The 286,850-nt window shown below is 41.4% G+C and overlaps 3 protein-coding genes across 15 annotated transcripts; 1 reads left to right on the top strand and 2 right to left on the bottom strand.

Moving 5' to 3' along the window:
- Nucleotides 1–33,912: 33,912 nt before the first annotated feature.
- On the bottom strand, nt 33,913–62,638 carry TNFRSF11A (TNF receptor superfamily member 11a). The gene is made up of 10 exons (XM_082305617.1): nt 62,385–62,638; nt 49,531–49,612; nt 48,937–49,062; nt 48,261–48,404; nt 47,066–47,159; nt 46,601–46,695; nt 45,618–45,725; nt 43,658–43,710; nt 41,138–41,981; nt 33,913–36,872 (listed from the first exon to the last, which is right to left on the bottom strand). The coding sequence occupies exons 1-10, from the start codon at nt 62,442–62,444 to the stop codon at nt 36,493–36,495; spliced, it is 1,986 nt and encodes a 661-aa protein (XP_082161743.1). The 5' UTR covers nt 62,445–62,638; the 3' UTR covers nt 33,913–36,492.
- An 8,046-nt stretch (nt 62,639–70,684) lies between these two features.
- Nucleotides 70,685–156,008, bottom strand: RELCH (RAB11 binding and LisH domain, coiled-coil and HEAT repeat containing). 7 transcript variants are annotated; one of them, XM_082328485.1, is made up of 29 exons: nt 155,139–156,008; nt 137,986–138,075; nt 129,678–129,749; nt 129,514–129,590; nt 129,290–129,403; nt 127,199–127,402; nt 127,016–127,107; nt 125,722–126,030; nt 121,254–121,329; nt 120,755–120,850; nt 111,707–111,819; nt 107,268–107,358; nt 102,425–102,496; nt 101,470–101,610; nt 100,618–100,782; nt 99,602–99,749; nt 96,947–97,103; nt 96,256–96,379; nt 95,140–95,188; nt 94,643–94,722; nt 93,634–93,740; nt 92,894–92,993; nt 88,674–88,756; nt 87,673–87,736; nt 85,938–86,076; nt 84,852–84,968; nt 83,732–83,820; nt 78,947–79,017; nt 70,685–72,413 (listed from the first exon to the last, which is right to left on the bottom strand). In XM_082328485.1, exons 1-29 carry the CDS (start codon nt 155,650–155,652, stop codon nt 72,293–72,295), a joined length of 3,675 nt encoding a protein of 1,224 aa, XP_082184611.1. In that variant the 5' UTR covers nt 155,653–156,008; the 3' UTR covers nt 70,685–72,292. The 7 variants fall into 7 exon arrangements, with proteins under 7 accessions (XP_082184611.1, XP_082184612.1, XP_082184613.1 ...); XM_082328486.1 differs by lacking the exon at nt 88,674–88,756 and adding an exon at nt 87,920–88,002; XM_082328487.1 differs by having other exon boundaries at nt 129,514–129,569.
- Nucleotides 156,009–156,087: 79 nt separating this feature from the next.
- PIGN (phosphatidylinositol glycan anchor biosynthesis class N) lies at nt 156,088–267,464 on the top strand. Of its 7 annotated transcripts, XM_082320805.1 has the most exons (30): nt 156,603–156,708; nt 172,770–172,824; nt 173,883–174,142; nt 178,223–178,344; nt 179,467–179,565; nt 184,310–184,416; nt 190,752–190,876; nt 192,126–192,256; nt 196,129–196,245; nt 201,671–201,711; nt 203,639–203,698; nt 204,774–204,866; nt 206,748–206,803; nt 221,723–221,801; nt 224,031–224,213; nt 227,556–227,692; nt 229,733–229,832; nt 229,965–230,057; nt 231,490–231,581; nt 235,026–235,137; nt 240,932–241,040; nt 244,841–244,943; nt 247,396–247,498; nt 249,690–249,776; nt 252,466–252,521; nt 253,007–253,082; nt 254,405–254,478; nt 257,378–257,420; nt 259,135–259,187; nt 267,127–267,464. In XM_082320805.1, exons 1-30 carry the CDS (start codon nt 156,644–156,646, stop codon nt 267,248–267,250), a joined length of 2,955 nt encoding a protein of 984 aa, XP_082176931.1. In that variant the 5' UTR covers nt 156,603–156,643; the 3' UTR covers nt 267,251–267,464. The 7 variants fall into 7 exon arrangements, with proteins under 7 accessions (XP_082176933.1, XP_082176932.1, XP_082176931.1 ...); XM_082320807.1 differs by lacking the exons at nt 156,603–156,708; nt 172,770–172,824 and adding an exon at nt 156,088–156,154; XM_082320806.1 differs by lacking the exon at nt 179,467–179,565 and having other exon boundaries at nt 156,602–156,708.
- Nucleotides 267,465–286,850: the final 19,386 nt, after the last annotated feature.

Genomic DNA, 286,850 nt, shown 5'->3' with positions numbered 1-286,850 from the left:
AAGACTATTTCTAAGGTCAAAGCTGTTGGTTATTCATTTGCAAAGGTCACCTATCCCAGGCCTATTTGGCAAGCTTGCCAGTAAAGGTACTGTTACGAAACACGGTTGCACATTTCAGCTCACCGTTCAAGGGAAGCTGAACCGAGGCCGCAGCCTTTCTTTTCCATAACCGTCAAAGGTGAATTATTACTATTTTCAACTGGATGCGGCTCAGAAACATAGGAAAGATGGAAACATGACCAAGCTGCTAAGATAGCGGGGCCTATTTCAACTTCTGGGCGAATGGAGCGGGTTCCTTACCTGCATGGCGTTCCAGCCCATGGTACGCATGGCCGTCTGCATCGGTTTGCTTTTTTCCGTGTAAAATAATAAATAGAAGTTATCAAGAGAATTCAAGGAGAGTTAAGGATACAGTAGCAGTGGGATACTCTCATCCTTTGGGTCTTCTGGCCAGCAGTTTCCCTATGCTGCTGGACATTCTCAGTGGGATTTTACCATCACAGAGCACAGCCTGCACTGCTTGGGATCACGCTGAGTTCAAGCCGGTATAAATTGTGCAGTGCCAGGATACATTGTACCCAGAACTGACATTTGCACAGAAAGCTACTACCTGATCTAGATGACAATTCAGTTTCGGGGAGGAAAGCAATGGGATTTTCAACACCATTCAGCTTCGGGCTTTCCAATATTCCAGCAAGGAGAGTGGTGAAACGCCCGTGACTCCGGGGAGTTACAGGTGAACCATCGCTGCGTGCTTTCACAACGAGCAGCACATGAACCTGTGCACGTGGGCGATCTGCACGCACAGCTCAGCTAACGCCAGGGCTTTGCTGCCGTGGGAAGTCCTACTTAAATAAGACCATTAGGCAGAAGATCATTTAAGCACATGCCCAAACCAGTCGCTGTTCTAGTTAGCAGCGAAGTACATCCCTAAGTGTAAGGCAGTGAAATTTAAACACCTACACAGAGAAGAAAAGACTTAGGCCACCTTAAACATCTGATGAAAGTTAATTGAAATCTGTTCTGAAATGAGGGCTCGCAGGAGGAATGTGGGTGTGGCTCAGGCACGCAAGAGCCTAAGCACCAGGCCTGCCTGATATTAGTCATGTACGTGATAATTATGTATGCAACAAGCACCTGGGAAGCAAACCCTCCTGAGAGGTTTATTGGCTAGATTGCTCCATAATCCCTACACTTGGGCCAGGAGGAGAAGAGCAACCTGCCTACCCAAACATAAAGAATCGTGGTGCGCGCTGGACGTTCTTCAGAGCAAAACTTGCCAGCATGAACTCAAAGGTACCGGGGGAAGAAGCGCTACATCCTGACCTTTAAAATGTGCAGTCACAGTCACAAAGACCTAGGGGATGCCAGCGTGAGCTGCGGAAGAGTCATGAGTCACTTGGGAGATCTGTGCTGCAGAAGGAACACGTTATCCCTTCGCTCTGCTGGTAGTGCCAGTCTCTTTCTGTCTTAAATGATCCATCTGCTGCTGCCCAAATTAGACACGCAGCTCTCGCCGTCACTGTGCAAAGCAGTCGCCGTCAGTGCTCAGAGCGTGGCGTTCTCCATAGCTCGAGCCTTGCTTAGCATCTTACCTACAGCCAGGGAAACCCCCTCCTGCCAGGCGTGGCTTACGTCCCACGGAAGCCCTCAGAAGAGGAACTGTTGTTGCGACTGCCAGAGACGATTTGTCAACGCCGCAACCCTGTAGGTCTTCGCCAGCAAGTCCAGCTGAAGGACAAATGGAGAGATCTTCCTCGGGTGGGAGCTGCTGTCATGAGCCTACGGATGAGATGGGGGTCTGGTGGCAAAATGAACCCCTCAGCTGCGCAGCTCACAGTGTTACCGGAGGTGTAAGGCGGTCAGCAGCTACTGCTCATTTGACCGCTCATTTGTCTTCTGCTCCACACACTTCGTTTGGCTCAGGGCACACAACGTCGCTGTTCAAAAGAAAGCTGAAGCTTCAGCTCACCTTGGTACGCCGCTGCTGTTTGTTTGAATCCGCTGCATGCATTAACCTGAAATAATGCACGTGTTACACACTGCCATTCGGTTACTTTGAAGTAGGTTGTGAAAATATGTAAATCCAAAGAAGCAACCTTCACTTTCCTCATGCTCTCTCCCACAACATATGTATTTATATTGAAGTGCCCACAGTTCAAATTATCCGTCCTTGAAACTGTTACTCTTTGTTCTTTGGGGATGTCCAGTATTCAGCTCAGGTGTGAATCCCTGCCTGTAAAGCAGGAGTTCTCCATTTGGCAACTTCGCAGGAATAAAACAAGGAACTGGAAATCTCTTGATGGGTAGGTGTTTCATGCTGGAGGTGTTTCTGGCTTTCCACTTCTGAAGAATGAGTAGGTTGCCTTGAAATAATGACATTTGTGGAAGCTCTTTAAGTCTGATGTGTATTTATTAGGACTTTATGGCATATAAGCGGGATGGCTTACAATCTGGGCTATACGAGGAAAAGCCTCACAAAATTTATTCTGGAAAAAAGAAGTAATTCAATGAATCAGTCGAGTGGATACCTCCTACAGAAAAAAAGAAACCTACATAAGCTCTTCTTCCTACTGAAATTAATAGCCCCACTTCAGTGTTTTTTAAGGGACCAAGGCATCAAATTTGGTGTTTAGTGTCAAAATCTCAAATCCTGAGCAAACCTGAAGTAGGGGACCGTTGTACTGAAAATATCTAAAGCATCCTTGGGCACTGAATACCAGCATGGATCCTTGGAGCTACTAGTGCAGCCCATGGGAAGAAGTGAGCATCACCAGCACTGCCCTCAGCTCAGCCGGTCTCCAGCCTCACCCCCTGGGGCATCGCAGACTCCCAGGGAAAGGCCCTCCTCTGGTTGGGGGGTTTGGTTATTTTGGTGGTAGTGCCCAGTCCCAGGAGCAGCTGCGTTTCTTTTTCATAAGGAAGAAGAGTGATTTCTGTGTGGAAGATACAGGGCATCTTCCGTACGTACACGGACACCTCATTCATTCTCACTCCAGTTCAGCAAGTGCACTCCAGCATATGCTTAACTTGAACTTGCGTATAAAAGTGGCGATGCTTGTGCTTTGTTTAGCAGAGAGAGATGTTTCATGTGGTTGAAGCCCAAAGCCTTATTCAGTTTTTTTTTCCTCAGTTACGGGCTGTCTTTAATAATTGAAGACAAGTGAAGGGTCACAAAATTACCCCATCTCACCCTGCCTCCATTTCTTCCCTACCTCAAGGGATGTTTTCAACAGGATACAATTATCATCCACAATCATCGACTAACTCTTGAAATAATAGTTTAGTCATGCCTAGCTGTCCTGAGCATGTATTGAAAGAGCAATCAGTATTTGAAAGAGGAATACCCTTTCTTTCCCAGGAATCTGGAAAGCATTACAGGCTCTGAAAAACTAAAAAGCCTGGCTGGAAAATTGTTGGTAAAAGGCTGGATTTTAATTAATAAATTTAAAAACTTTTCTGTCAAAAAACCTCTTAGCATCTTCCTCTCAATTAAGCAACTCAAGGTTTACTGACTTTTTCTGCATCTATCTCATTTTTTTCTCCTCTTTATGCCATTTTATTCACAACTGCTCTTCTTCCTTAAACACTTGCCATCGGATATCAATGAGGTTCAGATGCCTTTTGATGGCCTTCGAAAGTAATTCCTTTAATAAATCTGTTCTTAGCCCAAATGATGCTTTCTTGCTGTGACCTGTGCCAAATCTCTTAGTCCCTCCAGCTTCAGCCACCCCTTCTGCTCTTGCAATGTTGGCCAAACAAGGTTGCTCAGTGTCTTTCCTGCAGAGGTCCCAATGTTGCCTGCTGCAAGGGAAGACGTTATCTGTAGAAGTCAGGCTGCCTGAAGGACAACATGGATGGGGCCTGGAGTGCTTCCAAGCAGGGCGGAGAAGATGCTTCCAGAGCTGGCCAGCTCAAGATCAGTGTGCACTACTGTGTTTGCCTCAGGTCCCCATTCAAGAACTTTCTTTTCTTCTGCCCTACACATGAATCATACCTTTTGGTGATAAACTCATCTGGCCATGACCGAGCCTTCCTCTGCATTTGTGCAGCAGCTAAGGCATTGATCGAAGCATCTAGAAAGTAATAAGATATATAATAAAAGAGTTAATTAAGAAAGCCTCTCTTAGTCAGGCACACATGTTGCTTTCTATATCTTTAATATGCCTGGTGTACTTTGAGACACCAAAAGAATAGCAAACCATAATACTCTGAGTTTCCCTGAAGATGATGAAAAAGCCCTGATGATAGAGGACATAAATTGGAAAACGTTGTGAGCACGCAGTCCACAATGCGGCATTCTTATCTATCTTGACAACCAGCTTTATCGCCTCCCAGAGAAAAAGTGGCAAAATCAGTTAAATCAAATGAATTACTGTTGCAGCCTTTTGCCTAAAAAGGCACCCCAGCTCCTTGGGAAAGGATGTTCTGTACCTGCATTTTAAATCATTTCAAGAGTTTAACTTTTTACCAATTTAAGTACTAATCAGTGTCGGAAGCCAGTTGGAAGATAATTTTGCCCAATTCTTCCTTTTTCTTCCTCACCCATTTTAAAGGCTCTCCGGGGATTGCCCTTCTTCAGTCCTGAACACGCTGTTTAAATACTTCAAAAAAAAATCTTTGAAATGTGAACATCTAGCTTGGATATGTAGCTTAAATCCAGCATCTAATGAATTCCAAGAGGTTCCCAGCTCCCTCAATTCCTCTGAATATCACACTTTGACTAATTTAAAAATTCTATTGTCCTAGGAGCTCATGTTTTTTAAGCACTTAGAGAGCATAGTAATGAACACGAGAGAAAAGCCAAAGGAATGTGACAGAGACATGAATTTCAAACTGCAAGTGCCAAAAAAAGTGAACACTTCTTTTCCTTTTAAATAAGCTCGCAACCATAAAAGAAAAAAAGAAAATAATTGTTGAAACTGATTTGAGACATGCAGCTTAACACGAGGTTCCCTCTCGCTAGATCTCTGGAAATGCTTGGACTTCTTCTGCCATCTGCAAAGTGCTTTTCAAACATTGTTTACTTAATCTTAACCCTCTCCTGGGGGACCGGTGAGAAATTACTGTGTTCTTTTTCAAGGTGTAGAAATTGAAATGAACATGGTTAAGCTTCATCATTTAGGAATTTATTCCCAGCGGATGTAATCTCTTCAGCAATTCCACCTTCAGGAGTGAATGGCTGGAGGGAGCAATCGGAGAGGACAAGAACTGGGAAATTAGAAAATTTCCAGAAGAAGGGATCTTGAATGGTGAACAGAGATCAAGGAAGAAAAATATGTGAACTGGAACCATGCTCAGGAGTGGGAACAGTGATTTAGATGCTCTGTAAAATGCCTGGGAGGTAAAGTGAAATCCATAGGCCTGGTGGGGCAGGGGGAGGTGAAGACGGTGCCTCAGAGGAGCATGGATGCTCTGAAGGAAGCGAAGGGCGAGTCACACGCCGGTGTGGGCCTGTGGCACTCACCCTCTCCTGTCTCTGTCTTCCGTTCTCCTGTCTGTGAAATGGACCTAATGCTTAGGCAGATTTCCCCAGGGAGGGGATGAAAGCGCCGTGAAAACACTGAACAAAGGAGAGCGTTTCATGACAGAAGTGAGGAATAGAGCTGCACCTCGTTGCCTCTGGTTAGCCAGGCACTGACCGACCACCATCTGCCGTTGCTGCTGCAAAGACTTATATACCTAGTGCACATGTTTTAGCACTGTCAGTTCTCTTGTTTTGTCTTATGCCAAAATATTTGTTCGCAATAAAAAAACCTGCAGGTCAAAAAACCCCGACGGCGTATCTGAAGAGTACACGCTCACCCTGCCGTGCATCGTCATCAGAATAGTAGCGGTTTACTTGTTGGCTGTAAGACCCGGTAAGCAAGGTCTAATAGCTTGCTTCCCACTGGCTCGTCTCTCCTGTGGCCACCTCAAAGCTTCAGCCCAATAAGCCTGGCAGAATTGGTCCACAGTGTGCAATTAATTGCAGATTAAAAATACAACTTCAGGAACGCTGCCAATGAGATAATGTGAGACAGCGCTCTTAGGCGCTCAAGTAGACTGATTTATCCCTAAGCAGTATCTGCCCTTTTAAAGATGATGGGAGCAATCAGAACTTTTGGCTTAAAAAAAGAAAAAGAAAGAGAAAAAAGCAAAGCTTTTGAAAATTATACACCATTGCATTCAGTGCGAATTAGAGAATGATGTCAGACCTGAAAGTATTGCTTTTCATAAACAAAATTATTTGGAACAAATGCTCTATCAAATTGTATTGTAAGGGGGGCAGCGGAAGCAGGGCATTATGTTAGGAGTTCTGTATTCCTAACCTGCATTGCCTGGCCCTGCCAATGGTCAACATGAAGATCCCTTTTACTGCACTGTAGCCATATAAAAAGGAACTTAAAATGGAAGTAAGAAGATTGGAACCAATGAGAACATCCAACAAAATGAATTTGCATTGAAAAATGTTGTTTTGTCAAAGCTGAAATGATCTGTAGGGATGCATTGGCTGTGATGAAATTCTTGATGGTCTCAGAAAACTAGCATTACCTTCTTACTGCCAACCAGGACACAAACAGAAATAACACATTGGGATTTTTCAATCGTACAATAGATGCTTCAACACAATTTTGTTCTGTTGCATAAAAATCGTTTCCAAACCTAATGCAGCTTGATAACACATTTTCAAATGGTGGGAGGGAATTCTTGTCCTGAGGCTAGCTACAAATGATACTTGTGTCCTTTTTAAAGCCCATTTACATGACTACTAGGGTATAAAATTGCTGTTGTATAAATGAGACTAACTCAGAGCACGGGGAATATCATCTCAAACGAAGCCTGCATATACACCTACAGCGTAAGTATTGGATACTGTTTGCTTTTATAGATGTGGCTTTCTATGCCAAGAAGCCTATAAGGAAGACCAGTATAGGTGTCATCAAGGAACAGCTAATAAAATAAGAACCATTGAAAGAAATAGACCCTGCCCCATCCTTTGGATCATTATTTTATGTATCAGAACTCCTACCCTTCTGGAAAGTCCATAAAAGTAGCAAATTCTGGATACTGTTTATTCTATAGGTATAATGGGCATGTCTATTTTTGGTGGAAAATGCTGCCTGTTAGCCTTATGCTGTCCTTAGCGCAAGTGAGGGGAAAAGTCTTTCAAACTTTCCAACCTCAGACCTCACTGGAGGGAAAAGCAAGCAGCTGACAGGAAAGCAGGCTGCATCAGTTACAGGAGGCAATTACGGAGAACAGAGTTGAAAAAAGTAAAATGCGAAACGGCCAGGTCTCAGACGCACTGAGGGAGACGAGATGGAAAGGCTGTGAATGCAAGCGAGGTTAAGAAGAAAGCACAGGACAAGAAAAGCTGCCAACTAATTTCTAGCGCTCAGGAGAGAGGCCTGAGCGCTGCTCCCATGTCTGACCCGTCCACGTGCCTCAGCTGTGTCAGGGCGCAGGGCGAGTGTCAGCTGCTGGTGCTTTCCTCAGCCCACTGCAAATTGGTTCAGGCAGCCGAGTGAGCAAAAAGTTACTGGATTTTTTTTTTTTTTTTTCAACTTGGTAATATCAGTTTTGTATGCATTAATTTTCTGGTTTGCTCTTTGAACCGTCTCACCATCAGATGAACTTTGCATTGGGGCAAAGCGAGTGCCTGGCTGGAACCGTGCTTGTTCCAGCTCTGACTTAGACCAGCTTAAACCATTATGGAAATATACCCAAGATGTTTTCTAAGCCCAGCGTGAAATCTGCAGGCTTGGGTCAGTGTTAGTTGCTTTAGAGCTATTGCTAGCTGTACGCTGGGAATCTCTTCAAGTTCAAAACTTGTTTTTTGCAGAGACCACCAAGCAGACATCACAGACATAATAGTAATTAGATATCACATTTGAGCTTACTTTTAAACTAGCAATTGATTTGGCAGAGGCCTCATCCCCTATTACACATGCTTTGAACTATTCAGTCTCTATTTTCAATGTTCTTTGCTTAATCCAAGCAAATCCTGAGTCTTTCCTGAATCCCAGCCCACCCGTAATACTGAAAGATCAGAGAACTTTAAGTATTTTTATTTGTGCTCCCTTTCAGAGGCATTAACGAAAGAGCATGGCTATATACCGCATTTCTATGTGCTAGCGCACAGGTAAGTTATCCTGCTCTACTTAAAGAGCTGCAAGAGGCAGAGTTACTTGATTTGGATAAGTTATGAACGCACTGCCATTCCAAGAGGCATCCATTCCCTTTGGACTAGCACGGTAAAACTTATTGCGTCCTTGTCTGAATAATCTTTTTCATCTGCCAGCAGGCAGGGAAGAGGCTGCTCTGACACAGTGGCCCTCCAGTGGGACTCGTGGGCAACCAGCTGAAAGCAGGAATGCTCACTGAGGTGGGAAGGCTGGTAGGAGAAGTGGTCAGGCCAAAGTGACATGGGTACACATCAGAGAAAAACGTAAACTAACTGAAAAATTGGGCAGAGGTAATGGATATATCCCTTGGAGATGAAGGGTGAAAAATACACAGGACAGAGCGGTGGGATATAAAAACGAGCAGGGGAAGGGAAGTAATTTTATAGCTTCTCGTGCTACCACAAAGCTGTTGAGTCCCAGTCACTGGTTTTCACTCACAGTTTTAGCATGCAATGTGAGCACAAAGTGCTTGTCACCATTCACCTTTGCTGCTTTTTACACTGGTTATTAACTGGTGCAAACGTAAGCGATTACGAAAAATGCACCACTAATCCGTTAACAGCACCCAGAAAAAAGCATTTTATGTCCCTACAAAACCTTCTGTCATAAGATCTTACAACAAATTGCGAAGAGCAATATGGCAAAGCTCAGAACATCTAAGCCAGGCAGGCTTTTTTCATCTCATGTTGCAGATGACAGCAAGCTGAGGTGCTGAGAGATGTTAAGTACCTGGTTTAAGCTGCAGAGGCTTGAGCGCAACTCACATCAGTAACTCCCAACTTGGACTTAGCTCAGCAAAACGAGAACCCTCCTTCCCTGAAGTAATAGTCTGAAACAGGAACCGAGAAGAGAAAGCTGCTTTGACCAAATTTGAAGCTCGGTTTTAAATTGGAATGAGCAGGTAACGGGAATACAAAGAACCGGATAATGCGCGTGTGCAGGAAAGCAGTGAAGGAAGGCAGCTAGGGAGAAGTGGTGGGATTAAACTGATGAGATGCTTTTCTACTAGTCGCAACAATAAACTTTCCAGCAAAAGCATAAAGGAAACATAAATGGTGTGACCGGAGCGTATGCGGAAACAAGAGCAACAGATCTGCGGCAGTGCAGACTAACAGAGAATCGACTAGCTCCAGAGACTTGTTGCCTCCCGGTACATCTCACACCGCTTGGGACCTGAGGGGGTTCCACCACACAGCTCCAGGCTGCAGAGTCGGCCGGCGCGCAGCTACCTCGCGGGTCTCCGCATGGCGCTTCATCGCACGGCCGGCACGCGCTCTCGGAAACCGGCCCAGGCGTTGATCTGGCCGGAGAAGTACTTCAGTAGGTCGTGCTGATGAGACAATCCAGACTTGCCAACCATCTATTAAGAGAAATGAGTGGGTTTTTTCCTGTCTTTGAGGAAGAATCCTTGCCTGTCACTTTTAATTAGCCAAATTATAGCTGTCATTGTGTTCCACAGCTCATTAAATACTATGAGTCTGCTTCAAATATTATGGGGAAATTAAAGAGACAGTCTTGATAAGATCCCTTCTTTCAACCAGAAAAAATATGACTTCTCTTTTATGATAACACTTCACTAAATCAAAAACAAAGCTCATTTTCCCCCTGCATTACACCTTTCTAGTAATATCTAAGGACTTCAATAGAGTGGTGCTGTTCTCAGGGAAAAAAGAAAAGAAAAAAAAGAAATAAAATCGATAGATGGACAGGCCTCTGCTACCAGGCATGCTGACATCACGCTCTTACAGCCAGGATGGCCGAGTACTATGTAGCTTTGCCTCAAGATATCTTGCACATAATGTCTTCGTATTCTTTCGTCAAAGACACACAACCATGTACTCCTGAACTGGAATTTCCCCTCCCTTGCTGGAGTTTATGGAGTTTTGATTATAAATGTGGTACACACAACTGTTGTAATTTTGTCTCTGCATAATGATTTATCTATATCTGCTGGAGGCAGCTGTCGTACAGGTTCTAGTTCAAATACAGTGTATTATAGAAACAGAGTCTACTTTTCCACACTGATCATATTTTTTCTTGATTTGCTGTTGCTCAAAGAAAATATAGATCCAAACCTATCAATATTATAAACCATTCATACTAAAGCCCACATTTATATACAAAAAGTACAGGAATAACCAGTGAATAAAAGACTTCCGTGTTTGAATTCTATATTAAAATCTTCCTCTAGCCATAACAAGAGTTGGCAATGGATAGATTTCAACTACTCTTACTCTTCTTCTTAAGTATTTCATTACAGAAAGCCTTTGGGGTCTCAGTCGAGGGTGTGGGTCCCACTGTAGTCAGCACAAATCCAGAACAAAAGGGTGGTGAGTTTCCAGCACAGATATAAGGCCAGATGCAATGGACAGTAAACAGGGAAATACATGGAACCAATGAAACGGTATTGATCTGTGGGAGAGGTCCTGGTCTCAGCACCCTGGTGGCTTCAGCCCTTGTCTTTTCTTTTTATCAGCACCATAAAAAAGCAGGGTGCTTTAAGGTAGCTAGTGAAAGCAGTTAATAAAATAGCCTTGTGCACACCTTCAGTAAACGGCATTAAAGTAGGAAAAGCGGCATTGGAGAAAACCTGACGGTGTTCGTTGCATTAGCTTTTTAGAAAGCAGAGATGGCAGTGCCTAGTGGAGAACAGCTCATGGGGCTGGCCCTTTTTGGTGGGGACAGGGATGGTGTCACTCACAGCATGAGCACAGGAGACGGCAGAGAGAGGGAGAAGGGAATCCAGAATCAAAATCAAGGAGGAAGGCCAAGGGGGAGCAGTTAGACGGAGAGATGGAAGATGGACAACATACGGCAATAATATCGAAGGGGATGGAAATAAAATGCTGTGCTGTTTAACACAGGAAAAAGAGCACAGAGCAGAGGGGTCAGGTGGGGCAGACCCTGGAGAGAAGCTCACCTCTTCCAGTACACTGGAATCTAAAGAAAGGAGGATGCTCAAGAAGATGTGTGCAAGGACACTAATCAACGATGCTTCTACATTGCATAAGATCCGGGGAGCAATATAGCTATGTCTGCGTGGGGCACCCTTGCCCCCTGTATCTCTGAAGCTTTGCCCATGTCCCAAGTACATTTCCAGGGCTTGTTATTAAATACAAACATATTGTTTACTCTCTCTTTCCCTTCGAAACACCAAGTCACCCTGAGAAAATACAGCTAACTTTTATAAAATCATCAGCACGCTGCTCGGTAATTTTAGCCCCATCCAAGTCCTGCTGTGCAGTTAGAAGCTGGGCCGCGTGCTTCCTGGCAAAGCAGAACCTTGTGTCCCACCTTGAAAGACACTCCACATTCAAGTGTCTGCATTTAGTGGGGCAAACTAATAGGTCTGACGGGGCAGCAAATCTGGGACCTATACAACACTAGCCACTCGTTTATCACTCTTGCAAATGTGCAAGTAAGATAAGGGCTTGTCAATAAAATATGCTTCAATTTAATTTTCTCCGAGGCAGAAAAATAAAAGAAGAGACCCAGGGAAAAAAAAAAGAAAAAGATTTTTGGCGCCTGAATGTCTATCCGTTCATTTTCAAAATCTGCTTTTATTTATCCGCTGGTTTTCATTGATCTCTGGTGATAAATGTGCCAGCTGAGAGAACTTAGTTCTAACAGACAGTTTTTCTTCCCTCTGCCAAAAACGATCAGGTTTCCTCTGTGAGCCATGCTCGGGAGTCTTCAGTCATCTTGAAATATGTCTCAATTCAGGGGATTATAACCAAATTAAATACAGCTTTGCTCCAAAAGGGTTTTGTTTTTTTTTTCAGGGTCTTCAGAATGAATTTTCATTCCTTTTCTCTCTAAAGCACACAGGTTTATTGACAGCACGTGTCGGTCTCTGAAATCCAACGCGAGTTTCTTACCGCACCTTATTACGAATCCCTCCTCTCTCTCATCTTTCTCGGCCGAGCACCTCCCCACCTGCCCGCTCTCTCCTTCCCCTCCCGTTTCCAGACCCGAACCCTCCTCCACCAGCTGCTGGTGCGGCCACCTCCACGCGCCGGGCCGTACAGGTCCCCCGGCTGGGGCAGGACCACGCCGAGCGCACCCGCGAGGCCCTTACCCCTGCACTCCCCGCGGCGGTTTTCAGCCAGACTTTGCGGGCTCCCGGGCCACCGCTGGGTTTGCTGCTCCGGGGCCTCCCAGCCCACTGGCAGGAGGTGAAAATCAGCCGCTCGCGGATCTGCAAATAGAAAAAGGTGGAAAACTGCTGCTTAAAACCAACCCACTTCCTCCTCGCTGCTGCCAGTGAATCCCTTTTCCTAGGGCTGTTTCCCCCGGCTCATTTCCTCCTGAGCCTCTCTGTGTACACTTGAGTATTTTCTGACTGCAAGCACCTTGGAGTCAGCTCCAGCCCATCCTGAAGAGCTGATAATCCCTTTTATGGCATAGGAGTTAATTCAGTAGCAAATCTCAAGGAGCAACTGATTTAAACATTGTTTAATTAAGGGAAAGTGCTTCTTTTAGCTTCGATTTGATGCATCTGTATACCCCAAACATAAACTCAGTGGTTGAAATGGGCTTGATGACAGTGCATACAACAGCGTGCCACCTTTGCAGTGTGAGTACTGGCACTTTTCACGTAAAATGCTGGGAGTGGTGAGACGAGGTACTGGAGGTTTCCCATTTGCATACCAATACTTCTGAGTTTGCATACAAGGACTTCTGAATTTCCCCTGTGACATATATAAAGCATGGGTTCCTGCCGGAAAGCAAACGCACATCAAGAATGTATTTCTACATGTGCTTGCTCCACTTGGTCTCTGTTTTCTCCCCTATAATGAAGCCTCCTAACCCATTTAAATGAGGAGGGTTAAATTTTAATGGTTCAAATAGCCCAACATATAAAGCAATGGGCAAGTTAAACGCTGATTGTGCCTCACTAAATCAGGAGTTACTTGGGAGTGATTAACTAGCTATGACCTAGTCTTTACTACAAAGGAGTTGGTAGCTTGGACCACAAAGGGGATGAGGACTTGTAGAAAAGTGGTTGCGTTTGCTGTTCTATTACCATTATCGTCTGGTTGGCTAATATTATTAGTAGCATAAATCAAATGGATTTCATTTGGTAATGGTGAATAATGCATCTATAAATAACGCTCAGCACCTTGTGTAAAAATATTTAAAATAAAAAATGGTATGACATTTTACCTTTCCTGAAATTAAACTTCCTGCCCTTACAGAAATTCAATTTTAATGTACTGGTGAAAACCCAGCAAGAAAAGCAGTACAATTATTATTAACAGGCTAGTGAAAAATTCCTGTGATACCACCAAATGTTTCGCTTTTAGGTGGGCAACATGTTCAACTCACAACTTGACTGTCTGCTTCTGGTTGTTTAATGCCAGCAATCTAAATATCCTTTGATCGGAGCTAATGGGGCTTTTTGTATGCAAATTCCCATGGTTCAAGTAAGAAAGCGAAAGTGATTTATAGTACACGCAGCCAGGCGCACTTGAGCATCACGCGTCCTTGGGGCGAGTCAAAGCCCAGAGCCTCCGCACCAGCAGAGCCGTGCGCGGAAGGAGTCCCTCGCCCCTTGGCTAGCCGGGCCGACGAGCAGGGCACCCCGATCCTGGCCTCATGGTGAGCGGTGGGAGAGCTGCTGCTCCCGAGGAGGACGTGGGACCAGACGGCGGTTGTTTAGCTTGGCTGTCCTTGCCTCCCACGGCGGCCGCTCTCTCTGGCAGCATCTAGTTGTTCCCACAGAAAGCCTGGTCTTAGCCTAGGATGCTTGCATTCAGTTATTACTTTGGATGTAGCTGAAGTTTTCCTGAGGAGCTCGAGCCACGGCACGGGAAGCACATATTCAAGCAGTTTGCAGCCCGGGCCAGAGCGGAGCAGGATTTCTCTGGCGGGGGGAGAAGGCAGTTGTTTCTCCTCGGGCCCGTCTCCTGGCTGGATGGCGAGGGGCGGTGGCAGGGAAGGTGGGAGAGCTCTGCACAGAAACCCACAGGAATCTCCTCATGGAAAGCCTTCAGCCGCCCGAGACACTGCGCTCGAGCCAGTTTCCCTGGAAGTGAAAACAACTACTTAACAGTTTCATAGCCTTCTTTATGTTTATTTGTAAAGCACTTTGCGGCAGGTGAGTTAACACTAACCCTGTTCCACAGAGAGCAGAAGCACACAGAGGTGTGCAAAAGCACCTGGCAAATTAATGGCACAAATGTAAAGAGAACTTGGGCTTCTCATTCAAAGGCCACGTTCAAAAAAATAAAAAATAATAAAAAAAAAAGAAATCCATGGACGGTAAGAAAAGCACATTTGTCTGTAAAAATGTTTTCATAGGATCACTGCTTGAGCTGTGACTCCAGCTGATGTCGTTTAAGTCTGTGAGCAGACAGCGGCCTCGCAGTGAGCTCTCCTTCCCTCAGGAACCGCATCGGGAAAAGCCGTTTGGACAGAAGGGAACATGGCTTGGATGCTGACAACCTGACTTCATTTCTTATTTCAGGGTGACTTAAGCCTTCAGAGGTCTATACCAATTAGCTCATAACTTGTTAATGATGTGGTAAGTCACCACATCTCTATTTTGTCCAAGAGATATAGAAGACAAATTAATGGTCTGCTTTATTATTCCTTGAAGAAGAAAAGAGTATTTTGCTCCATTTGAAAAATGCAGAGTCTCTTAAAATAATATTTTCTAAAATTTAAATAATAGGTAGACTTACATCTTTCCTAACAAACAGCATGTACACACAACAAAAAACCTGCAAAATGATGCAGCAGCCAACCCAACGCGAAGTCTCATCAGCAATGGCTCTGAATTGTCCAGGGAAACGCATGTCAGAATCACTCCTAGAACACGAGTCTGTGGCTGCTCTGCTCTTTTTATTACTGGAGAAGAGTTTGATGGCAGTAGAGCGAACCACGTTTTTATTACTTGCTGCACAGTTCCCCCATGGCACTGCTTTATGTAGCCATCCTTGTTAATTTATGTGTGGAGATACCACATTGCTCAACTTAACTGCACCCTTGCAATACCAGAAATACACCTGTAGAACCGAAGGAATAACTTCATTAGCTCAGCCAGCAGAGGGAACTGCTAATCAGCACTAATTGCTCATGCAGGCCTAAGGTATATCCTACCAAGTTCAGTAAATACCCAGTAAGTTATGGCACTTCATGTTTTCTACTCTGTGTCAGACTGCAAATCTTCCAGCCTATTCCAGTACCGCAATCTCCCTCCCCAGCACCCCCCAGGCCTTCATCTCCTCTCACCTTGACCTTATGGCTTTCTCCTGGAAGGAAGGCGAGCTCTGAAGCCCGTTTTGCACAATGGCATTTTTGTGTCTTTCTGATCAATGGAGTACTCAGCTAAGCTCAAATCCTAGCTAAAACACGCAAAGTCTTTTTCTCCTACTTCTGCTCACATCCCAAATATATTCTGCCAAACCGCAGTTGTACAAGGCAAGGGTTAAATCAGGCAGCTGATATTTAGCCACAACTCCGCAAAGCCAGAGGCGGGTTTGACCCACGCTGACTGGACGCGTAACTGGGCTGCGAGCTCCTACCGCAGCATCGCAACCACAACGCTGCAGCCAGCGCCCCGGCAGCTACCGCTCCTCCGGAGCCCCCCTCGTAATTCCTCCCAGCTTCCCACAGAGGAAACACGCACACACAGGGTACCACATACCCTTTGCTGTTAGTGCTGCTCATGAACAGTCACTTCAGAAGCACTGTGGTTATCAACAGCTAGTCAAGGTATGGTTTGCTTCCACCCCCTTCCCTCCCTCACCCCAGGCTGAGCCAGTGCACTTCACATCTTCCAACATAAAATACTTCCCAGTGATACCAATTTGCTTCCAAGAGGGCAAACCAAGGCAATTCCTTATGCCATTTGTGATAACAGTCCAACTTGTTTTATCCAGTGCTCATCCTGGTGTTTTCATAGAGTCACAGAATACCAGGTTGGAAGGGACCTTAAGGATCATCTGGTCCAACCTTTCTTGGCAAGAGCACGATCTAGACAAGATGGCCCAGCACCATGTGCAGCTGAGTCTTAAAAGTGTCCAGTGTAGCAGAGTCAACCACTTCCCTGGGGAGGTTATTCCAGTGGTTGACTGTTCTCACTGTGAAAAATTTTCTTTGTGTGTCCAATCGGAATCTCCCTGGGAGTAACTTGTACCCGTTACCCCTTGTCCTCACCGTGTGACTCCTTGTAAAAAGGCAGTCTCCATCTTCTTTGTAGCTACCCTTTAAGGGTATTTCCTTTTATATTACTTTCATTTCCTTACAACAGGTAAAATAAAAGGCGGTTGCAATACCTCCTCCCTGCCGACAGCCGTAGCTCCCATTCTGGCAGAAGCAGCCCCCCAGCGCTGTCGCACCAGCTAGAGCGGGAAATGAAAAATCCTCCATCAGGCTCAGGCAGTCCAAAGGGGATCCATCAGCTCAAGAGCAAGGAAGGCATGTGGCAGAAACCTCATTAAGCAGCTTCCGACGATCTCAGATCTTGGAGTTCACCGGGCAACGAGAGGAGCTAAAGGCAGCTCTCTCTTACAGCAGCCACCTGCAGGCCACCAACATCCCTTTAATGGCCAACGACCAGCCGGAGCACAGGCTGTGTCAGCCATACCTCAGTTACAGAGGCCATATAGAAACCCGTATGGTGGCTCCCTGACACCTCATTTCCTGCACCCCGAAAAGGGTAAGAAAAGGCTTGGGTAGCTGGAGACCTGGCCTGCTGCATTCACATAAAGTCAGCGGGGGGGCGGGGGGGGGGCTCATCTGGAGGAATATAATGAATTAAACTGGACGAGGTCCAGGATTCAAGTTACACTAATTATGGGTTTAAAATTAATGTAACACTAAACACCTGCTTCCTTCGATCCTGAGAAAGGTGCCTTAGAAGGGTGTTATGTCTAATTTGTGCTTTTACAACCTTGAGAGGAAGGTGCTTTTACCATGTGAAATTAATTGCCCAGGAGCCCTCCCTGGGCCCTCACATGGAAATCGGAGCCTTTGAAAAAATGAGGGAGTTAAAAGACAACAGCTGTAAGATGAAACTCATGATGGAATAAAGGCAGCACCTTAGAGAATTAATTTTACTTTTCCCTGTAATACATCCATGGTTAACTTAGTAGTTTTCCATCTGTTTAACCCTTCCTTTCCCATTACAGTTTATTTTTAAAAAAACACAAAACTTTACATGGCTTAGCTATTCCTTTTCCAGCTTGGATAATTTTCCTTTTCCGTGTCTAAAACAAAACTAATTTAGGCCCAAAAAAGCTATCAAAGCTCAGAGCTGATGAACCTTACCCAGCCTGCCCCCATCTCACACTTTTCAGGGGAGTCTCTTTCTTCTGGGGTCCCCCTGTGGCATGGCAGCCACCCTCCTCCTCCTCCTCCAGGTACCCTCTGGCCAGGCACAGCTGGCATCAAGTAAGCAGCAGCCCTGCCTGTGCATGCTGCCTGGGAGCAGAAGCAAAGCTGCCCCTATAGCACTGCAGTTGGAGGAAAATTAGGGGGGCCACATGCTCCAAAAAGCCCTTTGGGGGTTTCTGGGGACACCTCTGACTGCAGTCTGGGGACACAGCTCCCACCCATCGTGTGGCAAAGCACATGTTCCTCTCCTACATCGCCTGGCAGGCAGGTGCCTCTCCACCCTGCCGCACGGCCTCGTGGAAGGGCAGGGAGGGGAGACAAAACCATTCCCGCACGCCCATCTTTAAAAGTTGTGTGACCTGCACAGAGCCGTAACACCTGGTAAATCAGTTCCCTTTGGGACCGGCTTACAGCTTGTAAACATTACTCACCCAGAGCAGTTACCCTACAACAGTTATTCTGGGACGTGTGTAGTCACTGTCGTTCTTATTTCTTGCAGCGGCTTGTGCTTCCCCCATTTCTGATGCCTCCCATGTGCCGTACCGCACCTGCGGGGAGACTCGTCCCAGTCTTCCAACTTTTCAGGCAACTGGGATCAGCTGCCATTTTGTAAAGGAAAATAACGAAATAATACAAGAAACATTTTCCTTTTCTCTTTGCTGGCTCAGTGGGATCCTTAATCGGGTGGGAACAGGGATCAGCTGCCTAGTATTTCAAGTCTGACAAACTTAGCCCTGAAAACAGGAATATTGTCGATGTCTCAGAGCCACCGGGTACTCCATGGGACAATACTTAGAAAGTGGAAACCATCTGACTGACCTGCAAGCATTTTCTTACTCCGTGAAACCAGATAACAAGATAAACCCTCCTCATTTTGTGAGCGGCTTTTTCCCAAACTGAATAAAATCCGGTCATCGCTTCCAGCTCTGCGCTAACTGTAAACACCCCTCGCTCCCCACTGCTGCGTCCTCAATATGTTGTGGCCCCAGAGGTACATCCTTGATAAAATGGTCAAGCAATCACACTGCCAGCGCTCCAGGGGAAGGGGAGTCCCAAACGGCTGGGGGGGGGAAGGTGGGAACAGGCCAGCGGGTTTGATCAGAGGAGGTGGCAAATTACAGAGCCGAGAGGGAAACAGCCCTGAGAGGCTTAACGCAGGCAAAGTAGTTAAAACACTTAATTTTTGCACTTGTTGATGCTATTTCAGTACCTCCGTCTGTAACATCTGGTTGCCTTAGATACATGAGGTAACTACGGCAACTAGATATTACAGGGAGAGGGATAAGAAATAGATCAACATTGCTGAATTTGGCAGGCTCTAAAATAGCCTTTCTGTAAAGCAGAGGCAGGTGCAGGAGGTACAGCAGCACCGTGGGGTAGCGAACGGCAAAGGTGGCGGTGGCAGGAGGACACCCTAGCATTACGCCATGTAAGCATCTGGGTGCGTTACCCCTTCACCGCTGCTTGCGGCAGGGTGACTGGCCAGTGTGCATGAGCAACACTTGGGATGCTCAAAGGGGGATGCCCAGCATTCATATCGCAGCTGTTTTCACAGTTAGCCGTCCCATCCCCACCCCCTACCGCCCACCCCCCCAAAAAAGGAAGGAGCTGGGAGCTATAAGTTGTCCTCCTCAGTTTTCTAACTAAAGGGGGGGGGGGCATACGAGGAGAAAAGATCGTGGTGAACAGAAACACTGTGAGCCCGAACACACTCACATCCTAAATATCACTGCTTTAATGGCACGAGTGACACGGCGCCTTGGTGACGTACTGTACCGTAATGCCACAAAACAGATCAGGAAATGATGTACAGTTGTCATTTACTGCTTATTTTGGTGCTTTGCAGAATAATTAGTTAATCTGTTAGAAGGCGAGCAGCTTTCAGGCTGTGTATGGTGGGTTGTCATCCCTGTAGAAAGTCATTAGAGTGCACTGAAACATCCCAGTGACCTCTCTGCTCTAGACAGTAGGGAGGAGTGGGTGTTCCCAGATTTGAAAGCGAACCATCCAAGACTGCCAGAAAGACATGTTTATGCCCAAAATGTCTGTCTGACTTTTTTTCCGGCTTGCAGAAAAAGCTGTGTTAATAAATCCGCACGAAAAGCTGGATCCGCATGCTGTCTGAATATCCTTCACCAGGATTATTCCTACACAGAAATTTTCTCTACATAGCTAGGACAAAGCCTTCACTTCTTACTTGAGTCAAAACTGCAGACATGGGGAAAGAGAAGAAAGCCAGCACCACTGCTCCATCTGTTGCATTTCATTAAAAATACCTGTAAGATTGGGGTGTTACAATAGCTAACCAGCCCCAGTTCTGCAAATGAAAGGCATCATTCATTAATCCTGGCAACATCGTCTTCCCGACCACAAAGGGCACTGCCTTATTATATTGCTTACATATGAAATCTGAGTGTCTAAACCAGAAGGTCCCCACCTTTTCACTTCAGCGTGCTCCTCGAGTGAAGTCAGCACAGAGTTTTGTTTCCCTTGGGATGTTTTCCTCATTAAACAGCCTAGTTGGTAACTAACATAAAGCCGTATTTTTCCCAGCAAATTGCCCTCTTGGAATGCTTTGCTATTTATCTTCAGAGACGTGAACTAGTTAGATGAACAGAAATGAAATTCAGTCTCAGTAAATGTAAAGTAATACACTCTGGAGGAGCAGCGAGAGCAATTCAAGCACCTTAAGGGCTCTAAATTAACTGCCTCAATTTCATAAAGTGGCCCAGGTGGCAACGCATAGCTTGGTGAAAATCCTTGCTCAATATGCAATCAAAAATGCTGACAAGATATTAGGAAGTTTAAAGAATGGGCTGCGAGTTAAAAAAAGAAAGAAAATATTTTAAGACCATTTCAAATGACCAAGCACTGGGCAGACTCAGGTATAGTATTGTGTATTCACTGGTCAAAAGGTTTCAGAAAAGGTATCACAAGGGTTTGGAGGAATTTAATAAAAAATAGCAAATAAGAAACCTTTCCAATCAGAGAGAGATTTGAAGGAGCGAGCTGTATTCTTTAGGAAGCAGAAAACCAGGAGGGGACCTGAAGGCAAGCATGGGAAATGAGAAGTGATCTGGAGAAGAGAGATCAGGAGCTTCTCCTTTTCCTTCTTTGTAACACAAATAGGGAATATTCAGCAAATTAAAAGATTGGAAGTGCACAACATAAAAAAGGAAATACTTTTACACAGACTGTGCAATATAAATCCCTGGAGATTGCTGTGAAGGCAGTCTAGGAGGTTACTGCCTGGACACCCTTTCCTATTTTGTACCTGTACTGCAGTCCCTTGAAGGACCATGGCTCCTTGGCCACCCCACATCACTGGCTGAAACCTTAGCTCGAAACCTGAACGAAAGCAGCCATGTAGCAGGACGTGTGAGGTCTGGCAGCTACGAGCTGGGGTACATGCTCCACTACACTTCGTTATGGGGTTGAAAGCCACCAACAGTGGCTTTCAAGTACGTGACGATAAAGAGCTGCAGCTGCTGGCTCAGTGAATATAGGTCAGAGCTGCAAAACCTTAATCGACAGAGGAAGTATGAATGTCAAAAACATAATCAGATTCAAGCAGCATTGCAAGTCGTGTGGGTAACCAGAGCCCTCAGAGTTCACCTAAATTAACTGATAGAGAATTTCTCTCTTCCCAGGTAGAGGCAAATGGGCCTAAGTGGCAAGACCTTCTGAAAACACGGTGGCCTTGTCAGATACTTTGGAAAGATTACAAATTTTTTCCACCCAATGGGCAACATACGGCCAGGACCTTTCCACAGTGGTGCAGCAAGCTCACCTCCGCTGTCTGCTCTTCGGGTACTATTAGCTGGGCAGTGTTCAAATGCGAGGCGGGGTAGAGGAATGGGGTCACACCGCATCGGTTTGGCACAGAGGAGCAAAGTAACTGTTTTGGGGGACACAAGCCACCAGCATACCGGTGCATCACTGTATGTTAAGCAGTGCATATGTGAAACATCACTGTGTGTTAAAACAGCGATGTCTATATGTTAAACGGTGAGCATCACTAGGTGTTAAACAGAAAACAGAGAAGCAATCTTAAGCCAGAAACATTTTTCAGAAGTCAATTAGCATTTTACCTGTGAAGAAGTTCCCTTTTAACAATGCAAACCCATCTTTCGATCTTTCTTCCCTGTAAAACTGTTGGAGGTGATTCCCTTGCCATCACCAAGTTGCCATGCTAATGTTGTAGCCACTGAGGTGGCAGCAGAGGACGGGCGATGGCGTGGTTCCCGCCACGGGCAGGAGGGGTAGAAGGGCTGTTAGCAAAGCAGGTGTTCGGTGGGGGAGCAAAAATTCCAGGTGAGGAAACATTGTGACTTTTTTTACAGACTTCAATTTTGCGAGGCCTTTACAAGAGCATTTTTCTGGACATGTGCCAAAATCCATACGTGAGCCAGTCACATAAGCAGTGCTGCTAGGTGCAGAACACCTAATGGTTTCAATGGGAACGTCGCATTTGGGCTGCTCGCAGAATCCAGGAGCCCTGCACCGCACGTAACTGCGTTAGTCTTAACTGGGGATAAGCTGCTCTAATCTGACATCCGTTTAGGGAGGGAAAAGAGAGCCTTCAAGTCTTGCTCTTTGCAGACACATGTCTTTCTCACTGTTAATCTGAAAAGTGGCATTGATTCTTTTCTCTGTAGCGGAGCCATGATTACTTCATTTATATCTATTGAGGTCTATGGCAAAAGCTTTTGTGAAAAGAACCATAATTTTCACAGCTGACTTGAAAACTAGCATGGGGACAGACAGAAGAAGACCTAAGCCTACGCAAAACTCAGCGAACAAGATAGTACCCTGCTGGGATGAGGGTTTAAGCCCTCTGTATGAGCTATCTCTCAAGGAGCAGGGTGAAGTAAGGCTATACCCCCGAGCTTAGGCTTTTTTCTTTATAGCGCCATACAAAGTGGTTTGAACAGTGTACCCAGCTTTGGTCATTCCCAGATATTCGGGACATTAAGCCCTGCTTTAGTCTACGGAGGCAAAGGAGCAGCCTGGCTTTGTGTGATGGGACCTGGTTTTTACAGAAACGGATTACTGAGACTGGTTTGAACACAAAGAAGCCAAATGATTTTTTTTTTTTTTTTTTTTTTTTTTTAACCTACGAGGCATCAGAAATGGAACTGGGAAAACCTCCTAACCATCTCTTTTTATACAAGGAAGTGTGGTGGTCTGCAGTGGTCGCTGCACAGGCTCTGAACAAAACAGCCGGTGTATCAGAGGAGGAGCGTGGCGGTCTCTCAGGCAGCGCCCATGTGGACATGCCCCATCCTCCTCTGCCGGAGCAAGGGAGCCCCTAAATGCTGCGAGGTGTGGCTGGTTCAGTCAGTTGTTCAGATGCTGTTGCTTGGTTTAAAGGTGGCTTGCTGTACAGAAAAGAAGAGGAAGAGATAATGTGCTCTGAAACCAAGTGTGGTGTAACCAGGTCGCACCTTCGTGATTGCTGCCCAGCGCGCTCCTGCCTCTTGGAGGACACGCCTGGAGACCCGCTGCTGGGCACGGCCACGCAGCTGAGAGGATGTGCTGCTACGGCTCCCTCCAGCGAAGTTTCGCCGCTTTTGGCAGACAGACTTCAGAAATGCTGGTCCTTCTCCAGGAGCACTGACCTTGCGGGACGTATCAAACAGGGGGCTGAACAACTGCTGAAGGCTGTGACAGCTTCGCCAAGTCCAGAGAAGCCCTTCTGGCCATCCCCCTGTCTCTCCACCTTCCCGGGCTGGATCTCATTGCCCTTTCTGACTTTCAGGCATGCTGCTGCACGTGACCACTGTATTTGGGTTGACTTCCTTCCCTGTTTGCTTCTTCTTGCTCCCAGTAACTAATTCTGTGTCCTCTATAGCTGCTGCTCCTCCGCCTTTCATGTCCTCATCCGTCAAGTAACTCACATTTTCCGCTGCTCCCCCTGGGCTACCTGACGGCTCTCCCTCTGTCTCACCGTTTCTCCTTCTGTCCTGCCAGACTCCTCTGGGGCCACCAAGCATTTGAGGCTCACCAGCCTCCCAAGAGACACCAAACGCCTCACCCCAGGGTGTCAAGGAGTTAGGAAGTGAGAAAAGATCCTCAGCAAGGAAATATTTCTGGTGCATTTGCCTTTCAATCAAAATGCATGTAACTTTGGTGAAAACAGAGAAAAAATAATTTCAGAATGAATGCAGTTTCTTTAGAGTTTAGTCTGTATTTAGTATTCAGTATAAACACTATGTATTTTCTACATACTATTATTACTTACCGGCACTGCATCACAACATTTACTCTTTAACCAACAGTTATGTAAAGCCTCCGCCTTGTTAAAAGCTATCGTAGGCAAAACCACGTCCTTTTTGTGTTGTTTTCAATGAAGCTTGAATCTAAACACAAACATTCTACTATTTTTTAACACTGTGTGATAGGTCCTAGTGCAACGAAAGTCTATCAGGATATTACTAGGCTGCCAATGTTTGCTTTAAGAATTTAACTTTTTATAGTAGCTGTGTTACATTTCCATGCTATTTTTTTGCCTCAATATGTAGTCTTTGTTCGCAAATTGACAATATTATATTCATGCTTTCCTTTTTAGGATATATGTATACTCTTCACATATAAGATAATTTTATCCATACATCGTATTTTACAGAAATGGCAATGGGAAAATATACACAAGTGTATTCCATCTTTAATACTGTGTCATTCACCCTCAAAAGTGCAGAGGCTATACTAGTTATAAATGGAATTGTTTTCTTTGTGTTCAGATTATTACACAGAATGCAATTCTCACTTCAGGGAAGTATATCCAGGTTAGACTCAACCGGCAAAACCCACTTCCATATCGTAATTTTCAATACAGTAAATTTCAGGGATTCTTTTTCTCTGTTAAGAAAAGTTGTTGTTTTTTTTCTTTTTCCCAGAATTTCTACTCTCAAAGAAGGCAGCTCAGAAAGGAGAAGACTTCTAGGAAAGGATTTGAAACGGAGGCAGCTCTTGCTCCCGTAGGACAAGAGTCAGATAAGAAAGCTTTAATATTAGCACAAAACAGCCTTTGACTTCAAAGGTTTAATTTCTAGCTGGCACAGGACCGATAAAACCAATCATTTCCTCTTCAGATTTTGTTTTCTACTAATTGAATGTCTGTTCTTGTAAAGCATGGTAGCGAGCGGCGCGCTGCGCTGGCTGCAGCCCAGCTCGCCCAGCTCCTCAGTTTGTCCGTTTGACAAAACACACGGTGATGCGCATCGTGTGCGTGCAGCCCGAGGTCCCACCGACTTTGACGGCTGATAAGATCTCATTTTAAGACCATCGGCATCTGCTCATAAGTTGTTATTCCTCCCGTTCTGGTTTCAGTCATGTTATTTGTCGTGGCCGTTTGTCCTCATTGGCTGGGGATTTCAAAGCGGCTTCAGGGATTTAGGTACGTTTTCTGGTTTATGTCTATATTCTTTACGTTTCCTTGAAGAATCCCCGTTACCCTATTCATAGACCTCCGTGACAGCGACCTCTTGGGCTTTTGAAATTTATACATTCCCCTTAAGCATTGGCCAAGGGGTGAAACAGATTAAAAGAAGCATTTGAAGAGCACAGGAATAACGTATCCATCCTCCGCGTGTGCAGTGGCCTGAAAGGAAGAGCACAGGCTTGGACCGCGGCAGCGGTGACCGAAGGCAGACGTTAGGAATGACGTGGCCACAGAGGCAGCGACTCGTGGGACCGCGCTGCGGCGGGAGGCCGCGGCGTTTCCGCCTGCAGATGGTTTTTAGGGGCGGGTTAGGTTACGCGCTATCTTATGCCCCGCGTTCGGGCGGGCTCCGCGCGACGTTGCGGCCCCGCAGCTGCACGCGGCTGGCGGGGAAACGGCCGCCCGGCGGCGGGGCGGGGCGGGGCGGGGCGGCCGCTGCCCAAGGCCCGAGCGGAGGCGCCGCCGTTGCAGCGCAGAGGGGGCGGTGGGGGCCAGCCGGACGGACCTCGCTCCGCTCCCCCGCCCGCCCGCCCGCCCGCCGAGGCGACACCACGGGCGCTGTGCAGAGCAACCCCCGGGCCCTGGGGAAAGGGGCCGGGACCCCCGGCGCCGCCCCCTTCTGCGGGCGGGGACGCGCGGCCGCCGCCGCCTCAGCGCAGGCGCTTCCCTGCGGCGCCACCTAGCGGCAGCGCGCGGCGCTGCCAAGGCGGGCGGGGGCGGGGGCGGGGCCGGGCGGCTCCGTGCCTGCCGTCCGGCACGTGAGGAGGGCGGTAAACCTGACCGCGGCACGGCGTAGCGTGTACGTTCTGCTGACGTCAGAAGGGATGGGGTTCTTCTGTGGGTTTACCCCACCGCCGCCTTCTTGGCGGCCGGCGCTCTCCTGCCTGCCCGGCCGGCGTGACCCTGTTTTGCAGATGGAGGCCAGGGGAACGGGAGGGGCCGGGGCCGGCGCCGAAGGCCCCCGCGGCCGGGTGCGAGGGCAGGCGGGAGCCGGCACCTCGCGGGCAGCAGCGGCTCCCGCTGTAGGTCGTTGTCACACGGCGGCTCCCCGGGTGGGCCGAGGGCTGGGGCGCAGCGAGCCGGCCGCGAGGGGCTGCCTTTTCGGCCCCCGCGCCTTGCGGGCCGGCGCCGCGCGTCGCTGCAAGGCCAGCCAGAGCAACGGGTGCCCCACAGCCCTTCGGGGCCGCTTGGCTGATCCCAACCTTGAGGCGTTATTTAAACGCTAGGTGTAATCTAACCTCCCGTGTGTACACGTGTACACGGCTGCTACAGATGTTGCATGCGTCTATGCAACACCAGAAAGTAATCTGCTTATTCCTATACAGCACTGTCAGGTTAAAAGCATTTTCTTCGACCTGGCACGCAGTCAGTGTCCACAAGCAACCACCCCTGAAACCGGCGCTGCTCAGGGTAGCTAGCGTCCCCACAGGCGCGTTTCACGCGCGCTGGCTGCAGGGAATACGCGCCACACCGGGACTTCTAAGTTTCCATTTTGATCACATTGCTCAAACATGAGAATGAGTCACCCACCGTACTGAAAACCATGACCTTTGTATTTACACCAAAAAAGGAATGATAAGCTCAGGAGAGGGAAAGAAAACTAGAGAGAAATAAAAAAAAAGAACCCAAACCCAAGCTTGTCTTTGCTCTTTGAAACATAGTCAGCTGCTGTTACTCAGATGCGAGTTAAAGAAGCTGTTGCTGTGATTGGGTTTTTTTTTTTAGTGCCTCTGCATGAACTCCAAGGGACTCCTGTCAGCGGCGCTGCAGTCCCCGCAGCAGGCATACTCTGATCCCAATAAAGCAGGGCAAAGCTTTGTGTGTCCGTCCATCCAGTTGCGTGTCTTATTTAGAAATAGACTCCCATCTTTTCTTTAGGGCAATCCTGCCCTTCAGCCATCTCCAGCAAAAAATTGTGCTGTGAGGGAGCAAAATGGTGGCACGGAAGAGTACTTGCTTACTCTCAAAGTAACTGCCCAGCAAAATGTGGAGATCCAAAAGCAAACAAGTCTTCAAGACTTTTAAAAATCGTTAATGGGACAGAATTCTTGAGTCTGTTTTTCCCCATGTTCAGTCTCCTCCTAAAGAAGAACAAAAATACTTAACTAATTTCGAGTATTTTTCATCAACAAACCACCAGCTGCAAAATTTACTACAGAGTAGATAAAAGTATATAGTGTGGTGGACCTGAATGGGACCCGACAAAGAACGCGACTTTGAAGAGAACAGACTTAACATGCATCAACATTTAACTATAGCAGGCTGGCCTGACTGACAAAACCTAAGGATTGAAGTGGATTTATTTTTATGTGCCTCTCTGTATCGTACTTGGAGCATCCTTTCAGACAAAGGGGACAAAAGCCTTGCAATGATTATTTGTGTAAGTGAAGATGATGAACTGGACAGGCTTCTAATGTACCCACAAAGTGTTGCCCATCCAGCAGACAAGTTGGATCCACAGGGTGAGGATGAAAAGAGCAGGGGTTGCAGGAAACATTTATGAGCAGCCTGCTGAGATGATCATTAGAGCCACTTGCATCCGTCCCATTCTCCGATACATTCAAAGGGTGTTCTCAGAAGGAAATTTGGCTGCGCACCAGCAGGCAGCTGCATTTTTAAGTGGACAACCCTGTTAAAGAAACATTTTCTCTGTTATCGCATGAGCTCTACCATCTGTTGTCTAGCTCATTTATCGCCAGCTAAGCTTGCAAAAAACCCGATGAGGAACTGAAATGATGCAGAAAGCAAATGTCCTTGGGGAAACAGTGTTTTGTATTTCCCACAGGGAGCAAGAACTTCTGTGCTTTAGAAGCGCCTACAACACTAAAAGAGAGAGAAATAAATGTTAGAACTGATCAAAACCAAAGAGAATAAAGAAAGGGAGCTGCTTCATAAAGGCTAACTAATGGAGATCTGTAATGGCAGGCCTGCATGCTGAAAAACACCTTCTAAATTCTCATTTAAGGTGCATCAAATAATTGAGACTTTGTTTAAATAGCCTGCCATTAAAATCTGGTGAAGATCAATAGGAACAGCCCAATAGGGCAGCGGTTTCTGCATTTGAAATGGTTGGGCCTCATGTGCTGCCTATGGCCAATTTCACTTCATTTTGTATACACTGATTTTTTTAAGAGTGAGACACCCAGAGGGCCGATTTAATCTGAAGGAAACCCTGGATCACTTGCCAGCTGCTTTTTTTCCCTGGGGGAGAGAGGTGACCCAGGTCTCACTGGGTTACACCTGGTGCTGAGCCCATGGCAAAGCCTCCGGGATGCTGCTGCCCAGCTTGCCCCTGCCGGAGGGGCAGGGGTCATCTCCGGCAGCACCAAGTTGCTGTCTTCTCCCCCCCGTCCCCACAGGGCAGCGACAAGAGGGAGCACGGCTCTTTCAGCCTCTCCTCTTTGTACCAGCTCCAGCCCTTGCCTCACCCTCCCCTTCCTACAGGTGACAAATTTGAAGGCCCATCCCCAGGCACAAGATAAAGCTTTCAGACCTATAACCAGACAAAGGCACAACAGTGGAGAACTCGCTGAAATGTTTTTTTCTGTCATTTTAGAAACCATCTGAGGAAACAGCTGTATTTTAGAACAAATGCGACAGCTTATAAGCTTTTGAGGAAAGACAGAAAAGGTGGAAGAAGAGGAGGGGTTATCCTCTATGTAAAAGAGCGATTTGAGGACATGGGCAAGAGGACAGGTCAGCTGAGTGCCTTTGGGTCAAAATCAGAGGTATCACCATCAAGGGAGAGCTCATGGTGGGTGTCTGCTGCAGACGACTTGATAGGGAAAGAGAAACAGATGAAACCTTCTTCAGACTGCTTGAAGACTCATGATGGCAGCCTTGGCTGCAGTGATAAGATTGTAGAGTTTAACATGCTAAGAGATGTGAAGAAGGTAAGTAGCAGAATAAAGCCCCAGAACTTCATAAGAGCATATTCAGTCTTGCTCAGGGAGCTGTTTGGAGGTATCCCAGAAGAGTCTGCCTTGGAAGCCAAAGGTGTTCAGGAGTATTGGGAGACCTTCACAGACAGCCTTGTCCATGCACAAGAGCGGTCCATCCACCTAAGCAGGAGAAGGAGCCAGCACTGCAAGAAACCGGCCTGGTTAAACAGTGAGCTACTGAGAGAAATGAGATGCAAAAAAGGAATGTGAGAGAGATGGAAAAGGGAACAGGCTCCCAAAGGAGAATATAGAAATAGCGCTCAGGCACGCAGAGATGCCGAGAGGAAGGCTAAAGCCCAGCTGGAGCCCAAACTGGCAAGAGATGTCAAGAACAGCAAGAAAGTACTAACATACTGTGTATGCTAGCAAGCAGAAGGACAAGGAAAGGTAGGTCCGCTGCTGAGTGGGGTTGGCAAGTTAGTTACAAATGACAGAGGGAAACCTGAAGATTTTCCTTCATGCCTTCACCTTCACGAGTAAGGTCAGACTCCCAAGTCTCTATGGAAGCAATGACGAAGCAAACAATGAACTGCTGACAGTGGGAGAGGGTTGAGTTAGCTGAAGAAGGTGTTGGCTCCTCCCTGTTGCCTTCTCCTTCATGCCTGGAAATAGCTTTCATGAGGACCATTCCATAATTTTTCAAGGAACTCAAGTGAGGCTGACTAATCTGTAATTTCCCAAATCTTCTTTTTTGCCCTTTTTGTAGGTGGGTGTAATATTTGCCCTTTTCCAGTCAGCTGGGAATTCCCCTGACCTCCGTGACCTGTCAAAGATGTTAAAGTGTGGCTTTGCAGTGACATTGCCCAACCCTCTCAGCAGCCTTGGATGCATTCTGCCAAGTCCCATTGACTTGTATATGTCCAGCTTGTACAGGTGGTCCCCAACACTCCTGACCTCCTTTGGCCTCCTTGGGAACCTTTCTAACAGTTCCCTGTGATGCTGAAATCAGGAACGATTTTGTGTATGATCATCTGCATATAATGTACAGAAATCTGAGACTGCCAATAGAAACATTATGCGACAGACCTGTCAACTTTGATGCAAGTGAAAGCTAGTGCAATGCCCAATGTACTGGGTTTGCGTAGCAAGGTTTTGGTAGCAGGGGGGCTACAGGGGTGGCTTCTGTGAGAAGCTGCTAGAAGCTTCCCCTATGTCCAACAGAGCCAATGCCAGCCAGCTCCAAGACGGACCCACCGCTGGCCAAGGCCAAGGCCAAGCCCATCAGCAACAGTGGTAGCGCCTCTGGGATAACATATTTAAGGGGGGAGGGGGGGAACTGTGCAACTGCAGCTGAAGAGAGGAGTGAGAATATGGGAGAGGAACAGCCCTGCAGACACCAAGGACAGTGAAGAAGCAGGGGGAGGAGGTGCTCCAGATGCCGGAGCAGAGATTCCCCTGCAGCCCATGGTGAAGACCACGGTGAGGCAGGCTGTCCCCCTGCAGCCCATGGAGGTTAACAGTGGAGCAGATATCCACCTGCAGCCCATGGAGGACCCCGTGCTGGAGCAGGTGGATGCCCGAAGGAGGCTGTGGCCCCGTGGGAAGCCCGCGCTGGAGCAGGCTCCTGGCAGGACCTGTGGACCCGTGGAGAGAGGAGCCCAGGCTGGAGCAGGTTTGCTGGCAGGGCTTGTGACCCCGTGGGGGACCCACGCTGGAGCAGTCTGTTCCTGAAGGACTGCACCCCGAGGAAGGGACCCACGCTGGAGCAGTTTGTGAAGACCTGCAGCCCGTGGGAAGGACCCACATATTGGAGAAGTTCATGGAGAACTGCCTCCCATGGGAGGGACCCCACGCTGGAGCAGGGGCAGAGTGTGAGGAGTCCTCCCCCTGAGGAGTAAGGAGCGGCAAAGTGTGATGAACTGACCGCAACCCCCATTCCCTGTCCCCCTGTGCCCCTGGAGGGGAGGAGGTAGGGAAATTGGGAGTAAAGTTGAGCCCAAGAAGAAGGGAGGGGTGGGGGGAAGGTGTTCTAAGATTTGGTTTTATTTCTTATTATCCTACTCTGACTTCAGATGGGCGATAAATTAAACTAAGTTCTGAGTTGAGTTTGTTTTGCCCATGATGACAATTGGTGAGTGATCTCTCCCTGTCCTTATCTTGACCCACGAGCCTTTCATTATATTTTTCTCTCCCCAGCTGAGGAGGGGAGTGATAGAGCAGCTTTGGTGGGCACCTGGTGTCCAGCCAGGGTCAACCCACCACACCCAAGGATCAATCAAGTGGTCAGGCAGGCTAAGGAATGAGCCAGAAGGGCTGTGGCAATTCTCAGCCAAAACAAAGAAACCATAAGCCAGCTAGCCAAAAAAAGAAGAAGAAAAAATGCAGTGTTAAAACACATCCGATGGGACACTCTGGCATACTCATCTACCGCAACATGGTTCCTTAATGTTATGCTGTCATTGCCTTGTTCATAAGCCAGAGAGAATTGTAATAATGATGTATTTTTCCCTATGTTTGTACTCATGTATGCTCACATTTTACAAAAAAACCCACAAGAAATGTTTGACAATGCGACAAGAGTGCTGGAGGGCCTGAAGGCAAGACCGGAGGGCTAAGAAGCCTTGCTGCAGAGACACTATCGCTTGGCGGCCACAACCAGCTTTGACGCCTTGCAGAAAGCAAAACCAGGCAACCAGACTTACTGAAGTGAGCGCAATGGGAAACACAGGTGTCTGCTAGTGTCTGTCAAGGGGGGGACCCTCGTGGGGACCCCCCAGGGTACGAACACTGGGTGACAGCAGAGGCCTTTTGAAGGTACGTGCAAAAACTGCACACTGCCCATTGAGGAGTGCAGCCTCGATTGTTGGGTAGAATAGGTTTGAAGGCATAACAAAGACTGAAAATAATATATATTCAGCTCGGGTAAATCATCCCATACATGGTGAGAGTGGGAAGGAAATAAGAAGGTATAAAAAACCCTACAAGAACAGGAAAAAAGGAAGAAGAGAAGAATTTCTGCTGCACCATCTCCTCAGGTAAGGATACCATGTGCCATCAGAAACACCACTTAAGCAACAGCAGTTCCTCCTCTGGATTTGCGGGGAGGAGTGCTGCTTTTTGATTTTCCCCTTACAACAACATGCTAACGGGAACTCAGCAATCATACATAAAGTAGTACCTTCTACCGTGGAATTGGGTTAAATAAACTGGGATGTTAAGGAGCTGTTGGTATGTGGTTTGTTTTCTGCTTCAACCTTCCCGCTCAAGAAGGTGATTGATACTGCAGCACAAAGGCAGAGTAAACTTCTGTAGCAGAGCTCTGGGAGAAATCATTTATTGTATAGCAACAATTCACTCTTCATTCTGGAAACTAGGACAGCACCAGGCAAGAGGAGGAGAGGAGAAACATATTTCATGACAATCTTTTGGCCTGAAATGGGACTCATTCCCATCAGTACCCGAGATCGTATGCCCCTTGCTTCAGCAGTGACTGCGACTGGCACAAGATGACCAGTCTGATTTTTCCGGAGATGCCACTGCAACTCAGCCAAGGTGAATGTGAACCGTGGGCATTTAGCATCTTGGGGGGCAGGGGGTGGGAATCCTCATAGACCAAATTCTGCCAGGCAGAGCTCTGTGGTGCCCGCGTCTCCGAGCGAGAGCGCTGGAAAGCAGCGCCCCGGGCAGGCTGTGGGGAGGTTGCCCTAGCACGTGCCTTTTGGGTCAGGAGTATCCCTGATGGACTGAAAAGGGCAACAGCCATTTGGAAGGAGGTTTGGAAAACTAGCTTATAGGGTTTGGAGCGAGTTCAGCATTCCTTGCAAGAAACCTAAGACAGCTTGGTCAAATACACTTCAATTTTCCAGTGACTATTATTTAAATGTCTATTAATAATATAGATTACATACTCCATAAATAACTTTTCCACATGAAGAATCTGCAGCCATTTTACCATGTCCAGTATCACGTGCTGGCAGAAGTGAATTCACCAATCGTTGTAGATGGCTTTTAAGGGTGGTGGTGAGGGGGCACTACTGCCTAATTCGATTGGAGGTATCTGATGAAACTATAGTTCTATTAAATACCTGATTAGCACAAAGACATCCTTCAGAAGGGTTCTGTTTTATAACAGACACAGGGGTGTAGTTGCTGAGATGCCATCACTATGATAAAAGGAAGGGAACCTGAATGGACAAGTAGAGATTACGACATTTTAGTGATGCTACTGCCAGGTATGCTGTAAGCCTTGCAGAGAGATTTCCAATCTCTGTGTGAGCACGTAGCAAAGTACACACATTAACAGCAGGTACTGTCTATATTGATCTTGTTTTCCGTGGGGATAAGAAGGGCTGCTCCGGTTCCCTTGAGCAAAAGACTGCTCCTCATTTTCCCATTGTTATATGCAGAACTACTGCTGCCCTTCCAGGCCTGAAGTGGCTGCGTTTCAAGAGCACCTAGTATATTCATTGTGGATAACGCATGCTGTGACTCCTCAGACTGAAAGACTTGTAAAAACGCATGCTGTGCAGGAGGAGGCTTCAGGAACGAGCTGGAATGAGTGCCCAGTTCTCGGCAGTAAAGCGTTACCACCCCAGATCTATGAGAGCTCCTGTTCGGTTCCACGCGCAGATGCGCTTGTGCGTTGTTGTGGCACATACTGGGGAAGGGAAGCGCTTTTTGTTAGAACAATTCTACATACAAAAAACGTTACAAAAGCCTAATCAGGAACGTTTTTATATTCACAGTTGATTTTTTTTTTTTTTGTCAAAATGAGCATGGGCATATAATAGTGCAGTTGATTCTCTTCGTTAATTTGTATGAAATCTTCACTCAAGTAGGTCTTTAAGATTTTTATTATCATTAATTGTGTGTATTACAATAGCAGCCAGAAGCCTCCAAATTAGTGCCCAATGCATAGGGCTCCCTTGTACAAACAGATGTTAAAAAACAGCCCCACCTCCAAACTGATGACAAATGAAATCATGAGGATAAAGAAGTCCCTTTGGGGCCCATGTCTAAGCAGCCAGGCAGAGACCCAGGGAACGTGCAGTATACTGGTGAGTAGGATATGGTTTCTTCACTTTTGGGTAGACTCTGGAGGAAGAAGAAGAATAGGATCTGTTGGCGCATCACATTTCCCATAAGGGAGCAGCCATAGTGCTGAGATCATTATGACCCATTTCTTCACGCTTGCTGATGATCCTAGTTTCAATCCTTGCTCAGTAGGATCCTGTGATTCAGTGAGTGAAAAACGTGTCCTCACTGAGGACTCGTCGTAAACTTCCCATTGTCTTCTCTGAAATCAGGATTTTGAGCCTGCTCTCTGGTGGCAGATACAAACCACGGGAAGAAAGAAGCTGCAGAGGGAGAAGGAGGAGGAGACAGACCCGCAGACAGGTAGCTTACCCAGAGCCGAACACAAGAATGCCGTCCCTCCTGGCCTGTAATTGGGGCTGGTTGAATGCTTTCCAGGAAAATAGGACTCAAAAGACGAAGTGGGAAAATATCTGCAGGACCTTGCATGAACATGATGGCGGCTCTCTTTCCTTGCCCCTATTGCACCAATGCCTAGGGGATACAGAATTAGGCCAGAAGGGGCTAGAAAGAGGTTGTTAAAGGATCCAGCAGGAAAGACAAAAGAATACCACGGAGATAAGAGAGAGCCTCAGTTACACACCTTCAAAGAAGCAGAGGTAGCTTGGCCATCACTGAATGGGACAACCTACCTGCCTGGACGAGTCTAGGCTAGGATGGTCTAGTTTGCTGAGGCCATGCAGAGGTGAAAGGGAGACTGGCTGTTCATGCACCATTTTTACCAGCCACCCAAGAGAGTGTCTTGCATGTCTGTGCTGAACTTTATATGCCAGGTATGTAAATAATGCAGAATTGTTCTCCTGAGAGGTAAAGGTGGCTAAGCCCATCCTTTTGTTTTACAGGTAAGAAGCTCATCATGAGCTTCGTCACTTTGTCAGCTTTATAGGTGCTCTTCACCCGCAGAGCAGTACTATTGCAAACAGAGCAGCTACACAGTGAACCCCTCGGCTTTAAAAACCTCCCCGGAGAAGAGCCCTCCTTACCAGAGATCTTTTTCGTCAGGGCAGATGAGATCACACTGGATAAGAGATCCCTTTGCTGTCTGAGAGGAAACACAGCACTGACCTTCCGGAAGGCTCAGACTGAAGATAGCCTCCTGCAGTGCTCGCATGCGCAGGAGAATGTCAGAAAATTACCCCTTGTAAGGAAATCATTAAAAGTGTTATCTTTTCCTCTGGGGAGTTCCTTGAGTTTCTGTTCCCTTAACCTCTCTCTCCACAGTGGCTGCTGGAAGAGGCTGCAGGATACAGGACCTGAACCAAAGCCAACTGGGTAGCTGAGACTTCTAACTACAACTACTATTCTTTAAATCCAACCCTTTGGTCCCATTGCTTATCAGCTCTCAGTGTGACAGTGGCTACACTCTGATTTCAGCTCAGATAGGCTGAGCTCTGGAAATAGCTTCACTCTACCTAAGTAAAGCTCTGCCTGCTAATGAAAATACCAGAGGGAATGGCAAAACTGTTTGGGCAGATGAAGGAACGTGTGTTTGACCCTGACCAAATTCTCCTTCTTTGGGTAATCCCTCCGTCTCCTGTCACTCAGGAAATGGCCATGGCTGGTTATTGTAGACCCTTCCTCCACCTGCTAGCAGCTCTGTGTCTTAAACCTCAGTGATGTTATTCATGCAGCAGCGTGCCAGGCACACGTCACTCTCATCTTCAGGGGTTTGAATTCCTCTGGTGAGGTGCAATAAGGCAGAGGTGAATCAGGGTCCAAAACTATAAATGCTCTTTGCTCAGGATTAATCTGATATGCTTGCAAGGCATATCAGCGCTATTTTGCCTGTTGTTGTGCACTTGGGGCAGCGTTACACCTATTCATACCCACAGGTTAATAAGGGACAGACCAGGATCTTGGCTCTGGCGCTGGTTTGAGACTGGAGCATCTGCTCCCTTGGGGAAAGATGGGAAGGGCTGATGCCACCTGCCTGGTCCCCATGGGGCGGTGAAGGTCGGCAGTGGCACTGGGCTCAGCAGCAGACATGGCTGCCACTTTCTTCCACCACCAGAGGCATCGAGGAGGCCCAAGACCCAGCAAAATGGGTGCAACTCAGTTGCAAAAAGAAAACCCCGAGGCGGAGCTCAGTGGCTTCTTTCAGTGCCGTCCTCCGCCATGTCGTCCCCTCTCCGGGAGCGCCCCGCGCGCCCGGCCAGCAACACTGCTCTCCTCCTCACAAAGTCCCCGGCCCGAAGGATCTCCTCAGCTCTCCTTTGCTGCTTGCGAGGGAGAGGTGCCAGGGAGCAGGGGGCAGGCGGGGAGCCCGCCGCCCCACGAGGGACAGGAGAGCACCCTGCCACTGCTTCTGCAATGGGGCAGCACGCCTGGCTTCACACATGCACCTGTCCCCACGGCTAACCTCCTCAGCGAGAGCACCACCACCACCGGCACGTGTGCCACAAGGGTCCTTTCCAGCTGTGAAATTTCCGAGGAGACACCAGGGGCGGCAACAGTCTCCGAATCTGTCGCGACACCCAGGATTTCAGCAGCCCTGCGGCAGCCACACACCCTCTCGTGGGCTGCCCGTCGGCGCCCTGGCCCGCAGCGAGGACACCGGCTCGCCTCAGTTCAACACTTTCTCCGAGAAGTGTCCCAGCTTCCCCTCCTCCTGCACGGGCTGCGAGGCCTGGCCGCGGCGGGACGGGCCCCGCTCCTGGGCCAGGGGTCTGGTAGTCCGCCATGGCCCCCCGCTCCCCACCAGCGGGCAGGTGCCCTGCAGCTCGGCACACTTCTCCTTGTAGTGCTGGGCGTTGCCGGCAAAAGTCTCGCAGCGGCTGAGGTTTTCCTCCTGCACGGGGCTGCCCACGTTCTCCTCGCTCGGCCCCGAGGCTGTTGCCCCCTCCTGGGAGTTTTGGCTAAGGTAGACAACAATGATGTCGCCCTTGAAATTCATTACTTGTCCACTTGAGATAAAGGTGGAGTTACTGTTTCCAGTCACATTTCCTGGGGAACGAGGGGGAAGAAAAGAAGACACACGTGATTAATATTTTCCCCTCACGAGATGGACGTTTAGCACAGCGAACTTAATCCGCTGTGGTGGCTTTACTCTTGTTCCATTATTTTTTCCCCATGACACGAGGATGCTCTTATAATCAATGCCTTCCACTGGACCTTTTCATTATTTCCATTTTTGCCTCCTCAGGGTGAAGCCTGTCATCCACAGGGAGCCTGTCTGGAAGGCTTGGAAACATTTTCTCTCTCAGTCATGCTCTGGGAAGCAAGAGAGAGCGCGACCATCTCATGCTCTCCGTGCTGCCTGAGGCACAAGCTGCATCCAAACTGCCTCTGCCCGTGGTTTGTGAGGAAATGGACATTATTTCTAATTCTGAATTTTTATTTTTAGAGTCCCAGGCATCACATTGGGGTTTTTTTCCCCTTTGGTAAACAATCAATCCTACTGTGTGGGCCAGGTAGCAGGCTTAGTGAATAAATACTGAAAGACTTAACGTCAGACCATACAGTCACAGAGTGTCCAAATGACACGGAGCTTATACGATTATCTTACATTGTCCTGATCCTCCATGTAGGTACACTCTGGTACTCACCCAGTGCCCTCATGGATTTACCTGGATATACGCTGACTCCAGTGAAGAGACAGAGTCTATATTATAGCAACCTAATGCAGTTATGGTTTCAGTCAGTCTACCTGCGGTTAGAGATTTTTCAGTATAAATTCAATCTTTCTGCCATTCAAGGACTGGGTCACTGACTCAAGTGACAGCAGGACCAGGCTCTGGGAATTAATAAACTTCCCTCAGAGCAGAAAGAAAATAACTGAGAACAAGCTTTCAACAACAAACTAACAAACTTGTTAAAGTTTGAAAATTAAACAAACCAAAGCAACCAGGTAAAAAAAAAAAAACAAAAACCAAAAAAGAAATCTTCCTAGCCTATGAACACTCTTCCTAAGAAATCTTTTTCCTGCTGTGCTTCACTTAATCATTACTTGCGGACTGATCCAACACCTTTTAGACATTTTGTGCCTTTCCTCATTTCGTTCCTGAACACCTGAGATGTTCCCATTTTCATTGCAGCTAAGCATGGCCCAGCCCAGAGAAATGCTGTTTTTCTAGCAGCCACAGGTGATGTTTGCACATCGGCAATGGACGCTGGGCTCCAGCTGTGCTGAGTTAGGACCTGTGCCTGCTCATAACCGAGTCTGGGTAGCACTTGAGCATCTCTCTAATAGTCCCCCTCAAGCACTCATATTTATTTTACCGAAACCACTGCATTGCTAGCTCTTTGCTTTCTTTTCAAGTGTTGTTGATTAACATGAGGTGTCAATGAGAGTTTTCTCTGCAGGAGTTTTTTCCCTGCTGGTTGCTTCCCCTGTGTTCAATTCGGTTCAGCTGTTTGCCATCAACACAACTGTTAGGCATAACGGGGGTATAAAAATAACTGTTTGCCTTTATACAGATTGCCCATCACTCGCAAACTGTACTGTGGAAAAATTTACCAGTGCTCAGTACGAGATCAAGAATTTAGAAATATATGTGACAGTGGGGAGGAAAAAAGCAGATTAACACATTTATAATGTTTAGTTGAATGCGGCTGGCAAATCTTCACTGCTTCTGAAGACATTGTGCTGAAACAAAAGGATATTTGAGGCCCAAAAGCACAGAAAACAGACACAAGAGCTTCCTAGACTGCACTAAGAGATGTACTTCCAACCTGAAAGTATAAGGGACACTTTCAGAGGATAAGTGAAGGCATCATTCTCTGCAACGTTTCAGCCTTTTGATCTTGTCAGACTACCTGATGATATTAATTACAATGACAGATCAATTTTTGTGGTAATTATTCACTAAGAATTGGAACAATGCAGGTGATTAATTTTCTTTGAGCCAGCTAACGGCCTCTAGGTGGTAAGAAGTGTTTGTTGCTGCCGAAGCGGGCTGGTTTGGGATCTGGAAGTGAAAGGCTCTGCAAAACCATTCCTAACCGTGAGTCACCTAAGCCTTCCTGCACTCATGCTTTATGCTGTAGCCCTACACATGACTCGAGGTGGTCACGAACCGATGCTTCATGTTCTGACTGCCTCCAGGCTTGGAGGGTTTGAAAGAGCACTTGAAGGCTTACCTCCATCTCTGGTGGTGACCCCGGTACGTGGCACCTGTCCAGAGGTTTATTCAGCCTCTAGGGTTGCTCTACTGGAGGGACAGAGTTTGCAATTTCTGTTGTCATTTTGAGTGCAAGGGAACTAAACCCAAAACTGGATAGAATTACCCACGGCCTTTTTCTTCCCATATTTTCATCCACACTCTTTTGTACCTTTCTGTTTAGCTACCATGACTGCGTGCAATGCCCGGTGGCTTCAGTTGCTCTGAGAAGCTTTACAGAAAGTTATTTCGCGTACACCTTTATTCCATCTGAGCGTTTCACGTGGCCCAGCAAAATGACCGATGCCATTGCAGCTGCACTTGCAGCCCCAGTGCAGATGGGGCACTTCAGTGTGGAAGCTATGGCTAAGCCCGGTCTTGCTCCTCGTGCCACCAGCTGTCACCAGCGGGGCACGGCCATTCTGTGGACAGAGAAAAAACCTCTGCCAGCAAGTCACATATTACCTACAGATTAACTAACCCACGCTTTCATGCTGCCCACAGCTCAGTCAGTACCTGCTGGCAGCCCTGCCTAAAAAATGGCAAATTAGGAACGCTGTATCTGTGCTCAGCTTTCACCAGATGGCACTATAGCATGTACATACCCAACGGCACAGACGCAATTAAAATCCCATATAAAGAATTGTGCTGCAGATCTAAGATGGCACTTTCTAGCACATTGCTTAAATCCAAGCTCTCCTATTTGCCCTATTGTTCCTTAATATTTTCTCTTCCTCTTCGTGTCAGATTTAGAAAGAAAAGCAGTACTTCTGCAGTGCCAAATACGACTTGACTTTCAGTTGTACCTCAGAGTCACCTTCCAACAACAACAACAACAACAACAAAAAAAAGATAATCTGTGTTCTCTTTACTACTGCTGAATTTTGTACAGACCAGGCAGTGAAACTGTGTCAAGATTTCAGGAAACTGAAACAGCAGAAAGAGTATCTGCTCTTAGAAAGATGAACACTGTGCACTTTCAGATTCCCTCATGGCGTGCATGTTGAGAAGGGAAGGGCCTTCAAAAGTGTTGCTTTTGGGCTTTGGCAGGCTCACAAGAATGTCTCTGTAAGAAACTGTAAGGCACGACATGGTTTTAAAGAAGGGCAACTGCTTACGACTGCTGTGTGTATTACAGTAATACTTAAATGTCCCAGTCAAAACTAAGGTCTCATTACGCTTGGCAGTGCATCGACATAAATAAAAATAGAGCATCTGACTTTAAGAGATTATAATCTAAAATGACTAATAACACATGACAGGCAGATTGCAGACTTTTATACTGAAAAAAAGTCTGAGGGAGGAAGGTTTTATCCAGAAAAGACTCATAACTTCCCTTCTGCTAGTTTTGCTTCAGTGATTTTTTTCCCTGCTTTCATTTGACAATTTTGATATATTTACTCAATTAGTAAATTGGTAGTCAATTAGTAAATTGGCGACAGCGTTTCAGAGTTGTTTAGGGGACAGCGCACTTGTGTATGGAGAAAAAATGTCTGTATGAAATTATTTTTAGGTGAACACTTACATCCTAGCAAATTAAAACACAGAGAAAGAGCTAAAAGCAGAAAATTGAACATAATCTCTTAGACCCAGTCGTGGCCACCAGGTTACAGCTCCAGCTGGAGTTTCACTGACCACCGTATAAATGTAACTGGACTTAAACCTAATGGCAAAAATGCGCGTGCAGACTGTTGAATGGAAAATCGTCTGTCTGAGCATTACGCTCCTTTCTTGACTCAGCCTCTAGGTCCCTATACTCTCCTCCTTCTAAGTTTTCTCCAATACACACACTTGCTACCACCAAAATACTTCAGTAACAGAATTGCCTGGCCTTTGCAGTGACAGCCAGAAGATGGGTTCTGCATTGCTGGTTAGATCAGGGCAGGACAATGGTCCCTCACAGTGCTCATCCTATTTGCAGAATTCACTACAAACCAAATGGCCATGCTCTTTCATTTTTGTCTTTCAGATTAGCGTCAGGGCAATTAACTGAAAAGGCATCATTTTTTTCTTCTCTCCTCCTCCTAAATCAGACCCTCTGAATAATACTGAGCTAGCACAGAGAATAATCCTATACGACTGTGTATGGGTCAAGCCTAATGGGCTTACCAGATGCTGGAGGGAGGTCTGAAGTGCTGCTGTTTGTCCCTGAAGTGCTTCTGTTTGTGTTCTGGTACTTCGTGTTGTTACTGTCCAAAGATGCATCTTCCATACCATGATCACTTGCTAGAGTGCTCTGACCAGCAGAGAGAAAATTCAAGCCACAGGTGCACTGTGCATAGGATCCAGTTTCTGGGGAGGTGGAGGCACTGTCAGCCGCAGCACAACAGGGTTTGCTCCACTTTCTGGCAGATTCCCTGTACGAAATGCCACACCTCACACAGATCTTCTCTGAGTCATAGTTTGTTGCAAAACGATCTGTGTCTTTGTTGCCTGTTTCCTTCAGGCAACTGTGGGCACGCTGGCAAGATTTCTGAAGAAGTTTGTCCGTGGCAACGTGTGCCCCATCTGTGTTGGCAGAAGGGTGAGAGCCTTGAGAGACTGATACGTCCTCTGTGCTCCCAATCCCTGAAAAGTACTGATTTAGGCTGTCGTTCTCCCCTGCCTCCATTGGTTCTGAAAACGACGACACGGTTTTACTGGCAGTCCAACTCAGTAAAGATAAATAATCAGTGGTATTGAGATCCTTATCCATGTATTCGTCTTCCGTGGGAACTGGCGGGAAATGGTCACCATCAGTCTCGGTTACCACAGAAACCTCTTGGAGGCTCCCTCCCACCTCGCATGGCGCCATGCTGGGGCTCCCGTCCCTGCAAGGAGCGTGACCGCTGGTGCAGCAGGAGTTTCCAGAGGCAGGAGAGCCGGGGGGGCCCAGGAGACACACGCCTTCAGCGGTCTGGGGGACAGCAGTATTCGTGGTGTTCACGGTAACAAATGCATCCCTTGGGGGCTCCTGAAAGAAAGCCAAAAGAAAAACGTGTTTAATAAACAGATCAGCAGAAGGTTATTTTCTAGACAAAGAAGGAACAGGGAGATCTCAATTCTTCCTCAGTGTGGAGCTGCTGAGGTTGAGCAGCACTGCTGTATTTGAGTGTTGAAGTGTAATTCTGTTCTGCTGTGAAACTGTAACCAGTGATGCTGGGCTCAGTGGGTGTTCAGAAAAAAATCTGGCAGCCTGGAGGGCAATAACATTTCATTTTGGGAGAGGACTATTCCTAGTTCTTAAGAAGGTACTTGAGAGTTAATAAATCTCTAAGAGTTGCTGGATTCTGCTGTTCTTTATGGACTATCAATAAGACCTACCTAAATGCTTATAAGGTTTGGAACCCCCCCCAAATCATTTATATGTCTGAAGGGCTGTTGATCTGCAAAGGCCTTACTGGGTGCAGAATCTTCATTATCAGTAATGATGGAAGAAAGAAACTGGTTTGATTCAGAGGGCCCAAGACAGGCTAGAAAAAAAGAAGTCACATGGGCAAGGTTGCTTTAACCTGAAAAATGTTAGGACAGCAAATGCAAAGGCCCATGACGTCACGTTGCCAGTACTTGTCAAAGTAAAGCTATGTTTTTGGTTGTGGCTCCACAAAAAAGGGTTGGGAAATACTTCAAGGGTTCCCTTCCCTTGTGCAAGTAGTGCTGTAATGATGGGTATTTGGGAACTGCTACCTTTCATTTCTAGCATCTGTTCACATCTTCCAGGATGGAGGGGAGAGTGTAAATGCTCCCAGCCACTAATTGCTGTTGATCCGCTCCTCCATCCTGGAGGACCTGAGCAGCTGCCAATGCAGGAGCTTGCATGAACACTTATGAGACAAAAGAGGAACTGCCTGCTCAAAAAGGTAGGTTTGTTTTTTTGTATTTTTTTGTTGTTGTTGCAATGGAATTTGAGTCTTTCAATAGCTAAGCTAGACAGAGCTCCTAGGTGGGGTGGTGGGGAGAGCGTGCACCTGGGACACCTCAGTCCACGTCCATGGTATGAAGCAAGCAGTGCACATGAACTTGAACCTGTGCACCCATCTAAGTATTTCAAGCGTACGATCTGGGACCATTCTGGAGCAAAACCTCTTGGAAGGCCTTACTTTTTTCACAGCCAAATGGACCAGAGGGATTTCTGTGAGCACTAGAAGTCAGGGGTCTCACTGCCAGTTTCTTCATCTGATGGCTCTGTGCTTACTGCCTTGCATGTCTGGCATTCCTGGCATTGCCCCAAATCCAGGCTGCTGCCCTGTGAGGACTCTGGTATGTAAAAAGGTGCAAAATCAATGAAGCTGTTCCGGCTCTTAGGATTTAGAAGGGCTCTCTCCTAGGCAGTCTCAGGTGTTCAGCAACTGGTGGGCTCATGTTTAACTTTCCCCTCATAAATATTTAACCATCACAGAGACTTTTACCACCGTTAAAACTGGCTGAAACCAGAGAGCAGGTTCAGAAGCTATTTGAGAACGGTGATTTCATATGCCTCACATTTACAGAAAACCAGACTGAAAAAGCCAAAGCTGCAAGCGTTTTTTGAGGAAGTCAAAACTTGCTTTCTAGCCAAACATTAACATGGAGTCTGCTTCAGGGGGGGTGTCAGGAATGCCATGAGGAAAACATAAATCAGAGAGAAAATGTTAGCGTCTTTGACTTTACCTTTGTTCCTTTTATTTGGCTGCACACTTCATTAGCCCAATTCTGTAGATCTGCTGTAGGGAAAACAAAAAGAGTAGCTGTAACGTATAGCAGGCACTGAAGTTAGCCACAGACCTAAACACCCACAGTCATTCACAATCCGCAATATCACATTAAATGAAAACCAGTAAGACTGTTTTTACTGACTGTTCAAGTGCCCCAGTGTCGGTCTAGCTGAGGAATCATTGTAACTGGAACAAGGATATATTTCTGTGGAACAAATGTTTCCAAGCTCCTAAAATAGACCACGGTTAAACCGTGTTCCACATCAAATGGGGTTTCTTTCCTGGTCATATGTCACACCAGGCTATGACTGGCCCGATACCGACCCCCTTGCAGCCGTACGGTCTATTTCAAGAGAAGTCACATGGATGGCCCAAAGACCATTCTCAGACAGGAGTGAGGAGCCTGGAGAGAAGAGGGTAAGCCACGGAAACCACGGGATGGCAGGCTCAAATACCGCGTATTCCACTTCATCAGGGTGTACTTAATGGGGAAATTCACTTAATCGGAGTTATCTCCCAAGGAAAAGCTTGAAGTCCAACAATGCTTTATGGTAAAGCCTGCCACTTAATAGAGTCAGCAATTCTTGTTTTCTGTTTATACTTTCAGGAGATTTTGTAGGGCTCAGGTCCCATGTACATTTGAAGCTTGTGCTGGTTTTGTATGTCTGAAGATAGATCAGCTATGTAGCCACTGCCAGTTCCCAGCAATGACTCTGTTCCTCTGATGTTAAGTCTGCCCATTTACCATCAGCCCCCAAGCAGGCAGAGCTTCTTCCTGAGCCTGCAAGTCTCAGGGGCTCCGGTTCGTAGGATTTACCACGCAAAGGCAACGAAGCACTGTCACTGTAGAGCAGCAGGGCAATAGAAATGTCAAATAAAGAGCATTCCCCCCTAACCTGCTTTGCATCGTAAGTATTTGGTTTGCAAGGAGAGTCAACATTTCCTCCAGCCCATCCCAGGAATTCCAGATTTAGCACAACCCGTGTTTAAGTGTGGCAGAGGCAGCCTATTTCTAAAACACAGGCTGAAGCATGCTTTATGAGAGAGGGTTGCTGTCTTCCCTTCCACTGCTCCCAAAACATTTCATAAATTGCTAGGGCTTAGGAAAGGAGATGATGGAAAAACTACACTAGGAAAAGCTTTCCATGTGTAGGGGGAGAAAATAAAAAATGAACAGAAAAATATGGGTATGTCCTAACTCCAAACTAAGGACGTCCAGGGTTTAACACAGAGTTGAGTAACTGTTGAAGGTATTTCCATTGTATTCATAATATATTCAGTGGCCCACCGTTATCCAGTATGCCTTTGCTAGAATTTTTCTGTTTTTCTACTTCTGCTGTTTATTCTATTTCCTTCTAGTATTTCTTCCATACCTCATCAGAACTTCAGCCTTGAGCTAAAAACATTGCCTCCATCATATTTCAAATACACATCAGGCCTTTGTCTTCAAATCCACATTTTTATCCTGTCCAGATGCAGGTTTCAGGGGAGGAGGGAAAGTGGGAGGAAGGAGACAGAAGGTGGTGCCAGCCCCCTAAGTCCTTCCCTGCTTCCCTTCGGCCAAGGGGTCTGCTGTGCCACGCGGTGCAGAGCTGCCGTGCTGCTATAAAAGCCCCCAGCACCAGCCCTCCTCCACCCACATAGCGGTTGCGTCCGCCCTGAGGGCCGTCACCCCACGGTCAGGCCTGCAGGAGGATACCAAGCGACATGCATTATGCCTAAGTGTAAGGCACTCCTGGCCTAGAGGAAAGGAATTTTGCACTCGTTTAAGCATATCCATATGGACAGATATAGGGATAGCACAGAACTTCCAAGATAACTCCTGAGTTTCTTAATCTGGTGGTTACCCATGAAATCAGAGTGCACAGAGAGCCATGCAGTTGTCACATTCATGAATATCATTAGCTATCACGTACCTGTCAGCTTTTTTCCCTTATTCTTGTAGTATATGATGAAGACGACAATGCCAATTAGTGCCACAAAAAACAAGACGACAATCAACACGTATAAGATCCTGGTTGTTCCTGCACGATGTAAAAAAGGTAGTGCCATCAACATGTAGCTTGTACTCAGCAGTATGACCATCCTTGCTCATTTTACCTGCTTTTCCACAGGAGAGGGTTTTTTTTCCTTCCTATTTAATTTTCAGTTTCTATAATAAGGACAAAAGCTCTAGCACTCATGCAGTTCTGTGACAGGCAGCCTTACTGAAGGTACCTGGTACCGAGCCATCTTTGTAAAAACCAGAGTCTTGGTGTCTCAGAGAGGCGTGATCCAGTCTTGCTCCTCTGAAAGTTCCCTTGCAAGGTGCCAGCAGCCCATGGGCTGTGCTTGCTCTGCCTCAGGGGACGGAGGACATATCTCTCATGAAGGCTATAAACTTCAGCTGGCAAAATTTGTCCTTTATTTCAGGTTATGAAGGATCCCTGCATGCCAGGCAAGCAGCTTCCCTGGTACCATATCCACACTGGAGAGGGAAATGGGCAGTGGGCAAGAAGGGAGAACTACGTTCAGCTGAGACTGTATCTATTGCTATAAAAGAAGCATGGAGAGAAGCTGCTAGCCTTTATACAGATACTGTGTGCATGGAAATCAGCAGGCTGAAAGAAGAGAGCTGTAAATGTGATGGAGGTCATGGGTATAACAGCAATGCTGCTTGCCATGCAGTTTCAGTGGGAGGTGTAAAGCTCTGCTTAGTAGTGGACACAGGCCCTAGAGCTGCCAGGCTTAAAGTAATCTTTAAAGGTTGAATTTTCCAAGAGCACTGTCCTGGTCTACAGCTGCTCCCCATAGAGTCACCCACAATGGGAATGGAGCTAAGCCAGCCAAGAACCCTCGTAAACACATCCCTCCTCCTCCCTGGTACTTTCTAACAGGTAATCTGTATGAGGACACATACCGTCTTCCGATGGCTCAGGCATCTTCCGTTCTGCGCAAACTGCATCTGACTTGTCAGTCCCAGGCACTATTTCTGCCATTCCTAGAGCTGTACAGCTGAAAAAGAAAGACGAAGAGGCCAGGTTCACAAGGAGGGAGTTGTCATGGCTCCTACACTTATGCAGAGTAGTACTTTCTGTTGTAACATACAACATTTATCCTGCATTTCTCCACCCTTAAGAAGCTCAGATACCTTCTTTATTTTCAGCTGTGTTAACTCAGCAGTTCTGTTGGTACTGCTCTCTCTTGCTCCCCACCAAGGAGAATTCAAGCTTCAGTGTGAGAACACTTTTATCGCTGCACAGCCAACAGAGACGCTCTGTGCGCTCCGCAGACAGCCTGAAACACCCCACTGAAAAATGCTTTTGCCCAAGCTTCTCCCTGCCCTGCGGCTAGCGCAGTCCTTCTGCAAGATACAGGGACTTACTTGGTCCAGGATTTACACTCGTCAGTGGATGAAGCGACCTTTGAGAAGTAGCCTCTGGGACATGGTGTACACATTGTGTCCTTGTCTTGTTGCACTGTGTGTAGTAAAGGAAGAAAAACTTCATAGCTGAGTTTCCGTGAGTTCTTTTCAGGTAAGGGGAAGGTGACTATGCTCCCCATATTCCTGCTCCACTCCCCCACCCTGCCCCACCCCGAAAACTTCCCTGAAGAGAGAAGGATTTTAGATTACATTAGAGCAACAATGACAGTCACATGTAAGTATGCTAGTCTCACCTGAGCACTTATCTACACGATCAAAATGAGAAATGACCGGGAGCCATTTGCAGTTATCGTAAAATAACACACAGCTATTATATCCTTCCCCTTCTATTAACTTCCTTGTATGTCCATGCTGTGCCACAGACAGTAACGCTAACTGGTATTGTCACTTTTATGAAGCCACAGTAAACAAAACGCTGTATCAAGATTTGCTAGACTGGAGAAAAAACAGCACCACTGTGCTCCAGGCCCATGCAGCATTTCATCCTCCGTTACTCTATTACGTGCTGCTTTTTTGGGGTTCCTTGTGCTTGGTGCAACTCTTCCCAGTGTTGATTAAAACTCTGAACTTGACCATCCCTATTTTCCACCCACAAAACACCTGCATTTTGTTTTCAATCAGACTTAGGACTAAATTAAATGTCTGTAATAAATCTTTGCATTACAAGTCATCTAAAACAAAGAATACTTGCACTACCTGAAAGGTGTTAATCGCTTTTAACTTGCTTGTAACATTATAAAATGGCAAAGCAAAGTCATTGGACAAAAACTGATTTCAAATCCGACCTCAGCAACAATCCCCAATGGACTGCTTCTCTGAATACTGGAGAAATGCATATCCTAGCGACTCACAGTCAGACACCTCCGCAAACATTAGAAATGCACTGAACACCTATCTTGCAAAAGTCACTTGATCCAAGATACTATTTAAGCTACAGAGGCAGAAGCCTTCAAAATGCGAAGAGTCCAGGAGGGTTATATGCAGTAGTAATGATAACCCAGGTATGCATCTTCTGTTGCCAGTCATCTGAGAGTCTAAAGTATCCTCTCTAACATCACAACCCACAGGATGCTGGCCCCATCCTGTAGGCCTGAGCCAGACATTTCACTTTGTATGTTCCCTTTCTGTATCTTACCAGGATGCTCGACTCCGAATCCTGGAGCACATATGGTGTTTCGCTGACAGCAGTCGCAGTCTTCATTCCAGTGGTAGCCCATCGTACAAGCACACTGCCGCTGGAACGTGCTGTTCCCTGGGCTCACTTCTCTCAAAGCTTTCCCTAAAAGAAAAAGCAGATGAGAGTAAAAATGTCTCTGATAATAAGCTTCAAGTTTATTAACCTCCCGTTATACCTATTTGCTTTGCTTGAATGCTAAATGTAAAACCATTCATGTTAGAGGAAATGTTATCTTTGAAGAAGCACGGGAGACCCTTGATCAGCACAGGGCTCCTCGCTGATGGCGCTCCTGAGCAACACTTGTCCTTGTAGCTGCTGTACAAAATAAACAGAGCTTTTGCAAGGGTGAAACTAACGTGTTAGGAGAAGTGAATGCACAGTATGCTGGGCAAAAGGACAACCTTTAAGACCCAGCTCACAGGAGTAAATGGCCCCAGTGAAGATAATCATTATCAGCAGCACGGAGACTGTGGTCGCGGTGCTCAGCACAGGCGAGCTCCCTCTCTGCCAGGCTCTTCTGCAAGCCCAGCCTCCAGTGTCAGCTATGTGAACAAAGCAACTTCCCTAGATCCACTTTCCCATCTTCATGCTTCACTAATTTGGATTAAAAGGTTCTTCAGTATGAACAGCTCACCTTGATCACATATTTTATGTAGTAAGCATTTATCTTCTTCATTCCAGACATCCATATACTCGTTTGGGCCACACGGCTGGCACATGGTATCAGAAGTACCAGTGCATCTAGCAGACATATACTTTCCTGTGAATGAGAGAAGGACAAGTAGGTCATTTGCAAGTTGCACACCAGCTGCCTAAGGAGCTTAGGGAAAATAACAGCTTGGGCTGACACTGCTGTACTGCTGTGGACAATCATTTCTTCCTGCCACCTTGCCAGGTCCTCAGCCTGGCCCTCATTTACTGTGGCACCGAAGCATCCATGAAGCTTATGGCCTGGGAGCAGTCCTGTCTATGCACACAAGAATCAAGCTGCTTTCTCTCTCCCGCAGTGGTTAAGCGCTATCTCAACAAAATAGCTGCTATGGCTTTTGCTGAGGTCAGCAGGACCACTCCTGCACTAGAAGGTACTCGTAAGCCTGAAATCATGCACCTGTGACGGTATGTGCCAACAGATTAGCAGAGTCACAAGAGCAAGCTGCCTACCGACCCACAGAGCTGTTTCTAAGGAGCTTTTCAGTTACGAAGCCGGTACAGCCCAGTGCTCACATACCTGGCTCACACTTTGTGCAGCACCGTCCAGAGTATTCATAGTGTTGCTCGCTTTCACACGGCGGAGTGATTTGTAGTGACAACTGGAGCGGAGAAGGAGGGAGAGGAGATGAGAACCAATATACCTGGAGAGCTTCAGACCTACCTAGTCACAGTGCTGGCAGAGAGGAGGAAGACTTCTGTATAGCATTTTAGATAGCTAAGCAGTAAAAATTACCCAACATTTATGACTTCAAAGGTGCTTTATAGACATGCTAAAAATGTCTGTAGACACAGGGACTTGTAGCATAGGCAAGTGATAAATAAATAACACAGTCTTGCAATTTGTCATGAACTTTTGGCCTGCTGTATAACCTTTTCTTACAGTACTCTATTATTTGAAATCTATGACTTTGAAACAATTGTAAAGAAAAAAAATTGGCATAGAGATACTTCTGTAGTCTCTTCCACAGATATGACCTCAGCCCATGACCTGGGCAAGTGACAGTTTTAATGTATAGCATTAAACAAACAAGTAAGGTGAACGATTTATACTCCTGAAAAAGAAGAAGTTCTCAGCTTCCCACTGGGATACACAATACTCCTGGCTAGCTCCAGAAAATATCGGACTTTAATTTTGCAGCTTTTTATGGCTCCCACTGTGTCCTGCAGAGATGGTCTCATGGAACTGAGGCAGCCATCCAAAGAGGTGATACAATTAAGCCAACAGCTTTTTCCCTCGCAAAAAACCAAAACCAAACCAACACAAACCACCCCCCCAAACCACCTGAAACTGTTACGTGGGAGGGCATCTGCAAAGCAGGTAGCACTGTTGCCTCTAGATCTTAGGGGCCTTTGCATCCCCTCCCTGCTCTCGGCTGCCTGTACACACAGTGGTCCTGCCCGCAGCCCAGCCCATGCGGCTCCCTCGGCCAGTCTTCGGGGCATGGCTCGTGCTGGGGATCCTGGCCAGCCAAGCACTGTGCCCAGCCCCTTGCTGGCCCTGCTGTGGCTGCCCGGGAGTCTCCCAGCAGCCGTCCTCCAGGCCAACTCAACACCTTACAACCAGTTGTTGATCATGCAATAGATAAGATGGTTCAAAATCCAGCCTGTAGCAAGGGACCCTTCATTATTGGATACAGTTGTTAAAATCTCATTGACTTGGAGAAAGCTGCAATAAAGCTTCTGCTGCTGGTTAAAGGGAGCTTTTGTCATCTAATAGCATATGACAGCCCTGTGTCTACTGACACTGGTTTCCATTCCTCTACTTAGCATTCTCCCCTTGTTTCCTCCCTTCCTCTTTACTTCTCCTCTTTCGTCCTTTTCTAGTTTCAGCAATTGCAATCTCTTTAAATAGAAAATATTTTTCCATAAGCACCTTGTCCTCTTCTAATGCTGGCAAGTGTCTTGTAACTTAAAGACGACCAAAAATGTCGAAATTTTTCTTTAAAACACCACCTTTTGGCTTGGAGTTTGAGACATGGGTTGGCGCGTAACTTGTGTTTATCAAAACTGCACTAGCTGTGTCTGCAACAGAGTAAGTACCTCAAGTCAGGTACTTTTTGCAGGTTAAAGCCATTTTTTATCATGACAGCAATCCCAGGTCAAATTAAGAGTCCAGTCTTGCAAGAAATCTTCTGTTGTCTCATTGTTTCCTTGTCTCTTTCTTTCCATTCATTAGCAGTACCTTTCTTGTGATTAGATTATACGTTTTTCAGAACAAAGATCGCGTTCTGCCTTTGCGCAGCACCTCCCAGGAGGGGCACAGGATAACGATCAGTGCTGGCAAGGCGAGAGGCGGTCTAGGAAAGGGAAAGCCGATCTAGGAAAGGGAAAGCCGGGCCAGCCTGGCAGCTGAACAGGGACACCGCTCAGTGCCCCAGGGGAAGCGCTGAAAACACTTCTGTAATCAAAGGCACCTGTCTGTAAGGCACTTCAGGCTGCAACACTAAGCTGGCCAGCACGAGGATGAGGCAACACTGCAGGACCGAGCAGCAGAGGGAAGGTCTTGAGCAACTGATTCCCTATTCCCAGCCATCCGAAAAGGCAACAAAAGTGATGAGACCAACAACAGGTCCAGTTGCTCGCTTTTTGTAACAGAATGTCCTCTTCTTCCTCGTTTGCCCCAGTTTGATAGTTCCTCTTTAGAAGAAAAGACTAAAAAATTACTGAAGTGTCAAACAAGGGCAAAGTCATCCTTTTTAAGGAAGGATATGCAAATCTGCTGAAGAGCATTCAGCTAAAGGGCCTGGAATAATTTCTGAGAATCACAACTCAGCCTGAGGAGAAGCAGCAATCCCCTGGCGTTGAGGCTAGGGGAGCAGGCTAATTGCTGGGCTACCTTTTGGAAATCATTTCATACCTCCCTGTTTTACCATATAAAGAGGGCTATTGTTACAGTATACTCACAGCTGCAGCTGCATAAATCTACACTATGTCAATAAGTAGTCTCTTCTGTGACCGTGTCCTTCCCCTTTTCACACAAGCCAATGCATTCACAGACCTGCAACACTCCCTCCTTTGATTTATGCTCAACAACATAAAGATGAGGCTCTCGGCGTCCACGTGCTAACCCCCACGTGAGCCCAGCCTCCTCACGAAGGCAAGGGATTTTGGCCTGGTATGGACTGGCTGGACCTGCCGAGCATGGAAGCTGGGGGCAGAGAGGACAGGAAGGGAAACAAAAGCAACCTGGGGTTTTCTTAGGGTGGGAGCCCATCCAGTGAACTTGGGCCCTTTTGCTAACACAGCCCCACTGAAGTCAGGTTATCCCTTGTTTAACCCTCTGCCAGGGGACCGCGCGTGTCTCATCATCAAACTGTACGTCAGCTTCCCCCGGGGGCTGAGAAGTACTCGTGCTGCTGGCAGCGCAATGACCCGACGCGTCGCCATCACCAGCGCATTCCCACCGCAGTGTCCTTTTGAGACGGGGAAGTGCAATTCATTTCGCAGATGAGGAACTCGCACCCGGAGGCCGGCTGGCTTTATGGAGGTGACAGGAAACCAGACCAAGTCTCCCAAGTCTCACATTTGCCCTGTAGCCCTTGGAACATCCTTCCTCTCATCGGGCGCTGGCCGGTGGGACGGAGCGATCTAGCTGTCACTGAGCTCTTATCTCGAGAGAGAAGGGGCCTCGATGAATGTGAAGATGTCAGCCTCCTCTGAAGTGATTAAATAAGACATTAACCAGCCTGGTCATTCCTTTAACGGGCTCACTATTGGTGAAGCTGTTCATTAAATACCACCACCACCACATACAAATGAGTGCTTCAAAGAGCTCTAGGTATCCTGTGTAAATTTGTCACTTAAGAAGTGTGTGAAGCACACAAGTTTGCACTAGTTCCTAAAAAAGTCAGCTTTCCCGCTTGATTAACATTACCTCAGAACAAGTGCATCTGACAGGCGAAGCATCTAGGGGAAAAAAGACAAACCTCCTCTGGGCTTGGTGGCTCTGGTTTGGTAAAGCATGCCAACACCTGCTTACCTTACATCAAGGGGTAACTATCTTAAGATGACACCTCCTTGCTCAGTGTAGTTGTTTCTGGAGAGTATTCAAGTCATCTGTCGTCATTGCACTGAGCAAAGCACTCTTTTTTTCCAATTTAGTACTGCAGACCCAAAGTACCTATGGGAGAGCCAACTATGGTGTGTTCTGCCTTGCACATGAGCAGCACCATTGACTTCTTTGGAAAAACAGGCATGCTCATGTCAAGGTTTGCAGCAGGATTGTGTTTTGGTGTTGAGCTGCAGGCAGCCTTTTCAGCTTCTTTCCTCCCTCCCCCCCCATTTGTCGAAAAGGACGCTAAGCAAGAGTGTGCTTGTAGGGTCAGAGAGCTTCGATGACTCAGAGCTACAAAGCACCACTGCGTTACTCAGACCTTGAAAAAACACACACACAGGTGCTTCTGAAGGGGGAACCAGCAGCATTCAGATTCCTGTCCTCAGGCTTAAGGAAATATTTATTCTTGGTGCCATTGAGCAATCGGATGGCAGCAGAAGCTGTGTGTCATGGATGCTAAAATTACTTGCTTGCTCAGATGAATATTCAGACAGACATTTCAGAGAAGATAGAGTTGCATGGGCCTCTTTCCTTTAAAATAAAAAATCTGGAAGAACAAGCTCGGGGGTTTCCGCAGTCTTTTTCCCATGTCGCTTCTGAACAAGAACCTGAGGCCTCAATGGGAATTGCTCATTAGCGATAATCTGTTTTGCAAAATTTGAAACATAAAGGGACACGTCAAGGGGTAACTATCTTAAGATGACACCTCCTTGCTCAGTGTGGTTGTTTCTGGAGAGTATTCAAGTCATCTGTCATCATTGCACTGAGCAAAGCACTCTTTTTTTCCAATTTAGTACTGCAGACCCAAAGTACCTATGGGAGAGCCAACTATGGTGTGTTCTGCCTTGCACACCACTTGTTCTTTATATTTTGGAGTCTGAGTTTATTCAGAGCATTTGCTTTTGAGGTCCGTAGCCTTGCCTGCTGTAGAACGATAATATTTCTGTGGATCTGGGGCTTTATTTGCCTTTGTGAAGAGGACTGAGCTTTGACCAACATTTCCTGATCTGCAGTAGCCCCTGCAAGCACAGCACCCTGGGATCCAGCTAGGATGGCCTCTGCAGTCATCTGCTGCTCTTTCTCCTTCAAATGTGAGCCACTCCCTCTCCTCTCACACCGATCGTGTGCCCACAGCCCTCCAGCTTCCCACCTGATTTGGGTCAGCAGTATCACTAAGCAAAGCCCAGATTTCTTCAGCTCATTGCCAGTTTCAGAGGCTTGCCTAAAAAATTATTTAAGAAAAAGACGAGAATCTGTCTTTCGATGGGCACAGCTCTGTGGCTGGTGCTCCCAGGCACTCTATTGAGGCACATAATAGTAACAGGCACAGCGAAGGACTCTGGAAATTTTTACAACTGTGAATTTATAAGGGGAAAGAGGAGTCTTATGTTGAAGACTTAATCATAATCACATGGATGCTGAATGCAACATTTCCTTCATAGACAGTCTTCGCTGTTGATAAAAATTCAATCAAAGCAGCACACAAGTCACAGCTGTGCAATTCCAGTTATTCGCTTGCAGGTCTGTAATTCATCACAAAAATCTTAGATTTTGAATGAAATGCTTTTGGTGATGTCAACTTTCCAGTGACCAGTAAACCACATCACAGAACTACCACCACGTGGTAAAATACAGCCGGGAAATGGCAACAGCTAAAAACTAAACATTATTTCACTCTTAAAAATAGGTCCCTGAAACCCTGCTAGAGCCTTAATACCTAAAGAGGCCAGAAAGAACACGAGGGATAAAACTGAATAAAGAGGTCAAGAGAAAGCTGTAACTTGCAGCCAGGAAGCGGGCAAACGGTGGTAAAAGCCCCATCCTGACTCTTGCCCTTGCCCCTCTGTGTTAGGGCGCAGCAAAAAGCAAACACCTGAGCAGCTGGTGCTGCTCTGCCAACGGGAAGGACCATTCCTCAATCTCACACCCACCAGAGTTATTTCTAGCCAGCAGACTACGTGAAGGAGAAGTGCCGCACTGACCACTCTCGCAGCGGGGCGGTGGGGGTAAGGCAGACGGGAACCTCAGGTATATCAGATGGGAGATGACGGAGGTGATAGGTGGCAGGGCTGAAACGGCTACCGACCAAACATGTGAATCAGCCAGCTTTCCTCTGTGGACTGAAAACTTGCCATCACGTGCACAGCATTCATCATTCAGAGACAAAGTCATCTTCATTCAGCAGTCAGAAGGGTAGGCCTAACATTTTCATCAGCTGGGCCGTTGCTAGCGTCTGCGTGTTGCCGCCTTGGTCTGCACTTTGATGCAAAACCTCATGCTTTAACCTACGTGTCCTCACGGCCACAGTAATTCAAAGACTAATAGCTACAAGGTAGAATATTTTAAAGGTGAATCAGAGAGTAGAAACCCAAAAGCCAACCAAACGAAAATATTTAAGAAGGCAGCTTGACAGCAAGACAGCAGTCCGTAACAAGCAGAAATAAAAACTGAAGAATAATGACATTACCTAGATGTGCTTGTGAAAAGGCCTGCAAAGGCAAATTTCTTCTAGATCAAACAGGTGCACCAGCAGCGCTCCATAGGAAAGCTTAGCAGTCTCACCGTTACGGGTACGGTCCCAATGACTCGCCGTGAGTAACTCTACACCCATTCATGCTTAATTAAAATAATAATATTCAGAAAGGCACTAAAGACACAATCATTTATGTGGAGCACGCTCCTCTTGCATTTTAGTTCAGTGGATTATTTTTCTATGCTTCATCAGCTGAAGCTGAATCTTAATGAAGAAACAACCATGCAAGATTTCTTGGGCTGGACTATTTCTGGATGCCAGATTAAGGAGTTCAATGGGGACTTCTTATGCGTAAAAAATCTCTATGTTTATGTACTCCTTCCTTCCAGCATGCCACCAGAGTGAAACAACATATTAATCTCTTATGGTGTGAGGCGAGACCCTGCAATCCTAGCTGAGCTGCCGGGGAGAACGCGAAAGCTCATAGAAAAGAGGGGAAGCCTGCTTTCGCCGCCTGACGTGCTGCTTTTGCTTCTTTCCCCTGGATTTTAGCGTTGCACATAGAACAAATACTGAATATTCTGCAGGCAGAAATGAGAAGGGCAGTGGTAGGGCTGTAGCCCTTACTTTGAATGATGGCTGCATAGCGCGGATGCATGTAAGACCCACAGACCGTTCTGCCTTGCTGTGAGTTATAGTAAGAATTGCATGATCGGACCTGCACCTTCTCCATCATGAAGGAATCGCTGCCTTTATTAAAGGGCTCAGGACTGGGCTGGGAATTGGTTCATTTACTCTTTAGGTATCACCACAAGGAACCAGCTCTGCCGGGGACTGTGGGCCAGTCAAGTCGGTGGAAATATCCCTCCCTGATTTGAACGGGTTTTGGCCCGTTTCCTTAAGCAGCGTGTTTTACTACATGTGGTATTACAGGGGAGAATTTTTTTTCCTGTGAGAGCAGACTGAAGGAATCATCTCATCGTCCTTGCTACTGAACAATGAAAAGTTACTGAAGAACATGATGCTCACAAGGCAAAACTATTTGCTGTGGCAAAATAACATGCTCAAAATAGATTCCCTTGCGTGCTACATAAGCAATTTTTAGGACTCCATATGAACCTGGTAGCACATTTTTCCCTATCTGTATTCCAGATTAATGGGTTGCCTAACAAAACTTCACAGTATTTTTTTTTCCATACAAGATTTTTTTTCTTTTCCCTCCACTTTGACCACTGACTAAATATATTCTGCACCCATCTGCAGTCACAAATGTTGTTCTTTGTCATTCTTGAACAGACCCTACATACTTTTTTTTCTTTTGGAGTAGCCACAAAGTGGTGAGGGTGAATGACCTCATTTTTTTTTTTTTCCCTCCTTGGCTAATTGGCTCTTGCAGGGTGGATTAAACCGGCCAGCTCGGCTCTTTTACCGAACACAGCCTTTCCTGGTCTCTTTTATCTACATTGTAGGAGGCGAGCAGCCAGCGGGTTCTGCGGAGCTGAGAGGCGGCTCCGGGTCTCAGCTCTCCGCCTGCCTGCTGCACTGCCGTCCTCCACCGCGGCCCCTGCCCCAGCCTCTCCGATAGAGACATCGCAAGGGAGAGGCAAGGAGCCACCATGAACACATCTGGCCAAGCGGTGAGGGGAACGTGCCTCCGCGGCGGGGACGCTGGTGGGGTCACGGGCAGAAGAGTACCCGGAAAACACGGGCGAGGGTTGGATGCTGCAGCCCGCGTGATGGCAGGCAGCTGGGGAGACCTATCCGCTCCCTTCCCGGGCCCGCATGGGCAGACCTTCTGTGACTTCAGTGGGAACGGGATGGGGCTCTATCTGCTGTGATTAATGACTCTTTGGCTTTGTTTGCAGCCACGACATCCTAAGCGCTGTACAAACACCGAAGAAAGCCAAGCCCTCGGCCCAGAGAACTCACGCCCTGAAAAAGCAAACAAAAAGAGGTAACCAAGGGAAGCACTGTGAAGAGCAGCTGAGGTGACAGCATAGGTATGGGACAAAAACCAGGATGTCCCAGAGTGCCCGGCATAAGCCAGAGTTGCTCCTCTGGTGCAGTGCTGAGCCCTTGGCAAGGCACCACGTCACAAATACGATTGCACACTGTGGTGACACACAAGCAAAGAAAAATCTGGAAACTTCCATTTCCCCAGAGCTGAAGTGTCATACCAAACCCTGCTGCCACGGAGCAGACACAACAGCAGACTGCCCTGGGTGCCAGCGCTGCCTGCAGAGCAGGACTCGCCTGCAGTGCACCCTGTGACTTTCAGCCATTGCTGCTCATGGAGGTCCAAGAACAGTCCTTCGTCTACTACATGAACTTTGGACCATTTTCAAAGAAGAGTAAGTCATAAAAAGGGGCAAGTTCTTGCAGGCAGGCTATTGTGTTGTACAGACTGAGGCCTACCCAAGTCCATAGTGCAACCTGGTTAAACAGCACTTCATTTCTGTATTGCATTTGTAGCACACAAATATTTGCCTTTGTGCCTTCCGTCAGTAATAATGAACCATTCTGAGAGCAGCTGCTTCTCCATGCAGGCAACGCCAACCAATGCACGCTTAAACCAGAGGGTGAGCAGCTGCAGCAGAGGCCAGCACCGCCTGGCAAGTTGAGTTTCCATTGAAAGGAAGGGGGCAGCCTGTGCAAGAAGCACAGTTGCAGCTGAAGACATGATGAACCAGCCATCTCCATTTCCCTCTTCTCCCCACTGCCCGCCTCCAGTCAGCTAAACCAGCATCTGAAGCAACTACCCTCTCCGAGCGTCCAGCAGCCCTCGCACTGCAGAGCAGCTCCTTGCAGCACGGGGCGTGGGATGGAAACAGGTCTGGACTCTGCGGTCACAGCACGTGGTGGCAGGAACCCTCCTGGCTCTGGTCACCGCAAACACCTCCTGGAGTCCCGGTCATACGGGGAGGGAGCTGGCAGGGAGGAGCAGCAGGAGGACAGCCTCGCCACAGGGCTTACCTTTTTGTTGTGTCTACACATGGACCTAGTACAGCAGGGTCTTCCACCACTTGAACTCCAAGGGACAGGTGGATAAGCATAGCACAGTGACTCAAATATGATTCCTCTAAATAGCATTAAGGTATATATGCCAGAGGGCACCACTTTGAGGTTTTCATGATTTTCTACGCTGTAGTTATGCACGCATCCCTTTTACCACCTGCACTGATTCTTGCAGAACGGTCAGATCACATCCCACTTTTCTGAGCTTGAGGGTGCTTGGGATGACAGTAACAGGCAATAGAAACAGATCCTTACGGCCACAGCTAATCTCAGCACTTGACCTGCATTTTTTTTTTCTTCCAGCACAGTATGAAGAAAGCCCTGCGCCATGAATGACATCGGTCAGTACCCTCGAGATGGCCAATAAGCTTTGAATTCTAATGAGTTGTGAAATGTGGTGAAGGTTTGTTTTGATCCCATTTGTGGGAAGGAAGAAATTACATCAGGAAGATGATGCTTAACATGAAAAGAGAAGCAGCAGAGGTTCGGTTTTATATGCATTATATTCCTTTTATATGAGGTGCTGTAAGATTTTTCACATGTTCTGGGGGAAACTGCAAAGCAACGAAAAACTTTCCAGTTTCCCTTGCAGGAACCATTCCTGCAAGGGCATTTTGACACACGAGCTAATTGAATTACAGTAACTTTGAAACCCATGCTGTTAACAACAGACTAAATCCAGGAGTTTAGATTAGATATTGTAGAAGTTTTGCTTTACTGAGTGATTCCTTTGGCCCTGATCAGAGCAGGAATACTGGACCAGGAGAGCCCATGATGTAACACAGCAAGGACATTTTTATGCTCTTTTTTTTCCCCCGTCTTATCATAAAGACTGTGTATTTCGGGAAGTTAAAAGATAATCTATATTTTGGCCAACATTTTTCTATATTACAAAGAATTCCAGATGCGTGTAGTGAGCAAACTTTCCCTATAAAGTAAATATTATGGAGTAGTGGAAGAACCCATCCCCCTGCCACACAAGGGAAGAAGAGTCCTTGGCATTAAACCAGGCAACTCGTTTACTGCATATGTGCAAATGCACATTCTCACAGGCTTTAACTCCCATCTGATAGAAACATTTATGCTCTTCCCCAGTGTTAAGCAAGGAAAGGGATGTGACTATTGTGTACAAAGAAGCTGAGCAGATCATGCCTCAGAAAGCAAAATACCGTGTCTTCTGACAGGTGCCCAAGACGAATCACTTGGAAAGATCATCTTGTGGCTAAAGCACAAGACAAGAAGGGCTGAGCCCTGCTCCCAGCAGATCTGCTCCACGCTCGGTGTGTGACCTAGAGCAAGTCACAAATTCTCTGTTCCTGTTTCCTCTTTGGTGAAAATGATGACGATGATCATGTCTATTCTCAGCAGAATTATGAGTACTCATTAACTTACATTTCCAAGCATTTCTCATTCTTTGCAGGAAATTCATTGCAAATAGCACTGCCCTACCACTACCCCACCATATTATCGACTCTAAACTAACACACGTGCATCAGACAAACTTTAGCCCTACCACACTTACTCTCACAATATGTTCCATCAGAAAACAGCACTCTTACAAGAAACCACTGCTAAATCAGTCAAGCAAAGCAGAACCTGAAAGGCTGGGTGGGAGCAGCATCTCTCCAGGCTTGCCTTGCTTTCACATTCTTGACTTGCAGGTTCTGCTCACTGTTGCAGACAGGATATTACATTAACAGGCTCTTCTTTGACAAAGTATGGCTTATCCTATGTAAACTTACACTACAACTTTCCTGGAGCCCCCTACTATTTTCTACTGCTACTTGTCCAAAGTGTTGGCTATGGAAAGCTGCACCCTGTGCAACCACTTACAGACTCAGAATTAAGCACGTGTTGAATGCAGTGGAAAGACTTTACACATCAGCTCCAAATAAATACAAGTTCCCTGTTTTGCATCCTCTGAAAGGCTATGAATTGAGAGGTGAGAAATAACGAGGAGCTCCTCCTGGCTCCTACATCAGGGTACCCGAAACATGCCAGGAGCTACAGCATGGAAATCTGAATTTCAAGAGTAGAGCAGGTTCCAGGCAATGAGGAGATTCCAAAGGGAACAACTACCCCAAACCCAAATGTCTCCAGAAGGAAGCAAATGTGTCATGGTTAGTGACCTGGAGCAAAGGTACAAAGACCATTGAGGTCTGCTCATCATTCTGCATTGATCACAGTCCTAAACACCAAGGCAGGAAAAAAAAAAAAGACAGATACAGAGGACACTGAGGAATGGGACAAACCACCTGAAAGCTATGATATAAAAATCACTTCTGAAATATGCAGGCTCATTCATTTACATATGGAAGACGCCTGAAAAGCAGCAATTTAAGAACAGCCTAAGGAGCAAGGACGGACACAATGAAACACATGTTTTAGAGGCGAAAAAAGGCCTGTGTGGTTTTAGGCAACATATTTAGGACCAGAGATACAGAGGAAAGGCTCTCAGGACTATGCGGTCAGACATTAAATTGTAAGCTGTAGACAGCAGAGGGTTTTTTGTTTTGTTTTTTAATCTTTTTTTTTTTCTTGAAGCTGCACCTTGCTCTCAGGGAACCCAGCCACAGCCCAGTTATAGCACTGTGTTGAGGGAAGCACTTCAAATGACACAACTAATCAAGAATAATGAGAAACAGAGAAATACTAGAAGTTCAAATGAAAGAAATACAAATGGTCGCAAGGCTGCCAAACATTGATTAATGGAAGAAATAAAGTGCCTGTAGCATGGGATTTGCAAACAGCCTGCCTAAAAGGGTCTAAATAGCCCGAAGGGAGAGGAATCATTTTTAAGCTGTATAATTAGAAAAAGCAAAGCAGGATTCTGCAAATTTAAACCACTGGAGGAAACCCAGCATACACCATTCACAAGGCTCAGCAAGAGCTGGCTGTAGAAAACGGTCTTTCTGAAAACAGGGGAAGACCAGCAATGATCCCAACCGTAAAACACGCTGACCATTGGCCACCTGGCATTGCATGAAGCTGCAAAAAGAGCACGCTCTGTTTGCAAACAACCGCAGAGCCAAACCTCACTCAGCTCTTTCCCCCTGAGAGGCAAGGGCTGCCCTTTTGGGGCAGCTGGCCCGGGATCGGGGCTTGGTTCCCGGCTCCATCAGGAGCGGCACGTGAACCTCCAAGCGAGTCACGTAGCCGGTCCGGGCCTCAGTCTGCCACCCCTGGACCCGGGGTCACAACGCCGTCCGGCCTCCCGGGGCCGCTCAGGGGTTGCCTGCGTTCGGGATGGCGGGGCGGTCAGCGCGCGGGGGGACGGCAGCCCTCCGGGGGAGGCCGAAAAGCTGTAGCTGGGCTGCGAGGACCATACGCGCCCGTCCCACGTCTGAGGGGCAAGCGTGCTCATGCTCTCTTGAATAAATCTGTTTGCCAGGGTGGAGTCTGCCTTATTTTTACTCTACATGCAAATTATATCCCTCAACAACCTCGCTGCAAATATTTTCTGGTTTCTCACACCCTGCCCTGGGCAGGAGCAAGCTGTTTTCCCTGCAGATCCTCTGGCTTCCTTTGGAGCTTTGGGTTTGGGCTATTTTAATTTTAAAGAAGCGAGAGGAGCTCGCAAGCCAGAGCGGGTTGCAGGGAAAAAATAAAAAAAACACAAAAACAACCCCCAAACAACCGGAGGGGAAAAAAAAGGCAGGCGAAGCTGTTCTGCCAAACCCCGCTCTGCCAGCGCCGGCGGTGCAAGATGCCACGGGCTCCGACTTCGCCACCTCCTCCGAGCGACAGGCGAAGGAGCGAACCTCCCTGGCCTGAGGTGCGACACCCGCCTTCCCCCTCCTCCGGCTCAGCCCTGGCAGCGCCGTCTTACCTGTCTGCCCGCGGCAGCGAGGGAGAGGAGAAGGAGCCAGCAGCCTGACGGGACGGGCATGTCTGGGTGTCCCTCTCGGCTTCCTCCTGCGGCTCCTTTTCCTGCCACCGAAGAGAAACTAGATCCTTCCAGCCGAGCCCCCGCGCCGCGGCAGCAGAGCGAGGCACATTTGAGCTAGCTACTTCTCTTTCTTCCTTTCCTTCCTCTCAGCTACACGAGGGGAGAATAGAGAAGAAGAAGGAGAAGAGAGAAGAAAAAAAAAAAAAAAAAAAAAAAAAAGGGGTGCCTGGCTGTAGTTCCCACAGCATTTCCTCAGACTTGACATGCAGGGTGTTGTGTTTTTTTTTTTTTTTTTTTTTTTTTTCCCTTCTTCTTGTCCCTCCCTTTCCTTTCTCCACCCCCTTTTACAAGAAGTTTAGTCACCATGCCCACATCCCTCCTCCTGCCGATGGGGACCGCTTTCCCGCTCCTCCTCGGCAGGGCCATCCAGCCACCTGCTTCCCGCCCTCCGCGCCCTCCCGTCCCAGCCCTCCTCTTACCTGGCACCTTCCCTTGCCGTGCGTCAGCCCCGTAATCCCCTTCTCCTCCTCGCCGCCCCCGGATATTGCCTTACGCTGTCAGGGGACATCTTAGGCCTCGGCCGTACCTCGGATGGCCTCCCACCTCCCTCGCTCTCCGACCCGCCCTGGCACGTCCACCCTCCTGCTGGCACCTGCCCCCGGCAGCGGGGAAAGCCTCCCGTCCCGTCCCATCCATCTCTGCTCCCGTGAAACAGCCCTGCGGGTGCCGGCCTGGGTGCTCTGGTGCAGCTCAAGGCCCCCCACCCCGAGTACTTTGCTTTGGCTGATGGCGGGAGCGGGCAGGCGGGATCGCCGCCAGGGGAAAGGAAAGCGGAAGGTGTGCTTCGGGAGCGCTCCTGAAACACCCCGTGCCGTGCACGGGGTCAGTCCCTGGCACCTGGCTTGGGACAGCGAGTGCAAAGTGGCCTCCCCCCGCCCCCCCAAAACACAGGCATTGCCGACACCGCGCCAACACCCCCAACCCAGCAGCAACCGCTTTGCCCGGCACAAGAGCGGCTGCAGCTGGTGGCGTGCCGCCCAAACCCGGGCAGAGCTCGCGATGCCCCGTGACTTGTGAAGGGCGCAGGACTCCTCTGTGGCGGGGCAGGACAGGGCAGCGCCAATTTACGGGATCTGAGGATCTGACAGAGCCAACCGTGTTGTTACACCACCTTCCCTGCCTCCCCACGCTCACACGCCACTGTGAAATAAGCCGGGAGCGTGCTTCTGACTTGAGCGAATAAGGAAGTTGTTCTTTCACTTGTGTATTTAGATTTAACCCTTGACCAGGGAAAAAAAAAAAAAGTTATAAGTTGCTCAGGTTTGCAAATAAATAAATAAATTCAAACACAACAGATGAAGCAGACGTGAAAAAAAAAAAAAATCCTTTACCTGTGCTGCTGTGGTCCAATTTCTGCTCGGAGGAGCGATCCTCAGAGCCAGGGAGTGCTCGGGACAGAAACGGCTGCCAGGTTTCTCTCCTGTAGCTAGCACGGAGGGCCTGCCTGCGTGGCAAAACAAAGCTACGACTTTCACGTCACCCCTATAAAGTTTCCAGGGGCCATAAAGCCAGACCTTTCTAATCTTCCTAAAGTTCCTTTCAACATTTAACACCCTCAATGTCCTCTGCAAGCGCTGGGCCCTGCCCGATCTGTGCTCAAGCAGGTCTCAGTGCCCACGTTCCCCGGCCTGGTCTCCAACATGGCGCGGCTCTTTGGGCACTGGCAGCTCCTGCACGGGTTTGATGCTCTGCAATGGGATATGGGGCAAAACGACCTTGCGTGACGCGCCTGGCTTAGGGCCAGTGGCTGGTCCTGCTGCCCATTTGCCTCCAGAAGAGCTAGGACAAGGGACACGCTGATGGGTTTTAGCAAGCCATAGAGCTTGCAATTGCAGCGTCAGAGCCCTGTTGACGTGCCAGAGGAGTCGCGGTCTCGCCACACTTGGGCTGGACAGGCTACATCTCTCGTACAGAACGGGAATTGAGTTGGGGGCGAGGGGTGGGAGGGATGGCCACAGCACGCAGCTTGCCCGGTAGGCAACACATGCAAAGCCGACTTCACTGGGGGCTTTGCAAGGTAAGGCGTGAGGCATGGGTAACATACGTGCCCAGCTGCTGGCAGCGGTGCCATTCCTACTCCCCATCGGTCCTGGAGGGAGCCCGGTGAGATGGCAGGGCAGCGCCGGCTGGAGATCCTTCTGACAGAGCCATGTCTACCCACTGCCGAAAACTCGCAGCCCTGTGCCGGCCGGGGTGTTTTAAAACGTTCGTATTTAAGGTACAAGGAAATGTTTCTTTTTAAACAGAACAGTCTGTTAAGTCTCTTCCCCTTTTCACATTTAGCACAATACGAAGGCTATAGGCTGTGTTTATTTACCAGCTGCTCATTCTAACCACAGATTTACAGGAGCAAACTCACACTGTCACGAGCAGTTAGACAAGTTATTGGCTTGCTCTGAAGGTGTTGAGTAAAGGCGTTGAAGGTATTGAGTAAAGCCAAGCCCTGTTCAGCTCAGAGGAGCTCCAGATAATTCAGTATTGCACGTTAGCGCAATTACTTTTGTGTTCTCACCCCTTATCCTGCCTGAAGTATTTCTTGTTCAGGCTGAAATTTCTCTCATTTTCTACCAGTATGTGAAAACAGCCTTCTTTTTGAAAGCTCAGACATTTTCCTCTGAGTTAAATTTTATGTTTCTGAGCCAAAACCCGCAGAAGCCACTACTGGGTGCTTTATAGTCTTAATTATGTATTGCAGTAGATCGTTAGAAACTGAAATGTGAATGCTCGAAAATATGAACTAGGGAATGTATAGGAGAAAGTGCTGTCAACGCTCTCACATTTATCACGTATATCATTCTATATAGCACAAGTCAAAACTAAAAAGTTTACACCAAAACTGGTTTGTCAGCCTTTTCTTCTATAGAATTTTTTTTTTCTTCCTATTATAGAACACTAGTTTTTCAGCTACCTTTGCAAAGCACCTATTTTGAATAAAACCAAAATGCTTGAAATCTGAAAGTTTCAAACTTACGGTGGCATTCGGGTGCCTCCTGTTCACCACTGTGGCACGTGAGCCTAACCTCGACTGGCCTTTGGGATGCTCTTTCTAAAGAAGAGAGATGGAAAACCACGTGCAGCCTTAGAGGTGAGACAGCATCAAAATAGTCCCCTGGATAATGTCAGGATCCCTTCCTTGGTGAAGCCTGCCATGGAAAACAAACCATGAGCATGGCTGACCGCTTCGCAGGTCTGTAGTCAGTACAGATCTCTTCTTACCTCCTTCCTAGAGAGAAAAAAGTGGAAATTACATACTAAATAATATTTTAAAAGAACTACAGCATTCAGTGTATTACCACAAGTCTTGTAACTGTCTGAAAATGAAACCACTTCAGCATCAGTGTAAAAATGCCTCTTTTCCATGAGCTTGGATAAACAGCGACTAACTCCCAGGCAATCCCTGAATTTGACTCCCGTCTTTCCAAAACTTTCAACCTGAAAAGCAAAGATAAGGAATGGTGTGGTGGATACACCAGTCGATTGAGCATCTGAACAGCACCTGTGGGCTCACATTCACATCCCCGGCTATTCCTTCACTTTATCCCTGCTGCTGAACTCCCCTGCCCCTTACCAGCACAAGAGCCCCCACCCCTCATGATGCCCCATTTCCCTGTGAGGGAGAACTGGGAGGCTGCATGGTAAAAGCTGGGTCTTTGAAACGACACGAAAGAAACCTGTGCAGAGAAGCAAAACTGCAAGGCACATGGTTGTACCCCAGGATGCCTTCTCACACCGTGCAGGAAGGCTGCGAAAGTGCTTCCATTCTCCTGCCTCTCATGCCCTGTCGAGGGATGGGGGATGAGATGAAGGGTGTTGTTGGATCTTGATCAGCGTTTTTCTTCCACTAGATGTTGTAAAAGTTGGTTGGGGTTTTGGACTCTGAACTAAAGACAGTCTTTGTAAATACGAGCACTCGCCTCTCAGCAGGTGAGCGAGAAACCCAGCACATGTGCAAAGTCAGAGCTCTAGGAAAGAGTCCCCTAAATCAGGGGGATGCCTTGGGGGGCAGGCGGGTCCCAGTGCAGCTTCTGGAGTACCAGCAACCCATGCACAGAGTCCGTCATGGGGCCAGGGAGGAAGGCTGCCTCCGGCGGCCTCATCACCCACCACGGGGAGAGGGCTCTACTGTATGATCCAATATGTGGATGGCCTAAAGAGAAAAAAAGGTAGAAAAATATCTGCACACTTTTAGCACAGGGAGCTCTAATTTCATTTGAGGTCTCTAGCTATTAAAATAAATCCATTAAAAAAAAAAATCTATTATTTACAAAAAAAAAAAAATTTCATACACAAAACCATGCCGTCAACTTGAAACTGTTTTCTTCCTGTGAAATCCAAGTTTCCATAGCAAACTATTGCCCAATCGCCTTGAGATTTTCAAATGCACAAATATTTTTCATGACAGAGCAATTACGATGAAGCTCCTTATTCGCATTGGTGTGGTTTACACAACATACTTTTTACAGTCCCGCAGAAGTGTACCAGTGCTGAATGCCTGTCAAAAACCTGAAGTTTGCAGCATTCAAAAGAAAAACAGCTCACAACCAACCACCGCTAACGTGCCGAATATTTGAAGTATGTGCAAGCACACGCTAAACTGATAGGTTATCACCAACCACTGGGGCAGTAACAATGCCTACATACTTCTGGAAGGAAATACAAAGTCATGGTGAATTTTTAACTTTGAATATTTGTTCATGCTTATAAGAGATACCAACCTGATGACCTCCAAGGCTTAAGTCATATATTCATCCTTAGGACAAGAGAAATACTGGCATGAACTGGGGAGCTGGTGCTGCCCAGGATACACCTCCTCTGTCCTGCCTGGAGACGAGCCTTTAAGGCTGGCAAACACCCACCAGCCCCTCAGCAGGAGGGCTGAGACCACACTCCTTTGCAACACCCCATTACCAGTTCCACAGAGCCACCCTGTCATTATATCTCACAGCACACTTAACGATCTTGAACTTCTTTGAAAACTCACCAGAATGTTATGACTCACGCTTAGATCAATAGAGTGCATTCGTCCCTCAGCAAAGGATCAAACCTCAATGAAACGTTATTGCCCATTAAACACTACAGCTGCTTCTTCCCCTTCCCCACTTCCCCGATCCCACTGCAGCACATTTAAAGGGAATTTAACACGCCTGGCAGAACGACACACAGGATCCTACAAGGCACACGCTTCGCTACAGCTGCTGTAACTTCAGCAGGACTCCATCTTATTGCCTCCACCTCAGCTGCAACTGAAGCTGAAGAGGTTTCTCAGGTTTTGGGGAATAGGAAAAATCTCCATTAAAGTGCAGGGCAAAGAGCAGCAGCACAAGACCACAATCACAATAATTTTGGGAATGGCAATATTCAAATACACTGCAAACAGCCCTATTTGTATACACACAGTATTTAAATGGTAGAATAAAAAGGTATCTGCCCCTGTGGGATGGGAAAGATGGAGGTTAGGGTACAGACCAGCCTGAAATACAGTGAATGAGGGACGCGGTGAGGAGCACCTGCAATACTAGCGCTGGGAAAGGAACCAGAGAGACACTGTCATGGTGTCGGCCCTTTACGCCGACTCACGAGTCACCTTTTCGAGTCACTGACTTCTACAGTAGAACTGCTCAGGCTCAAAGTTTCTAGGAACCAGAAATCTTCAGTCTAAGGAAGTCTCGCTACATTGGAAGTACGATGGAAGTTCAAGCTCAGCTTGTAGTGCAGATGCCTCCGAAGACATAGGCTGTTTACCACTGACTTGCCTGTTACAAAGTCTACAAGCAGAATCATCTTTTCTTAGAGCTTACCTATAGGCATGAAACCTGACCACCATTGAACCTAAAGGCAGAACGCTTTAGAAACAGCTTCTCTGGAAAATGATTACTCATTCATGGTTACTCATGGAGATTAGTTAACACATGATACATTAGCATACAGTACTAACATCCAGGATCTGAGTAGCCAACTAATTCAACAACGGCACTCCTCCCTGCCTTTGTTGACCAATTTTATAGCCTAAAACAAATTAGCTACATATCCGAATCTGTATGCTAGAAACGTTAGCCAAATGCACTCAGTAAACCACCAAACCAGTTTTCGTGAAGTCTTGTTGCCTGACACCATACTGCAACCCTGTAATTCATCAGCATTTACATCTGATGCAAGAAATTCTGGGATTCTACCTAGGATCAATGCCATGCCAGTCAGCTTGCTGTATCAGCAGAGTAATGATTTTCTGCTCCATGACACTTTGCTGGTACTTCATGGCTTACTTAAATATCAACATCAGTAAGTTTCACATGGGAAATTACTTAGAACATTATGAATGCATTACACCCACCTTTAGAAACTGCACTAAAATACAGAGCCACTTACTCCTGGAACAGAAAAATGCCATTAACACTGTCACAACAGAAATATTCCACACTTCTGCTTTTTTTGCACCATTTTGAATCATCTTAGCATCCATACGTAGCAATGAATTCCACAATATATTACAAAAACTCCTCCCAGTTCTTCACAACAGATTTTTTTCATGGATAATTTTTATCTTTCAGTCTTAACATTTTAATTTGCAAACATCAGCTTCCTCAGTTTCTCTAACCCTGAATCCATTCAAACACTGCTTTTAGTTCTCCTAACCAGAATATACTTTTACATACACCAATAGCAGCATTTTTTCCTCCTTTTGGTGTGAAAGGGGAGTGGGAAGACACTGACAGAAGAAGAATGTGCAGCTTTTCTTAAGGAGCTCCCTTTCTTCACCTTGATTAGAAGATCAGAAACGAGTAATTTGCCTCATTTATAGTTTTAGAAAACAATCACTTTCAGAACAAAATATATGCATAATGTTGATCAGCCTTACGTTTAATCTACAGAAAACATTTAGATTGTGAACACTCGTTCAGGCAGCTGTGTACCTTCAGCCCACTGATCATCTTTGCTTAAGAGCACAAGAGTCAATCCTTTCAAGCTGTAGAAGTTCAGCCAGAGATAATAAAGCCAACATTTTGGTTTTTTACAGAATCCTTATTTAGGCAAAGTCATAAGCAACTGAAGATAACCCTTTGGGGATGAATTGCTTTCCATGCTGGATATCCAACTGTCTTCTTTTAATGAAGCATTTTCTCCTAAAAGGTTCACTTAACTTGTTTCGCATAATAACAGGAAGAAAAAAAAGTTCATTTAAAATATTCTGGTAATTCTTTTCTTTAAAGAGTTCTCTCGCTTCTTTCCCAATCCTGAATGCTACAGTGCCATAGCTAGGAGGAAAAAGAAGGGAAAAAACCCCCACCATCCCCCAAACCCACACAGAACAACTTCTTGCAGTCTTCCTGAAAATCTGTCAGTATCTGGGAAGCTGATAAAAACTCCTGAAGACAACCTGCATAAGGTTTGGTGCCTACATAGAATTTTTTTCACCTCAGTAGTTACCGTGCTGGTCTTCCTGGGATTCTCCAATTCTGCCTTGGATCAACTCACATGAAGTAAAATGCGGACTAGCAAGAGCTAAACTTGCAAGGGGCTGGAGACACTGGACCTAGCTGGGCAAAGATGCTACGTTTGTACTAACAAACTGAAGAGTCTCATCCCACAATCATCCAAAGTTAAATTGCTGTCACAGTTTTTTGGCTTGTGCTGATTAACAAGTTTCCAAATCAAATACTGCTTGAAGTTCAGTGTGGGCTAGGAGCCACTCTCACAGGCAGCCTGCAGGCAGCTGCCCTGCTTTGGAAAGTAGAAGTTTAACCATAAAAGAAGTCATTTTGGTCTCATGACTACAGAGCCATCTCTGGCACTGCAACTACAGGAACAGACATAGAAGAGAGAAGGAGGGGGGAAGAAAGGAAAAAAAAAAAAAAAAAAAACCAACAAAATGAAATGTGTGGCACAGGAGAGGAGGAGACCCTGCATGAAAATGGCAATAAAGCCACGTGACTAGAAGCCAGAGTGAAAGAGGCACAGAGAGACAGGAAATTTAGCGAGTTCAGTCTACCATCTGCTATGTAAAAAAAGTTAAGGTTAAAGAATTTCTGCGCATTAGACCTCTCTCCTGTAACAGCTGTTTTGATGCAATAATCTTTTTCGGAGAAGACTAGAAGTAACAAGACAAGGCAGGTATACAAAACTTTTTATTGACAACAGAACAATAGAGAGGAACGTCACCACTTCCCATTCCTCAGGAATGTCTCCATTTCACAGTCAGTCTGCTAAAAGTATACTTTCATGGTAACAAGCAACACGAAGGCATGGAGCTGTCTGTAATCTCAAGAAAAACGTTTCATCAGTGCAGTGCAAAGGGACCGGCGTTGTGCAAGTGTGCAGCGGGCCCTGTCACAACACAAACATGGCAGGCAGCTGTATATGCAGAGCCAACAGGCACAGACGAAGCAGTTAGAAGCCTCAAATTATCTCCGTTATTTCCATCTAAGGGCAATACCTGAAGTGCTACTCCATCCATATTCTGTTTCAGAAGTGAATACTTTCTTCCCTCGCTCCTTTTGCTTCCCCTGTCCTCAAAGCTGTTAATACTTCCAACTGAATGGTACCGTGTCAGAGAATGCCCGAGCTTTTATATTTTGCTACCTCATACCAGTTCATGCATGCACTTGCGTTTACTTTCAGAAGCTTACATTGACATAAAGAAGGGAAAAAAAAAGTGCTGCATAAGAATAAAAGGATTCAGTTGTTAATGCTTCCTTGCTAACAAAAATATTTGGTAGTTGTTGAAGACGCTCCTTGTAATGTCATTTTTATAAAGTACATATGCAGTCTACTTAACGTTTTAAAGAAACTGCATGTCAGACTCTTAACATCATTTCAAATACTCTGAAATTAAATTTGAACTGAGATTCAATCTAAACAACAAAATATCTTAATTTTAGCTTTCACAGTACACAGAACTGCATGCTGAGTGCAAGATGAAAGCCCTCTTTCTCCTGCAAAAGTTTCATCTGCCTGCAAAACTGTACTGGGACCCCTGTGTAGTAGCTTATACATTTATTAATTTATCATGTTTTTCCTTTACTTAGTGGATGTGCCTCTGGATGTGTGGGCTGGTTGTTAAAGTGCTTTAAAATAAAACAAAACCCCCAACAAAAGAAAACATCCCTCAAAACCACAACAGGTGCGAGAATTTTATCTGAAGGACTTTGTACAGCATTTACAATGTTAGCATAAAGCATCTGAAACATGAGCATTCCCTGCAGACTGATGCAGTGCAAGCAGTCTCATACATTAGATACTGCAATTCCTCTGGATTCAAGATGCACAATACTTACAAAAACAACCCTAGAAGCACAGACAAATGCTGGTGGCTCCTCCTCTTCTTTTTAGAAACAATAAAAAAATCTGCATTACTCTCTCATAATTTAAATACATAAGTAATCTCCACTTTTATTACTTCATGACAATGACTTCAAATTTACATTATTTTAAGTACCGTCATAATAGCTCCATGTATAATACAGATATTTGCTGATATCCTGTCAGAAAATTAAAAAAACAAAACAAAAAACCAACCTTCCACTATATAAAAAAAATTATGCTGGAAAGACAAGAACACGGAACAGGGACTTGGTACAGACTATGATTTCAGTTTTATATCAACCACAGTTAACCCAAAATTAACAGATACACAGCGATATTCAAAAGCAGTGCAAATATCTTTGGAGGTTAGAATAAAATTATACTACAAGAACATAAGACAGAAGAAATTAAAAGGCAAGTACTTCAAGTACAGGAACCAGTCTCTGTGAGGTCCATCTTAGTGTTAGCTGGGAGTTCCTTTTCCCATCTTACTTTTTCCTCTGAAACACGTTCGCCAACATTGCACCTGATGTAGTCAGCTGGCCCATTTTGTTCAAAAACTTGGTCTTTGTATCTTCACTCACAAGGCTCGCTGCAATCGACATTGAGCTAGGAAAGTAAAAAATTCAGTGACATAAGACGACCAAGAAAAAAAACCACTGTGTTGTTTTTTAATAAGCAACTGAATTGTCCTTGCATTTTAGAGGTTTCAAGATCACAACAGACCAGTCCATCAAGAACTGAAAAACCATCACCACCAAGCCCAAATACACACTGTTAAATGAATTATCATGCCCTCACAGTCCTAGTGAAAAGCTGCGAACTATTTTTCTGCACACTACTTTTTACTGCCTTTAGAAGTCACTGCGTTAGCATTTGTTAGCTATTTGAAAATTGCTCCAGTGACAAATACCTCTGTGAAAGATCAGCTTTACCTTCTCTCTGGAAATGTCAATCCTTGTTTATTTAATATAAGAACAACAGTACTGGTTCAGACCAAGGATCTATCTAGCCCAAGTATCCTGTCTCCAACAGTGACCATTAGCAGACATGTAGGGAAGAGTAAAAGCAAGGTAAGTACAAAACGGTGACCTCTCTCCTTAATTCCCAACTCTCTTATTTTCCAAATATTTCCACCTGAGCAGAGTTTAAAATTGGTGTGGACTGTCAATCTAGTAACTCCTAATGAATCTTTATTTTGTATTACTTGTTCAGCTTTCCCTCGATCCCCTTGTAAATTTCTGGTAACCCCCACCCTTGGGCACCGAGTCCCACTAGGTCTTCCCCTGGCTGGGTAAAGAGCTTTCTCCTTCTGGTTGTTGTGAATGTGACTCCTGCTACCTTTGCTTGAGTGTTCCTACTTCGTACGTGCTAGAGAAGACAATGGGGAGTCCACATTTTTCCCCACAAACCGGACTAGAAGGAGCAAGCCAATCGATGCTGAACCTACAAGATGCTACAACTTCGAAAAACATGTTAAGAAATTTTCCCAATGCTGCAAAATTAACTGACTTTTTTTTTTTTTAATTTACAGCATATCCATGAGCTCAACTTCAGATATATGTAACTGTTTAGCATAGTAGGAGTAATCTGTCTCAAGACAGAGTGCAACAAGGCAAACGTATGATAGCATGAATATTAATTCCATTAATTCCATGCTTCCTATATTTGTAGTATAATGTAGTATAATGTAGTATAATTTGTAGTAAATGGCAGACATGTTTTTCAGCATTAGATAGGGCCAATTTTACAAAACATTACCAGTGAAATTCTCCCTTGTAAGCTCTGTGTGGACTCTGTGTTTCAAAATTATACCTAAGATCACAAGATCTGTCTTACTGGCACAGGCCAGCTTCCAGGAACTGACTTTTCAGTCTGCAAGGTTATAAACAGTTCTGTTAGACACTTTTGCATCAAGGCAGGTCAAGTTACAGTTAACTCCAAATTGCTTCAACAGAATTTGAATTATTTCTTCCAAGGTAGCAGGGATGCATTCAGTATTTTTTCCCCATTTCATACCACAAAGAAAGGTGCTTAGCAGTAACGAATTCTGGTTCTTTTTAAACAGAGTACTTGAAAAAACAAAAGGGAAGCTTCTCACTAAAGCTGTACTGTGGATCTACAGGCAGCTTAATGGTATCATAACTATATCCCTTCAAATGTATCCCCCACTCCTCCTATTTTTGAAGCTGATGTGACTCCCTGTCTCCTGCCTTTCCACAGTGCCTCATGGACCTAGATCCTTCAAGGGGCTTTAGGTATGCCTCACATAGCATACCTAAGAGTATCACAAAACACACTCCTAGGTATTTTTTTCAGTACATCATCTATTAATGGAACAGGTTACTGAAATAAATCGTCTCATTTTAAATCTTATTATTAGTTGGTATTTTCTGAAAGCTCTGTAAAGTTCCTCATTATCTAATATTTAGTGTTTAAGCATCATTTTATTGAAAGTATGATGTCTGAATTTTTAGTAAAGTTTAAAATTTTGAAAATTGTTCTTAGGTTATATCTCTTTTTAGATAACATCTGATTATAATTGACATTTTAAAAATAATCTTTTTATTCTATTTAGCAGCCAGTGATGACGACATACAGCTGTTTTGAAACGATTTATAAACTTTTAAAGTGAACTACTTCTTTCAGGCACAATCACATAGCCAGACATCTTTGGCTTGATTAAACATCTACAGTCAACTAGGGAATCGCATATTTTCAGTTGATAAAACTTAGCAGGTAAGTTACTACTACTGTAAGATGGATTTCTTGTGCAAGTTCCCTTGATTTCATGATAAAGCAAGGGCATATAAGTTATGTAAATAACAGTTTATACTCGCTATCAGCTGGTTAACAACCAGAAGCTATTCCAGACTATTATGTATCCTAGAGTTTTGTGTAACTAGGGAAGAGGATTTGGGAAATTTAGTACATACCACGCATTAGCAACATTAAGAAAATAAAATTGCTTACTTTGGAGAAGAAAGCCTAGCAATTGGTGACAAACCTGTTATTTTAAGCAAACGGTGCTGTCATTATTCTAACGATCCTGAATAAGTTTGAGGAAAACCAGGAAATGTTCACTTGACTTTCAAAACAGTTTTGGGGGATATCAACCATCTGATGTTAAAAATTAAGAACTGGAGTGTCTAGAAGTTAATGTTTTCTAATATTACATTACTGTAAATAGATAATCCACGACACTTGACATACTTAAAAGTTTAAATATGCCCCAAAAGTACTTCTATGATTATACAAATTGAACATTTCAACATAATAAAAGCTATATGAAATCAAATAATTTGAGTGTCATGTCTTTAAAAAAATAATCAGAGAAACCAACAAGGCAATAACATATCTTGTTTGAAACAAGTAGTCCTATAGAAAAGTCCTTGCATTTACTCATTACAAAAAAAAAAAACAAAACACAACAACAAACAAACCCACAAACAAAAATAATGTGTAAACATCAAATTTTTGACCAGTGTCTAGATGAATTACGTGCTACACAGATTTCTGCCTGTTTTACAGGGAAGCTTTAGGCCAAAACAAACATCCATGCTGGACATTTTATAAAAAGCAGTTTGTAACATAAGTTGTTATCCAAGATTGAAATACCTTGTTAATTGCTAAAGAAAATGTTTAACAAAAGTGGCTATCAAATATTTTAAAAAGACAAAGTTCAATCTTTTTTTAAAAACACTCTGTCACCCCATATTATGTGACCAACCTTTTCTAACAATAAGGGGCAAAGACAAGATAAAGAACAGCATCTTATGATTGCTTTTGCATCCAGTTTTATTTCTGTGCGTGCATTCTCCTGTTGTTAACAAAAAATCAGTGATTTATCTCCTAGTTGCATTTAAATCCTTCGTCAAATATATATTTAACACTAAAATTGGGAACTGAAATTGACAAGGGCTTAGCAAGAAAAGGAGATACTCATGTACATGAAAAGGTCATTTCTTCAGTGGTAAAATATTTCGTGTTCATTTTGTACAGTAAAACATTGCAACCGTAGCCTGATTTTTAATAAGAAAGAGGAAGGCTAATTAAAGAATGAAGCAACACATTGCGAAGACTTATCCTTTTCAAATCTTACAGTTTTCAGCAGCTGCATTCTAAAAGAAAATTCACTGGATGTTGTATCATATTTGCATTTATCTGTTTCTACAATGGCTTAATAGGACTAACTGTGATTTCACGATAGTTTCATAAGAGGGACTGTAAATAATACAGACCTCTTACATTTAGGTTAACATGTCTCCACTGATACAAGCTAAAGCAAGGTAAGTCTAAACCCTATGTGAAATTAAAGTTATCACTCAAACTCTAGCCATGCAGAAAACAGCTTTGATGAACTAAATAGGTTAAAACATTTGAGAGGCGCAAAAGCACACATTTGAAAAATAAAAATTAAAAATACTGTCCAACTGAAGAGCACCACTTGAGAATTAGGAAGAGCTCAACCAAGGAATTTTGTTTCATGACCTTAGGTTTCACAGTTCAGTTAATGCAGGTAAAATAATAAAAAACCCTTCACGTTAAGGTTAATAGTGTTCTTTAAAGAGACCAGTTTGATATTGCGTACATTTGCTGCATTCTGCGAGAGAAAAAAATTTCTTTCGGAATATGATTGCCTGAGAAGGAATCAATATCATATTTTCTAATGAACTCTCCTAAAAGGCTGTCAAGAAGTTGCTCAAGAAGCAACAAATGAATTTACTTCAAAAAATGTTTATCAGACATAAAATTCTAATCTTATATATTTAGATACATATGCTGCTTTTATTCTTTTCTTTTCATAGTCAAACTCTGAGGTGGTGGCTTTTTTATTGCACAAAGAATTGGGTCCATAAAACCCAGGCAGGGGAAATATTTGCAAAGTAATAGATAGCCATGCATGCATTCTAATGAATCAACTTGTTAGTCAAAATATTAAGTCATTGCTTATGTGGAGGGACGTCCTTGCACAGATTGGTTGGCGAGAGTCTATAGCAATTGCTTAGCATCAGATCTGCAGAGTCTGGCTGTTAATTCTGCCTTATCACAACTACCTATTGGGTATCTGCTACATAAGGTACATAGTACAGGGAAGATCTTGATAAAACTAATGCTTACTTGCAAAAAGGAAGGATGGGTCTAATGGGGCAACTAGCAAGTTTCTATCTTGCCAAGAATCATTATTGGTAGGTTGTTTTCTGAGGGAATACCTGGCTTAAGTGACAACCATTAATATAGCTGAAGGCAAGCTAAGCGTTCACCATTCGTTAAAAACCAAAAGCAAATACACAGCTGCTGAAGAACCTGAAGGATACAGGAAGGGGATGGGCATTCAGAGGAAGGGGATGGGCCTTCAGAGTATGGCTACTGGGGACACACACAGGTATGCATGCCAGAAAGCTCCCTTTAAGAGAAGGAAGAAAGGATAAGGGCAAAAATACAAAGCTTGAGGAAGTAACATAGTGAAGCCCTGGGAAAAAAACAACAGCATGAACAAATGCATTTTTTCATTCTTGACTGACTGGCTATTTATGTTGCAAGCAAGGGATATTCCTGTGGAATGATTAAGTCAAATATGTTGTTATTCTGAGAGTAACTAATATGTCAAAGAAATAACTATTTCATCATGAAAATAGCCACTCAACTGGAATACCCTTAGTCAGTACAGTCCCTACTTCATAATATTGCCACATGAACAGGAAAGAGGAAAGAAGGTGACTGACAGGGCATTCCTCAGATCTTAAAGGTTTTGTATTTCTCCTCCCTTAGACAGGACTTCTATATGACTAGACAGAACCAACCAGCTTACTTGAACAGATACACTAGAGACTGTGATTTGTTGTAGAACCTACACATTTTTAGTCTTAAAATTATTTCACTTCCAAAGTCTAAAGTTCCTTTCTAGTATACCTTTAAGAGTTGTCCTGATGCTCATGTCTCAAATGGATTCAGTTCTTACTACACTCCATTCATTATCAACTACACCAGTAAACAAGCTAATTACCACTAGTAAAGCCTGAGGTATTTTATTTGGTGCATGAGAGACCATCTTTTTCCACACCATGTCTCTTCTGTTCAATTCTTTCACACCTTTTCTATTTCAGTCATTTTCAAACTACCAGTTGTTTCCAGGATTTTGCATGAGCTCTTTCAAGAAGTAAATTCTATCAATCTGTTACTGGTATGGAAGCATGACATAAACGAGTTTCAGTAATTGTCTTGATTCCCATGGCAAGGTATCAGGACTGAGGACAGATTCTCTTTTTCAGATACCTACTGTTTCTTCTCAAACTCTTCCTGGCAAAACTGCTAAGGATTCATTAATTTATATAATAATCCATGAGAAGTTACCTGCTGGTATGCCATTCCAGGCAACAAGAAGGCAAAAGAACACATACACCTCATCATAATGATGCTTAGCTTTCCAAATTTGTGGGTCTGTTAGCTTCTTTTGTTATCAGCAGACACACACACACACACGATACCACCTCTACCACATGAGGCAAATTGATGCACGTACACCATGTGTCCAATATCTCACTGGAGAGCTGGGTTTACTGTGCATTTGTAGCATGGGCGTTTTACTGAAGTGCAACATAAGTGGCATTTTCCCAAAGCCAACACATGTACTTAACAGTGTATTCACGCAGGTAGGTCAGTTTGTACACTGGAGAAACTCTTCTCGTGTGCACTAGTCACATGTAAGCAAAGACGGCAGCCTGGAGCAGGTCATTACCACGACCAGAACAATTCCTTCAGCCTGCAGGCCACCCCCATGAAGGAGGGTTGCAAGGTGCATGCCCCATGTGGTGCTCTAAGCACTTGGGCCAAGCACTCCCTGCTTTCTCACATTAAGGACAGAAATTCAATTACTGCTTTAAATGGATAAAAATTTAAGAAGAAAGTAACACAGGAAAACAAGAACGTCATTGCTATGATACAAATAAAAATGGGTTGTCCTGTGTTTTACACTGGAGACAGAAACAATCGCAAACTGAATTAAAGTTCCTAAAACCTGCTTTCAAATACAGAATATGTCAGTGCGGGATTTCTGGTCACAAGCCTTGGACACCATTATGGAATAGACTCTGCAGAACATTAATCTGGAGGCACAGAAAAAAGAGAAGTGGAAGTCTTACCCCTGCGGTTCTTGGACGGTCTTGTTTTCCACTTTCTGTTCACACTCTTTTATCATGGAGCTTAAAATAACCTAAGACACATAAGGAAGAGATATACATGACATTTTTTCTTTGGCATTAATGTTTAGTATGAAATCTGCTCTGCAATGAATTCTGACATTAGTAGAACTGTTTAAAAAGTTTCTCTGTTGTTTTTCAAGTGCATTTAAATTCCAGCTATCTGATAATATGTTGTGGCTAGAAACAACAAAACCATTCAAAATACTTTAAGGAAGAAAATGTTTTTGAAGTAGTTACAGGAGTTCAAGACTCTCTTCTGCTTCTCCTGGCTTTTTAAAATACAGCTAAAGCAAACTCACTTCTGTGACACACCTCCTTATCTTCATTTTTTCAAACAATACTTTCATTTGTTAGCAATTAACTTTGACATACATTCCCCTTCCCTCTATTTTCCTTTAGAGAGTTTTCAAGTACCTTTTAAAATGCGTATCTTTACCAACACTATGCATGAAAGAAAAAGCAAGGAAAGAAAAGAAATAAGCGTGACGGCATCCTGAGACAACACCTTAATGGAAAATTTCACTGGTGTCTTCCACGGTTTTTATGAATCAGGGCTTTTTCTCCTCTACTTAAGCGATGGCAGCGTTAAAGGTTTCTGCAGAATATTTAAGACTAAAAGCACCCCCACACTGACATTTTACATTTCTCTAGCATACCAAAAATAAAGGAATGTTTCCCAATAGCAGGCTCTGAAAGAAATCATACAATTCATTGGACAGGTATACAACTCCCTGCTCTGCCCACAACAGTACTGTTTTAACACATTAAGACAAAGGCATTTGAAACACTTAGGCAAAACAGTTGCAATGCAGAGTGTGAAACTATAAATGTACAACACCCCCCCCGCCCCCACTGCAGGAACAGCAACTTTCTCTGCTCACAGCTCAGGAAAAAACTAAGCACTTTCTCTGAGACACTAAACTTAAAATCTCAAAGCTACAAGCAACTGAAATGAATAGTGTCTTACCAAAACCTGAATATATACAATAGAGGAAAAAACAAAAACTAATTGCAATCTCTAAAATACAGATCAGTCACTAATGGTTACTACCAAGTGATAACTATTTACAAATGTATTTAAATACATAAAAAAGCTGGTTTCTGTCAAATCCCTATTAGACAGCTGCAGCACAAAATATCCTTTAAAACCATTTATTACACTGATAAGATGTGGCCTGGTCTGCAGATATGTGCCACTGTTCACTCTACTTCTCCAAAAGTATTACTTCAACGTTTGAAACAGTTTGGGTAGCAGGTGTTATATACCCTTGAATGTTTCAGAAAGCAGCATTCAAACCCGTGTACGAGTCTAAGAGGACAACTCTTACTGCTAAATTTGCTGTCCTTCATTTGCGTAAAATCTTATGCAAGTACTTGAACTCACGAGTACAGAGGTACGAGAGAAATGCATTCAGAATTCCAGTGAAAAAGCAAGCTTTTCCTTCTGTATCAAAAGAAAACTGAAATTTCTAAGCACAGCGGCCATGACTTTTGTTACTTAGCATTTCTACCTGTACAATAGAGCACTTCTACATTTTTGTGCATCTATTTGAATCTAGATGTTCCAAGTATCAACAATATGAAGTCTAGATCAAGGGGGAGAATAATTCAGCAAGGACTCAGAACCATTTGAATACCAGAATGGAGCTCCCATCCATTGCACAGCTCCTTCTAGGAAGGCTGCATAATTCTTGGATGAAGTGGAGCAATTCTTCACTCTTCCCCAAATTAATTTGTCTTAAAGTTCAGGGTGAAACAGAGGAAAGGTATAAATATAATATCATATGGCAATTTTACATTATGATATTGCACATACTGCTCACACCTCTTCCCTTGGGTTCTCTTTGTTTGGTCATAGGACTGACTATGAAGTCATTCAGACCTCCTTTAAGAAGGATATTTCAGAGATTTAAATGTCTCTAAATATAGTTACAAGACATAACACATGCTTAAGTATTATAAACAATACTACAGATGGACTAAATATTTTTATCAAGTACTGATTATATCTCACTATCATGCAACTCAAAATCCCATTATTTTGAAAGGAAATAGAAGGCAAGTGAAGAAGGGAGAAGGGACTTGACATTGAATTAGAGATGCTGGCAAAGTATTTGAAATGTCTGCACAAGGTGAAATGTTTATTTTAAAGATGAGAGGGTCTGGCTTAAATGCCCAACTTGCACTTTTGTTTATATGAATGAAAGGAAAGCAAATATGAGGGATAAGTGGTAAACGCTGCTTGACAGGATCACAAGCCAATCCCGCAAATGTTACAGTTCCAAGATGAGCATAAACTCTGTACTGATGTTAGAGCTACAAGAGCTAAGGCTCTGTGAATAAGAAAATGTGGTTTTGTAACTGATATGTCATTTGAATCGTGAATAACACCACAGTGACCAAAATGAGAAAAGGGTTAATTCTGTTTATGCAAATGTCTAATTATTTGAAACAGTAAATCACATTTACTTCAGAAAACACAATTTTAAGACAGAAGGCTTGAAAGACAGACACTAGAACTAACTGGGCCTCAGAGGTCTCTGTCATGGTGCCTACAAACATCCTGTTGTAGCAAGGAGCTGATTAAGCACCAGATTTCCATTTCTACAGTAAAAGCTGTAGTGAGTTTTCTAACCCACTGGAGCAGGAGTAAATATTTTTAAATTTATGTTTCTCTCTGGCTAAAAAAATAAAGCACTTGGCATCATGCCTGAAGCCAATTAATTACAGTGATGCAGAATGTGGTAAGAGAGGATTGAGAGTTGTCTGTCTGTCTTTATTTTTAATCCTATTTAAGCCCTCAGTTCCTTCTCTGGCTACAAAACTCAATCAAATAAGCTCTTTTGTGCTAACTCAGGGCATCTTTTGAACTGACTGTGCCCTTAAACCTTAGAAATTGCACTAACTACTATATAAAAACAAAGTATTTGTATTTGTACCAGTTATACCATTAGTGAATATGACAGAACAAAGAAAATGAAATTAAATCCAACTTTTGCCTACTGCAGCTTTCAGATTTATTCTTAGACTTCCCAAAACACAATACATCTCCCAGCTCACTCAGAATACAGAGCATCATCAATGCCAGATCTCATTCAGTGCTGCCTGTGATAAGGAAGTACAATTCTGTTGCCTTTGACTGATGCTCAGGTCACTGTTGTCCCTTCTGACTCAGCCCTCTGAAGTCAGATTCTTTCCTTTTAGGCCCCAAAGTTCCTCAAATTAATTCAACTCCAGTTCCACATATTGTAAATTATATAAAATAATATAATAATATACAGAAAGTAAAAGAATGAGACTATAGGCTATTAGACTGAAAATATAACTGAAGAAGGGACTTTGTTACCAAGTATAAAAACTTAGAACTCCTAGAAGAATATAGCTGTCTCAATTAAGTCACTTTTGCAACCATAAGGAAAAGAAATTACTTTTCTCAAGTACAAAGTAATCCATGAAAGTGCAGTATTAACATTTTGATTAAATCTTTTCCTCCGTCTCTTGAAATGTTCACACTGTCAAGATTTTCCCAACATGCAACTAAACTACGTCTCTTGTTTTCAGCTACTGACTTAATATCTATGTGTTTAAATGTCTGTTACTGTTCACCCTCTTCAAGTATTTACAAAAAAGTGCACAGACACATGGCCAAGATTTTCAAGTTTCTCAAGTCAGCTACTCTTGCTAACTCTTCTCTTTTGCTACTTTCTGTAAGCTCCTTCTACCAGAGAAGATCTTGTTAGCTCCTGTGTTGTCCTGTCTACTTATTATAATCTGCTTTTTACAATTCACACAATCACAGAATGGTTGAGGTTGGCAGGGACCTCTGGACGTCCCTTGGTCCAACCCCCTGCTCAAGCAGGGCCACCTACAGCTGGTTGCCCAGGACCATGTCCAGATGGCTTTTAAGTATCTCCAAGGATGGAGACTCCACCACCCCTCTGGGCAACCTGTGCCAGTGCTTGGTCACCCTCACAGTGAAAAAGTGTTTCCTGTTCAGGGGGAACGTCCTGTGTTTCAGTTTGTGCCCACTGCCTCTGGTCCTGTCACTGGGCACCACTGAGAAGAGCCCGGCTCCATCCTCTTTGCACCCTCCCTTCACGTATTTATATACATTGATAAGATCTCCCTGAGCCTTCTCCTCTCCAGGCTGAACAGTCCCAGCTCTCTCAGCCTCTACTCCTATGAGAGATGCTCCAGTCCCTTCATCTTCATGGCCCTTCACTGGACTCTCTCCAGTAGGTCCATGCTTCTGTACTGGGGAGCCCAGAACTGGACACAGTACTCCAGATATGAAGTGCATCCCATGCATTTCAGGACTACACTTTCCTCATCTTTGCCTATCATTTCTCTTCTGCACTCCACCAATTTTCCATCTGCATTTCCTTGGATATATTGTGGCCATTGATTTTAGTGTATCCTTGTTTTGATGAAAAAACGGACGGTAAAAACATTTCCTTTTTCTTCAGTGTACAAAGATCTCTTTTTCTACATGCACTTCTGATAGTGGAATATTTCTCTGCAGAGGTCCTCAGCTTTGAAATACATTTTAAAAGATTTTACTGTTTTTTAAATCTTGAAACCTATTCCTCATCAAAAAAATGTCAATGATATGTTTTGATACCACTTATGAGTAGCTCTCCTTAACTTTTTGCTTTAAATACCATTACATCTCAACTTTTGCTGCCACCTGCATCTCATACTTAGTTAGTAAACATAGCTACTCACCTCATGCTCTGGTGAGAGATGTTCCATGTCAGTTCGTAAACACTTAAGTCCTGGTAAAAAGTGATTGACCATTAAATCCTCTGAAATAACTAACAACCAGGTTGTTAAGGTTTTATAAGGATTTTCTTCTGAAATTATACAATTTTTTTTCTGTCTTCTGATAATGTTATTGTACTGAACACAGGGACAAGCTACAGCAGCAAAATCCAAGAAAACAGAACAGCATTTGGCACTTCATGACTAACAAGGAAGAAAAAAGACCTTAAATATGTTTAACTTCATATATCCATACCATTGTTCTAATATTTTTTCTTAATTTACTGGTTTAAGATCAAGGGCTTTGCTTTTGTAGCTTTTTTTTTTTTAAAGTATCTATCAGTTCCACTGTATTGGGCCTGGCTGAGATGAAGTTAATTTTCCCCATAGCAGCCCTCATTGTGCTGTGCTTTGTATTGGTAGCTAGAAAGGTGCTGATAACACACCAGTGTTTTGGCTACTGCTGAGCAGTGCTCCCACAACATCAAGGCTGTCTCTCCAACATTCCCCCCTCACCAGTAGGCTGGGGGTGGGCAAGATCTTGGGAGGGCACACAGCCAGGACAGCTGACCCAAACTGACCAAAGGGATATTCCATACCATATGACCTCTGCTCAGCAATGAAAGTTAAGAGAAAGGAGGAGGAGGGGGGTGGTTCCTTATTACGATATTTGTCTTCCGCAGCAACTGGTATGCATACTGAAGCCCTATTTCCCAGGAAGTGGCTGGACATCACCTGCTGATGGGAAGTAGAGAATAAATCTTTTGTTTTCCTTTGCTTCTGCGCATGGCCTTTGCTTTTGCTTTATTAAACTGCCTTTATCTTGACCCACAAATTTTTTTCCATCTTATTTCTGCCCCACCCAGTCCTGCTGAGGAGGTGAGTGATACAGCAGTTGGGTGGGCACCTGGCATCCGGCCAAGGTCAACCCACCACATCCACCATCTGTGAAAACCTCCTCTTTATACTAAGCAGATCATGTTTTACATCACACATTCGAAGACAAACTTAGTTATTTCTCAAGTATTAATCTTCTGCCCCCACCAGAGAATTAACAGCTAAACTTCCCCTAAAAAAAGGATACAACAACAGGAAAGAGCACTGTAGGCTTCAAACAGGTGGGTAGCGATATCCAGTCTCTTCGAATCCACAGACTGCTGGTTGTTGACCAAGGCTAACTTGTGCAAGTGTGGAATAACAACTGTAAAAGTAAATACTGGAATAAGTATTTGAAATTGCTTTCCATAGACTTGCTTAGAATTAAATGGTTGTGAAGTGGCAATTGCAGGCATCTGAAGCATCACACATCAGTGTGGAATAGTAACTGGAAGTAATGGCTTTTGATGGGACTGCCTTGCAGATTTAACTGATCAACTCAAACTTGAAATAAAACTGTGGTAACACCACCTAAAATAAAAAGGTACCTCAGAGTACCTTTGAAATAGTAACAGTTTACAGCAAATATTTTGCAACGTTATTACTCTCCTGCTGCTAAAGCTGTCTAAAATATGCTTCTATTTTATAAACACAGCTGATAAGCTAGTGACAAGAGATATGCATGTCATGAGAAATCTTCACAGACTATAGAGGAAGCCTGTCTAATGAGTTTAGCCTGCTAAACTGGATGCCTGCAGTTGGGAGGAATGATAGCTCCTCATGTTTTGTTTACAAGTATCTTCAAGACAGTCTAACAATTGACTTTGCTCTTCTATGTGCTTTACATTTCAGGGCCATGAAAAAAAGCCGCTTTGTTAATCTGGAATGCACTTACATTTAAGATGTGTGGAATACTTGAAATTTATATGCCAGCAGGGGGTGAAGCAATGGGGGAGCGGGGGAGAGGAAGGCATTTTACAAGGCATTTTGTCAAGTAATTAAAAAAAAGACAACTTCAAATTTGCCCTGCAGCAAAGTGACCAGTCCCCTCCAGCACTGAAATCATTCATCACTACGTGCTGGTGTTCTATATAGACACCATTGTTAGGTAAAGTGAAAATTATATTGGCAAAGTCTTAAATACTGGGACATATCAAACTCTGAAAACAAGAGTTTTCATCAAACTCTGTAAAGACCAAAAAAAAAAAAAAAAAAAAGAAATCAATATAACCAGCATACTATTAACTTTCGGACAGAAAGAGGAAGACTGCATCTTCCCACTGATGCAACTTACATTCATCTCTAAATCTGGGCTCAGCATTAGGTCCAACTCTTCCAAATGTTTTTATGATTTCTGTATGTAGAGAATGTTGGTCCTGATATTGAGGGTCCTCCAGGAAAGATGCCAGCTGCATTTTTACTCTTTCCAGAAGCTTAAATATTCCCAGAGAAATAAAAAGTACACAAAAGAATGAAGATGCTAGAAATCGTTATGGTCAGTTCAGAATATGTCTATAATCTTCCATATTTCACACGACAAACCTTGGACCTTCTGTTAATTTACAGTTTTTTCTGACAGGATGTTCCAAACTCTTCGATGCAGCCCTACATTTTAAAGACTGTTAACAGTGTTTTAATCTGATCTGTCTTTAACTACAGACAGGTGCTTCCACATAGCTGGTCTTTCCTCCTGAGGTTTCCTTGGTTTTGATACCCACATTTTTTACCTGCTATTAAAATTTCCCTCTTAATATTAATATCTTTGGAGTTTTCCTGTTTAATTAGAACTGAATTCACTTTTTTTTTTTTTGGCAATATATCTCAACTAGTATGCTGAAAAATTTTCTGCAGAGAACAGAGATGCAAAAGTAAGCATCATAAAATCAATGGAATTAAAAAGATTTCTTCAACTAAAGGCTAAAAAACCTGAAAATACAAATGTATCTAAGATGACATAAGTATTTAATTTGCATTCAAAGTTGTAAAAATAACATTTTCTGATACATTTTGGAAGGTGGTATCACCTCTGTACTCTAAGGCTTATTATAATTAGTGCAATGGATACAGTAATTTTTCTGTGGTAACTAAACAGTATTCTTCCCAAACTGATTATAGGCATGCATTCCAAGCTACAAAATTGTAACTTATCCATCTTCCAAGTACTTGTGAGTCATCACGGACTTCTTACTCACATTTCCTCAAACACATTCTTTTAGAATATGTCGAAATTACAGGAAGAATGCAAGCTCTGCAAAAAGCTGCAAGGACTTGAAGAAGAAATTTGATTGTACAGTTATTATATAAAACAAAATACAGTATTTCTACTGCTTCCAGCAGAATCCTGGGTATCATTTTCAGAAGTCTGATCTATTACCAAAGTTTCATCATTTAAAAAACAAGGAGGAATTGCATATCTATATTATCCTCAAGGATTATTTCAGTTATGTCACCATGATGTCTTTTAATGCCATCTTGGACACCATGGGCTAAACCAACATATATGACAGGAACTACAAGAGACTTGTGTCCTTCTAAAGTAGGTGGAAGCCAAGCAGGATATGCTAAGGCATCTAAAATGGTACAGTGTACTTATGTGGAGCTAACTGAATACCACCATGACTTTTTCGCTAGCATTTTAAAGTAAAGCTATTTTATTTGGAAATAATGGACTTGGATTTCTCAACTGTATTGGACAATGTTTTAAAAAAAACATTTTGAGCATGGAATTTCCCATCTTCTAGCACAGGCCTCTCCCTCTACATATCTGCTTTTCTTTGTTTATGTTTGGCTTGATATTTAGAAGGAAATGTTTTTACTAGCTAAGAGAGTCAGTTTGTTTCCAAAAAAAAAAAAAAAGACCATTGCTAAACTGGAAAGCAATTTAAACTGGAAGACAACATAGCAAAGGAAAAAACAATTTATAAGCTGCTTTGTTTTTCCCCTCCAATTTCATTAATAAATTACTGGATTTATAAAAAAAATCACCTACTTCTGCTACAAAAACAACAGCCTGACAACGTATGTCTTACCTCTCTTTGAGTAACAGTTTCCATGATGGTCCCAAAAGCAGGAATTGTTGCAATCCTTACTGAACTACAATAGAAAAATAGAGTCTTTAAGATGTATTAAACATTAAGAATAAAATTCATTAAAACTAAAGCAGAATTTAAAAAATTAGTACTTTAAGTTACATTAGTTTCTAACAATGACAAAACAAAAAAGCAGACCAGGAAAAAGACAGACAGGATTAACTCAAGGTCTCAATCTGAAACTCACAATTCAGGATCACTGGATAAGGTAACAAGGGCTGGAGCAACCCGCTTGTCAACTAAGGCTTCATTCATGCCTCGAAGAGTCAGCTGTAAACCAGTCAACATGCAATAAAAAACGGTTTGGTAAACTTGAAGAACTGGGTTAGCTGTGACTGAGGATGGGCAGGCAGACTCTTGGGGTTTTTCTCGGTTTAGTCACCCACACAAGACATTAAAACGGTTAAGAGACTTATTCATGCTGTAGCATTTATTAGTAACAACCTGTTAGTGAGATTAGCAAAGCATCCCTCCTTAGCTTGAAAGAAATATCACATCAGAATGTCCAGGAAATTAAGTACTACGGTCATCTATCAGAAACTAGATACAGCCAAAGCTATTTTGCATTTCAGTAATGCAGATGATATTTGATTTTGCAGTAGTAAAGCTGATTGCATTACAGAACATATTAATATCCAGCTTTCTGCTAGAAATGATGAAAGCAGATTTCAAAACTGAGAATATGATTAAATATAAAAAAAACTTAGAAATTAAATTACATTGATTTAAGTTTTCTATTTAAAGTTTATTCAGCAGTTTTATCCAGTTTAGTTCTAGGTGTTGCAGTAAACCTTTTTATTTACAAATAAGTGATTTAAAAGTTACATTTGTTTAAAAGTAATTCAGTTTTTGTTCAGCTAGAATAAGAAACAGAACTGATGGCTATTTCTTCCTAAGTACCAAGAGGGATGCTAGGTATATAAGACAGTCAGGAAACTTACATTTCAGGGTCACTGGAGAGAGTAATGAGAGCAGGAACAACTCTCTGAGCTACCAGAGTTTCATGTACCCCCTTCACCAACAGCTGAATGGTCGGAGCAGGGGGGTATCACAGGTGATGCACGGAAAGAGCGAGCACAGTATCATGGGAAGAACAACGGCACAACCAAGAGAGAGAAAGAAAAAACACAAAAAGCAAACCAAAATTAGAAGCTAAGCAAATACTGCTACACTAGGGCTTCATATATGCAAAGGCATGAAGAAAGCTGAAGTGGTCTGGCAATCCGCACAAACCTGACGAATTCAACAACATGATGATGTTTTCTCTATTTTCAGCTATTTTAGAACTTGGAACTCTCAAAAGCTTAGCAAGTAATTATGTATTATAATTCAAATACTAATATTAATGTAGACTTAAATACTAAAGCGATGCCAATTTGAGTTTGACAGTTTAATCTAAATGCTGTTCCTAACTCAATGGAATGGTATTTATTATAGTAGGTGGCTGTCACATGCAAAATAGATGTCTTTAGGTAGGCCAAATGCATGTAGTTTTCCCCCACTGAGTGATACCTTTCAGACCTTTTTCAATGTGACAAACAGCACCTTCCCAAATGTCACTAAGCTTTCCTCAAAGTCATTCAAGACTATTTTACATTTAACCTTAGTTTTTGCAAACTAAGGAAGAGATCAATTTGTTGCAACGCATCCCAAATGTTAAAAACTGAGATCACAGTGAAATATATTACCCATAAATATGTGGAAATTGTTTGAATTCAGATGTTCTCAGGTGATTTTTTTTTTTTTACATTACTTTTGGAGCTATACGTAAGCATACGTTTGCTGCATATGTAGCAGATGCCCTTTACCTGTCTTCTACATATGAAAACCTACTAATTTTAAAAACCGACAAGTTCCAAACTTTATCCATATTCAGCAAAACAGGTTTTTTTTGTCTGCATTAATAAAAAAGGGAAAGCCTTGATATTTCCATTTTGTATCTCATGTAATGAAGTCTGCACATATTTGCTGGTTTTAGGAGATAAACATAAAAAGATTATTAGTAGTTTCTTGAGAAATTTGAAGTGTCTTTTTAATTTTTAGCTATATTCTAATTACTCAAATTACATCATGAACACAAATTAAATTCTATGCTTTCCCCCCCCAGCAGTGTAACAAGAGAACACGTAAGATCCATAGGGTGTGGGAAAAGCAGTAGCTGTCAGAATATCACGCAATACTAAAAGCAGGCAATATTTACACGCTCTAACTAGAGAAGGTTTTACATTCTGCTATTTGTTTGAGAATTCCTGCTTTACCAACTCTGAATTTAAAACAAAGCAAATTGTGAAAGACTGGAAGGAACCTGGCTTTCCAGAAGCCTTCTATACAAAGCAATAATTTTTATTAAGCAATATTTGTGTCTGCATGTATGTGCATGCATGCACGGGTGCACACATGCACGGAACATATTGCAGCCTTACAGATAACAACTGGAGAAGGAAGAATGGGGAGAGAATTGTTAAGCTGTGTAAGAACGTATGCGTTACTGCTGCAAAGCACCTGGAGGAGGAAAGCTGCAACTTCCTATACTTGTTATTCAGAAAGTATTAGGAATGGCAATTCAACTACTGCATTTTAACATTAATACATTTCACGATTATTTACAGTGGCAACAACTTAAAGTGCTGTGTTGAGCTTATGGGCTACTCTTCAAACAGCTGTTAAGGACATAGCTCGCTGTTTGACTATGACAATCTTAACTCTCATATATAGATTTACCGGTCTTCTCATTGATTAAAATAGAGCATGCTTACTATTTTCAATTTTGAACAAATAGGGACTTGAGTTTTCTTTATTAATCTTAATTTTGAGAAAAGCCTAGGGGTAATGTAATGCTTTGAAAAAAATGCTTGGGATTTGTATAATTAGCAAACAATTGAGAATGATCTCAGCTTCATGACTATGTGGGCTGCCACACTTTTAATTATGGTAAAGCATGGTAAACAGCATTATTTTGTCTTACAGAAAATAAAACATGCTTTATAATTCAAGTGTCATTCTGAAGAACCTAAACAGACCAACAAACAAAACCAACAAAGCTTATAACTTAACTATGCGCTTCATGTTCAAACCAGCAGCAATCAAATCTGTTTGCGTCAACATTCAGATGGGAAACTACTGACTGAAAACACTAACACAGAAGCAGCAGAAACAGCTGGATGGGCAAAGCCATGTAGCAGCGTGTAAGGTTACAGTGAGACAGACAATGCCAATTCTTATCCTGTTTTGATTCCTCTAGATCAACGTGTGATCATACTTATGCATACTACACCTTAAAAATGGTAGCACAAAGCTTCCTGCCCCCGAAGGAGAGAAGGGGTAGAATGGCTCCAGATCACTTCTGTGTCCTTCCAATCCTTAACAGACTGTGGAGGTTTGGTAACGCAGTCCGGCAGGCCCAGATCCCGGCAGTCTCTGTGCTGCTCGGAATCTTTACAGTTCTCATATAGCTGTCCTGCAGCTGACATACTCTTTGTCTTATCATCTAACCGCTGGGCTTTGCCATTCAGCAGCCTCTGAGATGTCAGAAATTCCTCGAATGAAGGAATCTTCCAAAAGTGTAAACCAACTGTTATCACCTCTTTACACAGGTGACTTCCCAAATTTACATATTGCCATGTATAAATATGTATGCTATAGCTACCAATGAAGTGTCAATATGATACTATTTTCAAGTCAGAAAAGTGTCTGCAACAAAGTTGCCTATGCTTTCATAAAAACTGAAGCATACTAGGAAACAAGCAGTGAAATAGCATGCAGGACTGCGAAAAACTAACCAACATGCAGTTGAATTTGAAAATAAACTGCAACTAAGACAACAGCCTGTTGTAACTAAGATCTTTCACATGTTTGGCTAACACTTATGTAAAAAAAAAAAAGCTTATTATTACAAATATAAAATATAAATAATGTTCTTGTTAGATTTAAAAAAAAAAAAGAAAAAACACCCAAACAAACAACAACCAAAAATATCTTAAGTCTGACCAAAAATTGCCATCTGCTTTTTAAAGGAAGGAAAAAATAAAAAAAAGACAAGGTTGGCTGTTTTCAACTGAATTCTCAGGATCTTTCTTAAAGTGGTTGTTTAGTGCTTTATCTGCAATGACTTGCAGAGCTGCAGTAAAAAAAAGACTAATGGTTATGTTAAGTGCTCTTTTTTCTGAGGCAGACTTGAGATTTGTTTTTGCAAATGGATACAAGGTGGCAGGTTCAGCTAGAGGTCCAAATGAGTCAAATGTGGAAGAACCGCACCCCCCCCCCCCCCAAAACCCAACAAAAAAGAAATGGACTGTGATAGTGTGATTAGAAATATGTCTTTACCATGAAAAAAAAAAAAAAAAAAGAAAGAAAGAAAGAAAGAAAAGGTAATCTCTTTGTTCAGCAAGTGGAGTATGTCCCAGAGTTTTTGTATATGCTTTTTTAAATTAACACTTGATGAAACAAAGGCATGATGTGGAAATAAAAGCAAATTTATTAGTTAAATGTAACAGTGTTTATCTTGAGCAAATTAAGGGAAAGTTGAAGCTGTCACTATGTTGCAAGTAAAGTAATTGTAAATTATTTTAATTTTTACCAAAAATACAAAATTGGTTAAATGTATGTTTTTACCACCATATTTGGCACCAATGGAAACTAGTTGGAATTACAATGCAAGTGCATTGTACGAGTATAGACAAAAAGTGTTGAAAGCCAATAACTTGTGAATTAGGCTACTGATGATGTGTTAAATAGCAAAAGCAAATGTTAAAACTCAGAGAGATGCTTGTTTATCCATAGACTTAAGCAAACACATTTGACAATGTATTTAATTCTGGTTTGAACACAGTTTAGCAATGAAATGCGTTCTCATAATTGGAAAATGATTTTCAGCATGCAATAATCAGAATGCAACAATCGAGTCAGCAGCAGATCAAAGAACACACACAGTTATTACAGAAACATCTTGCAAGTGGCTAATGACAAATTGCTTATTGAAAGATGTGCTGTTGAACAAGAACAGATACAGAAACAACTGCACAACTTCCTGCTCCATCACACAGTACACAACTTATTTAAGCCATTTGTAATTTTTAAGAATGTAGCAACATTATCTGAATCACCGTTTTTAAAAATAAACTCTAGTTTTAAAAAGGTGTAAAAAAGTTTGGATAATACTTACCTCAAACATTCTAGCAGCCGTACATCGAACAAGAGCAGAAGTATGGACAACTCCATACCATAAGACAGTTAAGAGCAGCTCATGATAAGCTGGGTTTGCACTAGAAGAAAAAATTTGATTTTCAGCAATCAAACAAAACAAAACAAAACCCGAACTCTGAAACCCTGAATATGTTCTTTGCCTACAAAATGTAGTCTCAAGAATCCATTGCTCAACAAGTCTACAACTCCAGCATTTAACCTTTCTGAAGAATACATAACATTTATCCCATTCTGAAGGACATGCAGCATGTTGCTGTCTAGAAAATATGTTGCATTTTGAAGTTCATTTAAAAAAAAAAACTTTAAGAATATAATTTTCAATAAATTATGACACTGAACTGAATGCAAATACTTACCTAGAACACATCATAATAGTATGAAAAATACAAAATGAATTTCCATTTTATCCTCGATGACTGATTTTTGTGGGTTTTTTTTTTTTTTTTTTTTTTTTTTCTTTTTTTTGTTGGTTTGTTTGGTTTTTGGGGTTTCTTTTTTATACTTCAGAATTCTTTTACCACTATATTTTTAATCCAGAGATTAAAAGTTAAAATTTTGTGAAACACCAAGGAAAAAAACCAAGTATACCCCTTATTCACCCAAAGCATCACAGTTATTAAAATTACAGGCAGATTAGCAGCTTTTAATAAAAACTTCTAATGGATTTAGATCTACTCAACACCAAGGTATATTCTTTACCCCAGTTCCACAAAGGAAGCTTTCAGGCTATCAAGAGGAGCATGGGATAGTGAAAGCATGGTCATTACATCTTCTAAGAATCCAACTAACAGCTTGCGGTCTTCTTCCTGAAAGAAGAGCGTACAATGTTGAATGCAGTAGAAGTATTGCTGCGGTTGTGATGACATACATGTATGGAAGAGACAAACTATGAACAAGAACAAACTACACTTAGCCTTTAACAATCTTCTTATGAACTTCAGAAATGTGGTTTAAGAACAAGAACCTTTCAAAGCAAACACAAGAAGAGACTCTGTTTCTGTATTTCATCAACTAAGCACACACTTGTGCATAAATTACCCAAACTGTTTTACTAAAGAAACTTGTAAGACGAATACTTAAGCATTTTCATGGCTCCTGACAGTTTGTGGTTGCTCACAGTCCACTAAACATTTGTGAGATGATGAAGTATTTATTTTTTCCTGTAAGCTACGTATACGCTGGTCCATAAATGCTGGTTGCTGGAGGATTCGGTAGTATTATTTATTTTTATTTATATAATAAATATTTGTGTTTATTTTAGTACTAGGTAACACTAAAAGTTTAGGACTCCGACTATGCCCAAAATGGCGATTTACCTGCTTCTCTGTTTCAGTAAATTTTGCAAAATTATGTTTGCAGGGGTCACAGTTAAATGGCCAAGAATCCACTTATGGAATAACATTAGTATTTTTGATAGAGGCACATGGCAGCTGTCAATGTCAGAGTTAGCAGTGGTGAAGACACCAGATGTCATTTTAAGATTTACTGAATTCAGGTTTTAACACTAATGACTATCATCTAAATGTAGTAGACAACCTGACTAGAAAACTTTGCTTTTAAATGTGTTTGCAGCTGCCCACTTATCTACCTGTCTTCAGAGCACAAGAACACTGCAAGTTTTCAAAAAAAAAACCAGTAAATGTTTTCTGGTAGAATCAATTTTACGTATTATTATACGTTTAACAAAGAAACAGAAAAACAAACCTACCTGAATATAACATGTAAGGACCCCTGTTGCATAGATGGGAACTGTGGCTTTTGTTAGCACTCCGTTACCTGCTGTGGAATCTAATGAAACACAGTGAAGAATTTAGGCTACACATATGTGTATATATGTGTGTGTAATATATATCCTATGTATTTTATATATTAGATTTATATGTGTGTATTATAAGTATTACATATATTCACCTTTTTATATATACATGAAGAATTTATATACATATATATGCATACACACACACACGTGCTAAAATAATGCTCAAGTGGTATTTGGATTTGAGATTTTATTTGTACTTTACACACAACACACAATCTACAACTTTAGAGTGTTCCACTCAGATTAAGATTAGATTTTCAACATTTCACAAATATGACAAACTTGAGAGCTGCAGTCTGAAAATGTCATTTGAACAAGAGATTGATAGGTTTTTTCCAGTTGTGGTTAAGATCAATTTTTATTCATTTGAGTAAAAAGCTACTTACCTATGTTTTCCTCAGACAGTCTTAAAATTTCCTGGAACTGTGGTTTTACCTATACAAAGGATGATGAATCCCATATAAGAAAACCTGTTACCAGTGTCAATTAATTTAGGAAAAAAAAAAACTTAACAGAAAAAGGACATTTTGAAGGTACAGAAAGAGAAAAAAAAAAACCTTTAAAGAGCATAGCCAGCTTTTATGAAAATTGAAAGTATGACATAAGATAGTAAAAATTTCTATTGAGTACCCACACTGAGGTAGCAGTATTTAGCACTCCTGATACCAAAGGTTTAAGTCTCTTGGCAATATGCTTAGTTGGGCTTTAGGGTTTACTGTTTTAACAAGCTATATGTTAAAAAAAAAAAAAAAAAGTTTTTGTTTTATATCTTTGCTGTCCATGAAGTGCTCTCTTCCAAAATATAGCTGTGATAATCAGTATCAGAACAATTTTATAGAAGCAAGAGTTCTAAAGATAGCCTACAGAAGGGGCTTTCAAAGACCACAGACTGGTTTTAATCTCCTCTCTGGAGGCAGCACATAATGCTAATCCTTTTTTGTAATTTTATCTTTAGGTTATCCTCTCATGTTTTATAATTTCCCTTTAAAAGATTTTTGAATTATATTCAGAAGTTATTTAATTGAGAAAAATGATGTATTTCCTTGATAAAAAATGTTTAGATACCATCTATAGAAAATATTTCGGGCAGGGAAAGCATTAAATTTCCAATCAATACAGGCTGGAGTACTTATGTACACCATAAACATTGAACAGTATGCTGTTCTGAAGAAAGAAAATTGTTAAAACACTAGAATTAGGATGACCTCTCCCACTCTCTATGCCATTCACAAAGCAAATATGAAGAATACAGTTTAAAAAAAAAAATCCTTCCTTGTTGGGCAAGATGGGAAAGCCATGACAAAATGGTCAAAAACAGAAATAAAAAGGATGCAAAAAGAGGTTTAAAAATAGCAGGTTTAAATGTACTTATGGAAAAGCATCAGTGTGACATGCAAATATAAAGGGTCACATAAAGTGCAGGTATTGAGACACAACATAAATATGGAGACTATGTATTATCAATGTACTCCTTTTGTAGAATATTTAAGATAATATCTTACCTTAGTGTTTGTAAAAATTTTCCCAAATGTCCTACAAAGTCTCCAGAAAAATCTAGAGAACTCATGGACACAGGCAGTTGATGCTACATTGATCTTGCCAACTATTTCTATAAGCTGTGGCAGCCTAAAAATCGGGAAACAAACGGATATTAAACACTACTCTGATCTTTTGTTTCTCTCCAGTTATATTTGTATAAATTTACTGTTTATATTAGTAAATACACACACACACACAGAGCACTATTGGTTCTAATAAAATTATCTACATGTTCTGTACAATTCCTGACCCTTGAAGAAAGCAAGGGCTTAAGTGCCAGAAAAGTCTGACCTATATTTTCAAACATCTGTTATTGCAGAACAGTGTATTTCATGAGACATTCAGAATACAACCATCTTCACTTCAACAGAGAATTGACTATACTAGTGCAGAGATGAAAGAAGCAATTTTTTTGAGCAAGTAGTTACCTACAGTTTCTGCTAGATAGTTGATGTATTCTGAATAAAATCAAAGTCAATTCAGTATGAAAATGAAAACACCTAAAAAAATTCAATTTTTTCCTCTTTAAGAATTCTTAAACACGATCATACTTAAAATTCTTATGTTTAATAATTTTTAAACATAATCATGCTTAAGAACTATTAATTTTGATGCATTTTAACATTAGGAATCATAAGATACAAATTAACTCACAGTTGATTGACTACCCATAACAAAGTCTCCCAGCCTGTGGTACCCTCATGTTCTAGCTGATAGTCATACAGTTGCAACAACACTGCTAACTGTTCGCGGCTTCCAATGATGATGGCCACATCCTGAAGAGGTGATACAGGTCGGGGAAATCTAGTGACTGTAACAGCAGAGAACAAGTGACCATGAGCAAAAGAAGATGAAAATACCTTGGAGGTGATGTCAGTAAAGACAGCTAAGAAAGTCTGAAGCTCTTTACTGCCTTCTGTGTAAGGTTATCAAATTACTTTTTAAAAACCAATGAGTCAAATCAGTCTCTGAAGAGATTATATAACCCTCACTTAAAAAGAAAAAACGCCAGTACAGGGAGATTATGGAACTATCATCACCACCAAGGACAAATCTTTTGTGACCAACCTATTGGCCTTCTATGATGGAGCGGCTACATCAGTGGACAAGGGAAGAGCTATGGAATGCCATCTATCTGGACTTCTGTAAGGCCTTTGACACGGTCCCCCACACCATCCTTCTCTCTAAAGTGGAAAAATACGGATTTGATGGATGGACTGATGAATGGACTGTTCAGGAAATAAGGAATTGGCTGGATGGTTGCATCCAGAGAGTAGTGGTCAACTGCTCAATGTCCAGATGGAGATCAGTGATGAGTGGTGTCCCTCAGGGGTCCACATTGGGACCAGTAGTGTTTAATATCTTCATCAATGACATAGGCAGTGGGCTCAAGTGCACCCTCAGCAAGTTTGCAGATGACACCAAGCTGAGCAGTGCAGTTGACACGCGTGAGGGATGGGATGCCATCCAGAGGGACCTGGACAAGCTTGAGAAGTTGGCTCATGTGAACCTCATGGGGTTCAACAAGGAAAAGGGCAAGGTCCTGCACCTGAGTCAGGGCAATCCCCGGTATCAATACAGGCTGGGGGATGAAGGGATTGAGAGCAGCCCTGAGAAGGACTTGGAGGTACTGGTGGATGAAAAGATGGACATGAGCCAGCAATGTGCTCTCGCAGCCCAGAAAGCCAACTGTATCCTGGGCTGCATGAAAAGAAGCGTGGCCAGCAGGTCGAGGGAGGTGATTCTGCCCCTCTACTCTGCTCTGGTGAGACCCCACCTGGAGTACTGCATCCAGCTATGGAGTCCTCAGCACAGGAAGGACATGGACCTGTTGGAGCGGGTCCAGAGGAGGACCACAAAAATGATCAGAGGGATGGAGCACCTCTGCTATGAGGAAAGGCTGAAAGAGCTGGGGTTGTTCAGCCTGGAGAAGAGAAGGCTGCAGGGAGACCTTACTGCAGCCTTTCAGTACTTAAAGGGGGCTTATAGAAGGATGCGGACAGAGGTTTTAGTAGGGCCTGTTGCAATAGGACAAGGGGTAATGGCTTTAAACTAAAAGAGGAGAGATTCAGACCAGATATAAGAAACTTTTTATGATGAGTGTCCTGGTTTCAGCTGGGATAGAGTTGATTTTTCTTCCTAGTAGCAGGTATAGTGCTGTGTTTTGGATTTAGTATGAAAATGAAGTTGATAACACACTGATGTTTTAGTTGTTGCTAAGTAGTACTCACACTGGTCAAGGACTTTTCAGCTTCCCATGCTCTGCCAGGTGCACAAGAAGCTGGGAGGGGCCACAGCCAGGACAGCTGACCCAGGCTGGCCAAAGGGCTATGCCATACCATATGGTGTCATGATCAGTATATAAACCAGGGGGAGTTGGCCAGGGGGGCAGCGATCGCTGCTTGGGGACTGGCTGGGCATTGATTGGCGGGTGGTGAGCAATTGTATAATGTATCACTTGCTTCGTATCTATTATTGTATTATTATTATATTTTTTATTATTATTATTACTACTATTACTACTATTCTATTTCATTTTACTTCAATTATTAAACTGTTCTTATCTCAACCCACAAGTTTTCTGACTTTCACCCTTCCAATTCTCTCCGCCATCCCACTGGGGTGGGGGGAGTGAGCGAGCGGCTGTGTGGTGCTTAGCTGCTATCTGGGGTACAATATTTTGTAAATATTCACCACTTACATATTTCTTCTGCATTAGTAAGCTGATATTTGTAATTAGTTAAATATCTGATAAGGGTTCATATCAGACTGATTTCTTTCATAGGAATGAAGTAGGAGCAGAGGGAGGAAAGGAAGTAGAAAGATATTTTCCCAAAAAGGGAAAAACAGAACAAAAAAAAAGTCATGACAAGTCAAGACAAATCTTCCTATGCTGCAATATGCCTTAAAAAAAAAAAAAAAAAAAAAAAAAAAAAAAATTCTGTCAACTCAGCAACACTGAAGAAAGAAAATTCACAACTTGACAGAGGTTCCCTGAATTTCTTGCTCTGCACTTGCTACATATGAAAATACAACATAAAGAACAGGTGGTTTAGAAAAAAAAAGGCTTGGGGACATAAGCTTAAACCATTATTGTACAGACAGTGTGCTATAAAAATCTAAAGTCTACACATAGATTCTGCAACTTACGTTTATGTAGTAACCTTAAATACACACAAATCCCAAGTAAATGTGGACTATGGACTATTTCCTGAAATTCTTCCTTTGCAGTTAACAGTGATTTGAGATTTGTCACTGAATTATACTTAAGTTTATAAAAATTCCACATATCAGAAATTAACTATTTACCTTCTATTTGGGGTACTTCTCCCTGAAGTTTAGCCTTGCTTGTGAAAGGTGCATTCTGTAGCACCAGTGCAAACAGTGAAGGAATCAACGACTGCAGAGCAGACAGATACATGTGGAGCTTATGTTCATCCAAGCCATGTTCTCCTTCCTGAAACAAACAGGACATTTACTTAAAGTTTTCAGTTTGGATGATCTGTTGCTTAGGCATGTATTCTCTGGCAAGAAATCAACACATCTGTGATGAGCTTCTACACAGACACTAATTATATAGTAATTTATCCTAACCACAAGCTTACTTTGTGTCACCATCCAAAGCCCCTTAAGTCACTTCTACTCAAAAGATTCAAGCAATATAGCCTTTGGCATTTAGTAGTTCATGTCAATGAACACACTGATATTCTGAAAGAACATTTTCCAGCACAGTTTGGAAATGTGAATCCTTGGTCTCAGAGACCAATGCATCTAAAAACTGAATAAACTAGTTGCCTGTACTCTGAAAACAAGCATCTTGGTTAAGCGTGTTAGATCATTATGAGATAACCTTTTTCCAGAACTTTCTAGATATCTACCAAATCAAGTGTGCAGACAAACTGGTTCATAACTGCAAACAACCTAACTAAACCATTCAATTCTACTTAATTTTTTTGTTTAATAAATATTGCACTTTAAGACTACACTATGTGACACTTAAAAACAATTTAAATATAGGGCAAATGCACTCAGAATAACACGTATTACCTGGTCACAGCCCCAGGCAAGTGTTTTCTGAACTGCACTTTGATTATTTGGCTATAAAGCAAAACATTGTTGAAGAAGAATATGTTTGGGTTTTGGTGTTAGGTTTTTTTCCTTCTTCCAAAGGACAAGTAGAAGTTACGGAGTTACAACAAGAATCTCCAGAAAATTCTTCCCCCGTAGAACATTAAGTAGCAATTATTTACATTTTTTTTTGAAGCCTGCATATGTAATAAAGATACAAAGAAAATTCCCCAATGTAGAAACAGCTGAACACATACCCTGAGCAACTTTTCAATTTTATTAAGCAGTGTAGGTATAAGATGGAACTGTAAATTTCCCAATTCTGTTGTCCAGGCAGCATAAGCAGGTAAAAATACCTGATGCGTTGCACTAACTACACGTTCTGAAGGGTCTCCTAAAGCTGAAAGCAGCAGTTCAAAGCCCTGGCAAAAGACAATAGAGAGTGTAATTATTTTCCTAAAATTTATGCTAAAGTTTCCCACACAAAACATGCAGACTAGAAAAAGATTATAATCTATTTTTAAAACTTTACACTAATAAAAATAAAACAAGGTAGTACATGGAGGCATTTCAACAGATATTCCCACCACATCTACAAAGGTAAACAGTAGGTGGTTCAATTATTCTGCTAGTATTTCTCTACAGTCAAGTTCTCAGGATCAATACAAACACATTTTACCCCTCTGCCTTCAAAAACTCCAAGACAGGATTAGAAGTTCTTCATTTTCACTTATCTGAAACATTATTAGGCGGTATTAAGTTGAACTACAAGTAGGCTTTGTTGTAGTAGGCAAATCTCTGTTAGCAAGTGATGATATCAAATTGGCTAATGGTATCAGGTGGGCAATGAAGGCAAATTATGGTCTTGAAGGCAAATTATGAATTATTAGGGAAGCTTCTGTATAAGGCTTATACCTGAGGTTCTAATGATGCTTATATGTTCTCTTTTTGGTCTTGGTGATACAATAAAATCAACATTCATAAAAGCCATCAACATTTTTAAAAGTATCTGGAAAGATTTAATAAAAAAACATGAAATTATGCATCCCCCTATTCATGAATAACTATAGAAGACATTTTATACATACAGAACCCGAACCAAATAATACCTGTTGATACTTGTCTGGATCATCAATATATCCCATAATGATGCCAAGGCTTTTGATGACAGCTTCTCGTACCAGATCTGCCTTATCTTCCATTAGCATCTGCTGCAGCATGGAAAGTACTAATGAACTACGAATTTCTTTCTGTTTGCAAACAAGAAACATACTTGTTAAGTCCAATGAAACAAAAAATGTGCATTTATATCAATTTTTATAAATAATTTGCACTTCTATTAGTGCTCACAAACAAAATCTTTTCCTCCAACCATAGATCCCTTTATGAATATTACACATTCAGTTTTCACAACAGAAGATGAATGAATATAAAATGTCAGTAGCCTCATTAGAGAGCCTTTTGTCCTACTAAGCACAGAACTTAGGTCCTTTAATTCATATGGAACTAAAAATAACTCACAGCAAAAAACTACTACAGGCCTAGACTTAAAACAGAATCTTTAATCACTGCATTGCTAAATTGGAGAAGTGGATTTTTAATTTGGGTTATTTTCCTCTTTCTCTGAAGCTTCAAATTCTAGTTTGTCACTGACTTAATTTTGTTGCTTCTTCTGACTGGCAGCACTCTTCATGTAACATTCCACAGTGTCTGAAGAACTCTGTTATTGGCTGCCAATTATTTTTTCAGAGATTATTTCCTTAATTGGTCCTAACTATCTTTACTTCATCTTTACTGAAGCAAAGATGATTTTTTTCAGAACATACTGCTTTTGTAGACATCTTATAGCTAGATTGACCCGTATTCCTTTATAATAAGCTATCTCCTCCTTAATGTGATTTATTGAATCTCACATGCATGATATTAAGTATGTTTTAATGTGACTCTCTATGCATAACAAACACACTTTGGAAAATTTAAAATGATAAAGGGCGTTTACATTATGCAACAGATTTTCACCTGGCTTTCACTAGCAAAGTATTTAGAGTCAGTATTAATACTTACTGGAAGGTAAGGTGCTAGAGCTCCACAGGATTCTGCTACCAATAGCCGTCTCTCTGGGTATTTGTGGTTAATCTGGTAAAGAGAAACAGAATGGCTATTTGCTTTGCAGTAACCAGTATTCAAAATGTGGCTAGAATGAACTGCAACGGAGGGATACGCCTGCACCTCTTAAATAAACATTGATTGTGCCCATAGAAGTTGCATATGGGTACTAAGCAGCCTCAAATTCTTGCACTGAGGCATAAAGGCAGGACAGATATCTTCTTCTCTAGCTGTCCTATAAAATACAGCTTATAGTAAGAGAAGAATTGGAGAAGCATTTATGTATATGCAGTAAAAAGAAGGGTGGAAAGCAGTGTACGGGTTGCTGTACTTTAAAGAATAGGAATAACTTCTGAGCTGGCATGTCATGAAATATTTTGCCATGTGTAGCCCTTAAGGAACACCGTTCCTCTGAGAACTACACAAGTGCCCTCTAGTGCTCTAAGCCAACCAGTGTAGCACAGCTGCCTAGGTCTTGCTGAGCAATCGGGGTCAAAATAAGACACATGTACTAAGCCAAAAAGTACTTGCATGCTACTGAAGTTCTGCTCTCAAGTCCAGCATAAACATGTCACGCCTCTAAAACGTGACTGAAAACAACTCCTATTTCCAAGAATCTCTTGATCCTGTGCTACCTCCCCTTTCCACTCAAAGGCTGTTCAAAAATTCTGCCTTGCAAATTCAATATCAACACTTCAGAACCAAGTCTGAATCCTGGTGGAGTCAGCTTTAACAGCCAGTTTAACGGTTGTACAATGGAATACGTGATATGTTTCAATATACTTGAATTAAAAAATTATAGGGTAAAATGGTGAGAGGGAAACGTGAATAGTTTGATCCTGTCAGATAAAATAGGATATGCATGTGGTGCGACTCTATCTTTCTCTCTTGCTATGCAGTGTATAGCCTTGGTAAGACAATCATCTTACCATGGAAAAGACCAAGGTACTCACTGTCTTCTTTGTCTCGGTCTTTATTGGGAAGAATTGCCTTAAGGAGTCCGAGGTCCCTACCTTTGGTAGAGAATTATCAGGTTAGGAAACATTTAAACAAATTGGACATACACCAGTCTGTGGGCCCTGATGGGGACTGCACCCATGAGTGCTGAGGGAGCTGGCTGATGTCATTGCAAGACCACTCTTGGCAATCAACAAAATGTTGTGGCAACGGCAGAGGTTCTTGAGGACTGGAAGAATGCAAATGTCACCGCTATCTTCAGGAAGGGCAAGACAGAGGATCCAGTGAAACACAGGCCAGTCTGCCTCACATCAGTTCGTGGGAAGATGTTGGAGCAATTAATCCTGGAAAGCATTTCCAAACATACAAAGGACAAGAAGGTGGCTGGGAATAGTCAGCATGTATTTATATAGGAAAAACCATGCATGACCAACCTGATAGCTTTCCAAGATGACTGGCTCAGTGAACAAGGGAAGAGCAGTAAATATTGTTTATCTTGACTTCAGCAAGACTTTTGATACTGTTTCCCATAACATCCTCGTTCACAAACTGATGAAGTCTGGGCTAGGTAAGGACAGTGAGGTGGATGGACAACTGGCTGAACTAATCACAGGCTCAAAGAGTTGCAGCTGGAGGCCAGTCCCCAGTGGTGCACCCCAAGGGCTGATTCTAGGGCCAACAACGAAGATGTGTAACATCTTCATTAATGACCTGGATGACAAGACAGAATGCACCTCAACAGATATGCAGATGACACAAAACTGGAAGGAGTGGTTAATATACTCAGATGGGTGTACTGCCATTCAGAAGCACCTCAACAGGCTGGAGAAACGGGCAGACAGGACCCTTATGAAGTTCAAGAAAGGGAAGTGCGAAGTCCTGAACCTGAGCAGAAATAATTCCCATGCACCGGCACAGACTGGGGGCCAACTGTCTGGAAAGCAGCTTAGCAGAGAAGGACCCGGAGGGCCTGACAGATACGAAGCAGAGCCAGCAATGCACTCCTTGCAGCAAGGAAGACCAGCGGTATCCTAGGCACTACTAGGATAAGCATCACCATCAGGTAAGGAAAGTAATTATCCCTCTTTACTCGGCACTGGTGAGACCACATCTAGAGTGCTGTGTACAGTTCCGGGTTTCCCAGCTACAGAGACAGGGACATATTGGAGCAAGTCCCGCGGAGAGACGTGAAGACGATTAAGAGACAGGAGTATCTGACATATTGGGGGGAGGCTGAGAGAGCTGGGATTGTTTCGTCTTGAGAAGGAAGAGCTCAGGAGGGATATTATCCGTCTTCATAAATATCTGTACCTAACTACAGAGAGGTAAAGAACACAGAGGTCCCCAATGAAAGGACAAGAGGAAATGAAATATGGGAAATTCTCTTTTACTGGGAGGGTGGCCAAACCTTGGAACACGTTGCCCAGAGATGTTACAGAGCCTCCATCCTCAGACGTATTCAAAACCAGATGGACTTGGTCTTGAGCAACCTGCTCTAGTTGACTCTGTTTTAAGCAGCGGGCTTGGACTACAAGATGTTCAAAAGTTCCTTCCAACCCCAGCCATTCTGTGATTCTCTCAATTCTATTGGCTTAGGAGAAACTACAGATAAAGACATAATAATAAATCAACTTTGGACCTCGACTTTATTTCCATAGCACACTGAACAACGGTACCTGACCACTCATGCAGTATTCATGTCTTCAACTTTCTCACTGTTCTGATCTGAAATCACCGCAGAACTCTCCCAAGAATGAAGTGTGGCAAAGGTCATTTGAAAGAGACTCAAATGCACAAATCATGAGCCTCAGGACTAAACTTAAGTCTCAAGCATGGGAGAACATTCTTTGAGTGTGTCTATCATTATTTTGCATTCATTCATCCCTAGGGCACCTGTAATATTTTTCGGAAGTATGGAGATTTCATAGATGAGAAACATTATGGTCACGCAACAGGCTGCTCTAATACCTATACTATCTTTGATTTATGTGCCATCTTTCCAAATGCAAATTCCCTACTGGTAACAGAGATACACTTTGCCTTCTGGAGCTCTGCCTACGTACGGGAAACAGCAAAAACTAGTTTCAACTGGTTTACGTGGGCTGGCAAGGCAATATAAATATCAGCCCTGACACTGCAAAGACATACTGACCCACTGGAGGAAAAAAGACTCAAATTTCCACAAGATCTGTGTTCAGGGAAGATTATTAGCCCTTGGAAACTTAAACATAATTGTAAAATGGTTATTACCATTTCTTTTCCTTTTGTCTTTAATAAACACTAGTACAATTTTGGAAGCCAATTAACTGGTCACTAGTTCTGAGGGAACTTTTAGCATTCACAGAGCCTCGATCTAAACTCAGATGAGCCATCTATCAAATCTACCTGTGAAGAGCAGGTAGAGAGATCACAAAGACTAGCCTGATAAATGAGCTCCAGAATGTGTGGATGAAAATGCTGAATCTTCTTCTGAGGGCCCAGTCCTTTGCATCTGTAAATAGATTTTGGTTGGAGACCAACTGCATGAACGCTTTCACAATGAAAGCATCTACTGAAAAAAGGTAGAAAATTACGTGTATTTTTGAGTTCCTGACAATGAGATCCAGCTGGTATTTTTCTGGAGAAAATAATGACCTGGTTTCAGCACTGCAAACAAAGTCTGGCAAACTGCATGAAATACATGCATGATGACATATGGCTTGGCAGCCTGATATGCTGTACTGTTACAGTTGGACCGGTTTCTCTTTTGCATCGGCAATTAGCAAGAAACTGGTATGACGAAGATGTGCTCTTACTGAGGTGAGACTGTTTTGTTTAAACTGTTTAAATTTCATGAGAACAACTAAGAATACAAAATGTGGTTTATTTTGTGTTCAACTACTATTGCCATGAGTCCTTCATTTAATCAATAGATACATCAGTCATACATACAAGCACAAATACTGCGTATAATACGTACTTCTACTGTCAGAAAGTATTAAGACTATTAAAGCTTGGACTTTATTGTGAAACACAGATGGCTGCGTTATGCAAGAAACAGTAGACAATTATCAGACCAGAAAGACTGTGCCATCAAAGCAAGCATTACCACTCTGTCATGGCTTAGTTATTCACTGTCTTTTAGGCAATGATGAACTCCCTTTTCTTCATTATGGTAGGAAAATACCATGCATTTTCACCTGAACTCATGTTGTTCTGTTTCTATGCCTCAGATGAAACCATAAGAGCACTTCAGTTTGGCTGTTCACTTATTTCTATCAATTTAGAGTATCTGTGGAAAAGGTCACTGTGACTCTAGAAGTCACATGTAAACTTCAGGCTGATCTTACAGGTGTAAAATCATGCCCATCTACAGGGGACTTATTTCTGACTATTTTGATCTTTAATTTTCTGTTTAAGAATTTAAGCTAGCTGAAGTGTGGACACTGCTCCAGGGACTTAATACGATAGAAAAATCAGCGAATGAAATCTTTGAATGAAAATGGATTTCCAACAGTCTAGAAATTACAGTACAAATTATAAAGGCACCTACCTGGCAATAGGTTAGGCAATACTGATGATGAACATATTCATATCCACATTTCATATCAATACAACAAACATATGCAGGTAACACGAATCTCCAGATAGTCTGACAAATTTTCTGCTTCAGAGTTCTTTTTAATGTTATATAAAGGTATATATAACGAGGACAAAGAACATCCAAATATCTTTCTGGAGAATACTCTGAACTGCCATTCATTGAAAAACAAAACTAAAACAACCTCCCCCTCAAACAAATAAAACTCAACATTTATGAATTTTTAACTAATTTTCCAGCATAAAGCGCAAAATAGTCAGTTACCTGTTCCCAACACTGTGGTAAAAGCTCAGCTTCTACACGTGTTGGTCCAACGTGTCGGGCAAATGCCACACACCCAGTCAGTATCATCTGTCTGAAAACATAAATTTAAAGCTTTAGTCTGTTTATAAAGTGAAGTTCTATAATATATAGAATATATTAAGTTAGAAAAGAAGATGCTGTCAGGCAACAGGTAATTGTCCACAGTCAAAATTTCATACCATACACACTGACTTAAAGGCTAAATCTTAAATTGAAAGCCACTATTGTCCCTGCTCATTGCAGGGGGGCTTTGGACTAGATGACCTTTAAAGGTCCCTTCCAACCCAAACTATTCTATGGTTCTATCTTGCTTTCTATTTAATATGCCTTTTCCAGAAACTTGCAGATCCCAAACTCCATAAACCAGAGCCCTAGAATCTCTGATTTGGGAATCTCTGATTTCCTAATGTCCGAGATTGGGAATCTCTGACTAAATCCCTCATTTAATTCTTATTACCGAATACTATGATTCATCATGCAGTAAAAGGATCTAAATCACTTAATAATATCAGTATTTTAGTCAAATACACATATGGCTTTTGTTTAGCAGCATTTATGAGACTTAACGAACTTTGTTCAAAACAAGTAACTTAATTCTTTTACAACATGGTTTTGCAACATTCTAACATGCAAGTTACTGTCATCTCTCCCAAAACAATGGACTTTACTCTTGTCAGAAATCTTCTAAAGCCCATTATAAAAGGGAAGCAATTAACCAATCAGTACTATCTACGATCACCTGAGTCCTTTGTATTTATATTCTTGCATTTTTTAACTTTCCTCAAAGTTTGCAAGAAATCACTGTTCCATCAATTTCATAGGCACAGAGATACATTTAAAATTTCAATAAAATTGTACTTAATTGTCATTTGTGATATTTTAACTTTTATTTAACTCCTAAATATTTACTGCAGCTAACGGCATGCCCTTAAGGTTGAAAGGCAGAGATTCTGCTGGTTATTTCTTAACCAGTTATACAATATACTCTATCAAAAAAAAAGACTCATTCACTTTCAGAATGTTTTCAAGGAGAAATAGTCTATTAAAAAGATTTTTTTTCCCCCAGCATTCTTTAGGCCAACAATCAGAGCAAGCTCTTTGGTTTGTGGTTTCCCCCCCTCCCACGTACAGAGAACTAGACCTTTGATCAAGGTAAAAAGGTTGGGGGAAAACAAAAATGCAATGATTAGATAACACTCAAGACATCAACAGCTGATCTGTGATAGCAATATGGAGACAAAAGCCTGTGGTAATTCTGAATTCTACAACAAAACAGTTATTCAAATGCCTGTCTTTGGTTCTACACGCTGAACTGGGAACAGTATACTTTTAGAAGATATTAAAAAAGCAAATAGCAGAACACAGTAATCACTTGAAATCTTCTGCATTAGGAATGGGGAGAACGAAAATATATAGTATTTTTGAAAATCAAACCTTCTCAAAAAAGTTCCATGAAATCTCAAAATTAACTCAGATTTCTTTTTGCCTTGCCTATAAAGTAGGGAACTTTAAGATATTGCAAAAAAATTAAAAAATAATGTTTTAAATATTTTACTGTAACCACCTTCAAAGTATATGACAACAGTCAGTATTTCAGGGGAAGGAAAGGATGTAAAGATCTCAACAACAGGTCATTGATACAAAAAACGTTAACACTAAGCTGTTGCAAAATTGCAGTCTAGGCTAGACATGGGAAAAACTCCTTTCTGCTTATTGTCATAATGATCTCTCTTGTTAACAAGATGCTGGGAATGCTTTCCTCAAAGCGCTCTCTCCAGGTTACGCACTTAAGAGCACTTAGGCAGCAACATAAAGCAAAACAGTAGGATTCATCAGAGCAGTAGTTTGCTTCACCAGTACAGAAACCAAAGTGAAATTGAAAATCAGACTATAGGAACAAAGCAGAAATTAGAGTACAACACACATAATTTAACACTTCTTATTTCTTTCTAGAGGTTTTAGAAAGTGACTGTATGCACTGGTAAGCAATTCAATCTTGCATTACACAGTTCAAGGTTCTTTTGTCATTCCTAAAGGTTACATTACAAACTTACTAGAGGTTTCCTTAATAGGTCAGGAAGTTACGTGTGTTCTGTAACATGACCGATGAAAAATTATCCTAGAGAAACTAAGCTTAATGTATTTTAGCTTCTTTTCATGAAGAGTGCTGTTTCTAGGTACATTACTCGGAAATCTTCAGGAGTTCACATTTTGAACTATGTTTTAACCCTGTCCTAAAAGACTCCAACATTAATCTGACTTCTTCATGGCTCCTTAGCTTCGAAAACCAACACAATTATCCAAAAAGAAGTTCAAGTAAAGCTAACACAGATTTGTTCCTTTGCAGAAGAGAATTTGATAGACATTTTGAAAAGCTGAAGAGTACGTTGATAAGCAGAGCCTTGAGGATAAAAGTGGCCTTGTTAAATATAATGTTAGTGTACAAGACTATGGCAATATGCTATATCTGCATGCACCAAAAGCCTCTCATGTGGGCAAGAAGTAAAATTCAGGCTTTCCGCAAAATTGTTAACATACCTTACAAGGTCAAATATTTAAAGTAAAATACTTATTTTAATGGGTTCATTATCAGAAATGCAATGTCACATTTCAGTCTCTTGCATTTAACAAATTTAAAAAGTCAACTTGTTATCAAGTGCTACTTTAAAGTATAGCGTAGGCCTGTACAGTATAGCAGAAGGTAAACAAATAACATGAGATAATTAATACCATTGTTCTGGTGACTAAACCTGAATGTCTTTGCTTATTTCATATCACACAAGATTGCTAAAACATTATTTAAACTTATTCAGATTAAAAAAAAACTTGTATAATATACTTCCATACAAATATATAAGTATAAAAACCCGACTGAAATTCTGAATAAGTATTTTCTATCTAATTTGTGTTCAGAATCTCTTTTATTTGACGGAATTTTACTTATTCTTCAGTCACGTGCTACAGCACCTTTAAAACAGATTATGATTTTTATGTGTGTAAATATGTATTACGTATATGCATGTTTCGTCCTGGGGTTATGGCAGAATATTCTTCCCAAATTTCTGAAGAAAATTAGTTACTTTTAGATCTAAATCTCTAACTCACAACAAAGAATGAACAACTTCAAGGAAAAAGAAGCTTGGATTTTCTTCTTTCTTAGCTGCTGGAACAGACACACCTAACTGCAGCTTAACAGGCATATGAAAAATCTACTTGATGGGCCACCAATCCTGTGACAAATTAACTACAAGAGACTACAAACGAGATGTAACTTTCTTCCCCCCTCAACCACAAAACAGTTTTACCTTCTCAATCTGCATGGGACATTCAAAACATTTAGATAATGGCAGACCTTTCAGAAGCAGATTTCTAATGAATCTGAAGGAGAACAAGGACTGCATCTTTTTGTAATTTCAGTCAGCATGGTGCCACTGTGCTACAAGTTGCTTTTATTTATTTATGCATGTTTTTGTCTCCAAAGCCATCTCTTTCAATCCTACCTCATCTCTAAATTTTACCATGGGAACATTATGAAAGACACCAGAACACTTCAGTTTCAGAGAATCTTCAAAAGAAATGCTTTCCACCTATTTCATAGAGCCTATTTTGTCTGAAGACAGAATAGAGCAAGGACAGATACAGATGCTTTACAAAACATCTCTAATGAAAATAACGGAAGAGCTACAGATCAAATATGAAAAATCTTTCCACAGTTAGAGAAGGAAACATACCAGCTGGGGTACTGTCTTTCAACCTTAAGGATATTCTTATCAAGATCGGTACAAACAAAGTCAGATTTCCTGAGTTCTAAGGAAGAGCTAAATTTATAAAACAAAATAAAAGTATACTTTGTTTCTAAGTCTTAACCAAGTTAAAACAAAGCTCTTTACACCTGTCAGAATTAAATCACTGCTTCAGTCTTCTGAATTTTTTATTGCTACCATAGTACTGAACCATAAGTAGGAAGAGTACTATTTTCTCATGCTATTTTCCCCAACTAAACATGGTAGTTAACTTACAAACATATAGATGACTAAGATACAGTAAGACAGATGTTTAAAAAAGCTGTTTTGATTTCTATGTCAACCATTGCTAAGAATTATGATCTTAAAGCTCATTTTAACAAAGTGTTTCAGTTCATCTTTAAACAAAAAAGGAACTGAAATGTTACACTGCAGTTTACCAAGCACATTCTTACATTTCAGTAACTAGAAAGTGCAGGTCATGGAAATGGAAAGTCCCAAAGTCCATATAAATTTGTCAACACTATACCAGCAAAATATCAGATTAAGTGAAACTTGGTTAAAATCATCCAATAATATCCAGTTTCTATTAGTTCTGCTTCTTTGACAAAGAAAAAAAGTTCCTTCTTGTCCCGCAACACACAAACGCAAACACACCTTTGCTCATCATCTGGTCGTTTGATCAAATTGAACAGTATGTGTAGAAGCTGATCTCTCTCTTTGGGTTCAGGATGGAGGCAGGCTGTACACAGTATGAGTGGGATCAATTCCTAAAAAGTTGTGGGTAGGGGAAAACCAAACAAAGTAAAAATGCTTTGGGCATATATTCATTAATGGCAAAAGAAACTAAGAAGATAAGTCTAGCCACATAACATCAGAACAGTTAGAGAAGATGTTTTAGAGTCTTGATCTCTTATTAAGTGACCTGAAAAAAGTGAAGGTCTACAAAAGTTAGAATTATTTTCCTGCTAGGAAAGATCGGGGAGAACCAGCACACAAAATAAAAAGCTCCACAAAGATTACAATTAAAATATGCGGGTCACCTGTAACCAGAATTAGAGGACAATCATGGTTTAAATTGTCTTCACTACCCACTGAACTGAAGCAAGCTCCACAGACATCTATGGAACAAAGCTCCTAGGGAAAAAACTACTACTGATGCCATGGAGTTAAAGATTAAAATTTCCAATTAAGCATGCACACAGTTTTGTGCACAAGTCTGAATAAGCACTGAGAAACATACATTGGTAAAGGTGACTGCAGACAGATATCCTCAATTTTGTTGACCGAGAACTATATGACTTTTTAAAGGTTTGTTGTTGTTGTTTGTTTTTTTTTTTTTTTTCAATAAAGAGGCAATATCTGAAGCTGAATTTTCTTTTTAGAGCAATTCAATTCTCTAAAGGAACAAACTACCAAGAAAATGCTGTGTAAAACATTAACTGAAAGAAAATATAAGGCTGTTCACAATAGTGAAGACCTTCTCCTTTCTAAATATGCCTTCAAAGCTCATGGTATTCATTCCCAGAAGAAACAAATGTTTCTAAAACACGGACTGGAAGTCCCTTTCCTTGACCTTGTTGACGTGAGCCTTTACTCCAACCAAATTTGGAAGCCACACAATTTCTAGATTATTTAATATCTTATGGACAGAAACATCACACTGGGAGGTTGGGGCAAAAGAACAAGACAAACCTAGCTGTCTGCAGAGAAAACATGGGCAAGTAATCTGGAGGCTTCCTCTCCCACCTGCCGCATACTTTTGAGCCACTTTCAGCAGACAAACTTTTTGTGAATTAATAAGCTGTGACAAACAAGCAGATGACAGAGGGAAACACTTCTGAAGTTACTAGGAAACCTGGAAAAATCTATAGTTATTTGTAAGAACTTTGCAGGGAGGTGCCAATTTCTTCTTGTAGACATTCAAAGTGACCTGGTCATGATGCTCTTGAGAGTAAGCCTATTAAACAAGGTGGACATGTGGAAACAACATTAAAGATGCTCACTGCTCATCTTGTATTTTCCTAAACAGCAAGTGCTATGTTTATTTTAAACATAGAACAATACTCTAGTTTAGAGCACTGCGTAAGCTAGTCAACTCCTGATAAGCTTTTGTTTTCATTTTACAAGAATTCTACTCAGCATGCTATTTTTCCCCCCTGAAAATGACTGAGACACATCCTAAAATGTATTTTAACATTCTAGAAGATATTTTGGCAATATTTAATTCAATTATGGTACAGATTAGGGAATTGATGAGACAGAGCAATGAATGTGGACATATCCTACCCACCACTTAAAAAATCTGAAAGTACAGAAGGAGAAATGAGAAATAAATTTGAACAATTTGTACATTTCTATTCCTCAATATTTTAAACTGAGCCAGTTTTTGGGTTTGTTTTTACATAAGTGTAGCACAATGCAAAATAATGTGAATTGAAAACCTGTATTAAAGAAACTTCACAAATTACACTGCACGAAGTGCTAAATAACTGTCTTCACCTGGAGCTCCTTTCCCTCTAGAATTTGCATGTTAGCTTTTTATTTTTGTATACTTAACATTCAGCTTTTGCCAGTTTAAAGTTCTGAGAAGGCAGGGGCTTAATCTGTTTAACTTTTGGTTTTTGTTCTTTTTTTTTTTTTTTTAATTCACAGAAGCATTTTCTCTCTTGCAAACACTGTTTTAAGTCAAAAAGATTTGAAAAAGTATTATAAAAATAAAAAACCCCTGCCCCTCTAAATACCACTACTTATACATTAAGCTAAGACGTTTTAAAGAGGAAATCGGATTGCAATTTGTAGATACACAACATAATTACTTACTTCACCATAAAGAATTTAGGTCATGGAAGAAACCTTTAAATCAAGAAAACTCTGTGTTACTTTACTGAGATCTAACTTTCTGAAATCTACCCTAAGTTCACATTATCCAACTGCTCCTGCAATTATTCTTAAGTACTCCTTATAGAGAATATTTTAAAAAAGAATATATCCCATGAAAAGGGACATGTATTTTTTTTATGATCTGGAGTTTTTGTTTTATCTGTTGAAACCATCACACTGACTTCACTTCCATAGTATGTTTGAGTGCCTACTCAAAAATCTCAACTGCTCGCTCAGAACTACTGCTAGATTTCAAAACAGTGCCATGAGCTTTATTTTTAAAGCTTCTTTTCAAATTTAAGGAAGTTAACAAAGTTGTCTTTTTCCAGCTGAGTCTGTATGAAAGGAAAACACCCCCAAATATTCACCTAGATACTACTACCTTGTGTGTGAAAGGCTAATGAGTAATCTAACACCATTGACATGGGGCAGATACAAGGCTGGTTCTTTACCTTGCAGAAAGCTGGTTATTATAGCTGATGCAATTAGCTGTATTTTCTTGTCCATTGGTCACATTCTTTCATGCATACTATGGGAGGAGAGAGTGTTTTCTGCATCGTTGTATCAGTGCTTCTACAGTTCCTTCTATTAAGGGGAGTGGAGAAACAGTAAGAAGTCTTGAACAGTGTTTTATGTGCTCCCTATAGACTTAATGGACAGGAAGGTAAAACTGGAGGTGAAGGGGACTTTCTGTGGGACAAGAACAAAACTGCTCTCATAGATGGACAAAACAGGTCAAGCGAAGTCTCCCAAAGACTTAAAAGGAGACAGATTCTTCTCAGGATATTCACGATGATTGAGAAGAAAAAACAACCTACAGGCAGGTTTGAGCTCATTCCTTCCTGTTGCTAAGAGCCATGCCTTAGATGTAGACTTGTTTAATAAATCTCAGATTTTTCATTCTCAAAAACAGGAGAGAAGTGCTGTAGTAAGTGGTAATTTTCCAATAAGACACAATAATATTAGCATTTGGCTGTTTAAATTCAAGAGGAAAGTTCCTAACATGGTTATGGAGATTGTATATAATTATCAGTAATCAAGGAGAGGACTTCCAGTGCTATTTGAAACACACTGCCTTCCTTGGGAAGGAATACCACTTGTGCTGACAGTCAAAGCAAGAACATAAATTTTGAAAAACCCAACAAGCCTCCCTCTATTTAATTTGGGATCTTTCCTGAATGTCCTGTTCATCCCCAAGTCCCTCTTTTCTCTTTTGCCTCTGACTTAGGAAAACTGATTAGTTCATGTTGGTGTTAGTCAACAATACCAGGAGGAGTGGCTTTCAGAACTGCGATACTGCTTTCCTGTTAGATGCCAAGCAGATTGCATTATAACAGTCAGCACTTGCAACTTGATGAAATAAACCATCATGTGTCAGAGATCTCACCTCCGCTACTGAAAAGGCAAGTTCATATCTGAGGCAGTTGATATCTGTGAGCTACCCAGATGTAGAACAGAGGGAAAAAAAGTTATTTTGTTTTTACTGTGAGGCAAGCTATGTACAGGTGAATGACAAAGCTATGAAGCTGACCTAATGCATTGCGCAGGAGAACTGAAACGGCCTGTCTTCTCTCTGTTCTACTTCTGTGTAACTGTCCACCCAGCTCTCTCCAAAGAAAAACTCACATTTTTTTCACCATAGTACCTTTGGACAACTTCTACCTAACTTAGAGCAACATGTTCTGTTATCTTTGAACAGGACTCCCTATTTAAGCTGATTCAAGTTCTCAATAAAGGCAACATTTGCATGGGCATATGAAGCAGTTCTTCATTACGGTCAAAAGAAGGTGCCTTTTTAATGCTAACTGGTATCACCTCAGCTATAGGCAAAAACAGTTCCTCCTACATATCAGAAGTATTAAAACAAAATATTAAAGTTTGGGGTTTTTTTAAATGCATCCTAGAGCAAGCATTTGTCTATTTTGCTGACAATTTTCTTACAAGGTAGCAAGGAATTTTCTATCTGTGTTGTTGCCTTCATTATAATTTTTTTTGTTTAACATTCTGACAAAAGTCTTCTACATCTTAGTTTCTCTCACTAATTAGTGCCTTTTTGTTGGAGTGTTCATAAGCAAAATAATTATCTCAAAGAATAAATTTAATTAGCGTTAAGTGTCAAGACTGGTTACTTCAATAGCTTAGAATAGTCATCTTTTTTATTATTTCAAATATTAATGTATTAATATGGCAAACAGGTGACAATATAATACATAAACCAGGATAACATTATGATCGATTTTGTAAATGTGTTCCTTTTAATCTTCTCTAATAGTCACTGCTTACATTGTGAACCAATGTTATGTTAAAATTCTTCTGTAACTTAGCCTCTGACAACTGGTAAATAAAATAATCTTATCTGCAGCAACTGAAACAGCTGCAGGTACTACCAAACTACTGATACGGAGTCTCTTGTGCAAGAATGTATTTGAAGTTCAGAATTCATCCTTTTAGTTTTAAAATGAAAAAAATATTTAATCATAGGATTCATACATGATTCAGAACTTTGTGCTACTCATCTTATTATATATTAAAATTACAACTCTAATTACATTTCAGGGGATAAGACTATTCCAGGATCCAAATTAAGCCTCTCGTAGATCGCAAAGTGATGCTTTTACATAAGAATCAATGCAGAAGATATGGGTGTGAAAAAAACTTTGTACTTTTGTTTATATCTACTGTTTATTTGGAAACCTGCATATATAACTACTGTGACAAAACTAGTAGCTATTGGCAATTCAATTCATAAACATTAAATTCAACTCCTTCCATCCATGAATTACATCATGTTTAAAGACACGGTGTTGAAAGACATCAGCTTTCAGACTAGAGATGAAAAGGATACTCTATGAGACTGAGCTATTTCATTCTAAGAAAACTACACTAGGCCCTCATATCCAGAGAACTGAACTAAAGGACTTAAATTAAAAAACGGTTATGTCTCTCTCTTATGTGTGTGGCGGGCAACCCCACCTCCAAACAAAAAAGCCCCACAAATCAAAACCAACACCCCACATAAAGCAGAAGAGAACCAGCAAACAGGCTGTGGTCAACACTATCCCCTATTTTTCAGAAACACAATCTATAGAAGCCTACCACAATCTAAGTTTTACAGAGTAACATAAAGTATTCCAATTGTTCATTTAAATTTCTCTATTCTCCCCTATTCTGTGTCATTTAGAAGATCCCAGTCATTTAGAAGATACTGATGGCTGACAATTTTCATGCCCAGGATCTCATATACGTTTGTCCATATCCAACCAGAATAACATCTGCTTGACACAGACACTGGTAACAGCCACTTAAATACACTGCCAAGCTCTGACACAGCATTCTTTTACATTTTTTAACAAAGCCAATATTTTATGGCTTTTAAAGCGTAAGACTGAGATGAAAATCTGTAAAAAGACATTCAGCTCTCCCATGTTTTAAGAGACAGCTACCTGCAAAAAATGCCAGAGAATGAAAGTGCCTCGGTGATGTCTATGTGTAGTTACTACATGTTAATGCGAACAACTTTATATCTACAGCATTACTTTCTTCTAGCAGAGTTGAGAATGGCACCCATTCAGAGTTTGCAGAGTCAGCATTATCTTTGCTTCAACTTTACAAAGAAATAAAAGCAAAACTCTGTTCTTAACATATTGAACTCTATATAAATAACAGTTTCTCAGTATAAAAATTCAGTGGTGCACATTTAGTAAACCACTACTATCATGATTTTGCTAAGTTTGCATAACACAAATGAAAGTTACAGAAACTAACCCTGGAATATTAGGTGAGATGAAAGGTATAAATAATTAAGGAAATGTGTTTCTTGATTAAGAACAAGAGTAACAAGATCCTGATATTAAGCCACAAAGTTTACTCTGGCTCAAATTCTGCTAAAGGACTACATACTGCGGAGTGAGGAAGGTGTACATACAAACAAGGATACCCCTGTTACCTGACAAAAATATATTGATTTTTACATCTTATAAAGGGTGAGGAATCAGTATTGCACTGATTAATTATGGTAAACATTTTAGAAGATTGCTCTTCTCTAATTAGAGCTTAGCCAAAGGAATCTTTTTATGGTATACCTCTTGACAAATAGAGGGTGGCCGATTTTATTTTTTTTTAAATCTTAAATGCGTTTTAGTTTTAAGTGGAAGCAGATTGAGGAATTGAGGAAGCAGATTCCTATGCAGATGAAATTTTATGAACTCAGGCTGCTCATCTGCAAGAAGTGTTATCACAGACTGCATACCTAGCCAAAGGGTTTTTTTCTGAAGAATAGGTTTTTAGCATTTTGTTACTGTTTATTCCAATTACTATGTGGCTTGCAGCATGTCCTTTGTTTGTGAGTGCATTCACATACAAATCTAAACATTGACATACATGTTTTCAAGCAGTTAGGATAAACTAAGACACTTGGGATAAAAACAACATTAAATTTATATGTTGATACATGGAATTTTAATGACTACTAATTGCTTTCAGGCAACTATCCTATATTACGCATTATTTATTTTTACCCGATTGAACTGCTCTTCTAGAAACAACTAAAATGATCTCCTCAGCCACCCTACTCAATACTGTGTTTTTCCTTTAGTTTCATTGGAACCTAAACTGCAGACATTGAAGAACAATTAAAGCTGCACCAATACACAAAAATAACATAAATAATTTCAGAAATGCATCAGACATTCTGACACTGACTAGTCGCTCAGATGTCAACTGTAATATTTACTGGACGACTTATTACCAAGTCAGGCAGGCTGCTACTGACCTTAAGAGGGTAAAAAGCATTGGTGAAAGGGCTTCTGAACCTCTGGTAAAGGACAATACCTACTGAGAGATTGCCAGCCTCCACAAACCCAGTTTCTCCAAAGTGAAAATGTATAGCACAACATTTTCCGCTTAAGATTTTGCAATCAATTTCAACATGATGGATGCTTAAAGAACAAAGATAGGTACTTTAGGGAGTCATAACAAAATTATGTTTAATTCTCATGTCTAACACACTGACAGTGTGTTAGGTCTTAAGATCTAACTTAGATCTTAAATACTACCACTGTATCTTTTCAGAGCAGACTGGCGATCACTTTGCATTATAACCCAAACCTGTTACGTATCTTTCTCAAATTGGTGATCTGTTGGTATATTTTTACACCACTTCTCTGTAAAATTGTGCTAAGGCTTTCCCATGATAAGGTTAGTTTTGGACAAGACCCAAAGTTGTACCTTGTTGAAGAGAGCCTAGTTCTTAGGTTAGCTTTTCTTAATACTGATATGAATATATACTAACAGATGGTCTACCCAAGTTTTCCTTCAAATTCCACGACTACATCTGAAAGAACATTACAATAGTTATAGCAATGGGTGGTAACTGAGAAAAGCTATTTTTAAAGCAAATTTCAATTCTCAGAACATGAAGCATTCCATGCAATCCAGTTACACAATTCTCACTTGCGGCTTTTTCAATCAAATTGAAACAGATGATTCATTTAAGGCAAAAATACACGTAATCAAATGTATCTTCAACTGTAAAACAAAATAAGTAGGAAATAGCCTAAAAGATCACAAAAATATTAAAGGCATTACACAGATTATGCTACGAGCTGTGAAAAGAAGCCAAAATACCACATCCTGCCAAGCAGAGGGAAGGAAAGGAATAAATAAGAAATCAGAAATTAAGCACTGATCCAGGAACATTCACAGAATTATTCTGAAAGACTATTAACAGAACCATTTCCAGAGTACCCTGTTAACACCCCCACCCCCTCAGGAAAAAAAAAAAAACACCAAAAAAAACCCCAACGCTTTTATAAAGTTTGAGACTTTCAAAACATGATACATCTCAAACTCACCATGTCAACTGCTGATAATTATTTGTATGTTATAAAATTTTAGATTATAGGATCAGTACAAATTTCTTGAGGATTTTTCAAAGCCTTAAAATGAATTTATGCAAAACGCACTATTAAGTCTACCATACTGTAGGTCCCCTCAACAAGGACTAAAACTTACTCAACAAGCTATGCTACTTCAAACTCTTTATTTTGGTGTCAGCTATAAGGCTGTTGAATTTTTGTTTGACATATTTTCTTATTTTTATTTTTTACACATTTGATAATGTGCAATATTTACAAGAAAGCTATATAAAACCAGTCTTTATTTTCATCTTCAATCACAGCCTTCCTTTTCTACACTATATAGTATGAATGGTTATGCAAAACACCGTCTTCATTTACATTCAAAATAAACATTACATTTTCATAATTTTATTTAGCTTCATTTTAAATTTAAGGAAAACATATATGCAAGATTGCTAATTTTCTTATGAAGGGGTGTTTTTGATGAAACTTGGCTTGGCTGATACATGGAGCTTCTAGAAAAAGACAGTAAAATAAATTTTTTGTTGAAGTATGTAGTGCTGCAAAAGAACCTGAACATTAATCCTTATTAAAACTGATAGATAAAATAAACCATATTTAATGTTTGAACTTTTATCCTCTGCTTTTTATAACACACGTTAACCATGGTCTTCTCTAACAAGAACATTTGTGCTACCTCAAACAGATGGACCTACAGTAACAGTTAGTCTTGCTGAATGCTAATGGGTGCCTTAAGCAAAGGAAGAAATATTAGGATACCATGCAGGTTTACTGAACTCACCTGACAGAGGTGTAAAACCATTTTCTAGGAGCAGAGATGCATGCACAAAAGTAAGAACATGATTGCAAGTAACAGACTTTCATGAAATTAGACACAACATCTTCAAAATGAACAAGAAAACATCCTGGTAAAAATAAAAAGTAAAGTTTCAGGGTTCCTCACCTCTCGCTTTGCAAGCAGCACATTAGGAACAATATGAGGCAGGCAGCGTCCCAACATTAACATGACGCTTTTTTCACTGTCAGCAATCCGAGACACCTAGAAAACCAAGTTGTTTGTTTGTTTTTCTTAAATGAAGCACAGGAATAGAAAAATATTCTTTCAAAGGAATAATAAGAATTGCAGCAGGCTGATCACTTACCAGAAAATATTTAGTTTACTCACACACATTAAGTGCTAAGTTTTTGAGCTAGCAGTAACTTCAAATGCATCAATCCACTTGTAGAGACTCAAAACTTCCCAGTAATTACATATCTATCACTAGGTTTCCTATTTAAGCTAAAAATCTGAAAGCATATCTGTATTTCTTAAGTTTCATGCACATAAACTTATCTCTCCATATATGTTAGTAAGTCTTGCTTCAAAGCAATTATTGCTTGTTTGACTACTGCTGCCATGCAGAATAAAGGATCTTCTAGTTTATGTCAACTGGGAAATATACCTCTGATCCCAAACGGCTGTCTGCTGACATCCGACAGAAAGACAGTAGTGCTTGATGGAAAGCTGGTGACAATTTCCTAAAATATCGTCAAAAAGGAAGGGGGGGAAAAAAGCATAGATCAGAAACATAACTGAACAAGTCCTTTCACTCTGGTTTAACAGCTAGGTAAAATGACATTCAGAAAGCATGTTTTAAGTGAAGCATACTGCAGAAGTTTTTGTTTAAAATTATCTTTGACTTTTAGGGTGTTTAGTTTGTAGCAAGAAAAAAAGTGGGTGTCCTAATTAAGAAGTAACTTTTAGTTCCGAAAAATGTAATATCTTTCACACTGCTGCACAGACAAAAATAGGACTAAAACATGAAGAAAAGGAAGCTTTAGCAACACAAGAGGAAGCATACAATTATGCAAATGCAGGGGCAAGGCGGAAATCACAAGAAACAGTATTTTTGCTTAATGCTCTGATTCTGCACATTGCATAAAATCATTTGAGTATCAGTCACTTGCAAGTTTCAGGATTAAATAGAGATTGCTCAACTTCCACTTTGGGATCTAAACGTTGGATTCAGATGTATAGCGAGAACCTCAAAACTAACCTTAAATTGCTGCCTAATCCCTAATGTAGATGTGTATCTATGGATGTATTGCTTCATGGCCATGCACAGCACCAGCCAACACTGCCGAGCTATACTCAAAGCCTTAAGCATACACATAAAACCCTGATAAGAGTCTCAAAACAACCTTGTCTGAGGAGGATAATTTGGCAGAAATGTTCTCAGAAAACAATTACTGGACTGACCATCACATAAAAAAGGCAAGCATCAGCAGCATCCTATTATTCCCAGTAATGACAGCTCCCTCTGCCTTATCTGAGGCCTGTATTTAGATGCTAATCTAACACTGCCTCATCCACTGTGCTTAAAGAGGAAAAAGAACATTTCTCTTCCAAAACATGCACAGAAAGCATCTTACCCTATGTCATCATCTGCTGTCTGAATCTCCTAATGACACTATCTAAGCTTAAGGGAGGAGGCAATTCGTATTTCTTTTGTAGAAATTGATATCACCTTTCAACTCTCAAAAATGCTAATTTGTAAACCTCAGTGCACAAAAGCCTCCACACACACAATTATGTGCATGGACATATATATTATTATCTAACAGATTGAAACATCACACTATTTATAGTAAATCATCATTCACCTTTTCTAACCAAAAAAAGCACTTTAAGAACCTAAATTCCTACTTACAATTGTTTCAATTAATCCAGGAAGATATGGATAAATATACCAGAGTAGTTTTCCTCTTCTGACTATTTACAAAATATGATAAGTAAGAATTTATGCTTATTACTTAAAATGAAGTTTCTTTCTTGACAGTACAGGTTTTTAAAACATGTTTTAATGAAGTAAGTTTGTTTTAATTCCAAACAGCTTGGTTTTGTGCAAGGGTTCACTTTAAAAAAAGTTACTAAACAACTCAGATGGCAGCGAGTTGTAGAGACCTCTGTTTAAAAAATGTTAGTCCTTATTCTGTAAAAGTATTCTTGAATGACAGATTTACAGGCTCTACTCAAGGCTTTAAGGTTTATGTACCCTGGGAGAACAGGAGCAAGTGTTGCAAAGCAGCAGCTTAACACTAAGAGAGTGGCAAGGCCTTGGCCAGCCCTTTGCCCACACTGTCCTTCACCTCGGCGTTCGCTCCGCAGAATGTCAGATCAGTCCCCACTTGAAACCTTAATTAAAATCCTACATAAGGGCAAAGTTCTATCCCCATTTTGCAAAGACTGAAAACTAAGTATGACAATATGTCACTGAATTTCCCTATGGGTTAATTAACATCAAGCTCTGGGCAGCACGGATCCCATTATGATTGCTGGCTATATTTAGAGTCAAGAAAGCTTCTCCTTGGTGAGTCTAGTAAAATCCTTGATGGCTATGCTGGACAGAAATGATGACAGACCCAAGCTTCTTGCACACAAGTCAGTGTAAAGTCTTTTCAAGGGCCAACAGATGCCAGTAGTGAAGATGTTCAAATATAAGAAAGTATGATGAATACAAAAACCAAGTACTATTATTCTATTCCATATAGCCCTGGGACAAAACAGTCAATTTACTGAAAAAGTCAGGAGTGACTGCTATATATAGAAAACACCTTGTACTTGGTGCAAACTACCAAACACCTAAAATGAGTTGAATAAATACATGTGGTGCAGTCTATTTAAACTGCTGCTAGTGCCTTCTACTGCAATCTGTTAGACGAGGCACTTTTCCAATGATGGCCGTGTCCTCGGTTGCGGGCATGCACGCACAGCTGCTCTGAGTGCAGCCACACAAAGCAGGCTCACCCACTCTTCCATCCTCTCTTCCCATCTGGGCAAGATTTATGCCAAGAATCCACTCCCTAGCTGAAGTAGTAACAATCTTGCCTTTTAGGACAGAGTCTTAGTTTTTAATACTTCTTAAAACATTCTGAATAAATTGTAGTAACTGTCTTCCACAAATAACCACCCCTGGACCAAAAGAAATAAATATCCAGCACTTCTATTGTGCTTCTTCTCCCACAGATCTCAAAATACTTAACAAATAATATAATTCTTAATGGAAACATTTACTGTATTATTACAAACCAAGTGCATAATCCAGGAAGAAAATTTAGTGATACGGACAAAACTAGCTACATATTACACATGCATTACTTATTTCGGCAGTGAACTGCATTTGAGGGGACTTCTGAAGTTAACTCCATGTGGATTCAAGGCTTTATTCAACTACTTTTCAAATAAATCCACATGCAGTTATATTTAAAAGACCTGCGAGCAGCAAAACAAATTCTGTTTTTCTAGAGACTACTGTTATAAATCTCACTGGAGATACTCATAGTTCCTTCCTCACTCAGTGATCTCATCCTATTTTGATACCCATCCTCACTGTCCCCAAACCATCAATCTAATATTCATGCACTTAATGCCTCCCAGCACTCCCAATTACTCTGAGCAAAAAGAAACTTGCAATGAGCCACAGATGAAAGCAGGTAGACAAGTTTATAGCAATCAATGTATGACAGCTGTAAGTTTTGATTATTACATCGTCTGGATATGCAGCTACGATATGAAAGAAATAAAAAAAAAAAAATCTGGAAAGCTTAAATGGAACCACTGCAAATCTTCCAGAAAAATCTAAGCCAAGTTTTACTTTCCTGTTAAACACTAGTACATTCAACTAGTGAGAAAAAACTTGCAGTAGGACTCTATTCTGTATTCAGAAATCCGAAATCTTTCCTCCTGTTCAATTCTAAAGTTAAGATACCACTGAAAAAGTGCCCCTGCCCCTAGGACTCAGTGCAAGAAGTTCAGGAAATCCAGAGAAAACAGGATATTTAGGGTTTGCAAGAAAAGTTAATTACTAGTAGGGGTAGCAACTCTTTTTTTCTTCTTCTTCTTCTTCATCTCCCCCCCTGCAGCTTGTATTGATTTTCCATCTGCACAGAATACCACACATAGATTTCTACTTGGTATTTTCAGATGGAAGATAATTCTAGAAACATACTACTGTATCAACACCGGCAAAAGAACGCTAAGGAAACTGACAAAATACAAAGCAGAATGGCTAACGCTCCCCTAGGCGTAAGACCATCAGGTGAGCTGCTCGGGCATCTTTGTCCACAATGGTAATTTCAGAAGTTGTACACATCCTCATTAAGTTTGTGGTCCATGTTACTCCTGATGGCTACACAGTGGTTTATCTATTACTTAATGAACATGTTACTTCCCCTCTTCACTGTAATGCTTAAAAAGACTGTGTAGATTGGAGAGGTTTTCTCAAGAACACTCAGACACAAACTCAGTCTCCATGTAATAACACAACATGAATACCCTATTTTAATTAAAAGAATCATAGTTACCCAGTGAAGACTTGCCCCAAATTCAAAACTCAAAAAGCAGAATGTCATAGGATACTCTTTCTGTTTATTAAAAAAAAAAACCAAACCAAAAAAACCAAAAAAACAAAAAACCCATACAGCTCTCTTAGATACTCTAAGAGAGTTATACACATCTACATGGAAAAAGTAAAAAATTTCCCAGCCACTCTTCAAGCAGAACAGAAGAGATTTCACCATGAAATTAAAATTTAAAAGAGAATGGAAATACCCTGTCTTCCCACTCACCATTTTGATTTTAGCTATTTTTGTTGCAAGGAACAGGACTGGTTTTAGAAATAAGTAGGAGGTGAAAAGAAACCCTTAAACTTAATACTAAAAATGTAGGTTTGTCAAAGGTACTCCTTCCGAAAAAGATTAGGAACAATATGAAAATATCAGCACTGTACCCCAAAGGTATGTTAAATCTTTTATTTGCATTCAAAACACAAATGATCTATGAATTCTGCAGAATTTTACTGTTAGAAAAAGATCTATCCACTTTGCAAGAATTTTTAATTAAAGCATTCCAGTTTAAAACTTATCACTAACCTATTAGGTTTATCGAAGTGGACTGCAGCTTTAGTTGATGGAGCACAAGAGGACAGTTTCTCTGTTCCTTTACAGGGCACAGAATTTAGCGTATCATCTTTAGAAGTCCTTGAATCCACGTCGGTTGATAAAGAAAGGCTTGTTTCCTCAGTGTTTCCATGTTTATTGTCATTCTCAGAGCTCTTGATATCCAAGTACCGTCCATTGTCCTCTGAGACTGCGAGAGGCACTTGTTTTAAAGAAGGATGGGGAGCTACACCATAAACTGTTGACACAGCAAAGTTTTCATTCTTGAGAAAATCTATTTCACTAAAAAAGGAAAAGCAAAGTATGAAATATTTTTGTAGCTTTCACAAGAAGGTTGTTGGAATCACAAGACTGAAGCACAGAAATAAGGACAACATACTGAAGAGCTCCCTCGTCAACTCCAGTATGTTCAAAAATTCCTTTAATAGAAATAACTTATATCACACAAGCTGCTCAAATGAGCACTGGTTTAACGGAGTTCTTTAGTCAATAATTAGCAGTAGGAAAAATGTTGCACTCGGAGTGAGTGAATCAATGAAATAAGTGAGTAACAATAGTATTATCTGCTTCTGGCTGAAATCTGAGCACCAAGATGCAAATTGTCACGAGACAGAACTCTATCTGGGATGCAAAACTTAAAATACTACAGTGGTGAATTAACATATACTATCCCACCTGGCTTTGAAATGGTAACTATGCAAGTCAATAAAGCCACTTAAAAATTATGCACTTGCCCATATGTTGTATTGGTGCATCTCTTAAGAGGAATGATACCTTATAGCTTACAGAATCACATGTTTTGACCAAACTTTTAAAGTCTCTTTTTTTGTTGTTGTTAAAGATACTGTAATTTCTACTAGTCTTGCTCTGTAGAAAGAAAAACTGTGGTGAAATACATTATTAAAGCAAGCATCTTTCTAACAGTGTTACACCATAGTACTAAGGAGTGAAATAAAGCTGACTGAAGAGAAAACCTACACAAAACACATCAGAACTGATTCTATTTTCAAAGAAGTAAATTAAGAAGTTGCACTGAAAAGAACAAAACTGATTACAAAATTATGTAGGTAATCAAAGGGAAATAGTCAGTTTGAAGTCTCTTTTTCTAAATCACATACCATGTATTAAAAAGGAAAGACTGCCCTGCTCTGAAGAACTCCTAGTAATTTTCTAAGTGTAAGTTGTATGTTTTCATATATGTGCTAGAAAAACATTGAGAAGTTATTCCAACATTTATCAGCAGTCGAGCAGATTGATAAGTACATACCTCTCAAGTCTTTGGATTTGTTCCATCAAAGACCATTTCTCACTGTTTAACACACTAATTTGATCTTCTAATTTTTGCACTATTAAACATTGCTAAATACAAGATAGAAATAAAAGAGTTTAGTACAATAAAGTTAAGTAGTACTGCAAACAGCTGAAACATTTCTTCTGTACAATCTCTTACTTCTATTGACTGCGGTGTTGTTTCAAACACAGGGACGCTCCCAAGTATAGGAGTAGCAGCCTCTAACTCATCGTCGTCTACACCAACTGATACATCCACCACATCTCTCGCAGTAACATGATGGTTTCCAAAGTCACGATAGAGTTGTAACAGGTCAGGAGGTTTCGGAATGTTCAATCCTACATCATCCCAAAGTTCAAAATCCTTCAAAGGAATAAGAGAAACTAAAGCATACAATACACTTCCTTTTATTTTCGTTTCTCTTCCTCATTTGACTGCAGGTCATACAACAGCGAAATAATCATGTCAAGATTGCACTGTAGCAAAGGAGAAGGAAGCTTAAAACAGATAGCAAGAAATAAAAGTAGAAAAAGGATCCATTTCATGACCCAAAGCAGTTTCACCCTAAAGGTGTCATGTACTAAAGAGAGCATTTTCCAAAAAAGATCACAGCTTCTTTTTTTTCTAGGACGTGAACACATTTTAGAATCAGATATAACGTTGATCAAATTCTAGCAGAAGTCAGTGCAGTTGATAAAAGGCTTTCTACTGATGGGGGTAGCATTTTGTTCCCATCTCATTCACAACTACAGGTGTAATTTTCCAGAAGCAGACAGTCAAATAGCTCTGTAGATTACCGATAGACAGGGTGAATATTCTCAGTGAAATTTGGACATAACCGTATTAATTAATTGTGTAGAGGTGTAAACAATACTAGGGCCTCCTATCTCAAACCATCACTATATGTCCTTCCTTTTCTCATCGACATGTTACCATCCTATTATTAGAAGATTATTCCATGTCCATATATATCAATAAGCATGTGCACTGCTATACAGGAGTTGTGATGGTTTCTTTAATGACATTAAATTTCAATTTTTATTTTTTTTTAAACTGTTTTCCTACTGTTCACAATTTTCACTATATTTTTCCAGTCTGGTTACATACACCTATTCAGAGAAAGATTATTTTTTGAAAGAATGATGTGAATAATAATAATAATAATAAAAAAATTGCATTCTATATGTTAATTGTAGTATGTTTATATTTACTTTTTAGAATTAAGAACCCCCTTTTTTTTTTGCTAATTGTCTCACAACATAAAACACTCAGTTGAGAACACATAAAAAGTAAGGATAAATTATTAATCTTTTCTCTTTTTGGGGCTGTATCCTCACAAGTATTTGTATGAAACTTAGCACTGTTAAACTCAGATCTTAAGTGGATGATCCAGAAATTTTACTTGACAACCCATCTTCTTTACTGATTAGCATACAAGTTGTAGGAAAAATACAAGAGGACTACTTATAGATACAACTGGTTGAAATTCAATATTTAATATTGAATTAAATATTTAATTCTTCTGGCAATATTCCAGTTTTGTGTTGAATATATATATCGGGTGTTGATGCTACTGGGCATTTTGTTCACCCAGTAACAGTCAGAATGTAATAAGAACCTTCCAAACATTTGAAGAATTTTTTCCTATGAAATGCAAGCCAATAGAGACATAAAACTGATCATCTTAAGAAAAACACATCAAAGCACAGCTACGTTTGGAAATATCTAAGATAACACCTTATTACTGAGAGCTTCTCCAAGACTGTATTCAATAGCACAGTATGATTATGTATACTTATACAAATATATATACCCAGGAGATGACAAACAATGAGTATATTGTATATCATGCACAAATCAACTGAGTATGATTTAAGGAAAAGATTACGTTTAAAATTTTACTACCTCCAGATCCTTGAGTTTAACTGAAAGGGTGTCCATCAGAATCCAGGAAAGTGTATAAATACCTATAACTGACAGTATTTTTCTTCCTTTACAGAATTCAAGCATTCCATCTCCTTCCCCCAAATTTTGGGAAAATCCTCCTCAAAGTGTTGTGTTTTCAAACCATGCCTTATGTATGAAAATGCTAACTAACATATTTAACTCTTAGAATACTTACATGTATGAAGTGAACTACATGCACAGGAAATATCATTTAAGTTCACTTGAGTTTATGAAAAGATCAGAATATGGAAAGCAGGCAGGAAAAAACAAAACAAAACAAAAAAAAACACAAGAAAACTTTACCTGATCATGATTTTCATCTGAAAATGTTATTGATGTAAGCTTGTAACTATTCTTCAATAAAAATTCATTAACTAGGAAGTTTAGAGCTCTTTTCTCAAGAGGTCTGATTGGCTCCTGGAAAAAAAGAAAACAATGCACTACATCTTTGGTTCATCTTCCTTCCAACTACAGAAGCATATCTGTCTTAAAGTCCATGCAAAGCTCAGCTATCACCAGCCACCTACCTGAATTTCAGGACTTGATTTATAATTTTTTCGTTCCTGCAAAGGAACTTCATTTTCTGGGGAGGAAAAAAAAGTAACTAAATTTTACTCTTTCACACAAGATAAGCTCAGCTACTTCTACATTGTTCAAAGTAGAGACTTAAGAAAAGGTTTATGTACACCACCTGCAGCCTGAGTCAGGTTGGCTCGGAGGGCCTGTATGGTCTCCTTGGCTTTCCGTAGTTCAAACTCCAGGACTGGACAGGGATTTGGATTAAACACACACAGGCATCCAACCAAGGCAAGGGAAACAAAAATAAAATATAAAAAGCAAGGATGGGTGTGAAAAAAAATATACAGTTTGTATTAAACAGAAAGCATGCAATCTTTATGGAACTTATGAACACATGCAGCAGAGTTGGTCTGAAAGCAAACTGGTGAACATTTTCCATAGTTTCATTGGCCTTCAGTTAGCTAAATCCAAATTTCAAGCTGTCTGACAAGGACTCGCTGTAGGGTTTTGGAGTCTTTTTTTTTTTTTTTTTCTTGCTTCTAACTTTGCATATTACTGGGAACCACTTGTTATTTCTTCCCCACTCTTAAAATCACCTGATACTGTCAAGTATTTTGATTTCTTGGGGCAAGAGGAGTATGCAGGCAATCAGAGGACAGATGAAGCAAATACATGCTGGCAGCAGAGGAAGCTGTCTCCATGTAGCAAAGCTTAAACCATGAAGTGAATGTACTGTCCCATTGAGACTACAGATTTTTTTTTTTTTTTTTGAAAATAAAATTATACACTGAAATTTTACTAGTTTATATGGCAGAATTTGAACATACTTTATTTTACTACTAAGAATAATCTCATTTTAAATATCTATTTAAAAATAGTGGAGTTTTAGGAATACTCTGGAGTTGATTAAGATTTTTAATTTAGTTGTATACATTTAAGAAATGCACAAGATCAAAAAAAGCAAAATATGCAGCTCTCCTATAGCACTTACAGAGAAGCTTGAAACAGAAGTATCTTTGCTCCATTATTCTTAAAAGTTTCCAGTGATTCTAGACTATACAACACTTTCAATGATCTAGAGTCGGCTTTAGAGATTCAAAAATATGTAATTTTAGCTGCTATTATCACCTGCTCCACCTCCCTGGTCACTGTTATGTGTTTCTCATGTTCCAATGTTTCCTCCAAAAAGGGCCAGCAGTGCTTTGTTTGCACTGGAATTTCATGTGGTTTGATACTGAGGTCATATGTATACTGTGGCTTCAAATTTTAAAATCCTGTACCTTTGCAAAACATACAGTAAATGCTTTTTTTATAGGCATTTCCAGTTAGTGCACCTAAAGGAACCTATTGAAGAATTACCCGATAATAATAATAATAATAATAATCAGATTAATCTAATCACACTTAAGTATACAGTTACCAGAAAGAAGAATTCTTGGTACTTAACTAGATGAGCACAGAACAGCTATCATACTAAAGTGCTGAACTATTCGAAATAGATTATCTAACCTTTACTTTATTCCCATGCAAAACTAAAAATGTTGTAGCTGCTTTTAATAAGAAAATATTAATGAGATCTTTGATCATTGCCTGGAAACAATTTAACATGGCATTTTGAAATATTTTCACACAGGACAATGCATGGCAGAAACACTGCATTGGCTCTTGCTTGTAAGAAATGCTACTGAAGACTACAAATAAAACAGTTTCCTCTTTTCAATATCTGTTTCTAAGCGTCTTTTGATAACTAGCATGCATGGAAAAAAAGATTCACTCAGTTTGCATTTATCCATAAAAACTGAAGGAGTAACTACAGTACACCACATTTGCTACATGAAAGTAACTTGTTTGATGCACAGAATTTTACTGCAGCAATACAAAAGCGCAACTGAGGATACAATGAGTAAAATATGTAAAAATCTCTCTAGTATTCAGCAATGCTGATCTGCAAATACTTCTGTGCAACAAAGTTAAAAAATGCTCTTGTAGTAAAGCATCTAATAATTTTAGCACTTCCTTGCATTTGAGTTACTAATTCACAGTTACGATTCTAAGTTGTAAGCTACTAATTTGTTATTTTTTGAAAATTGTGAAGAATTCAAATTAAGTAATTCTTCTGATGGAAATGACTATGTGTTAACATTTTATTCTTGTAAAATATTTTCAAAGACCAGAACAGTTGCAGATCAGGAGTGCCCTGCACTAGAATGATATAAATAATAAAAAAAAAGTTAGAAAAACAACACAAACGAGAAAAACTCAGGAATCCCATTAAGGAAAATAGGAATAAGACATGTCTGAAGGCATAGAAAGCCAAAAAACTCATGTCAGACAAACCCATGTCAGACGGCAAGAATTAATTTTTAGTGAACTGTCATGATGCTGAAAATTCTTAGTAGCCATTAGGACTTTACCCATTCAACCCTAGAAGTAGATTACTCTGCTGCATGTTTCTCTGTATACAGTGGAAGATTCTGGACATAGTGTATTTGAGAAGCTGTCACTTCGCAGCATGTCACAACAGCCACGTAATTCTACTACAACACAGCATTGTTACAGTTGTACCTCATCCCCTAGTCTTACTAATGCCACCATTGTAATTGCCACCATACAAACCTTGATGCATCTAAGTCACAAACGTAGCTTTTATTTGAAGAAGTTTGTAGGTTTTTTTTGTATAAACATAAATATTTTTAAACAGCTACAACATAATTTCAATCAAATCTTAAATTATTATGAAAGCTCTTTATTTTAGAAGCTATACTGAAATGCAATCTTCTGCCCAAAATATATAGTGATTTTTAACTCAACTTGTGTGCTAATGAAATCAACACTGGAAATCCCTATTTGTTGATGGTAGGACATACTCTAAAATTAAAAAAGCAACCTCTAACCCCTTTCTTTGTAACCATTATCAAGTACTGACCTCTAAAATAAATTATCTGATCTCCCCCTGGCTCCTTCTGTTGTAAAGCTTATGTACCTTGGAGAAGTTAAGCCTTCAAAAGCACTGATAAAGCCAGCTAAAGTTTAACTTCATGCTTGACTGAACTGATACCTTGTATAACTCATTAGTACTTGGTGAAAGGAGCTGACACTCCTTAAGAACGATGCACAGAAGAGTTTTGCTGCAGACAGCCTAGGAAAGGAAAGAACCAAACTGATTCTCCTCTACATCAGGAAAGCAGAGAACCAAAATTTAGAGCTCTGAGGTTGGTTAATCTTCCTACACGGAAAGGGCATTTCTGAACAATCTGTTTTGCCTTAGGGGAGAAAACGGTTCCGAATTTAAGTGGCTCTCTTGCTTTTTCTTTATAAAAAGAAATCACTTCAGCTACCATTCTGAAAAAAAATTACTTAGACTTAAGTAAGAGCTGAATCTTTCAAGCAAGCAACTAAGCATTAGACCAAGATTTTCAGATTAGTGATTTTTAAATGTTTCATTTTCATGCAGCTAATCTAATACACCTTAAAAGAGAAGTGCGTATCAGCAGTGGGTAGCTTGTCTGCTCAGCTTCGAAATTCAAAAATGAAGCTTTCGCAAGGATGTTATTCTATTCACCCACATTTGTTAATGACTTTGTAAGTCATTGAACCATAGATTGAGAAGTTAGCTATAAAGAAAAAAACTGTGATTTGGGGTATTGAACAAGTTGAGATCTACATGAACACCAGTCTTGTTGGGCCAAGGCCAAAAAGTTGAAGGAATAAACAGTACTTCTAAAAATTTTCAGTACTTGCTTTTGTATAAGCAGTATTTTTTCCAATTACACTAGAATCTTACATTTTACATATGAATTATCTTGTCAGACTTTTGCATATTTCAGTATGAAGTACTTCAGACAACAGTAGAAAGGTAGTTTTATGTTATGAAGCCACTATATGGAATTCTAGCATTTTCTTTTAAAAGTAGTTCTCCTCTGAAGTACCAAGGGCCCCTGTGCTTACCTAGCTTTCCCCAAATTTGGACATACTGTTATAAGTTTTGTTGTTGTTTGTTTCTTAACTGTCATTTCGAGTTCTTCCTCCTTGTAAAGTAAATGGAGAACTCCAGATGTCCTCAATTATGCCCTCTAGAACATGTATGACATCCCATTACATTTGATGGATTTGTGCATGCGTTTTGAGTCAATCAATCAGAAGAAATTTAAATTCTCTATAATTAGCAATGAAGCCACTATCACAATATACTTCAAGACCTGAGATTTCGTAATTCCCACTTCCCTGATACAAGTCCTAAGAAGAAAAGAAGTGACCGTATTTACAGTCAGTGTGAAACACTTCAAGATTTAACACAAACAGACCTGAAACAGAAAGTTGTACTACAGCACGAGAGATGACTATCAAGCTACAAAAACGATGATCAACATGAGAGCTCATGAGCAAGCTAACAGAGAACTTGTTATCATTCTAATAGTGGGAAGCCAACACTTGACTCGTTAGCCTCATTAATGCTTTTAAGTTAATGAGACAGGGCCAGCTACAGAGAAGACCTGAACTACAGCAGACTCATCTTCAGGTTCAACCCTTGGAGACTATCGACCTGGAAGGAAATTAAGGAGGCATACAACTGCTTAACAGGACTTAAGACAGGAAATGGGAAGACAAAACCAGACCCACTTCCAGGATGAACAAATTGAACACACAATTTTAGCAAGTAAGTGTTGTATTACAGATCCTCTTGTGTTTTGTTTTTGTTTTCTTTGTTTGTTTTTAAGATTCTCCTCTGACTTGGATTGCACACAAGAAATAGTACTTATTAAAAAACATAAACAAAAGGCTCTATAAAAAACAGAAACTGCGAACCTAAGGTGAGATAAATGAAATCCTTAAAAATAATCAAGTGGTTTTTGAACTTGCCTCTTCCCTTCAAATCCTGACAGGGACAGTATTTTATTCTGCTAATCAGAGATACATAGTCTAGCCAGAAATCAATGCTAATGCAGGGAGATTTGAGAACACAAATGATTGAAATGGAGTTTGATTATAAGAATTAATTTTATTATCATTGAAAATACAGCATTCTGTTTTTAAAATTATCAGATTCTCAGAAAAGTAGATGTCAAAGTCAGGTTAGCAATACTAAATATTTTGAATTATGGAAAGTAGGAGTTTTTCATCACAAACATACTTGTGCACATGGTCAATTTAAGATGTGGCAGAAGACTCAGTTCCTTAGATTGAATGTCAAATGACCTATTTACACCAAATGCTGTGGCTATTCGACTTCAAGTTAGGCATACTCTTATTCCACAGGAATGGAACAGGTTTTCCATTCTCTGGTTATGAAAATTAGTATTTGGAGGAGGTTTACTAAGCCTAATAAATCCTTCAGTACTAACTTTATCTTAGCACCAGCTGTTTCGGCACTTAATACATGAATTTAGATTCAAGACTTATTAGTCTTAGAGAACAAGTTGTTTCTATCTAGTAAATTGCAAGCTCTAAGGATGCATATATTTTTTGAAACTCGTCATGGATTACAAATATATTACCCAATTTGTTACGCAGCTCTCTATATTTATGTTAAGATCAGGTCGATAAGGAAGAAAACTGATGTTTTCTAAACAGGAGTTAGTTTTGTCATGCTCATCCACATCCTGACTGGCTCTTGTGACTTGCATCTTTTCAGTCAAGCTGGTAATTATATTATAGAAGAAACTCACTTAGCTTCCTTTGATCAGATTTCCCAAGCAACAAGTTCACACCAACTCTTCAAAACGTTTGCTTCTAGGCCAAATTTTGATTCTAACGCCAGATGGAATGAATTGGGCTAACAGATTTGAAATACCGAAATCCATTTCAAACAAGAGTCCTTTTAGTTATTTCCAGGAATTTTTGGATTGGCAAAATAAAAAAACCATGGCACCTAAGTCTAACACCACCCATAATGGCAAAACAGAAATATGATGGCTTCGGATGGTATACATGCACATTTTTTGATTTGGTGCTTTCTAACATTGCCATGGTATAAAAGTATTTCTAACTGGATGTGTTATAACTTCAGTTTTAAAGTCCTTCTGACTCGGGACCAGTTAGTGACTGATGTGCATTTATTTCCTATCCTTCATTTGACATTTGACTAGGGAATTGATATGGAAATCATGAGTTCTGGCCAAACAGTAAAAAACAAAGATAACAGCATGAGAAAGGCATTTACAAAAAGAAACTATTCAAACCTCACTCTGAGAACTATCAAAAGAAAAATATGACTATCAGATCATGGCCTCAAGCTTTCACAACAGATTACAATTTTATCTCCTAAGCATCAAAGCTCTTTGCTGAGAAGAAAGAATATGAGAAGACATAAGCAGCATGGACTTCCCGTTATGTTTCAAAGCGCATTTGCAGCTAAGAACTACTTCAAAAGCAGAATTTGTAAGTCAGTTTGTTCAAAGAAGGAACTGGATATGAAAAGTTTTTGAAACCTCTACTGACATAATTTTTTTATGTGCAAATTAAACACTTATCAGTTTCCTGAAGATTATTGCTCAGGTAGATGGTTTTAAACAGAATTGAGGCAAAAGACTTCAAGCAATTATAATTGAACCAGAATTTAAATAGGATATTTTGGAAAACTCTGAGTCTTTACAAACATCCAGAAATAATATCTGGTCTTGCTTTGTTCAAGTTCCTACGTCACTTTTTAACAACTCTTCAAAAAACCTCTCTAAAGGAACACAGAAATGTAATGAAAATATCCTGCCATATAATTTGTCTATTACATATGACAGTGGTCAATTAATATACTGTAATCTTCAAAAACCTCTATCTATTTTAGGATGTATTTAATTATATTTAATTTTAGGATATATTCATTTCATACTGGAAGTAATCAATATTTTGTCATTAATGTTCCGCCAGATTAATGGTTCTACTGGATGTCAATTCTGACTGGTCTTTACTTTCTGTAAGCATCTGTAATCCAATTCAGTTATTAAAGACAGCTCCAAGCAACGATCAAACTAGCTCTCTCAGTAATACTATTGCCAAGAAATATTGACTAGAAACAGGAAAAATCTACCAAGATGATGAAAAAATTAAAATACATGGAATTTGCTTGTTTCTTCCTTGTATTCCAAGACACAATGCAGAAATACTTGGATTCCTTAAACACACTTTGTTCAGAAGATTAGCTGTGTATTTACAACTATTGCCCCCTTGAAACTGACTACATATATTGAAAAAGACAGTAATTAGATAGTAATAAGAACCTGGGAGTTTCCATATAAATCGAAGAACAGTAAGTTCCAGACCAGAGCACCAAAATACCTGAATTTGCTTCATGTTCATGAAGTTAATCCAGTCCTTTACCTCAGAAACACTGGCTGGGTAAGAAAAATTAGATTTTCCCAACACTTGTTTCTTCTCTCTGGGTCAATACTGATTGCCATTTCAGACTGACTGAGAGAGGAAATTTCAGAATCAAGATCCTTTATAGAACTACGTTTCACCAGACTTTGCCTAAGAACGTGACAGTGTTTCTGCTAGGATGAAGCCTGGTAGTTCAGAGCAGAGACAATAGTGTGGAACAGAGAAACAGCAGCTTGCATCATTTCAGGTTTCATAAAGCTAAACTATGTGAACAAAGGTCACAGCATGGACAACCTTCATGTGCTCATGATATTAAACAGTATGAACTGACAAGAAGTAAACAGAGTTCCAGAGTTCTGTAGCAGTTTCTAGAGAGCTTTTATGAGTTTCTCTATAGAAGCTGTGAATAACTTAATATCTGAACTTAGAAAAAAGCCTGGATTAGAGAAACATGGCTCACATGCAAAAGATGAGATAATAATTTCAAATACAAGAGAAAAGCAGTCTCTGCCTTTGGCGAGATAATCATAAATCCTGAAATTAAAAATACCACAGGCTCCTAAGTTCAGAGCAACTGCAAGAGGCAAAACTCCCTGTCACTTCTTCGAAACAATCTTATACAATCAAGAAATCAAATGTGAGAGAAGAAAAGCACTACAATTAAGACCTGTAGCGAAGAAGATTTATGGAACTGAGAAAATCCCAAATTTACTCTGGGTTTGGTAATGCTACCAAACGTGATCTACACGTAAACTGTATTTAAGAGATGACTTGCTATAGATCTTTACATCAGACAGCTATCACCCATGTAGTAGTCACAGACTCCTACATATAATATCTTAGCATGTATTTCGGCTAAACAGTAGTCAGTAGGCAACAGCAAGATAATGTTCTATTGTCAAAAAGTGGGCACAATTTTCAAGTATACTGCTTGCTTCTACCATGGTGACATCTGGAATCATACAGAAGTACACCTGCCTGAATATTTACAGTAATTATAGTAGAAGTGTCTGAAACATGATTATATCATTAAGTAACTAGCTAAATCACCACAGTGAAGTCTTGTCATCTTCAGGAACATTCATTTAAATATACTTATGCTAGAAACAACAAATCAAATGGTAAAGTTAACATTCTATGATTCCTAAATCACACAGAAAACTTACCTGCTACTCTTTCATCCGTTTCCCTATTGCCATCATCAGAGTATCTTGCAAAATCTAAGGAATCAAGAGTACTGATGCTTCCAGCGCGATCTTAAGGGGGGGGAGGGGAAAAAAAAAAAAAAGATATCAGAAAAACAATCCTGAAGAGTTGACTGGCTTTGACAGAGAAAGTCAAAACATCTTCTCATTTAAGAAACTATAAATCAAAGGTTAAGTAAGTGTCTTCAAGATTGAAATTTTACTGCATTTTGTAAAAGTCCGTCTCTCAGTAAAGAATGTCTGTAAATTCGGAAAAAAAAAAAAAACAAACCCAACATTACAGCAAGTTCAGTGAACACTGTAAGAAATTCACCCTTGCTCCCCCAAAAAGGCGGCATTTCTACCCTGTTCACAGCAGCTGAGGAGCAGTGCAGTGTAGCGCTTCCCCTTTTCCACGCGGGCCAGGGGCCTTTGCTTGGACTTGCAGGTGAGCACTCACAAGAAACCTAACTGTTCTGCAACAAGTTTCAAGCAGTTCTGTTCCCATTTTGCAGAAACCTGTAACTGCCCCAAATACACTACTTCCTTTTCCCTTTTTTAATATTTTAAGAGATGTTAACGTGACCAAATACTTTTCTACATATCTCCTGATCTAGCCATTAACTTCAGTACATACCCACTTAATACAACATTTACTAAGGAATGCATTACCTAGCAAAACTAAAGCAAAGCAAGTACAGTTCATGCTATTGCAGGTATAATATTCACACTCTAGAATTAAATTGTTAATTAAAAAAAAAAAAAAATTCAAGAACTTCAGTAACCAGCATAAAGTTTTGAGATTTTTCGGGGGGGGGGGGGGGGGGAGATATCAAACAAATCCAATTTAGATAATTTCAAGTCTGTTGAAGCACACATTCACCATTTTATTAGAAAAATGTGCAAAGAAATTACTTGGTGACAGAACTCAAAATAAATAGAACACGTTCCTAACACAATTGAACACGCAAAATTATATTAAGTAACTTAGTATCTTTCCCCTTCTTTTGAAATCAACTTCTATGGAGCACTTCAGAAATAATTTTAATTACTTTAGAGCTGTTGTCACATTAACAAAGAAAAAATTCCATAGGGCTGTCAAAAACCCTCATAACTGTCAGTGGAAATAGAAGCAATTTCATCACTTGTCAGTCAAATTCTGTCATGACTAACATCACAGAAAGTATTTAAATCCCCCCCTCAATTCTGCATTATGTGGGAAAAAAAAAAATCTATTAATGAGTTTCCTTTTTTGTACATTTGAGCCTAAGTTGTCCCTTAAGGTCTTGTGACACCCTCTCTACATACAGGCCAGCACTAGACTGAAATAAGAACACCTGTATTGAGACTGACTAGAGCATCTACACTCACCTGAAAAGCTATAGAGAATACTAAATTTGCCAACTCCAGCTGAGTTACACAGTACCAAAACTAAAGTGCCTGGCAACCTTAACTTGTCTGTTTTATGGACATAAAGTATATGACAGCATACTGTTTATATTTAACCACAATTTTTTCCTCATGACTATGCTTTGTCATCCAGGCAATGAAACAAACTGTTGCTGCTCAACAAGTCTCTATTCAGTATTTAGTTTTAAAACTCACTGTTCATTTGCAGGTTCTGGTCTTATCTATTGCATTTTTTCCAGACATTAATCCAATTTAATAATTCTCTCTAGGCTGTTCTATAGCACTTAGCAGCATAGTACAAACTCTTCTTTTTACAGCATCTTTGCAAAATGGACCATTGTGAAAACAAACCAGATTTTATATATGGGGAACCACATTTAGAGTGGTTAAGTTCAAAAGTAAACATAAACTTCGCACGCACATCACTGAAGTCTTCACAGCTGACTTTTCAAAACACCTAATACCTTGTTCAGTAAGTACTGCTCCAATTTATTTCACTGGGAGCTGCAAGATCATTTTTTGAAATCAAATTCAAGACTCAAGTTAAAGAAACAGACAACATTCAAACAGAGATCTCAACGAAAAGCTGATATTTAAGAAAAGTTACCCAGTCTCACACATAGCATCACTATGGCAAAAGCAGAAATACAACTCTGTTTCCTCCTGCAGTCTTGCCATGTTCACAGATCAATTTTCTATTTCTCATATGAAGCAGGTAAAAATCAGAGAAACAATGCTCAAATTTTCAGGTAAAGTCAACCACATCATAATTATTGAAGCATCCAAAGCCATAAGAAACAAATCTTTTTCATATGACTATTGGCACACTTTAGAGGCAAAGGCTCTCCCCCCACATATGATAAAACAAATCCAGCCATAAACCACAAACTTATTTGCCAAAACAGCCAGAAACTTCTTGAAAAAAACCAGTTGTCTAGAAAAAGCATGGGATGTATACCACAGAAGCCATTTAAGACCATACCAGCAGCTGTAAATCCAACAATTCACAATTCCTAACCAGTGAATATCAATCAGTTTTACAACCTTAATGGCCCTTACAGAAACTAAATAAACCCAAGGGTTTATACGACTTTAACACCCAGAAACTGCCTTAAACACCACATCTACATGCAGAGTAGCAATTTGTAAAGTTGAAAATTGTACATTTACCATTTAGATTTCTCCTTATCATTACAATGTTCATGATAACAGCAAACATCCGACACACTCTTTACATACAGGTTGGCATTATGAAGAGACACAAATATCTAGATTCAGATTGATTAAACCAAACAAAGATGTGCAGAGGAACACCAGCCTCATGGCCTGTTTCCTGCTACCATTATTTGTCTCTCCCATTAATGCTGATCCTCCTTCCCATTACAAAAGTACCTGCCCCAGTTGTCATCATCCCCCAAGCATGCTGTCGTTACTAAACCAATTTTGGTGCCAGAAGTCGTTACATCCACAGTGTTCAATCTGAAGATAACATTTAAAATGAAAACTGTCTTTATGTATCACATTGGTGGAACCTGAATCTACATGGAGAACTGTGTACAGCTATCCAAATAAATGCTGAAGGAAATTAAACAGTAACAGAGACAACTGTATACACACACAGGCTGAACAGTATCTTCTCAACTGCGTGTCCCACTAGATGATACATATTGCAGAACTCAAGTTGGGAAATTATAGCTCCCATAATGCAACTCAAACAGAAGGGTTAGGTCGAATAATGTAACAAGACTTCTACCACTACTGGGCTATAGGATACTGCCTTGAAAATATGTGGTGTGGCTGCAGAATCGGTTCCTGCTGTTAAGAGGCTACCAGTGCTGAAGCACTTCAGCTGAGACATCTCCTGGCCAAACTGGCTCCACAGGCATCAGTGAATCATCAGTGCTAAGGTTACACGCTGCCAAGCCCCAGCTACGGGGAAAGCCCAGTCACAGACACTGTTGCACTGCCACAGCTCCCACTGAAGCAGGCGTTCCAAGCAGAAGGAAAGGAAGCGATGATGGAGCTGCTCCCTCTGCCTTCAGTGCCGGTGCAGCTACTTGTTTCTGCCACCCGCCTGGAAAGATGGGCTTCCACCACAGCCAGGCTGGGTGAGGGTCAAATGGCAGCTCCACCCCCTCGCCCTCATGCCGCACAGCCCGGAGTGCCACATGGCCCTTGCCTGCCTTGGCTACAGCGCAGTCTCTGCCCCGAGGAACAGCTGCTGTGGAGCCAAGGCTGAGGGGAGAGCCGGCAGCAGAGGGACCTGCTGCTTCTATCAGTGCCACAGCAGCACTAGTGGCCTGGATCTTGCCCTGCTGGGATGAGGCAAGATGAATTTTGGAGCCGTTACTACACAACATATTGAGGCTTCTCAAGGAACAGCGCCAAGCACTGCACAGGAACTTAGACAGTGGGTTTAAACAGCAAAGAGGGATTTCTGACAGTGTCTACTAAGGTATCAGCCACTGGATAACAAGGTGAGAAGAGAAAGCTAAACAAGAGAGTTAACTGAAAACATTGCCCAGGAAGGTGAGGGCTGGCAAGCCTGCCAGATATATCATCAACAGTAGAGGCATGGCGCACACACGCTGCCTGGCAGGGCTGTGCTGAAGACTGCCCAAAGCTGAGCAGCGGCAGGCCTGCCCCATCGCTTCACCTACATGAAATGTCACCATGGGGGTAACTGTATCTGTTGCCTCGCTCCTTACCGCTGTCTTCGTAGGCAGTCCTCAGCAGAGGTCTGTCTCCTAAGACTAATGCCATTGTCCAGAAAATTACAGGATAACATCATATAACCTCAAATTTTACAATTCCATAAAGCATGTACCTGCTCAGCAAAGGATCAGAGGGTGAAAATGGTGCCTCCCTGCTGGCAACGCAACAGCCTCATTCGCCAGGAAAACGAGCAGCGCTGTTTGAAAGAGAGGAATCGGCAAGGGACGGGCTGTGCTCAGCCACGTAGCTCACCTGAGGAATGCGAAACATCTCCGTTTTTCTGAAGTACAAACAGTTGTACTCCAGCACACTGAGTGGAAGTATTTCAACTAAAGCATTCAGAAAAGAGAACTACTTTCTGAACTGAAAGGAGAAAAGCAAGGAGAAAAGAAAGAAATCAATTTTTTTAGGAAAACAATGTATATTTCTTCACTTTATTTTTTAATAAAAAATAAAAATCTTAGGTTTAAGTTATTTGGCAAAGAATAATCAAAGCAGAATGTTGCAGGGGGAAACCACTGAAAAGGAGAAGTACGCTTTGGCTGAATTCTGTTTCTTTTCTGGAAAAAAAACCCAATGTGACACAGCAGTGGGAAGTCATTTTGCTGTCATAATATACACAATCCTACCAACAGTCTTCTGTGCATGGATTTTACATTTCTTTCTCTAGTATTCTGAATTAAAACACTTTTCTTTTTAATCAGCAATACCTTTTTGCTAAAAGCTTTCCTAGTGAATAGTGAAAAAATAATTGCTGTCAGTTTAATGTGTCAGAAACGGTAACACAACAAAACAAGAACAGTTTTGACAAGCAGGTATAAACAACTCCAGAAAGCATATCACTGCAATATGGAACAAGAGATTGCCACAGGTGCACAGAAAACATGTGAAATAACCTTAGGCTTTTCATAGCTCATAGTAGCGAAATAGCCAGGAGGTTGACTGGGATAGTAAAGGAGAGCCTGTGTATAGTTCTTGTCTCTCACCTCTACCACTGGAAAAGCAGTAACAAAATGAGAAAGCCAAGATTCATATTTGATACTCAAAGCTAAGAAGTCTTTTAATCCATTTGTTGAAAAATGCAATGTTTCTAATTTCATTTGTGAAGTTAAAAATCAGGTTCACCACAACGTCTTGCCTATTAATCTTTTAAAATACTGCTTCATTCCAGAGGAAAGGAATTTTAATTCCTTTCTTATTCCCAGAACTGTCACCTGTACGACACGCAGATTTCTACTGACAGCTTCTGTTCCCTAGGCATATTCAGCTCTTTCGCTGAAAGCTGAGTATAACTATATAAGGAGGAAAATGTAAAAAAGTCTCAAAACAAAGTGATACATCCCCTTCCACTGACGTACGTAGTATTAAACAGGTTAAGTTTCATTCACTCTGATGGTAGAAACAGTTTCTTTTTACCAGCTTACCTAAAGGGACACCAAGAGGGATCATATTAGCCAGTTTCACAGTACATGAATTAAGCAGAAATAAGCTTGTCTTCTACAAAAATACATTATTAAATAATCTTTACATAAGCATAACATTGTAAATTTGCTACAAACACAGACAAACCAAGTGATACTACTTCCTGACAGAATGGCTCAAGAAAAAAAATTTAAAAATTAAACTAATCTTTTGGAAGCTATATGAATTTACTTTGCAAACATCTAAATTGACTTTAAAAATTACTAGTTGGTAAAGCAGCCAATAAGTTGTCATATTTTCTCTAAGATCACAGGAAATTATATCATCACATACTAACAATTAACCAAACGGAGCATACAAAGACCAAGAACTCCATCTTTTTCCTTGAAATTCAAGAAGCAATAATGATACTACACTTGTAAAAGACAAGTTCACTTTGCATCTCTAAGCATTCACTTGTACCAAAAATTATCTGTAACCCTAAAACAAGACTCCTGCCGTATTTTAAGCTGATGAGTGAAACAGCTGGCTAACCACATTTTAAACTGATCAGAGAAATAACTGGCTACTGGAAATTTTGTTTTGATTAGCATCCATATGGAACAAGATGCAGTGCAAAGTGGATCCTTCCCAACCGAGATCAGAGCAGCTTGCCACTGGATATTCCACATACTAGGACAAAATCTTTCCCAGTTTAAGCCAGGCTTTACATGAATTACATGGCTATATGTAGGAAGAAACAGCTGTAGGCAGACAGCTCACATATCATAGGAAGTTACTATCTCCAAGAAAGGTTGTGTAAGTCCAAAGTCCATTAGTCTGGATAATAACTTAGGCCTATCATGCTATTAACAGAACCATCATCTAGACCCTTGAGGAATCCATCCTCACACATCACTCTTTGGAGAAGCAAGAAAAACCCACTACTTTGCATTCAAAAAGGAAAACAAAGACCACTCTTTGAAGACATTATACCTGATCATTTAATACAGTTCTACTTGTCATTTACTATAGCCTTACCAAACAGGAACATGCAACACACCACAGGCTTGGAAAGAAATGTTATGGAACATTGTTCATGTGACTGGATACAACAAAAGATTTATATAAAGAATTCTGAATATTTATCCAAGCAGAGCTGCAGAAGCTCTGGAAGCTGTTCCAGAAGCACAGACTTCCCCCCCCCCCCCTTTTTTTTTCTTTTTTACTTAAAATGTGTTAATATTGGTGTTAGAAGTATCACACAAGCAACATGATCCACCAGAAGTAATTTTATTTGATAATAATACACTCTCTTCCCTAAAATTAAATTTTTCACTACATAGGATTTCACTAGGGACAAACCTTAACAAGGCCTCTCAGTCCAGTCTCAGGTACAACTCCACTTACAAACCACCTCAAGTTAATGCCTTCTAGCTTCTCCTGAATAAAAATAGTTCTTATGAACTTATGAAAGTTACATAAGTGAATGACTGAGGCCATCAAAAATTATTCCTTAGCATCATCATTTCGATGGCTATTTCTAGAAAAGGAAAAAAAAAAAACCAAACCAAACCAATAGGACTCCGGGGTGCAATTCTCAGCAGCAGTAGAAATAATTTGTACTTCATTCTTCCACTGATCATTGAAAATTTGTTTTGTATAACAAAATTATTAAAATAAAGAATTGGTAAGGTTTAATTTTCTTATGAATTAAAAAAAACATGATAATTCAACTGACATTCTGCACCTTAATATAAGGCAGTAGATTAGACTCCAAATGTTATGAGCTACCATACCATGAAAGTAGCTAGGGATTATAAATGTCAGAAAACCATGTAATTACAGCTGTATGTGAGAGAATTCAAGCAAAATTTTCTAATTTTGAGATACTCTTTCAGATCTATTAAAAGTGAAAAGCTAAAAGCCCCCTACTGCAACATTTTTCAACCTACAACCCATGGACTGTTACTAAGACAAGCTTTAAGATAATGAAGGACGTAGTTCTATGTAACTTCAGAAAATATACAGAAGTTTTTCCTGATGAGTTATGCTATAGTTATGGGTTAAGCTCTCCCTCCTCCCAATATACACATACAACCCTTCTCACATGTAGGAACCTCTGGTGGAAAATTTTCCATCCAAAAGAAAATGCTGTCATAAGGAGATCAAAGATGAAACTTTCAGGCGTCTGCAAATCACAGGTTGGAAAAAAATTTCATATACGTCTGCAAAGGTCAACAGTACAACATATTTTATAGGGTACAGCTTATCTTTACATTTAGGACATCCAACCTAATTTTTAAGTTCAAAGAGGCAGGCAAACCAGCAAGTACTCTGATAACAGATCCCAATTGAGAAGCTTCCTTAGGAACTACTCAGGTCTGCCACTTTTTTCCTTTTTTTCCCCTGTGCTACAAGTACAATGAAAGAACTGTTGAAGTTCAGTCCTAAGGAAATGCAAGTGTAAAAATATATATATTTACAATATCACAGGCACAAAACAGCAGAGGCCAAGGAAACTGGGGACAGAGACTATCTGGGAGAAAGAATAATCTTCCTCTTGTATTTACTTGCACATGCTTAAGCCCGGTATTACTGAACTGCACATATGTGTATGTGAATAAACCAACTGGCAAGAGGGGTGGCATTCACAGAACATGTGGAATAATGTAAAAACCTGAAGAGCTTAAATAGAGTCCTTTCTACATTAAATCAAAGGATCAGACATCATTAACACTTTAAAAAGTGATCATCAATTCACAGTTCGTATTTGCGGCTGCATTATGTAGCAACTGAAATAGATATGTTGTGCAATACATATGAATAAATTAAACTATTTAATTCCTCATAAATGATACTGCAAATTTCTTTAAGCCTTACCAAATTTCACAAGATAACTCTGGAGCAATATTACTTTAAGAAGTCTTAAATGGCTATTGCTTTTAGAACTTCTGATATGTTTCAACTTGTTCCAAGCTTACCAATGCTGGATCAGCCAGCAAAGCAAACTTGATCCATGGCAGCACATATCTGATCTAGCATAAAACCTTTATGGTAGAAACAGACTTATGTATCCATTTTTTAGACCAATTTGAACTTGCAGAGTAAATTTTACCAGATCAACACATTCCACATCTCTGTGGTAACTCTGAGATGGCACTAAATTGTAAGCACCTATCAATCTCGTTTTGCAACTGCAAGTGCCTCTTTTGCTCTCTCCCAGATGTTCTTACTCAATGAGACCTGCTGAATTTTCAAAGTTGGTATGTTCTGAAAAGAAGTCCTCAGACCATCATCAAATGAAAAGGAAACTAAGTTAAGTAAAGCTATTAGAATAAAATTAACTTTCAAGCTGTCAGAGCAATCCACTTACAAATTACTTACAACAGGCATTCAAGATGATCAGATAATACTAGCCCATGATGGGCAATCCAAACCAGATTGAAAACAGATGATCAATACATTTACCTGCTTCATATTACTAACAAGCTATGAAAAGTCATAGAAAGTATATGAGGGTAAAAACCCAAAAGCTACTTGGAGAAAAATAACCTATGCTTGCTCACCAAGAACAGCAGGGAAAAAATAACCAATCACCAGATATGTAAAACAAGTATTTTGCAGATACATTGCAGTAAAAAGATATAACTCTCGCTCCCATGACAGGCACACAGCAGAAGCTCATGAGAAAGATGAAATTACAAGTAGAAAATAGATAGATCTTGCACCCTAGCACAGAAATAACACACGCTCACTGAATTGGGTTAAGATACAGATGCACGTGAGCTGATCTCAGAGAGCGCCATACCAATAACATACTGCTTTTGCGGGGGGCTTACTGCATAGACGGTCTCAGGCAGCATCCAAATTAGTTGAGTTTGAAAGAATTAACCCAGCCCTGCACAAAGCCATTTGAATGTTGCTGCAGTGAACACTGATGGCCAGGGGCATATGACCTTGGGGAGAGCATCAAACCCAGCCTGGCTCCCTACATATGTGCTGCAGTGTGCTTGAGCTACCAGAGCTTCCCAAAACAAAAAAGCTAAGGGAGAATCATGGCACAGAGGTACTTCTTCCAGCTCAAGACCCCAGCTGGCTTCAGCAGAAATCAGAAAGCATCAAATTAACTCCATATGCTCAATGTTGCAGCACTGCATTTCCCAAAGTGTATCAATTAACTTCCATTACAAGAATTTTTTCCATTCTCCACAGTAGCCCAGCTTTCTGTTATACTCTCTGACATCAAGCAAAAACATGTCAGTCTAGTCCTTAAATTGCTGTCTTTGCTGAGGGACTACTAAAGCATGTAGTCAATACCCATCTTAATTCTCAAGCATTGCATTGTCTCAGTTTTCTTCATATTTCAATTCTAGTGTGTTCCCCTTTCCCCGATTTCTACAGTTATCTCAGGACAGTAGTAAATTTTCCAGTTAAGTTTTAACAATGTGTGCACATGGATTCTATAAAAAGAATTTAAAAAAAAATTAAAAACAAAACAAAAAAACAATAAAAAAACACCACCTAGCAACTAGAAACCGAAGCACCTCTCCTATGAGGAGAGGCTGAGAGAGCTGGGGCTGTTCAGCTTGGAGAAGAGCAGGCTCGGGGGGGGAATCTCATGAATGTACATAAATATATGAAGTGAAGGCGCAAAGAGGACGGAGCCGGGCTCTTCTCAGTGGTGCCCAGTGACAGGACCAGAGGCAGTGGGCACAAACTGAAACACAGGAGGTTCCCCCTGAACATCAGGAAACACTTTTTCACTGTGAGGGTGACCAAGCACTGGCACAGGTTGCCCAGAGGGGTGATGGAGTCTCCATCCTTGGAGATACTTAAAAGCTGTCTGGACATGGTCCTGGGCAACCAGCTGTAGGTGGCCCTGCTTGAGCAGGGGGATTGGACCAGATGACCTCCAGAGGTCCCTTCCCACCTCAACCATGCTGTGATTCTGTAATTATTTTTGCCATGATTTCTCTTACTCCAACAGTTTTGTCAAATGACAAAGCAGCTGATAGTTCTCTCCCTTCCAACACCAAACCAAGATGAAAAAGTACTTGTTAGATAAATAAGAAATCCTTATTCTGTGAGTTTTTACGTAACAGTATTTCCTCCAATTCAACAGCAAAGTAATCAGCTGCATCACCATCATGCAGCGTTATATTGCAGGAAGGGAGGAAGTAAATTTCCTTTCCCCTATGGTGCACCAGGGGAAAGAGTTCAGTATTTCTCAAGGGCTTTTTCAGCTTGTTCTGTCTTTAAAAAAAAAAACCAAACCAAACCAAACCAAAACTTTACAGATTTTTTTAACTTTTCGTCCAACAAACTCAATGTACTTTGTGCCATGTCTCAGGCACGTGCATCATAAATAAAAATACAAGGCCTACAACTTTTACTGAATCACCCAAAGTTTTAGCCTATGCTAGAGGAGAATTCAACTCAGTTTCTCAAAGCTGCATCTTTACAATACACTAGAAAACCAAATACAAGTAATACATTGAAGAGCTATAACTCTGAACACACAACAGCATAAGGTTTTATGACTTATCTTTATATACTGATAGGAAAGAGACTTCTGATGCTGTATTTTAAGTAGTTCTGTATATATATAAATTACCTAACTCAGAATTTGTAACAAATCTCAGTTTAGTTTGAAAGTACGAGACCTTCCTGAAAAAGATTCTTTTTCCATATTTTCATTAATTCTGAGTTTATAAAACACAGAAGTCCAGTATTTACAAATTTTAAATTAACAGAGATAAGGGACTGCATGCAGATCAACTTCCAACACAGCTGATATCAATACCTACTTGATCATGATTTGCCTGCAAATACTAGACAAATCTTTCTGTATCAGGTAATGAATCTTGTATAAAATTTCCAGCAAGCGCTCTCTCAGCTGAACAGAATTTACAAGTCACATCTTCAGTCAAGAAAAAGATAATTCTCAGAGGAAGAAAAGCTACAGGAAACTCGATATAACTTATACGGAATTGAAATTATATACAGGGGAGCTTAAAGAAACTTCCAATGGTTGGTTCTGAAATACAAAGCTTTAGCTAATTATATTGCTGTTTCCCTTCTTCTCTCCACCCCCTCCACCCCAATCTTACCTTTCCCTAACAGCAAAACTATCAGAAGGAAACGTGTGCTGCTTCAGCACAAAGCCTGCTCACTTTGCTGAAGCCTTCAACCAAGGCATGGTTAAACTTGTACATAACTGAACCAGAAAAGTAACTCTATATATAGAGGTTCACTTCTGCCTTCCCCAACGTTGAAAAGTAACAGTATCTCTGGCACAGGAACTGAACAGAAAGTCAGGACTAAAGCAGCTAAATTCCCCATACTATACTGTAAATACCTTAAGAGAACAAGAACACGCAAATAAGTTACTACAAGGTAAAATATAACGCGGACATATGATACACTTGCTACTCAGTGATAACTTGATATTTGCCTGCCAAGTACTAGTGGCTACTAGTCTGTCCTTCTTTGCCCGTCAATGTCACGCTTATCTCGTGCTACTTTATCCTGTTATTTCTGTGTGTAGTTAGACCCTTATGGCGACTAACCTGTCTTCTGAACTATCTACCATTACATCCCAAATCACCCTAACACAGATATAAGCCAAAGCTTAAACTATCCACTCATTCATCAGAAACAGCTTCCAGCAGACCTGGTTTCACTCATTTGACAACTCCAACAGTTGCTGAAGTCTTAAACTAAGAAGCTCTTAAGCTATGAAGTGCACCTCACCGAAAACTTTTCAGAAATACCAGTGTCAGTAAAATGGAGGGGGGTTTAAAGCAGTCACAACTGGAGAAAGTTCACCTGGCTTCTCTACCAGTAAAGGCAACATCAGAGCACTATGAAACCTCTCAGGTTTCATCCAGGCATTACTGTTTCCTGGCAGGTCTGCAGGAAACTTGGCTCCCCTTTCCTTCAGTGTTACATACAAAGCTCTTACTCTTTCAACCGTTTTCTGTACTTCTTTCAAAGAGACAACATTCAGTCTCTCTCATCTGCTAATACCAGAAGCTTTGATTGATTACCTATTCATCCGCACCCTTCTGTCCTGTCCTTACTAAGAGGAGCACCATTCCCAAATCAGGTTGTAAAACCACTGTCTCACCCACAAGTTGTCATTCCACCTCACAGCATCTGGAGAGGCAGCCAACAAGACTATATATTTTTGTTTACTTTCATAAAGTAACAAACAGAAGACTTGAGCTGACAACAACAAACCCCTAACAAAGAAAGAACTAGTCATTAGAACAACAGAAGTTATTCGTCTTCTTCCCAATTTCCTATCTTATTTAGACTTCCATTTAAGCTGAGATACAATGAACTGTTTTGAGGTAGCTCTGTTCTGCTATATACTCATACAAAACAAAAATCTGGTGAAACACTGATCATGACAAGGGCCTGCACATAGTCACAATGTCTGTAACTCAGGATTGGGAGCTGTTACCAAGACACCCCTTTCTCAAAAAAGCATAATCAATACGCTCTTCCCACGTGGCTTTTTCCAGTAGGACCCATCTGAATTTCAAAGGCTACAAGCAAAACAGAGAGATACTTCACAATATCTGAAACAAACAAACAAAAAAGAGAATCCCAAACTGTAAACAATGCCAGGAGCTTACTACGAAGAACCAGCAATACTTACACTTTTGTACTCACAGATTAGCTTAATATAACTGGAATCAAGTTCCCAGAAAGTTATAAACAACTTTATTTTGGAAATAACTAGAAACAAATCCTCTCCTGAAAAACATGAATGTAACATAAATGTTCAAACCACTTCTTTATGATTTTCATTAAAGCTATTTCAAATTTGGAGAATGTTGAGCTTTTGTAACCATAAAGAAAAATTAAATGGCAGATTTTAAGACTAAAGCTAGTTCTAACAGTGTAAGCTGCATCCCATTCAGGAAAGGGCATTCACCAAGTATAGAAATCGAAGGACATCATATCAATCACATTAAAAAAAAACCAAAAACCAAAAGGTTTCTTTACCCACTATGCTCAAGCTTGAATTATGGTCATATGAATATACTGGAAATCATTTGAGGTCTGGGAACAGATATTTGAGTCACAGTTTTATTTCTAAATTTCAAGTGTCTCAATTTATACTGTACTTTCTTATGCAAAGATGAGAGGGAAGGGGACACAAATTTAATATGTGGGTGCTAACCAAAGCCTTGTAAAAGATCTGGAATACTGTATGAGGGAGGCACTTCCAAACCATACCACTCACATGAGCAGCATTAGAAAAGTGGTATCAAAATAGTCTAGGAGATGTGGAGCTACTGCTATTGAAACAAATGGAAGAAGCTGTCACAGAAGTTTCGGAAGATCTAGCAGAGATACAGGACATGAAGGATGACTGTACACAAGCGCTGTGCATCTAAAGGAACAATGTTGATTCCTTCACAAAGTGAATTTGCTTCAAACTAGAAAAGCAAAGTTGCTAGACACAATATACATTTCTATATTTTTCATTACAATATATCTTAATCTCTGTTTGCAGCTGTGACATTACTGCTGCTGGAAAATGGAAGGGTGTTTTTGCAAAAAACTAAGAAATCCTAGTCATCTGACTACCATTTGCTTTTGTAACCAAGTGCTCTGAAGCATGGTTCAAAGACAAAACAGCTTCTAAGTCACTAACTGACCACATGATGCTAGTTGTTTAAATCTTATGATACTTCATTAAAACCTCTTTATAGCAAGCTATAAAGAGAAAGATAAAACCAAAAGAAATTGCAGCATGAACTCATAGTTTAGCTTGCCTAAAAAGATTCTGAGAAGTGCCAATGAACACTTGCACTGAAAGCGTTCTCCCATTCTGTATAGGAACGCACAGTACGAAAGCTTTCCATTGCTCCGTGGAAATCCTCAGGCAGCATTCCAAACATACTTCACATTCAATAAGAATTGCCAGTCACACTTCCTCTGCATCCACTCAAATTATCAAAAACCTCAGCGTAAAACCATAGAAACTCATGTAACCTGGAGGCAGGGAGCAGCAGGTGCAAAGCTAGTGCTGAGAAGAAATTCTAACTTCAGATATCAACAGAAATAAAGAATTTTAATTAAATCTGACCGCATTAAGAATTTTTTTTCACTGAAGCTTAAAATTCAAGTGACCTTGAAATGACAAACATGCCAAACTCTGCTACTTTCTACATCAATAGTTTCTATGAAGAGAACTATTGGTTTATTCTCTAATACCTTTTGGCATGTTAAAGTGGGAGAAGGTACCTGCACTACTCTCATGTACATTCTCTGCAAGTCTCCATGTAAGGATCCATGAATGCGGGCACAACAGACCAGACCTCTCAACAAAACTGAACTTCTTGGCTAACTTAGGAAACTCTTCAGACTTACTGTTGGATCTGACCTGTGGCGTAGCCCTCTACCTAATTCCAATACCAGATGCTTAAGAGGGAAGCGAAAAGAACTCTTACAAAGACCGTATAACTTTCAGCCCATTAGAGGCTGCAATCTATTTTTTAACATTTGGAAATTGGCATAAATTCAGAGGCATGAGACTATCAGCTCTTGTTGACATTAACCAGAATCAGGCTGAACAGCACTGTCACAATTGCTAGCTCAATGCTACACTCCAGACTGCAAGAAAGTCTGATGGCAATAAGTTCAAAAACCTACTTGAGCTATAAAAAAATACATTTTTTTTCATTGTTCTGGATCTGTCACCTTTCAATGTCACTCAGTGTGAACTGCCTTTTGAATCACTGTCGAGACAAAAAAATCCTTTGAAAAGCACACTCTAGCCTGTTGTAGATATCAGATTTCAGGACACTTAGACTTAACCTTTAACCTAAGGTCTAGCGTGATATTTATTTTTAGCATACCTCAGTATTATTAAACTGCTCCAAAACAAGTTTTAGCCCCCCCTCCTCTCTCTCTCTCCCCTGCCTCCTCCCCCCCTTTTTTAATAGTGATGTCCCATTGCCATTTATCATTCAGCAGATCAGCACAATAATCATTAAGATGTTCTCACATAAATGTACGTTGGTCAAGGATTGCAAGAGTTCATTTTTCTACGTGCATAACACCACAGTTACATAGGCTGCTGTTCTTCTAACTCTACTGGAGTATGTACATTATCAATAACTGGAAACAACATATCATGTTAACAAAGAAAAGAGAATGTTTAATCAATTGGGAGAATTGACTGGAATCCCCAAGGAAGCTGCTTTTAATGAAACGGAAATTTATATCAGTTTGAAGCCTTGAAGCACAAGTTTTTCCAACATTCACCAATCTTATCATGAAGAAGACCATACTTCACAAGACAAAGCCAACTATGAAATTCTAAGTATTCATACACAAGATAACCAGAATATAAACAACACAGCATGAAGTAAAAAAAAAAATACCATTTTTAAACAATATTAAAAAGCAATAACAAGTTGAAAGTTTAGATGTCTACAATTATCCCAGCCATTTAGATACTATTAGTTATTTCCAAATTTTAAGTCTAGCTGCATATCTTTGCAACATTAGAAACTTTTTTTTTTTACAGCAAACAAAAATATGGGACTATTAACAAAATGCCTCTGGGTGTCTTCAAATGCACATACACATAAATAAGTCTTTCAACTGTCTGCTAACCACAACTGCTTTCATTTCAATACCTTCCCATGAGTTCATTAAGTCCTCAAAAGTCAGGTGGCTGGGCAGCTTCTTTCTCTCAAAGCTACTCCTACAAGCTACCTCCTTTTTAGAACTCTACATTTCTTGACAGTAACATTGATAAGACATACAAGTTATTCTATTCTAAGCCATCTGCTCTACTATTAAAACTCAAAAGCTTTTAAGGCCAGCTACGTGATGATTTTCCAAATATCTGCACCACTTTTTCTCCCAAAAGCTACAGTAACCCAGTATATTTACCGCTCCCCAACTCCAAATCCCAAAATGGTTAGCCAAAGACTGCAGGCACTTGGTAAACATGCCAACATTAATTAGAGGAAACACTGTATTAGTTGTGCCTGACCTGTGAAACTCAGACCTATCCTTGGATGACTTAGCCATTCCAGTGCATCAGCAGAAAAAACATGCTGGCTCCTGACAACCCATTTTTGACAATTTTTAGACTTTAAATGTAGTACCCATAGCTTAACACCCAACTCTTTCTCCTAGCAGCATACGACTTATCTCTTGACAGCAGGCACTAAAGCAGGCACAAGAAACCCCGAGACAGCTAAAAATTAAAGCTGAAATTCCCATCCCTCACATTGCTTCCCCATTTGGCACACGCGTGACCTTCACAGGAAGACAGAGGCTCGATAAGGTACGTGAGCGGGACCCGGGTACCATCGGTCCTGGCACCCCATCTGGCTGAGGCCCCCGGCTGCCCCGCTCCTACAGCCTCCCCTACGCAGGGTACAGGAAACAAGAAACGATGCAAAACGCCCTCCCCGGGCGCCCAGCTTCCCTAGCGACGCGCACCGGCAAGGGCCGCGCCGCGATGCATCCCCACCCAGCCCCGGGCGCCCAGCGGCGGCTGCCGCCGCTCCCCAGGGCCCGCTCCGCCGCCGCCCCCGCCCCGGCTCCCCCGGCCCCCAGCCACTTACTGAGCTGCCCGGAGCCGGGCTCCCTGCCGCCTGCTCCCCCGAGCACGCCGCCCAGGCCGCCCAGGGCTCCGCCGGCGGGCGGCGTGCCGCTCTGCCGCTCGAAGTTGCCCGGGTTGGAGAAGAAATCGCGGAGCCGGGGCAGCTCCCGGCCGCTCTCCAGCAGCTCCGTGTGCAGCTCCAGCGCCGTCAGCAAGAACTGGTCCCGCAGAAGCTGCGCCGCTATCGCGTCCATCGACACCCGCGGTGGTTCCCCCGCGCCGGGGCCCGCGCCGGCCCCGCCGCCCGCCCCCGCACCGCCGCCGGCATCGCCCGGCGCCGCCGCACGCAAACCGGGCAGCTCCTCGGGGCTGCCCGCGGCTGTCGCCGCCTCCTGCTGCTGCTGCGGGTACGCCGGCCCGCCCGGCTCGTTGCTGCTGCTGCTGCCGCCGCCGCCGGGCCTGGACTCCTCGGGCTCGTCCTCCTCGGAGTCGCTGAGGAAGGGGTTCACGCTGCTGCCCCCGCCCGCCGCCGCCATCTTACCGCCCGACGCGGCGCGACCACTGCCAAGGCGCTGCCTCGGCAAAGCCTGCGCGGAACCGCCACCGCCGCGGCCACTTCTGGTGGGGCCGGGGCCGCTGCCAGCCCACTTGGCTGCTGCGGGCGCTGCCGCCAGCGGCAACAGAGACTGACCTGACCTGACCTGACTGACTTGACTGACTGACTGACTGACTGACTGACCGACCGACCGACGGCCGCCGCCGCCTCCTCAGCCGCCCCCCACCAGCCCCGCTGCCGCTTCCGGATCCCAACTCTCGCGAGAGCTCCCCCGTCCAACCGCCGGCAGCGCCCCGGCGCCCAGACCCTTCCCCTCCAGGCCTCGCGCTCGCGCCCGCCCCCTCCGCGCGGGCGCCGGGCGGCAGCGGGGGGCGGGGCCTGGGGAGCGGGCGGGGCCCCGCCGAGGGGCGTGGCCGGGGAGCGGGAACGGCCGGGCGGAAGCGGAAGCAGAAGCTGTTGGGGCTCGCGGCAGGAGGCGATGAGTGAGTCGTGGCGCGTGCGCACTGAGCGCTTCCCGCGGCGGGGTTGGGGGGCTGCCGCCGGGCCGGTTCCCCGGGGCCGGGGTCCTGCTGCGGGGCTTCCCGAGCTCCGGGTGGCCTCCGGAGAGCTTTGGCTGGCCTGGAGGCCTTGCGGCGGGGGCCCGGCCGGTGGCGTAAGGGCGTTGCTGGGGGGGGTGCGGGGCTCGGCGTCAGAGCCCGGGCCGGGGCGCAGGCCCGAGGCACCCGTCAGCCGCCCCCGTGCCCGAGTTGTGTTGGCCGGGCCAGTGTGGGGCTGCCTGGGGAAGCTGTGAGGAGGAGCTGGAGCTCCTGTGAGGGCCCCCGGGCCGGGCGGGTGCTTGGGCGGCCTGGGCTCCGCGCCCCCGATGGGCGTCAGCCACCGTGCGGCATCAGGTGTGCCTGACGGGCTGAAATGAGGGAGAGCGCAAGTACGGGTTGTGTATCTGGAAGTATGACGCTATCACTCTTCCAAAGATGATGCAAAGCTGTTACCTTGTGCGTTACCTGGCAAGAAATTCGAAGCCAGAGCGTAGCAACAGGTAGCGTTTGGTACTGAAGGAAGTTCAGCTCACTAGAAACGATGCAGAACAGGATCAGCCTTGGTTTCTGTTCTGTTTCTTTGAAAATAACGTCCTGTGCCTGCTAACAGGAGCTCTGTGTTAAGCTGGTTCACTAGGAATTACTTGCTTTACTGAGAGCAAAACTGAGGCTGAAGTCTTGGTAATAAAATTGTAGTGACGTTTTGCAGTGATACCGAGATCTAGAGGCAATATTCAGTACTGTGATTGCAAACTATTCCATTCATATCATGGCAGTATGCTATAAAAGAGTGGTGCTTTCCTTCTGTTTTTAATTTGCATAAATTTTTGTGAATAGCGTAATCAATTTTGCATTCTGTCCTATAATAAACTTTGAATTTTTTTATTGTAAGTAAAGTAAGTAGTGGAGTCTTAACTGGTTGTAGCATAAAGTAAAATGGTGGTATGGTGAAAAATGCTTTAAAATTTGACTCGGGCCACAATAAAAATAAGAACAAAAATATTTCACTGTTGCTGCTCCGGCTGAATTAGGAACCCCTAAAGAAATCTTGTGCTTTTTCCTTTCCTTTCTGGAGGGTTAAAACATGTTCAGTATGAACTTATTAAAAGTTGATAATGCTGGTGTGCGGCCTCTTCCCTTAAAATGGAGGGACTTACTTACTGATGTCCTGTAGCAGCCTCTAGTGGCGATCGGCAATGTTTACATGTGACTTGAAGTTGTTTAAAGGTAGTTCAAACACTGAATTCTGCCTTTCTTTTAAGAGACTCATTTCTGCCGAGTTCTGTGTGCTGTTACAGTAAGAACTGACTTTTTTCGCTCTTCCTAACCTAAAATAATGTAAAAGTATTTGTCTGTTTCTGTACTTAGAAAGAGATTTGTTTCTGTTTGTGAAACTAACTGAAATATTTACAGATGTCACTCAGTTGCCCCAAAATAATTTATGGATGGCTGGTTATAAAGTGAACACAGCTGAAATGTGTATTCCAGAGCTGAAGAACATAGGGAGAAAAATGTACTTTTAGCAATATGCTTAAAACCAGTTTCTTATGGTATACCAAGGGGGTATTATTTTGAGAGACCTGAGAAGAAAACCTGATAAGGAAGGTGTAGCACCTTGGAGGATGTGCAAGGCAGAAAAAGATGCACGAGTTCTGGAAATAAAGCATTATGTAAGTCTACTTGAGGCAGACAGCTACAGATTAATTTTTTCTTAATGTATTTGGTAGTCATTCTGAGAGAGGCAGATTGTTGCTTTGTCTCTTGCTGGAGTTAGTGTTTCCTTCTGATTTTTCAAGGATTCAAGTTCTATATCTGAAGAACACCATACCTAAATACATCTCGGAAGGCTTGATTTCTAAAAATAGGTATGTCAAGCTAAGTATCCAAAATACAAGGGGCTTGTAGAAAAAACATCTTCAGAGTTTTTTGGAGGTGGTGGTGTATAAATAATTTTTTCAGTCTATGCATGTTTTTTCATGAACTTTTAAACTTATGGTTCTTGAGGTGGAAAATAAGTAGAAAAAATTCAGTCTTTGCTTTTACTGTGTTGATTTTGGTAGGAGTGTTAAATCTTGACCTAATGCTTTGAAGTTTAATGAGCTTAAACATATGACCAGTTTCGAGTTCCCTCTGTGCTGTTTGGTGGGGTCATGTGTGTGTAAAGTATGCTTTCTTTCTCTTCTACTCTGGTGCAGTGTCAACTGCTCTCACAGTGAGTGAACGTACAGTTCAAGTCAAGCTATAAGGGGTTTTCCGTTTCAGCTTCTACAGACAAGGTTAATTTCATTTAAAAAGAATAATTGTTGAGTCCATGTTGGGTTTTTCTGTGCTGAATACTTGAAATGTGTGAATTAATGTGTTCTAGTGAGCCCTATAGTGAAGTAGAGTAGCTTTTTTTCGTCTGACTGGGGTCCCAATCAAGGCACAGAGAACAAAATAGTGGAGGCAAATCTGAAGCAAATCTGATTTCTACTTTAAAGTAATGCAGATCTGCGAGTTCTGCCAACTCTTGCTTAAGTCGTCTTCTAAAATTGAGCTACCTGATAGAATCTTTGTCTATGTATGTTTATTTAAGACTAACTTTTACGCCCTTTCAAAAGAAACTTTACGGAAGTTATGATTTTTATGTTTATTTTCAGACCTTAAAAAAATTGAATTTCAGTGCTTTGTAAACTCTCTAACCTGAAAAATATTTTTGTATTCTGCAGGAACTAAATAATGCAAATGTTGAGACTCATAATGTTGGTAGTTTGTGCTTAAAGACCTCTGCCATTTCTCTGAAACTGTCTACCCCTTCCAGTTTTACAGGCATGGTTTTTAACAGGAATAGCTTATATCAGTAGTTAATAGTTACTTGCGTGTTAAGTACAGACATAGCTTTAACCAGAGAAACTGACTTTAGAAAGTGTTTGTTAAATTGGGATTTGAAGTAAAAGTAGGACGGCAGTGTGAAGGGATCCTGGAAATATTTTCAGCCTCACTAAAAATATGATAATGTCCCATGAAGTCAAGACCTGAATTAAACAAACAGAACCCCCAAAATCCCTTTGAATCAAAGTTTGGCTGTGTTTTTCTGCCTCTAAAACTGTTGTTTTGAAGCATTACTGTGAAGAGTGGATATTTGGAAGCCTACCATCAAAAATACAGTGAGCAAACACACTTGGAGCCTAAGGAGTATTCTAGAAAACTTGTTCAAGCTTCGTGGTGTGTATATTATTATGTTTTCATGGGAATGAATAGACAGGAAAAAGTGCTGTTAGAGTTCAGTGAGGAGACATAATTTGGGAATAAAACATATGACCTTTTATGACACCACAAAAACTAGAGTATTGAATTCCTTGGGCTTTGTTCACCCTAGTTGGGAAGATGGAGTGCGTTGTCTGGAAACGTAGGCTGCACAGAAACCTGCTGTAGAGGGTAACAGACCACTCTGTCTAGGACAGTATGCCTTACCATGCCTCACCGTGGTGAAGGACAGTGTAGGTGGCGAAGGGAAACAGTGCACTGAAGTGAAGTATGAAAACCATCATTGTAAAGTCATTCTGGAGTTCTGAGGTCTAAAGGTACTAAATTCGAATTAAAAGCTGCTTTGCCTGAATTTGTTAAGGTGTCTTTTATTGAAGCTTTGTGGAGGTCAAGACAATTAAGGCTTGGCATTGAAAAGGTCTTATTTATTCCCATCACATGGGCCAACTTGCTGAGATGTTGCTATGCTGACTCCATGCTGCTGCTCTGTGCTTTTGAGGGTTGCCTGCTTGACCTTATTCCTCTTCAGTTTAGTATTTGCACAGTTTTGCAGAAATACCCTTACATTTTCTTTATGCAGCCTGCCGTTCTTCAGTCATGTTCAAATATAAGGGGAAAATATGACAAGAGAGATTTGAGTCTGCCTGTGGAGGAGGTCATGCAATAAACTATGGTGTTAATAAAAGGAATACAACTAGTGTGAGATGCAGGCTTCGGAGAGGAAAGTAGGAGTCTGAGGACATACTTTGAAGATGCTGAGTTAGCACTGCTGTTCAGAGGAGATGCAGTCCTGTCCTGGTGCCGACGCAGAGGTTTGTTTTGGGAACTAGACTGGGGAGCTAAACTACAGCAAAATTATCTTTACTCTTCCTTCCTTTTTTTTCCTTGAGGTTATTTTCAGTTGAATCCATTTTCCAGTCTGTTTGACTATACGATTGTACAGATGGCTGTGCCAGCCCAAGGAAGAGGTTTGACATGGGAATAAGTGGGCAGGAGCAGAGGAGGACAGGACGGCTCTCCGCAGCTGTACTGGCTTTGTTTCCCTTGCAGTATTTGTGCCTGTGAAGACCTCTTGGTTTTTTAACTGCTACTCCCATGACGGCTATTTTTGTATAAAATACCTAATAAAATATGTTTGCCTTGCTGGTCTTAAGTATTTTGGAAAACATGCTTTTAATTATAAGCAACTTTCTACAGATGGTAGGGTACAGGTGAATAAGTGCTACACAGAAGTGAATAATAGATGACTTCTGTCATCTCAAAACTAGCTGGTGGTGTCCTCCCTGAGAGCAGATACCAAAATAGGTAGACTTTGCCTTCATGTTCTTGACGTGAAACTGTATTTGGTGCCTGTCTCGTAATAGTAACTGTCATCTCTTTGGAATCTTCTACCTACCAGTGTTGTATCGCTCCCCTCTTTTGCCAGCAGAGAGATCAGGAAGCTCCATTTTGGGGGGAAGACTTAATATGAGAACCGGAGAGATGTTGCCCATCTGTGTTCTCCAGGTTTCTGGGTCTCTGTCTAACAGTTTTCATCTTGCTCTCTGAGCTTTTTTTCCTACGATGAAGCTATTGCCATTTTTTTTGCCAAAAAAGTTTGGGGGGGGGGGAGCTTTAATTTTAAATCAGCAGTGCCCCATATTGCAAAGAGGCAGAATACCGGTTGTTTCCAAGAGTCATTTCCTGGCTCTATTAGAGTCAGTCAGCAGCTGAAAAATAAAGGTGTCTTACAGAAACGAATAGTGGCTTGGCTTTGTCTTGAAAACAAATGTAAGCTCACAGGGTTTCAACAGAGGGTGTTTACACATTGGTATGTCATAAACGATAACGAATGTTAATGACTTGGTTGGTAGAGATTGCTGTAGGAGCAAAAAGAACTTTGTTCTAAAGTCAATGTAAGCGTTTCAGGCTGCAGTAACTGATAATTTGCACGGGTTTTGTGTCTTATGCACACTTAGGAAAATGCTTTCTATGTGAGCACCTTGCAGCTATGGCTGCTAGTGGAAGAGTGGAAGAGGAGGTGACTCCTTTGCATAAAGATTTCTTACTAGACCTCAAAGCATCCTTGGACAAATACTGTGTGTACTGACATCGCTACTTCAGAACTTGAATGCTCTCTTAAAGGTGATGTAAGCCAGCCTTTTGGTGTTCTCCTGCACTTTACAACTTGGCTACTGCAATTTTTTTGAATAGTTTGTTTCACTTGGTGATTGAAGGAATTGGAGATTATTATTGGTGCTTATTTCTTTATGACGCAGCAGCGCTTCCTGACAGCACGTTTTCAGGGTCGGGGGTCCCAGGGCCGGGGTCTGTCGCGGTGCCGGGTCGAGCCCGGGAGCGGTGCAGGACCCTGGAGAGCGCCCGCCTGCCGCGGCGGGGGCGGGGGGCCCCGGTGCCGGTCCCGCTGCCGGTCGGGCGCTGGCCCTCGCTCCCCGCTGCGCTCGCAGGTTGCTCTTCTGGACTGTGCTCGTCGGTGAATTGTGTCGTATAATGCAGCTCCGATCTGGACTGCTTTCCTTGTGTATGTTCACCTCAGGTTTTAAATGAGTTTTTGTTCCCGGTGGGAAACCTAACTTACCTCTCTCTGTGTCGACTTTGCTGTGAACTGAAGTTTGGTAGGTAAAGATATATAAAATACCAATTATGCTAGCCAGTTGAATAGTATTCAGTTACATATTCAACTGGCTAGCATAATTAAGTAGTACTTTTGAACTAAAAAGCTCCAAAGTGCTCTTTTTAAAAAAGATGCTTTTGAAAGGGTGGGAACCTACAAATTGATTATTTGACTTATGTATGCCTTTTATTGAAAGTATTACTGTGTGCTTAGAAGGTTGTCTTGTAGTCCTTTTTTTGCTTCAAACTGAAGCCATTGGCAAATTGGCATTCAGAGGCTTATGTGCAAGATTCAACAGATGTGGCTTGTTACTATTTGACATAATTCTTGTTTATTTGTAATGGTTAATATTGGTAAGAAAATGTGACTTAATAAAAGACAAATAACTTCTGTCAGCTTTTTTAAACCTTCCTTATTCATTCCAGCTTCTCTGGGACATATGTTAAGCACTGTTTTTTTGTTTTTTGTTTATGAAAGAGTGTTTTCTTCTCTGTGTGTATACAGACTACACTTGCAAGCTCGTTTTGCAAAGCTCAGTGCAGCTGAAAGTTGTTCTTTTTCCATCCTTTCCCCGGTGTGCTCTACATTGATATTTGTTGTATGACTTTAAAGAGTTTGATCTTTGTCCCTTTTATTGCTAAAGGGAAGAACTGTTCTGCTTGTATTGGTGCATGTGCTTTATGGCATAGTTTTATTGCAAATCTCTAAAAATATCTCAGGGGGCCTTCAGCCTTGGTTTGTCAGGGAGGGCTCCAATGAGACAGCAAGACTGCTGTGGCAAGCTGTCTTCCATGCGCTTGCGTTCTCTTAAGTGCCACTTGTCCCTTGACCGTAGGAGCCGTGGAAGTTGATGGGCTGGATTCTGTTAGACACTCTCAGGCTGACGTTCTTTCCCCAAACATATCCCATGAAACTTGTAATATGAAAAATCTGTCTACCAGCTCTCCAAACAAGGCAAGAAAAAACAGCGACAGAAAAAAGAATCCTTATTTTTTGCAAGAATAGAGAAATCTGAGTAAGGCAAGACACTCTTGGCAGCACAAAAAGAACTAAACAGTCCATATTGCAATGAAAATATGATGTTAAGCTGTAGAACAGTGGTGCTCAAAGAAGACTTGCTGATAGAGTATTGCTGAATGACTCAGAAGTCAAGGAATATCCAAGAGGATTTGCAAACACATCCTCAAAACAGGCATAGGCCCCTCAAATGCTGTTGCCCAGTGAAACAGCTGATTCACAGCAAAACCACTCAGGTTTTATTGTTGTTGGGTTTTGCTTTTTCCGAGTTCTGAGTTCCTAGCTGCCTGCATACTGAGCAGATGTAATGCTGAATTTCTACTCTTTGGTTTTTCTCCACTTGGCTAACAAGTGTTACCAAAGGGTGATGCTCCTGTTTTCTGTTTCGTGCCTCAAATCAGCCATTGTTTCTTAAGGAAGTACCCTTGTTCTCTTTGTCAATGCCATCGTATTGTCAGTGTTGTTCTCAAGTATGTTTTTGTGCCTGGGAGACTTGTGGATACAATTTCCCACGTTTACAGGGTAATTCAGAGAAAAATTGCATAGGCTGACATTGGATAACTGATTTGCAGTACGTTCAAGTATTAGGACACTTGAAGTTTTATTGACGCCTTGCAAGCCATAGTCAACTTTCTCCTTGAAAAGTTTTGGCAAAAGAGACTTTTATAGGCAGGCAGAGTAATTTTGTTTATCAAGTAATGTTAAAAAGAAAATTAAATATTCTTTGAGCTCTTTGCCTCGGGTTTGGATATGCTTTACTGAACCACATTTAAAATTTAAAACAGATGTCATTTGTTATTATAATCCGTAAAATGCTCAGTGAAGATGTTGAACAGAAAATAATGTTAAATAGGTGGTTTGAATTACAAAAGCCACTTCAGTGCAAGAGCAGGTGGAAATACTGTAGTTGTAGTTTCATTGTCTGGCAGAGCATGTTATGCCTCAATAGAGAAAGAAAATGAAATTTTGGAAGGGAGGAAAAGGGACTTTATCGTTTTCCCACTTCTATTCATAGTATGATTATATGAAGTCAAGATGAAGATTTTGGGTTTCCTATGTTTAAGTAGCATGTAAAGATATGAGAGAGAGTTACTCTGAGACTGGCTGGTAAGTCTGTTGTATAAATTAATTTGTGCAGTCAATAGGTGTAAGTGCTGTGACAGCAGGAATGACTTGATTGCATTTCTTGACTAGCATAACTCTTTAAAAATCTAAGTTAGTAAAAATATAGCGTAGGGACTGCTAGTACCATCTTAGATGATGTATAACTGCCATACCATGCAAAATACTGTCAGTTAGACCACACACTTTGCTCCCCTGCCCTAAGCAAAAGGATCATTTTTTATGTACAGACAAATTGTACAGTCACCACTTTGACAGTTTAAATTACAAAATACACAACAGGGTTCAGTTGAAAAATGTATTAGTCAGCCAGAAACATAGGAGACATTCCTGTCTATTTCTTTTTTATGTAAAAGATACTTACCAAGGCCATAGCTGCTTATTGAAAATGCATTTCCAATGGATTTTCTTCATCTTAACCAACAGACTTGACAGTATTAGTGAAGCATGATCCCTCAAAAAGAAATGACTAATGTATCTTGAGCTCCCTGTTTTGACACTTTATTATCCTTAAAAAAAATATTTCTGCCAATGGGGCATATTCCGTGTAGTATTTTGTGTATGTTTTATTGCATATTTGAAGAAAGAAGAATATAAAAGGAAAATGTTACATTTCTCAAAGAACTGTATTGTATTGCGGTACAAGTACGGTTTTCTTTGCCTTATAAATAATGCTGAGAGATTATAACTTCACAGGAATGCAGCTTAGATGTAGATTACTTTGGGAAAATGGGGGCTGCACTTAATTATGTCAGCCTTTCTGTTGAGTGCTGAGGGACCTGATCCAGCTTGGGACTGTGGATGTAGCTTCTGTGGCATGAGTCAAAAAAAGGAAAAAAAAAAAAAAAAAAAAGTCTTGTCAGAAAGTTGTGGATCAACTTGAAAAGAGGGAAAAGCTCATGTGAAATAAACTGCCTGCTTCTTGTCTCTGATGGTTGGGCTTAGGTGGCTCCTTGCAGCTGTCTTGCTCCCCTGCCACCGACACAGTCTGGGTGTTTTAGTCCTTGCACTGACATGACTGTTGGTGAGGAACTCGCAGCTAATAGCAGGATTTTTTTTGTATTTTTTTGATAGGTGCAAGTACAAAGAAAGAGAGGGTCTCTTCATCCCATCTGCCACCAGTTGGGAGCTGAACTTTCTCTCTCAGGATTCTGAGAAGGAAAAAAACCAAACAAAGACCCAAACATCAAAAAACCAAACATCCCAACCAAAAAACCCTTCTCTAATCTGTGTGAATCACTTTATTCTGGAAAAATAGTTCATTGCGCTTAGGAGGTCCTTGCTGCTTTTCTTTCTTTAATCTCCTAGACTTTAAGAAAGGTGTCCACTGGTTCTGCCTTGTTGTCTCTCAGAACGATTGCTCCCCTGCATCTGCTCGCTCTCTTCTCTGCTCATGTGCATGGATGGGATGACTCACACAACTGGAGTGCTGCAATGGATGGCTACAAGCTCTTTAGAAGGGACAGGCAAGGAAGGAGAGGTGGTGGGGTGGCCTTGTACGTTAGAGAGTGTTTTGATTGTCTAGAGCTCAACAAAGGTAATGATAAGGTTGAGTGCTTATGGGTAAAGATCAGAGGGAAGGCTAACAAGGCGGATATCCTGGTGGGAGTCTGTTACAGACCACCCAACCAGGATGAGGAAACAGACGAAGTATTCTACAAGCAGCTGGCTAAAGTCTCACAATCTCCAGCCCTTGTTCTTGTGAGACACTTCAACTTACCAGATCTCTGCTGGAAATACAACACAGCAGAGAGGAAGCAGTCTCAGAGGTTCCTGGAGTGTGTGGGAGATAACTTCCTTACGCAGCCAACCAGGGGAGATGCCCCGCTGGACCTGCTGTTTACGAACAGAGAGGGCCTGGTGGGCGACGTGGTGGTCGGAGGTTGTCTTGGGCTCAGTGACCACGATATGATAGAGTTTTCAATTCTTGGAGAAGTAAGGAGCGGGGTCAGCAAAACCGCTACCCTGAACTTTAGAAAGGCGGACTTTGGATTGTTTAGGAGTCTGGTTGAGAGAGTCCCTTGGGAGGCAGTCCTGAAGGGCAAAGGAGTCCAGGAAGGCTGGATGTTATTCAAGAAAGAAGTCTCAAAGGCACAGGAGCAGGCCGTCCCCATGTGCCATAAGTCGAGCAGGCGGGGGAGAAGACCGGCCTTGCTGAACAGAGAGCTTTGGCTGCAACTCAGGGGAAAAAAGGAGAGCTTACCGCCTTTGGAAGAAGGGGCAGGTGACTCGGGAGGATTGCAAGGATGTTGTGAGGTTATGCAGGGAGAAGATTAGAAAGGCAAAGGCACAGCTAGAACTTAAACTGGCCATGCCCGTTAAAGATAAATGTTTTTACAAATATATCAGTGACAAAAGGAGGGCCAGGGAGAATCTCCCTCCTTTGTTGGATGCAGAGGGAAACTTTGCCATGAAGGATGAGGAAGAGGCTGAGGTACTTAATGCCTTCTTTGCCTCAGTCTTTAATAGTCAGACTGGTCATCCTCGGGGTTTTCAGGACCCTGAGCTGGGAGATGGAGATAGGATGCAGAATGAAGCCCCAGTTGTTGAAGAATTGGCAGTCACTGATCTGCTCCTCTACCTGAATGCTCACAAGTCCATGGGGCCAGATGGGATCCACCTGAGGATACTGAGGGAGCTGGCAGAGGAGCTTGGCAAGCCACTCTCCATCATTTATCAGCAGTCCTGGTCAACTGGGGAGGTCCAAGATGACTGGAAGTTAGCAAATGTGATGCCCCTCTACAAGAAGGGTCGGAAGGAGGACGTGGGGAACTACAGGCCTGTCAGCCTGACCTCGGTGCCAGGGAAAGGTTATGGAGCAGGTCATCTTGAGTGCCATTACGCGGCACATGTGGGACAACCAGGGGATCAGGCTCAGCCAGCATGGGTTTATGAAAGCGAGGTCCTGCTTGACCAACCTGATCTCCTTCTGTGACAAGGTGACCTGCTTAGTGGATGAGGGGAAGGCTGTGGATGTTGTCTACTTGGACTTTAGTAAGGCCTTTGACACTGCCTCCCACAGCATTCTCCTGGAGAAGCTGGCTGCTCATGGCTTGGATGGGTGCCCTCTACGCTGGGTTAAAAACTGGCTGGACGGCCGAGCCCAGAGAGTGGTGGTGAATGGAGTCAAATCCAGGTGGCGGCTGGTCACGAGTGGTGTTCCCCAGGGCTCAGTGTTGGGGCTGGTCCTGTTCCATATCTTCATTGATGATCTGGATGAGGGGATCGAGTGCACCCTCAGTAAGTTTGCTGATGACACCAAGTTGGGTGGGAGTGTCGATCTGCTGGAGGGTAGGAAGGCCCTACAGAGGGACCTGGACAGGCTGGATCGTTGGGCCGGGGCCAACTGTATAAGGTTCAACAAAGCTCTGAAGCCTACTGAAGCCCCCAGCATAGCCGGGGCAGTGCTAATTTTCTACTTGCTCTGTTCATGTGGACAACTTGTATTTAACAGGCAGTGAGGAGCTTGCTGAATCTTTGGTACCTTTCTGTTAAGGATCCGAAAAGGGTCTTTAAGAACCCATGCCAGCTTTGCGTTGTTGGCTCCAAATTGTTTGAACAAAAAAATACCTTATTGGGATAGTTTAAATTCTAACATACTGGAGGTTGGACAGTATCATTATTGGCTCTGTATTTAGTTTAGGCAGTGCTGACAGGAGAAAAAATATAGAAACAAATGAATCTGAGTCTGATACATAGTTTACTAGTTGGGCTGAGTCTGTAGAGGAGGTGAATTGGGTGTCTGAACTGTATAATAACAAATGATGTGTTTGGATGGACAGTAAGAAATGGCATGTGGCCAATAGGTTGCAACATGCTCCTCTGTTATCTACAAGACTAGAAGCTTCTTTCTCTCCTCTTGGTGTGATAGGCAATGGCTTAACAGAATTAAGTTGAATAATGCAGTCATGTTTTGGGCAAAGCTCGTGTTTTGCTTTGTGAAAGTAAGGACCGTGGGAGGTAGTGCACTAAGTCACTTGCTAAGGGATTGCCTGTGAAAGTATCAGAGGACACAAAAATGCTGAAGTATCCTTGGCTTAAGTTTTCTTGACAGAAAGATGTATGATATATTTTCAAGTGACAGTTTGTTTATCCACTTTTTGGATGGCCAGGCACCTGAGGGCAGAGACATTTTTGCACTAGTAATAAATACTTAGATCTGGCTCCTTGTCCTCCAAAGTGAGAAGGGGTGTGTGCGTTTAATACATTTTTATTTTTCTTCCCTTGACAGGCTGTGGCTTTTTCTTATAAGCTAGTGCTTAATCCACTTTTTTCCTTTTATCCTTGTTATTTCTTCCTTTTAGCATGTCTTGCAAAGTTTCTGCCTTGAACCGTCAAGCACCAGGCTCTACAGAGAAATTTGCTCATGATGACCTCTGTAACAGAGGGAGGAGGAGAAAAGTAGAATACTTTTTTTCCTTTGTGTGGTGTCCCATAGAACCTGGATTTCATTTCTGTATCTCACGTGAGATACAGAGAAATAATATATAGATAAGCACGTTTCCTGCTAGGGCGGGTGCATACACAGTGCTAGCTGTGCTTTCTCTGTGCCTAGAAAGCATGAGAGTCGACACTAGATTTGAGGGATGTCTGAGCACCCAAATTTTACTGGGTTAGCTGCTCTCTCCTCCTCCCAGCTAGAAAAGCATGCCAGAAGACTGCTGGGCACCGAGGAGTTTGACACTGATGCTTTCATTTGCAGCTCCTCCTGATGCCGACAGGCCTGTCAGGACACCTATGAGATCCTGTTCAGCTTTTGGTTCCCACATTGGACCGGCAGGTTCAGACTGGCTTTTGAACCACCCTGTCAAACGGTGATGCAAAAGCACAAAGGCGGAAGAAAAAGAGGAGTGGAAGAGATCTCTGTATGGCAGAGGACTCAGATGAGTGAAGATCTGTGCATTTTCAAATTTAGAGGTGCTGTCAACTAGTTCCAGCTGTTCCTGCACTGGTTGTGTGGAGGCTATGTTGACTGCTAAGTGACATCCCTCCTTGGACTTGCAGTCCAAGACCTTGCATTGCATCTTTCAGAACACCAACTGATGATTCCGCTCCTCTTGGAAATGGGTGGGGGGAAAAAAGGTGTAATGCTAGAGCATATCAGAGGCAGAAAAAAACCAGATGTCCCAGGAGACCTACACAGGTTTTTCCACAAATCTCATTTTTCCTAAATCTCCTTTTTCTGACTCACGAAGATTGTGTCCAGATCTTGTAAGGAAAAGGATATTTTCAAGATAAATGTTTAGGTTTTCCTCTCCATATTGATGGCCTCTCATGCAAGAATGCAATGGAGGAGTATCCAATTTATACTTGAAGCGAGAGGTACTCATCTTTTTCTTCTGTTCATGCCACAAATGCTGCAATTATACAGCACAAATATTGCTCAGCATTAATCCTTTTCTGTGGAGGTCCATTCACAAATCCTAGACCTCCCTCTGTCTTTTACCTTCACTTTCTTCCTTGATGGTTTACCTTTCATGGTTCAGTGATCCATGGTAAATCAACTTTTAATAGTAGGGTTCCGGGGGATGGATGGCTGCTCCAAGAAGAGATGGTTTTTCTCTGTTGTTTTGGCATTCATTGAACTACTGACTCTTCATATCAAGTACCTAGAAATGCATGGACAAAATTATCTTGTTCCACAGCAGAATGAAAGGTGGTAGCCCATCCTAGATTTAAGAAGCTTAAATACCTGCAAATGTGAATTCAGGTGACTTTTGCATTTCCAATTAGGGAAGAGGGTTATCCTCTGATTTTCAGGACATATATTCTAACAGTTGAAATCCAAAAGTTTGCAATTAAATATCAGTGTTGATAGTGAAATGCTGGTGGTCTGGCCTTGTCAGCTCTGTCGGCCTTAACTTAGATTGTAGCTGGGGTGACTGACCCTCATTTTTCTTACCAGTGTAGATGCACACTGAAGAAGACTTCTGAATGGTACCTCTGATGCTCTTTTTGATTTCTTTGACTTCCTGTCTTGCTCGCTTTTTTTAGTTAAAAAACTGTGTGAAGTACCAGTTGGTAGCAATTCAGCCAGGAAATGAACCAGTATCAGCCAAGGCCTGTTTCTGCACAGCAATGGATCACTTAGACAAGCTCTTTCTCAAATGCAAACTATTTTTTATACGCAAAGGGGCCATTTCAGCCTATTGTTCAACTGGCTTCCACTCGTGTCTGTCCTAGGCCGTGGTACTTGCAAGTTCAGAGGGGCCTAGTGAAGGCGTTTCTTTGACAGGGAATACTTCATTAATATCTCTCTCTGTTTGTTTCCAGATGCAAGTATTTCTCAGGTCTCTGATACATAATTTTGCAATTCAGTGAATATGAATGACTAAATATGTTATCTTGGTTACTGTTTTACCTGCAGTAGGGTGGCTCAGAACCTGGTCCGTACGTATGGTGGTTACAGTGTCTGTCACAGGCAGCGTGCCTGGGGGATCCATCTGGCTGTCTTCAGTCTCTAAGAAAAGCTCTCTGGAAATTAACTTGCCCATTTTCATTCATGTTGCCATACCTTTTAGGCAAACAAATGTTTCCCCATCATGGGTGAGAACAGAAAGTTAACTCTGCATTCAAGGACCCAAACCTTGCCCTTTCCCTGAGCATCGTCTCCCTTTGAGAGGACTAATGTGCACAATCTCATTGCTCTGCATTGTCAGATCTCTCCCGCCTGCCCTGCTCAGCTGTTAGAGAACAGGATCTCTGCAAGAAATGTCATCCATGTGCCTGCTTACTTTTCTTTTGCCCTTCTCAATAGTCAAATATGTATCAGTATTGCGGGCTGAGAAGAAATGGGGGTGTACTCCAAGTGGCGTAGCATGTGTTGAGACGAGCTGACACTGAGATGGGGGTGGGCCTGTGGAAAGTTGGGTCCAAAAATTCCTGGTCTTGGGTGTTTGTCCTAGGGGGTGGAATTGGGTACTTTGGTTTGGAAGTCCCAGAGAAACCCAGGCAGTGATAAAGAACTTCCTTTTCCATTGAAAAACAGTTACTGGAAATGTTTTGTTCTTCCATGATACTTTGAATGTTTTGAAGAGGATGGATTTCATAAATCGGCTGTCCTAAATGAACTTTAGGCATTTTGGGCTGGCAATGACCAAGTTTAGTTGTAACTTGTTGAAAAGGTGTAGAATGTCACTGGTGCCTCTCTAGGATTGCTGCTGACTGTATTTAAACTTTGTTCTTTGAGTTGGAGCCTTCTCTAACCACAGCCGAGTGCTCGTTTGCAACATCTCGCCCAATGGCTTAGTAGTTTGAAAGCAAGACTGCTGTTAGGAGAGGGCACCAGGTGCCATTCTGGCATTCAGCTGAGATGCAGTTAGGAGTTTTCCAAACACTTTATACCTGTGGGAACGTATTTGTAAGCCTGAGGATAGGATGCTCTTCACAACGTTGTCACAGTGATGATGCACAAAGTCATGCATTAAAGGAGCAATGTGGGCTAAGCTAGAGGCAGAAGGAGCAGCTATGAGGGACATGGCAGAAGCAGGTGCTCTGGGAGCTGCCTGTCTTGAAATCATCTGATGGTGATGAGCAGTTGGATATGTTGTGACCAGCTGAATAGTCTAGTGTAATGTAGTCAAACTGTGGTTGCAAAAGAAAGTATCTGTTTTGTTTTGTTTTTAATTAATTCTGTAGATCACTATAGTCTAAGACAGCATTAAATTTGAATTGTCTTGATTGTACTCTTTTTGCTGCAAGCAAGGGCTCAGGCCTGGGGAGAGTTAAAGCAAAGAGAAATAGCTAGTGCTGAAAACAGATTAGGTTACTAATACTGTAGTTAGAAGAATTTAGAATATGTTAAGCTGTAGAATTGTAGCACTGGGAGTATACAACAGCAAGTATCTGATTGAAGTAACTGCTTTGTTTAGTAGGGTGTTTAGTCTCATCAGTTTAAGGCATGAATAGTTTGGATTCTCTTATCAAGCACAACTACATCAAAAGAAAAAGCCCTATGGAAAATAAAACTGATTGAATAAAATGAGATCTGGCATTCAGCTTAATGGTATCTCTGTGACTGTGGTTTCATGTATTTAAATTCATGCAGGAACCCTGAGTACTTAAAAATGAAAAATAAACAAACTGATGTTTACAAATATTCCAAGTCTCACTTGGAATCTCACTTGTAGAAATAGAAGCATGTAAGTTTCTGATTAATGAAAAGTTTTTGTTTGATCACTTAAGCTTGACTACTAAGTGTCTATTTGAAATGTTGTGTTTAGTTATCTCCATCTTGTTATGTGGTTTTCTCGCCAAATTTCTAAAATGAGAAATTACTATATTAATGTTTCTTATTAGGATCGGAGTTGTTGCATCTGTGTTTTAGTAGGGAAAATGGGTGGATTTGGAAGTTATGGTTAAGTTGCATGCAGGTCTGAATTTTCTTTGGATTAGTAAGTAATAACATATATTAACTTTCAAGTCTTTTTTTTTTTTAGCATGTGTGGTTTTTTTCCTCTGGTTTTCCTCGCCTTTTAAAATTTTTATTTTAAAACCATCTTTCAGGGTTTTGATCAGAGTTAAGGTTACATGGTAGTAAAGCCTTTTTTTTTATTTTATAAGAATAATAGTATTACCCTGTGGTGGCTGTCTGTGTCTGTCCAGCTACTGGAATTCTGTAAGTAACAAGATAAACTTATATATTGTCTGTAAGTAACAAGATAAACTTATATATTGTCATTTAGAAGCACTAACTAGGTTCTGAAACAGAGAGTTTCTTTTAGAGATAGGTGTGTATTTACGTAGGTAACGGAATATCTGAACCTTCCAGGCTGCTAGGAACATGTTTCTAAATTGGTGAGTGGAGGTGTTGTTTTGTTAAGGTTGATAATTAGCTAATATTTAAATAACTAAGCAGGCTGGACAGCACTAATAGTACGTTGTCAAAACTAAGCCTCCTTCAGGCTCAGATCCCACACTTAACTGAGTCAGTATACATATTTGTGTTGCCTTCAGTGGGCATCATATGAACCCCTCAGTACACATGGCAGACATGTACATTTCCAGTGTACCTGTTTTTAAGCATATTTGTATCCCTAACCTGACTTCAGAGGATGACAGGGCAGAAAAAACATTCAAAAAGGAAATATCATTATCCATGGAACCTAATCCTTCAGCTGCTGTGCTTTTGTCACCTGTTTTAGAAAAGGAATAGTGTTCTGCACTCAGCAGAGCATCCTTGTTCCTTTAAAAGAAGTTTTGTGCTTCCAGGCAGAATATAAGGAGCCCAGAATTGATAGTAAAATCAGAAAAAGCAACTTCGGATGGATGTTTGCTATAGGAAGGCTTTCCTACCTGTTTCTGGCTTGCATTTGCCTGACCAGACCTCACACTGTCATGCAATCAGCCGGTAGAGGGTAGTATGTTCATGGAGACATTGCATTGTCGGAGTCTTCTGTCACTGATGTAGGTAACAAAAAACTGCTGAATATCGAACAATTGGCTTGATTCAATGGTCTTTTGAAGCCATCTGATACCCCACTAAACACCAGAGATGAGTTGCTGAGACATAATGACTGTCTGAAATTCTGAACTAGTCTGCAGTGACTTTTGACCAGAACTTCTGGGGAAAAACTTGTTGGGAGCAGAGATTGATTAGGGATCCTGGGTAATGACTGTGGTTATGGTACCACATGGTCTCATCTGCTTAACTTTATTTTTCTCATTCCCTTTCAGTGTTGGACTTTGCCTTGCCAGCCCGCTGTTGCCATGCGTATACCGGTCTTCATACTCGCTGGTCTCCTTGTGCATTGTGTGTTCTTGGTCTCCATTTTTGACATCTACTTCAGCTCTCCCCTGGTTCATGGTATGACTCCTCAGCAGACTCCACTGCCACCTCCAGCAAAACGTCTCGTACTCTTTGTTGCTGATGGTCTGCGGGCAGATTCGCTGTATGAATTGAACAGCAACGATACGCCCCAAGCACCTTACCTGCGGTAAGTCCGTCTGAAAATGCTACTGATCCAGTAGATTTAGCTTCTGGAGGCAGCTCTATAATGTTGAAAAGAGAACAAGAGGAATGACAGCAACTGTGATGGCTTGGGTACTGCCATCCCTCTGCCTTTGAAGTAACAAACTTTGCAGAGTTACGCTCTGCAGAAATGCATGAATTTGAGTTGGTGTCCCTTGTTGTCAGTAAAGCTGCTAAACCACGAACAGAGTATCTTGAGTCAGTGTTGTCCTCTGAAAACTACAGCTAGCCAGTAACTGAGAGGAGTGTGAACTTTCTTCATTCACATTAGCATGGTATCAGTTCTGAAAGCCTAACAGTCATTAATTTAAACTGCTTCCTGGATGTTCAGTTTAGTAGTAGTAGTTCATTAACGTGCTTGTCTTCTAATTCTAAGCTACTGATGAAGCTTTTTAAGGAGTGATTAAAAAAGATGGCCTGAATGGATGTAACAGCAGGCTGCCACTTCCTATTTGTTCCACCCTTCCTGCATGCATGACCCTGCTGCCTCCCTTGTGCTCTCTAGTGTGTGTCTGATTGCTTAATGGAGTGATTTGGTTTAAGATTGTGAAAAACTAATCCTGTCAAAAAAGAGTGTTAGAAGTCATATCTTGAGTGCTTAAAACTAATGTTCACCAACCTTCCCTGTTCCCTTATATCAAGATAATTATTTGGTCATAAGACAATTTCTTAGACTAAAAAAAGTAGACAGTATTAAATAAGACTGCTTTTCTGTAATAGCACTGGTCTGGCTTGAATATCAGAGCAAACCTTAATAATCAATCATCTGAAGCTGTTAGGGCCTTTGCAGTCAGCTACAGCAATCTGAGGAGCCCTTGCTACAGCACTTGGCAGCTTATATGGGATTACTTGTACCTGCTTCTCCTGTTGGTAGTGCTTTTGTAAGGTACTGTCTGCCACATCAGTGTGAGTTTTTCATGTCGTCTTTTAGCAGTGGACTTCACACTTCCTCCAGAGCAGTTTCTTCTCTTAGCAGTAAAACTGTTGGTCTTTTGCACCATCACAACATGTGAATGCCATAATGGCCCCATCACTAGGAGTGGTGGTGGGTAGTGGCTAGGAAAGAGTTACAACGGACATCTTTGCCATTAAGTGGTTTGAGTTTTCCAATTTCGGCCATTCAGCATTATCATGCCTATCTAGAAATAAAAAGTTAAACCATGTATTTAGCTTGTTCAGTACTGGGAAGTTTGCACTTTAGCTGTCTCTACCTTGTTTGTGGAGTTACGGACTTTCTATTTCAAAATCTATAGAAGTAAAACGTTTTCACCTTCACTGAAAGTACCTGGGTGAATGGAGGGGAAGAACTGCCTTGTAACAAGCAAAGATGCTGGTAGGCCACTGACTGGAATAAAATGCCAGTGGAGGTTTGAAGTGCCATCTGTATTTCTCTCGTTGTCTCTCATTCTTTATGTAAATACGTGTGTGTGAGCATGTGTATGTGAGAGATGATGAAAAGAAAAAAAACACGTGGCATGTTGTGCCTTCTGAAGGGTGGAGGGCCAGGCAATCCAGAGCATATCTTCACCTCTATTACATATGCTACTACAATTTCGAAGCAAGAGGCTCGGTGTTTTGTCACCGAACCTTTGAGCTACACAACTTCCATAAGTTAACGTTGTAAACAGGTCAACAAGATCAGATCTTGGTTGCTGGAAGTGTTTTATTCTGCCAAGTTATTGCTGTCTGAGCTTTCCTTTTTCAGTAATATTAACTCAGAGTATATGCAATTTAACATAAAAGTTCACTTTTTTTGCACATTCATTCCTAAGTGCCAAGTGTTCGGTCTCTTGTCCGCTTTATAGTAGCGGGCAGCGTAACAGCCAGATTACTTGTCTCATCTAGGTGGAGCGCTTTGGGAATGACTGCATTATTAATAAGGAAAGATTGTCTTTAAATGAGCAAGAGCCATTCTTCTAGCAATGTGCTATAAATAGAAACAAAGTTTTAGTAGGTATATAAAATGAATAATAAATATCCATTAGGCTTGGAGCAGATTGCTGGCTGATATATGCCAAGTACCTAGTCTTTTCTCTTACAAATATTCTTGAAAAATCTGGTTTTCAGCAATATTGTGATAGCTGTGAGGGATGGTGGGTGGTCTGAATTGCTGTGGTGGTGGTGGGGATTTCAGGGAAGATGTTTTCTTCCTTGCCTGTCATGTTTCAGCCCTATTACTAGGTCATATTCATATTCGTCATTGTTATTATGGGTAGCTAATGTTTATACTGTCAAGAAAATTAATTTTTTTTTAAATGGTTCTTCTGAATAAAAGGCTTTGAAATAATTCAAAATAGCTAAATGGATTTTGAATAGGTAAATGACAATATCTGGCTATATTTTTTTGCCTGGTATGTGTTGTTGTTGACTTCACGTCCTGTGACGCAGCCCCACAAAAGCAAAGGTAAAGGATTACTTTCCAACTCAATAGAAATAAAATTCTAATTAAAACAATTTCCTACCTGTTGTGACAATGAAGTGTGAGGGGGGCCAAAAGTGTTCTATTTTTGTCTTAAATCTTCCACTAATGCTAGTGCAATACATTTTGATCAGTCTCCAGTGAGAATAAATTAGAAACCACTTTAACTAATACTTAAGTCCTTTTTTCAAATTAGTACCTCTTTTTAGTACAACTTGTTTTAAAACCTAGCTGAGATGAGAGCTAGGAATAACATGCCAGAGTGCTGTATCACCTTTTACATTTTTCACTGTAATATTTGGGCTATTCCAAATAGGCCTGCGAGCTTTCGAGTAGGCCTGAGAATATAAGGTCTAAGATGAGTTAAAAAAAAACCACAACAAACAAACTGTGGATCCTGCAAGCTTAGAGTGGAGCCAGAAATTTTAGGTTGTGGTTTGATTCTTCCTTCCTTAGTGAGAAATATATTTAGAGATGAGTGTACAGCTCTTGTAATTAACAGTTGTATAAAATCTCTGTTAAAAATAAAGTTACAAAGCATGAACTTAGAATCTAGTTGGGCTAAAACACATTCAATAAAAATATAACAAATTTTGTAGCTTATATTATGAACAACAAAAATACAATTTCCTGGTAGATTTGACCCTTAAAAACCACTTTGATTTTTTTCAGACGATTCTGCTGCTTTTTTCCTAAACATTAGTGTAAGATATGTCCTGGTGTGTTTTGTTTTCTTTCTTCCTCCCCTTGCTCTAACAGTGAGCAGTGAATCTTTCTCTTCTTCCAGAAGATGGAGACAAGAAAACAGCATATGGTAATGCTCACTGCTTGCTCTCCAACAGGCTCCAGCTGTTCATATCTTCAGCAGACAAGAGTAGTTTATGAGGCTGTTTCTTGCACTTGGGCTTTGTCCTCTATTTGCTTTGCTTTTTATCTGTTATAACTATTGTATGTGCATAATCCCTAGGCAATTTATCTGTTTCTGTGTGTGTGGTGAGGAAGTGTCCTTCACTTTGGTGTAATTGCAAAAGATACAAGGTTTACTTAAGTTTTCTCCATGTTGCTGAAATGATTTTCACCTTAGATTTACGTGGATTTTAAATTCTCTTGATGCTGGCTTCCAGCATTCAGCACAGATAAAGGCAGACATGGTCACAAGAACCAATTATAATTGAACATATTCAGTGAATAAGAGAAGATTGAGCTAGACACTTTCAAGCTAAATGGAAAGAGCAAAGAAAAGTAACACCAGGCAGAAACAATCCGTTAAGGGGGAAAAAAAGTAAGCTATAGCAGAAAGCAGCAGAAAAAAAATAGTACATTAATTCTAAGTGTATTAGAACACCAGCTAAACTCATCTGTTTGCGGTGCTGATGGGCCACAGTAGTAATGTTCTCTGTGGGGTGTTATAATATAAAACTACTTGCAGGTTAATGTTCTGCTTGTTTTGCTGCACAGCAGGTGGTAGTGAAAATCAGTTTTAGTCTGGTTGGTTTTGGGTTTTTTTTTTTTGTTTGTTTGTTTTTTTAATTTCTTGCCTCACATCTACCTGCCACACTTTTTAGCTGCAATTCATTGTACTTTCAAGAAGTCATAAGCATTAACTGCCTTGTATCCTGTTTTCAGGGGTATTCTAGAGAATAATGGCAGCTGGGGAATCTCTCACACCCGGGTCCCAACAGAATCCAGGCCAGGGCACGTTGCGCTTATAGCTGGATTCTATGAAGATGTCAGTGCAGTTGCTAAAGGTATGCTGGTCCTAAAGCTGTGAACACTGTCCTCCAAAATAAGGTGTTTTAGTGATGTGCTGGGCTTCTAGATGATTATTGGTAAATACCTGCATAGTGGTTTGTATACCAAGATTATATGGAAAAGAATCATTTTGGATGGTTTTCCCATTCTTAATATTGATAGATATGAAAATAACTTACATAAGTTAATATTTTGTGACATGGTGAAATTTAGCACCCTGGGTCTAAAAGCAGAACTATCTTATTTATGGAGTGACCTCTTCATATAACAGAGGTTTTAATTATCATTGAGGCTGTAATGGGATATGGCTAGGTCGATACCACAAACAAGAAGTGAACTGCAGTGTTTTAGCTGAACCATTGCTAGGTTGAGTTGTAGAATCAGTAGCAAAATAAAGTGAAAACCCCAACTCTGTTGTGTCCAGAGCTAGCTGTTACTACATGCTTGGAGGTTAATAATGTGGAACAAGCCTTCACATTACTGACTCGGTCTTTTGTGTGGTCCTCTGCCTCCCCCCAGGCTTCCAGGCCTGAACACTTGTGTTGTGTGTTGGTTTTGGACAGGGGAGGTAAGAGGAATTACTTGGTCTTGTCCATGTTGCTAATCAAAAGGTTCTTCCTTCTGAGATCTGCTACAAATGCAGGATTGGCAGCAATGGCTGTTAAGAGCATCTCTATATTTCCGTCAGCTGCCTTGTCATGGAAACAGAAGATCTTGAAGGTTTTATTGTGATGAGGTGGAACGTGACTGCTGGAAATATGGTATTTGAGTGTGTAATTTGTTGCCTAAAATGCCAAGATCTGAGTTCAGACAACAGGGGATTTAGAATTCAGGAGAATTTTAGCTGTTTAGAAGGTAAACCAGCTGTGTGTTTTGTCTGTTTGAATCCCTGCATAATGAGATTGGCTTAGGTTTTCAGCTCACTTCTTAATGAATGGGAGACTAATTGCAAATAGAGGTTGAAATGGAAGTAAAAAGCAAGACTCACAACGTGGAGTTCATTATGAAATAATATAAGGGCAACTTAAAAAAGAAAAATTTTGCATGGACTATCAATCTTAGCAGTCAATGAGGTCTTCTGGCAACCCCATTTAGATCCAGGTATGTTTGTTTAACAGGATGGAAGGAGAATCCAGTGGAATTTGACTCTGTTTTCAACGAAAGTAAATATACTTGGAGCTGGGGAAGCCCAGATATTTTGCCAATGTTTGCAAAAGGTAAGGTTTAAATTTTGTGCATCTTTAACACATAGTTATCAGGTAGTAAAATAGAGACACTTAAATTTTTTCAGTTAGAGAAGAAGGTGAATGAAGTATTTCCAGTTTGTATACTTGTGTATACCTGATTTCTAGTTTGTGAATTCAAGACTGGGTGGAGAAGAAGGAGGAAGCTTTTAAAGAGGATATCCCTATTTATTACTCATCTATTTAAAGAGGCCTTCCCTAATTCTATTAGCATGCTAAAGGCAACACACCCATAGTTGAAAGGACCTAATATTTTTTTCTTTACTTGAGGTTTAAAGCTCTTGTTTGTAAGTCTGCAGCTGGGGTTTTTCTTCCTCTGCGTGCAGCTCCCAGTGAGTCAGGTGATAGAACTGCAGCCATGCTTTTTGAGTGTCTGAGCTAGGGAAGTAGCTTATTGTGGGTTATCTTGCTTCTACTCCAGAACAATAATATATAAAGGGAAGAACTAGATGCAAGTAGGACCTGCCTGGTACTATTCCTGAAGCTGAGGTCTTTTCCCCATGGTGTGCAGCGTGTTAAAGTCTTGTCAGCCCAGTGCAATTGGTCTTTGAGCACACAGAGATTGCTGAGCAACACTTCAAACATTTAATGGGTCTCCAAGTTTAATTTCCTTTTGTTCTTGGAAGAATGAGGGCATAAACACCCTTTCCCATAATCTCAGAGTAAAACAGACTGAAGTGAAAAGGGGACAAGCTAGGAGCATATGCTGCTCTTCTGTTCTAACTATTGGCATTGACAAATCAGAAAAATGTGATAGGCAGGATAGGAGTGGAATCTAATATTGGTTTAGAAAAAGTGTACACCATATTTCTCATGATGATTCTTGAACTTTTGAACTCCAGTCTCTTCCCCCTCTCCTCCTGATATCCCCCCCCCCCCGGCTTTTCTGATCTTTGCTTGATCCTCATAAGTTTATGGTAAGCTGTACAAATATCTCCTGATAATTTCCCATGACCTCAGATTACAGCTTGTATTTGGGAATATTGTGATGGTAGTTGGGGAGAGGGGAAAGGTAGTACACTGCCCTTGCACAGATTGTTTACATTTTTGGAGATATGTTCTTGGGAAAATATTTGGGGAATTCAAGAATTTCCCAGACCCCTGTCCTTCTACTAGTTTTGTTTGAGTAAGAAGATAAGCAGAGGACTTGGAAGCAGCTTTGATGTTATCTGGAGGGATGTGCAAGGGTAATACCATACTGTTGCTGTGTCTCTCAATATGACTTGTTCTGAGTGGCATCAACAATGGAGCTTTCTTTTGCAGGGGGAGGGAAATGCCCCCAAATTGAGAAAGGTTTAGTGCAGCTCTGTCTCTGACAAGTAGATGCTGTATGGGAAAATGAATCATAGTTTCTCATTATAGAAAGGCAGATTAACTTCTTTCAGTAGAAAAAGGTGTTTCCCCTCCTTCCAAAGTAGAGAAGTTTTATAATACAGAAGGGAATGGAATCAAGCGTTTGTTCTTTAACTTTACTTTTCACAAAAAAGCCAAAAAGGAAATAGGGGAGCATAGCTTAATTTCACTCCTTCTTTCTAAGCTGCAAATTAGTGAGGTCACAGGACTCTTCTTGTGTGTATTTTGTCAGGCCAAAACGTTCAGAATTTTATTAACTGTTTCACTGCTTTCATTGGATGATGCATAAAGAGTATTTAACACCTGCTGGTTTTTGGGAAGGAGAGAAAAAAACCTTTGTTTCCTGTCATTGTCTATGTTCTTCAGATCCTTTTCCTGTCATAAAGTAACTATTTCAATGAAACGGTTGAGGATTCAATAGAGACGGTAGATAAAATGCTCACAGATCTCTTTGAATATCAAAATAGATATGCATGAAATCTAAATTTGTCAAAGTCTCAATGACTGTGTGATTAGTGTTTTAGTCCGAGAAAATGTCTGAAGCACCTTTGGAACTGGTGTGCAATTCACTTACATCTTAAGCGGAATTAAAAGGTGTCAGTTTCTAATAGTTAAACTTACTTAAGCTACACAAATTCAGTGTGATAATTTTAACCTTATTTTCTATGGTATTTTTAGTTTATGACCTTGAAATTATCTGAAAATAACGTACTTTGAAAATGCCTATGTTATTTCCAGAATGCTCTTTAAAATTTTGAGGTTTTCTTCTAGACTTGCTAGAATTTGAGGTTTGACTTGAACGATCCAGTCCTGTACTGTTTTGTCATGGGTATAGGTTGGAGTGTAATCCAGAGTGGAGTGTAATGCCATGCTGAAAAAGGAGCTGAGGATGTTGCTTCTGTTAAGGGAAGCAGATATTAGTCCTTTGCACCCAGACTGACATTTGTTCCACAGATTCTCTTTCTCTCTCTTGGAAACTAGCAGCAAGGCTAGGGTCATTGTTTAGCTTGAGTATGAAGAAGGGTGTCATCAAGACCATGGGGACAACCGGGACAAACCCTTGTCAGGGTTATTCTGGACAGAGACCTCTTGGTCTCTTCTTCTAGTTCCCTGTTCCTACAGCACACCAATAAAAATGCAGGATTTCTCACATTCCTCACCTGTCTGACGACAGCTCTTTGATGCCCACACTCTGTTGGCTCAGTGTCCGACTGTCCTTGTGCCTTCCTTCTTTTTTCCCCTCTTTTGTGCCTGCAAAATTTGCTAGCAAAAGTCTCCTGCTGGTCTGGGCTCCGACCGATGAAAGACTTGTCGGGCACAGGACCTGCCCCGCTAGCAGACCACGGGCTTTAGTTTCTGCAGGATGTAAATCTTATTGTAAGAGGGTGATAACTTGATCCCTGATCCTAATATTTGAATATTGATGCTGAGGGTGAGATGATGTGCCAGACAAGTCTGCAACAGGAATAGGTGGTATCTGGTGCGGGAGTTTCTGGCACCTCCAGTTATTTCCCTTAGTGTAATGGCAGCACCAAACCCAACAGAGCTCTGTGCTTGCTTCTAAAGGATGTTTTCATCCCTGGCTTCCTTCTATTTCTCTATCCCATATTTGATTTCTCATCCCCAAAGAAAGTATTGGGCATACTCTTGCCTGCCACCTCTCAAATGACAGAAATAAAATAATATTTTGCAACATTTTGCATACTAGGTTTTCTTATTTAAAAAAAAAGAAAATTATAAGCTATGCAGGCACTCTAAAACTTTCCTAGTATGACTTCATTTTGCCACTGTATCTTTTGTAGCAATGCAGGGTTGAGTGGGTTTTGTTTTCTGCTCTGGTAGAAATTAAAAATGGGTAAGTAGTAGATGTGTTCCTTTGCCTGGTCTGCCAGCTGCATGCTTTCATTTGACTACTTTGATGTGGCACCTCTCAAAGACAGGTCTTCTCAGGTTTGCTGTGACACTGTGGAAAAACAGTACAGCACTCTACCCTCTTAGACCATCAGTCATCCTGACAGTGATGGCCAGGGCTTATTTCTTCTTTTGAACTCCTTTATCCACCAATTGGAACTCCTTAAATCACTTTTTAATGCGTGGGAGTATTTTCATCCTTTTCTTTCAGACTCTGAGAATTGCAGTGAGTGTTCTGGGTTATAAGTAGTACTAATGTCTCCTGGCGGGGCAGCGGGGAGCTGCACCAGAAAATCTGTGCCAGCTTTCATCTTCCTGGCCTGAAATACCTGCATCCCTTGTGGGGGTTTGGACATAATCTTAGTTTAAACAGCTCCTTTATACTGGGATGTTAGTTCATTCACAAGCCTGGAAGCTTACAAAACTGCAGGATGTAATTGTGACATCCAGCAAATCGGCTATGTTCTCTCTGGCCAAGAACTGATAGAAGAACGTATTCACTCTGGGAGCTTACATAGTCACTGTAGAAATAGTATCCCCAAGCTGTAACAGCTCAGCCATTGACTGAATTATTTCATTAAACCCCACCTAACTTCAGATCTTTCCAGGGCTTCAGAAGTTTACTTTCTTCTAGGTCTTCATCTTTTTTTCCCACCTTTCTCTGCTTTGCTCTCTTGATAGTAAGTACAGAATGAAATTGCCTTGTCCAGATGCTGTGTTTTCGCATCAGTGACCCTCACGTTGTACTTTATGCCTGAATATAGTCCAGTAGTTCTCCCTTTTATATTTTGAAGCCATGTTTTAAAGATGCAGACTTTGAATGTTGTCTTTCTGAACTTGTCCACTCGGCTTTCAATACTGCATTGCCTCCTAGAATTGATGTACAGTAACTAAGTTACATCCCTCCTGTTGCCTTCATTGTATGTGATATATGATCTTTTCCTGTGTAAAAGGTCTCATTGATAGGGCATTGGCCTGTATCATTCGGTTTAACAACCAAAAGCTAAGTACATTTTCTTAAACAAAAAACTCCCCAAAATGTGTGTGTTCAAACAAGGCTCTTAATGTGTAGCTTCCTCTGTTAGAACTTTCTCAGTGAAACTCCTTGTTTCAAAACTAAGTTCTATTTAATTTACTTTGACTGGCATTTGTTCTACTCCTGCTTGCTTTTCTATACTTTATTTCCTCACCTGAGCATACTGGATAACATTCTTCCTCTTTCCTCTGAGGTGCTGATAAGCTAATGAGTTAAAATGGTACCCAGGCTTCAAAAAAACATAAATGGTGGAGAAGTTTAAAATAAGGAGAAAACTTCTTTGAGTTCTCTTAGGATTGTCATTCTTGATAGATTTCTACTCCTATGCATTAATATTCATATATTTTTGACCATGAGAAAAGGAAGAAAACTTTTTTCTGTCTTCTATTCCATCTATTTTTGTTTGTTTTTTTGCAGGTGCTACTGGAGATCATGTTTATACATTTTGTTATGCAGCAGAAAGTGAAGACTTTGGAGCAAAAGATGCAGCCAAGCTTGACACATGGGTTTTTGATCATGTTAAGGTGAGCAGAGAATCTTTTTATGCTACCTGTGTATAAAAAGCACAGCTGGGTGTTAACTTTATCATAGAACATGTTAACTTTATCATAGAACTAGAAAGTAAGCAATTTTTGAAAGATCTGTCACTTCGGGTCATAAATAAAAATTGCTTGAATTGATTATCATGACTAATGTAATGGAAGCTTAGAGGAAGTATTTGTCATTCAGTGCTAATAAAAAAAACTAACACTAATAAAAGTACCCTTTAAAAACATTCTTGGCTTTTCTTTGTCTTAAATTTGCATATAATCTGAAACCCATCTTGAAGTACTATAAACCCTTTAAAATCTTGAATGTGATTATTTAAGGATTTTGTAACAAGTATTATGGCATGGCAGAAATGGTAAGTCTTGATGATGAGAAAGAAATGGACAATATTATTGACTTGATTTTTGTCAGGCTTGTATCCACTGTAATTATACAGTGTGGCTTGTTCTGATGCACGTAGCTGGCTCCTGATTCTCTACTGTGGTTCATGCTATGCTGTGGCTGCCAGAGGAGTCATGGTTGGTTTGGGGGGGGGAAAGGGGAGCGGAGGCGGCTTAGGCCCTGAAGCAGTAGAACTTGTTCACGTGGTGCTCTGCTCAGCTGACTTGGGTCAGTGCTGGTTCATGACTGTTGTTTTCTGTGACTCTGTCACTGTAAGTATTAATAGTCCAAGGCACATAGTTTCTGATTATTCATGTTATTCCATGCTACCTCACTTGTCCTGGATTAAGAAATGCTGATAGTGGGCATTGGTGTATAAATATCTGTATCAGTGGAGCAATTAGGTGAGTTACTTTCTGGATCTCATAACAATGTTAATGGAGTTTAAGACTTAAAAAATTTTCCACAAGCTCTCTGGGCTGTGTACATCAACACTAGCTAACCAGCATAAATCAAATCAAACTAAAAGTAAAACCAAATAAATCAATAAACCAAATCAGCATCTATATTAGGAAGCCAAGGGTGCGTCTCCTTTAAACAGTGAGGTAGGGTGGAAAAGTTCATTATAGTTTGCTAATTTTCAAGGGAAGTGATTTTCTGAGTTTGCAAGGTGAAAAGGTGTTTTTTCTAACTGTCATCCTCTCCCTGAACGTGCACTTGAGCTAGGTTGCTGTTGTAATGCGTATGAATAATACAAATCAAATTAGGCTGTCAATTACACTTGAATAGCTGTTGTCTTAAAGTTGCACCCTGCTGTCATTTGGAGCTGCACAGGTACGTGAGGGTGGTACTACCTTTCTTTTGCTTCAAAAAACCTAATGACATTTCTTCTTTCAAACTATAATGATACGTTTAATATATATGTCATTACTGATGACTTTTTCCTTGCAACCAGCACCATTAGTTTAAAGACTTAATTTGCCCATCTAAATTTCATACTATGAATGGATAGGACTTGATTGACTGGTGTAAAACACTCGTTCCATTAATCATCTCTTCAATTACACATCAGTGCGTCAGAAGCGTGAAATATGAGGCTGACTGAAACTGGGGTCACTCTGCTATTGTAACTTGAACAACTCTCAGCTATGCTGGTGAGATTATATGTAAGTAACAATGACAAGTTGCTGAAATCTAAATTCTGGTTTACGTACATTTTTTTTTCTCATTTGAGTTTTATCTCAAATATTTAACAACACTGTTTAACTCTACGTTGGGCAAGGTGGTCCCTGGATTTTGGCCTCTTTAGGAAGCAAAATACACTAACGCGTGCTCCCTCTCTACTGCGTAGTCAGCAGGTCCCAAGCATCACGAGGGCTGCTTGTGGCTTCCTCTGCCCCAAAAAAGATGGGGATAAAACGGAGAATGGCTAACTAATGTTTGGGCTACTAGTGCTGGCATCCTGAAATTGCTTGTTCTCTTAAAAAGCGCTAACTAATGATAACTCAGTTGGTCAGGAGATGAGACACTCTGACTAGTTGTTATTTGTATGGATCAGAAGCAGATTGCTTAAATCATTAGTGGAAGAAAAAAGTGTGTGATACTTGATAGTTCCTGTCATGTCTGCTCATGGTACCGGGTGATCCTAGCCCTTTCTTGGGACAAACAAAATTGAGTATAGACTAGACTGGGTGGGGTTTTTATCTGCAGCTGGTTAAAACTCAGTGATTTTAATGTGTGGTAATAGCTTGGGAGTGGCTTGGAGATCCAGATGGGTATGGAGTTGTTTGACTGTGGTTTTTTCTGGTTTTTGGTGGTGCTTTTTTTTTTTTTTTTTTCTAGAAGCCTTCAAAATAATTAAGGGACTGAGGGTAATTTAGTGTGATGTGGCCCAATGATTCTCAGTTAAATAACCTTTACCTAGATCATAGTCTGAGTCTGTGCTAAAGAAAAATTAGGGTGCAAAATACCGGGAGTCTTGGTTAACTAAAATTGTCTTTTTAATGCATTTCTGATTTTTTTTTAAAGTATTTTGTGAAAAACAGTTTTATAAGATTGAACTCTTTTTTAGGGTAAAATGATTAAAATTCCAGGAACTCAAACAGTCTTGAAGATGAGTCGCAGTAATGGTCTAACCACAATTTATTATGACCACAGGGCAGGATATGCTCAAGGTATTCAGTTAATGTCTTCTGACTTAAATGGATATACATTTCTTCTCCCCCCTCCCATTTTGAACACAGTACTTCATTCTTCCTTTGGCCCTTTTCTGCTGGAAGAAGGCCAGACCAAGCCTTCAGACTGTCCCTTCTGTGCATGGTTGGGGCAAGAGTCCAGAACTGAATGATGTTAAACTTTGAAGCTCTGCAGACAGTGCCATGACCTGATGTGGATTTCTACCAGTGGATTTCAATACAGATAGCTCTGCTCTAACTAGCAGTACAATGGTTGAATGATTTATTTTTAATATGTGTAAGAGGCTTGTGCATGAGCATGCTCAACTGATATATATGCTAGGTTTATATGTTTATCCTGCCTTCGTACATTTATTTTACATCTAAAAACTGGCATAACTATTTAAACTCTCACATGAGCACACATCAGCATGCATAGCTTTAATCTACCAATTTAATAAAGTTGTCCTGGATTTATGTATGAAGGAGCTTTGTGAAAGGAGGTTTGTTAGGTCCCTTTCTCCCTGTACATCCATGCATTCAGCAACAGTTTGTCAGCTCTATTAAAGGATCATGCTTCCATGGAGGGTTCTGTTTGGGGGACCAAATGGTCTCCAACAACTTCTGTTAAACATCTATGGAGTCCATATTTTGTTCAGACATCAGTAAATCATGTTTTTGCTAGACCTTCTAGGTAGTCTTTTTTCTTCCTTGCTTTGTCCCATCCAAGGAGGAAGATGATACTAAAAGATTTCACATAGTTGTAACCAAACTTCTCTTGTAATATTTTAATTAGTATTACATTATAATTAACTTTACATTTTACTGTGAATGTTTTAATGGGAAACTTATTGCTGATCTTACTAAATTGTGTATCAGTTGTAGTCAGGGCATTATTTGTTGTTAATTGCCAGAAAATCATAGAAAAATTGCCAGAATCATAGAAAAAGAAGGTTGGAAGAAAGCTGTAGTGGTTATCAAGTCCAATTCCCTGCATGAAGGACGTCGAGTTAGAGCAGGCTGCTCAGGCCTTGCCAAGTCAAGTTTTGAGCGTCTTCTAGGGCAGAAATTCAGTGACCTCTTGAGCACCTGTTCCAATATCTGGCTACAGTTATGGTTTTAAAAAAAAATTTAAGAAGTCTCTTTATCTTACTGGAATTTCCCACATTTCAAGTTGTGAGTTTCCCCTTGTCCCATCACCAAGGCCCTCTGAGCAGTCTGGCTCAATTTTATCTTCACCTTCTCAGTAGACGGCTGTAGACAGCAATGAGATCTCTCCTTAGCTGCCTTTTCTTGAGACTGGAGAAACTGAGTTCTCTCAGCTTCTTTGTTGTTTACTCCCATCCCTGAAACTTCTTGGTGGTATTCGGCTTAAATATAGGAGGGAGGTAATATTACTGAATAAAGCAAATAAAAGGGAAACAAAAAAATTGGGACAGAAAGATAGAGTTAATATATAATGGTGACTTGGAAACTAGTGTTGAGTGGTGATAAGTCTCAAGTTTTGTGAATACTGAATACCAAAAAGAAGGTACCTTTAGCAGGCTACAAGAAGATACAAGGATAATGCTGGACAAACAGTTCAGCAGCCTCCAGAGCAAGGTGAAATGGTTTTTGCCCCTACCGTTTGGTGTCCTGCTTACCAACTCACCACCTTTATCAGCCTAAGATAACTCCTTGTGGTGAACTTCCTATTTGGTTGGGGTTTTTTTTAGTAAAACATTTAAAAAATGTTCCATGGTATACAGTTTGCTGTTTCCTCTGGGAAAAGATGCCATGTCTTAGGTTACACTCCTCTTCCTTTGGTTGTCTTATTCTTCATTAGCCAGAGGTTGGGCAAGCTCTTCTGGCTGCTGCTGCTCTGGGTTACGAGGTGGCTGTACATCAACAATTTGTCTGCCTCTTCATCCTGGTTGGGTGGTCTATAGCAGACTCCCACCATGATATCTGCCTTGTTGGCCTTCCCCCTCATTCTTACCCATAAACACTCAATCCTATCGGCACCATCATCAAGCTCTAGACAGTCAAAACACTCCCTAATGTACAAGGCTACCCCACCGCCCCTGCTTCCTTGCCTGTCCCTTCTGAAGGGTTTATAGCCATCTGTTGCAGCACTCCAGTTGTGCGAGCCATCCCACCATGTTTCCGTGGTGGCAACTGTGTCATTGTTTTCCTGCTGCACAACGGCTTCCAGCTCCTCCTGTTTGTGGCCCACGCTGCGTGCATTGGTGTCGATGCACTTCAGTTGGGCTATTGATCCCACCACCTTCTTGGGGGGAGAAGCCCTAATTCCTACATGACCATTCTCGGGTGCTTCTGTGGTTTCTAACACATCCATAACCCTTGTATCTTTGCTGCCACATGGATCTCCATACCCTACCTCCACTGAGGTGAAGGATCTCCATTCCCTACTCTCCACTGAGACAGCAGACCAAAGAACCTCACTAACTGTCCCTCAAACATTGGCGTGCAGCCCCCAGGCTTATCTCTAGTGAGCCTAGTTTTATCCCTTTCCCCCTTCAAATCTAGTTTAAACCTCTGTCAATGAGCCCTGCTAACTCCTGTGCAAAGATGATTCTATGATTATCTCCGGACTTTCTATGATGATTCTGTGATATCTCTGGACTTTGGTCATGATTTTGTTTGGACAAGAGCTGAAGTTGAGAGCGTGCAAATATTAGTCCATGCGGCTTGTGTATATTCAGGGGGAAAAAAAGGTGGAATTGTGTACTGCCACGGTTTCCTGACATGGCTTACTGTGATACTCTTGCTACCAGTTTGGTCTTTCTCTGGGTACAGTGACTTTCGTTTACACAGGGTGTGAGCTTTAGTTTTTAACAGCTCCACTGCTATCACAGGTGTGTGGTGGACTGCTCTGTCCTTTGGTGGTAGAAATGATTCACTGGCTCTACCAGTATTTTCCCTGGACTGTTGTGTGAAATTCAGACACTTTCCTTTATATTAATGTACTGAAAGGTTCTCTGGATGCTCTTTGAACTAAAACCGTATCCAACTTTGTTTCCTTGGGCAGTGCTGTTACTAAGGAGATCACACTGGAATAGCTGTCTCCCTGCATTTTGCATTGCTGTAATATGGCTGGTCTAACACAGACTAGCCATGTCAAGATTCATTCCATCTGAGGGGAAAATCCTCCCGGCATCTGCCTCAGGGATGCTTAAATAGGACATGTGCAAGGCAGATGTGTGTTCTGTAGTTCATGTATTTGCAAAGCGTGTCTTGTTTTGTTCTGTTTTAATTTGGTTTCTGCAAACAAGTTGTAGCTTGGTATCTCAGTCCTGCAGAACCTCCTTCCAAAGCAAGAGTATTTGAGACCTTTGCTTCTAGCTTGAAATCGATAAATCAATGGAAATATAAAGCCATAAGTGGATCTTGGGAATGGTGCATAGTTGTGATTACATAGGAGTTAAAGAAGGGATGATACACAATCATCCGGTATTTCTGCCTAAAGAAACTCAAATAACACTTTAAAGAAAGAAAAAAAAAAACAAAACCAAACAAAAAGACTCCTCAACTTGAGGTGTGTTGCCTGTCTTAACCTGAAACTTTGGACTGACTATATTGACGGTAGTTATCCTCCAAGAAGTAAATTGGGAAGGAATTAATTTTTCTCTTTCATAACTCAAATAACTACTAGTATTTTGACATGAAAACAGCTGCATTTTAGTTTTAATAGGCTGCCTGTCATCTTTTTCCATTGTACTCAGATTAATATCTTAATGGCTTATTCCATACAGGACTTCTTTAATTCTTCCAGAAGTAATCAAACGTTATTCTCTGCACTGAATGAAGAGAAAGTGGTTCTGTTCCTGCATTTGCTAGGCATAGACACAAATGGACATGCTCATCGGCCAAACTCAAGGTAATTGAGAGATTAAGCATATCTTTCTTACTAGTTTTAAATACACACAGTAACTTTACCAGTGCTGTTTATCAAGCTTGAAAGAAGACTTTTAGTCTTTAGGGTTTCTACAATAGGTCGTATATGTCACCATGATTACTAATGTTCTGAATTTTCTAGGGTTTTTTGGTTTTAAGGTCTCCTCTGTGGAAGTGACAGCTTTTTGCTACATACAGCGTGCCTGGGTATACTCCTGTACCCAAGTCTGATTTTTAGCAGATTGTCTTAGTTATAGTCAACACATGATCTAGACGATATGTAGGAAATGGTAGTTTTATACATAAAATGGAAACAATTCTCAGATTCCCCAAGGCTGAAATAGTGTGGTTGAATTTATAGACAACAGTAAGCTCAGAAATAATGGCTGCAAATTCCAGCATTATGTTTTAGCTTTCCTTAGGACACTTGAACAAAGAGAAGAGTTTAGACTAACAGCACTCATCACCAATTCATCTTGAAATGCGTTATTTGAGAACTTCCTTTTCATTTCCTCACATGCTTTGAATGTAGGATATTATGTCTTTCTCTTGATCGTTGCATGTCTTCAAAATCCTTGCTCTGATTTCCTACATCATTCCGAAGTTCATATTTGCTGTATGTCTCATGTTCTTTTTTTGATTTTTTTTTTTGAAGATACAGTTTTAAAACTGACTTTTAACAACCGCAACAAATAGGAAATTAGTTGGCTGAAAGTTAATCATGGTCACTTTTTCTAAAAATATACAAATATTTTGTTAAGGCTCTATTCCACAATACTTTGAGCCCTGTGCTGTCCCTACATGGTCAGATCTTTCTTTGCTTAACTTTCTTTAGTTACTGGCTTAAAGTAATTTTTGAAACTTAAAATTTAAGGTGTTTGAGTTTTCCAGAATTCCTTAGTTTTGACATTCTCCTTAACTTGCCTGATAGCTGTGGGTGATTAAATTATAGTCTTCAATCAAGGACAGGTCAGATTTGAAATATAAATAAATATCCATTTGAGACTGTAGTTTTAAGAACCTTCAAACTGTGCTGTGACAATTTAGTATCTCACATGAGACTTAGAGGAGGAGAGATTTTACATCTAGGATGTCTTTTGTTAGCTTGAGGTTCTGTAGAGGATAAAGCTGTCTATAGTCAAAGGATCGAGCATTATGACCATGGATAACTTGCTTTATACCAAAGGTGAGAGCCACCGTGAATCTAATAACATTTTTTCTTATTTTTCTAGGGAATACAAGGAGAATATTAAAAAAGTTGATGAGGGTGTAAAAGAAATTGCATCGATGATTGACAATTTCTATGGAAATGATGGAAAAACTGCATTTATTTTAACTTCTGACCATGGAATGACAGATTGGGGTGAGTCTTTTTAAATGTTGAGTCAGTGAGTTTATGGCTGAGTATCTGGAGTGCGAATAGAGCTCTGTCCCATTCGAAGCTTTGGAGCCCCTGCTTTGGTTTGATATCCTAAGTGTTGCTTTGTATATGAAGCCCATGCAAATTAAGAAATGGTTAATTGGCTGCAGGAGCCCTCATCAGCCCTGTGGCAGCTGAGTTGCATATCTGGACAGAAAAAAGAAAATGAATACCACCTCTGTCAGAGGCTCCCTGCAGAAAACTAGCCCAAGCAGGAGGAGATTGTGTTATTTGGCTGCCAACCACAAAGTTGGTTTTGTTCCAGCCCATGGGGGAGATATAGTTTTCACTTTGGTGCTCTGAAGCACCTGGTAAAGGTGGCAGATATGTCCAGGAGCTGGTGAAAAACTTCAGCGAGGGGATCTTTTTGCTTATTTTGGCCTTTTAGGCACACCAGAAAGGATGGGGCTGCTGTGTGATCTGTTTAGAGGAGGCTGGTGCTGGAGACTAGGTGGAGCAGCTGAGAGTACGGAAAGGAGGGTGAGGCAGGTGGCCGGCCAGGCCGGTACCCACAGAGGGCACTTGTGAAGGGCATGACCGCAGTGGCCAAATGACTTGAGCCAATTTTGGCGTAACTAGATAAAGGGCAGATGAGAAGAGTTTACGGTGGTGAACTCATTTAGACAATTTTTTTTCCTCTCCTTTTTTCTTTTATCAAGAATTTTAAGAACACTTCTGTCCTTGTGTGCAGCCGATGAAAGTGATGTCTCTCTTCCAACGCTGTGTGTGTTTGTAACTCCTAACTGTGATACTTTCGAACCAAGGATGCTTCAGATGTGGTCTTGGCAAAATTCAGCATCTTATTCTGTGTGTGAAATCCTAAACTTTTTAAATGGAAGGGATACAGACTTCTGTCATCACAAATGACAAAAATATTTGTGTATTTATTCAAAATCAACCTAATTACCTCAGGTGCTGATTTGTGAAATAGTCTGATTTGAATCTTATTTACTGTTGAGCTGACTGCCACTTGCAATAAAATTTTAATTCTGGCACCTATTTTTTTTGTCTGTTTCAAGTAATCATAATTTTTTATAAGGGAAGTGCGTGTGTGTGTGTGTATATATATATATTATATATATATATGATCATAGGGACCTCAGGAAGTCCAACCACCTACTCAAAGCAGGATCAGCTTTGGGAAAAGACACGGTTGCTTGGGCTTTATCCAGCAGGGCCTTTAAAACCTCAAAGGATGGAGCCTATGCAACCCCCTTGGGCAGCCTGCTCTGCTGCTTGCCTGCCCTCATGAAGGGGAAAAGGTTTCCTTTATCTGCACTCTGAACCTCCTTTGTTTCAACTTATGCCTGTTCTCTCTCATCCTCCCATCCTGCACCGCAGTGAGACCCTGACTCCATCCTCTCTCAAACCCCCTCGCAGTGAGGTATAGGCAGGATGCTCTGTTATGTCCTTCCCAAAGCCATCTTCTCCAGGCTGAACAAGTCCCAATTCCTCAACCTCTCCTCACAGGACGAGTGCTCCTCTGACCAATTTGGAGGCCCCCCCTTCCCCCCCCCCCCCCCCCCGAACTCATTCCGGATGGTTGATGTCTTTCCTGTACTGGAGGGGCCCAAAACTGGATCCAGTGTCTAGAGGTTGTCTCACAGGTACTGAGTAGAGGAGGATAATCCCTTCCCTGGACTGTGCTCCAGTTAACATGGCCCAGGGTGCTGTTGGCCTTCCTTGCTGTCAGCGTGCGCTGCTGGGGTGTTCTCATTTTGTACTGGATCCTTTGAAGGGGGAATAAAAGGTGACAGGAGTAACTCTTCAGGGTTTGAGAACCACTGGTCTGTCATAGTTTTCTGTCATCTCTTTCTGTCTTGAAGAAAAAGCTAGATCTTCTGTCAGAAGATCAACTTTGAAGTTGACTTTAGTGAGTCCAAGAGCAAATCCAGAGATGATGCTCAGGCACATAGCCAGCGGTCTGAAGGCTAGTTCAGTAGCTTTTTTATTTGAGCTTGTAGTATCAGCAACTGCTGGAGTTTTTCAGTGGTTATTTGCAGAATGGGATGTGCACCAGTTTTAAAACAAATTAAAAATTAAAAGGGCAGGGGGAACCTGTTAGGGAAGAGGACATGATCAAAGAAACTGTGGTTGTTGGCAGAGACCAATAAAATCACTTGATTTTTTTTCAGCTGACTCCATGATTTTGCTTTAAGCTGATCTCAGATGGAACTGCTGACGACCACCATAGCTGGTCCCACAACCATCCTCACCTTGGCCTCTTGTTCCTGCTACCATCCTGGAACAAGTACTACTGCGTGGTGCGCTGGACCAGAGAACGGAAAACTAAACAGCAGCACCCTTTCCCTCCCTTTCACCTGAAGAGGTGTGTTTGGAGGGTGCTGAGGGGTGGAACAGGGCACTGACCCAGCTGAAAATAATTTTTTTTTTTCCCCCCCTCTTGTAATTCAGATCAGGCTGAAACCTGGTTGTTATAACAGGGGGAGGGTGGATGCAGCTGCCTCTCTTAGCTGTATATGCCTTGAAGTATTCACGGAGGCAGAGTCTCAGTAAAATGCTGGAGCTGGTGGCTCGGTTAAAATGAAAGCTCACCAAAAATTGCACTTTGCTTCTGCAATAGAAAGAAATAACTGATGCCTGGAAGATGGAGGAAGCACTGTCTCCATCTGCTCTTTTCCCAGGCTCTGCAAAGAAGAGCAGTTGTTGTTGCTCTTGAGCCCAGAGAGTGCCTTCCAAGGGATTTCTAAACATTGGAAATCTTATTCCCAGACCTGTGTGTTCTTAAGCTTAGGGCTGTTTAAAGAAAGCAAAGCTAGCTCTTCAGCTCTGCCATAGTGATTGTTGTACAGCCTCAATGTTATTCCCAATTTCATACCCAATTCTGGTGGTTGGTTTGTTTGTTTTTTAAAAAAAGCTGTCCTTAAAACGATGTGTTATTCTCTGTCCTTCGTAATTATTAATATATATATATATACACACACATGCACAGAGAGGGAAGAGTGTGTATCTATGCAAATACAAGGAAGATGTATAATCTTGTAGACCGTGCAGTGACTGGCATAGAGTTTGTATAACAGTGTCATTCCCTTTGAGACTGGGTTATCTCACTGCTGTGGTGCCTCACCCACTGAGTTCAATGACCAGCATTTCTTTCAAGCTTATGTGGCTTCTGCTTCAGTGCAGCTGCTGTTGAGATGTCATGGTTTTAAAGCTTCCTTCTTTTGGCAGCTGATACGTTAATCTGGAGGGAATTAATTTCCCTGGGGAAGGAAGTCATGTTCTATCAATTTTTAAGGAGTGTGCTACCAGGCTTTAAAACCTTTAAAAATGAACTTATATCACTGGGGAAAGGATGACAGTTGCAATGCATATTATCTCCTAGATTTGAAATAGAAGTCTAATCCTTATTTGGGGATCAGAGATCAGTTCTATATGATTTTTTGCACATGTGCCTAATTTTACTCAAATCAACCATCCCTGGTTTTCATGGGATGCTCAGGATTGGTACATGCATGTATTTTGAGTAGGTAACTCCTCTACACCTTGAGGCTTTCAAATATTTGGCTTTAGTTTCTGTATGTTAACAGTTTGGGTTTTTTAATATACAAAGTTATATCTTTATAGGCTTGACTTAAGTGGTACCTGTTTCCCAACTTGCAGCTTGAATTTAGCCTTTATTGTTAGTGGCATAAAAATAAGCTATGAAGCTGGAATAGGTTGTCTATAACAGGATTTTAGTGTGTATACTGTAACAAGAACTTAGTACATGTGTGCATATACATAGGTTTTGTTTGTTTTTACACCAAGTGTCTTAAAGAAGTTTACACTTTTTTTGGTTTGGTGTGTCTTAGGATCCCATGGAGCTGGTCATCCCTCAGAAACTTTAACACCACTGATTGCTTGGGGTGCTGGGGTGAATTATCCACAGAAAGTCACATCCCAATTCTTTGAAGACAATTTTTTGAAAGGTAGGTAAAATATAAAACTTAAGTGCAAGATTTTGGTGGAAAGAGAGGTGTTTAACCATTACACCTGTTGATCTTCACTGAATTCTGTTCCATTACAGTGAATATGACTTGCTTTGTGTGGTGTGGAAAGAAAAGGTGACAGGGCATGCCTATATTGCAAAATTGAGTAGATAATATCAGAGTCGGTTTTCTTTTCCAATCATGGAATTGAAGACTTTCTCTCTTTGGGTACAGGAGACTATTCACACTCCTGAAACTTAGTTCCAAAGGAGACTTAATTCCTAGGAAGACTCCCAGAGGTTAAAAGCTATGCGTACAGAAACATGATAAGTTGACATGTCCTAAGACTCTTCTCTAGCTTCACAGTGCAACCCTGGGGAATTTCCAGGGGCTGTCTCGTCTCACTTGCATCCTTGTGGCTGTTGTGGAAATGTAAACAGTCTTTCTCAATAAAAAACTTACCCTTTACTGTTATTTTTTCCCTTTGTATAAGAAGAGTAAACTTTTAAAAAAATAATTCATTTTTAATATTTCAAATGTCTAATGTAATAAATACTGGCTTACTGAAATATCAATGGATTTCTAGAACCATGTGTGATTAAACTGTGCAAGCTCTTCCTCTTTCATTTGCCCCATTCTTGTAGCCTGCTCTGTTTCTTAAGATGCCTTGAATCTCTGATTGTTACTTGCGATCAATGAGGTAATGATTTTCTATTTTATTGGATTGTTTGTCAAGCTACATTAGAGAAGAGAAAACAGGCAAAAATTACTTCAGCCCTGAGGTTTTAACCTCACCCAGCTCTTGAGGAGGTATTTGGTAACAGATTAAACAAACAGGGCTTCTCAGATATAGACCATGCTAACATTTCACTCTTTGTGATTAACTGCTGCTATAAAACGATGATGTCTCTGATAAAATTGAAAATGAGTTGTAGAATAAAAAATAGAAAACTGAGTAAAACAAACTGATTTTGGTGTCTGTGATGGCTGATCTGCTAGACTTGTAAGGACACTTGATGTCTCTAAGGGTTGATCTGTAAGAGTTGATTTGTACAGCTGTCAGTTTCCTTGATTCTCAGCAGCTTTAGTACAAACCTCAGCCTTTCACTTCAGGTAATGATGAAAATGGTGTGAGAGCATTTCAAAGAAGATGAGTATTGAGCTGACTTCCAGGTACACAATAGGGAAAGCTTTTTGGCTGTCATCTGTTAGGGAAATGTGTATTTTCTTAAAGAAGGGAATGTGTCCGCACCCTGCTGTGCCCGCTTCATGTTTTCCTTCTGATGGTTTAAAAAAAACAAACAAAAAAACCCTCAAAAAACCAAAACAATCAGAAAAAAACCCAAACACCCCAAAGCAAACATCAGAAACTCCTCCCTTCCTTCTGGACTTGCTCTGTAGCTTTCCAGCTGTTGAGCATGTTGTTGGTCTGTTTAGACACTACCTTTACACGTTCTTAATTGCCAGGGATAATCTCTATTGGAGATTTGAGGGTCTCTGAGTATCTTGGGAGTTTGAATCTCTATTTGAGTAACAAGTATCTTCTTAAAAAGTGACTATTCTCTCTCTGGTAGTACATTATAGCTTCTAGTAGGCTATATAGCTTAAAAGTAAAGAAAAAGTTGTTGAAATGGAACTTGGCGCTTTCGCAGGTCAGTACAGTTCAGCTACTCCGTTAATTTACAATCTCAGATATTTTCACAAAGCTAACACATGAGAGAAAAGATGCTTAAAAGAAGTATCTTGAAAAGTTCTTTGAATTTGCCTTCCCTGCTCCATACAAATGCAGCTGAGACTGTGCAGGAGAGGAGAGCTTTTTCAAGACCGTTGTGTCACTGATATGGTCAGGTGGCCAAGGAGGCCAATAACATCCTGGCTTGTATCAGAAATAGTGTGGCCAGCAGGACTAGGGAAGTGATCGTCCCTTTGTACTCAGCACTGGTGAGGCCACACCTCGAGTACTGTGTTCAGTTTTGGGCCCCTCATGACAAGAAGGACATCGAGGTGCTGGAGCGTGTCCAAAGAAGGGCAACGAAGCTGGTGAAGAGCCTAGAGCACAAGTCTTATGAGGAGCGGCTGAGGGAACTGGGGTTGTTTAGCCAGGAGAAGAGGAGGCTGAGGGGAGACCTAATTGCTCTCTACAACTGCCTGCAAGGAGGTTGTAGCGAGGTGGGAGTCGGTCTCTTCTCCCTAGTAATGAGTGATAGGACGAGAGGAAACAGCCTCAAGCTGCGCCAGGGGAAGTTTAGGTTGGATATTGGGAAATACTTCTTCACTGAAAGGGTGGTCAAGCACTGGCACAGGCTGCCCAGGGAAGTGGTTGAGTCCCCATCCCTGGAGGTATTTAAAAGAAAAGTAGACCTGCTGCTTGAGGACATGGTTTAGTGGTGGACTTGGCAGTGCTAGGTTAACGATTGGACTTGATGATCTTAGGGTCTTTTCCAACTGAAATGATTCTATGATTCTACGTGTGTGGGTGTTTGACTTACATTTGCGATTGCATGCACCAGTGTTCAAGTTCTTGCGTCTATTGGCAATCCTTCCTAATTTCTCTGAGTTAAGAGGTCATGGAAACAGCAGAATATTTCTAATGCTGACAAACTTACGCTCTGTTCAGTGCATGCAGGCTGTAGGCAGCTCAGTGAATTGTCTCTCTTCTCATCGTTGCCATTGGGGGTCGATACCCCCAAAGGCAGTGCCAACAGGCAGGACTTAGTCTGTCCGATTTGACATGGAAAGTTTAACGTGCTCCTTGGATGGCCGGAAGGGCACAGTGTCTGCTCTGGGATGACAGCCTTCTCCTCAGCAGTCCCTTCACCTGTGCTGTGCCTTCCCTCAGGCCTGGCCATGCAATCATCTTGGAAGGATTTGTGATGGCAGCGCTGCATCCTGTGGGCGATGTGTAGTATTACCCATTTGGCTGTTGGCTTGACCCTTCTTCAGAAAGAAAGAGAATACAGAGCTGCTCTCCAGCTCCTCGGTGCCGGGTGGCCTTGGGGTGCAAGTCCAGAGAAGCTTGTAAGTGAAGGCACAGCCTTCTGCAGCCGAAGGACGTGGAGTGGCTGTTTTCATCTATACACATCCCTGTTTTGGAGGGGGCTCAGCCTGCTTTGCCGTGGCTGGGGGAGCTCAGCGTTGCCCCTTCACTGTTTTTGCTTCTGTGAGGTTTTACGTGAGATTTTCTTTGGTTCATGTAGCCGTGTCCTTAGCATTTTCTTGAACCGGCGCTTCCCTGCTGTTTCCCCTGGACTGTTTGCGTACGACTGCCCAGCGGGCTGCAGTAAAAGCAGGGCAGGATAAAGAAAAAAAAAAAAAAAAAATCTATCAAGCAGGTGGAAAACTGTGCTGAGCACTGTACAGGAGACCTAGACAGTGAGCTGGAATCATAAACCAGCGTGGGCAGCACGTACACCCAAGGCATCTCACTCCTGGGAGTACAGCCCGGGCTGCAGGTGTGTCCCGGTCCTTGGGAGCTCCTGGGCTCGGTGCCTTACAGCTCCTGGTCCAAGGCAATGTCCTCAACTCTGTGCCTTGTGGGAATGTCTGAGTAGGGAAAGCAGAGGTGTAAAAGCTTCTCACAAAGCTAGATATTTCTCTAGCAGAGCTACAGTTTCTTCCTACCTTAAGTACATTGTGCGTGTGTAGACAGTTTTCCAACATTTTTCATTGGAAAATGTTATTTAAAGGAAAACAAACAATGCATTTATGTAATAGAAATATGGGTGAGAGTCTATATGTCTAGAAATACAAACCCATTTCCTTTTCTGGGAAGCAAAAGGAGGCAAACTTGTTCATGTTGGTGTGAGTTTAACACAATTCATGATTAATGCTGATAATACTTCCTCTGTGTTGCCATGGGAACTCGCTGTGACTGTGTATCTTGCTGCTGCTAAGGTACATGGCTGCTCTTCAGGGTGCTTCTGGGCCCAAATAACAGTGGACCTGTGCTCAGACCCCTGAAGCTCGCAGTGGTATGAACTAATTGCTGAAAAGAAGTTTGGTACATGCAATACTGCGAATGTGAATGTTTCCTGTCTCGGGCTGTTTTCAGCTGAGACAGATTTGGGTCTGGCACAGATGGGGTGTATCGAGAGATAGAGAAAGGGTGGTGTGGTCTAGGATTTGAATGCCTGTTTCAAAAAAATAAATGAGGTTGAGCCAGACCTTTGAGCTATGGTTTACCAGTGTTTTTCATTAAGCTTGTTTCTGGTACATTTGAAGTTCTACTTCACATAAACCCAAAGGATAGTTTTCAGCAACGTGGCTACACTGTCAATGGTCTGAGGTGCTAGGCTTCCATCTGTGCTGTTTCTGCGGTGTCATTTTGGCAAGTGGCGTTAGCGGGGTGGTAACTGGCCCATTTAGCTTTCTGTGTGTGTACTGAGGAAGGTGGCTGTGCCCCTGTTGCTAACATTCAGTTTGTTTCTGAAGTTGAGGGTAGGTGCCCCGTATGTCTTTACTGCTGTACATGAGATCTGCTCTAGGTAGGTCATTGACAGTATTTTAAGTACTGTATCGGCAAATCTGTTTCATCCGCTGTCGTGTTTTCCTGTGTATCTGATTTTTTTTTTTTAAGCTTGGGGAAAAAAAAAAGCCTGTGTGTTGTCCTTTTTGGGGTGTTTTGGGGTTTTTTTTGTTGTTTTTACTGCTCATATTATTGCTGTGGGTAGTGGGGCAGTGAATTTAAACATTAGGAAAAGAAGACATGGAAAAAAAAAAAAAAACAAACCCTGCTAAACTCTGTTTAGAGTATCTGTTTAGACTACCAAAGAAAACAGGCAATTTCCTCTTTATTTCCTTAGAGGCTAATGGAGAGCAGCAAAATACCGTTTTGAACCAGCTTTCTGTATGATGCACCACAGCTTTAGGGGCTTGTGCATTTGGCTTCGTCTCTGCCTTCATTGTAGTTGTCTGATTGTTAAATCGTTGAACTTTTCCCTTGAGCTTGCTCTTGGCCGGTATTGCTTATGGTAGACATGAAGTATGTTTGTACCACTCTGTACCGGTATATTGGGGACCTTGGGATAACCTTTTTTAAAAACTGTTGAAGAGATTTAAACGGCCCTTCTCCTAAACCTGAGTTTGAATCTTTTAGTTGGCACAGGAGGTAATACATCACCTTCTATACTGTACTGAAAAAAATAAAAACCTTGGACTTTCTTCAACTGATCTGGGTCACAATTGCAGGCAGCAATTTATCCTGATGGATGAAAGAAAATGTGAACTGAAATGAATGCATTTTATTGTTTCTGCCTGTTGAGTTCCATCTGTAACCCCTCTTGAGCTAGCATCCTACAGCCAAATTGTAATTTTCTTTAGTAACCACACTTTACGGAAAACGGCAACAAGACATTAAATGTCAACTGAATTATCCCTTTCAAATCTGTGTAGACTAGCTGTTCATGTGCTCTGTTATTTCTTGCAGAATGGAAACTGGAGAACTTGAAGAGGCTGGATGTCAATCAGGTATCAAACATAACTAATTTAATAGCTCATAAATTTTCACCTGAATTTGAGTTTTATGTGATTTTAATCTAGTTGATGGAATTTGAATCAATGATCACACTGACGTGGCATTTCCCTGGAATGTGTTACTTAAATGTTAGAGTTGCAAGAACCGTACCCATACTCAACATAATATGAAAAAGTTTATAAATTGCGTGTTAACACGTGGCAGCTATCTACAGCTTCTCTTCCTGAAGATGCATTATCACACCATTTTTAGTTATGTGATTATATGCCATTGTAGCGAGTGCAGTACAATATGTCAGGTACTCCTTGAAAACTCAGTGCGTTACCTGAAAGTAACTTGAATAGCATCTAATGTGTTTTCAGAGGGGGATTTGCTTTTGCAAACCTTTAGAAGTAATTTGTGATGCTTTCCCTCTACTTCAAAACTGTTCTGGAGCTGAGCCTACACCTCCTTGGTATCTCATATGAAGGTGCCCAGCTAAACACAAAGAAAGCATGATCTGATGACGGTGTTTCCCAAGTTAGTGAGCATCTGCTGTATGCTTTTTGCTGCACTGAGGTTATTCGTGTGTATGTTCAGTGTAGTTCTTTCAGAGCTATGTACTTCAATGTCTGTATTTTGTCGCTTTTTCCAGAAGTCACTATCATTATTGAATCAAAACCAATTCTTGCTATACTGTTAAACTGAGGTTTTTTTTCAACAGGGTCTGCGATTATGGCGCAGCCACTTAGCAATTTAGACAATTTGTACTGTAAAGGAAGAAAAAAAGGTGGACAACTTAGCCCTTGATACTAAATTGGCCAAGCTTTTTTAAATCATGATGATAACACACATACGTGTGTGCACCTGAAGCCTATCATCCTATGAAACCGAATATATGAATAACAGACTCCAAACCTGCTTAAACAAGGGAAATAAATTTGTGCTAGAAGGTTGAAGTTGGGAACATTCTGGATTAGCCACTTTCAGCAAAGCCCTGGTACAAAATTAGAGATGAATTTTCTTCTCAAGGTTGGCAGGAGTTATGGGGATGTTATTTTGAGACTCTTCTATAGAAGAGTCTGGAGTGTCGCTTTGTTCTGGGTAACAGAGTCCCCAAAGACAGAGCTTTTGTCCTGTACTACGTGTGGGACTGTGGCTAAAAATAGCAAACTAGACTTCTGCTTACTATTATGCTGTACGTATATATTGTCCTCTACAAATAATGGCTTTGAGTCATCTTCTTCACAGTAGATCTGAGGCTGGAGCAGTGCCTGTGGCTTCAGTATAGTTTCTTCAGATTTATGCTGGAAAAACAAAGAATTTTGGTGCATAGTTTTATAATGAAGGAAAATATAAACCTGGTGAGAGCCAGTGTTTATCATCACAAGTAGAAAATAATGGAGACATTTTATGAGAAGCCTTGGTGTGGATTGAGGGGCCTTCCTGAGGGCTGACTGGGACATGAGTAAAAATGCAGAATCGCCCTCTGAAGGGGAGAAGATGAGTAATCGGTACTGTGGAAACATGGATTAAGGAGTGCTGTGAAAAGCAGTATATTCAGTGTACTACTTAAAACTGTAAATATGAAATTAGTTTTTTCTGCGGTATAAATAGTCATAAAAAGTGGTTATGCCTCTGAGTGCAGTGAAGGAGGTACTGAATTCCTGTGAATAAATACTGTGGGGTTTTATATTTGCTTTTTAAACTAAATGCATTTTTGCAGCTTTATCAGTAGTAGAGCCTCAGATTTTGAATCTAATCATGCCTTGATGACTACTGGAAACTAAAAAAAAAAAATTATAAAGGAGTTTTGTGTGTCATAACTTCACAGTATTACACCATTTACTTTTGCAAATGCAAATATGTTAAAATTAAACTGAATTTATTAGCTCTAGAAGCTGGAACTATCTTAAAATGGGGATGCTTCTGTTTGCACAGGCTGATATTGCACCGCTGATGGCTTCCCTTATTGGTGTGCCTTTCCCCCTGAATTCTGTGGTAAGAAGTACAAACGTTTTTCCGTATTACAGAAATCTGCTCGCAAAGGTGTTGTGGACAAGACTTGAGGCGTGTGAGGGGAAAGGTTATACATTTGGAAATCTGCTATAGGTTATGGAGACTGCTTGTAGTTTTAGCTTTATATGTATGTCTTCAGGTTGGAGCATAAACTTAATCTTTTTATATTTTGTATAGTGCTTTCAGTTGGAAAGGCAGCTGATCCTTTTATAATCTTCAACTTACTCTTGAGCTACATAAAAGGTTTTTGTTACTTTGTTTTTTAGGGATGGTAAAAATGCAATATGGTTTGAATAACACTTGATTTTAATCATGAAAGCTGAGCCTGTAAACAAGCTGGTTCCTGCAATTTAATGTTTAATTATTTCTTGTTTAAACTAGTGTACTTTCCTCAGATGGTATCTTGTCCCTCTAATTAAGTGAACAGTGAGTGCCCTCACTGTGAGATGGCTTTTTCTTTGAATTTCCTTCGTATATTATTACATAGTCCAAAGGTTGTCTCTTAAATACCTAATTGACAATTAGCAGTACATTAGCGTGCTTCCATGCTGCTTGTTCCATTTTTAAAACACCTATTTGCAGCACATTTTTCAAAATATTTCTTCTGGAGACTGCCCCAAATTCTGTCCCCCTGTCCTGCACTCACTCCTGCTCACGCGAGGAAAGCTGCCCAGCATTGGGTGGCATGGGAACTGCTTGCTTTCCCATCGCGAGTACTGGGTGAGTCAGGCCCAGGCAAGTCTTTGGATGGAAGACTTCTAGGTATTTCAAAAATGGCTTCTGATTAAAAGTTGAGGTTGTATTACCGTATACTATATACTTTAATAACGACTTCTGTTATTTACCTTTTTTGCGTTTCTGTAGGAGCTGGGATATTATGAACAGTCCCTGTAATGTTGAGAAATTATACGAGAAGAGTATTTTCAAAGGAGTTACAGTGGTTATTTCAGCAGTAATTTGAAGTATTCCTACTGCTCATTTGGCCTGCCATTCAGTCAGAGAAATTCCTGTTTCTTAATTTAAATTTTTTATGTATATATGTACTTTTCTTCCCCAGGGAACTCTGCCTCTTGAATATCTGAACAATAGTGCTCATTTCAAAGCAGAGAGCATATTTACCAACGCTGTTCAGATTCTCGAGCAATTTAAGGTAACTAAACATATGGTAAAGAAAAATATTTCTTTGAATAATAGTTGTTGCTGTCTGTCAAATAATTATACTAGGATGTATGCTGTATATAGCATGCTGTAATTCAAAGGACTAAAATTGAATGCACATACTGGATGATGTTGATTGACTAGCTGTGAGCCATATCTGAAGGAGTTTGAAAGACTTTAATAAACACCTTTTTTGTAAGAAGAATGAGTAACTTTTTTCTTCATTCTTTTGATGTTTATCAGTATTAATGTAAACCTACTTACAGTATGTAGGTAGAATCTGAGTTCTGATACCTGAAAAGGGAAATGCTGCCTTTGCAACAGGGGCTGGGAGACAAGGCTCTAAGTCAGGGTCAGTACACAAACAGATCAAAAAGGTAACAGGCACCAGCCCATTAAAGAAATGAAATTAGTGACCTAATTAACTTTTAGCTAATGCTGTCGTATCTGTTGTTTTGCTCTGCAAGTGTTCATCTCTGGCTTCTCTGTGTTGGATTCATCTAATATCAGATATTACCATATTACGAGAACACATATGTGGTCCAAACAAAAAAACGTTATGTTCCACTAGCTGCTTTTCAACTGTGGAATAGAATAAAACAGTCCCATATCCAAAAATCTGAGTTTTGGCAAGACATATAAATGCTTTGAAGGAAAACAGTCTTTTCCACAGACGGGAAGCTGAGAGAGAGAACTGTTGCCCTGTTGGGAAATGGTGGAACAAGGAACTAGCCTGAGAGCACCTTCAAGAGATTAGCACCATCAGCACCTTCTGTCCCTTGAACGCCACCTTCCCAAACGCAGTTTGTGTGGATACCAGGTTGGCAGTGTCGGCAGCAGAGTCACTTCCAAATCTGTGGTGGAAAGCTGGCATGTGGCAGGGGAGGTGGCTGGCTGGCTCGCTGTGAAGCTGAAGCGTGCTGGTATGACCTCCTCAGTTGGAAGACCTCTGCTCTAAGAATTAAGGATGTGACTCGGGTCTTTTTCAGTTAAATTAGTGTCTCAGGGATTATTTAAAGAAATAAAAGTTCTTGTCTTCCTTTATTTTTATTCTGTCATTTTGTAGTGCTAAGTTATCTATTTTCTTGTTGGCTGGCTTGTTTTTAGCATTGTTTTGTAAAGATCACGTGTGAATTTCCTTTGCATTTCTCTGCTGAAGCAGAAGCAGGGCACTGGCTCAGACATGCCAAGTGGGTTTTTGCTTTTCCTGTGATGGGCTGACCTGACCACTGTTTGTACTCCCTGGAGAGAATGTTGCCTTGGGTGGATAGGATGAGACGTGCAGGTTGCTACTTCAAGCTGTCAGGTTTTGGGAGCAGTACGCTTAGAAAGTTCCTGTCTGCGCTTTATGCTGACAGTCAGACTCGAGTCAGGCTGCTGCAGGAGACCTTAAAGATGTTTTGAAGGGCCTTGGGCAAAGTGGCTTTGACGGCATCAAAACCTTCTATATTTATCCATGTGTAGGTTAATCGATCTAACAGCATTGCTTTGGCAGTGTTGCCGCAGCGTACTCGTTGCCGTCTGGCATAAATAATACCGGTTTCATCGAGGGAGGTTGTCACTGAAATGTGGTAGCGCTTCTAGCCCTATCTTCCCTTTATCCTGAAAAACCGTAGAAGTCCTTCTGTGCAAATCACTGGCTGGGGAGTGGTTTATTCTACCTACTTTAGAGCAGGTCTGGGTTTCCAGGAACTCAGAAGAATTACACATACAGGAGTATAACACCTAGTTTCCTGGAAAATATATCAACAGTGTGATTTCATTCCTTTTCCAAAGTCTTAGAACTCTTCTGTGATTTTTAGTTTAATTCCTGATGCAATTTTTAGTCTTGTTGTAACTTGCATATAATGGTTTAATGCTTTTTTTTATGCAGGTTAAGATGAGTCAGAAAAAGGAAACTACACTGTCATTTCTGTTCACACCATTCAAGTAAGTGTCTGTAAAAACTATATATATTTTATCTGATTGATTGTCTTATCACTTTGGTATTTCAGTGAGATGCAGCAACAGAAATTCGATCTTTTTTTAAATGATAGTGTTTTTCTGACTATGAAACTTTGCACTAGAACTCTGTGCAATTAACTTCTATTTAAAAATTCTGGTTAGAAGTAGATTTTTTTAAAAAAAATCTATTCCTTACATTTAGTTTTCCATTAAGTGTTATTTGCCTAAGCTTTTTGACAATATGGTTATATATAGACTGCACGGTAATTTTCACTGATTTCTTGCTATGTTCTTCTAGCATTCCTTGGGAGATGTAAGTCTCTATAGGATCAGGAAATACAATCTGTTCTTGTTTATATGCATATAAAAGTTGAACTAAGAACTATTTCTTCTGTGATTTAAATTCTAATGCAAAACAAATAAAACACCTTGCATCCAGAAAAGAAGCTCAAACTTCTTCAAACTTCAAACACTTCCTAGTGTTAATTTTTCCAGGGCTATGAAGGAGTCTCTGTACTGATTTATGTATCTGTGAGCCGTGTGTTCTAGTGTATGGAGCAGTTACTGACCCGCTTGCCTTTCAGTCTTATCCAATTAAAGCTGCTTTTTCCTTTTTCTTTCCCCCCGAAAGGTTTTTGAAAGCTTTGCTGTGGGTGCACGTGATACTGTTCAGTTCAGCTTTCAGTTTGTGGAGTGCTCCAAAAACGCTTTGTCACGAAGAGCAGCTGTTTGCCTTTGGGAAATAAAACTGATGTTAATTACGATCTTTAAATCATAGGAGCGGTTAAAAGTACTTGGATCCCTTCCTGTGAAGTACATTTAAACGCTAAATAAGACTTCTGTCTTTCCGAACAGTGATTTACTGTGTTATTTTATACCACTAGCTTCTTCAAAGGGAAAGGTTCAAGACAGCTCTGAGACACAAGTCAAGTCAGTCTTGGGCACATAATACATGTTTTAGATCCAGTTCTGATTAAGAATGACAGGTGCATTATCAAAGAATCTACTGATCAGTATGGAACAAAAATAGCATATAGAAAGGATGGTCAGTCATCTTTGATTCTGTGGGAAGACTGATGGTTTGATTTCACAGCTCTCGTTTAAATTTTACTTTTCCCCAAGAAATAAGACTGATTCTGTAAAATAGGATGTGTTTTTCTTAATGCTAAATTTATCTTTAAAGGAACTAAGTGTTCTTGATGATATTGATGATACCAGCCTTATGGACTGGTGTCTTTCTTTTTTTACGATATGTTGGATTGTTTTAAGTGCAAGTGCCTGAGACATTCATCACTTTGAAAATTTGACTAAAACTTGCTATGAAGATGTTGTTACTTTGGCATGGTCCGTTGCAAAAATAAATTTATTTTACTTTCTTTAGGTATTCTTAAAACTTTTCTGAATCAGAATTTGGGTTAATGGTCCTTTCAGAAAAGGGTTTTGTATGAGACCAAGATAATTCCTTGGATGTGTGAATTACCTTACAAAAGGTGCCTATGCTTGCATGTTGTATGGGTAAAGACTTTCTTTGGTTCCTTAAGATTATATTGTTTATCTTCACTCTAGGAAAACAGAAGAAGGTTCATACCACAGGTGGTCACACATTCATGCAAATATTCATCCACCGTGTTCAGGGGGGCAGAGTTTGGCCAGATTCTAATTAGTCTTCACCACGTTCCTTGACTTTCAAAACTTGGCCCATGTCTGGGAAGCTACCAAGGGGCCTTGTCCAACGAGTTACTAATAGTTGGGATGAAGTTGTTGAACACCAACTTATTTTTAAGCAGATGAGTAACTTCCTAGTGCTCCAGCTTGCAGGAACTGAAGGAAAACCTGAGGTAGTGTTAGATACGAGCTGTCTACAGATCTATCCCCTCCTTCACATGGAAGTGACTGACTGTGTGAGCAGTGAACACGAGCCTGAGCAGGTCGTGATCTGATACATTAGTCTAAGGCAACCCTCATCAGTTCTTCAAACAAATTTTTCTTGAATCAGAGTGAGATGCTGAGGGAAAGGCATGTATCCCCTTTTGCTGGCTTTACTGGGACACTGGTTTGTTGGTGGTAGATAAAACGGTATAGAAGGGTACAGTTACTCTACCTTTTTCAGAAGTTAAAAAGGCAAAGTTAGGGATAGCTTACTTCTGTGTATGGAGCAAGAGATCTCTTGGTATACTGTGCTATGTTTCAGAGTAATTGGTAGTGGTATGGAGATTGCATTTGTGCACAGCTATCTGCTATTTGGACTTGTCAGCCCAGGTTTAATGGCAGGTTTGCCCACTAATTTCTGTTAATCTGTGCTTGGTCTTGTCCACTGCTGCAGCTGAGTACAGTTCTGTGCTGTGTTTTCGCTAGGCACTACTGTCCTTTCATTCAGACATGAATAGCTTCTTCCACCACTGTTCATTGATTTCAGTTGTTAGACAAAGGAGTTATATCCTTTTTTTAATCCTCCTGGTGCCTGAAATCTGTAACTTGAAGCTCAGAAAGTGTGTGCTCCAGCATAATGCTTTATTCCTTCCTGGTTTATTGGAGGTTAGTGAAGCGTAATTCATGTCTGAAGTGCTTGGGACCATCAAGTTATGTAGAAATTGAAAATCTAAATATTTTGTTTTGGAATATTATAGATTTTATGTATATTTCAGCATCTGGACAACCTGAAAATGAACAAAGATATCTGTAAGAACTGCCTTTCTTATATTATTTAAATTAAATGCTGTAATTGAATGAAGTCTATGTAACAGAAATGTAGATATGAGTTCCAGAAGAGATCTGAATCTCAAATTTCAGATTGAGACATTCTGGTTTCAGAGAAGTTGATACAATTACTATTGAAGATGTATTTATCTGGGGGGGGAATACGTTCACAAATAATGTATTCCATAGAAACTACAACTTAACAAAAACCTCAGCTTAATTTTTCAGCCAGAAATAGCATTAAAAAGTTTGTTTTAATATTCTGAGGGGAAAATCCTGTTTCCGAGCGTGAATTTCAGGTGTTTTATTACTGAGTGACTAGAAAACTGTTCATGACCTTCAGACGCAATGACTTAAAAACTAGTGTTTGAGTTATATGTTGAATATATTGCACCAAAAGCATTAAGCTAGTTCATATATATATATATATATATATTACAAGCCTATTTTTACTCCTTATTTACACAATGTTGGAAACAGAGAAAGTATCTTGAATTGATATAAGGCTTCTGATTTCCACAGGGGATCTCATCCCAAGTAGAAGCGTGGCTGGCACAATGGACAGGGAATGAAGGAGGCCATTAGATGTGTGCCCTTTCCTACTTGGATCTAAATTGCATTTCTCTCTGAAATCCATCTGTCAGGTGTATAATGATGAGGAGGAGGATAAAGCTGATCATTGTGTTGTGTGATAGAAACTTCAATAGCGTCTACTTGACCAGGTTTGAGGCAGGTTAGAATTTGGATAGCTGTATCTATTAATAGGGATGTGTCTGACTGCCAGTAATGCCGTTTTCATTTTGTCAAAGTGCCTTCATCAAAGAACAAATCTGTGTAAAAGCGTATCTTGAGGCTACCTGTGGAACTGTTGAGAATACATTTCAGAAAGAGCTCAGCTGCAAGTGTCTGCTGATTCTGCAAGGCAAGGTGCACAGCCCGCCCCAGGGGCATGAATGCACAGGAGCAGAACAGGGTCCCTTGCTGATATTGAATACTTGTTTAGAATGCCTATCTGCAGTTCCAGTGGGATACTTGAAGGGATTTAATGTCTGAAATGAGTGTCCTTACCACTTCCTTCCACTCCTACCTTTTTTTCCCAGCTATGAAAGACATGTTTTCAAAAAGTATTTGCTTAGCAAAATCAGAGGCTTTTCTTACCAGGATTCTGAGACATAGGCACAATGCTTTGACCTTTATGTGTAAGAAAAAGAGGTACCAAGATGCCAGATGCTTTGAAGGAAGAGTGAGGACAAATCTGAAGACTGCTGACAGAGGAAAACTGATGTCCAGGATGGTGAACTATCTTATTAGCTTTCTGACGATTTGATGTACCTTAAGGCAACTGCCGAGCTGGCACAGTTCAAAGAAGAGTGTGCCAAGGGGCCAGATGCTACTGTTGCAAAAGGACTCCCAAAGCTGGCATCTCTGGGCTGTGAAAGTAATCCTACAAGGAGTAGCAGGGGGACAGTGTAGTGAGGTGAGTAGATGGGACATCAGTGTTGCACTAAAATCCTCTTAACCAATTAATGCAATTTGATTATCCCAACAGGTACAGGAGATTTAAGATACCCAGCTGTTCAGGTTCTGGCGCCTCACAGTAAGATGGCAGTAGTTTAAGAACCACCGTATACAAAAAAACAAGAGATGAGCAGCTGAATTATAATCAGTGCTTGCTTTCCACTAGCTGTGCTTTTTTGTTTAATGTCTTGAAGTTTATATCAGTAAGTTGGGGTTTTTTTATTGGTTTTGTTTTGTTTTTTAGCAGGAAACAGTTTAAGTATCTTATTTAAAGTCAAGTTTGTATCTTCTCATATATGAAAAATCCCATACCATCTTGATGCTACATTTATAAAGTAACTTAATTGTTTGAATACTATATTTTAATCATCCCAAAAAATTACTTTTGTGTGTATAATCAAGTTATAACTTGCATAGTTATATAGAAAATCGCTGCATTTTTAATGCACAGTGTACAGCTATTAAATAAAAATGTGCCTCTCCCTCACCATATGAAAATGTAACTCACTCTGCCCTCCAGTATAAACTGAGATATAACTCCTTTAAACATTTGCATGGATTTGATGCAAGGAAGATCAATCATATAGACTCTTTCCACATAATTACTCATAATGGTGATAGAAAAGAAAATAGCTCTTTCGTAATGTAGAGTGTCTTTGAAGATGTACAGCAACTTCAAAGAAATGCCATATGCACAAATACCTCTCTTTTCTTCCTTTCTCTGATGACTGGAGATACAGCACTACATTGTTCTGTCTGTCTGATGGCCTTTCAAAACTTAAATAATAGATATTTCCACAAAGTTGACATTTGGAACAAAGTGAAACAACCGATTTCTCCTCCACCATTAAGTGGAGCAGGGTTCCTTAAGATGTCAGTAAACATAGTACATCCTTTGAAGCATCCTGTTCTTGTTTTGTTTAGGTAAATGGCATTTATCTCAATAAATGGTAGTATGCGAGGTATTTGTGATACATGCATTGCAAGAGCAAACATTAAGGTTTGAATGTCGGGAGTAAAGAGTGAAGCTATTGCAGTAGGGAAGGGTATTTCCAGCAGTGGTTACTCTCCCTGTCCATTTGTCTGAATACTTTGTGTCTCTAGAGGAACCTTGATTTAGCAGAGGCACTGATTTATCTGGGAGACATTTCAGCTCCTTTATGCTGTGGTCATAGAAGAGGGACAGCAGCTTCTGTCAACTTCTAGTGAACCCTGGAAAGGCAGCCAGCTTTTTCCTTTCTCTACTTTGTCCGCACTGTGTTACCAGGTAGGAGTCTAGGCGTCAGGCTGCCTCTGGGGCAGCTGGTACAAGCAGGCCAGTATGGGCACCTTTAGCCTGTTGGTGTCGGGGAGGCAGACTGGCAGCCCTCTCCCCTCCACCCTTGGCTTTCAGAACCTGTGTATATACATGTGAACAAAAAATAGACATGCAGTGCTGTAGAGACAAAAGTGCTCAAATGGAAATAATGGCTTCGTATTATTTTTTTTTTTTAAAAACCTGATTGAATAGTAGATGTATTATCTCTTTAGGGAGAAATCAATGCCTGCACTATAAAATGCCTGTTCTTTGGCCAAAATGTCAGCTTCTCTTTCACTGAATGGGCTGTGTCTGAAGCACTCTGTTAAACGCTGCTCAGGGAGGATGCAATCCTCTTAGAAAGCAGGCATCCTGCTGGTCTCAAGTTTCAGCAGTGCACTCAGGAGCTTTTAGTTTGTACATGAAAAGCTTACTGGCAGCAGCTTCTGCGCAGGAGGACCAGGCATAATTGGATTTACTATCAAGTAGGAAGTAGGCAAGGTCTTTAGAAGGAGCTAAGAGGCTAATGTATAAGATAAAATATCACAAGATTTATGTGTATTTCTCTGTTTCCTTGCATAAATCCCTTTGTCCTTTTCTTGTAACTTGTGAGGCTTCATGCAGTGAGGGTGAGGGAGGGTGTAGAGGCAGGTGGTGGGATGGGATGGGCAGAGGATGTTCTGCACTGGGGCATGTGGTAAGAGAGACAGTGCAGGGCTCTTTCTGGATCTCAATAAGAAAGGCCCGATAACAAATAGCTTAATAAAATAGCTGGTTTAATAAGCTAAAACAAAATGAAGAATATAGATAGCAAGTAAATTGTACATCTCTTGAGATGCTGGGTACCCTGCATTTGTGCAGCATCAGATGGAGCCCGGATGGGTTTTCCCACGGTGCTGCGCAGATCCTGTCTGTGGAGAGGTTCCCTCTTTTTGGTCATTCAAGCTATTACATGATTTTCTTGTAAGAAATCAACTCTAGTAATCATTTCTACTGTCAAACAGAATGGAGGTTCCCATGAGAACTTCTTGCTGCACTTCTAGATAAATAGGAGGACAGGCAGGCAGCGTAATCGCCAGTAGGGAGTGGGAGCTGCCTGCAGGCTCCTGGGTTACTACAAGCTGGCTGGGTTTGTCCTGCAGCCAGGGATTTGTGCAACACAGCCTGAAGTCACGCTGGACAGGCAGCAGAGCCCTGAGCCTACTCGGGTTCACTGTTATGTGGATCACTGGCTCCTTCACGTATGATGGTCTCCTGGTCAGGATTAGTACGGGGGGCCTGCCCAAACCTGTGTTTTGGTAGCCATGGGGCCCTGCTATTAGGTACCTGCCCAAACATAGCACATGCTGCCTGCTCTGGATGCAACTGGTTGGAAAATGGTTGCTGCAGTTTAGGTTTGGCATGTAGGATCAGGGAGCAGAAGAGGACCCGTGGTACAACACTACATATCCACAACGCTGCAGATATCTAGATCCAGCTTGGTGTACGACATAAGTCATCATACATTTTGCAGAAGCAAGGGCTGACTTGCTGCATAGGTAGGGCGTTGTTGTTTAGAGTCAGCACGTGTCCCCTGCAGTACTGAAATTGCGGAGACTAAAAATGGTGCATTTCCTTTCCTTCAAAGATCTTCATCTTCCTTGTTAAGCCGTTTCCCTTCTCAAGGCTGCTGCATCATGTCCTGCTGCCTCTTCAGGCAAAACCCCTGCCCCTGCTAGATCCCTGCATCCAGCTTCTCTGTTTGGCTTTGAGCGGGCTGGAGGGACCGCTTCGGAGCATGGCCTCCTCCCTCCTGGCCTCTGGTTGTCCGCAGCTCTCGCTGTTGTAGTTTGCATGCAAAATCTGCTGTGTGCAGCGCAGTTATCTTAATTGTTTCTCTCTGTTCAGTGAATTGGCAGCTGGCAGGTAGCTTGCCTGCTCCTTTTTCTCTCATCTCTGCTATCTAAAGGATTTACATAAATATCCTAAGGCACTTTGCTGTTGAATATGCAAATATACTACATCAGGGATGCTGATTTGTGGAAATTAAAAGGCTATTTTAATTCCTAGGACTTGACAGTCCAGGATTAGACCATTAGCAGTCAGACCACTTCCTGCGTTTTCTCTGATGTCCTGCTGTTTCCTCCTTTGCATGTTTGTAAATCTGAATACAAAAACATACATGTACTGGTAGGTTTTTGCAATGTGTGAATAAAGATGTGTTTTGCGATCTTTGGCCTGTGGAAGTGTGTGTCCCCTCCATTTCTTTATGCTTTAAAGAACAAAAACCTCAGAACTTAAAACAGGAGCCTCTTATTGATTTTCTTACTCCTTTTCTTTCTTTTGGAGTGCCTGATGCATGCAGCGGTGCTGTTTAATGCTTCTTAAAAGTAAAAAGTTTGCAAAGGTAACTGAGTACAAACCTACAGCTGGACTGGCTGATTTACAATCTAACACGGTAGTCAGATAATCCAGAAACACAAAAACCCACTTGAAATTTAGACACTTCAAGACTGAAACTCCTGGTACCAGAACAGCAGGGGAAAAGAGAGTAGATGAAGTCAGGAAAGGGAATATTGAGGGTCCTGGGCTTTAAGCAGCTGTAATAAACCATTTAGTGTAGGTTTATGTGGAGTACCTTTTCTTTAAAAAAGCACAGCTTTAGCACACTAAAAACATTGCTGTATTTTTTTTATCTGTAAACTACGTGCATCTTGCTTCTGAATTATGAAAATAAAGTTTTGTAGGACTTGCCTGTTTTAGTAGCTTACCTGAAAATATTTCAGTAAACAGTTAAAATTCAGGCCATCTAAACGGATTAAAGATCACTGAGTTACCCACCAAATCATTTAATCTTTGAAACTTCACTCTTTGATGAAAACCAAAACACATGCAAAGGACTGTCTTTGGCAGATACAGTAAAACAATTCTTTCTCTTCAGTAGACACGTCTAAAGAACTGGAATTGAACACATTTTAAAAATGGGAAAAATCAGCTTCTGGCTATTAAAATCCGTGTAAATATGTAATTTGGTAAAGTCCATAGAACTGTAATGCATTTTTTTCCTGATCATTGCCCCTAGTAGCATCGTGTACTCTGTACTGCACAGCAAGTTCAACAGAAAGTAAACATCATGGTTCCAGACTTTGATTTTTGAAATATTTATTTGGTCGATTTTTCCACGTTTTGCTGAATGAACTAATGACTTTGCATCACTTGCCATTCACTTTCTTTCTGATGATTCTCTGCTGTTGATGGAGAAGTGGAAGGGTTCTATATTGTGCATTTCATTCTGCTCCTACAAGGCTATGCACCATGCCTTCAAAAGAAGCGATAAAATGATGAAGTTAGGCTGGTTTGTGATTTCTCTATCATTAATATCAAATCTCTGCACTCATGGGTTGCTAACTGGTGTGAATATGACGTGGAGCAGGCATAAGCATGCAATCATATTTCTGCTAAATTAAGTGTTCAGTGCAACATCTGTGTGTCTACTTTCCCATTACCCGCCTGCTGCTTTCTGAGGTGCCGTCTCTGTTGCACGGTGGGAACGTTTGAAGGCAGCTCTCATGGGAGACTGGCTTTGTTTGTGAAGCCTGTTGCTACTCTGAAAAAGGGTTTGAAAAAAGTGTTGTTCAATTACTTGTATAACTTTTGAATAGCAGCCCTGCAAAAACATCAGGCCAGTCTTACATCTGTACTTTCAAGATGCCATTTTGCCAGCAGTGGTGATGTGGATCAAAGCAGTAATAGTGGGTCCTATAAGTACTACTTCAGCTGATTGCAGAATTGCTGGACTGGAAGCGATCTTTCCTCCTTAGTATGGCCCTCTCGCAGAGGGATGGGTGGCAAACAGAGTTTGAACGTGTTCAGCTGCTTCTGTGGCTGGCAGTTTTCCCCCGTGGTGAGAGCGGAAAGGCTCTGGCCCCTGCCCCCCTCAGTGCCCTCCCTGCAGGAGGGCAGGGGTGGGCGGCAGAGGCCTGGGCTGCTTGGTGGGCTGGTGCCAGTGGAAGAGCTTCATGGCGAGAGAGGCAATGTTAACTCGTGGGATTTCTTTCAAGTTGCAAGTTACCAAGATGCCAGGGATCTTCTTTCTGGAGAAGACAACAAGAACCTGTGGCTGCTCAGCCTTTTGGCAGAAGTGGTCGCTGGAGTTGTTTGGACAGTGGCAGGCTGATGCCTCTTTCACTGCCAACCATTTTGAAGTTAGAAATATCATAGCAAAGCAAGTAGGAAGGTCTGCCTTATGTGGTGTTCAGGAGAAGCTGACCCATACAAAATCCTAGCAGGTTTTATTCAGATGGCCTTGCCCTGCCTTGTTGTGGCTATCATGAGGTTCAAGGGATGTACATCCTTATCCTCTAGCTTGTTCAGTTTTGAATGAACAGGAGGAGTTGGTCCTGTTCTCCTTATCTCCCAACAGCCAATATGAAAATTTAGAAGTCTCAAGTCTGCTGAGCAGCTGCTGCTGGTGGATATGGGTCATAGAAATGTGATCACTACATCTTCTGCAAATCTTGACACTCTCAAAGGGATGTGGGATGCACAGTTTTGTTTTGTTTTTTCTAGTGGAGAGTGTGAAAAGGCAGTGATAGAATGGTGTAGATGTGCATGAGCTGACAATGGTCAGGTACATGGAGTTTATGTTAAAGAGATTATTGAGTCCTCCTGCAAGAAAGTAAGTTCTCAAGCATGAGTAGTCTATCAGTTTTACATACAGGGATGTGTGTGTGTGTAGAGCAAAGCAGCTGAAAAAAATTTGTTTTCATCTGACAGTGAGCTAGGCAAAGATCTCAGCCTTTCTCTTTGTACGTTGCATCTGCAAGTCTGTGATGCTTCCTTGACTTTCATTATTAAATCTGCAGCATTTTAAGTGTTAGACTACTATAGATCCTAAGGGGTTACTTTTTATAGTAGAATTCTGGAAAACTTAGTATACAATAAAATGACTATAAATCACTGCCCAAATAACCAGGCATAATAAAATTAACAAACTAGCAGTGGTGGATACAGATGTATTTGCAAGACATCTTCTGTTCCAAGATTTTTATTTCATTATTTGACTGCAGCATGCTACCTGTGCCGTTGGGGATGGTAACTTCTGTAGTGTGATGATAAACAAGACTCATTGACCAAAGAGAGGTCCCCTTGACATTGCTATGGTGAACGTACTTCATCACAGTCTTGTTAAGGCTGTCAAATAGCTTAGCTTATATGAAGCGTGAATGAAGTGCTGGAAAGATTAATTTTGTCAGGTATGCTTATGACAACGGTAGCTAACATCTCAGAAGGGATAGTTTACAAGCACTTGCACAATTAGCCCAATTGTTTTGTTTCATAATTAATTACGTTTATTCATGGATGAAGCTGTGACTTCTGTCTGGAACTAGAAAGTTAATCTCTGATAGCCATTGTGAAAAACAAAATTACTCTTCTAGAACCACCATCGTTTCCTGTGAAGAAGGTAACCTTAAGTCTTTAGAGTCCTGATGATATTGTGGATGCATATGTTTATAATATACGTGACCATAGAGTTCTTGGTTTTTCTTTTTAAGTTAAACTTCAGAGTACTACACTTTACAGCGCATGTGTTTTACAATACTTTCAAGACAAGAATAGGAGGACAGAGTTGAGTCCACTGACTGAGTTCTCTGTGTGTGTTTGTTAATTAATAAGACAGGTATTTTTGTGTTATGGAAAAAGACTTTTGATTTTACTAGTCAAGACTATTCATCTTGAATTTGGTAGAATTGGATTTTGGTGATGGGTAGCTGGGAAGAGCATATGCATATATAACAGTTTTCTTTATAGAGTTCAGAATCTTTCTAATAATGATCAGTAAATTCACTTCATTACTATTAATATTAATTGCATGGATGTGTGCATTAAGTGACCTTGAGAATACATTGGCATACTAGTAGTGCCTCTGGCATGTTACATACTAATCTGAATCTGAATTCTCTCAGTGCCAGGAGGCACACAAGGCACGAACATCGTTCTTCCACTTCGATCGGTCTGCGGCTGCGTGCTCTGGAGTCCCAAGGGCCACAGCGCAGTCTTCTGTTGTTTTTTTTCCTCAAGACATGACCGATCCAGTTCCATCTCCTCCTCCTCACTTCATTACTGATTTTCTCCATCTCCGAGTTGATGCTCGTCGTTTCTGCAACTTTTTATTTTTTTTCCAGGAGGAGGTAGTTGGCCTCCTGCCCAACCCCCATGGCTTGGAGGCCCAGTGGTTTTTCTGTCAGGGTGGCCTTCCCTTAGGCTGCGTTGGTTCGCGGCACCTTCTTCAATTTTATCCGGTGCACCCTCCAGAGAGGGATCCCCTATCCACCACCCAGGGGACGCGCCTTCTAGCCGTGCAGCCCCAGCCGAAGGTGTTACATACTAAAACACAGGGAAATAACTGATCAGTTTATTCTTTTCTAACACTATCTGTCTCTTATTCAAAACCTTTTAAATAGTTTAAGTTAAAATTAAGTGGTGCTAAGAATAGTTCAAGCTGTAACTTCTCAGATTTAAATTTTCTTTGTGGTTTTGTTGTTTGATGAGTCTTGTAGGTTTTACAGAACCATCATTTCTAAAGTTCTTTCTATAGGCAACTTTCCACTTCTGTTCATGGCTCAGCTTTGCCTCTGTACGCTTTCTGCTGCATCTTGCAAGGGGTTCCTTTTAAATCTCCCATCTACTTTGTCAGCTTTAGGAAGTGAATCAGGGTCCTCAATGGATGATAAACTGCCTATGGTGAGCTGCATCCATTCCTGAACCAAGAAATAATCAGCATATTTGATAACTCTTCTTTCTAGTCTGGTGTGAGATGCAAAATTTCTCTAATCACTTCTTCGAGCTTTTGCGTAATATGGAGGCAAAATATATCTAAGATGATGATCAAACCTTGCATTCAGAGTGAAACTTGCATTTTGTTACAGTTACATATGAACAGCCCTTAATTTCTGGTGGAATTCATAAACTTTACAAAAACAGTCTGTAGACAATTGTAAATTCAGCATCTTGGAAAGCATGCATATGGAAGTCAGGTAAAATGTGTGGTATGATGTTAGCTATTGAAAATTAACAATGCACCTGCTAAAGGTAACCCCATTTGACAAAATAATTGCCTTCTGCATTTGACTTACTGAAGCTTTACTGTTTAAAAACCCCATTTATTCTGTTACACCATTCATGTACAGAGATCCCAGATGCTGTCATCTAAGAAGGAATAGGTAACGACTATTGTTCATTAATAATAAAGTGATTCATTGAGAATAAAAAGATAATTAAGGGGTTTATAGTTAAGTGACTAGAGATATAAAGTGAAAGATAAAAATAAGGCTTTTTTAGCTTATTAAAAATTTGCATTGAATATGACAAGGATAAAATCCACAGAAAATAGTATGTGTTAAACAAAAAAAATGAGACAGTGAACATAGGAACATCTTGGATGTAATTAAGTCCTAAATAAAGCTGTTTAATATTTATTCCAGATTTTTTAAAATCCTTACCTAAAAGCTAAGATACTCTTTTTCCTTCCTATTAATCTCCACACACGATGAAAAATCCCAACCTGGTGTGATGTTTTGCTCCCTTTCCCCTGCCAAAAATCTTAGCAAAACTTGAGGGTTACAGATTTCCTTGAGGCGGTACTTGGGTCTGGTTCACCTACTTGAAGAATAGATTCTGACTTGAGTCATCGTCAGCCTTGGTGCCCACTTGCTGGCTGCACGCTGATAGCCCTCGGCCTGTGGAGTTGTAAGGTTGGCTTTCATAGGGACATGTCTTGAAGGTGCAGGAACAACCAACATTCACTCTGTTTTCAGCTCTGTTTTCTAAAATCCTCTGTTCTCCCCCTGAAGTTAAGGTGATCAAACACCATCACCTTGTTGTCATCTTTTCCTCTCTTCTTCCTTTTTCACGGGACTTCTCTCTTCCTACCTATTTATAGATACCATACTTCGGTTCTTTTCGAGATTGAAGAGTCAAACATTTTTTAATACAGTTATTTCATTTACTCTTCTCAAAAGTGCAATACATTGCTGTTGCTATTACCCAATGTGTTTTAGAAGACTCCTGCACAATACTGCTGTGCTCTGAACTCAACGAAACAGTATCAAAATATAGCAGGATGTTATTAGTAATAAAAATTCAGATTGTTCAGGCACAGAATCCTTTTAATATGTTTCAGGGCTCAAGACATGATATGTATGCATTGTTGATGATGTGCCCACTGCTCCTGGGTGGCAGGCAGAAGTGGTTCCCAAGTGTTTGATGGGAGCTGCGGGAACGAGCGTTCCCATGCAGTAGTTGAGCGAGATCAAGACCTGCCCCTTTGGTTCAGCTGAGTGACCACACAGGTGATTGATTGCTGCTGATTTAAATGGTAGGAGTGAGACCCCAGGGCCGGTCCTGATTTGGCACAGCCTGAAACATGAAGTTGGTGGTTGTGTATGAGGCACGTGAAGGAGCGCGTGCGAGGGAGGAAGGTGTGCAACTGGGCCATTGTGTGCCGGGGATGCTGAGGAGATGATGCTGTGCCGCAGCAGCGTTATGGAAGGCGTGAAGGAAAACTGCTGTATGCGTTCATCAGCTGTCAGAAGGTTGTGACCCGTGATAGTTTGCCTGTGGTGCCTAGAGTGACAGTGACTGTGGTGTGGCTTATAGCTTGCCCAGGGTAAGCCTGGGATCCTCTGGCCTGCTGCCATCCTTAACTTGGGAAAAAAAAATGGTACAGGAAAAAGGGCTCCTTCCATCTTCGTTTGGTGGAGGTTGGTTGACTGGCTTGTTTCTCCATGTTGCTACTTTCTGTAAGGGAAGAATTGTAGCAATTATTTAGGTTGATGATCAAATTCATTAAAATCAAAGAGATTTTTATCACTAACCTCAGTGTAGCCAGGTAACTGCATTATCCCTTGCTCTGGGGACTCTGCTAACGGCTCCCTGTGTAACAGGGGACAAGCCCTCATTTTTCAAAGAGAAGATTGTTAGGTATCATCTCTTGTTAGTGTGGAACCTGAACAATTCGTCCTGTGCTGACAGGCTTACGAACTGCTTACAACCATCTATCAAATCAGTTAAATTGCTTAAATCTTCTGTGTGCAGTGCTTCTTGACCAGAGCAATGGTCAATAATAATGCACAAGGGAGATAATTTTCAGCAGCATTAGGTGGGAACACCTACATAAAATAAATGTCTCTTAATGCAAAGATCTTGCGATAAGTTAGACAGCAGCAGTGTTGACACAGGTGTGAAGATGAATGTAGAGGAATGGATTAGTTCTAATTACCTCTAATGAAGTTCAGAATTTTTTGGCACGTTCCATTCCAGAGTAATTTTTTTATTACAAAGTTAATTTTTTCTGCCTCTTCCACTGCTCGTGAAAAGAAGGAATGTTAGTATCTCTTTATATTGTTTTACAGACCACTTTCTGATTCTGAACAGATCAACTTTTTAAAGAAAACAAGACTATATATTCAGCAGCAGAAGTACAATGAAGCGGTAAGTCTGTTTTTGCTATATGCCTTCTAGAAACTTTTTACAGGAGCTTCTATTATATGTAAATATTTAGATTTGTTTAACTTGAAATGAAACTGGGAAATAAAACTTTTTTCCTTCCTCACTTTTTACACAAATAAAATCCCACTGTAAGTCTCCAAAATTTTGCATTTTGACATCAGTTCTAATGAACAATACTGACTTGCTGTATTTTTTCTCATACTTCTTAAACCGTTTGTTACCATTCCATAATATATTAACACACAGTGTATGTTTTTATTTTCCACTGTAAAAAAGGGTGAATTGAGAGAGAAACTGAGGAATGTAGTTCATGTCCACACTTCTTAGGCTGCTAGTTGCATGAAAAAAAAGCATGATGTCTTGCTCCATCATAGATCCTGCTTTGTTTTGTTCTTTTATCTGAACCAGCTGCTCTTGTTTTTAATTTCACATTTCAGTTTGTCAGAGACTGAGAGCCATATGTGGAGTCATTCTGTGCTTCCCAGTTCTGACATTACTTTCCTAAGCGTTTGCTACCACTCACTGTGTGACAGGGTACTTGATGGGTGCAGTTCACCAGTGCCTGTATTCTGACATTCACAGAAATAATTTGTAGACCTAAATGATACAAAGAAGTCTTTCATTTTAAGAGATTTAGTTTGGTCATCGACTTTTGTGTTAAAAAATACATGAAAAAGTTGAATATGTAAGATTACATTTAACCTGCCATATGCATGGAAGAGTAATTCCATTACGTGTTAGGGTTCAGCTCTTCTTTTTTCCTAATATGTTTCTCAGGGTAATAAATTACTATTTTATGCACGGGACAGCTAAATCTATTTTATACCTCGTGCCTTTTTATTCACCTCGTTGTAAATTGGAAATAGCTCAGTTTTAAATCAATGGCTATATTTTGCTGTGGGAGCAGGTTTTCTGTTTGGTTTCCTAATACTACTACTTGGCTGTCACACATTTGCTTATAGGAGACATTTTATACATTTCCGCAGTAGAACGTGCGAGTTTGTGTTGTTGGTTATATATAAATTTTACCCCTTGTTCACTTGAGTGCCCCATGTGTTGAAGTTCACTCTTGATCACTAACACATCAGGCTTGTACCTGTGCCCTGGTTATCCTCAGCTTCCTATATCACAATGCCGAAAGGTCGGTGCGTTATCAGCTGCTGGGGTATAGATGATTCTTTGCCGCCTCAACTCTACAGCTCTTTGCATTGCAAATATGCATTCGTAATTGTATCCTCAGGAATGACGTGATTTTGTGTGAGTTTGCCCATTGGCAGACTTGCGATCTCTTCAGTAGTTGACATACCTTTTTCTGTTGATTGTTGCTGTTAAGTCCCAACTGGATACCTGGACATATAAAGAAACATGGTCATGTACGCTCTTCCTCACAGATCTTTTAATCACCAGATAATCCTCTGTGACCACAGATTACACAGCTGAGCTTCCCATCTTTGGGTGAATCACAGGGGTCAGCACAGCTCCATGTAAGGAGTGACACAGTGGGAAAAACCACTGTTTTTATCATGGTGTTTCCCCAGTGGAGGTACTGAGTAAGGGGACCTGCGATTAGGCTGGGTACAACCCTTCTTGTGTCCAAATGATTTGGATCCTGAGAGCCCCAAGCAGCTGCTTTGAGAATGAAACCAGGCTCCAGTTCAGTCTCTGAATTCACCTCTGGTGCTTAGGCAAAGTGCTGGGGGTATCAGGTACTACTGAAGTGGAGGACATCAAACCCCAGGAAAGGGGTATTTCAGACTGTGGAGAAGTGACCATGTTTCAGCTACATCCATAATCTTCCTCCTATGTAAATGTTGTGCCTTCAGAAGCACGTGACTGGTTTTCTTTGGGGGTCACTTATAGTGGAATATCTATATGGTCAAATGCTCATGGGAACAACAGGTGGCATGCTTGGTGTAGTAGGTGGGGTTCAAGGTGTGCTATCTGCGTAGCTTTCACCGTCTGACCGCTGTCGTGGCCAGGGGGGATGGCAAAGGAGCCAAATGATGGTTGACTTTATGTCCAACAGGAGTCCAAAGCAGTGTGTACTCCAGCAGTTGGTGCTGGCCAAAACACTATACCAAAACGCAGAGAGGACACGCGTGCCAAGAGTGGCGGAGCTGCTTGAGCTCCGCTTGCTGTCAGTTAGGTCAATTTGTGGAATGGAGCTTACACTATTCTAAACTGTTGCTTATATGTTTTGTCTGCCTCTAGGTATCTCTTTGCAAAACGCTGATTAACCTTGCTTTGGAAGGCTTGTCTTATTACCATACTTATGACAGATTATTCCTGGGTCTAAGTATTGCAGTGGGTTTTGTGGGCTGGACGACTTACGTGATTTTGGTGATTATCAAGACCCATACCAATTTGACCAAGACTGTCCAGACTAACAATAAGGTAGGTCGGAAACATGCAGTGACTTTTTTCTATCAGTTCTCAGCATTATGTGTATGCTCAGTCTCTGTGCGAGAGACCAAGTTGCACACCTTCCGCTTCTTTTGACTACGTGTGGAAACTGGCAAGCTGTGGAGTTTTCTAGCTACTATAATCCTGTGTAGTGTTACTGTTTGGTCCATTTATTAGGATCGGTATTCCTAAGCCGTGGAAGTCTGAGTATGCAATACTGTACTTTCTCAGTTTCTTCCTTCCTACAGCTGTGCATTTTACTAGATGCTAATGCAAGTGTAAGCAAACGTAGTGATTTAAAACTATTAGAGGGTCTGTCTTTAACCAGAAGTCAATTTTCAGCATTAATTGTAGTAAAATCAGCACTCTGTTGTAATAATATTTGCTTGGAAGAATACAGACTTCAGAGTTCCATTTTGATTTTTATTCTTTACTGTACAGCCAAAAAAAATTAGCATGTAAATTATTCTATTCCTGTCCTCTTTGGCAATGTGAAATCAGTTTTCAGAAGCTGTGCAGTCCAATCATGGTGCTTTTAAAATGTATAACCTGTTTTAATAGAAAGGTGAACTGTGGTTTCACAGATTGGCTTGCTCTCTTGCTCTTTGTGATTTGCAAGGGTGCAGCAGAAGACATCAAAGATGAAGGGAGCTCTTTTTGACAAGATTATTATCGTTTGATTTTTCACAAAGTACAAAATCCTAAGAAATTCATTTACTTTCAGTCATTCGTCAGGAAAAGAGATACTTCAAAAAGGTGAACAGGCAAAAAGTTAGCATTTCATTAGACAAGAATTAAAGCCTTGGGGTGGGGGGGAAATCTCCCAAACTTCAAGAATTTGTTTCAGAATAAAAGGAATTGTTTAATTTGGTAATGTAAATGAGAATGAGCATGAGCACTCACTTAGCATCTTTACTGCCTTCAATATATTACTCTGAGAAAATTCCTATCATGCTGTCTTGAGGTTTTTACTACTGGCTGAAATGAGATAGTCTTGGCCTTTAATGAAAATGATCAAACAAAATTGAAATGGAAAATATTCATAAGTGCTGTACTGCATGATTTAGGTTTTCTTTCATCAAATAACTGAGAAGAAATAATCCAAGATGCATGTTATGTTAGATATGAACAAAATAATTACAATAAATAGACTGAATATTGGGTATATTAATAACTACATTAAGCAAAAACTTCACATTTTTAGTTGACATAAGATTTTCATTTAGTATATTGATTTTACTTGTTGAAGACAAATTTTATGCTAGTGACACTGGTAGAAGAAAATTAGATTTCTTGAGTTCTTTGTCTATAGAATTTTTCATTCCCCAGTTTTAGTAAGAGGCCCTTTTCTGTAGAAACCTTTTTTAGTGTTCCTAAATACTTTGGGAGTCACAGTGTGGGGCTACTGCTTCATGTATGGAAGTTATTTGGTTTATAGCTAATATTGGAGCTACTTAAAGAATTTTGCTGAGAAACTAATCTACCATTGACAAATAGTCTTCTGCAAAGCACAGCCTTGTAAAATCTGAAAGGAGCCTCTGAATAATGAAACTACATATCCTATATATATATATCATCTTTAACAGTTTTTGGCTTCTTACGCTCCATATGAAAAAACTTCTTTTCTTTTAGAGTAGTGGGTTGTTTTGCTTAGCAAGAAGCCTAGCCTTTTAATCTGTTTTTAAACATCCACAAGAAAATGCAAATCTGGTTTCCATTTTCAATGCATGACCAACTATATTGGACTCTATAATATTTATGTCTCTATATGGAATAAAATGTTGATTGTGTGTGTTTAATCATTCAGTGATAAATTACATTGTGTGCGTATCATATCTATACGTATTCATTCTGTCTATATGTCAGCAAATGCAAAATTTAAAACTACTAAATTGCATTAGGTCAGCTTTATATATGACTCTTTTTCTTACTTTAATGGCATATCTTAGCAGAAATTCTATCTTAAAAATCATCTAGAACTGGCATTTGCTGTCAGTTTAGATTGAGGCAGTTGTATGTCAGTTACGGGGGGCAGAAAAAATGCTAATGCATCTACGTGAACTGCTAACTGAATGTCGTCTTCTCAGCATATTTAACATAGTCGCGTATCTGTCTGCATAACTCATTCAAAAAAACTGGCATTTGTGTAGAAGAAAACAGTGTCTTCAGTCATTGCCTACACAATACACTAAAGACTGCTCAGTCACTAAAGCTGCCTTTGCTATGTCAAGTTGCAATACATAAAGATAAAATTGTTTATCTAAAACTTGTACATAATCTTCCCTTACCACTAATTCTTCTGATATCTGAATGTCCCTAAATAAGGAAGAGTAGTTCAATGGCCAGGTAAAAGGCAGAGGCAGGGTGATTGTTTAAATGCTCCTCTTTGCACAAACAAGAGATTGCTGCTACCCGATGATTAAGGACTAGCCTACCTGTCTGCGATTACCCATTTAAAAAATTTCCTTTCTCTCTTTGGTGTTCCTCCCTACACCTCTCTCAGTCCGAGAATGTGTTTCTTTGAGTACACGGTAAGGAGAATGTTCTGATCTCTTATCTTAATTTTTTTTTTTTTTTTTTTTTTTTAAAGAAAGGCCCAAAGCTGGCATTGTAGGTTAGGGTTAAATATAATAACAGGTCTAGCTATGCTAGGAACCTTTTAGTGCCCTGTGACTCTAGGCCTCTGTTGTATTTTGAAATTGTAGGTTCTTTGAGTAAGGCCGTCTCTCCTGTGGAAGGTTGGTCACAAGCCTCCTTCAGTAGCTGTCCCTAGATCCTGAAGGGTTGGATTTTTTTCCAGTAGGATTTAATGCTTTATATTTTAATTTAATTAGTTCTCTTACAAATGTCCCAAGCAGGAGGAGGAAGCATGTGCTGGTGGAATTTTCATTAAATGTTTTGACCGTAATGCTGTGAACTTGAACTCAAAAGGTTATGCTCCAGGTCTGTTTTTAGAATCTAAATTTAAGAGAGTTCTTTTTTCCAAGACCCTTAGCATCTCTGACTTCCAATGGATTTCAAGTATCCGTTGAACATAAATAACATTGCATGCATTGGGCTTCCAGATTTTACAGATGTGCCTTGCCTGTGCAGATTTTACTGCAGACCATATATAGAGACGTAATTAGAATGAGATCTTCATGTATCACTGTCGTTTTTTCTCATCTGGCTGGAAACAGCATCCAGAGTTGTATACATAGACACAAGGCAGCTTGAGTGGCTGTGTTAAAATAACATTTGCTTTACTGTGTAACTAACAAATGGAAAATAGTGTGTCGTTTAAAACATTTTATTGCTGTTTCAGGAATGTTTGTCCAACCATTTGTTTTTCAGGAATCTACTGTTCTCTTCTACGGTTTTGCCTTTGTTGGAATGATAATAGCTTTTTTCCTGTTGATTCAAACGTGTCCTTGGACATACTATGTGTACTGTCTCTTGCCAGTACCAGTATGGTATGCAGTTGTGAGAGAGTAAGTAAAGAATACATTTTACAAAGAATGTTTTATAAAACCAGGTCTGTGCTTCCTTTTTGTGGACAATTAAATTTTTCCCATAAGTTTGGGAGAAAGTTAGATATAAATTTATTAAACTTCCTGAAATGCTTCCTGAGCATTCCAGAGGACTCTGGTTTATTTTTTCACTTGACATATAGAGTAGTTTACAAACAGACTGATAGAGCTGCCAATTCTAGAAGATATGTTTTCTATTAGCAAAAATAAATTAATGTCTTTCCAAGTCAAAATGTTTTTAGCACTCTTGTAACTGTAGCAAAAGGGTGCTAAAATCCTGGGCAAATACCTGTAGCAGCTGACTTCTTTTGTAAATTGGGACAGGTTGTTTCTTTTCTTCAGTAATTTTGAAATAGTCTGATCCTGCGAAGTGTCAAGTATGCTGAACTCCAGCTGCTCTTGGAGTACCTGTGCTAGTCGTGTTGAGGATTGTGCTCTGATATTGAAACAAGCTTGTCTTGTTTGGGTCTCCTTTTACTCCAAATCCAAAAATACTTGTTCCCTTCTGATTTGTATTACTTACCTAATCTACTGGCAATTCTGTAGATACCAACTCAGTATTATTCAGAGAAAATGAGACCCAACTGCAGTTAGATAATGAGCTGCTTCATAAAACACTGGAAAAGCTACGTGGGGATTTTTTTCTCTCTCTAAAGCAGCCAGTCACAAGTGGTGTTCCCCAGGGATCAGTATTGGGGCCAGTTCTGTTTAATATCTTTATCAATGGTCTGGATGAGGGCATCGAGTGCACCCTCAGTAAGTTTGCAGGCAACACTGAGTTGGGCGGGAGTGTCGATCTGCTGGAAGGTGGGAAGGCCCTACAGAGGGACCTGGACAGGCTGGGTCGTTGGGCCGGGGCCAACTGTATGAGGTTCAACAAGGCTCAGTGCTGGGTCCTGCACTTGGGTCACAACAACCCCATGCAATGCTACAGGCTGGGGGAGGAGTGGCTGGAGAGCTGCCTGGCAGAAAAGGACCTGGGGCTGTTGGTTGACAGCTGCCTGACCATGAGCCAGCAGTGTGCCCAGGTGGCCAAGAGGGCCAATGGCATCCTGGCCGGTATCAAGAATAGTGTGGCCAGCAGGACCAGGGAGGTGATCGTGCCCCTGTACTTGGCACTGGTGAGGCCACACCTTGAGTACTGTGTTCAGTTTTGGGCCCCTCACTACAAGAAGGACATCGAGGTGCTGGAGCGTGTCCAAAGAAGGGCAACAAAGCTGGTGAAGGGTCTGGAGCACAAGGCTTGTGAGGAGCGGCTGAGGGAGCTGGGGTTGTTTAGCCTGGAGAAGAGGAGGCTGAGGGGAGACCTTATTGCTCTCTACAACTGCCTGCAAGGAGGTTGTAGCCAGGTGGGGGTCGGTCTCTTCTCCCTAGTAACAAGGGATAGGACGAGAGGAAATGCCCTCAAGCTGCGCAAGGGGAAGTTTAGGTTGGACATTAGGAAAAACTTCTTCACCGAAAGGGTGGTCAGGCGCTGGAACAGGCTGCCCAGTGAAGTGGCTGAGTCCCCATCCCTGGAGGTATTTAAAAGACGGGTAGATTGGTGCTTGAGGACATGGTTTAGTGGTGGACTTGGCAGTGCTGAGTTAACGGCTGGGTTTGATGATTTTAAAGGTCTATTCCAACCTAAATGATTCTATGATTCTGTGAAAGTGTCATCAGTTATGATGGACATTAAGCACAGCATAACCAAAAATGTTCATAAACTCAGACTCGATTTGGATAAAGAATAATCTGAAGCTTGTCCAAATACTGGCAAAGATGTGCCAGAAGTGGGAGGGGGAAAAAGCTGAAGGGTTTTATTGTAGATTTTATATCAAGTAAAAACAAGCAGAAGGAGCCTCAGGCCATCACCCGCTCTGTTTCTAAACAGCAGGCAGGATCAGCCATACCTGAAACATTTCTTGTGCTCTGACCCCTTCCCCACTCTTCAGAGGTAAAACCCTATATTATTTCTTTTTTTAAAAAATAATGACTATCTTGTTCCATCATTTTGAACAGACTTCCTGTTATTCAAGACCTTGCCACAAATCTCTTGTCACATCATATACATCAGTCTATAGGATTCCTCTTGGTTTGTGCGCTGGGAATTGAAATACTAGTAAGTATTTTATCCATATGTATCAACAGGGTATCTCATTGCTAGCATTCTACCTCTTTGAGGAATTGTAAGTTTTATTAATGTGCTTGGTTTTCAGTATTCTGTTGGATTTTTTTTTTTTTTTTTAATTAGGTCTTCAGCTTTTTCTACCGCTCAACACTTACTGTTGGTCTTCTTGTCTTTGCTGGCTGGCCAGTGATCACACAGCTGTGGGTTCAAGCAAAGGTACTGTATTGCTTTGCTTAAAAAGAGCATTTTAAACGGCTAATGGCTGATTGCATCTTAGGATGTTGGGACTGGTCTCTTTGGAATGCTTCTTTAGATTCTTGTTCAGTTATGCTCTTATTCTGATCTCTGTCATGAGCAGCATGTAGCAAGGCAAGGGAGTTTAATATGATCTGGATAGATCTCTTATAGGTATAAGATAAGTAATAAGACTGCTTAAGAATTTCAGGGTATCTATGAGTTAGCTATCAGTTTTCTGTTGTTAATGATAACTAAAAAATGCTTGCCTTAAAATCATATGAAATACACATGATTTATCTAATTGTCACAGTGACAAAAGCATTGAGATGCATGATTGGTAAAAGTGCCACCATTTAAGTAATAAGACAATTTATTGAAAAAAAAATTGATTATAACTGAAAAATGCTTGTCAGTTCATTATTGCCTGCAATCAGCTGGCAAGCTTCGTTCCGCAGAGGCAGCTTTCTGTACTGTTTTTCCCAGGAAAAAACTTCACTTCTGTAGATATGGGTGTGAAGTGGCACAACCTTTAATATAAGAGACATTTCTTCCATTAGTTTATTCTGACATCTTTTATTTCACGGGACACTTAAAACCTAGAGTTCTGGGGTAACATTAACATTTTAATTAAAAGTAAAAAAATTGGAGTCAAATTACTGAGTCTTGCTCTGCAAGAACTGTCAAGATGGTGGCTTGTATTTGTTTATTTACAATTTTTTAAATTGTATTTGAGTAATCAAGTAACTTGTCTTAAAGCTGGGTATACACAGAAGATGTTTTGTAGCACTGAAAATTTCCTTATAGGAACTTGAATCTAACTTGAAAACTTTTAAGTGATGTAACTCTTAATGTCTTTATTTAGAGTAAAATACCTGGGATAGGGATTTTTTTTTTTTTTTTTTTTTTTTCCCCTCCTAGCAAAGAGTTTAGAAAACAACTTAAGCGATTATGGTGGTTAAATCAAATGGCATTCAGATTCAAAGACTGGAAAATGTTACCATATTGCTAGAGAACAGGTGATTAGTTAGCTGCTATAAACTTCTGACGAGATTAGTTTTGTTCCTTTCTTCAATAAGGTTACACATCAGCTTTCTGGCGATTGCAATGTATGTGAAGGCCACACTTTGAGAAAGTGCTTTTAAGTATAAGCTTAGCTTTAATTCACATTGTCTTTGATAGGATTTTGACAGCTGTGTAATTGAGATTCTTTTCTGTATTAAATTGAAGTACTGTAATACCAATGACCCTGTGCCCTTTTTTCAGTTGATTTTACTTGTGATAGAGGCAGGGGTTTTTTGCCTGTGGGAGATGCTAGTAGCTGTTAGTAGTTTGCTGAAGTATTTTTTTCTGCTTAGACAATTGTCTGTCCACGTGACCTCCAAAAACATCCCATTTGTTTTTCTTCTTTTAGACAACAGCATTGATCTGGACTCTTCTGTGTGTGCTCCTGGCAATATTTCCTTTAATGCCTGTTGTAGGAAGAGAACCAAATGTTCCTCTCGTGTAAGAATCTCATTCCTTTAAACTTTTTGTTTCCCTCTTTGATATTCAAAATTTAGGCTGACTTTTGATATATGTGAGGAATTGTATTATTGAAAGCGGGCCGAGACAGGTATTGAAATTCAGAATTTAAATAACATGATTATAGAGACCTCAGTTATTCACTAATGTGAATGAGAATAGACTTTTAATTCTTTTACCACATCCATTTGCTCTTTGTGTTATTCTATAATTTCTTGTTGAGGGAAACATTTCTCACAGTACAAAAATTTTCAGATTTTACATGAAAATAAAGGTCACCATTAAAGGAGGAGCTTTACTGCAGTGCAGACATGGTAAATAGCACTGACATGTGAATAAGAACATTTATTCAAAAGCAATTTACTTTGACAGCATCTTTTTGAATTCCTCCATCTAATTTTGAATAATCTGTCTTTGAATAGCACTCTCTACTTAATGAGATGTTCAGGGAAATAGAACAAATAGGATAGGCAGAGCTCTCTTCTTCCTTGGTGTCTCCTTTGTCTCTTCTTTTTCCACCTCTGCTTCTCTGTTCTGCATTTTCCTTTCTGGTGATTTGCGTTTTTTCTAGTACGTCTTTGTCATGTGTCACTCTCCTCTTGTGAGCTGCTCTTTTATCATACAAGCATTCTCTCATATCTGGATGCAATCCAGGTGGTTGGCCTGAAGGTGTTAGGCTTGTGGTATCATTGTAGTTACTGCGGAGAGAGACTTGAATTGACCTAGACTGCAACTGCTCCTTCTGCTGTCTGGCAGAAGATACTGTGCCCCCTCAGAGCGAGGGTGCCTGATCCTCAGTAAAATATGGGATTTGAGCAGTAATATATGATTGGAGATAGATAGAATTATGAGCCCAGATATTTCCAAAATTATTTACATTCTGTCTCGATATTTTTCACTGTGATTTAAATCTATCTGTTGAAAACCCTTCTTAGTCTTGATACTTGGGCACGTTAGAAATATTCAGGACAGATTTGCTTTGGCTGTATTACAACCTCTCAGCTGTATATACACATGTATGTATTTCTGCTGGCCCAAACTGAGGTTTTTTTATTCTTTAGAACATTTGAGCACAGCTTAGAAATCAAAATGGAATTAAATTACCTTCAGATCTTCCTTCCTGATACTTTTTTACATTCACCTTACCTAGGCTGTACATCTTCCTATTTATTCTTCTAATGAAATATTGTACCTCTGAAACAGTTTGCACCTGTCTGAATCTTGTCAAGGGAGTTTTGAATCTGAAAAGGCTTGAAGGAACAATTAAAAATATATGTGTATGTGATGCTTCAGGATACTGAAGATAAGGAGATGCTGGGAGAGAAGGTACAGGAGGGAGAAATTAGAGCGGCAGTGAGAAATAGGTGCATTTATTAAATCTGTTCTTGAGCAGTGGCACTATATGTCAGGTCAGGGGTTCTTCGGTACATTAATAAAACTTGTATGGTACGAACAGGGAGCTCCTGACTCAACTCAGTCGTAAAAAGGAAGCATACAGGGGGTGAAAGCAGGGTCAGATGACCCAGGAGGAAAATAGAGATGCTGTCTGAATATGCAGGATAGGTTAGAAAAACCAAAGCTCTCCTGGAGTTGAATCTGGTGTGGGATGTAAAGTGCAACAGGACAGCATACAGCAGCAAAAGGAAGACTAGGGAAAATGTGGCCCCACTGCTGATTGGGCTGGGGACCTGGTAAAGGACATGGAAAAGGCTGAGGCCTTCTTTTCCCTCCATCTTTACTGGTAAGACTGGCCATCAGGAACCCCAGCCTTCAGACTGCTGAGACCTGTGGGAGAGTCTGGAGCAAGGAAGACATAACCTTAGTGGAAGAGGATCAGGTTAGGCAACACTTAAACAAATTGGACTTGCACGAGTCTATCGGCCCTGATGGGATACACCCAAGAGTGCTGAGGGAGCTAGCCAATGTCACTGTGATAATCTTTGAAGAGTTGTGGCAACAGCTGGTGGGAGAGGTTCCTGAGGACTGGAAGAAGGCAGACATTGTCACTGCTATCTTCAGGAAGGGCAAGACAGAGGATCCAGGGGACTGCAGGCTGGTCAACCTCACCTCAGTCCCTGGAAAAGTACTCAAGCAACTAATCCTGGAAGCAAACCATTTCTAAACATACAAAGGACAAGAAGTTGATTGGGAGTAGTTAGCATGAATTTATGAAGGGGAAATTATGCTTGACCAACCTGGTAGCCTTCTAAGATGAGAAGACTGGCTCAGTGAGCCAGGGGAGAGCAGCGAATGTTGTTTATTTTGACTTCAGCAAGGATTTTGGTACTGTCTCCCACAACATCCTCATATGTAAACTGATGATGTACAGGCTAGATCAGTGGACAGTGAGGTGGACTGGAAACAGGCTTAACTGTCAAGTTCAAAGGATTGTGATCGGTGGCACAAAGTCCAGCTGGAGGCCAGTCACTAGTGGTGTACAGCAGGAGTTGGTACTGGGGCCCATACTGTTTTAACATCTTCATTACTGACCTAGACGATGGAACAGAATGCACCCTCTGCAAGTTTGTAGGTGATAAGGTGATACAAAACTGGGAGAAGTGGTTGGTGCAGCAGATGGATGTGCTGCCTGTCAAAGGGACCTCAAGAAGCTGGAGAAATGGGCAAACAGGAAGCTTATGAAGTTCAAAGAAGGGTTGTAGCATGACAGAGAAATACACGCAAAAACTTCTGCTGCCTTTACAGTTCCTCTGCTTGCTTGATGGCCGAAGAGAGACAATCAGAGGTGATAGTAGTATTGATCTTTTAGTGAATCATGTCTATTATTTTGGAACAGTGTCTCAATTAGCAGATTTACTCAATAATGCTAAGCAGTATTTTTTTTCTGTGTTTGTGTGATGAGCGACAATCTTCCTGTTAGTCTTGTTGTTGCATTTACACAAAGCTATGTATTTGATAGTAATGGTGGTGTAGTTACCCTGTTAGATGACAAACCTGACAAACCTTGAAACCACTAACTTTAGATCACCAATCACTGTTCCTATTTTATTCAAAATATTATTTGGAGATAATCAAAAGTACCTAAAAATAATGGGTGGCAGTTCAGACCCATGGCCAAAATGAAGATTTTTTTTTTTTTTTTTTTTTTTTTTTTTTTTTTTGCGCCACTGCCAGGAAAAGAGTGTAACTGTATTTGTGGATGTCAAGCTTGTATAAAAAAACAAAAACAAAAAACAAACAAACACCACCCCCACCCCCCCCCCCAAGACCACTACCAAAAAAAATCACACCTGATTCTGGATTGGATTTTGTTTTTCTAAAGCTGGATGTTGAATTTTCGTTAATATATATTAAGTCTTGATACTGTAATGAATTATTTTATCTTAGTGAAGAACACTTCTATGAAAATTTTCTGAACTTTTGATGATATTTCCTGGGAATTTATTGTTCTTTTGTTTGTTTTTACAGAATAGCAACTGGTTTGCTGACTCTCTTGTTCTCTTGCTTCTCATTGGCATCTCTTTGTAAAAGCGAAAATAAGTACAGAAATAACGAAGATCTGAAAGTACATTTTTATCAGGTTAGTTGCTACTTTTCAGTAATTCTGAACGTTAGAGCATTTTTACATGCAAATTTTTACATACTTTTGAAGAACGTGTTCCTACAAAGACCACAATTTTCAAGAAGATGATTGTCCCTAGAAGGTTTTTCCCTTGGCTATTTCAAGAGGACCATGTGCTCATGGTAATATGCATTTTTAAATACCATAATACAGTGTTCCCAAAAGCTCATCCTGTGCATATTTACGAGTATTGATACATAGGTGTGCATACACATTTTGATGCTCAGAAAGTTTGAGAGTTTGTCCTGCCTTCAGTCTGCGTATGTAACTTCCAATGACCTTTGCAGGAATGGCACATGCACACTGAGGACAGGCTCACTGGTTCAGGGGGTTCTTTCCAGTTTCTGACTGTTGAATAACAATGTGAGACTGATACTGAGCTGGTTTTCTGTTGCTTAAATCTTCTTTCAGATGAAAGATGACATTTTTTTCTGTATAGCTTCATGAAATAGGTAGATCTTTTCATAGTAGGTGCTAATTAAGTTCTAGAGAGCCTTTAAGGTTCTAATAATACCTTGCTTGTCTGCGGTCTTTTTTTTTTTTTTTTTTTTTTTTAAACTTATTACAAGATAATGATTTTATTTCAGGACCAGCTTTATTGGTTATGACTTACGTGCTAGAGTTTCTTATTGAGCTAAGCAATGCATTCATTATATCAGTGATTTAGGTATGGAGCTCAAGTTGGTTAAAAGGAGGAGGGGGAAGAATAATGAATGCTTGAAATACCTTTACCTGAGTGCACATAAGTGCATAATGTGCTGGTGGTTTCTCTTAACTTTTCCAGCTTAACTGTGGAAAAGAGGTATCAGTTCCTTTCCTAAGCATTTAGGATAGATATTTTCAGTATATGCTCAGCAGTGGATTTCTCACTGGAATGCTTGAAAGCAAATTGTACTTGAGGGAGGAGTGAGAGAGCAGCTGGGTGGGCACTTGGCAGCTGGCCAACGTCAACTCACCACACAACTGGTGCAGCATCTCATGCAGTGTAACTTTGTGGAGAAGCTCACAAATGATTATGAAACAGATCTGTAGTCAAAAAGTTTTTAATGACAGACTGTTCTTGAGCCAACTTCAGACAATCAGGAAATTCACTCACAGAGCCCTGAGATACTTAATTAGATGAAAATGTTCTGCCTGCTTGTTCAGGGAGTAACGTCTTTTTTTTTTTCTTCCAACCTTTAAGAAGATCATAAAGCTCCTCAAATTGCTCCTTAACCAGAGGATATTTTAAAATAGTGACATCTAATTACTAGTGTCTATTAGATTTTTATTTCGAAAGCTTACTTGGGAATGGAAAACATGGGATCCACCATTCACAATCTGGGTAAGGAAAGGATTGGGAGGGGAGATTATTCAGACTTAGAGGGGGAAAAGAACATCACAGAGGCATTAGCCGTTTCTAAGTAAATAACTTGTTTCGAGGTTAGGTTGCATTTAGTTGCTTTGAAACGTAGAGGAATAAGAAAGGAAAATGTTTGTCAGAAGACTAGTATGTCTAGGCAATGGAATTCCCTTGTTCTCTTTTTACTTTTTCTTTTGAGTTGGAGTTTTCAGTGGGGACAGGGAAGGGGGTAATCTTCAAAAATGCTCGTTTGGAGCATTGTGAACGCGAGTTTTGCTTTACAACTCCCAGGCAGTTGTAAATCAACATCTCCCAGTGCAAGATGAATCCTCTAGTCAGGTGAAACGTACCTTTTTGCAATGACAGACTGTGATCAGGGCACTGACATTCATATACATAAGCACACACAATCAGGTTCCTGCTTTGCATCTGACAAGGGGTTTCTTAAAAGTAGTTTTTACAGCTCCCCCATATGTGGTGTTTGGAGGCAGTCACTGAAGGTTATGCTTTCCTCTGAAAACCTTGTTCCTTCCTAGACAGGAAACTAAGATTGGTTGTTTGATGCTTCTTCATTTTGAGGAATGAGAAGATAAATTTGCCACAGGTCTTTCTTCGTTGTGTACCACTTTCCTCCAAGTACTGACTGAAGCGGAAGGGAAAATATGGTGTCCCTTCCTCATACTCTTTATGGTTTGTCTTGGGGATTCCCTTAGCCACTCTGCTAACATCTTTTATAGGTTCAACTCTGACTAAAAGCCTTTGAATTACACAATGGAGAAGGAATAGCTGGTGTTTTTAGTTCTTTTCCTTTTAGCAAAAAGCCTACTGATCTGGCCAAACTTCTCTGATCAGGATCCTCTGACTCTTTTTTTTTTTTTTTTTTTTTTTTTTTTAAATCCTTTTCCTCTCTGTTTTGGTAGTGTCTGTGTGCAAGAACCCTCTTTTAAATCTTTCATTTCACCTCACCTCAAATTTTTGCATCTGCTCATTTGGAATGAGATGCATTTTCATACAAGAAATAAGATAATATTTCCCAAAGGCTTATTTGCCCGAGTTGTTCTTCACAAGTTATTTTGGAATTGCATCTGAATAAAGAAACTTCCCTTTTGAGTTCTCTTCCTATTTCAGTCAGAGAAAGAGATTCAGCATAGGCTAGGCTTTTTGTTGTGCTTATGATGAATTTTTTTTTTTTCTCTTCTGAAGTCAACTTTCTTCTTTCTTGTCCAAGTGAGCTTCCTTTTCCATCTGGGAGTTAGCCTGTAGTGAAGATATTATGCCTGGTAAGGAACAAAGCTTGTTCCATTACATTAATTGCTCTCCTTTTGGTCAAAAAGAAACCTGAGTTGGCAGAGACCCGCAGAGTAGGCAAAAAACCCACCAGTTTGCATGTAATCCTCCACAGAAAAGATAATTCCCTCCGATCCGGTCCTGAACTATGTATTTTTGTGTTGGTTTCTCCATGGATGGGACAGAGTGTACACCTGAGCAAATGAGTATGAACTACATACCTGTATGGATCAGAGAGGCCATTTACAGGCTACTCATTTATTCACTGGTTTTTGTACCTACACACTATAGATTTCCAACATGGGTATTAGCCTTAAAGAAACAAAAAAGTCCCAGATAACCAAACAGCATGATCAAAAAGGTTTTTCAACAAAAGTGTATAAATAAAGAAATATTAAAAAGGAAGAATAAAGCTTGAGTAGCTTCATATGGTTATGTTTACATTTCTGTTACAAAAACTTCAGTTATGGTTAGACCTAATTTTGACGTTTTGATACATGTCACTGTTGAGGCAGAAGATACTAATTACACCCTCACAGTTTCTGAAAATTGCCAAGAGTTTCTCAGGTTTTCTCTTGATATCATTAAAGCAGGAATAACATTTTTTTCTGAATTTTGTTTGCTATGGCAAGGAGAGAATTGTCTGTCTTTTGGTTAATGCTACTTCTGTCTTCTAGCGAGGTGGGTGTCTGTCTCTTCTCCCAAGTAACAAGTGATAGGACGAGAGGAAACGGCCTCAAGTTGCTCCAGTGGAAGTTTAGGTTGGATATTAGGAAAAATTTCTTCACCGAAAGGGTAGTCGGGCACGGGAACAGGCTGCCCAGGGAAGTGGTTGAGTCCCCATCCCTGGAGGTCTTTAAAAGATGGGTAGACGTGGTGCTTGAGGACATGGTTTAGTGGTGGACTTGGCAGTGTTAGGTTTATGGTTGGACTCGATGATCTTTAAAGGTCTTTTCCAACCTAAATGATTCTATGATCCTTGAGAAGTCATTAAGGCTTCAGGAATGGTGAAAACAGGAGTTATTTATAATCCATCAGCTAGACTGCTGCAGTGCTTACTGTACAACTTAGTTTTTTTTGCTGGAGAGAACACCAGTTTCTCTTTGCCAGCAGTTTCATAGGTGAAGTTCAGGTTTTGCTGCACTTCTGAAAACACTGCTGTTTCCATTGGTTGATAATGTTGGGCCAAGTTATTATTCCTGGGAGGCTTGAACTTCATGTGGGTCCAAGGTGGTCAGTTCATTAGTTTTCTCCTCTAAATTAGGAGGAGAAATAAACAGTAGGAATCCGTGTCATATTGGTGGAACTAGGGGACAGGAGAAGTGCTTTCAACCAGCCTTGTATAGCGTCCAGCTGATGACGCTGGTTCTCCTACCATTCTCTCTATGGATTGCTACCACGTTAGATGCTTAGGAGAGCTCCCAGCCAGAGCTGCTGGTGAAGATATGTTGGGACTGCAAATGTCACCCTTGGTTTCCTCTTTCTAGCTGTGACCTACAGATGAGTGTTTCTCAGAGCCAGCTGTTAGGCTGTGCAAGAATAATCTCTAACCTTCAAAGAAGGCTGTAAAGGGGGAAAGAAGACAGATTCTTAGCTGGAGACCTCAGTTTGCATCGCCAAGTTGCTTCTGCGCTGTTCCACAGTCCTGGAGATGCTGGTGAAAGCTGAGAGCAGTTTGAACATTACTTAAACTGCGAACACAGGAGTCTCAAAAGCAGATGCTGAGCCATTCCCTGGACGCTGGCATAGATCTAGCAGCAGTAAACTGGGTTTACTGATGTGCCCAGGTCATCACAAGTCTTCCAAGGCACAAGATATATTATGGGAGATGACACAGTGTGAGTGCAAAGTGACTTCACCAGTGGCTAGGGTATAGCAGAGGGATTGCCAGAGCTCATGACACTAAAAGAAGTTGAAAAGGTATATCAAAGGGGAGAGATCTGGCCTGAATACAGCAAAAGCATCCCAAATAAACATCAGAGGTCTAAAGGGGCCAATTCCTTGAGTTTTGGAGCTTAACGCTTTGACCTAGCTTATTGATGTCGCAAAGAAATACAAGTTACATGTTCTTGTGGCCTGAAATTAAATAGAAGCAGCAGATACTGCGCACCTGTGAAACCGGGCCAAAAATGAATGCTGACGGCTAAATGTATCCTCTGGGCAGGTACCACTAGGTATCACTGCATCTTGCAGGAGAATGGCAGCTATTCATATGGTAAAAAGTGATGGATGTGAACACTGTGAAGTTGCTTTGCACTAAAAAAGCCGCAACAGCAATTATATGTTGTAATGCAGGTTTACAGCGCATGTTTGCAAAGTACCGTGCATGCTTGATTTGCCTTTTAGTGGAACTGTGGAATAAACAGCAGTAATTGAAAACTTGGCTCAAGCATTTTCTTGGATAATTGTCATCTTTCAAAAATGACTGACTCATGGAGTAATTTTCCTATGGTTTTTTGCACCTACTTGATGACTGAATGCTGTCTCTTGAACTAGTCAAGAAAAAAAAAACCCTCTTCAGCTTTGCTGCTTATCCAAGGCAGAGGGCTCTGCTTGAGGTGGTTCGGACAATTTCATTTGAACAGTCTGCTAAGATTGCAGCTTCTTTCCATCTCTTAAGATCCACCTCCAATCTGCTCTGCTGCTGCTGTCTCTTCTTACAGGAGCTGCGGTGCCCATGCAAAGTTCTTGCCTTAACTACCCTTCCCCTTCACCCTGTACCTGATCCTGCTGCAAAGCCAGAGGTTCTGCTAGTTCTTCATGTTTGAGGACAAGTGTTTCTCAAAAAACTGGAGGCATATGTTTTCTGTGGTTTACATGAGTGTTTAAGTAGTTACTCTTGACGGAGAGCATATCATTTGAAATCAGTAATCCAGGGCACTTGTTTAAACTGTTTAAAAATAGCACAAATAAATAATAAGAATAAAAAAATAGAAGGAAGTTTTAAAAAGTATAGACTGTAAAAAGCTAGATATACTCGACATTACATATCAGACTTCCTGTTCTTATGTTGATTCAGATGAGATGTTTATGCAACTCTAAAGCATATTTACATATTTAGTATGGGATGACAGAGATCCATACATTAATTACGTGTTTCATTGTCTGATTTCGTCTTTTTAGATGTTGAGTATTGCACTTTCGACATACGTTGTGAGCAGTACCCATGACAGTCTTAAGAACAAACAGGGATTGCCTGTATTGAATCAAATTATTAGCTGGATGACTCTAGGTAAGAATACCTTCCCTCCCAAACTTGTATGTTGATAGTTTGTGGGGTTTGGGGTTGGGTGGGGGACAGTGATGCATTTTTATTAACATCTTACTTTTGCACATATTCCTTTATTTGACTCCTAATAGTTCTTCCATGTGTTCGCTATTCTTTCCTAAGTGAGGTTTTTTGAGGAATGTGTTAAAAAGTCTTCTAAAATATTACTCCTTTGTAGGTTTGTAATAAAATGCAAACAACTTTGATTTACAAGTAGCTTTATCTTTTGTTTTTAATATTCTGAATACCTTGAAGAGCCCTTTTAGGGATATAATGGTATAAATTCCCTTTTTGTTTCACTTGGAGCCAGGTAAGCGTGATCTGAGATGTTCTGCAAGCAATCCAGTTAAGCATAGGGAAGTGAAGGAAGGTTGTTGCTGTATTTCAATAGAAACTTGAAGTTGCAGCTGATGGCAGAGACCCTTAGGGTATGAAAATGCTTTTCAGAGCTGCCTTGCAAAGTACCTGTGAACTAATGATGCTATTATATGTTTGATATCTGTTAGAACCTAATTAATAAAGAAAAAAACAATTTACAAGTCTATGGATCTTTCACCACTCTAAAATTAAAATCTTAGGATGATTAAACAGAGCAAATGTAATTATCACTGGGGTTATGGAATACAGTAAAGCAATACCTTTCGTATTTCAACTATAAAATAATTTCTGTAGGCCTCCATTAGAGAATGTTAAGCATTGTTTATCCCTGAGTGATCTGGAATGTGGGATTTTTTTAGAGCTAAACATATTCCATGCAAAGTTTGACAGCAGCTCTTTGCTAAAAGTCAAGACCAGGAATTTAAACATAGCTTAATGGATGAATTATGACTCTTGTAGTTGCTGGATGTCTTGGACATTCCTGTAATGGTGACATTGTTTTAACGTAAGCAGATCTTGTCAGTTTTAGCAATCCTGCTTCTGTTTGAGCAAATGGATTCAAGATTAATACAACTGATTGTGATCAGTGTGTGTGTGAGCAATGCTCTCTTTGTAATGTAGTTTTCTTTGGAGCATTTTCCTTTCCATCATCCTTTCCTAACTCTTCGTAGCCTGCTAACCTAAGTGGGGATCTCTGTGTGGATGAATTCCTTGCAGTTTTAAAGTCGATGAAATCAATGATGTCCTGCTTGGCTTACTGGAGCAGGAATTGAGGGTAAAGGTTATCTTTCTCTCCTGTGTAAGGGTGAGAGAAAAACATTTTTCATCTAAGAGACAATTTGGGCAGTCAGAGAAGTCTAGAAATTCTCTTTGCTGTGGGTGATGTTTCTATGATAAAAATAAAGCTAACAGTGAAGTAAACTGTATATACCCAAAAAGTCTGCTTGCTGCCACAGTGGTATTGAATATTTTAGCAAAGTCTCTCAGACTGGAATTAATAATTTTAAGTGAATATGATATACTAGGTAGGAGCTTTATGTACTTGCTGAAGTTGCTCTACATAATTAAACACAGAACTAAGCAGGTAAAAAGCAAAGGCATCCAACAACATGTACTCAATACTCCTGTTGGAGAGAAATGCCTTGTCACTACCATAACCACAACTAGCATCTGCCTTGTCACTAGCGTGTACCACAAATGTGCCACCATAAGAATTAAGGTACCAAGGTCTACTGTGGCTTTTCCAGGGTTGGTGGCATTACAGGTGGTCAAACTCCTCTTCATCTTTGCTTAGTTGTGGAAGAATGGCACTGTTACTTACCGAACTCTCATTTTGCACCTCTCTGTGTATTTATATAACCAGGAACACACAGTTATCAGTATTTATTCATAATAATACTGATATGAGTATTATTATCATGTCAGTATGATAACGAGACTTCTGAAGTTTTCTAGCAAATTTTCCCCCCTCCCCAGCTGTTCATTCTGATTAATATGAAGCCTACCTTGTTTAAAGTTTTAATTCAGGCCTAAAATTATTTTTTTGAAGAAAGACTGGTTTTTGGAGAACCAGGCAAATGAATTAGTGATGGATGGGTTCCTGCAGGCCTGTATCCAGCTGGCTTTAGGTGTTACACTGTATGGTTCGCGCAGTGTACGTTAACCACAGAGGTAAAACCAGAAGGCATAAAGTTAATCCAGCTGCTTCCCATGTTCTTCAGAACCGTCTTTATGTTAGCAGATATTTCTAAATGAATGTATATTATGTTTTAAAGTTTTTTATCAGTGGAAATCTGTCATAGTAACTTGCCAAATTTTGAGGAATTTGGTGTCACAACTGTGTGCAGGGGACACATACAGAGATTTGTATAGGTCAGCCAGAAACCTGCCGGTCTTTTGATGGTTAATATCTGATGTGTCACATCAGAGATGGAAGGGAAAGGCTAATTATGACCTACTAGCCACTCATCTGTTCTCATCTATGATTGCTCTCAGAGAGTGATACACATCTGATGTGTTGAGTGTCATTCACAGAGGCCGGTTGCCACGCTGAATTTCTTTCCAGCCATTCTGGCTTGCAGTGAGGTCCCTGGAGTTCCTCCTTGAGTCAGGCCTTCTTTAAGTATAGAAAGCTACAAGTGATGCTGAAAGGCTGGAGCACCCTTGAAATGAAGTCACTTATTCTGTAGTTGTAGCAGTGGCCAAGGCTGAAAGCCAGGAAATAAAACATACTGACCCACAGGTTTTAGAAACAGCCTCATCTCTCATTTGTTGATATGTTTACTATAAATTCTAATGTATACTATGACAATAAGCACAAGCAAGCACTTTCCATATATTATAATTTTATTTCTGTTCCCTAATAGAGTGATTATTAATTATGACTTACTGTTAATGCAGCCTTTGAATGATTCAGTAATGTGAGGGCACTATACCACAATGAAGAATCACACCAATGTTATTTGTCAGCTGACGTTATTATAAACACATACAATTTTCATATTAAAAAAATCAGGTTTAAAGATTAAATCACAGCAGTGCTTTTCCTTCTCCCTTTCCTTGCTTCAAGCACTGGCCACTTTTCCTCTGCTTTTCTTCCTCCTTACTCACTCTTCAAGTAGCCCATTTCTTCTCTTCCCAATTTTCCTCACCTCCTGCAAACTCTTGGGCCCTGTCCTCACCTTCAGAAGCTTCCCAGCTAGAGGCGTCTCTTTAGAGGCAGCACGGACTCTGCTAACCAGGGCTGACTGGGCAGTTGAGCAGTGGACTGCCCTAAGGAGCCAGTTGCAACTTTTAAGATACCACGCCTGCATTAAAGAAATGCATTACAAGTTGAAGGCAAGGGGTATGAATCATGACAGATAGGTCCCCTGCAGTTCCTTTAATATTCCTGTTTTAAAACTTTCAAGTAGAGAAGCTAAGAAGTTGATAGTTTCTGTATCTTTACTACCAGCATTTTCAGTTGCACCTCAAAATGTGGCAGGTTTCCTAATCTAATCCAGTGGAGCAGTGGCTTTGTAACCGCAGTCTTTGAGCTGCCGGAGGTCCTTGGGGCCATGGTAAGCGGTTCTCATAGTAGCATTTTTGGGTTAGTGCTTCTGCATCATCTTAAGGACTTATTAACATCAGTTCATGAGAAATTATAAAGGCTGTGAGGTAGAAAGCCAAGGAATTAAAGTGATAGGGAACTAAAATTACTTTTGATAAATATTAAGCATTCCAAACATTGGGTTTTCTTTAGCAAAAGTAACTTCTGAAAATAGAAAGGCATATATGAGCAGTATTGAATTTCTGTACATAAAGTGTCAGGATTTGAAGAATGTTATCTTATTACTGAGGGTGAAATGTTTTGCATGTAGTGACTGATGGATCTCTTTTTATTGCAGTTTCTTCCTCAGTGTTGCCGTTACTGAGCCCCACATTTCTCTTTCAGCGACTGTTCAGCATATTGCTCTCCCTGATGTCCACCTACCTGCTCCTCAGCACAGGGTACTTCTTTCTTATTCTGGTTAGATTGGTCTTACAAATGAAAATCAAGGGCTAAATGTGAAACTGTGAATCTCATTAACATTTCTGTTAAAGGTGTAATGTGTGCTTCCAGCTGTAGTCTCACCATTTATCTCCTTGTTTAGTTTCCTAAATAAAATTTCAGGGGAACTTCCATATTCCTCCTTGTATTATAAACAGTTTTGTTCACATTCCTTTCAGCTAGACCAAGCAGTGGCTGGAAGGGTATGTATTCAAACAATCTTGCACCAAAATAAGAAAGTCTGGTTTAGTTTGTCTTTTGTTGTTTTGGCATGTGCTTTTCTGCTCACAAACAACAGAAAATAACTTCTCTCCCAGCTGCTCAGCACTGGTGTCTAGTTATGGTTTAAATGATGTGCAGCAGGAAACAGGTAGCCCTGAAATGAGGGAAAATTTTATTCAGAGAGGTTTTTATGGAAGTAATTTTTTTCAAAGGGATGCTAGTCCCCATAAAGAGTAGGGCTTGTTTCTTTTTGGATAAAAGACAACTCTTCAGAGCTTGTAAATGAAGAAAACACTGTGTCAGCCAACCCTTTTTTTTCCAGACTTAGTAGCTTTTAAGAGCGTAATTAATGGGGAGTATAGGAACCATTCTTTCCGCCTCCCCTCCCACTTATCCTCTGGATTTAATTACACTGGAAAATTAAGTGGAATAAAATATCTTGCAGCAGACATTTTGCAATAGCTGCCTCTTGTGGATACTCTCATTTTAGATGAAGCATCTCTCTTTTTTTTTTTTTAATCTCCTGCCACCCCTTTCTCCCACTTCCCCATTAAAATTTGGATCATAATCTTACTCCTGTCTGCACACACACTCTTACCCTCAACCTTCTTAGGCTACTGGCTACTGGATAAAGCATGAATGTTGTTCTCTCTGAGGCTGATAACCTCCTTTTTATTTTGGCCCTGCACCAGACCACTTAAATGCTGACAGCTCTCTGCTGTCTTCCTACAATGTTCAAATAGACCAACAAATTTTGGAACAATTCTTTTTAAAAAACCAAAACAAACAAACAAACAAACCCCACAAAAAACCCAAAGCAACCAATCATAGCAAAAACAAGGCACTCGGTGCCAAAAGTATCCAGTGTTTCTCTCCTCAGTGCTGTGTTATACCATGTAATGATAACCCAGTGCATGGCCCAGGTAATTACAGCACCGCTCTAGGTGCAGTTAAGTGGAAGTACTGAAGCCAGCTGAAGAGCATGGTTGCATACAACCAGTTGTCACAGTTGAAGACATTCAATTTGTAGGCGAGTGTAGACCATTGTGACAATTGCAGGTACTTTTGTTACTGACAACCCAACTGTTGTTGTCTTTATTTTTAACTGCTTGTCATTTTGATAATTAAAGCAGAAATATCTATCCAAAATTTTCTGTTCCGGTTTGAAACTGCTTTGTAGCTACACTAGTAGGGAGGCACAACAGAAACAATACCAAGATTAACTGCAATGATTTTCTTATTTTTAGACAAATAAGTGAGTGTCCAAGGAGGAAAAAAAATAAAAAGGAAAAAAATTACAGTCTTGTTGGTATTAGTGACGCAGTCAGTGTCAGTATTATAATTTTATCCTGAAGGAAAAAAAAATGAGAGGCACCATGAAGTGCAACTGAGGTGTAGAGGGCAAGGAAAAACTAATATTACCCAATGCAATCTATGCCCCTAAGTTGTTTGGGGGTTTTAATCTCTCACGTAAGTACACTCATAGTTTGCTATGTTTGAGTGCTGTAGGAGCCAGAAGTAATCCTCTGAGATTGGGGCTGTAGCTATAACAGCTTAGCGGCCTTGGTTAGAGTGTGACTTGACACTGTTATCGCGATGGGTTGGCATATAGGAAAGAAAAGGACATTTCACTTCAGTGAAATGTAATGCTCTTCTTATTATACAGATGCCTCTCTCCTTGGGACTAGACTGAGATCACCATGAGAATGAGTTTGTGTGGTTAGGTCCTAAAGAGACACAATCTCTGGTTGCTGTCTAGGTTGGACTGTAACCCTGCAGTTCCAAATAGCTCTCATTACAAAATTTTCCATTTTGCAGAAAATGGGTGCCAAATGTGATTCTTTTTTTCCTGTTTCTTTTTAATTTTATTCCAGTTTCGTTAAAATTAATCATGACACAAAGGGCACTCATCCACTGTTGTGGCAGCCATCAAATGAGAAAATGAGTGCAAAAGATGACAAAGCTGAAGCAGCCTCTGTTTCTCCTATTTTTACCATTTAATTACTGTATGGCTTTAAACTTCAACCATCCAGCTGTGGGTACTCCTCAGAAATGGGGAGAGAAGAGAATGCTACTAGGTCTTTGGTATATCATTTGTGTGAAGAAAAAAAGAAAAGAAACATGTCAGTATTTGCTGTTAAATAGTTGTTAGTGACTGCATTTACTATGATTATTATGTTAACTCTTCAGGTATGAAGCTCTGTTTCCACTGGTTCTGTCTGGTTTGATGTTTGTGTGGATAAATATGGAGCAAAAAGCACTGCAGCACTATGGTCTTTCTCTCAAACCAAAGGTAACAGCTCCAGATAGCTATATCAGGTTAATTGTCAGCTTTATCTTTTTTTTTTTTTCCTTGAGCATATCATAAATAATTCTGAGTGGTTTTCATAGAGCAACACTTTGCATTTCTTTAAGTTTGGGAAGCCAGAATCAGCTGTTTTATGAAATAGGAATGGGACCTTGTAAGAGAGATTTATAATTTATGTTACTGAAGATATTCCACATCAGAGCCATTTATAGGAATGCAGGAAATCAGTTTGACTTAGTGATATGTTCTGTAGGCTACAAAGCTGTGTTCATCAACTCTAGTGCTAATTCAGCATAAGGTGCAGTAACGCTTTAGAGTAATTACAATGTCACTGTACTTTTTTTTTTTTTTTTTTATTCTGATAGCAGAGTCACAAGTGAGAGGCTGAAAAGAAATAATTTAATTTCTGAAATGACCCATAGGAAATACCAGGAATCTTAGTTTGACTTTGTCCTTCCACTCTTTCTTCAAGGACAGAGTTTAATTTCTGATTAGACAGACAAGGAGCCAGAGACTAACTTGGAACTAGCACCTTTTCAGATTTGCCTGGAGAGGAAGTTTTGTAATCAATGCAACTTCTTTCACCTTAAAATTTAGTATATTGTCAGCAATTTTCAAAGCCCATGCTGCTCACCCTGCTACTTAGCTTTTTCGATTAGGGTCATGAGTTTAACAAACTGTGGTTATGCCATTGATTCGGTTAGATCTGAAGTGCCTGTTGCGGAGTCGTCTGCACGCTTGGAGCCAGGCACATGTGCAGCACAGTTCTCCCCCGCTTCTCCCAAATGCGCCATCCTTGGTGCAGGTCACGGAGAACCTGAGTACAGATGCATGGGAGAGGCCAGAGTCACTCATAAGAGAACTGGTGGTACACATCTTTCCTTCCTGTCGCAGCTCATAATAATTAGGGAGAGGTGCCAGGAGGTGAAATCTGGACCAAGGCAGTCACCGGAGCGGACCTGACACATACTATGGTTTTGTGGTTCTCCTGCAAGGGAGGCAGTTTTAAAACTTGAGAGAGAACAGGCTTTACCCATTCGAGGCTGAATATCCGATTAGAAAACAGGAATTGCTTTTTATTAATGCTACATATAGTTATGATATTTTGTGTGAGCATGTTTTACAGTATCTTAAGTGAGAGAGGAGGAATCTGAATGTAAAAATGTACACTTAATGTGAGGCTATGATTGCAGCCGGAGGTTTCTAGCACAGCAGTCATCTGTGGGATGGACTTTCTCTTCCACTCTAGAACCCACTCTACCTTTTGCATCTTGTGACAAGGCATCTGTGATGCTTGCCTGTCTGATGGTGGTCTGATGTTCTGTTTGTTTTAAAGTAAAATTCCATTAAAGCAGTATTAAACAGTGATGAACACTTTATTAATCAAATGCAAATGAAAAGAACATAGGTAAGCTGTAATTAAGTTTTCTGTTGTCACTCCCTGTATGTCATTTGACATTTGGTTTCAAGTGAAAGGAACAATGCTTACCCCTGCTTCTCATTTTTAGGTTAGAAAAAATCATCTCTAGAATGCCTGTTAATATATGCCACAAAGTAAATCTTGTATTAGAGAACCCAGCTCGGTTCTCTGATGATGTGAGATTATTTTTAATTAAAATGTTGTCAGTGTTGAATGTCTATTACGTGATTTTTTTTCTTTTCTCCAGTGAAAAGGAGTTCATTGACCTCTTAATCTCCATGAAGACAATTTCTCTTCAGGTCAAGTGATATTGTGCTGAGAACTGAGTGAAGGAGATGGAGAATATTTTAGTATTCACACTCACAACATAAGTCAACTGAGGATAATTGCAGTCTTTTATTTCTGTGGGTCTTTATCCACATGCTCAAGTGAACAGTGGAAGTGTGTGTGTGTAGGAGGAATATTTATGATGAAAAAAGATGATGATAAGTCTAGGTATAGAAGCTCATTTTTAGTGTCGGTAACAGCGGAAGCTCCACTGTTCGTTTGATCATCTCACTTGTACAATCTTTCTGGCAGATTCATTAAAGTATAATGAAAATATGGGAAAGGTTTGCAGTCCTCATCATAATACTGCTCTAATAACAGCTGATAGGGAAGTAGGTTTATTTCTCATTCATTTCAGTAAAAATATGGTGGTTCTACCAAAGTACATCAGTTGATATTAGGTGTTGGTTTCTTCTGCTGTCTTTCCAGCTTGCTGTTTTCAACTTTGCCTATGCTACTGATATAACTCAGTTTCGACAGCTCCACCTAGATGATGTCCGCAGGTCCTTCTTCTTTGTATCCTTTTGCTGGTTGCTGCGTTCCAGGGAAAAGATGGGTTTGTTTCAAAAGGCCCCGCAATCAAAATTTGTAGCCTGGTAGCCACTGGAAACAGAAGCTGGTGAAGATGATTTGACTCATGTTGCTCAAAAGACAATGGTCTTGTACATTATGTGTTTTGATAACGTAGTAAAAAATTCAGTATGAACTGCACTGTTTCGGAATCTGGCTCCCTGGCCACTTTAAAAAGTTTGGTCTCATGACCGTTACAGTTGAGGTTAACTTTCTTCTAAGGAGTCCTGTTTTCAGTCTGGTTTTGTTTTATTACATTTTGGCTGAAGGGAACTCATTCGGCCTTCACAAATCAGTTGGAAAAGGTGATATTAAAGTTATTGTCATTTTCTCATTTTTAAAGTGTGGCAGTGTGATAGGAAGAAAATGTTAGGGGGCAGGCATTGGCCATGGCCAGACAGATGCGATAAGAAGGAAAGTTCCTGCGGACTCTTAGTGAAACGTGTTCCCAGAATCTAGGCTAGAATTATTTGTCACACGTGGTTTCTGCTGTTAGAAATGATACGGGCTTGGGAGGGAAGAGCTGTTTGTTCACTAACATAGCAGTTATTTTGCATTACTGTAACTGAAACTACAGCTGATTTCTTTTAATACTGTACCGACTTGATAACGTTGTCATTTTTCTCTTCCATCGTGGGACTGCAGTTAAATGAGTGGTATTTGGCAGCAAGGGTGATGGGTGTGTAAGTGGGAGAGAAATTATGAGCCAGTCTAGAACATACGAGTTTCTAGTGCATGTGGGTTATCATAGCTCAAGCTGGGGAGGGAGTTGTCTCAATACTGGTTCCTGCAAAAACAGGCTTTATAGTTCGCAGAATAACCAAATCTGAGAGGGTGGATCACAGTCGCAGAGTCTATGCTGTTGGAATTTGGGAGAACGCTGTTGGACATTGGGAACCTGCAGCAGAGGAAGTGTGACAGATAACTCATTAAGAAGGCAGTTCAGCACTAAGGAAGGAGGCAGAACAATTTGCTAGGTGTTCAACGTTTGTGTTTGCTTTGGAGTATACCTGAAAAGCAGCTGAGACACCTTGCAGTAAATTATCAACTTCGTTTGCAATTTTGCTATTTTAGCAAAACCTAAGCTAACTTTTAATAAAGCTGCTGCTCTCTGTCAGGTGCTGAAAATTAGCCAAAACAAAAATCAAACAATCCAATTCTATTTTTTTAAAGCTCCAGTGTAGTGCTACTTTAACACTTGGATGTAGCACTACTTTAATCTCCTCTTAATCTAAAACATTTGAAGGTATTTTGTTCAGCTCCTGAAAAAATACATAATCTGCAGGTCTCCTTTGCAGAGACCAGGTATGATACACCCCTGCTCAAAAGATGTTGTGGCTTTTTTAATTTAGGTGCTGTTTAATGTTTAGAAATGGTAGTGTTAGAAGAGAAACCTTTTCTGCTAGAGCAGTCACATTGCAACCATGACCCTGTGAGCTGTATATCTTAAGATTGTCTCAAGGTTCCTATATAGGGCCCAGAAGTCAGCATGTGCTGAGAGACCTTATAGCCTGGTCTTCCAGAAGAAGATTCAGATTGCTTATGCTTAGCATTTTGATTAGACTTATGTGCTACTGGTATTTTTTTGTTTTATTGCAGAACTGTTGTTATAAATCTTAACTGGCAGAACTGCGCTATGCTCTTAGACTGCTGTGTTACTAAACTTGAAATGATGTGATACTCTTGGGAAGCATAATTTCTTTAGTTATGCTGACCTAATCCTTCCAAAATATTGCGTGCAGAATCCCAACGACTCTGCTGAACAGTTGGTAGTAAATTGTTTATGCAGAGACTTAAATGATCCAGTGCAGGAGCTATAACAGGAGTGGAAGGACCAGAGGGAGCTCTGGCAACAGCACCCATTGTCACTGACTACCCTCTGCTTCATGCATAAAAGCAGTTAAAAACCATTCTTCTGCTGAAGAGGTGTGAGCTGTAATGGGCCCCAATGAGCTCAGGAGGTAGAAAAATATCTTTCATGGGCTCATGTAGCAGCCAGTGTTGTACCTATATGAAAAGGGTAGGGTGTATAAAAAAAACTTCCAGCTATACAGATACTGCCAGAGTCGCCCTCTCTCCCTCAAGTAAGGAAAAAAACTGGGAATCCCGTGTTGCAATGGATAGACTCAGCATAACCTTTGGACAACAAACCTATGGGAGGGATAGCACAGTAACCTTTAGTCTTGTTTCGTAGCCAACTACCTCTTCCACAGTCAATTCCTCAATAAAGCCATCTCTTTTGGTGTGCAGTACACATGCATATGTTATTACTTTCTGCAAAAGCATGTGTGTTTGAATGCACAGCGGGGATTGTGGTCCAAGGGCTGTTCCTGTCTTACTAGGTAGGGGACCAGAAAAAACAAGCTGCAGCTTTCTGGCAGGGGCCTCAAGACAGGCTCTAAATTCTCTACCCAGGCAGTCCCTGTCTTTTAAAATTGACGTAGTCATGTGTGAAATCTTGGGTAGAGCTAGGCAATACTTTGGATTTCTTAATGCAGCGTAAAGCTGTAATAATGGGTCAGCTTCTTGTAGTTTCATGATAGGATTTTGAAAGTAAATTGGAATGAAGGGGGGAAAATGCTCGTTTTGTTTTCTGCAGCCATTTCTGTGATGTGTTTTCCTTAAATACATCTAGGTTTTCTTCATAGTGACAGCCTTTTTTGGCACCGGAAACATAGCTTCTGTTAACAGGTAAATTTTATTCATTGATTTGAGACGCAGGGTACAAAAAATTCTTCCTGCAGTTGGTGTACTAAATATAAATTTGTTTAGCAAAATCAGGGCAGCAGAATTAAAGCAATAGTTAGTGGAATAATGATAACAATTTATTTCATTTCTGCTCTCTGTAACACGTTCCCTAAGAGCCTGAGCTTGTTGGTTACGAGGTCGTCTCAATTTCCATAAGAAGTTAGTGGCAGCATGAGCAGAGAGAGCTCAGCTGCTCACCAACCACATGGCAGCTCGAAAGACATGAGCAGAGAAAAATTGTAGAGAAAAAAGGGAGGTAGGCTGTCCTTGCTAATTTAATATTTGACCAAGAGAAGAGAAAGTTGGAAGCCTTGTTTAAAAATGTATATATGCACAGTGTGTTACAGGAGTAAGTAAATGCTCTGTTTTTTTAATGGAAAATTGCCATTTCAAGGATATGTTGTAATGTCTTTTTCATGTTTCTCTAGTTTTGATCCTGCTTCTGTCTATTGTTTCTTGACTGTGTTCAGTCCCTTTGTGATGGGAGGCTTGCTTTTGCTAAAGGTTAGTAATCTTACCTTAGTGAAATTTTCTCAAAGAACTGTTTAATAAATAACATATCACGTACATGGTTGTTACTTTGCAATTTACAAGAACATATATATGTATTTGAGCTTCATTACCCTTCTTAACCATGTGTGACGCTTTCAGCCTTTGTAGTGTTTCTAGAGACGGATCCTTCAGTTTCCCAAAAGAGAGAAGCTAAAGTACATGGAAGTATAATTTAACTGCATTAGATCAGTTTATTGTATTAAAATGGAAATTTTAAGTGTTGAAAAGACCTAAAGTATTTTAAAAATTATAAGCTTTCCCTATAGTATAATGTCTACAGAAACATTGAGGATAAATATATTTTATTAGCTCTATCTACATTGCATTAAGTACAGGCTTTGAATGCTCTACTGATTAGGTTGTCATTTTACAATGAACATTATTTTTTATATTTTTTAATAGTCTATCAAAGATTGGATTGCACTTCCTGTTTGCAGGCAAGGTGTGGGAGCTCTTTTCTAATATTTGAGTAAAGAATCTGCCAGAGGGGTAAAGAGGCAAACAGGAAGGGAGACATGGAATTTATGGGTTATTGCTCAAATAAGTGGTATTTCCTTCTTCTGCCTTTCTGCTGCTTCTGTCCCAGAGAAAGCAGACTTAAGTTACAGGCGTACTGCGTGTTGTACTGCAGGACATAAGTCAATAATGCAAACCCTCTGAATGCGAAAGAACGGGTTTTAGCAATGCATTTACACTACTAACTTAAGGATTACAAGTCAACTTTGGAAACAGCAAAAGGCAACATTCATGTTTCTAACTTGTTTGTTTGTTTTGTTCTTCATTTACTGAACTGCGTACATTTGCTTGTCTTGGCTTTGGAGGAGTAGTGTGATCCTTGCCTTACTGAATGCATTCTATATTCAGATTTTTTTTGTGGTTGAGATGAGATTGTCCTGTCATGCTTGGAGCTCTGCAGCCTGTCACATGAGATATTGGATCTGAATACTTCTGTCTTCTAGCCTTGTTGAAGCATTTATCACTAGTGCTAAAATGGATAAATGAAGTGAGGATCATTAACATGTTTTAATTATAGTTTTCCAGATTACCTCATGGCTTATTTCACTGCAGTTCAGCTATGACCATGGAAGGCGTTTTTTATTCATTTCCTAAATGTGCTTCCTGCAAAATGAGTTTCTACCCTTTCTTGCCAATATTTTATTTTTGTAACATACACATTCTGTGATAATTTCAAAGGCAGGAAAATGTTTCTACAACCTGCCAGGTTGTTTTGTAAATATGGCTATAAACCAAAATGTAGCTTGTGTTTTAAACAGGTTGTAATCCCATTTGTTCTGGTATCATGTGCTTTCGAAGCTGTTCAAGTCACAACACAACTGTCTTCTAAGAGGTACAGTAAATGCTATATTTCTGCATTAGTAAGGGTTGCAAATCTATTTTGCAAGATTTCAGAACTGGCAAATCACAATCTAAATTTAAAAAAAAGAACAGTAGATCACATTGTTACTTTTATTTGTTATTATGGTTTGGGTTTTTGTTCAGTGATTTTGCAAGCTCAGGAATTCTTTTCTTAGTGATAAATGAGTATATATGGAAGTGTTGGCCCTGTCTGAAACAATCAGATATTTAATATTCATTGTTGACAATACAGAGGAGGAGCACTTTTCCCCCATAATGTAGAAAAATGAGCAGAATTTAAAGTCTAATTTTTTGTTTTATACTGCATCTCTGTCTACAGTACAATATTTTAAAAATAACCCATTTATAGTGTAACCAATTTACAGCTTTGTAGCACTGACCTCACCACAAATAGCATTTAGAGAAAAAAAAAAAAAGGCTGTACGCCCTTCCATTGCAGTTCAATGCTTCTCAGGTGTGTTCAGTACTACATATTTTTTTGCAGTAGGACTAGATGGCTGCCAGTCCTTTCTCCATCTCTAAAGACTTTTCAGAGAGAGCGTGGGACGGGTGCACCACCTCACAGAATGCTGTATCCGGACTTGAACTACCCTCACTCTTTTCACTGTCTGAAGATTTTTATTGTTTGAACTGTTAGCCCTCCCTACCCCTTTCAGCGCACCCAGCGCACATGACTGAAACCTCTGCTCATCATGCGGGATGACGAATGGTGCTGAGGCGGAGGAGGTCCCTGTCAGCCACCTGGTTTTGAGTTTGTCACCATGGGATGTTGTGTGGGGTTGACTGAAAGTCTCGCTGGACAGTGGCAGGGGGACCGCAGGGCCTCTGTCCTGCAGATTGCTCAGCTGAGCAGGAGGAAGCTGCCCTCGCTCAGTGTGGTGCCCTCTGCCTTTCTGTTTGTTTTCATCCTGCCTGCGCCCTGCCTGTTGTCTCCTTATACAATGCCACCCGCTACTAACGAGGGACGTGGCAGCCCGAAATATGACTTCATGTCGGAAAGGAAGCGCAAGGCTGACTGTCCCTTTTACCTTCTCTGCTTTAGCTGTGTGTACAGCGTACTTGGGCTGTCCCTGGACCCCCAAGGAAGGATATTCGTCCTCCTCACTAAGGCTTTTACAGAAGCAGGGCTGCATTGAGGAACTGGGGCTGCTCAGAAGACTAGCTAGCGATTTACGTTTCTAGGGCTCAGGCATCACAAAGGTCAGAATTTCCTAACTTGTGAACACTTGCCTTGGCAGCACCAGTGATATTGCAAGCTTTTATGGAATGTGGATCTGAGTGTGTGAGAGGGGAAATGATATCAACTTCTTAAACCAGGGGACAGGAGTACATCTGTGCCGCTTTATGAGGCTGTGGTGATAACTCCAGCTGGTATTTGTACCAGCTTCATTTAGCTGTGCTCAGGTAACAACAGCAGTGATATACTGTCACAACGTCAGCCTGGGAACAAGGCAGAAACCACAAGATGTGCCCAGGACCCCTGGAAGGGTGGTGCTCTGATTGTCAGCGCATGAAGTCTGTGCTGCACTCTATTGCTCTTGCTGCCCCTGCTAGATAAATTAAGCCATCACAGAAGACAATCTTGTCTTTGTAGTGTATAAACATGCCCTGAAATTAGTGTTATCCTTCTGTTGTGAAAGGCTTCATGCAGTTCAGAAGGGCAAAAAGTAGATTTTTGTGATTTGGAGAAATTGCTCCTAAACTCCCCATTTACAGATTAAAGATTTTTTTTTTTTTTTATTTTGCTGTTCTTGGGGAGTGTTCTGTCAGAATATGTTATTGGAGCTTGCCTGTGAAAACAGCCCTCTAGTTGAGTGCCTCCTAGGCACTACAAGATGGCAACGTCCTATCTGAGTCATAGGTAAGTGGAGAGAAGGCTTTCAGTGCGTCTGAGATACAGTTGGTTTGGTGCGTCCTTATTTACTAATGAAGCATAGCTGACGTAGGCAATATCAGCAGCTTCCTCATCAGGAGGCATTGGTATGGGTGTTCCCCCAGTACATGCTCATGCAACACTGCAGCAGGATGTTTTCCCAAAAAAAGCTTCATGGATTTATGATGGTGATACTGATAAATTAACTGTATTCTAGTTAAAGAGTTTTCTGTTAATGGGTCAGCTGTTTGCAACATTGCTTCAGTGTCATTAACTTAGAAACTAGTTTTAACCAGTTATTGCAATTGCTTTCATGTAATTTAGGATTTACATAGTTTAATGAAAAGAAGATTAGGTTAACGGGGGAAAAAGTAGCTCTGCATGCTCCCTTCTGGTTCCTTTTTCTGGCCGCAGCCTACTTTCCAGAAGCAACCTCCTGCCTGACAGAGAGGCCCGTGGGTTTAGGAGCATGCCACCAAAACGCTGGGCATCCCCAGAGCAGCTTACGGGCACCCAGAGATCTGGAAGCAGGGCGAGCACCTCCTTTAGCAGCCTCCTACCCAGCAGGGTGGTTGTCAGGACACGACCCATCAGCTCAGGTATCTGTCTGCCTATGCCAAGCAGCTTTGCTCACTCTTGAGTCCATCTTGAAGCTTCTAAATCATGAGCTGCCTGCATCAGGAATAGGCAGGTGGTGTTTTAAGATGCTCTTGTTCTCCAAAAAATGACTCGTGTTAGGTTTCTCTGTTGCAAAATTGAAACTCTGTTAATGTGAAATGTCTTTTTCAAGCAGGGTGGGATTACAAATGCCAGATATCCTAGACATATATTTTAACTGCTCTCTAATGCATTGAAATGTATCTGAGTGATTGAAAGGCAAGTGCAGGAAATCATATCTTAGTTTGTTTATAGGGGTTTTAATAAGCTTTGTAACATCTGTGGCTATAAATAAAGGTTGATGGTCTGGTTTTTGTTGGTTTTTTTTTTTTCTTTGCAGCCTTTTCCTCATTGTTCTTGTGATTTCAGACATTATGGCTTTGGTAAGTTGTTGTTGCACATTCTCTTCAAATAAGATCAAGAAGCAGAGGGTTCTCCTAATTCCATCTAGAGAGGTCTGAATTTGTTTCAGACTTCAAAGTTTTTGTAACTAGGGCAGTGAATTGGATTGAAATCATAGCATAATTTAGAGATAACACTTCTCCAGTCACCGCTCTTTGAGTTTCATGTAATTGATGCTTCTGAAGAAGCAATATTCTCATAATAATAAGAGACAAAATTGAAGTAATAAGTTATCATTCTGAGTTTTTCATGTGCTTTCCAATCAAATTCCTAGGAAAAAATTTAAATAAGAATGTCAGTTTTAGCTGTGTGCAGGGTTTAGTTAATTTTTCAGGAATTTTGAACCTTTTACTCACCCTACCTTCCCTTGAAAAAGAGAGGAAAAGGAGAAATGCGTTATCCACCAGCTCTGTTAGAGTTGTCAGAATCCAGGTCAGCAACACCTGAAAAGACACTTTGTGCCCTTTGTAATCAGCTGTTAGGAAATGCTGTCTTCAGAAAGCTTGCGTCCACAACCCAAGCTAGCTAAAACAACCCAAAGCTGAACAATACCCCAACATAATTCTCACAGATTAAAAGTACATTTTCGTTGCCTCCTCAAACTGTCTTCAGCCCAGCAAGCAGGGCCACTGGGTATCACAAGGTAAACGGAAACCTTTTCAAAGCAGCAAGTAGAGTTGGTGTTCTCACTTTGTACATGCTGTTTTGGAGTAAGCATTCCTGATGTGATTTCCTTGTACAGTGTAATCTGTGGATCTCACCTGATAGGAAAAAGAGTGAGTAAAAAAACAAATAATGACGAATTTGCCTGTAGAGTGAGAAATGGAGAAGGTATAGTTTTGTGTAGTTTCAAATAAATCTGTGTGACTAATCTGATTTTTGATAACGTCCACAGGAAAAGGATTAAAATACCAATAAACCACACCGATAGCATTTCACTAATAAAATCAGTCTAACTAGACCAAAAGAAGAGTACAGGCATGTACTGGTGTGTAGCAAGCCCCAATATATCCAGGTCTTGTATCTCACGTATTCTCCTTTTTTGGTTTAACTATTTTTAAACAATTAGCAAATATGTACTTGGTGTACAAAACAAAATATTACCAAAGAGGTTTGCTATGCAGGAGCTGTGCGTATACCAAGAAATGAGAAAATTGGCAGAAAAAAAAAATGGAAGAGAACTGGTTTGTGGTCTTGAATCAGTGTGGCCACCAGCTAGAATTTGGGGGATTCACTAATAGGCAAGTGCTGTCTTCTCCCAACACTATTCCCATTTTACAGGTGGGGAACTGCCAGAGCTGCCCAAAGAAATTTGTTACGGAATTCTGTGAAACCAATATGCAGCCTTCTCTTTGGCACTAGGTGTTATTTGGGATTCCCGTTATTTCAAACAATAAGGTGGCTTGGCTTTTCTTATTGAAAAAGTTCTCTGCTGGTAATCTTCTGTTTCTTGCAAGCCCAGCCTGACAGAACTTAGTCCATCTTTAGCTGTTTGTGCTTGATACCATATTAAATCTATTCCTGGCTCCTAGACTATTCTTCACTTTGGTCCAAATAAGCATTCCAGGAAAGGTCTTGCCCTTGTTCTACTTGAAGAATTAGAAACTTGGAGTAAACAGCCTGAAAACATGGTTTTTAATTTTGTTTCAAATTGTGCAATGTTGAGGTACTAATCAAAGTTGTTTTATTTCCTAGCATTTTTTCTTTTTGGTTAAAGATTATGGAAGCTGGCTGGATATTGGAACAAGGTACAGTATTTTTTTGCCTCCATTGCATTTTTAAAAGGCTCATAGGTTAATATTGTTGTTTATCTACTCAGAACTCTTGTAATTTTTTCCAATTACTCTCCTTAATCAAATGCTTCAGTGAGATTCCCTGTACTTAAAATGCATGTGCACGCATGTGTGCACACATGTATACCTGTATATATATATCCCAAGCTAAAACTTGTGTCTTAAAATCTGTGCTGGAGCAACATGGAGTAAGTAATGAATCTAGCATGGCAAGAAATACAGCTAGTAGGATTTGTTTGGTTTCTAAAGAACAGTAATTACACAAAAAATATTTTAATTACTGTTTTGCATTTTAATTAGTTTTAATCACTGTTAAAATAACAATTTATCAAAATTGTTAATTGTCTTGAATCTAGTTAAGCCTCCACGTACAATCCCCTGTGAATTAATGAACCTTGTGCAAATATGTTGGTGGCTACCAAGACCCATGCATTTATCCTCCCCCTAGTTGGGGAAGAGTAAATCTGTGGCATTTAAACGTAGAAATCACAGCTAAAATGAGAGAATTTGCTTTGCGTTATGAGTTGTACTAGCCTCCACAGCATACATCATGGGGTACGTTTTCAACTGTGCAGTCTTATTTGTGAATAGTCCAGAAGTAACAAATGCAAGGAATACACATTTCGGATTTACCTTCCCTGAGTTGTGGAAATAGATAATATGCTGTAATAAGCTTAGTAGGGAATGTGTTGTTAATAATCCAGCCAATCTGGTCACTTGACACTGTTATTTAAACAGAAGTTGAATAGTGACCCATTGTTAATATTCTGTTTAGTCTACATTTACTCTCTGCTTTGCGGGGCCCCAATGTTCCTGCCGGCGCATGCATGCGTGTACACACGTGAGCACACGTATTCTACTTGTTTTCTTTGGAGATTCAAATTCCTGCTTGTAGCTACCTTTTGAAGGGTTCCTAATGGGAGGAGACACAGTTAGATCGAATGGTGGAAACAATGGTTTAACATCACACTTCCTTGCTATGGTCAGTTTATGATAAATCAGATGGCCTCATCCTTTGGTGTGAATTCCTATGGAGATTAATAAGGATATTAAAGACCTCAGAAAAGCTGTGTTCTGCTGGGCAAGAAGCTTTCTAATTGGGACTTAGGAAGGAAAAATATAAATTGTTACGTGTACCCCAAAACTTCCTTTCTGATATACGGTCTTCATAGCGTAGAGATTTACAATGGTGATAGATTGTTGGATCCATTTCAGCTGGAATTTTGCCTTATCCTGAAGAGTTTAGGGGAGCTCACTATGCACAACCATCATTCTGCCTCTCCGTGTGTGTGTTTTGAGCACTGAAGAAAGCCCTGAAAAAGTCCTTTCAAAAGAGTAATTTGTGGTTAATTTTTAATGTGGTAATGCATAACGCTCAGGCAGTCTTAAATTTACCATTACTTCACTTTTGAGTGCTTGACTTTGCCACCTGTGTTATTTTATTGTAGTCTCTTTATATATGTTTTATGTGTGTCTATGCACATAAGATAAAAATGCCTAGGTTGCATAAGAAGAGAGGTGAAGCCATAGACGCAGAGCTGAAGCGGTCCTTCTTTTACCTAGCATGAGCAATATTTTGGCGCCTGAATCTTCTCCTCTGAGCAGATTTCTAATGTGTGAGCCTCAAGCTTGGCAAAATTAGCAGGCAACAGGAGAAGATTTTTGTTTGTTTTGTTTATTCCTGAAAGGGAAGATGAGCTTCATGGGGTTTTGGGCAATTCCCAAAACCAGTGGGAGAGAGGTACTAACATGGCTCTTTCCTGTCCTCCTGCTACAATTGCAGTGACAGCTCTGTGGCATTCCCATTGCAGAGTTGTCTGTTGTTGCTTTGACAGCAAGGTCTGAAAATATCCCATCTCAGTTGACATTTTAAGTGTTGCCAAAATTTTCCCGAGAAGGCTGAGTCAGTTAAGGAAATGATGGTTCTATTTTTTTTCCCAGCTGTTTGTATCTCAACAAAACCTGTGTAGGATTTCATGGAACAAAGAATAGGAGCACCCTTAGGGACAGCTGCTCTCATCTTTTTCCCTTTTTTTTTTTTTTTTTTTTTTTTTTTTGTGGCACTGATAGGAAGAATGTGTGCACGTGCAATTACCAGGGTTTGTTTTATATTACTAGTTGTCACATCATTGAAGTCACAGGTGGAAAAGCAGCAACTTAATTGCCCAGTGAAGATTCATTCCTCTAACATCTGTCAGAGTCCAGTGGTATATGTGCTGCACCTGCAAAGCTTCTGATGTATATTTCCATACTCGTTCTTTTTTGCGGTGATAGCTTTCTATGGATTTTCTAATTCCCTCGCTTCAAAACTTTTGTGTGTCCTCTCTTAATAAGAATGTGCAAGTTCAGTAGTAAACCCTCATTAGGCAATACTTCTGTTTTTCAATACCAGTGCTCAGAAGTTCACTGCTTTTTTTTATGGTGATGCTTTGTTTCCTAGTGGATCTCTCTCATTATTTGGAAGTAAGGTTTGTTTGCTGAACTGACATATTTCCTTTTTTTTTAATTTCACCCCTAACTCCTGGCTTTTACATCTCATTCTACCATGCCTTAACGACATTACATGTCATTTTACCATGCCTCATATCTGCCTCAACAATGTGATGTCTTTATTTTCCTGGCTGAATTCACCATGCCACTTAAGTATTGTCTTTGAATGTAAAGAGATTTCTGCTTTTCCCGCTCTTCCGAATCATTAATGAAATGCTGAGCAACAACCGATCCAACATGCAGTCCTGTATTACCACATTCAGCAAATTATCAACGCGCCATTGATTCCTTCCTCTCAGTAAATTATCAATTACCATATATATTTATGATGTCTTAGAAAGTTTTCAAGCCCCTTTGCTTAATGGTCATGCCATAATCAATGTGAACTTGTTTTTCAGAGAGTGCTTTTCATTGTTTTGGTATAATAACGGGATAATAATCTTGCAGTGAATGCAGAACTCATAGCAGTGGCTTACACAAGCTTCTGAGGTCTGCTCACCTTACCCTCTACCTGTATATCTTGAGGTCACCCTAAATTGCATTGTATGCCCTAGAAGAGCACACCATTACATTTCATAAAAATAATAATGCAGTTTTCCTAGTATTTTTGATGTATCAGTGTGTAGTTCGTGATCATGAGAAGTTTGTTCTGACAGATTCTTTTATTTTTTAATAACAGACAAATGCTAGCTTTTTGGCTTCTTTGTCATTAAAATAATATCTCTATGACTTAAAAGGTATGTTTATCTATATCTATAGATCTTTAGGCCTGTCTATAGGTCTCTAAAGCCTACTGTATCTATACAGTATATGCAATTTGTAAATAGCTGTATATTCAGATAGTCAAGACAAACCCTAAAGCTTCTTTATATGACACTATTCTATAGTTTTATACAGACACATACTGTACTAATCTCTCCCTCTTTTTATAACAGTTGCTGAAAGATAAAGATACAACCTTAACTGTTCTGCAGTTTCAAAGTTCAGGGGACATAGATAAAGCACAGGAGACTGTGGTTTTTAGATTTTAGGATAACAGAATTGTTTTCAGGTTTGGGATGCTGGGGCTTGTAGGTCTGACTATTAAACCAAAGGTCTTGTAACTAGGAGGAAAAGTGTTTACCAACCACCAGTTTCTAAAACGGGAGCTAGGAGTGATGTGCTTTGTGATTTGTTTTGTGTGAAACAGAGGAGAGAGGGTGTGGGATCCCGGCTGGAAATGCAGTAGATTTAAAATTCAGAATCTAAATCTGGAATTTCAGTGTATGCTTAGGAACGGTCCCATGGTTCAAAGTAGCATGTCGTGTAGAATTAAGGTCCTTGGACTCTTCTGGAGAGTGCTCTTCCAAGTCCTTGCATGAGTTGTTTTTGTTTTACTTGTTTTATTTCTAGTTTTTTAATTGCTATGGTAACTTACTCCATCTTCCTGTCTTCCCAGCTTCTAATCAGGTCTGCCGTCTTAGGAATTAGCCTGTCTTGGGAGAAAGCCACGTTTTGGAGCAAGATTGATTCCCCTCCCCCCCTGCCCCGCCTCCTCATTTTTTACTGATCTTTGATTCTTCTTGCCTCTGATTAGTAATTCTCACCAATGTACACTGTTGCAAACAAAGCCAGGAGACGGTAGTACCTCTTATGTTCTCCTTTTGGTTCCTTGCCACCAAAACAGGTGTCTTCCTCCCTGATACAAAATTTCCCTAGCACCAGCTTTGCCTGTTGACCTTGATTTATACATAGGGCACTCACCTTTCCCTTGAACAGTGCTGCCTTGCCTTAGATCATCTGTGATCCCCTACACCAGCTACCTCTTCTCTACCGTTACCTATCCCTGCCCATCTCATCCTTTATAAGCATTGCCCCACTGTGCTACTCTCTTGTACCTGTTTAATGTCTCTTCTTCCTCCACATGGATCTAACTTGCCTGGAGCCTAGAATCTTGCTCCTTTTTCTTCTTAGCTCAAGTTTGACTTCTGATGGAGGAAGCTTGTTTTGAGAATTACCTGCTTCACTGTAACTACAGATCCAGCCAAGGGTGCAGTTCTGGGTTGTGTAGGGATCGAGATTTTGCCACTGCTGTTGTGGCATATACCTGGAAGAGTCTTGCTTTGTTTATTTGTTTAATTACAGCATTATTCCAGCCTGAGGACTAATTTACCAAGCAGAGCTGCCTGCAGGCACTGCAGCACCAGTTGCTGGTAGCCCCAGAGATGTTGGCTGTTTGTAATTATGTGACAAGTAGACTGAAATTGTTTTTAATTGTGCTCTATGGCATAATATATGTATTTCTTTACTCTGAACATCTGATGTTTTAATAATGCAGCATAACTATTCAGCCTTTTGCAGTATAGCAAGGGAGAAGTGTGTGCAGCACTCTTCTCTTTACAAAAGTATGGAGGACCCAGTCCCTCGACTGACAGGTAGCTAAGCACAGTTTGTGGAGACTTCTTTCCTTTGACAAAGCCCTTCTCTGTGCCCGCCAAAATCACTGATTAACACCCATATCTGGACAAGCTCCCTTTGGGGCGGACAGGCACTCAGATGCCTGTGTAAGGACCATGCTGATGGCAGCAAGTCGACGATCCTCTGGTAACTGTCTCAGGGTGTCTGTAGGAATAAAGGCAGGGTCTTCATTTGGCTTCTGATTTTCAGATTTCTCATTCAAGCTTTCTTTGAAAGCTAGAAGGAAAGTGGTGTTGTTACTTACATGAAAAACTGCAATTCTGATGCCGGGTGAGAAGGCAAGCTGAGGTGTTACCAGTAATGCATGAGATGTTAAGCTATCCAGCTATTTAGCAGGGTGGCTGTTCCTGTAAGAGCCACGCAAACTTCTGTACCTGTGGTGCTTACACAGTCCCCAGGGGCACGTTACGCCATGAAGATAACTGCAAGGAGGGTTTGACTTTCAGTTGTCAACGTGTCCTTTCCCACGGAGAACTGAAACTGAGCCTGTAACACACCCACGTGGACTTCCAAGGGCAGCTCTTGAGGGAGTTGTGATATCTTTGTTATTGTGCTGTGAACTACAAAGTCTGAAGTGCACCGACCAGGTGAAAATACGCTTTGCGCCTGACTTCACGCTCTCGCTGTGTCATCTTACACGTTCCCCACAGAAACAGAGCAGCAGTATAGCTCTTGTAGGCATGCTGTTCTGCTTAGCTAAAGCTGGAGGGGGGAGATGCCTATAGGAAAGGCATGTAGGAAAGATGGCTCCTTGAGTTGTTCACATTAGTGAATATTTTCAGTTGCGTGGTGTACAGGTGGGAGTTTACAGAGATGAAAGCTGCAGGCTGCTGGGGTGGATTATGTTTATTGAGGTCTGAGCCCAATTGTGCTGGTGGATTTTTGCAATTGATTTCTTAAAACTATGTGTTTTGAGCAAGGTATTTGTGAGAAGGTTTAGTCAGGCTCAACAGAAACAGAAAAATCTTGTAGCATGAGTCAGCTCCCTTTAAGTGTTCTCCACCCACTTTGTTCAGACCCCGGCTCCTTTGGTTGCTGGTAGCCTGGCTGTGGACGAGCTCCCACTCATTCGTGAACTTTTTGGATCACTTTTATTCTCTCACACTGCTTAGTGGCCCAGCTTTGTTAAGAGCTGGTGCTTCTCCACTTCACAGAGCTAAATTGCACTAGGCTGGTGCCAGGGCTGTCAGAGTCTCGGGGTCCTGAGGATTGATAGCGTTGGCATTATGAGCTTTACTGCTCTTCCGTGGCTAAACTCTCAAACTGAATGAGTCCTTTGGCAGAAATTCCAGGTCATTAAACTGGCAAGTGCTCCTTGCAATCCTTTTTTGTGACTAAACTCAGACTTCATTGTGTCTGAAGTTACCCAGCTCGTCCTAAAGAGCCATCTGCTTTGAAATAGTGGAGATGGGTGCATCAGGAGGTATGGGTACCTCTCATGTCTCAAGACCTGTATCTTCAGTAGTCCTAGGAAAAAAACAAACAGCTGCACTGAATGCATGATGGATACAGGTGCAGCAGTATTTCATCTGCAACTCTAGCCTGAAATGTCAGGCTGAAATTCTAATTTCTTAATGGCTAGTGGTTTACATTAACAGCAGCTTTATTCAGACATTGAACACAGGATGCTGAATATCCTCGGTCAAATCTCAGTCTGACCCGAAATAGCCCATCTGTAACACTAGTGAACATCAGGTAACAGAATTTGAGCAAGTGGAGAACAAGCTCTCTGCTTGTTATCCTTTTAATTGTTACTGACTTAAGGACTTCCTAACCCAGAAGCTGCCTCTTCATATTGTGTTTATTAGCCACTCTTGAAACCGTGTGTTACCACATCAGAGAAATCTGCAATTTTTAGAAATGTTGAGTGAAAAAGTAGTGGGGTTTTTTTTTCTTAAAGCTGCTCATCACCAGAATAGTGTTTTCTCTATAAAATTTCACTTCAGCTGACATAAGTATCTGAGCTGTCTTACTACCAAGGAATGTCTACCTGATGGCAAGTTCTCCCTAGATTCTGTGTTATCAGTTCACAGCAAACGGAAGTTTTGCAATGGTTTGTCACATGCGTTGAATTACCCACTTGAATGAAAAATAAACCCAGTACCTCTTTGTTGTGGTTTAACCCCAGCCAGCAACTAAGCACCACACAGCCGCTCGCTCACTCCCCGCCGGTGGGATGGGGGAGAGAATCGGAAGAGTAAAAGTGAGAAAACTCATGGGTTGAGATAAAGACAGTTTAATAGGTAAAGCAAAAGCCACGCGCAGAAGCAAAGCAAAGCAAGGAATTCATTCACTGCTTCCCATGGGCAGGCAGGTGTTCAGCCATCTCCAGGAAAGCAGGGCTCCATCACGCATAACGGTTACTCAGGAAGACAAACGCCATCACTCCGAACGTCCCCCCCTTCCTCCTTCTTCCCCCAGTTTATATACTGCACATGATGTCATATGGTATGGAATAGCCCTTGGGCCAGTCTGGGTCAGCCCCCCTGGCTGTGCCCCCTCCCAGCTTCTTATGCACCTGGCAGAGCACGAGAAGCTGAAAAGTCCTTGACTGGTGTAAACTCTACTCAGCAAGAACCAAAACATCAGTGCGTTATCAACATTATTCTCATACTAAATCCAAAACACAGCACTCTACCAGCTACTAAGAAGAAAATTAACTCTATCCCAGCTGAAACCAAGACACTCTTATTCTCTTGGTATATGCTCAGTTGTGTTTTCTGTTGTCCCCACCATTTTATTTTGTCATAGACTTTGGTTTTTACATGATAGTGCTGATATAATAGTTGTCTTCTGGGAGCAGCATATATAAAATGACATACTAGGCCAATAATTAGGCTTAGTTAAAAAGAAAAAAAAATATTCAGAGGGTTGTTTATGTCAGGGTTTTTTTACTCTGCAAATTTGTATTTCTCTCTCACTTCTTTTATCTGTCTCTTCCTTGCAGCATTAGCCACTATGTGCTGGTGATGTCGTTGACCATATTTATGATGCTGATGAATGGACTGGCCCAGCTGCTAACTACAAAGAGACTTGAACTTCCCAGAAGGACTAAACACCATTCCACATGATAAAGCGATAAATCTTCCTGCCTTGTTCACATCCGCAGGCTTCCTCTGAACCAACCTCCACCTCTGGAATGTAAATATATCTTAACGGACTAAAGTGCCAAAATCCCACCTGGGGATCAGAGTGCTCTGCTAATACAGGTTAAATGCTGTCCCGTGACTGGAATTTGCATTTGGAGATTGCCATTTAGACATCAATGGGCTTAAAAAAGCCTCAGCTTTATTATCCAAGCGTACGTATTTCTTGAAAATAAAAACAGTGACAAAGTCCTTTTTAAAAGAAATAGGCAACCATCTTTTGGGTTTTTTTTTTGGTTGTTATAACTTGTCTGCCAGCTGTTTGTCTCTCACATGCTCACTCTCATTAAGAGTCTGCAAAGTCCTAGCTTCGTTTCATGTCTCGCATGAGCGTCTCACAGACTAAAGCATAAATGAAATCCGTCTGGGCAGATCACCGATTTGTGTGTTGCCGATGCGGCGTACGCATTTGAATATCTCTGAAACTGGCTACGCTTTTTGCAAGCTGTGTCAATGTGCATGTGAGAATACGTTGAGGCAGGTTGACTGGTGTGCTGTGAGGCTGTTGCTGTAAGACAATAGCTTTTAGCTAACCTCGGTGTGAACTGCTGCCGCTGACCGTGCTCTCCTGCTGCCTCTTGTGCGTGGGTGAGCTGAGCAGTATGCCAGCGCAGGTAATTGATCCAAATGAAAGAATTGTAAAATAGCATTCAGACAGATCCTCTGGTCCAGCTTGCGATGGGGCGGGCAGGAAGGTTAGGGCTGGTTGTTTCAGTGGCAGCCCAGGGCCAGATCAGCATAAAGAGGTCATGAAGGTGCAGCTGGAGTTGGTGGGTTGCATAGGAGTGATGCCACACAGAGTTTTTTCCTTTCTTTCCTTGTTTTCCTTTCCACTTGTGTTCTGCTCCTGATTACAAGTGTCAGCCTGGGTAATGGCTGCACCGTGAATCAAACGCAGGGCCAAATCCCCTGGCTGTACACTGATTACAAGTGAGAGCAAAGACCCAGGGTGCTTAGAGGCTCTGCTGCTGTGGGTGCTCCTGAGGACCCAGTAACTGTAAATACATTGCGTGAGGCTTTGAGATAGACTTGTAACTTCATAGCCCTTTCAACAGCAATCATCAGCTTCCTTACCACTAGCCCACAGCTGATTAAGTAGCACAAACTACAGTACCCACCTTCAGGTCAATGCTTCATCACTCCCTGAAGTCATCTGTTGTGAGAATTAAACAAAAATTGTATCTCCTGAAGCAAAAATTGTATCTCCTGCTCAGCAGGAGGCTTGCACAGAGCTAGGTGTCCTGCCTTTGAAACAGCTGTTTCCATCTACACCATCAATAAAAGGGCTTTTGAAGCAGATCCCTTTGCACAATGAAGTGAGTGAGTGAAAGAAAAAACTTTCTTCTTTCTGTGCTATTGTATGATGGCATCACTAAAAATTGTGCTATTTATTGAACAAATATAAAATTATACATATTCCTTTTCCGAGTTAAGTAAAGGTGGCCCATCCACCTAGGTAAAGACTGGTAATTAATGTCTTTTGGTAGGATAGATGATGCGTCATGACTCTGAGCCCGTTAACGTCCCTACATACTATCAATACCCTCTAAAAAGCTTTTGTCATGCTTGTCCTTCTGCCTTTCGCCCTTGGCACTTCTGAGGGGTCCGGCTCCCACCTTAGATAGATAGAAAGAATAATTTATTTACAATTCATTAAGTAACACAATTAAAATTAATTCATTAAGATATTAAAATAGTCCGTGCTTGACTAGCAAATATATATACAATATCTACTGAAGAAAATAATGCCCAATTTGATAAATGATGAGCAACCTTTTGCTGTTGGGAGCTGGAGAGTCCTAATTCTGCTAATAACTCATAATTACCTTGGTACCATTTTCCACATGCTCCTAAAGGAAATCCTATGAATTTAATTATATTAGTATTTGTCAGTTCTTGAACTTGATCTTTAAGATGTTGAAATTTCTTGACTTTCTCTGCTGCTGCATCTGCCAAAGATGTTGATTTATTCTCATATCTAACTGTGATGTCGTCTTCTAGGGCCTGATCTCCTTTAACAAATACCAGGTCTGGCTTGTATAATTCATTTTGTTTATCTTTCAGCAGCGGCTCCTGGAATACTACCCATTCCTTCTTTTTGGCCTCATCTGCCAATAATTCATAGTTGATTATGTCTCTTAATCCTAGCATCCTGTACCACAGGGCAGTAACCGGTAATACATGAACAGGTCTCATTCTCTGCCTGACAGTGTCAGCATGATTTAATTTGAGTCTCTTGTCTGCCCCTTGCTAAAAAGTCTCTTGTGGGGTAGACATTAGCTCTTAGCTGTAAGGCCATGATAAGCTTTCTGTGAGGAATGCCTCTGTAAAATTCAAGCCAGTTGTTACTGATTTTATCCTTCTCAAAGCTGGAAATTCCACTGCCCTGGGATACCAGCCTGGTCCAATTCACAAATTCCTGTTTTTGTCAGTTACAGGGTCTTGGAAGGATGACTTTTGGAGTGGTATCTCCCATTCCGAGGCTGGTTCCTCTCTGCCTAATTCCTCTGATATCACCATAACTGCTCTCAGGTCCCAAATAGATGGAATTTTATCCTTATCCCCTCCTGCTGCAATCCACAGTCTTTCAAATTCTTTCTCAATACCTTCCTGCTGAACAACTGCTCTTACTGTCTCGTCTGAAGACTGCGCAATTCTGTGAGGTCTTTGAACCTGTACATGGGGATCAATCCTGAGAGTCTGGTAATACCTAAACCTTCATCCCAAGTGCTAGAATACAGGATGGCATCACAAGTACTTGCCAGAAAATGTAACCATTCCTTGATGGCTGCTCGAATTGCCAAATCGAGGGTTTCTAGGTACGTAGCTTTCACGTCAGCTTGGTCTGCCAAGTAGATCAATCGTGGAATAGTATATCCTTTAACGATGTCAGCTTTCTGAAATGGCTTCAATGAAGCCTTCTCAATCCGTTGTAACCATCCCTTCACTTTCTCCAGTACTGGTTTTGATATTCCAGTCCATGGGTCAATACATAAGCCTAAGTACTTTTCAGAGCTGCCAGGCTCAATCATATTGAGGAGAAATCATGTTAATCATCCATGAAGAACAGCATTGATCATATAAGGGTCTTTTGTTGGCTGGATGTAGAAGCTGTGGCACTTCTCCCCTTGTGTTTTGAGGCCAGTTAGTTCGCAAAAGACCTCCAAAATTTCAATATTTTTCTGCGTTCCTTCCCATGATCCACTCAACAGTACCAAGTTGTCCATGAAAGCTATAGTAGTTATATTTTTCAAACAGTGTTGGAATCTGCTTCCTTCCTCCTCCAACTTGCATAGTAGGGAGTCCACAGATAAGTTTAATAAAATTGGGGATGTTGGATCACCCTCTTTTACACCAATCCGAATCTCAATGGGATCCGACTGTTCGTTCTTCAGGTCAATATGAGTACTGAGGTTATGACACAAGTTTGTAATCAGGGCAATACTATCGTTGTCCACGCCCTTCTGTTTAAGAGCCGAAATGATGTGAAAATGGCTTACGGTGTCAAAGGCTTTCACTTAAATCAAAGATTTCATAGAATCATTAAGGTTGGAAAAGACCCTTAAGAACATCGAGTCCAACCGTTAATCTAGCACTGCCAAGTCCACCACTAAACCATGTCCCTAAGCACCACCTCTACCCATCTTTTAAATACCTCCAGGGATGGGGACTCAACCACTTCCCCGGGCAGCCTGTTCCAGTGCCTGACTACCCTTTCAGTGAAGAAGTTTTTCCTAATATCCAACCTGAACTTCCCCTGGTGCAGCTTGAGGCCGTTTCCTTTTGTCCTATCCCTTGTTACTAGGGAGAAGAGACCGACCCCCACCTCGCTACAGCCTCCTTGCAGGCAGTTGTAGAGAGCAATAAGGTCTCCCCTCAGCCTCCTCTTCTCCAGACTAAACAACCCCAGCTCCCTCAGCCGCTCCTCATAACGCTTGTGCTCCAAACCCTTCACCAACTTCATTGCCCTCCTCTGGACATGCTCCAGCACCCCAATGTCCTTCTTGTAGTGAGGGGCCCAAAACTGAACACAGTACTCGAGGTGCGGCCTCACCAGTGCCGAGTACAGGGGCACTATCACCTCCCTAGTCCTGCTGGCCACACTATTCCTGATACAAGCCAGGATGCCATTGGCCCTTTTGGCCACCTGAGCATACTGCTGGCTCATGGTCAGGCGGCTGTCAACCAACACCCCCAGGTCCTTTTCTGCCAGGCAGCTCTCCAGCCGCTCCTCCCCCAGCCTGTAGCGTTGCATGGGGTTGTTGTGACCCAAGTGCAGGACTTGCCACTGAGCCTTGTTGAACCTTATACAGTTGGCCCCGGCCCAACGATCCAGCCTGTCCAGGTCCCTCTGTAGGGCCTTCCCACCTTCCAGCAGATCGACACTCCCACCCAACTTGGTGTCATCTGCAAACTTACTGAGGGTGCACTCAATCCCGTCATCCAGATCATCGATGAAGATATTGAACAGGACCGGCCCCAACACTGATCCCTGGGGAACACCACTCGTGACTGGCTGCCAACTGGATTTGACTCCGTTCACCAAATTTTGATATTAACACAGTCCGACATTCTCTTACCATATCCGGTACAATACCAGATACCAACCATAGATTGAAAAGTTCCATTAATTGGGTATAGTGAGGATCTATCTTGATAAGATCTCTCAAACTAAGCCCATCTGGTCCTGTGTTCTTACTTATCTCCTTGATGTTTTTAGAGATCTCTTTTGCTGTGATGATGGCTTTGAATGCTGAGTTTTCTGCCTGACCAATAGTTCTGAGGGCATCTAGGCCCTTGATTGTTCCCGGCCATTCCCATCTGAACTTGAACACCTTGTGTACCTTGTCCAGTGCGATACTGCACCTCAGGGAGTCTACATCATCCAGGTTGATACCAGCAAGTTTCCCTCTATCCAGGTAAAACAGCCGCTGGAATCGTAGGAATTGCCCCTGCTTCTTGGCCCTCTTCTTCATCCAGTCCTTTGGTGGTTGAGAAAGAGCAGCCCTGCAGGCCATTTGGTGCTTCTGACCTTGGCTTGCTTTCAACTCAGTGGACTTCCTAAACAGGCATGAATCAACCGCCCCATCTATCAATATTGATGGATCTTCCTTCCCTTCGATCACCTTTCAAAAGAATGGGCAGCTTTTTTGATATCAGCCAGTCAGAAATCACTCTTCGATAGTGGGACCTCAGTCCACCTTCTACATGCAATCCAATGTCCACAGGGTGTTCTCCCTCTTCTTCTAGATGTTCCCTCCATTCTCGGTCTTTTTCCCTTCTTTTCACAGGACTCTTATGAAGTCCTCTTCTCTTATCACTTAACTGTTTAGTTGTTTTCAAAGAATCATAGAACCATACAATCGTTTTCGATGGAATATGTTCCGCAATCAACTTGTTGATGTTCTTACACCCCTCATACTGCTTATCCAACTTCCTCATCAGCTCTACCTCTTCCTCCATCCAGCACTGCCAGTGTACGCTTGTGCCACACTCCCAACTTGCAGCCAGGCCTTCCGATCTGGGAACTGATACATATGGTACGTGGTGCTGGCAGCCAAGGCTAGACATTCGTCATGAGGGCTGCTCCAATACCCTTTCCAGCCATCTGGCTGGCATTTGGCTGTGGTCACGTGTCTGTTTAACGCTCTGGAAACGAGTCATCCCTCCGCAGGAAGTTTGGCTGGGCAAAACCAGTCACATACCTCCATCTGCTTGTTGAGTGCTAGAAAAATATCGTATCATGGGCCTACAGTCATCCATGCAGCTTTGGAGTGCCTCTTGAGAGCGTCTGAGCACTAGAGAGGGAGTAATTTTTGTACTAGGTACATGGTCCTACCGGGCATGTTTCTAGCACAGCTGGCCTCAGTCACAGAAGATATTTCATATTTGTTACAGACCATACCTATGCATGCCGGAAGGTGGGCATGTGCCCACTGCTGGTAGTCGTACCATACAGCCAAGGCAAGGAGCAACCATGAGCAACTGGAAAGTTGCTGCCACAGCAAAGACTATGTGTAGTCATGGGAATCTGCCGCGCCTGTTCTCCCTAGATCCAGTGAGTCTCTGCTATGGAGAGCTATCGCCACCTCAGCCCCAGTCTACAAGGTGGACTGTATCAGTGCAGGGTACAGTATCATCAGCTTTATGTGACCTAACTGATGTCTTGAGACCTCTGCCTACAGCACTGTCATTTCAGTACACACAGCTGTAGGCAGCTGTACCATTGAGCATCCCAGCCTCCATTGCTGGAGGGATTTCTTTGCAAAACTACTGTTTGTACAGCAAATTCACTGATGGGAGCAGCTGAACAGCTGGCGTTTGTGTGATGGGAAGGAATTGACTGAAAAAGCAGGAAGGTGGGACCCACAAGGCTGCCACCCTGAAGGCACATCTTCTGCAAGCATGTCAAAATTGCTTGTTATCTATGACAAGACCAAGCGGATGTCCTACCTACCAAGTGAAAACACTAGAGGTACATACTGTCTGGTGCTGCAGGCTCCCTGGGAGAATGCACAGGAGCTCAGGCCTGATGTCTTTTCTTACCACAGTGGGCTAGTAATAAAACAGTGTCTCACCCCATTGCATCTGGTGCTGCTCATCTATGGTAGTAGGAATAATCCATATACTCTGGTATGCAGGCAAGTGGAAACGAATGTCTGTCCAAAGTATGACCTACATCAAATACTCTTTCTGCTTATGGCTTCCATAGGGTCTCTTTCCACAAAGTAGGTTTTGTTTTTTACATCCATTCTTGTAAGAGCAGAAAGGGGGCAATGAGCAACATTTGCAACGCACGCATTGGTTTTTCCCTAGTGCTGCTCTGCAGGGGTCTGTTCTTGTTTGCCATTTGCTCTGGTTGGGCCATAGTGGTAGCAACCTTAGCTGACTTTTCCCTTTCCCCTGCTGGTCCCTTGCATCTCTGTGCCATTTGTGAATTCCATTTCTAGCTGAGTCCGCGGGAGAGCTGGAGAGCAGCTCTCGTGGAGAGGCAGGATTGGCTGTGCTATTCCTGTGTCTCCCCAGGGGAGGCTCTTGCCAGAGTCTTGGCCTGCACTTTTGGGTTTACGCCAGCACAGGGAGGTGTCAAAAATTCTGCCACTCAGCTACTTTACACAGCCCCATGGGGCGTGTGACAAAGTTGAGTCTTCCCTCCCATGGATGCGCGTTCCTCTCCTTTCCAGAAACAAATGTCATCAGCAATAATAAGTCCTCCCCAACCTTAGGAGCTAAGGTAGGGAATAAAATTTTGTACTCAGCTGAGTTTAAGCTTTCTTTTCCTCTACTTGTGGGTCTTTGAGCATCATCCCTCTTCATGGGCCCCAGACAGGACTTGGGCCACAGAAAGGGGGGCTCTGATCCAGCACAGCCTTGCAGGCCAGTGCAGTATCACCCAGCCCCTGTGCTTTTTGCTAAGCGCACAACGGCAGAAGTACCCTGAGCCCTCCTGCCTGCCTTTTTTCACCTGCAGCAGAGTTGGAGACTCTCTGACTCCTAGAGCAGGTGAGACTCCAGGTAGTGAAAACCTCAGGCAGGGAAAGGCAGGTAGATTGACATTATTTATGCCTGGGGCTGCACAATTTTTTTTAACTATACTCCTAGTATAAAAACCTCTGCAAAGCTTATATCTTCTTGCTTTCAGAGCCATGGACCCCTGAAGAGCTAACCATAAACCTGTAGTGCCCATCAGGTGGTGTGATGCAAGAGAAGCTGTGCTGAGGAGCAGCTGATACAAAGATCTTGTAATCTTCAGTGCAGGAACTGTTCTCTGCTGTTGTGTTATCAAGGCTGTACGCAGCAGCCTTTTGATATCCGTCCAGGGAGTGAGTTGTTTCTTCAGAGATGATGAAGCTTAGATTGTATCAAGACCTCTTATGACTCAAACTAAATGACTTCCCCTTCCCCCTCACAGAGCAAACCAGATTTTACAAGCTTTGGCAATTTCGATGTGTGCCGTGGCTGTTAGTTGTAATGCTGCTACAGCCTTCACATTCCTGAATGAGAACAAAGACGTGAATGAACGTTCATGGTCTTACCTAAACCTTGCTCTCTAGCATCGCCCTTGAACTGTGGTGTCTGGTTTGGCCAAGCCACGATACAAATGTCATTTCAGCTCCTACCACCCCAGCTAATCCGTAAGGGTGTGACGCTCATCACTTTTCAAAATTGTCCGAATGAATCCTGCAGTCCCTTTTCCTGTGTCTTTGGGGTGGTGAGGGTACTTCTCCTAGGTGCCTTTGGCAAAGAGGATGAGAGCATGGAGGGTGCCAGGCTTGCTGCTGCATCCTGATAGATGTGGGGTGCTGTGAGCATGAGCCAGCTGGAGAGAATATTTTGGGGAGCTCCAGTTGTGGTGGGGAAGGGAGAACATCTCTGTCTTGCACCTGCTCTGGGGTGTGCTCTGTGTCACAGTGGTGGGGCAGCTCCAGGTGCCCCCTTCTCCATCATCACATGGCTTCATCCAGCCTGAAGGCAAGAAACTTTGGTTTTCTTCTCCTCTGCGTTGTCTTTGGGCAGCTGCTTTGTGAGCTGCCGTGGCCGGGGATGGTTTGGGAACCTATCTTGCACTGCTGCCACGTGAGTGGGACAGCCCCAGATCAGCCCTGGTCGTCAGTGAGACAGGGCGCGTGCTGAGCTGGAACTGACCGTCACAGCAGCTGGTGGTCACCAAATTATTTACAACTTTCTCCTCAACTAGTCTCACCTGGACTGGTTAATAAGGACGTGTGGGGTCGAATCCAGTTCATCGGCTTAAAGAGGCTCTGAACTCAGCTGCTTCCTGCAAGGGCTCCCTCCTCACCCCAGGCCAGGGCGTTCCAGCATTTAAGGAGGACTGAAAAGGGGAAGGAGAAGGCTGAAGGCATGGCATTCAGCCCTGTCCTGTGACATTTGAAATCCAGCTTGTCGATATTTTCTTTATTTGTTTATTTATTGACTTACACTTGGCAACAAGCTTCATAACTTTCTAACTTTGAAGGTGGATAATATCAAGTGGAAATAGAGGAAAACACACCTTATTTTGTTTGCATGTTATTTTCCATGTGAGTTGTAAGAGCAAATGCCTTTTTTTTTTCCTTCTTATTTCCTTTAACGTTACATAAGGTGAAGCTGACATAGAGGTTTACCTTTCCCTCGGGTCAGTACCGCTGACCTGTTAATGGCTGGATATCATCCACTGCGTTCTCTGAGAGGGGGAGAGAGAAAGCACTGCACCAAGATCCCCAGCCGAATGTGCTTGCGACGGGAAGCGACCAGTGATGGAGCCCACTTCTGCTCTGAATTTCTTGCCATCTGCAGCCCTGCTTCTTGGGGTGTCACCTCTGCTGCAAGGAGGTCCCTCCTGACCTGAATTGTCCTGTGATCCAGTGCAAAGGCTGCCGAGTCCTGCGTGCCCTGTGCTTGGGACAGTGGCTGAGCAAGGGGCAGGATAATGCAGAGTCAGGCCTTGGGAATTTAAATTTAAACGACTGCAAGTGCAGTCACACCTGGGTCCAACGTTTTTGCCTCGCAGCAAGATGGCAGGAGAAATATGAGAAAGCCATGTGTCACTAGCATGGCTCTTCGCTGTTCTCACTGCCTCCTCTTCCTCCTCGGGGGTTTGCAGCGTTGCTCTAGCAGTACCTGCTCAAGCCCAACCCCAAGCTTCAGGAACCACAAGCTGATCCAAAGGACGTGTGTCCAGTAACAAACATTGGAAAATTGAACCACTGGCATTTAGGGTTGGGAAAATCTCTGAGCAAGACCTAAACTCCTCTAGTGAAACTTAGCTTATCGCTCTTGTAGAAATGCTAAAGGACAAGGCATTCTGAGTGCAGTTCTCGTATTGACTTTCTGTGGAGTAACCTTTACATATCTCAATAGACGTGGCTTTTTGTGCTGGACATCATTATTCTCTCTTCTTGGCATATGAGACAGTGCAAGACAAAAACATCAGAGTAATTTCAACAGGGGCTGAAATTTGGTGCTGTGAGTCGCAGTGAGCACACAAGCAGAGATGGGCTCTGAAAATACTGTTATTTTAATTTTGTATCAATTTCTATATTAAGTTAAGGGACACTAGAACTTACTGTACAAAGCAGTGCTACCCAGAGCTACGTTTAGCTGCTTGGATGTTTGTGTCTCCATCTCACCAGGTCTCCAGAAATGAGTGGTTATTTTCCATCAGGGGCTTTGAGTAGGAAGCTTGTTATATCTGACCTACTGTGAAAGGAAAATATCTGTTTCACCACCGTGCATTTTTTCATACAAGCGGTATCTTTCTGCGTCTCTTCTAACCTATGTTAACACGTTATATTTCCGTTAAAATGCTACAAACTTACTTGCTTTAATGTAACTTGGTAATTGACTCGTATTTACAGCCAAAAGTAGAACTGAAGCGTGCATGTAATTTTTAAAGAATTATATAGTGAAGTGTCGTGGTTTAACCCCAGCCAGCAACTAAGCACCACACAGCCGCTCGCTCACTCCCCCCCGGTGGGATGGGGGAGAGAATCAGAAGAGTAAAAGTGAGAAAATTCATGGGTTGAGATGAAGACAGTTTAATAGGTAAAGCAAAAGCCGCACGCACAAGCAAAGCAAAGCAAGGAATTCATTCACTACTTCCCATGGGCAGGCAGGTGTTCAGCCATCCTCAGGCAAGCAGGGCTCCATCACGCGTAACGGTTACTTGGGAAGACAAACGCCATCACTCCGAACGTCCCCCCCTTCCTTCTTCTTCCCCCAGCTTCTATACTGAGCATGATGTCATATGGTATGGAATAGCCCTTTGGCCAGTCTGGGTCAGCTGTCCTAGCTATGCTCCCTCCCAGCTTCTTATGCACCTGGCAGAGCACAAGAAGCTAAAAAGTCCTTGACTGGTGTAAACTCTGCTCAGCAAGAACCAAAACATCAGTGTGTTATCAACATTATTCTCATCCTAAATCCAAAACACAGCACTCTACCAGCTACTAAAAAGAAAATTAACTCTATCCCAGCTGAAACCAGGACATGAAGGAAAACCTCCTAGTATTTGGGATGATGGCCAAACCTTCATCTGGGACCTGAATCGAACATAAGCCTTCTGAAATGTTGTCCCAAGCTACTCCATTCCCTGGGGCTTTATTTCCCTGCCAATCCCAAAACAGTCATGCAGTGAACCCTGCCTAAGCTTTTTTCCCCCGAGCGTGGCTTTCGGTGGTTCCTCTTGAGGGTCCCTGCTCCCCTTGCTCCTCCGCCTGTGTCCCGGGTGGCCCAGGACCTGACCTGCCAGCCTGGCTCTGCGGCAGGAGCTTGGGAGCATTGGCAGGGCCAGCACTGGAGCCCAGGGCGGTTCAGGGGATGAGTTTTGTCCTGTTCAGTAGGTCGTGATGGCAACCGGTCTGTCATGGGGGAGCCTGTTTGCTTGGTTTGCTGCTTTTGTTTGTTTAGAATATTTTTTTAATGATACTTAAAGCTTGGGGTTTGGTTTGGTTTTGGTTTTTTTTTTTCAATTAATGATTGGGAGACCAGCTGGTGGCATTAATTCATTTTAATATGACTTGATCTGAGAAGTGCTCAAGCTCCCTCTTAGAAAAAGTGGCTGACTGCATTTTTTTTTTCAGGCAGTTTGCTTGACAGAGAATAAATTTTTACAAAAATTGCTCTACAGAGCAAGGGAACAGATTCTGTCATTTACTCATTTCTTGCAAAAGTGCCTGACATTTGGGGAAAAGCAGCCTTTTCATTAGTGGATGCATGGAAGGCCCCACGGGCAGGAGCACAGAATAACTGGCTCTGCAATCTGCGGAACTGCAGCTAATTGTATTTTAAGGCTGTATTTCAGCGAGGTGCCATTGCTGCCTATCATTCCAATACAATATCCTGGAACTGATTAGCAGCAACTCTATTTTCTCTCCTTGTGGCAATTTTAATTCTTTGTGAAAAATCGTGGGAGCTGTGAGCTTTCTGAATACAAAGCAACGGGGCTCAGGTAAGTGGAGGTGACATTCCCCTCTAGTTCACAGCAATTAACCTCAGCGAGGGAAAGAAAAATTAAAATGGTCACTTGCGTTTGGGAGAATTACCTTGTGATACATTGCAAATACCCTCATCGGAGGCAGTTGTTTAACTTAATCTGTGCCACAGTTATGCAAATATGCTTATCATGCATTTGACAGCTTGCTCCCATTCTCGCTCTAGGAGTGGCGGTGTGTGTAAGATGGATCGATGTACACACTCCTAAAGGCAAAATGCGTGACGCTTGTCAGGTTAGAGCTATAAGGCGTTATTTATTTGTTTATTTTGCAATTCTGTGAATGTGCCTCACTATTAAGAAGAGGAACACAGTAATGATTCTGTTTAATTAACGGAGAAGTAACTTTCTTGCCAGTCCTAAGTGCCATTTGATGTATCTGAGATGTCACAGGACCGGAGAACTCCTGTGAAGGGCTGAGAAAGCATTATTTGTGCTTGGTGCGCGGAGCTTTATGAAAGCAATTTACATATTTGCACACTGAAGCATAACTACCAGCACATAAGCAGGGTGGTAAATGATTAACTAGAAAAGATTGACAGTTTGGGCAAAGATCCAGCAGAGCACTTAAGCATGTGCTTAACTTCAAACAACCTGGCTGTGCTGACTGCGGTGGGGCAGAGTCAGGTCCTCTCTTAAGTACAAGTAACTGCTTGTGCACTTCAACTAAACATGTGCTTAAGTGACCTGGAGGACCAGAGTCTGGCTAAGAGAGCTTATAAAAGGGAAAAACTTTCTCGTGTAACACTTAAATCAGGATGGCAGCAGTAAGTAGGACTGTAAACTGATCGGAGCTCGTCGTGGATGGAGCATTCCCAGCTCCTGTTGATGAAGTGGGAGTTGTCAGTTGCCTAGCATTTCTCAGACTAATGACAAAAATAGAGGTATTCCAGCAAAAGACTAATCTAGTCTGCCCATTTCAGAACAGCATTTTGTTCTGTGCATTTTGTTCTGTTTTGTTTTGTTTTTAATTTTTGGGAACATAAACATATTAAATATTTTATTGTTGTTCTGTGAAAATCTCATTCTGCTTTGGCCAAATATTGCTTTCACTAAATGGCTTAATTGGAAATGGAATTAGGCCAGAAAAAGCTAAAACCCCCAACCTCCCAAAAAACTGTTTTCAGTTTCCACTAACTTGAAACTCTTCCCCAGCATTCATCCTGCACTGGCCTCACGCTGCCCACCAGGAATCCTGTTATAGCTTTGCTTCATCAGAAGCCCCTTTCTTGCAGTGTATTTGGAAGTTCCTGAAGCTGAAGGTGGAAAAAGCTGCTCTGAACCGCAAGTGTTAAGCCAAGGTTGAAGGTCCAAATCAGGGTCATTCTGATGAAATGGGTTTTGGACTCCATGTAACAAACTGTCTTCAGACTCTGGGGGAATGATTTCATGTATCTGAGTGAAGTTTAGCAAACTAGAACTACAAGTGAAGTCCACTGCTTTCTCCTTGTAACCCTTCTAAAGGAGAGTATTTGGGCTTATATCGCTGTCAGAAACATACGCTCTTCGGGTTACTACTTCCATCTCCAGCAGATACCTGAAAGCAGTGGCTACTTTATGGTCATCAGGCATTCACTCAAGCATGTAACCTTCACAACGACCCCTGTATGCTTTTACTTCAGCACGGAGGAGTACACACTACTGTTGCATGTTCTTTGCTTTTTGGGAAGTTTTTTGACTCCATCATTTTAATTACTGTTTTTTTTTTTTTCTTTATTTTACCTCTCCTGATATCATCTCTCTTAAAATATGTCTGAAGTTGATGGTGGTTGAGCGAAGCTTAATTAAAGCGTGTCAGTGTGATGGTTTCTTTCATTCAGGAGACATGCAGGAAGATGATAACCTCCTTTTTTGGAATAAAAATGAATGGATTCCATGCCCAAAACATAGGCCCTGGGTACTTAACAAGAAACAGAAAAGGATGGTGAAAGGATGTTTCTAGGGCCCGAATTCAGATCTAAGCAATAAGATACTGTTACTGGAGAGTGTATTTTCCAGAGTAGCCAGGAAACAGAGAGAAAAAAGGAGCTAGAAAGTCCTGGAGACAGAAAAAAGTTGGAAATACGATCCAGAGAGAATGGCTGAAAAATCTCTTTCCAGGTTTGAGTGCAGGCTAGAAAATGGTAACGAAATTATCTCTGATTTGATTCAGACTATCTTCAAGGCTTTTGTATGTCTTTTTTTTCTTTGCAAAATCAACAGGATTGCATAAAAATATGTGCCTCCCTCAGCAATTTCTCCTCCTAATGGAAACAACTTGAACGACAATGAACGATGATCAAACAGCACGACATACAACTACTCTGAAAGTAGTCATAATTTTATAGTCAGAGGGGAGGAGGGCGTAGAGCTTTCTCCATATCTGTTTAAAGCATCAAAATAGATTTTATGCTCCAGTAATGCATAGACCTTAGATATAAGCCAACAACTGCCAAAATCAGCAGGAATTTCCCAAAGCCCGTGAAAGCCAATGGATCGAAAGGTCGATCATAGATCAACAGTCTAAATGCTCTCTCAGGAATGTAATTTAAAGGCTGGTTGTAACAGAATTCAAGCGCTGAATTCAATTCATAAGTCTATTATCATTCCTTTTCTAAAGCCAGGTTTGATACACTGGACGTCTATGGAGGTTGTGGCTTTGTGTCTATGAGCAACGTGCACGTGCTGTATTACAGGTGCCGCCTTGCTGCAACTTTTCCAAGTAGTGGTTCTGGTTGAAGTGATGAGCTGACTGTCTTCTCATATGTAACCCACCCCACTCCCTCCAGCCAAATCCTCCAGCTCCCGTGATCTCAAATGTGAAATCCCAACCTTCACTCAAAACTCTTTGTATTTTGAGCATGGGCAGGAGCAATGCCTGATCGGTTGTGAAGAGGGCAAAATCGCTAGCATTCATTTTCATAATCAATCCTGATTCCTTGGGGAGAAGGTACATTGGGGTGGATTTATCACTAACGAATTAACTTGGGAGTGGGTGAGGGATGTGGAGGAGGAGCTCACAACTCTGCCATTAGCATTATTGGATGGTTTGGGTTTGCTTCTGTTACTAAAGGAAAGTATATATAGTCTTTTGTTGTTGTTTTTTACTCTGGACTTGGACAATTCAGAAATCAGTAAATCACATAAATTCATGTCAGGAGAGGCAAGTTTATTGTTTTCTGTTTAAAACCAGTTCTTCTATGTTTTGTCTTGCCTGCAAAATCCTTCCTGCTTCTCATATGCAAGATAATGCAGGGAGGCAGCATTTCTAATATAAGCCAGAAAAGATGTAATGATAAATGTTTAACTGCAGTTTTCCATTTCATATGCTGAAAGTAAGAAAAGGGAGGAAAAAACCAGACATGTTCATGATGTCCCATCATCATCATATTCTCTTCAGCTAACATGGGAGGAGGATGCATAATTACCTGGACAGAGACTAAGTCTATTGACTTCTGTTATTCCTCAGCCGGAGCTGTTTTTTAGTGTGTGAGCACAAAAAGCTTTAAGGAATAATGCATAAAAATGCTTTTATCTTTGAAAAAAGCAATATTCAGCTGGCTTGGCCATTATGTAGGTGAAAGCACGATGGGTACCAAGACTGCCGAGTACATTTGCATGAGATTAGTTGAATCATCTAAGCCAAATGTCCCCCCCTATCTGTTTCAGCCTATGCTCAGGTGCTGGGGAACCTAGAAGCAAAAGCAGCGATGAAGATGCAACACCGCATGAGCAATTCCATTCTTTTTTGTGATAAGAGGCACCAAAAGGCAGGAAGAGTCATGGGAAACGCTAGGGGGGAAATCGGCGGCCCTGGGCTCTGCCACAGCCTGTGACCTCAGGCAACTTGATAAAGTGTCTGGGATCACTTTTTTGCACTTGATTTCATTTTGAACAAAACTTCGTGACACCAAAATTCCCACTGCAATCCACAGCATTTGGTAGGAAGTACAGCCCGCATCAGTACTTCCCCTGTGAAATCGGAATCGTTTGACGGGATGACCCACGCTTTACCCCTTCTCTGAAAGGCTAATAACTTACCTGGACACAGGGGGCAATTTCCTATTGCTGCCTTTGTACTGCCTGCAGCGGGAATCTGATCCCAGTTGGAGTGTCTGGGAACTGCAGTAATGCAAATAATATCCCCCCCTCCCCAGCATCGGCTAAACGCCATTTCCCAGTTTTGATCGCCTGGTGCTGATACGGTCCAATGATAACTTGCTGGAGCCGAGACAGACGCTAGCCTTTCCAGCATAGCACTAGTATGAGTATGTGCTTGCCAGGATGAACGGGGTCTTTTTGCGGGCTGGTTTTGTGTTGTTCGGAAGCCTTTGTAGGCAATTTAGAGTATACGTCCCCAGGACACTGTGCTTTGGAAAACAGGCAGAGGGATTGGGGCGTGTTAGCTCAGCTGCGGTTTTATTAGCAATATGGGACATGAAATAACATAAAGTTTTCATCTGGCCATAGAAATTACTAAATAGAAGTACTTTACGACTTCGGGAGTGTTACATTCTTGTCATGTTTCAGCATTTGCAGATACAACAGATGAAGCTAATTAAATTATGCATGCACTAAAGGAATGCATTGTTAGCCACAGTCTTTGTTAACTTGCCTGCAAATAAACAAACACAAATAAGTAGAAGATGTATCTTGAAGATTTGGTAGGTTGGGGTTTTTTTTTGCCTTATGCTTATTCATGTAATATATATGCATGTGTGTGTATCTGTAGGTGACCCGTCAGCCATACCTGCTGCACTTATTACCTGGTGGGTCTCACGGTATAGGAGAAGCCACATGGCTGCACATCCCTCATTTGCATTCCGGTTGTATACAGCTTTAGCAGTTTTTTTATGCAACTGAATGTATGCAATCATCAATAACACAGTCTGCAATACGTCCCAATTAACGTTGCTGCAGGAATCTTCCTTCATGTTTGTGCTGGCTTCTGTAGATTTAAACACTCAACCTTAATGATGCATTAATGTTGTTTTCTTTTTTTTTTTTAAGTGCTGTGTTTGCAGTATAAAGTCCACAATTTATTTTGTTCTCTTTGCCCAACAGGGACACTTTTTCCACTGACTCTTTAATAAGAAGCCTTCATGAGTTCAAAAGCCATTTATCTTTATTAGTTGTATATTTTGCTCATCACCTCTCCTACATTTATGAATTAAATATTTATTGATTTTTTCACAAAGAAGAATGCCCCACTGCTCAGTAAGAACAATTACCACCAGCTATGCACAGAGAACCGTAAGCAAAACAACCTTGCATTACTTCTGTTAAGTCATGTCAGAAGTGACAGCAACGGAATCTATCTTTTAATGGAGATCATTGTGGGGTTGGGTTTTTTGGAAGAAATCTGTAAAATGGGCTGTGAAAGAAGGGCTTGCATCTGCTTGTTTGCTTCGTTTCATTTTCTTTTTTTGCTTCGTGATACACAAGCAAAGGTGAAGGAATTTTTTATTCTCTTCCCCACTTATAATCTCGTCGATAGACTAAGAGAACTGATGAGTATTAGTTCTGTCCGATATCGTGTGAAACCTATTCAATTATAACTGAAAGGCATTAGCTTACTCTCATTTTTTGATGAATTAATTTTAAGGCTCAAGGGACCAGTGTGGTCAGCTACCAGATATTACTGAGTCAAGCCTACAGCTCTATCTGGAAGTCACTGAAGAAAGGTGTGCAGCCCCGAGCAGAAAACTTTGTGTTCATGTAGCAGACGTGACAAATCCCCATCATCTCTGAAAGCATAGAGCTTGTTTTCAACCTAGATTGTGTACCTTCAAACTGCAGCCATGGAGTTTGATGCTGGGTCTGTATCTATAGCACAGAAACCCCCCATCAAGGACATCGGTCATGGAAAATAACTCTAAAAATTGTTCCCCCCCCCAGCGATATCCTCTGTTGTTTGAGGTTACGGCCCGTGAGCAGAAGACCTGGCGGAGCCTGGGCAAGGCCGTGCCTGTGCCCCTGTCCCCTGGGTGTCCGGCCACATCCCACGGGTGCCCAGGCAGGGGACAGCCGGATAAGTGGCGTTTGCTGGCCCACCGGCCAGTTGTGCCCACTCTTGGTCGCATGATTTTCCCTTGAATCTCTTGTTCTCCCAGGCTGCTATGTCTCATTGGCCTTGTAGAAATTCAATTATTTTTGAGACTTATGCCTCTGAGACTCCTTTGAATTCAGCTGAAATTGGCTTCAAGAGAGAGGCAGGGAGGGATGGAGGAAGCCGCCTCTCCTGAGGACATGGGCTAATAACTCTGGCCTCTCTCTGCCCATCCTTCCCCTCCCTTATCACAGCCCTTAGCAGCTGGAGATTAAAGGCAACTTGTGCCCTCTGGTAGAAATCATCTAGGCAGATCACCTTTTTCTGGGCAAATACTGCCTCTGGGGAGGCAGCCCTCTGCACCTTGTGATCCAAATGGGCCAAAACTAAGCCCCTGCTACTGTTCACTACCGACTCCCTTGAAGTCGGCAGGGTGCCCTGGAGACCTGAGCTTTGATTTTATTTTCAGGAGTGGGGGAGTTTGGGAAAGAAAGGGAGCTTCTGTCCCCTGATGTGTGCGAGAGGCTCCCCCGCCGGGCTGGGCCTGCAGCTGGAGCTCGGCCCCTCTCTGGGGAGGTGCCGGGCGCCAGCCCTTCCTGAGTGCTTGTGCAGCTCTAATTGCTTTTGTTCTACTTCTTTTTTTTCAGCTGGGCTGGCACCACCCGAGAAGGGGGACCAACCTAAGGAAGGACACACAAGAAAACACGGGAAAAGGCCCTTTTGCCCAACGTCCTTCGCTGAGGGACACCTTGGGTTTAACACTAGCGGAGCCAGCGACCTCAAATGGCTTCACGCTGGATGCGTGTTTCAGCGGGCTCCCACAAAAAACAGTTTTTGCCAGCGCTTTGGAGTTTGCTTTTCTTTTTAGAGGAATAGAAACACAGGGAGGAAAAAGCCTTTTCCTCAGCAGCACTGTTGACACAGTCGCAATTTTCATTATCGGTGCGTTTCTTCCGTGGCAGCGATAATGTCACCTCCCTCCTGCTCCTCTGGGCGCTGTTGTGACGATCGGTGTGAGGACAGTGTGCGGGGCAGACGCCGGGGTAGCGTCAGGCGTTGGGCCTTGCACCATGTTCTTCAAAACACTCTTTAATCCGCTCTTCTTGCAGGACTTCTCCGGCTTTACTTCTCCCTGGGGCTGCAGCCCTGTGTTTGCCGTTACCTCTTTGCAGTGAAATACCTCTGTAACCATCAACTGAAAGGTAGCAAAATTGAAAGAGATTTTTGGTGTGTCCTGTCAGAGAAGGTTTGGGTTAACGCCTTCTTGCCAAGCACAGGCCATCCAAAGCTATGCTCTAATTAGTCATACTCCTACTACAAGAAGGACATCGAGGTGCTGGAGCGTGTCCAAAGAAGGGCAATGACGTTGGTGAAGGGTCTAGAGCACCACAAGTCTTATGAGGAGCGGCTGAGGGAGCTGGGGTTGTTTAGCCTGGAGAAGAGGAGGCTGAGGGGAGACCTTATTGCTCTCTACAACTACCTGCAAGGAGGTTGTAGCGAGGTGGGGG

Source organism: Platalea leucorodia (assembly GCF_965183815.1).
Source record: "Platalea leucorodia genome assembly, chromosome: 1".
Classification (NCBI taxonomy): domain Eukaryota; kingdom Metazoa; phylum Chordata; class Aves; order Pelecaniformes; family Threskiornithidae; genus Platalea; species Platalea leucorodia.
The sequence above is the reverse complement of the archived record's forward strand: the minus strand, read 5'-3'. Positions and strand labels throughout refer to the sequence as shown.

What these genes read in the sequence shown, in the direction of transcription:
- RELCH (XM_082328485.1), bottom strand. Translation starts at nt 155,652, where the DNA reads ATGGCGGCGGCGGGCGGGGGCAGCAGCGTGAACCCCTTCCTCAGCGAC. An exon ending in CTCTCCAGTGACCCTGAAAT is followed by an intron (nt 87,737 to 88,673) that starts GTAAGTTTCCTG and finishes TTTCTATTGTAG; the next exon opens with TTCAGTAAGGATTGCAACAA. An exon ending in GCCCAGATTTAGAGATGAAT is followed by an intron (nt 84,969 to 85,937) that starts GTAAGTTGCATC and finishes TTACTTTTACAG; the next exon opens with TTGTTATTCCACACTTGCAC.
- PIGN (XM_082320805.1), top strand. Translation starts at nt 156,644, where the DNA reads ATGATGCAAAGCTGTTACCTTGTGCGTTACCTGGCAAGAAATTCGAAG. An exon ending in GGGTTTTTGATCATGTTAAG is followed by an intron (nt 184,417 to 190,751) that starts GTGAGCAGAGAA and finishes TATTCCATACAG; the next exon opens with GACTTCTTTAATTCTTCCAG. An exon ending in TCCGCAGGTCCTTCTTCTTT is followed by an intron (nt 249,777 to 252,465) that starts GTATCCTTTTGC and finishes AAATACATCTAG; the next exon opens with GTTTTCTTCATAGTGACAGC.
- TNFRSF11A (XM_082305617.1), bottom strand. Translation starts at nt 62,444, where the DNA reads ATGCCCGTCCCGTCAGGCTGCTGGCTCCTTCTCCTCTCCCTCGCTGCC. An exon ending in ACATAAAATATGTGATCAAG is followed by an intron (nt 48,405 to 48,936) that starts GTGAGCTGTTCA and finishes TTTTTCTTTTAG; the next exon opens with GGAAAGCTTTGAGAGAAGTG. An exon ending in TAAGGGAAAAAAGCTGACAG is followed by an intron (nt 43,711 to 45,617) that starts GTACGTGATAGC and finishes TTTTCCCTACAG; the next exon opens with CAGATCTACAGAATTGGGCT.